This window comes from Melanostigma gelatinosum (genome assembly GCF_949748355.1).
Source record: "Melanostigma gelatinosum genome assembly, chromosome: 8".
Classification (NCBI taxonomy): domain Eukaryota; kingdom Metazoa; phylum Chordata; class Actinopteri; order Perciformes; family Zoarcidae; genus Melanostigma; species Melanostigma gelatinosum.
Window position 1 is genome coordinate 24,000,157 of NC_136641.1, and position 286,796 is coordinate 24,286,952.

The 286,796-nt window shown below is 45.8% G+C and overlaps 12 protein-coding genes across 17 annotated transcripts in view; 7 read left to right on the forward strand and 5 right to left on the reverse strand.

Moving 5' to 3' along the window:
• iqsec1a (IQ motif and Sec7 domain ArfGEF 1a) overlaps positions 1-8,349 on the reverse strand; it is a 55,449-nt gene extending 47,100 nt beyond the window's left edge. Inside the window, exon 1 of the mRNA XM_079272985.1 lies at positions 8,300-8,349. The gene's annotated coding sequence lies outside the window, so the exon portion shown is untranslated. The remainder of the gene's footprint in view (positions 1-8,299) is intronic.
• A 20,761-nt stretch (positions 8,350-29,110) lies between these two features.
• nup210 (nucleoporin 210) lies at positions 29,111-54,637 on the reverse strand. Its single transcript, XM_079273870.1, has 40 exons — positions 54,052-54,637; positions 53,613-53,752; positions 52,042-52,173; positions 51,299-51,395; positions 50,968-51,118; positions 50,416-50,548; positions 50,125-50,283; positions 49,322-49,390; positions 49,124-49,230; positions 48,520-48,660; positions 48,263-48,400; positions 47,904-48,059; positions 46,859-47,057; positions 46,117-46,262; positions 44,986-45,204; positions 42,726-42,899; positions 42,024-42,216; positions 41,658-41,764; positions 41,177-41,281; positions 40,570-40,671; positions 40,137-40,265; positions 39,788-39,915; positions 39,560-39,695; positions 39,398-39,460; positions 38,772-38,951; positions 38,607-38,687; positions 38,333-38,464; positions 37,919-38,077; positions 37,508-37,599; positions 37,201-37,375; positions 36,449-36,624; positions 35,342-35,562; positions 34,938-35,074; positions 34,168-34,282; positions 33,485-33,631; positions 32,260-32,510; positions 31,970-32,174; positions 31,114-31,233; positions 30,730-30,807; positions 29,111-30,252 (listed from the first exon to the last, which is right to left on the reverse strand). Exons 1-40 carry the CDS (start codon positions 54,216-54,218, stop codon positions 30,158-30,160), a joined length of 5,655 nt encoding a protein of 1,884 aa, XP_079129996.1. The 5' UTR covers positions 54,219-54,637; the 3' UTR covers positions 29,111-30,157.
• A 5,837-nt stretch (positions 54,638-60,474) lies between these two features.
• LOC306780391 (fibulin-2-like) lies at positions 60,475-84,445 on the forward strand. Its single transcript, XM_079272751.1, has 17 exons — positions 60,475-60,535; positions 62,612-64,030; positions 70,936-71,050; positions 71,485-71,614; positions 73,135-73,330; positions 74,159-74,377; positions 75,108-75,218; positions 75,743-75,847; positions 76,596-76,727; positions 78,745-78,882; positions 79,682-79,822; positions 80,070-80,198; positions 80,692-80,817; positions 81,161-81,277; positions 81,366-81,494; positions 82,409-82,532; positions 83,407-84,445. The coding sequence occupies exons 2-17, from the start codon at positions 62,695-62,697 to the stop codon at positions 83,762-83,764; spliced, it is 3,606 nt and encodes a 1,201-aa protein (XP_079128877.1). The 5' UTR covers positions 60,475-60,535; positions 62,612-62,694; the 3' UTR covers positions 83,765-84,445.
• A 23,389-nt stretch (positions 84,446-107,834) lies between these two features.
• Positions 107,835-115,693, reverse strand: LOC306780426 (protein Wnt-7a-like). The gene is made up of 4 exons (XM_079272804.1): positions 115,331-115,693; positions 114,504-114,730; positions 111,684-111,955; positions 107,835-109,563 (listed from the first exon to the last, which is right to left on the reverse strand). The coding sequence occupies exons 1-4, from the start codon at positions 115,399-115,401 to the stop codon at positions 109,081-109,083; spliced, it is 1,053 nt and encodes a 350-aa protein (XP_079128930.1). The 5' UTR covers positions 115,402-115,693; the 3' UTR covers positions 107,835-109,080.
• A 727-nt stretch (positions 115,694-116,420) lies between these two features.
• Positions 116,421-119,962, forward strand: fbxw12 (F-box and WD repeat domain containing 12). Its single transcript, XM_079273155.1, has 10 exons — positions 116,421-116,567; positions 116,661-116,698; positions 116,984-117,150; positions 117,236-117,360; positions 117,953-118,159; positions 118,246-118,410; positions 118,537-118,735; positions 119,318-119,499; positions 119,595-119,725; positions 119,823-119,962. Exons 1-10 carry the CDS (start codon positions 116,469-116,471, stop codon positions 119,920-119,922), a joined length of 1,413 nt encoding a protein of 470 aa, XP_079129281.1. The 5' UTR covers positions 116,421-116,468; the 3' UTR covers positions 119,923-119,962.
• Positions 119,963-120,060: 98 nt separating this feature from the next.
• On the reverse strand, positions 120,061-122,347 carry ptpdc1b (protein tyrosine phosphatase domain containing 1b; the record flags this gene model as incomplete). Its single annotated transcript, XM_079273929.1, is given in 10 exon segments — positions 120,061-120,285; positions 120,526-120,669; positions 120,673-120,674; positions 120,677-120,804; positions 120,806-120,941; positions 121,032-121,169; positions 121,246-121,364; positions 121,462-121,484; positions 121,488-121,542; positions 122,322-122,347. Coding segments are annotated over 10 exon segments (996 nt in total).
• A 1,080-nt stretch (positions 122,348-123,427) lies between these two features.
• LOC306780747 (protein bicaudal D homolog 2-like) lies at positions 123,428-156,928 on the forward strand. 5 transcript variants are annotated; one of them, XM_079273204.1, is made up of 12 exons: positions 123,428-123,926; positions 135,650-135,862; positions 142,599-142,751; positions 143,838-144,052; positions 144,154-144,400; positions 145,394-145,651; positions 145,755-145,958; positions 146,059-146,607; positions 147,121-147,272; positions 151,608-151,839; positions 153,410-153,503; positions 154,737-156,928. In XM_079273204.1, the coding sequence occupies exons 1-11, from the start codon at positions 123,684-123,686 to the stop codon at positions 153,455-153,457; spliced, it is 2,514 nt and encodes an 837-aa protein (XP_079129330.1). In that variant the 5' UTR covers positions 123,428-123,683; the 3' UTR covers positions 153,458-153,503; positions 154,737-156,928. The 5 variants fall into 5 exon arrangements, with proteins under 5 accessions (XP_079129330.1, XP_079129329.1, XP_079129331.1 ...); XM_079273203.1 differs by having other exon boundaries at positions 153,410-156,928; XM_079273205.1 differs by lacking the exon at positions 153,410-153,503.
• Positions 156,929-162,827: 5,899 nt separating this feature from the next.
• fgd (faciogenital dysplasia) lies at positions 162,828-212,615 on the forward strand. The gene is made up of 19 exons (XM_079273915.1): positions 162,828-163,197; positions 195,644-195,814; positions 196,854-197,055; positions 197,304-197,901; positions 199,506-199,595; positions 202,309-202,445; positions 203,594-203,750; positions 203,990-204,128; positions 205,456-205,514; positions 206,080-206,226; positions 206,342-206,434; positions 206,541-206,620; positions 207,317-207,347; positions 207,875-207,979; positions 208,432-208,485; positions 208,974-209,075; positions 210,021-210,149; positions 210,330-210,470; positions 211,392-212,615. The coding sequence occupies exons 1-19, from the start codon at positions 163,176-163,178 to the stop codon at positions 211,632-211,634; spliced, it is 2,700 nt and encodes an 899-aa protein (XP_079130041.1). The 5' UTR covers positions 162,828-163,175; the 3' UTR covers positions 211,635-212,615.
• A 7,645-nt stretch (positions 212,616-220,260) lies between these two features.
• susd3 (sushi domain containing 3) lies at positions 220,261-228,304 on the forward strand. Its single transcript, XM_079273398.1, has 5 exons — positions 220,261-220,761; positions 222,252-222,446; positions 223,159-223,306; positions 227,237-227,404; positions 227,508-228,304. The coding sequence occupies exons 1-5, from the start codon at positions 220,677-220,679 to the stop codon at positions 227,845-227,847; spliced, it is 936 nt and encodes a 311-aa protein (XP_079129524.1). The 5' UTR covers positions 220,261-220,676; the 3' UTR covers positions 227,848-228,304.
• Positions 228,305-233,038: 4,734 nt separating this feature from the next.
• On the reverse strand, positions 233,039-235,586 carry LOC306781055 (ninjurin-1; the record flags this gene model as incomplete). Its single annotated transcript, XM_079273705.1, has 2 exons — positions 235,364-235,586; positions 233,039-233,181 (listed from the first exon to the last, which is right to left on the reverse strand). Exons 1-2 carry the CDS (start codon positions 235,554-235,556, stop codon positions 233,039-233,041), a joined length of 336 nt encoding a protein of 111 aa, XP_079129831.1. The 5' UTR covers positions 235,557-235,586.
• Positions 235,587-242,270: 6,684 nt separating this feature from the next.
• Positions 242,271-279,331, forward strand: LOC306781187 (serine/threonine-protein kinase WNK2; the record flags this gene model as incomplete). Its single annotated transcript, XM_079273930.1, has 29 exons — positions 242,271-242,873; positions 252,831-253,003; positions 253,796-254,016; positions 254,105-254,262; positions 256,178-256,266; positions 256,992-257,211; positions 259,162-259,438; positions 259,541-259,656; positions 259,911-260,813; positions 261,422-262,411; positions 263,066-263,227; positions 263,466-263,837; positions 264,552-264,824; positions 265,031-265,071; positions 266,037-266,196; positions 266,290-266,406; positions 266,962-267,132; positions 267,409-267,460; positions 267,698-267,796; positions 268,200-268,993; positions 269,441-269,498; positions 269,592-269,665; positions 269,840-270,489; positions 271,096-271,322; positions 271,521-271,745; positions 273,116-273,214; positions 275,532-275,576; positions 276,097-276,392; positions 276,674-279,331. 29 exons carry the CDS (start codon positions 242,271-242,273, stop codon positions 277,022-277,024), a joined length of 8,016 nt encoding a protein of 2,671 aa, XP_079130056.1. The 3' UTR covers positions 277,025-279,331.
• Positions 279,332-279,837: 506 nt separating this feature from the next.
• Positions 279,838-286,796, forward strand: part of brpf1 (bromodomain and PHD finger containing, 1) — a 12,143-nt gene continuing 5,184 nt past the window's right edge. Inside the window, exons 1-10 of one of the 2 annotated variants that reach the window (XM_079273820.1) lie at positions 279,838-280,007; positions 281,240-282,030; positions 282,351-282,540; positions 282,642-282,929; positions 283,291-283,808; positions 283,957-284,161; positions 284,257-284,397; positions 284,798-284,926; positions 285,419-285,920; positions 286,532-286,796. The exon at positions 286,532-286,796 is cut by the window's right edge and continues 44 nt beyond it. In XM_079273820.1, coding sequence (XP_079129946.1) covers positions 281,285-282,030; positions 282,351-282,540; positions 282,642-282,929; positions 283,291-283,808; positions 283,957-284,161; positions 284,257-284,397; positions 284,798-284,926; positions 285,419-285,920; positions 286,532-286,796 — 2,984 coding nt within the window. In that variant the 5' untranslated portion in view covers positions 279,838-280,007; positions 281,240-281,284. The remainder of the gene's footprint in view (positions 280,008-281,239; positions 282,031-282,350; positions 282,541-282,641; positions 282,930-283,290; positions 283,809-283,956; positions 284,162-284,256; positions 284,398-284,797; positions 284,927-285,418; positions 285,921-286,531) is intronic. The other variant, XM_079273821.1, reaches the window with a different exon arrangement.

Genomic DNA, 286,796 nt, shown 5'->3' on the forward strand with positions numbered 1-286,796 from the left:
ACTTATTGTGGCTGTTTTTTTTAGTTTTTTTTAAATCGTGATCAGTGGTAAAAATCCTATATTCCTGTCAGCGATACTCACAATAGAGCAAACAGAAGCACAGACTCCATTTGAAGTGAACGTTTGCAATGCCTCCCGTGGCCCTGCACACATCCAGACATGTTGCCGTGTGGCCTTTAAGATGTACAAACACTGCATACGTTGGCCTTCTTGTGCCAAACTCCCTGCTCTCCTCCGTCACCATATGGCCACTTTTAATCCAGCTGGCCTTCTTGTGTGTGTGTGTGTGTGTGTGAGATGTGGTTCTATAGCTGCAGGACTCTGTGCAGGTCTGTGTGCAGAAATCCTTCCAGCCCGGCAGCACACACAAAGAACACAGATGCACCGCAGAAGGCTTTTAGTGTCACAGGAAATGCATGCTGATGAGTTCCAAACTAATCGCTCCGTGTCTGTCCTCTTGAAACATGGAGCCGACTGGAGAGCTTCCACAGTGAGCTCTCATTCAGTCCGATAGCACGGTGGAGTAACCGCAGTCACCGGAGGAGGAGGATGATGAGTGGGCATTTTGATTTTAAACAGCTGAGGAAAAAAACATGAAAGGACAGAGCTGGAGATTAACTCACGTTCTCGCACAAGAACTGCAGCAATTAGTCGACCAATAACAGATGAATCAGCAATCATTCATCGTTTAAGTATTTATCGAAGCAAAAAGACCAAAATTCGTTCGTTACAGTTTTTTTTGGATAACTTTCTTTGTCATGCAGTTGTACAACTAGACTAGACAACTAATGTGTTTATAGAATAATGAACCGGTGATCAATGATGAAGATAATCATTGGACGCAGCACGTTGTAAATTTTTTGCAAATTTGTGATTGTAAAAAAAAAAAAAAAAAAAAATCCAAAAAAATAACCATGAGTTGCTCCGCTGAGAATTGAAAATCACAGAATGTCCTGACATTGCTCGTTTCTAGCTGAATTGGCCGTCAGTCAGCTGCCTTGCCTCGGCTGATCTGAAGACGGATAACAGAGATGCAGTAAAACAACAGCTGGAGGTCACGAAACATCAAGTTCTGAACATCTCAAAACTGATGCAGCACTTTGTTCCCATCAAAGAGCGTCCTGATTCTGCTCTTTTTAGGTTGCCTTCCTTGGATTTCTTTTCAAATCTTTCACAGGAGAAAATGTCTGCTCATTGCGCAGCATTTCGTCTGCACAATATATGTCGTATCAACGGTGGGAAGCATTATCACGTACTCGGCTATAAGCTGCTCTGCAGGGGTCCCGTCTCCTCTCATGAGACTTCAGCCCACTTCAAACGCATCAGAGACAGAGAGGGCTGACAGCGACGAGTCAAAGCGGGAGACGACCGACACTCACCACAGCACTAAGAGCCGCACGCCACAAGATGGCAGTGCATCACTTTCCTCTGCATGAACAGCCAGCCTGAGGTGATCGATGGCGTTACTGATGTTGAAAATGCTTTTCGTTCCAGGAAAACATTTTCCGAACCACTCCTATTAGTGTCAACAGCTGGAAAAACTGAACTCCCCGGACATAGTGACCTCCACCCCCCCTGCCCTGGACACGAGAGATGGGAAGCTCAGTTTATCTTCTCCTCCATGTAACAGCGCAGCTCTCTGGCAGAGGGCACGGCGCTGTGCAAAGGCTCCTTCTGTCACCGACTTGGCCTCGAGCCGGAGAACATCAGAGGCCGGAGACAGACGAGCTTTTCATAGCAGCCCAAACAAAGAGCCGTCTCTGCTCCGAACGCTGCAGACAGAACTCTTTCTTGACCCCCTCGGGCCTCTGCTGAGGCTCTTTGCTGCCGCCGCAGGAGTTTGTGCTTCTCGATAAGCTGGTGTCAGTAATACTGATGTGAAGCTGTGGCAGCTCGAGCACTCCGCACACACCGGGCAATATTTCCAGCAGTGGAAAAAGTACGAAAGATCCTATGCTGTGTAAAAGTGCCAACACTAAAATCTCTATACAACCCATTGTAAGGAAAAGTCCTGCATTTAAATCTTCCGACAAGGAACTTTCCTTTTGTGTTGATTTTGGTGGTCCCTATGGACAAAATTAGGAAATCACCAGATTCCCTTTAGAAAACCTCTCATTTTACTGCAGCAGGGGTCTGACCAGCGGTCTCTTTATTGTGTATTTTCCAGTATATTGCATGTGATTCTCATGTGAATTATTCCATCAATATGCAATATCACACATGCAAAGGAACGATGGAAAGCTGGCTGGTCCAGAGCTCCTTCTGTTGTGCTGCTTTTGCATTTATGCTTCATTATGACCCATGAAGGGGGGAAAAAAAAAAACAATCGAATCCTTCTGTCATCTGCACTTTCTGCTCCTCGCTCGCAGGAGATTTCACCTCACGCACAATTCAGCAGCATCTTGTTAATATCTCGTTGCACATGCACACAAATCCCTCTTCTCGAGTATGAGAGCCGATATGGCAGCTGAGGAGAAGCGATCGCGCTCCAGCGTCTTATTTTCAGCGGGGGAAGTACGACTACTTGCTCTCTCACCTCAGCACTCCCTCTGCTCCATCCGAGGAATCGCAAATCCCTCCCATCAGACTGATATTGCTGTGGCATGGAGCCGATGAAAGGATAAGCTGTATGTGACAGACTCAACCCGTGTCTCTGATCGCTCACATCTAATTTACCAGGAAAAGCTTTCAAAATCATACCGCTGTCACACATGGTTTTATCTTGAAATGTAACACCTGTGCACCGTTGCCAGACAGGTGGGTGTCTTTTCATTACCGCCGAAGGTTTGCGTTTACTCCGGGCACAGCGCGCTTGTTCATCCTGAAACACAGATTCCTGCCGTTCTGATTGAGAACACAAACACACGCTTTGTTGTTATCAAGCTGCTTTTTCATGCATACAGATTGCAGATTGGAAGACCATTTATCTTCCATCTGCTGCTGCTGCAAAAAAAAAATAGTAATTCATATTTCACAAGTGCCTCGAGAGATGACCGTATCACGGATAACGCCGCGGCCAATTACTGAGAGGGTCTGCCGGCTGCTCTGTGACTCAAGGGTCAAAGGTTGTGGCCTCCAGCAGGAACTGTGTTCGATGCAGTTATAATAGGGTGTCAAAGGGCGTCTTGGTTATTATGGCTCAATACCGAGTCAAGGTAATCTAGAGCTTCCACTCGGAGTCACAGCTCTCGCCTTTGGAAAAAGCACAAAGTGAACAGAGAATTACCTAAAAGGACACGTTGGGTAACGTCTTCACAAGTCGCCACACAGACCTTGAACGATGTCACATGATCAGATTTATGTGTCACTTAGAGCATTCTACGGTCTGCTATTTCTTAATAGTAGACCACTGCTATGAATAACAAACCTTTGCTATATCGACTCAGTCAGATTTTTAGTTTTTTTGCAGAATCAATACAATCATTTTTTTTTGTATCAAATGTTTCTGTCAAATTATTTATCTCTCAGTAAGTGTAATAAGCGGGACACAGAAAGTCTTCAGGGTGATTCTGCTCACGCTCACGGGGTTCATTTTGCAGTATTGACCGGCGTGCTTCACAACTGTTTACGTGTGGCGTCGCTGTCTGAATGCAAAGCAATGAAGGCACACACACACACACACATGCAAATACACACAGTCACGCATTTCTCTGGTAAAATGATCAACGGCAGAACTCAGTGGAGTTAAAGGCACATGGCACGAAGAGACTCATCGTCCTCTGCTGCTCAGAGTCACAGCAACGTGCCATAAGCCACATGGCCGTGCATATGGACTCCACATATCAAAACTGTGAGTTTCCAGTGATCCAGCTCTACAGCGCAGCACGGAGCCGGTAATAGACTCTCAGAGAATGCGATGACGAAACAGAAGCCGGGAACTTCAAAGACGCACCGAGAGCTTTCCCAAGAGTTTAAAACACATTGTGGAAGTGGGCTCTCTGGTTAATAGGCCCATCAAACCACTGTAAGGTTCCCATCTGGCGAAATCAAAACTTAACAATACTAACAGCAGTAATAATAAAAGGGGGCCAATAAAGAAAGAATTCATACAACTGGCTGGATTTCATAGGAGGAGAGAGAAACTTTCATTGCCGCTTTTTTAAAAACAGACACCAACTAACAACTGTTCCTTCATTTCCCAAGGACTGTGCGCTGCCGTACACAATAAATGTTGACTGCGTGGCGAAGGCCTTTTTCTAAATGACCCCAGACATCGTCAAGGCCTTACGGAGAGGGGAACGCAGCAGTCGAATACACACAATCGCAGATTACGGTGCACGGTTCGTGGCCCCGCGTCACTCACTTGTCCACCAGATTGACCCCCGCGGCTCGATCGCAGCCTCGTGAGCTGCCTTCCCGCCTTCCAACCAGCAGATAACACGCTGGCTGTTTGGCAGCAGGCGGGCTGAGGGTCTGTAATCCCACAAAAGGCAGTTCCCAGGAATCGATCGGCTCTGCAGAGGCACTAACCAGACGGCCTGGAGATAATCACAGGTTCTGTTCTGAGATACTCATTCACCATAACGAATATCATGAAGCATCTGAATTATTTAGACATATAATGGAGCCCCCGGTTCAGATCCGTGCCAATGGTCGGACGCCAAATCAGAGCCCAGACCGCAAACAGCGGTGCGATATTAACAGCTTTACGACCTTTTGGTAATACCACGGGAGCTTTAAGAGAGGCACGTAAACACTCGCAGGAAGATTTACACTTCGCCATGACCGGCCAGCCTTCCGTTACCCTCTGACTGCATCGATGCATCAAGTCCGATGCGCGTCCTTCATCGAGGCGACAGAACGAGAAAGACAAACAGAGTCACAGAGGGTGAAGGAATCCGGAGAAGCAGATGTTTTCTTTGATTGAGCGGAAGAGGGAAAAAAATATCTGGAGATTAAAAAAAAGAATCAAATCAGAGGCTTGGAGTGAGGAAAAAAGGAATGAGGGAACATCTTTGGTATTTAAAAGCATTCATTCAGCCTTGAGCTGGGCTTGATGGGTGCAGAGAGGCCTTAACTCTGGACAGGACTGAACTAGATGGCAGCTGCAGGCAATGAATACAGAAGCTACTGCACAGGCAATCCGTTAAAACGCACTTTGTCGTCATGCTACTGAGGAACTGCCATGGAGGAAGTTGTTTTTTCCCCCCTCTGCTGACGGCGTCATCTATATTCCTACGTCAGATCTGGTCATTTAATATACAACATGCTACTTTTCAGGTCGTTTCACGTGGCAGCCACCTTCGGATACATTCTGATTCTCCTCCCCTCGGTAAACCACACAAAGCAGTTATTCTGTCGCGCAATAAGCTGCGATCCTGCATCCCTGTTGGCCGGGCAGACTGCTCCACGTTAACATTCTCAACCTCACATAAAACACACCTCCGGCTTTCACCTGTCTGCGCCAGAGCACTCTACCCATGACAGCCGGGGACAGACAATCAGAGCAGGAGAGTGCATCACAGTGGCTGCAAAGGGGATCATTCCCACAATGCCTTTCCTTTTATAATGAACCCCTTCGCAGCAGCATGGAGGACAAGCGTTAGAGATTATTACAGAAGAGGACATTAATTGTTTATAATAATTAATTGTAATGTTGACATTATGTTCAGTATTTGGGACGTACAGCCCAAAAGAAGAGGCTCTAAAGCTCCCAGCTGAGCCATCCGGAGCCTCTGCATCCAGCCAGTTTTTGCAAGTTGTAGTTTTGTATATTTTGGTAATACGTTCGAGCTGAAACAGTTAATTGATTTATATATCCTGATTGATGCTCGAGTGCTCTAAGAGCGAAATGGGTTACAGATTAAACTGCAATGAATTATAGCTTTGCCTTGAAAATGGAGCTGAAACTATTTAAGCGAATGTAAATATTTTTGTCTGACTTGCATTTTTTATGTTTTATTATAATGGACTTTGCTAACTGTGCTTTGCTGCTGTACTTCAGCTGGAAAATTGTAATTAAGTTGGATAAATCGCAGCAGCTCAATAAGCCATTTTCACCCCTTTTACTTATGTTGGCTGTTGAGGTTTATTTTGGCGCGGATGGAAACTAGGAAGTTTATCATTTATAATTCATCTCTTTCATTTCATTAATTCGGTGCTTTCCATTTCAGAACTATCACTTCTCCTCCTCCGCTCTCTGGTGTCCACAGGCCCAGGTTTCATTACCAGCTGCTGAAATACTGTGCCAGTGAGCCGTGTGGGCAAGTCAAGAATAGAAAGACATTAAACACCGAGAGCAACATGTTGGGTTACTCTGGCAGAGGTCAGGTGATAGTAGTTTCATTTGTTTGAGAGAAGGGACGGCGCAAATGTATGAATAAATCAAATATGATAGAATAAGACAAAAGGCTGTTTTTCCATCGGTAGTCCCGAGCACCCTGTTCAGGATCAGAGGCCCGATCCCAATGTCCCCCGAAGGTCTTAAACCCTGAACCCGCATCGGTTTCTGGTCTCATTGTTGTAGTTCTGATGTAATTTACTCTGCGCTCACCACAGCCAGCGGTCCAACATCGACTCAAACATGCACATTCAGGCATGGGAAATAAGATATCCCGTCTCAGCTATTAAAACTGCTTTTCTACAGCAAGTATATGTATATTAAATCTCAACATTGTTCTGCTGCAGAACGCTGCGACTGCAAACGCTTCCTGCAATCACAGTTTTCTTTGAACTTTTTCTCTCAAAACATCTGAAACAAGCGGAGTGATTCAGCATACTGGAGAGGGCACGGTACAGCGGCTCACGAATGGAATAATAATTTATATTTCACTTCCTCCTTTCCGTCTGAAGCCACACGAGCGCCGTCGGAAAACACACGAAGTTCAATCACTCACTGAGAGCCGAACACAGCCCCGCTGCGTCAATGCAGGATGATTACCCGACTTCTGGTTATTTCACATTTCTTTTCAGATGCGATGTGGAAAAAAATGTTGTTTTCCAGCGACTCATTGATCGACAGCGCACACCATATAACTGACATCCTGGATTCACATCTGCCACGGGACCTTTGTCACTTCATGGAAAGTAGTTTTTCCTCTTTTCTTTGCTCAAAGGAAACAAATGCCTAAAAAGTCAAAACATGACAGAGCAAGGACTTTATGATAAATGTTGCTTTCAGTTTGATTTATGCAGCAAACTTCTAGTCTGTCCATTTAACTTTTCTTGAAAGTGAGAGTAGGTCTGTGTGTGTGTGTGTGTGTGTGTGTGTGTGTGTGTGTGTGTGTGTGTGTGTGTGTGTGTGTGTGTGTGTGTGTGTGTGTGATTCTGACCCTTTGCAAATGTGTCGAGGACGTGCATTCATTGGCATCCACACAACATGAGGACTACATTTCTTAAATCTTGATGACGACCTCTTGGGAACAGTAATAAACGCAACAATCTGAAATAAATCGGCAAAGTCAAAATGATCGTCTCTTTGAGCGTCATCATTTGATAATTGGGGGTTAATTACAGTGTGTACGTGTGAGCCTAAACGAACGATGCCGCTGAGCTGCAGGTGACAGGGAAACACTCCGGTCACCGCCCTCGTTCCGTTAAGTCGTGACACATTTAACCTGTCAGCTTTCAGCTGTGCTTGAAAAACGGCCACAAATGTGTGAGCAACAACCGCACGGCGACAATCGGAGAGAAACACAAATGAGATGAGGCGTTGGTCTGCAACAAATAGCTAATTCCTCCTTTCTGCAGCGTTTCCAAAGTCTAAAAACAACCCACAGATGTTCCTGCTCATCACAAACCTCTGAACACTGCTCTTTGAAATTATAACGAGTTCCCACTATGCACTGGGATTTATTTTTGGGGCGGCACATGAGCCAAAGAAAAGTGGGTTGTGGATTAGGCGCTCATTGCTTTTTTTTTTGACGATGAAGCAGGCAGCGCTAGGGGCGTCTTTGAAAACCTTCTGCAGCCTTTTGAAGCCCCCTAAGTCTAAGGCTCACACACGCGGGGATGATTTCATTCAGGCAAAGCCTAATGATCTGCTCCTACGGTGCATTTGGCCGCCGAAGTTCACCGTGCATCATCGGGAAGACAACATTGCTGCACTGAAACTGCTGTGTCATAAAAAAACAGCTGATGACTGGCGAACAGCTGCAAAGACTCAAACATTCGGACGCTGCAACGTTTTTCAAGCTGTCAAGACCGATGCATCTGCCACAGAGAGGCTCATTACGAGGGCGTCGCCGTAGACATTAACGAGGCGAGAGTAAGACGAGGAAGAGGCTGCTGTGCCACGGTGCTGTGGTACTCATGGGACAAACACTAAGCACATAGTCATAGAAAGAACATCTTACTGTACCCAAAGGAGGCCGACTTCCATTGGCGACAGGGGACGACTCTTCTGCAGCCGGCAGCCGCCAACCTCCCAGGAGTCTCTGTGACTTCGACAGGTCGGGAGGCATGTCTCCTAGAGCGGGACAAACAAAACACGGAAGGGCAGGTGTGAAAGAAACATTTACATCTTATGCGACTGCTTTCCCTCAGAGGTTTTCCCACTGGGGGGGGGGGTGTGACTTTCATGTTTTACCTGTTTTTTAACAATGCTGCCTCGTACGTAGCAAACCAGGTGATATGGAATGTGAATCAGATTACCAAATATATTTTGGACAACTAACTATCAATACACTTATAGTCGCCGACATACAATTTGTCAGGTTTCGCTCCCAAAAATAACTTTTTATCTATTTTGTCTCTCTCTCTCTCTCGACGACGAGGTCTTCTTAAAAAAAAAAAAACACACACAAAGCCACATCTGGCTCAATACGGAAAAACCATTTAGCCGATGGAAGGACTTGTTGCTGACTGTCCAGTCAAACCATATTCTAAATGACACTCCATGAGACTCTTTATCTCACAGTAATGAGTTTGTTTAAAGGCAAAAATCCTTCATTCTTAAACACAGACTGTACTCTGGATGACAAATTGGGCACCGAGGCCTCGAGTATGATCAATGGCTAATTGTGTCATGGCTGCTGCCATGTACTGCTGTTTCGGCATAATGAATTATTCATTTAAGAATTGCTAATGTCTCTGTTCTGGCGGAGTTGTGAACCTTAAATTAGTCCGAATTTTCCTCCCGTCATCGATTAGTTACTGTGATATAGTGCTGCAGAGTCAACCACTCAGATCTTGTTTCAGGCCTGTCAGTGCACTGACTGATGCACAAACTCCCACAATTCATTTCAACAAAATGCCATTTTTACAATGCAGAAGATATGTTTTCATACTTAAACCATGTTCTTCATTGTATTTGCTTTCTGTCCGCAACCACTGCACAAACACACACACACACACACACACACACACGCGGTTTTGTGTAATTCCGGTGGAGAGAGTGTTTTTTCCGAACAATGCCTGATCCAGGCCTGAAATCCAAAAGGGGGACTCGCACCAGGACAAAGACCAGCAGGCCCGGTGTCCTATCGCAGCTGAGCATCTCTCTCCATGGCAACAAGAGACGGAGCGAAGGAGACGAGAGAAGATGATGTAGGTCTGTCTGGTCCCTGCGGAGAGAGACTGCACTCGACCGGCCCTGAACCCCCCCCCCCCCCCACCGACACATACCGTCAGTGCATCTGAGGGCCGGCTCTTTTTCTTTTTGGTTAGATTTCTGTGTGAATTAAAGCACAGTTCAGTCCACACATTGTGCTGTTTCAGAGAAAAGCCCTGCCGGCAGACGGAAAGCTGCAGCTCCATCGCTATTCCAGCGAAAGCCTCGTCCGTTTGAAGCAGAACAAGTTGCAAGAGTGCCGTCTCTTTGCTCCCATTCATGTTGAATCCTTTGGCATTTCGGCTTCGGCTCTGTAAAAGATCCCCCGATACTTTTACATCAAATACAACACCACATTTGGCCTGGATTAGTGCTTGAATTGATTGGAAACACTTTCGTGCTGGTGTTGCTGTGAGGCACACTTTGAGAGAGAGGTTACAACCTCCACAACAACAACCGAGAAAAGCTTTATTCTCGTCATTGTCCTCTCCACAATAACGGGGGGGGGGGGGGGCTTCATAATCCCTGCCTCCGTTTCCCCGACTCTCTGCGGAAAACTAAAAAGGGAAATAAAAGCCACGGACCAGGCCGAGGCTCTCCTCCTGAATACCTCCAGTTACTCTCTATACTGCAGTGCTCTGGCAAGCTACTCCAGTCTTTACACGTGTCCGAACAAACATGTTCAATTAGATAAAAATAATAAAAGACCCACAGTGGTGGATTCATCAGCCCAAGCAAAAACAATTTCAGATTTCAATTAGCCCGAGACTAAACAGCTGCCATCCATCACAATACACGAGCGCACAAGTAAGCAGGCACAAACAACAGCAGCACAAATGGACTTTCCAAAAGTCTTCACCGGCAGACAAGAGCACATTCATTGCAATCATGGCGATAGAGTGTCGGACTGCTCCTCCGCTGTGGGCTTTTGTGGCGCGCTAGTCCGGGTTTACTGTATGAACGAGTGCAGCACAAGAGTGTGAATGTCATCAGACATTCACACTGAAGAACAATCCAATAAAAGCAGGTCACCGAGGGTTCTTATCGCATCTGAATGAAACCATCCATTCTGATTCCAGAACAGCGGACCAATCAAACACCGCCATGTTGTTATTCCTCTCTCATTAGTGTGTATGAGAATAATCCCCTCATCACCGCCAGGGCCATTCTCTCTCCCTCCACACACAAACTGCTATCACACCAGTGCAAAGCAATCCTCCGGGCGCGAGGCGTATTCATTTATTATTAACGCCGGCGCCAAGTTCAGTGGCTTTTCAATTATCAATGATGATGAAACCTACCAGGCCATGTAACACACAGAAGTTGAAGCAGCCATGCTCACTCGTGTCACGGTGTGGCACATGAACGGGGTGAGAGATGTGAGAGAGTCTGCCGCGTGTTGTCAGCAGAGTGCTGCGTTGGCAGTTGCAGTGATTTTCAAGCAGCCCCGATACAAAAGGTAACCCGGGAGCAAAGATATATCATGTAACAAATCATGCGACTTCAAACTGGCTTCACTTTAAAGAGATGCCACTGAATAATTACACTTGCATGTTTTTACTAGATCCATGGGGGGGGGGGCATGAGAGGCAGCAGCATACCGCGTTTAATGCTCCATTGTCTTTAGGGAGGACAGCAGTGGAGCTCTGTTAATATGGAGGCAAAAATGGAGGCAAATAGAATTGCACAACTTGAAACTAAGTGACATTTAAACGGTGGTTTCAAACCACATGAATCAAGTCTTAATGCTGTGAATTCAGTGTTGATTCATTTTCAGCAGCATTAAGTGATATCCAAAACCTGACTGGAACGGACCGAATGAATGAGGCGGGGCTAAAGCGGTTCCATAAAAGTAGATTCAAGCTCACGCAGTCAGACTGATTTGAGTTTAAGTAGTTGAGATAATTAAGTGTGCACATTGTTCTTAGAACACATTAGATGATGTGGAACACTGCGATTGGCTTACAAAAGTCCAAACAAATAATTTTGGGCATTTGGGTGGTCACATGGTAGTAATCATAGATCTAGACGTCCTAGAAAAGTTGAGCCCCTTGAAATGTTCCAGGGATCTTGGGCAGATCTTGGGCAGATGTTTTGGATTAACTGCTTTGTCATTGGAGCTGTTTAATGATGAATTCAGTCGTCCCCTTAAAAGGTATTTCCTCTTTCATTGTCCAATTACATATAATTGAATAAACTGTTCTATAATCACCGTCGGCCCTGTATAAAACACTTGTACATCTTGTCCAATCGACATGTCCGGCCTTGCTGACTTGATGCAGATCGATGAGTCAAACGCTGAGCAGCTTAACATCAGCAGCATCACCTGACACACAGTGGAAGATGAGCTGCTCTTGAAGCCTTTCACTAATTTGCAGGATCGGTGCCATCACGTCTACTCCTCAAAGCTGAGCGCAAGTCTGCCGTCACTTTAATCCTGAAATATCACGGCTTTTGCATCCAACCCGTAAATGCAGCTGCCAAACAAGTCACGCAATCCAAAACGTGCTGGTGGAGATGTGCACAACATGAAGATGGAACCTCTGCGCATACATTTAGAGCAATAACAGCTTCACATTAATGAGGGGGGGGGGGGCTTCTAGGAACCAAATTCACAGCCAAGAACGACATGCAGAGGGCTGCTGCCATTTGGGCGGTTTCCAACCACATCAAACCATCAATTTGGTGAGATGGGATTGTTTGCTTCTGAAGTCTTGTCTTCTGCGATGCTTTTAGATTCTACCAGCAGCAGCAGCAGCAGCAGCACGAGCGAGATACGGAACAAATGATATAACAAGAGGAGCATCAATATACTGCAGTGTTGCATCCGTTCAGGTGAGGGGAACCATTTCCACAATTAGCGTTCATTACACTGGGTACTAATGGAGAGTATTATCAATCATATCACTCTACTGCACACAACAGTAAGATTTGAAAAGTGAAAAAAGAAAAAGCGAACTAAACATTTTTGTTTTGGATTGTGCTGCATGAGGCTGAATGCGGGTGGTGGCAGTGAAAGTGATTGCTTGCTGGTTGCAGAGAAGTGTGTGCTTAAAGAACTCAACGCTCCATTGTGGAACAACACTTTATGAGTCATGACTTACATAACTGAACACTGACTTTTATTATTTCAGGAAATCCCTCTTTTGTCTACAAGTAATTTCACCCGAGCCAAAGTTTTGTCACTAAAAAAAACATTTATCACAGCATAGAGGTTTAGAGTCTGATTAATATTCGGCAATCTCCATAAAACCCCAAATTAAAAAGTATTAAACATTTTTATTGAAGGGATTTGTATTGCATTTTAATATAACCTCTTTTCTGAAAGGATTTGTTTCCTGTCCTTTGGTACGCTAATGTTGGTGCGGCTGCTCATGAGTGGCAGGAGAACCGCCGTGCACGTCTCTCACTCTTGCGTGCACAAACGCTTCTTCACAGTCGCTGCGATAGTACAAAGACAAAGACTGGCACACTCCTCCGGGCTGCGGCCCACTGGATTCGCTTCAAATTTCTGGGATAGGACATTTAGAGCGGGAAAAAGGCGGCCTGGGGAGCGCAGACAGTGGAGCACCTAAGGAAAGGAACTGGAAAATTGTTCCTAAAACACGGGAGAGGCTCGGCTACACTCGCTACAACTGTTCTAGACACGAGACACCCTAATACACTGCTACAGAGGCTGTTTGGATCCCACAGCGAGGCATCCCTAAAGAGAGGAGCCCATCTATGTACAACCCTTACTGCTGTCGGAAAGGGGAGGACTCTGAACACCTTTATTTCTAAGAGTGTACAAACCTCCAGGCGCTAAGGTTCCCACAGCAAACAAGCCAACGGTGGAATGTGACCTTGCACTGCACATGACATGAAATCGTATCACTTCCTTCACACTGTAATAGCCACAAACGACGGTAACAGGCACCGCATCAGTCCTTCAGACGGAGGAGAACCACTCTCTCTTGATGCCAGGATATTCACCTTTATAAACTCAAGTCACAAGACTTATAGAACACCATGTCTTCAACTGAGCCTTTGCCCACCCAGGGTTTAGAAGCCCTTTACAGCAGAATGGTCACAAATGTCAGGCAGGTGTACAATCCTGAGCAGATGGAAATAGTCTAACATTGACATACCGGACGAGTCAAATTCAGACCTGGAAGACAGAAGAAGACACTGGTGCATCGATTTGTGTTGAGCAGGTAGAAAGGAGAATGCTGCAGGATGCCAGTAATGCAGCTAAAGACATGCACAGTAACAAAACGCCTCGATGGCCACCATCCCTCGATTCAGCAACTTCATTACAGCAGCCAAGTTTAACTATCTGGCAATGAGGGGTGCAACGGTTTTAATCAATCTATCCGGCACCCGAAGAAGTGGCCGCACTTTAAATTACAGCTACAAATTAGTGATATTCTCAAAACTACATTGATATTCCACTGGGTGTGTAATGAATGTATTCACTGGCAACGCAGTACTGACTATGAATGCAGCATCTTGCCTTTGCAGATGTGCTTCGGTGCTGATTAAACTATACGGTCATGTTCGTGCTTGAATTGGACTGAGTAGAGTTTCTATCATTGTGATCAGTTATGTAAGAAAACAAGGGTGGACAAAACATTAGAAACACCTCATGGTCTCAAATACGACCATTAAATAGGTATTTTTCATGCAAGGCTTCTCACGATAAGGAAACTATTACAGGTGTTCTTAATTAAAACAATGACGGATGGATATGAAGTCAACTCCGACTCCCACGGTGCATTTTAAGCAACAAACAGTCATCGAGCTTAAAATTGTGTCATGCGAGTCGCTAACTGCGGGTGAAACATTGGATTGCAATGTTTGGAAAACTGACGACACAATCTGCAACTTAAATCAATGCAACTTGTTGGGGGTACATTTTGGATGCATGCCTTTTCTCCGTAGCAACGGCTGCCAAGGCTCATGGGTATTATAGTATTTAGAGCCGTGCCAAACTGACCGAAGACCCTTCCTCCGAAAAGAAGTTTAAATAATCAAAACTTGTAATCATAACATAAAATGTACACGAGTGTTACTTTATCCAGGAGACTCACGTGTTCGAGGATAAAATTAAGAATAATTCTCTTGTGCGCGCCGGTTGTTGCTTCTATCTTTTGTGCAATTACCACCTGTGGTACAAGAGAACCCTGTATGTTATCATGTCATACGCTCCGTGCTCTCCATTTGTGTCATGACATTTGGTGGGCACTTTTAGAGAGAGAGGCTGCAGTAAATGGCACTCCGACAGCAGGAAAGTGCTCTTTACCTCAGAGAAATTAAATGTAGCTGGTTCTGCGAACCACAGCACTAAGGGGCAATAAAGCTACCGCATGGCTGCATCGGGGGCAAATTTATGAGCCCTGTTGTCACCTTATTTCACTTTTCACATGGTGAAAACAACGAGGCATGCATAGTGAGGAGACAGTACAGCGACTGACTCCATCATTTGGTGCTGTCGCTGCAAAGGCTGTTCTTATAAGGGGTGTACGGTTCAGCTTTCTGTTGGGTTGGCTTGAAGGAATAATGGTCCCTGCTGTATAATGCTGCGTCCAATTCTCTGTTGGGCTGAGTGATCTCTTTCCTCCGATCTCATCACTCTTACTAACGTGTTTGTTTTTCGCTTCTGTTAGCCGTGCACCTTTCTCTTCACTCCAGAATCTCTCTTGCGTTACCTAAACATCTGCTTCCTTTTGTCCTGGGTATCGGCAAAGACGTCCGGGCATCCTTTAATTATTCCATAAAGCACAGAAGGAACTTGATACCGCTGGTGTTTTCATCAGAGCCATTACGACTGTGGAATACGGCTGAGCTGAAAGCTAGAGCCGGGTCAATACAACGCAGCGGTAGGATGAGATGCATTGACACGCGTGCTGCAGTCCAGATCCAATGGCAATTACGGAAGCTATCGATTACTGTGTATACAATGAATCACTGAAAAAAAGAATGGTCAGATCAAAACCATATGTAAATGTTTTGCTGAATGATATTTCCATCCGTTCTGCTACTTGCACCCAGCCATGCAGACTGAACATCCTCAGAGGAGGCCAGAGCGAGGAAGCAGTGCTCAGAACCCTGGAGAGCTCCTCTGTCCTGCAAGAAGTTTGAGTTGTAATCGTTCATTGGTATTCAAGCGGAACTTCATCACTTCATGCACTTGATTCCCAAGGCGCTGGCTTGTTAAGTTAAGGCTTCAGGTGACAGAAGAGTCCGTACTTTCCTTCCATGTATCTTCTCCTTTTCAGAATTTGTAATACCTGCAGTACTGCGGTTTGCATGAGTTGCCTCCTCGAGTGAAACAGAATCAATAGAGCTCGGTCTGAACCACGAGGAGTAGTACTGATTGGATTTGAGGTAAATGGCCATAGTTTTGGCGTAAACACAGGAGGTTGAGACGAAGTGAAACCGCTCTTTCAGAATGGATGGTTACAAAGGGAGAGGCACATTGATTGAGTATAAATTCATTCTTTCAGTCTAGACAAAGCTTATTTGTCTCGTCGTGAATAAATTCCACATTTGCCGACATTATGTGAGCAGGATCTATCATCCTGATGATGATGATGAACGAAAACAAAACAGTGTTTTTTCTTCTGCACTGCGCCGAAACACCGGCTACTGAGGTTCTTTCAGGTGTTTTCCCGAAGCCTTTTAAATGATGCATGAAATGCCAAATCCCATTGGAGGCATCATTCCAGAGGAAGGCCTCTAAAGCTGTGAGATTGGTTTCTCCCACAAGCCAGACCTCCGGTGGCAGAAATAAGACTTCAACCCAGCTGCTCCCTTAAAACCAAACGTTACACTGCTGTCGCTACAGACATGTCAGTGTCTCCGACCCGCCCTTTACCTCTCCGTGTTTAACTGCCTGTGTCCGTTGCATCGTATTCATTTGTGCCCTTTTTTTTCCCCACCCCGTGGCTCTGTTGCAATGAGGACAGCCGGTTTCCTGTTGTGAGGGAGGAAACGGACAGAGGGCACGCCCGGCGCAAAAAAGAGCTGACTCAGGGTTTATCAATCTGCCTTTCTGCAAGAGTAAGTGCAACTGGACACGCCTGCAGAAGTGCACTAGTCTGCTCATTTAATCATAGCTCCCTGCCTGGGCTTCCAATGAACTGCATGTACTGTAGGCCACGCAGCTGCAGTGATTCACACGTCAACATCTCGCTGCCCATGCGTCCCCGTGGCCTATTTTTAGAATAAGCACTTCTGTACTTTCAAATACAGTACCGCGTCTCACGAAGGAGTGGATGCTTTCCCCCTAAAGTCGTTTTACTTTGCTCGCCTCTTTCAGGAAAGGAGCAGCTCCAATGTAATTATAAACCCATTATTTGTTTTTCGCTGTAAAATATTGAGTAGGTTTAAGCCTTGAAGAAATGGCTTCCAGCACTTCATCACGTTACCGCCCTTATTATAGCAATGAGGAAAACAGGTGCTAAGGGCAATAAAGGAAATGCATGTGAGGCTATTTCCTTTCCTGTATTCAGAAGAGAAATCAGAGGTAATTACAGATTATCCAAGGTGTGTGTGATTGAAGGATTTGTTTTAAGTGTGCACCGGAGATCATACAGCATTGCTGTATTACACGTTTCTCTTGTTACGTTACATTCCTTTTGCATCCTGTAACTTTGAAATCGAGACCCTCAACCCTAACTTCCATCTTTGACTATATGCTGAAGCTAAGGAATTACTTTATGAACATCAGAGTCCTTAACTGAACCGCTTAGACCAGAGATATTTCCAAAGTTACCCCAAGTATTGGGTTGTTGTCAGTATTGGGTTTACGCCTCCAAGCTGTCATGAAAAAGAATGAATCACATCCGAAGTAACACTGGATTTACAAAACTTTCTACAGAAAACGAGAAAGGTGCTTCTCGCAAATCGCGTGGCTCCCGCTTCAATTTACAACAATGTCAACCAGGTGAGCAATGACTTGACCCTTGACCCTGCGGTCTGCTACAACAGCTCATTCCATTCATATTACCAAATGATCTGTATTAATCAGCAACTAATTACAGGCAGAAAAATGTCCGGGTAAGCAGATCTAATGAGTCGGTCCAGGCCTCTGAAGCGGTTTGCTTCTCATGGTGCTGTCAAATTATGCATCTCTAAGGAGTTAGTGGTGCGTGACCCCCACTGGCTGTCTGGCCCAGCAGTCCTTCACACTCTCTCTCTCTCACTCGCACACATTTGTATTCTGCTCAAAACAATCCACCTGCTTCTTTCACCCACTTTCATTTCCCACCGTGTACTCATCTGACGTTGCCCTAATAGTCAATTTATTATTTAGACAAATACCAAGGAGCATGACATGCACTGGCAGTGCTGCTGGACCTTTACTGACTTTGTCACTCATCAGTATGAGCCTTTGGAAGACATTTTATCTGCCTTGGCTGCATTTATGTTCCACATGTCATAGTGAATAATCTGTTATTTCAGGCCAAAAACCCTCGTGACAATACCAAGTTGTGCTCAGTCTCAGTATGTCAAATATGAACCTAATTCAGTTATTTCAATATTCTGATTTCAATAAGATCCGAATCTCAGATCCCTGACACACTTGTTGATGGTGGACTGCTTATCTTTCTACCTCAAGTAGCACATCTAGCACAGACAGAGGTGGGTACAAGAAAAGGTTCACCTGGCAACATTCCTGAACATATTGCTGGGATTGAGATCAGCCCTCAGACTCTCCGGGGTTACACAGAACACAAACAGCAGAGCTCACCGGCAGCTTGAGTGGAAACACCTCGGAGTGAAATCTATGGAAACATGTTGAACCAGCCAAGTCGCTGACTCAGCCAATTGAAGGTAGACGACAGTAAAACAGCAAAAACAAGATACAAGAATGAGCAATGACCGGCAGTAACCTCAGGGTCTCAAAACTGTAGCGAACGTGGAAGTGCCTTAAACTTGCATTGTCTCTAATGGCCATCAGGGGGCGACTATTCTGAAAAGTCTGATTGTTTCGAAATCGATGAGAAAATGACCCGACTTCTCACTTGATTTATTACCTCAGTAAACACGAGTTTATGGTCTTAATCTCTAGTTTCAAGTCGTCTTCAACACAGCGTGATGTTCAATTCGTCAATTATGGTCCATTTAGAGTCAAACAGACCATAAAGCAGGGAATGCTTTTGGGCGGGGCTACATTGTGATTGACAGGTCTGGACAGTCTGTGTTTTTGTCTTGCAACTTTAACCCTTTCGAAGTTTCTTTTCAGTTCACGAAAGTTAATTGTAACCGTTTGGTCCCCTAAAAATGCAACAACAAATGTTCGTCAAAGGCCCAGCCAGCTGTGAAGGAGTAACATTTACCTGTGATGTGAGAGCAGTAAGGCTGCAACTGCGTTTAGGTGTTGACTCAGCCTCCACCGGCCCCGTCCGCGATCCACACACACACACACGCACACACACACACACACACGCACGCGCACACACACACGCGGGAGAAAACTAGTGGCAGCTTTTCAAACAGCTCTCCACAGGGACTATGCTACAAATTGCCTTCGATTTAGCTGCTGCATCAGCTGGTTTTGACAGCTGCGAGGCGGATAATTGGTTCAACTGTGAAGAAATAAAGAATGAACCGGCGTCCGTGCTTTGGCCTCGTGGCCTCTAGAAGTGTGCTGCTTTAGTGTTGATCACAGCTTGTGATGACAAAGGAGGGATTGAAAGAGATTTGGAGACTGTACATCAAATTAACACATTTAAGAGTCAAGACTGCATTGGACAGCGGACCCACTCATGAAATCATGGCTCCATGGCGCTACTAGTGGTAAAAAAACTCCACAGGGCACCTTTCAGCCTCATTTCAATGCAAAGCCACAACTCCTCAAAACCTGAGCCAGGTTCCTGTGTCTTGCTTTCGTGCCGCATCTTCCCGGTCCTCACAACTTTTCTGGCGGGAACCCCGAAAGCCATACATGTCCATAATCCCACTTTATTAGCACACGCATGTGTAGATCATACAGGGCAACATGCAAATTGAGGCAAACGGTTCCGCTTTCACACCATGTTGGTTTGTTTCCCAGCTGACAATCAGGAATCTGAGAGTGATCAACATCCAGAAGCTCAATGTTTCTGGAAACAGATGCCTGAAATGAAGCCACATTATTCTGTACATGCACACCCACGAAAGGAATTTAAATAAACAGTATAAACAAACATCAAAGGAATTAATAGCAGGACTATTTACTCCTCCATTGCTTCAATTGAACTGAGGCAGTGGGTTGAAATCGGTGATTTAAACGCGTTGCGGTTGCCTGACTCACAGCGAGCCGTACCATCCGACCGCCCTCAGTGCGGCCTTTAGAAGCACCGTCAGATTGCGGTATCCGTGCTCGTTAAAGTCATCATTATCCTCCCTCGCGGGACAACCGGCCACATCAAAGGACACAAACCAACCTCAACTCCGTCTTAATAGGCCTGATGCGAGGGTACCAGAGGTCGGGGGGGCCCGGCTCTTCCTCCGGCATGACTGCGACCGCACTGAGACGCGAGGAGGGACGGTCCATAGCAGATGAACGCGGCCTGCAGTTGATTATGAGTGCAAGTTGCAAATTATCTTTGGCCGTTGCTTGAGATTTATAGGTGGTGCCTGAATGCAAATCATCCCCGTGTGGACATTAATCTAGCTGGGGTATTTCATTAGAGGGGGCTTTGCTGAGAGAGGGAGTTCATGTGCTCGTAAATTTGGTTTGGCACACTGATTGTTCAGCAGATCGCCGGGTAAATGAGTGGACGCCGCCAGCCACAAGAAACAGCTTCCTCCATCATGCTAGTATTTTTCTGCCGAGGGGTTCCTCAGACACGTGCTAAAGGCATTACGCTGGCTTTAGGAGCCCAAGATGACGTTTTCTTTGACCAACAGTCTAAAACCCTAATATATACACTTTACTGCAATGTAAGACAGACTTATTTTTTACTGTAAAGCAAAGTTTAAACAACGAAATCCTAAATGTATTCCGGCTGTGTTAACTACACCTCAGAATGTACTGACTTCCAACACAATGTATTCCAATGTTGATGGAAGTGAAACCAAAACACAGACGAGAAACAAACAGGCATAAATGACACACTTTATCAGATCACTGCTTCGAATAAAACCAAAACACATGTTTTTCCAACACTCATCTTCCATCAAAATCTCTTATTTGCATAATCCTGCAGCTGCTTGAACTTGTCAAAACACTTAAGTGCATCAACGCAATTATAGTTTGGAAGCAGCTGAATAAGTGCAATGAATCTAAATACCTCTACAAAATAAGATGAACCGGCTGCAGCGCTTGCGGATTATCTTTCTGCTCATTCGTCAGCATTGAAACATTGGTATTAGCTCCATAAGGGCATTAGCATTGAGCGGGTTGGAATTAGTCATGATTTGTCACGTTGTTCATCAATATTGTATTGCTCAAATGTGCTTCTTCACTGACTGGGATTCGTACTGAATTTAAATGACTGCCTGTAAAAACACAGAGCAGAAACACTGCCATGTACTCAAATCTGATCAACTAATCATCCTCAAACCTAACACCACAGACACAACACTCGCCTGCATACAACAGCCAACTGTCTAGTGTGGTGTAATAGGTGTAGCAACTTCCCTTTAAGTTCAAAGATCTACGTTTGGATACCGTTTTAATATACTTAGAAAACTCCAACCTAAGCTGTGCAGAAAATGCCACATCAGCTCTTTGTCATCCAGCTGAGGACGTTATCTCTCCGGCGATCACGTCAGCGGCCCAAATATTGTTTACCCTCGGTTGGATGGCTGGGGCCACGGGACGAGGTTCGAATGCTAAATGTGGGCTGGCAGGTGCATCCACCAGCACCGAGATAAGAAGCGAAAGCGCCGGCAGGCGGACGCTGTTCCACACAAAACCCCAGAGGACAGGTTCACACCACCGGCGCTCCGCTCTGATCAAACCACCAGCCTCTCCTGTGTCATGAAAACAGTCACAGAGGCCGCACGCTTCCACTTTCTTTTTGCTCCGAAGCAGTCACTGCTCATGAGAAGTCATTTATCACTAATGTGTGGCGCAAATAACTGGCAACTCAATCTTGTATTGCTTGTCATTTAACTCTGAAGTGAGCACAAGGGATGCAAGTAAAACAAAACACCCATTAGGAGAGACAACTGCATGGGGTCAGCATAAATACCGCTGGACTAAAGGGCTGACAAGGCAGGCAACTCTGGAGCCATGAACAGAGGAAAACTGATATGCGCGTGCGAGTGCTGCCAACCTGACACTTGGACTTCAACTTGAACCCATGAACTGTTAAACGGGAGTTTTAGCTTTTGGATTTACAGAAACCGGTCCACCGAGCGGCGACTTCTACTCTGCTAATTCGGCTCAAGCAGACACCTGGGGGGGGGGGGGGGTCACATCAGGGTCAGTGCACACCAGGATGATTTCCGATACCATGCCATACATCCTGAGAAGCTGACCGACAGATGCTCCCCAGGAGCCAGTTCTGCAGGATTCACCGAGAGATCTGTGGACTTGGCACAACAGGTTGCACTGTCAGTGGCGCGTCGCATTTCCTGCTCACTGTGTTTTGTTTCTCAAAAGAGGGTCAGGGGGGGGAGGGGGGGAAGAAAAACGTACGAACAGCCATAAAAGGGAAAAGCCTTCCATTTACAGCCGAACCCAAGATAGCAGCTTATGTATCGTTCAGTAGCAGAAGCTCTTTATCTGCCACTTGTTTTGGAACAGAACAGGACTCTTTCTTCCTTCCTTTCCACCATGAAGTCACTTCATGATCAGGCATCAATAAAAGTCATAAAACAAAGCCAAAACATCTCCATCGTCCCCTGGTGTCTGGATGTTAGTTAAGGAAGCGCTTTATTTGATATATGCAGCAGCTATTTATTTAAAAATACCTCAAACAAATAAGCAGAAGACGACAAAAAAAGCAACAGAACTTTGCATAAAGCAGGGTCACTTGAGGCGGTGAATAATGTACTATAAAAAAAAAAAACATCCATAAATTCTGCTTTACTGCATCCTCTCCCCACCATGTTTAACACTCAGCATGACTTCCTCGTCCTACCAGCAGGTTAACGGCCGGGGATTTATGGAACTGCTTTCACTGGCTTCCTCACAGTATACCTGCATTTCAGGTCCTGATTAGCCCACACAGCTAGAACCACAACCGCCACGGTGAGACGGAAAAAGGACACGCTTAAGAGGACAACGGTTGCTTCGTCAACATTCTCGGCAGAATGTAAAACACAAAAACTCAGCGCTTCTTTTCTCCATCAACATACGACTTCATGAGAATATCGAGACGAAGCAAAGGTCTGACACGCGTGTCTGTTTGAACATTAGCTGCTGTTTGCAGATGGTGCTGATATTCAGGTTTGTGATCTCTGATTTTGCATTTGATCTACGAGGCGAGCGTCAACATTCAGGCCTAAAGGTTTGAGTGCGTAAAGCCGAGGTCAAGAGACAGGAAGTGGACATCTTGTGTGACAAAGATTTCAGGTGACTCGCACTCCTAAAATAGGTAATGTTTTCATTCCTAATTGCATTACAAATTTTTTTTTTTTTATGCATAATTCAGTTTTATCAGATATCAAGAAGACTTTTGAGTCCACTGCCACAGAGGCTCTATTTACATACAGCAGTGCTTTTGTGCTAAATGCTAATGTCTAGGCTAATTTGTCCCAAATAGCAATGCTACCATCGTTTAGCAGGTGACGTTTACCATGTTGAGCATCGTGTTAGCGTGCTAACATTTGCTAATTAGCAAAACAAGGTACAGGTGAAGCTGAGGCCTAGGAACTCCTGGGAATCCCTCGGGAAAACCAGAAGTAAAGCTAGGAAACAGACATCCGAGCTGCTCTGGTCGGCTGTTGACACCGTCTCTGACCTCAATAAAAAGAAAACTGGAAGGCGAGACCGTTTCATTTCCACGCACACACTATTTCAATCCTGTCTTCTCCATTCTAAAACTCTCAGAATCAGCCTCGATTCTAAACCACTGCATTCCTTAAATTGCTCGCTGCGCTTAAATTACATTTTTTAAATCCTGTATCCTCCATGAAGCACACTTTAGCAACAGCCGTCATGTTTCACCACCGGTACTCACGGGCACCTCGCCATAACCTCTGTGCCAGTCGACCAGAGCTGGACTGAGATATTGCTGACACACTGTGATCGTACAGACTGAGATAGAGCGACGGACTGATTTCGCAGGGAAATTACACAGAATACTCTGCAGTGCCCGAGAGAGATTCATGAAGGAAAAAAAACAACAAAAGGGAGCAAGCCAAAGGTCAGTGTTACAGCATGTCCTAATCCCATGGGCCTGGTTTTATAAGCCAGCAAAGACATGCAGTCCATGACTCATCAGTATTGATTTGCTGCCACTGATCTTCATGACACCAACACGCCCTGAGACACAAAGGTCAAGCATGAGCACATGAATCTGCAGACGGTCTACAGCCGAGTTCTGCATGCCGAGGCCTTTTGGTGCTGTAGCCAGCAGTGTGAACTTCACCACAAAACTATGCGGCGAGGGTAATCCTCACCAGGGTCTTTAGCCTGCCTGATATAATGCTCCACTACATCTGCTTCGCACTGCTCAGGGCTTAACTCACTGCCTGCAGATAAGGCCGGCCCTAAAACATACTTGCGTAGTACACATCATCCCCCCCCCCCCCCCCCCAGGAGTTGTAGCTGTTGCCTTCCATATATCTTGGATTTATGTGCCTGCCCACGCACATGAAATCCTCTTTTATGACCACGACAGCAGAAGATGCATATTTCAGAATTCAGTCTGCTGAAGTGATAGAACCTGACAACAAACAAAAGGTGACAAAGCAGAATGATCAGAAACTATTTAAAAGTCTGCATTTAAAAGTGTAGCAGCCTTTCTGCACAGGTGTGTAGAACCATGGACATGTTTGTATCAATGTATACTTCACAGCATGTCTCAATCATAACTTAATCATGCTAAATGCTTCATCCACAAAAATCTGACATGACTGGAAGAATTAATCAGTTGAGGAAAACAACTGCTTTGACCATCATCAGTCACGATGCTGCTGGGTGCACACACACACCTTTAGCAATAATTACTTGAAGTTAAGTACATTTTTTTTTTTTCAAACTTTAAATATGTATGATGGAAATACAGTTAAACAGAGGATTTATCGACTTGGATAAAGATGTGATGTCTTACTTTTCCTGGGCGATGTGCTCCTTTATGGCTCCCAGCGTGACCAGGCTGTCGCTGCCCTGCAGCAGCCTGCAGGTCGCGAGGTGCCGCTGGTACTGCTCCTTCAGACGGGCGTTCTCCGCGCACAAATCGGACACTTGCTGCTCCAGCTCCTCGATCCTTCCCCTCTGCCTCTCCAGCAACTCCTGCTGGGTGTCGATGATCTTGTTGAGCTCCTTCAAATACTCCACAGCCCTGTTAGGGTTGTCGGTGGGTCTTTCCATGTCGCTCCCGAGGTGGTGGCGCCTGTTGTTGTGTAGCGGAAGACGGGTCCCCGTGCGGTCCGGGCTGGGGTTTTTTAAGCGCAACAATTCGGTGGGTTGCGCCTCTTACGCCTCGCCATTGTTGTGTGCGGGTGATAACTCACAAGCAAAAATACTCGCCCCTTGCACGCGCGTTTAAAAGTCCCACTGCACGCAAAACTGTCTAACAAAAAAAAAATGTTTTTAAAAATCACGTATCAAGCTGCAGATGTCAGCGCGCGTCAAAAATATCAATCAAAAACGTGACAGACTAGGCTACGTGACGAGGAGCGCAGCTGTCCCTCTCTCCGTGAAGTCCGCCGGTTGGCGGCGCGGTGTGACGGTCCGCTCGGTGGCTCACCTTTAGCGCCATGCTGCTCCCGTGACTTTTCGTAAACAGACGCTGGCTGTCAAGTGGGCGGGGCTTACAACAAGTTTTATGAATCCGCAGGTCGCGGCGGCAGCGACACCGGCTTTGCAGCTGACGCGCGGAGAGGGAGGTGAATTTAGAGCTCGTCGGTTTTCCGTCTTTGCTCATGTCAATTCAGAGCATGGGGATTCATTCTCAGCGCGCGCGTTGCGTCATGCACGCAAGCACAACTTTGTTGCACAGTGTAGTCCGCCTGTGCGTAATGCTGTAGCACAGTCCGGCGGTGCTGCGTCTCTCCTGCAGAGTTGTTTACTATGCTGTGTGTGTGTGTGTGTGCGCGCGCGCGTGCGTGTATATTGCCATGTCAACAGCGGGGTGTACACCCCTCCCTCTGGTGAAACGATCCGAATAGATGCGTGTGTTTGCGTCTAAATCAGAGAGGTCTTAACTGTTCTGCACATCTGTGTGTGTGTGTGGGGGGGGGGGGGGGGGGGGGGGGGGGGGGGGGGGGGGGGGGGGGGGGGGGGGGGGGGGGGGGCTGCAGATTTGCACAGGCAGTGGTCCCACGGGTGTACGAGAGCGCAAACTGCAGCACCGCCGTGTGATAGAAAGAGGGTGATGCTGAAGTCTCATGGGTTCACATCACAGATCCCATCTGTCCTGCTTTGACAACTGATATTAAAGATGATTGTGAGCATTTGTATGACATTTTCTTTAAAAAGAGGCACTAAAAAAAAAAGGAAAGTTTGAAAGCAAACGCAGAGTGAGTGCGTGTGTGTGCGTGTGTGTGTGTGTGTGTGTCAGGAAAAAAAAAACAGCTTTTTAAAAATAGCCCTTGCAGGATATTAGTGACAGCAGCATTCGCTCTGCTCCCTGTGTCTTGTGATCGCTGCCCCTGGCTTTGTTATCGAAGCAGTAAACACACTCACAACAGAGTATAGTTTGTCTTTTTTTTTATCCACTTCAGATATTTCCTTTTCGTCATTTCTGCTTTTGCATTCCTGGGTGCAGTTTCAGCGCAGACGCACAGAGGGTGAATGCTTTGTGCATGAAATTGAGGGCTCTACCTTTAGAGGCTTTACCACCTGAAGGCTGCACTTGGATGATTCCAGATAACTTGTTTTAATGTGGAGGCAGAGTTGCAGCAAAACAGTGACAGTGGGCAGCAGTGGAGTACATTGGGTTCGTTCTCTCTGCAGCTTCCTAATCCAAATGGCAGGAGGCCAAGGACGGCTGCAAGAGCCTAGACATGCCACCCAGAAGGACGTACAGTAAATGGACTTTGATGGACTTGCATTTATATCGTACCTTTCTAGTCTTCTGACCACTCAAAGCGCTGTGCACTGTATTAACCCATTCACACACACATTCATTAATGATGGCAGAGACTACCATGCAAGGTGCCACCTGCCCATCAGGATCTAAACTGATTCACATTCACACACTGATGGCACAGCCATCGGGAGCAATTCGGGGTTCAGAATCTTGCCCAAGACAGCCATTAACAGCCACAATAGCCACAGGCTGGTGCTGTATATCAACACTGCCAAATGCCATTCTTAAAGCTGTAGGGTTGGTAATCTTGAGGAACTTGCAAAAGTACAATAGATTTAGAAAATTATCCAAAAAAGAAACCCAGCTCAGTGTCGCTAACTCTTTTACAATCAAAGTAGCTCGCAGCACTAGCAAGTCGGCAACAGGCAGCAACCTTCGGTTCTGAAGAGTGAAGCTAGTGCTGAAGTGCCTTAAACTTGCATTATCTCGCATGGCCAGCAGGGGGCGACTCCTCTGGTTGCAAAAAGAAGACCAATTGTATAGAAGTCTATGAGAAAATGACTCTACTTCTCTCTTGATTTATTACCTCAGTAAACATTGTCAACATGAGTTTATGGTCTCAGTCTCTCGTTTCAAGTCGTCTTCAATACAGCATGATGTTCATTTTGGTAAATTTAGAGTCAAACAGACCATAAAGCAGGGTATGCTTTAGGGCGAGGCTACATTGTGATTGACAGTCCAATCAATACATCCGGGGAACATTAAATGATTGGACGGACTGATTATTTTTTTCCTTTTTGTTGTCAGAGCATTTGATTCATTGGGTGTCAGGGTGTAACGAGAATTTCAACAAAAATATGTCATATTTTATATCCTGCCTTTAATTCCTCCGTGTTGATGCATTCCCAGTGATAAATACCCAACCGACATGCACACGGCATCATGGGTAAAAGTATGTGTTGTGTGCCTCCTTTCGCACAAGACAACTGCCCCGTTCCACAAGCAGTGTGAGAGGGCAAAGAGAGCATCCGTCAACCGGAAGGCCCACCTTCACATCATGCATCATGAATGCCAAATGCTCTCTGCTGGCACCGACATCGCCTCATACAGACGGGTGATTTGTGTGATGGCACACGAGTGGAGAGGGAACATCGTGGGCAATTAAGTATTTGACTTAGTTTTCTGGTATTCCTATGATGTTAATTAAAGTCCTAAATACAAAAACGAAATAGGTTAGGGAGTTTCCTCAGTGGTGCTCCTGCAACTAATTTAAAACAGCAAGATCGGGAGCTTGATCAGGTTTGCACTGGTATTTGTGTCCATAATGGATTTTGAAACATGAACATCAGCCCCACTCTCATTCCACTGCCATTAGGAAACACTTACACACCAAAGGGAGCTGTTTAAGTATCCACCACTAAAAACAGTTCCTCTAAGTTACAAATTCCCAAAGTGTAGAGCTTTCATGGGCTCATAACAGCACCTTCTGTCTTCTCTCACTAACAGATTTCTTTCCAGAAGGGACCTCCTCACCCCATCCCGAGGGGGCGGCCTTACCATTCATGTCAGGTATCATTCAGTGAATAGCATAGTAAATAACATAGACCCCAGAATAAATAAAAGTCCGGTCAGACGGTGTTGGCCCAGAAATGCATCACACTTCATGTTCTGCTGCTTGACAAATAATTCTGCGGTGCACATTCCAGTCCGCTCATCTATCTGGGATTGTGTAGCGTTTGCCGACATGCAGACGGCTGCTGAGGGCATACAAATGAGCCAGGTGACCGGAGCGCCACCACAGCAGTCCAGAGCAGCGTCACAGACAGATGGGAGATATTTGATCAATGTCACAGACCTTTACACATCCTCAGGGAGCCAGAGAGACAGACACTCTCCTCACCCCCTCAGCTTGTGTGCACCACGTCAGACTGGGATGAGTACAGGCTTTGGGATGAACGGGAATTCAGCCATCGCATACACACAAAACCGTTCTGTAAAGAGGAACTTTACATTTACCTCGCATGATTTACTAATTTAATTTCTTGTGTTGCAATCAGTTTTCTTAAGATGCCTCCACTGAGCAGTTACATGTGTTTTTTTCACATATACACAATAAACCAGATTAAGAAATGGTCAATGAAACTGAAAACCTCTGAAAAAAGTAATATTGAATAGGAGATGGATGACTTGTCAACAAAACGGCAACAAGGAGGAAAATAAAGTGCATCACAGACGAGATAAATGAAACGGCGCTGATGCAGAAAATGTATTCACGGATATGTTGAAAAATTGCAGGTTGAGTGGGTGTGAGTGACAGATTCAGTGTTGCAAGTTGAAGCAAAGCGAGAGTATTTTATTCAGACTGCATTTCAAGTTATTCAGAAAAAAAGAAAAAGATGCTTCCTGTCCGGCGGTGGGAAGATGTTTGATGTTTGTCAAGTGTTATTTTAACAGTTCAAGTTATAAACTTTTCCGATGAATAATCACAAGACCGGCGCTGAACGTGAGTACAAACTTTAATTAGCAAAAGGCAAGAGAATAATCACACAAGCACATGTGTCTTCATTATGTGCTGAAAACTGTTCAGATATGGTTGTAAAGCATGACAAAAAGAACAGCACAGAAACCATTTGATCATCACACTCGTCTTACAGTAAAACTGAATTTCACTCGCTAACATAAATACGATTCCTTGTTGAATACAAAAATATCACACTCTCTCTGCAGTCGGACAGTGCAGCACGAATCTCCTCCCGGAAATGTGTTCGGGTAAAAACAAAGGTGGAACAGAAACATCACATCTCAGAAGTGACACCGGGTCACATTTCCTCTGCGCTGAAGCAGCGCTGGGATAAAAGCTGAATGATGGTTCACATTCCCCAGCTGGTTCACAGTAATGAATCGAGCAGGAGCTGCATGCATTATGGCTCAAAATAAAACAGTAATGTTACGTAAAGAAATGCCCGGAACAATAATAAACCAACCTGTTCTCAGTTAGGGTTATGCACATTTGAAGGGTTCATCATCTACGAGGAGGACGGCTTTCTTTTCACATAATGTATCGGCTACAACAAAACAAAAGTATGTTTCCTGCTCAGAAAAATAAACCGCTTCAAGTCAAAGTTTTGTGTCGTACATGGACCTCCTGAGGTACCAGATTAAGTAGCACACAAGTAATGGGCGAACAAACACACAAAGCAACCTTATTTAAAGCACACACTAGTGGTTTGTTTTTTTCTCTCCAAAATATGTCGGTTAATAAACAGAGAGCAGTTTCGTATTAAAAGCAATTTCTATGGAAAACCACAAAAAAGAGACACAAATGTTTCCACACACAAAGAGAACACAGCTCCGTTAACTCAGCTCTTAACTGATCCGCTGTTCTGAAAATGAAGTTCCTTTGAAGCATCTGTACCAACGCGTGAGCACAACTGAGACTTTGCAGTCACACCCCTCAGCAGTCGCACTGAGGGACAGAGGCACATTGACAATGCACTGACGGCCTGTGGTGGTCTGTGGTGGTCTGCTTTTGAAGAATAGAGCTCCATCAGGACTTGTAGTCTGGAGAGTAGAGACGCGACCTGGGGCTGCTATTCGGTTGTATCGTGCGGTTGAAGGAATTCATTACTGGAGAGTCCAAACCTGAAAGGCAGCCACGTATAATAGAGTAATAATTAGAGCATCCGCAGCAGAAAGAGAAAATAATACAAACAAGAAATAAGTGGAGCAGTTAAGGCTGTTCAAATACACCAGAGTTTAAAAAGAGACCACTTCCACAAATGAGCAGCCTCATTAGTGACCGTGACGTAGATCTCTGCCGGAGCTCTGGCTGTAAATCGTGATATCAAACAGCACCTGCGGCAAAGACATTCACGATGTACCCCAGAGCCTTGAGGACTGATGCGATGCCTTAATTCTTTTAACATCCAAATGAGCTTTAAATAACAATGGGCGAGGCAGCAATTCATCAAAACAAATAAAAAGGTGGCGTCACAGAACTTCTCTTTACTGCTTTAAGAACAAAGCCAGATGGAGATCAAGAAATCCTCTCCCTACGCAAATCTATCTGAGGTTTCTTTATTTGCTTGACAGCCGTAGCGTCACAGTGACGTGTCCTACCTGAGACGGGGGGCGGCGTCCTCTGCATGAAGGCGGGGTGATACGCTTGTTCCCTCGGGCTGAACACAGTGTGGAGGACTGCAGGAAATAAAAATAAAAAAAACACATTTCAAAAACAAATCAAAGTGTCTGAAGAGCTCAGTATTTAAACTCTTGGGAATAACACAATTCCATCACAACTTCTAGGTGCTTCGAGTTGCGAGCGCCATGGATGAAGACAGACTTGTCATATTATGACAATACTTCATTCTTGAAGGGACTCGTTTCATTCCTTTTGTCATGAAAGACAAACTGACCAAGCAAAGTTGGAGGCATTCAGTTTCAAATATATATATAAAAGAACATGCATGAACATGCATTTCCTACAGTAGTGAGGCGACCCACCGATGATGATGATGGCTGTAGCGGCCAGCAGAGCGAACAGGGTGAAGAACATCATCTGGTAGCAGTTGATAAAGCTGTGCAGGGAGTGGCCCCCCTCAGTGAAAACAACTGGAGGAGCAGCTGCTGAGAGAGACAGACAGACGGAGAGAGAGAGAGAGCAATGGATGAGATAACAAGCCGTCAAAACCTCTTCAAAGCGCTGAGAACATACGACTCACTCGTCAATGTTTGCTGATACAGTTTTACCTGTTGTCAAAAGAACTCAACACAGAAAAATAGCTAAATTCTGAAATTACAACAATACACATATTCCCCTTTTTTCTATTTCACTTTTTAATCGAAATTCAAACAACTGGAACACACATAAGGGACATTCTTCATTTCTGATATGTGATCTGAAATCATCAGTGTGTAAGTGCAGCAGGACGTTCCTAGAATAACCAGTGGATGCCCCGGTGTCCTACTAATGTTGATATCTTTGCAAACTTAAAATGAGGAAAGAAACTAGAGAGCAATGCTGAACTCAGGACAACAAACCCTCTGAGAAGTGATGTGACAGAAGTTAGAATAGTATACCATGGATGGAAAGCTTGTGGATAAAGACTCAGTCAGGCTGTCTTACTGGAGGCACCAGGAATGATTCTTTTTCGGATCCGGCTACGTGGCTTGCATTGAAATGACTTGGGAGCGATAATGCATTACTTCAGATTTTTTCCAAACTTATTTCTGTTGAAAAAGGTGACACAGCCCGACAATCTATCCTGTGATCTCACTTACACATTCAGTATTCTTAAAGCAACGCGCCCTGAGGCTTGAGGCCCAGTGCCTTGTCATTTGCACTGAAAGGATATCTCACCGAGCTTGGCAGCGTTGGGATCAGCCACTTGGATCAAAGAGACCGGGATGACGATACTCAGGCCGCCCGAGGTGCTGCTTATGGAGACGGAGGTAGACACCGCTGCCTGAGGGTCCACGGCGCTGATGGTGTACTTTGAGAAACTGGGGAAGCCTTGGTGCACTTCACTCTCTTGGACAGCAATGTTGGGAGAAGCAGACACCACCTAAACAGGTGTGGAAAAGTGTTATACACGTACTACATATACTTCGTTCTTAGATGTTCTACCAGAAGCGATCGCTTGGCCCGACCTCCGTGTTGGACAGGGCAGCAGCGGGGCCGTAGACGGTGAGTTCAGCTGACGGGTGCAGGTTTGAGAGCAGCAGCTCCGTCTGGTCGGAGTAGAGGCCCGGCTCTATGGGCAGCCTGGCGCCGTCTTGTTCCCCGGAGAAGACGCTGCCCTCCAGGCCGGCCCTCACCAGCAGGTTGGCCATGGACATGCTGAGCACACGGGTCTGTTGGTCCGTCATTGGCTGCAAGGTTATGGAGCATGTGTAGGAGCCTGGGGCAAGAATTCACAGAGGTGGAAGAGATGACTCAAGATGAATTACGGTATTGACGTGTGCATTTGGGCAAAAAGAAACGGCAGGTAAAAGACGTTTTCTTTCTCTTTGTGCTCATGACATGTGTAATAAGGGATGTGAATCATTATCTCTTCCTGTTATTGTGCGCTACCATGAACAGAACAAATAAAACGTGTAAAAATATATGAGAATGACTCTGGATCTCAGTGCGTGATCCATAGTGTCAACGTGGACACTGTCAGGGAGGGTCATTTCACAACCAAATGCTTCCATTCGGACCTCAGTAGGATCCAGCTCAGTGGTTACAGCCTTGTACACACATACACAGTGCATCCCAGCAGAGCTAAGGCAACAACCGGGGTGAAGTGCCAAACCCCAAACACAATTAGAGCAGTGCTTTCAGGCAACAGGGAGTCTCCTCAGTTCAATACATCACCTGGACACCTTTTATAGTCTCTGCTAAACTCATTCCACGGGCAACGCAGATATCGATTCTGCTCTTGTAAATTGTGTTTTCCTGCCAGTAATGCACAGCGTACACATAAACTGTGCACCCAGGTTGGATTCCAGAGTCATTTTATTTTGGAACACTTCTAAAAAGGTCAAAAATGATGTGAATGTCCAAAAAGAAAAAAAAAGTTAAGAGGTGTACGATGTAGTTTTGAACCAATACCGTCAAAATGTACAGTCCGTGATCTAAATGTAAAAAGAAAGGACAGCCCCAGGACCAAATTAAAGCTACAGGATTGAATCCTGCTAGGACGCCCAAATCCAATCCCATCAGTGCTGCAGTAGTAAATAAAGCCCAATGCACTGGATCTGAACATGATGACATGATTCAATACTGCCAAATGATGTGCGAATGCTCACAGCCTTTACACAAATATATAAAAGACCCTCTGCTTCTTTGACCACGAATGTACTCTCTGGTCTGACTTCAGATCCGCCTCACCGATGCTGGAGTCAAAGCTGGTGTGTGCTTTGAAGACGGCATTAGCGGGGAAGTCAATCGCATCACTGGTGAAGCTGAGATGGCAGCTGACGGAGGTTTCTGGCTGCAGCTGTGAGAGAGCTTCAGTCTGGGCAGAGGAGCAGGTTCCTGCATGGTAGAGCACACCGGCATCAGACACACAGCCCTCTCTGCTTCATCATGAAATCAAGTCAACAGTTTCAGAGATTGATACCAATCTCATATCAGTCTATGAAACATGAAGCTAGCCAGCCGGTTAGCTTAGCACCAAGACTGGAGGAGGGTGGAAACCGCTAACCTGGCACGATCCAAAGGTAACAAAACACCTCTAAATCTCACTAATTAACACTTTGTATCTTGTTTGTTCGATATTCCACTTTGGTTTCTGTACAGAGTAAACAAACAAGATATATCGTGTTGAACACGGCGCTTTGGGGGGGCTGGCAGGTGGACTTTATCACCGTTGGACAGAGACAGACTAGCTGGCTCTCCCTCTTCTTCCAGTCTTTGTGCTAAGCTAAGCTAACAGGCTGAAGCGTCTTATTTATACAGACGTAAGAATCTTCTCATCTAACTCTCAGCAAGAAAGCTCATGAAGTGAATTTCCTAAAAGGCTCAACTGCTCTTTGAACACACGTTTCCCTGAAACAGAGTCGGTTCAGTACCGATGAGGTTGCTTCCGCTCCCTCTGGTCGAAAGCAGGACTTTTGTTTCCTTGCCGATCCTCACAGGCGTCGTCTGCGCCGTAGCAGCCGTCGGTGTCGCTGCTTCAACGACCACCTACAGAACCACACGGAGAGCGAAAAGAGCCAATAAATCCTCAGAGGATTCAGGTGTGTGCTCGAATTAATCACAATGCATCCACAACTAACTGTTTACATCAATCACACCAGACAGTGAAACTAAAGTAATTAAAAACAGCCGAGTGTTTAACGTGACATTACGGCTACACCCTTCATACAGTTCATTGCGTTAGAAGGCTTGTCAGCACTTTTCTGTCTGAGATAAAACACCTTGCACCAAATCACATTACGTATTATTCTGCTGATTGGAATATTCATATAGAATAGTGCGTAACATTCAGCACAGGAGCATGACCGGATAGAGCCCGTTAACCCCTTCCACACTCCATCATGTGTGAGAATCAACAGCCGTCATTAGGCAGAAACAATGCGTTACTGAAAGGTGGTGATGGATATACTACACAGCTGTTGTATTTCTGTTCTTATGACATATTGCTGGAGGACTGATGCACTGGTGGAGAAGAACAGAGATGTCGACAGTAGACAGAAAGAAACCAGAGAGGCGTGCCGTGTGCATAACTACAACACGTTTCTTGGAGCTCATTCATCACAGTCGTCATTAGAAAAAGGGAAACGGTCCGTCAGTGAAGCATGGCGGCTGAGATAGTAAGTGCAGCCTACATATAATATACCTCTCTGTAGGTCTTCAAAACACCAGGTATCTCGTAGTACACGGTAACTGTCCCAGAGTCTCTGGCTACTGCTGCACCACTTTTAGGGTCCACCTGAAGAACGCCATTTGCAGAGGAGCTCCAAGTCCCATGAACACCTGCAGGGACGGGAAGATATGTCCAGCTTTAATATAAAGAATATGCAAGCTAAAAAAACGTCAAAGATCTCTACGAAAATCTAAATGGACTTAGGATAAAGAGGTTCTTTATACTTAGAAGAAAATTCAATAAAATGCAGCACCAGAAATATTGTGATTCCACTTCATCACAGTGAACAAATAAAACATTTCACTGCATAAAGGTTGTTGAGGAAATGGTTAATTTCTGATCAATGAAACATTTACACAGATCAGCACGTCTCTCACCATCTGGGCTGGTTAACTGGGCAGTGAAGCAGACCACATCCCCCACCACCAGTCTGTGGGCCTCATCCGGGTGAATGGCGTGCCCGACAGGAAGCGGAACGTAGTCGGCCACGCCCACGTTCTCACTGTCCCACACAGCAAGAAGAGTGAGGCCCACGTTGATCGTCCTCACTGTCAGAGTGTGGTTACCGGGCCCCGCCCCCACCTGCACCAAGTCATCTCTGCAGGTCAGAACAGAGGTACAGGATCAATTATTATTCATCAACCTATCCTCCAGCACAATTCATTAAGAGACGTCAAATATGGGCTGAAGTTACTGGCGCTTCAGGAACAAAGACTACACCTAATTTCTCTGCGACACCCTCGGGCCCGTCATTTATCTCCATTTGACCCTCCGTTCGTCCTCTCGTGCTCAACCCCTCGAGTCCTCGCATCCACAACCTTCATTCATTCCCCCACTCCTCATCGGTCGCTCCAAGGAACGTATTTGCAAACACAGATAGCACTGTCATTATCAGAGAGCTTGCTATGCTATTACTATTTGGCATGCTTTGTAAAAAACTGTCTCACATATTTAGTTTAGTGGTGTTTTTTACTGCTTATTGCAAGTACAACCTCCCATATATTTATCTTTTTTCCCCTGAAGGAATGTTGCTTTTTGCTTCCGTCTCCAAAGAATCTCTTCTGAACAAATAGGGCCAAACTGCTTCCCCCTCAGACAGCAGTAAAATCCAATGGGCTCCTTGAAGAGTGGGATCTAATCACAGACCAGCCCCTTTAGTCCCACGTCTACTTTACCACTCTGACTTTTATACTTTTTACCCCAAAATTGTCTGTCAGCACCTGGAGAACAAGGCAATAGAATCAATTTATTGTGCAGACAGATGAGGGAGTCCCTCATCAGGAGGGCAGCAGTGCTCCGCCCTGCCCAACACTCGTTCATTTAGCACTCACTCGGGTGGAAACAAATCGTCCTCCCCCCCTCTGCCCGTCTAGAAGTCATGTGTCACTCATTGAGCCTCACCGTTTATGAATGGATGAATTATGAAGGTTAATAACAGAAACATACTGAGTGTTAAAGAAGCTATAGAGTGTGTGTTAACAGACCTGTTTGTGGAAAACGTGAGGTGGGAGTTGGAGCTGTGTAGGGCTTCTCCCGTGCTGGCATGAAAGTGGACAGTGAAGGTGAGCACTGTGCCCAGAGGCAAGGCTTTCAGGCTCTCCCTGGTGTGCGTGTAGAGCACCGGACTGGTACTGAAGCGCACGTAGGACACAGGCACCACCTGAGAAATGAAGGGAAGAACCAGACTCGCACTCAGTAAGTGCAGGGACAATGTCAACTGTCATTTCAAGGGTCAGTACGACTGTTAAGGCCATTGGTTTACATAGAACAGGATCGCCCAAGAACTATGCTTTTTGCCCGGAAACGTGATCGTCCTGCTCGTCTTAGTCAAATCAGAGGCTGTGCAACAGTTCAAAGTACAATTTAACTCTTTTCATCAAATTCTTAAATCATTTTACCATTATTTTTGACTTTGATGACATGTGGGGCAAACTAAGACAAATGATTGCTTAGTATTACTTTAACATACAAATATAGGATATCAGAATATGCCTTATATATTTTTGCTAGGGCAGAACATATGAAAATATAACAGAAAATGGAAGAATTCTATATAAAACTGGAAAACAAAAGAAATCATAAACATACATGTGAATGTCTCCCATATTAAGACAACTACTGTTCTCCAAACATCTATTGGTGTTCTTGAAATCGACTTCACTTTGAATACGCAGACGATACCGCTTTTAAAACCTAAAATCTGAAATGCGCTTCATGCAGCGGCTCTCAAACGGACCTTCAAAGCGAGGAGGACGGTTTGATTGACACCAAAGGACTCTTGCGAGGTGATCAGCAGAGAGGAGGTGCCAGTAAGAGAGCCAGAGAAGAGGAAGCCCTTATTATCCACTTGAGCGATGACAACCTGGTCGGGGCAATCCAGCATCCGGTAAGAGAGAGCCCCCACACCGTCCCTGTGAGACATGCAGAGACACAATGGCGTCAAGTTATGCAAAGGTTTCAGGTTATTCTGCTTCTACTTGTCGGGGGAAATCCACATGCCTTTAGAGTAGACAGACGCTACTGTGCAGGCACTTGTTACTCACCTGCTAGTTTGCAGTTTGAGGGCTGAGTTTGGAGCCATCAGTAACTCCCCAGCCTCTACTTCAGGATTAAGCATGTGTAGCTTGTCATAGACCTTGATCAAAGCAAAATGTTGAAACTTCAATTAAAAGGAGGGCTTTAATCGTTCTTTGGTGTTTAGGGACACGAGACATGTCATAGTTTAATGCAGTTTGAAGCTGGATGCATTCAGCTCCGACTAATCTGCAGTCATATCGCTTCACATAGTTAACAAAGCAGCAGGGGGACACGGTCATGTTATGCAACGCAGTCCATAACAGTGGTCTTTATGAAATATCTGCGCACACAGTATGTATACGTCTGGTGCTCAGGACACAGAGATACAATGTTTGGAGCGATGCCTGTTTTCAGGAGATGTAGCCACAGTGCTGTACCTGGATCTGGATCTCATCCTTGAGCTCCTGTAGATCCCCGACCAGCTGCCCAGCATTGGGGTCAGTAACTCTGAGCACCACCTTCAGCCCCGTGCGCCCTCTCGTTCTTCCAGTCACCCTCATGCCAAAGTTGTGCTCGGACTGCAGCGCCACGTTAGCCTGAAGGAGACAGGCGCCAAAAATAGCAGCGGCAAATTAAATAAAATGGCAACAGTGATGAGGAAGCAGGGACAAGGCAGAGGCTGACAAGGAAGCGGAGACGAGGCAGATTCTCTTTATTTTTTAATCATAATGCAATGCTGGGACAGCACATCTTAAATCAATCTGATAAAAGGATCACAGGGACAAAAATAGAATCGGTTCAGGGGCAGAAACTGCACGCCATATCAAAAGAAACAATCAAGAGCAGGGTACCTCAATGTGTCTTGGCTGGACATCCAGAATGTCTCTCTTGGTGGTGGACCAGGTGAAGGTGAGGCCAGGCACAGCATTGCCAAAGGAGAAGGGTGTTTGACTATTAGTCAGACCCATCACATATACGGGCATCTAGAAAAGGAAAAGAGAAGGCGGTCAGTGAGAACAATATTGCCCATAGAGAGAACTCAATTAACTGTCTTACAGTTAATTGCAGTGCTACTGTAAGAAGTAATTCTTTGGTTTGGGGTAATTCTTTACAAAATATTCCGACCTGTGCCTTTGTCTTCATCCTTGTGATCGGTGCTCTGATTCGAATGGCCGTCAATCGCACAACCTCAACTTCTACTTGATCCTGTGGACACATGATAATAAGCATTTTATTGTAAAATCTAACTGGGAGATGCACTAGTCCACATTACTATATCTACATATTTACCTGAGACACAACGACTAGTTTCCCAGTCTCGGCATCAACAGCCTGGACCAGTCCAGTCACAGTGACGTTACCAATGGTAGCACCCCTGACGTGGCCAATGCCATTAACAGAAGCTACGTCCTCATTGGAAATAGAGAAAAGGATATTGGACTGAGGCTGAGGGCCACCCTCAGATGTGATCTATAGAGGACGGCAGGAAGGAAAAGAAATGAGCATGACTCTTACGTGACTGATTGTGACACACTGACAGTTAAAACAGCAGCTTCCATCAACACAAGGTCTGATAATAATGTGCTGAAAGACGTTATCCTTTATGTGTTAAAAGTGCTGGTGGATATCTGACACGACTAACGTGCAGTGCATGTGTATTACTGAGTTTAATGATCAGCAGTTAGGAGGCCTCTTGGATTGATGGTACATGCTCTCAAATGAACACACAAGTTGAGGAAAATGAAAGGCGAGCTGGATGTTTAAACCAAGAGCTATTCGGCTGAAATTATCTTCCAGAAGATTTCTGCCAGGAAGCCCTTTTGGAAGACAAACCGAGGACCAGATGAACTCTTCTGGCAAGACCAACTGAGGCCAGCTGTTTCCAGACAAAGCTTAAGCATCAATATTATACATACTTGCAGCATTGCTCCAATTAACAGGGTAATTTTCCTCGGGATGAGTTTGAACGGTGGGAATACCTAAAAGTAAAAAAAACACGTTATATAAACATGTGCAACACGTATGCAAGAGTCAAACTTGGAATTGACATTTTAGAAGTTCACACTGAATTATTATACCTCAATTTGCTGAGGTGTAGATGCAATTTTTCTCCCATTTTTCTCCACTACAACAGCCGATAGAGCGGTCTGACCAATAGAAGCACCTTTCACCACGAAAACAGCTGTATCAATTTCAGTGGACTCTACTAATATTCTGCAAAAGAACAAAAACACATTTAGGATTGTACACGAAGCCCCGCAAGTTCCTACATCCTCAACCCAAACAACAGGTTTCACAATACTTACTTGAGAGAGACGATTGCAGAAGCTGCCTTGAGTTTAAGATTCATGAAACGGAAATAGCTGGCTGGGAAGGGCTTCTTATTGTCGTCCAAGACTCTGACATAAGCTTTCACAGATTTGCCAATCTCCACCTGTAATACAGACGAATGGCATCATCCATTAGGGAAATAGTCCTTTTGGTTCACAGGCGGGGCAAAGCTAATGATGCTAACTCAAGACAGGCTTTTATGAAAATTGGGAAGGGATGTGCTAGAAGCAGACGACCATCGTGTTTAGACATCATTTTAGGAATGTGCGATGCTGATAAGAGGGATCGTCTAATCCAGCTGTGGAAACGGGCCCTGAAACTCACCTTGTCAACGACTCTCACGTAAACCTCCAGGATGTCAGAAACGTGCACTGTGGCTTTGGCAGGTGCTGGAAATGCCAGACAAAGGTCATGAACCATCACCGTCACCTCCCCTGGGTGTACGGGAGAGACCTGGATACACACAGCAAATCAAAGGGATCATTCAACTCACAATCAATGGAGACGTTTTGAGTAGTGGTGCACTTTAATCCATAATCCCGATTGGTTTATGGATGGCTGACGGGGTAACGGTACTTTGAAAATGTGAGGCTTACAGTGTGGGCTGTGTGCAGACCTGGGGTTTAAAGTGAACCACTGTTTAAAAAAAGAAAAGCTTTACAATAAAGAATGAATAGATTAGCATGCTCATCCCAGCGGAAATTGACCAGAAATGTCACGGCCCTTTGCAACCCTGGTCCAGATGTTGGCGTCTTACCTGAGCCGTCCGTTGGGCCTCCTGGAATACCACGTTCGCTATCCCTTTAACACTGGTGTTGACAAAAAAGTGCCCGGATCCTTCTCGCAGGGCCAAGTTCGCCTGCAAAACAAAACACAACGAATTCCTTGTGACAAAGCAGGAAATCATTTGGAGACTAAAATGATTTGATGTTGTTGGGAGATTCAGAACACCGGCCCAGTTCATTTCTTTTTCCTGACAGCCATGGCCTTGCATGAGACATCAAAGGGGACCTCTGACCACACTCGCTCTTTAAAATCCTCTTACACAGGTCACTGGCCGTTATTTAACCCCCACACCTGCCAAACACAGCTCCTATATCACACAGGATTAGGAGAGGGAGGCCCACTGAGGGAGGCGGGACATAAGACTCCACGGTGCCCGGAGCAATGATTACCAACGTTTGGATCCATTCAGTTGTGATTCAATGAATTTCCATTTCTGCTCGGCTTGATTAAAAGAGTAAATAATAAACTTCACGATGAACTATCAAATGCAGTTGTACCTTCAGTAAAACAAGCCCAGGTCTCCGTCAGTTTTTACGCTTGCAGGGGTAAAGAGATGCATTGATCAATGTGTCCCTTACCCGCACATCTGGGTGGTTGTATATGGTAACTATTTGAGGAGAAACAGTCACATCTTCAACCAATAGGAGCTCCAGAGTGGCTGAGACAGGCGTCAAGGTGTCATACTGTACAGAAGAAGGAGGGTTGAAAATGAATTAGTGTTATGGTCACAAATGTAAATATTATACCAACATACAATACAGTACGCTGCTTTTGTCAGATTATGAAGGCAAATCTGTGTATGAATGGAAAAAGGAAGTAAGATGAAGCCGGAGCAAATCAAAAGAAGCTTAATTATCACTTGTAGACGCATGTTTATCTCTTTCACAGTCACATCTTCAGTCAATCAAAACAAAACTCGCCCGACATTCATCTGACTGAGAGCAAAATGTTCACAGATCAACAGAACATTATACAGATATTTTGAGTAACGTTCAGCTGCTTCTGCTTTTTAGAGGGAATGAGACACTGTGTCATCATCTTAGTGGTGGAGTGACTTACTGGACTGGCTACTTTGGCTGCTGCGAGATGTAAAACCTGGTAACCCAGAGCTGTCACCGTGATGGCAGCAATGCCAGTTTGATGATGGACAAGAACCGTCTGTCGCCCTGCCACGGATAACAAACAAAACAGCAATTAAAACACACAAGAATCCAAACATTTTGTCATCACTAATCTATAGAAACAGACAGCAAAGACAAAAAAAAATGTATTCCCAGTAGTAAGTGAATGCATCGTTGCCCGTCTGCCCCCGCTGTCTTAGAATGAAATCCTGCCTCAGCTTTCTCTCCGGCCTTTGCCTCATTACTTTCCTAAATGTCTAAACAAAAGACTTAAGTTTAGCAGACAAAACCCACGATGCTTTACCGTGAAGCTTCATCTGTTTGTTGTCATCCTCGAACAGCTGTAGCTCCATGGGTAAAGTCGGTTCAATACTGGCCAGCGACACCATGGTCGATTCCCACAAAATGCTCAGAGAGCTGAAGTTGTCGAACCTCCTTCCTTGTTGATCAAAAGCAGCCAAGTCCAAAATGGGATTACGGTAATTTGAAACAGGTACCTAGAAAAAAGGTGGCGTGATCAAAACAGTCTCCAAACATTCAGCTTCCATTCCAAAAAACACATTCATAATCACTCTCATCATTGAGTTCTTCCCAACAATCTTACAGGAGCTTAGGTGTGTTCGTATTTTTTAAGTTCTTCAATGTACACTAAAGTGTTCAACAACACAAAGGCTCCGTAGTCTAAACCGAGACAGCAAACTTTATTCCTCATTTCAACATCGACAAAGGCAGCGCAGCACAGATCCACTCCTTCCGTCATTACCTTTCACAATAAAAGCCCTGGACATATACTCCGTTCCACAGAGTGTTTACATTTCACTAAAAGGAAACTCAATAAAATAGCTTACAGTAGCTTAGGCTTTATACAACAGTTTAGCTCAGATAGATCTGCTCTGGGTCAATAGGATAGTTGGTCCTCTGCCTGCGTTAATCAATTCAATCCTGATTGAACTCACTAATCATAATGTGAAGCGAGTTGACCCCCGTGAAGGGACCGCATACACACCACTTGTTTGTTCTGCTGCAGCAGCGGGCAGGTCAGGTCCAGCTGTGGGCTGGAATAAACTGGGACCAGGGTGAGGCGAGACGGAGGGGCGCACACGAACTTCACCACCGCCAGCTCCACGGCAGGATAAGGGTTGGTCACACTGGCCTTGTTTCCCACCATCACCTCCAGCACCTGAAGAAAAACAAGACGACAACTAAATACCACAGTCGGAACTATTGGGAGCCATCACAGTAATTATTATAGTACTTCAAGCTATTGCATTTATTATCAAGGTGTAGGAAGTGTCAAGAAGAGTTGAGATCCCAGAGAAACTGCCTTAAATGAGGGAATATATGTTGGTATGTAAATTAGGCTAAAGGGACACAAAGCTTATAATTATGAGTGAACAGATGAAATCTAATAATCATTATAAAGTTAGTGTGTGTTAGCTAACAAATGTGGAGTGATTTCACAAATGTAAAACATAACGTATGTGTAATCGGAGTAGAGTGCAGGCTGTGTGTGCGGGGAAATGAGAAAAGAGGACGTAAGCGTCAAGGGAAATAACGACGGTTGAGTAAAGGGGAAGTGAAGGAGCAGAGATGTTCGGATCGGAAGACCAGGCCTACGAAAGGCAAGGTGTTTCCACACCGCCACCTCAAAAGCACACACACATAATGATGAAGAATGGGTCAGGTGCCGAGTGAGGAGAAGGGGGGGGGGTCAAGATAACCCAAAGGTATTATAAAAGAAGCGACTCGCAAACGGCCAGTGGGATAACGTCGTAAGAGCCACCCTAGTGCTCCACCGGAGAAGACCCTGGACTTCGCTCGACAGACGCATCGGTGGACTTCGTCAATGCTCAAGAAAGAAGCAAGAAGAAGACGGCCCTTCGTGAGCAAAGATTGAAAGACGGAGAATCACCTATCCCCCCTACTCAACTTTAACAACTGGACACCGAAAGAACCACAGCCGCCCTAGAGACTTTGTACTGAGCCTCGAGGATCGCTGAACGGACTTCGTTTGCCGCGCAGGAAGGAGCGAGGAGGGTCTGGGCACACCCTCGCCCCTGACAACTCCAAAAAAGAACTTTTCATCGCACCTTTGAAATCCAGCTCCAACCGAGCGGACTCGGCATCAAAACAAATGAGTATAATCAGAGAATTGAAGGTATGGAATCATGTGTAGTGTTAGTATTTTATGTGAGCTGTAGCGTTGCCCCTGCTAAATAAATATAACCTGCAATAAATATCTAATCTGCATTTAAAGTAAATTTCTCAAGTGCATTCATTTTGCTTAAGTAGTAAATGTTCCTCGTGGCAGTAAAAGGTTAAATCTATTGTACGTCTAACAACTGAGTTCTGAATGGTTATCCTAGAGACCGATCCACTTAACAATCCCTTACGGTTTTAGATGTAATCCTAGCCGTTTAAAACCTAACCTGACAATTCACCAAGAGCCCGGATCCAGAAGAGGAAAGCTGCCATAACTTAACATAACATAAGCCCGGCCAGGGCGGCCCCTCGGCTGAGCGCACGTTACCGGAGGAAGCAGGGTAGCTGTCAGGAGTAACGGTCGTTAGCAGAGCCCGGCGAGTTTCCTCGCAAGAACACCAGCTCGCCAATCTTTTAATAGAGAGCCGAGTAAGTAGGTAGCCCCGTATCGGGCCAGAGAACCCCCGGATCTCACATTATGAAATCTAACCGTGCAATTTAGGTGTAGCCTGAAGCTTATTATACCCAAAAGGTTTACAAAAACAAAGGTCCAAACATTTCACACAAAATAATAAATCACAGCTTTTTTCTTTTCTTTTTTTTTTTAATAAACCGGCGTTATGTCCAAAGTCAACCACTTACTTTGAATTCCTTGTTTTAAACAAACCAATTCCCCTAAATTCATACTTGCTCTCTCTAATTTCAAACAATCTCTGAATGCAGTTAGGAAGCAAATGTTTTTGTGTTTTGTATATTATAAACTAGATCACAATATCTTAAAGCGTGCAGATTTCGCTCTTAACTTTTCTTTTCTGTGTCTGTGTGTGCACACGACCCAGAAGTCTCATACCCTGTTATTCGGATCGGCATGGCGTTCACCTACGCTAATTAGGATCAACTGGCTCAAGCCTTCAATTCATGGGAACGATTGTATTCATCATTATAACACACGTTAGAACAATTCTGCGGTTTAAGATCATGTCGTTCGGACAATTGTCATAAACAAGAACAGACGTAGGGAGATTTTGGTGAGTGAGGCCCAATATGGTTTCATCAGATCTCACCTGCTCTCCCAGGGCCCTGCAGGTCGCTCTGACCCAGTGCTGGTTATAGTTGTGAGATGAGGGACCGGTCGGAGTCAGGCTCACGCTGGCCTCATCCTCTGCGCTCAAGTTACAGAAGAACTTTGAGGGCTCTAAAACCCACGGCCGGGGCCCGCCCTCAAACAGCATGTCTTTAGAAGATCCCAGAGTCACCACGGCCACAGACACGGGGTCGATCGCCTGCCAAACAACATTGTCTTATTGTGAAACATTGGAGCAGGACACTTTCGGGAAGAAATGCTTTTACAAATGTCAACAGATTTGGGGGATCAAAATGTAAAAATGCAGAAAATAGATGTGCAAAATGTCACAGTCCAGGGAAAGATATCTTCGTCAAAAAAGGGAAGCAGGTATTTATGTATATCTGCTTGGACATTCTAGTGTTAAAAGGAACTTAATTAGGGAAATGTTCAGCTGAAATCCACAGGATTTCAAAGAGAAGAATCTAAATTGGGTCAACCTTTAGCTGCCAAGGCAAACAAGTGAAGAAACTAAAATGTCTGCACTATTTTAAAGAATACTTCTCACTCCCATGATGAAAACATGAGCTCAACAGTGGTGCATCAAACGGCATGTTACTGCACTGATAACCTGAATATAATATGCATGAAGGGGTGGTTCAGGAGGGACAGAACGCTTCATGACAGAAGATCTGGTCAACTCATCATAATACACATCATCAGTACCACAACAGTGTGTACAATGCTTAATTAAAATGCAAAGAGGAAACCCAGGAGGAGGAGATGTTTAATACCGGCTGATCATGGCATTCCTGCCTTGATTGTAAGGCGAGTCTGTGTGTATGAATGTGCATGAGTGAGTTTATTTCCTTCAAAGAGAAAAAGCTAATTGGTGCTTTGAGGTGAGTTGAAAGAATAAAAGCAAACCACAACAAAGACTTCAGGTAAAGTTTAAGATAATTACACCCCGCAGACTGGACAAAAAGAAAAAGTCTGAAGTGTTTTATTGAATAAACAACCAAAAAACTATCCACAACGAAATTAATTCTGGAGGCCTTGAGAAATATGCAATAAGAGAGCAAAATGATTTGTTTTAAAAGTTCAAGGTAAGCAAATAAACTGTTGGACTCACTCTGAGAGGAAGATAGGCAGCGATGGTGATCTTGACACTGAGATGAACGTTGCCGTGGGTGTAGCTCACAGTGAGTACGGTGTACCCAGGGGCCAGGGCCTTGGCTCTCACCCCACTGCAGTGCTCCTGGCCGGGAGCCAGCCGCCCTGGATCAGGACAATGAGGGTCGGAGGAAGCCAGTGAGTGAGCAAGAATGCATTATGACAATGTACGAATAGCTGCAATAGTTCACTCAGGTGTACTCATTTGTCTTCTCTTCTTAAACCACACTGGAGTACAGAGAAGTATTGTTATATGTGCCAGCCCACGCTTCTGATTAATAATACAAGATTCCAAAATGAAAAACTGTAAATCTTGGTAACAGAAGAAAGAGATAAAACGTTCCAATGACAATCTGAAAGCCATGAAATCTTTAAACATTTCAGAGGGAGATGGAGAGGATAGTGCACATATAGTTTAGGTTTGTTCGGGTAACCGATTAATACAGATTTGTATTCAACACATGCATGTTCAATTGGCCACAGGAGTCGTGATCAGTCATAACTCACATTGATTAACACTAAACAGAGTGATCAATGAATGAGTGCCCTGAATGAGCATCCATTGGTTAGTGACCTTAACTAAACGCAAATCCATAATTACAATCCAGGAGTGAATTCACCCACGACACGGGACGACAGCAGACCAGCTGCTGAGAATACCGCGTTCGTGAAAATGGCCGCGTCAGATCAGCCGCACTCACCGTGTAGCAGTTGGAAGACGCCGTGGTTCTCCTCCTCAACATGCAGGTCGAATTGGGAGCAGTCGCTCAACATGACCCGCTCCTTCTCCACCTCCCCCAGGAGGCCGAAAATCCTGAGGGGCAGGTCCAGAACCAGGCCCACCCGGGCCTCGACTGGGCAAGGAGCGAAGTCCATGGCGACGGGCTCGACCACATACACCTGAGGGAAGAAGAGGGACGAGAGCGATTTAGATGGAGGGCTGGGAATGAGAGTCACGCTGTGAGACTGCGCTGTACTTTTATAGCCGCACAGTTCAGTTAGATAATTACACGTCACATGTTTATGTTTTCATGATGAATAATAATGCACTCCAGAGATTGCATTGTGATTTCAAATTGCCTGAATGACTTCCATTAGATAGGACGATATTAAAATGAACGACGGAAGAAGTAGAGCAATCATTTTTGGAAAAAAATTGCAGCAACAACTACAGTGAAATATAACGGACAAGTCCAAACGTGGAGAGTTGTTCAAGTTTACCTGAGTTGTAACGTTGAAATTGTTTTGTTTTCAAAACGTGAATAAAACTATGTTGCTTTGACACACATGTAAAACCCAATGATGCCAAACAAGCAGGTACATGTTTGGTAAGAGGAGCATCTTTCAAGGTAAGCAATGCTTTTGAAATTAAGAAACAAAGTCCACAACACCTGATAGAAGCTTAAGTTGCCACAATATGCAAGTCAATAGCATAAAGCTTTAGAAAAAAACAACCTAAAAACTAAATAAATCCCGTGGACCTATTTTTGTAGTAATCACTGAAAGTGTGAATGTTTAATCTTAAATATTTATAAGTGGATTGTGTGATGGATGAACACTTCACTCAAACTACTGTGCGTTAAGGTGCTGATGTGCAGTTTTGTTTCCTGAAAGTTCGACACTTATCATGAACTATAAAACTATAAAAACCAGTGATCAAAGTAATCAGGATTATTATACGGCCATATTAGTATCATTAACAGGTGTGTTGTTTCACAATGTGACAGTTTTTCCAGGACAACTTACCTTCATCTGGCCAAAGTGAAGCGCGTTGCGTAGATCATGAGCATAAACGACACTGACGCCGATGTCGCTCACTGTTGTCATCACTCCTTTCACGGTCACTGTGGCAACAGCTGTGCTGGAGGAAGACCAGCTGAAATTTCCACTTCCTCCTGTCGCCTGCCACAAGCACCAGGGAAGAGAAGTCATCACATGCACCAGAAATACACCTCTCAGTGGTAAAAATCATTCATTTAGAGCTTTATGGCAAAGTATGAATAAGAACAGTAGCTAAAAACAAATTAAAAAAGGTGTCATGTGCTCAACGACAGATTAAAACCCCATTCAGGCACCAAGTTTTCATCCTGAAAAGGACTAATTACCTGTATTGTGTACTGATAAGCTCCAACCTTGGGCTGCCACGGAAATGTCAGAATACTGGGACTAAGAACTATAGGGTTGTAGATTTCTACATCCTGTTCATTGTGGACCGGGTTGGCGAGAGCATGGATCCTTCCAGTCTGAAACGGAGCAGAGGCCAACAGGAAATGATCAAGAAAAGAAGGGGCAGGAGGTAACCGGAATAATGACGCTCCAGCTCATGCAGACTGAAAAAGGTCAACGCTCCAAGTAAACTCACTTCATCCACAACAGCTTTGAGGGTTGCATCGATCAGAGTCAGGCCTTCTTTGAGCGCTCTGACCCGATGATACGACCCATTCACAGAAGACTCCAGGAGCTCCAGGTACTCGGGGGGGAAACCGGTGTCAATACGGACATTCTGCAGAAAATCAAAGACGCGGGTTATTAAACTACCTTTGTAGGACTCGAGAATAGAAGCAGGGCGTCAAAACTTTTACAGACTCGGGAGATATTTCTTAATGTCTGTCAAGATTTTGATTTGTTCATACTCCAATGGTGACAGCTCTCTCATCACAGTTTTGAAATATTAGCTAATAAAACTCATAGGTTGACAAAAGAAGGCTCAAAGTGCACTAAATCTCTCTTTTCTAATGTCTCCCAGATGTGTTTCAAAGACGTTAGTTTCCCACTATATAGGAACTAGGAAGCTCCTATTCAAAACAACTCTGTTATCTGAGCAATGCCACTGATAAAAACAAACCAGACTTTATCTCAGGTGAACACTCGTTTGACATTTACAATCACGGTGAAATACAGCATGCATACAGATGTACAATTAAATGATATAAAACACACCAGTGACTTAACGGAAGCACACTTACATCAGACACGTGAATTTTGTTGCCGGATTTATCAAAGACTTCGATGAGGGCATCATAAACTCTGCCTGTCTCCAGAACCCAGCTGTCTCCTGGATGAATTTTGAAACCTAAAAGTGAAATTACAATGAAAACAGAGGTTAGCTACGACACTATGAAATACTTCAATCATGTTTTCAATAGTAAGAGGCAGGAACAGACCTAGGTAGCCTGGTTCAACCACGTACAGAGTGCTGTTGGGCAGGCGAGACACTCCTTGCATCCGAAGGCCTGAGTGGATGCTGCTAAGGAAAGTTAGCATTGGACCACTGACAATGGCGGCTCTAAGCTTCTTGACTTCCGACAAATGCAGAATACTTCTCTTAGTACTTCTCCATTTCCACACAGATAAAAAAACAAGATTCGCTAGTAAGTACAGGACATTATTCACATTATACTGCCCCTCACATTTAGTTTACTTCAGCTTCGAACGCAACTGTATTCGTTCTTCCAGTAGCGTTGTAATCAATGAATGCTATTTGGGAAAATGCAGCAGCTACACCGCTACAAGGAACCAAAGCGACCAACCAACCTGTCCGTCAGCTGGCTGGCTATCGCCAATATCTAATTCTTGATTTTTTTTCTTTTTAATACCCCATGGTCAAACATGCAGGGCAGTGAGAGTAATTACAAAACCACTGTTGACGTTCTTTTTGTATGCCGACCAGCTCCTCACAGCTCCAAAAAAATCAGTGTAAATTTACAAATAGGTCTTATTTGGATAAACTAATCACATATTGGGAATCTAAACAGTTACTTTCTCACCTTAAAAATGATTCAAATCAAATAAACAGTTTTTGGCAAATAAAAAAGGAAAACGCGTTCAGCAAAGTAATCGCACTTCCGCTCTCAAACGGAAGTAAGATTATAAAATGAAGCAAAGAGGAAGCAGCCTGGTTCAGGCACAGAAGAAGGTGAATAGCATCACAATAACAGCTACAGAGTGAGACTTGTCAGAAGGATACTCTTGTGATCCAGCAACACGTTGATGTGTCCAAGCTGAATTGCTGTAACTGTGGAGATGCTTTGATCCAGACTGGCCACAGCAACGCCTGGGTTTCCATCAGTGCCAATCACACTGTTCTGAACGTGCAGTTCATACTGATCACAAGGCATCGAGAGCTCTGGACAAACACAACACGGGAATTAAACTGGTGCTCGAACGTTACCGGCTGCGAGTTTGCTTCAGAAACGGTACAGTAGCTGTGGTAAAAGTCAAAATAATGGATTTAACTCCTCGGGAAACTGAGCCGGACCTGTGATCGTGCCCTGTCGTATCTTCAGGACTTTGTATCGGATGGAAGTTCCCGCCAGCAGGTAGACGTCATACGCAGGACTCAGCAGGATGTTCTCTAAAATCAAGAGTCTCACTTCTGCGGCGCCCACATCCTGTGGCACATTTACCATCGTTACAGAACAACAGCGCTTCAGCTTCCCGCCTCAACAAACCACAGCACGCTGGCAGCAGTGTTCAATAATTTAAATATATGAATCAAACATATACATTTAAAAATAGCAAGTGGCTCTTGGTTATTTCTTCAACATTCTATATAATATTGCTACAAATTACCTTTTCTTATCGGGATAATTTCTCAGGTAAAAAGTTAGCTTGATGACAACAATGGAGGCTAAAACTACTGCCGTGACATCATACATAAGGAAGGACTCATTACTAGCATGCAATATTTTGCTAATTTAGACACCCGCTTGTCAGTAGTAGCTGTCACAGAGAGAGGGCACAAGCGAACTCATGACTGTGGAAATAAAGTGGATTATTTAAACAGTCAAGACATGCATCTTTTGCTTACCTTATACAATGACTCTTCTATTTTGGCCTTCAATTTAGCGTGTCCCGTTTTCTGTCCCGACACCAAAATAATATCGCCCTGTTTCCCGACACGCTCCATTTCAGATATGTGTCCAGGGGGTGTGTAGGTGGACTCTGAGAATTTAAGTACCCTTCAGTAGAGAAAAGAGACGCATCAGGAAATACGTTTGAGAATCAACTCAGTATGGCACCTCGCATCTGGCCTCAAAAGTGATTTGATTTCAGAGAAAGAGGATCAAAGAAGTATCATCACACTACTTATCGGTGGCGTTTGAATGCAGTATTAAGACGGGGGCGGGGGAGGAGCCTACCGTAATGAATTGTAAGAGTCAGAGAATCCATTCACATCTACATCTTTCACTAAGGTCCAGTCAAACACCAGACCAGCAAGGGTGCTGAAGGTGTTTCCTGCAACATAAAAAAAGGAAAGTGTCAGACCTGCTGTTTCTTTAACTCACAACTTTAAATCCAAACACACGTGAGCTTTGGTGAGGCGCACATCATCTTTGCATAGACCTTTCCACTTGTGCTATGTGACCGAGGTCACTATACTTGAATGTATAATGGGTCGGGAGCACAATTGTCTGAGAGCTCCTGGCAGTCGAATTAGCTGCGACGAAACCAAAAGGCATTTCATTACAGGATACTTGCCGTCCTTTTTGCAATCGACTCCATCTGAAGAATCCCGAATGCACTTTTGGGCCGAAGCACACTAAAACACAACAACAGGCCACGGAGCCATCATCAGAAAGAGTCGGGCTGTAGCTGCAGCTCATTAAACTAAGTGTGTCTGCCTTAAATGGAACCAGTCGGACAGAACTAACACAGCCACCTCACAGTAGCAGCCAGGAGCCGGCTCAGTCATTTCTCTGAGAAGTCTTTGGAGCAGCAGGTAAACAACACAGCATGGACGTGTTGCAACAGCAACACGGAGTAGTATTGCAGGTACTGATGTAAATTATTCTTAATAGCCTGAGGGTGATATCTATCAATACCATCAGCAGCAGCATATAATGACAACCACTTCGTCCTGTGACGAGTCAGCATATGTCACCTTCAGAGTCCAGTGCATGGATTTTGAGTGCCAGTGGCGAGTCCTCGAGGTGCAGCTCTCTGGTGGTCGACACTATCTGGATATCACTGATGATGTCGACAATGGCGTCACACCGCAGTACATGTCCTGTAACTGCAAATGAATGGGGGGGGGGGGGGGGGGGGGCAAAGCATCATATACAGAACACAGACTGTATTTGTCACCAAACCAAGAAATTCTCAAAAATAAATGACTTAGTGGTTAAAAGGAATACTGATTTTAAAAAAAGGAGGAAAAGTAATTGTTGTTGAGGTAAAGGCAACGGAGAGCGGGAGCTTTGAAGCATCCTCTGCTTCGGGCACAACGCTCTACAGTTAACAGTCCAAATCAAATCTTGTGGCTCTTCTGGTCGGCTAAGTGGGCTGTTGCATGAGCGATAGATTATATCAGACGACATTTTGGTTAACCTCTAAACCGGTGGAGCGAGTTAGGCCACATTCAAAGTCAGCGATTGTGATCTGAACAGATAGTCTTGCTTTGTCTAGTTTATTTACTAAGAGACATATAACATGTACAGGCCAATGTGTCTGATTTTCCTGATTCCAAAGTAAATGCTCACAACTGCCATCGATGACTGGCCAACAGTGCCACAGGCAACAGATGACATCCAGCATTACACAATAGAGAGGAAGGAAGAATGAAAAAAAGTGTTGTGCAACAGAATGACCATTAGAATTCCTACTCTGAAGGGAATAGAGCACAGACACATATCACACCGTATACTTAAATGTTATACCCTACATACTGTACCACGTTCGTTGGCTTTACCTACAGTACTACTAGCTTTTATTAATCCTTTATGTATTCTTGTAAAACACTTAACAGACTAGGCTTATGCGATGCTGCTCACGGCCTTCATTTTCATCTCAACTACACACCTGCAAAGGTTCATGACTGCATCTTACACGGTTGTGACGCTAGTGCGTTGACAAAATCTGTCCACAGACAAACAGACATATGAGCACCTGGCAAAGTACTCAAAACCACGACACACACAGACATACAAGGTGAAAGCCATACCTGCCATATACATTATATATATATATATATATATTATTATATAGAGGAGAGTACTGCCGTGCACGCCCTATATGCAATAATAAACCACAACAATTTGTGGTAGTGATCGTTCATCAAAATTTGATATAGAGCATTTTATTAGTACTGATCTAAGTGCACCATTGACTTCAGATGCTCTGCTTTTGCACCATCTTCATCATAGCGCAAAACAGGCATTTTTCAAAGAGCAACTCAACTGAGCACTGTGCATTCTCAGCATAACAAAAACACGAAAACCTGAACATGACAAAATCATTTTCCAGTGTATTTCCACTTAGGGACCTAGCATACACGCATGTCTGGAAATATTTCTGTCCACCTTTAATCTATATCCCCGTGTGTGTTTCTCCACTGATCCATTTACATTTAAAAAAGGGGAACTTACAAAACATACAGCTGGACCAAATATGCACAAATAGATTCCCTAACTCTTGAGGTAGCTACTTGTGTTTACTAAGCAACCATGTATTTACCAACATCTTCAGCCAGAATGATGCTGGTCAGTCTGGAGGGATGGGTGGAGAGAGCCTGGAGAACAGCTCTCCGGGAGCAGCCTCTGCCGCTCTCTTCATCCACAGCCTGGATGCTGGCTACCTCTGGTCTGGTGGAAGACCTGGATGAATACGACCAGAACAAATATATATATGTAGGTTATGCAAATAAGTGGAGTAGCAGTATGGCTCTTGGAGGGTTTCAGCTTTACTGTAAACATGGAAGTGTAAAAGGTGAACACAAGAACAGCTAAGAGAAAGAAATCCAGGGTTAAGTTGTTTTAGCACACAGAGCCATGATCTGTGTAGTAACGTTATACTGTTTAAGTGTGCCATGTGGCCTCACATAGTCCGTGTAATATGACACTACTCCACAAAGCATGGCCTCAGCTCACCCTCCTCAGTTTAATGTTCCACTCACCATCTGTAGCAACCTTCAGTCGTTTCCAACGTGAAGTTAATTCTTGTACTTCTGGCGAGCGGTAGCAGCACTTTGGGAATATTTAGTTTCGAGGAACAGTTAACTTGAATTACAGTTATTATTAATAACAGCAAAGCCGACAACGCCGATAGTTTTATCGAAATCATTTCCGTTTCATGAGATAAGCGGAGATTTATTTGGCAGCGATTTTAACGGACGAATGAATGAATGAACGCTGAGTGTATCTACTAGCTAAACTTCTTCCTCCGTCATATTAAGTACGATGTTAGTGCAGTAGGTGTGGGTTTGTGGCTCTGAGACAGCTAACATCGCTACTGAAGCTATTTCAAACACACGCTGTTGGCTTCCTGCTCAGTTTCGGTTTGTGTCCGTCGATAACGGACAGGAGGCACATGCCGATAACAGTTAACGTTAAGCTAACGTTACAACGTTCCTCAGTCCTCCCAATGCAGCTCCTTCCGCTTTGTTCATCCACGAAGAAACAAACAGCGACAGTCCCCAAGTTGTATATGACTGTAAACAGTTAGCAAACAATCACTTAAATATATATATATACACATACAAATACCCGCCATTAACAATTATTGGACTTTCAGTGGGCATGCCGTGAGTGTGTAAACGTCATAGACAGGAGTCGGCAACGCAGAGGATGACGCTCTTTCTTAAAGGTACAGTGTGGGGGTTTCAGAATCAGAACCGTTTATTTGCCACAGTATGTTGACATGGTGGGCGGTGCATAACGTTAAACAATCAACAACAATCAACACAGTGCAAAAAATAGAAACATATTAAAATGTACAATAAAATATAAAATATAGTGCACAAACAAACAGATAACAGTACTATAAACAAGTATAATGTAAGTGTAATGTTTCTTTCGACAACTGAATTGAATTTAGCTGGACTGAATTGTTGGGCTTTTCGTTTCACATGATGATGGCATGATATGCAGGCTACACAACGTGATTGTGGTTGTGATCCCCAGATACTGTCAAGCAGCATCTGCTGGCACACCAAGGTCATCCATTATCTTTTCTGCTTACCCGGGGCCGGGTCGCTGAGCAGGATATTCCAGATGTCTCTCTCTCCTGCAACGTTTTCTAGCTCCTCCTGGGGAACCATGAGACCACCACCTAGATCAGCAACTTTAAATGTCACTTACAGACTTGTCGAAGCAATGCCAGTTAGTACATGTATACAATCCAACACAAAAAGCCCTTTAAATGTATCCAATCAGCTTAATGTGAAGTTTCTATTGACTCTGTGTCAAAGACATGTGTGTTCATTTATAATGTTGTATATTGAGAGTCTGAAGTGGCGGATACACTTTTTAACACCATAATGCAAATCAAATACGACACCAGTATCAATGGTTGACGAATGACCATGGTGTTGAACTAACACGGGAAAAGAAAAAAAGTTTTTGTTGAGCCACAAAGTGATAAGTTTAACTGTTTAGAGAATCCTTAACACTCAGCAACAGATCTACCTCTCCGTCAACTCTGGCCACGTAAGATAAATGAAAGCCATTCGGAAATCAAACATCAGCCGGCCTTTCTACACAAGAGATGTCCACTCTACATTGTGAATGAATAATAACTGCACGCCATTTAGAAGTTGTCTGCCACAAGTATTTGAATAGGTCTTGTATAGTATGATTGATTTTGTGTTGCTTTATATTAAACAATTTATCAATCTGAAGAAGCAGAACAGAACCGACCATCATGAACGTCTGGCTGCCAATCATACTTGCATTTTATTTTTTAGATGCACCCACAGTCTGGCTGTCTGGCTCTTCAGCAGTATGTCAAGAACATGCAATGTACACCTTTTCACCTCTAGGTGTCACTGACAGCTATACTAGTATATTATTTCCTACCAGACATGGATGACAGCAAGGAGTAGGGGACGAGTTCATGATGTGAGATATGGGTGAAAAAGGGAAATACCATTAGTGTCCTTTAAACAATGCAACATTGAACAAAACCACACTGGTTGAAAAGGATGTCTGGAAAAAAAAGTGCAAAATGTTTGACAGTGTATTCAAGAGCCAAACCAAATCCCCCTTCGTCTGTTTGTGTGTGAGATCATTTTCTGGCGTTAAAATCGGTCGTGAGATGGAACATGAATTGTTACCAGAATGTTGATTGTACATTCTGAGTTCAGTTGGCTGCATTATTTTTTGATCCATCCTCTCATCGGCTTTGAAGTTACTGTAGCAGTCCCCCTCCTGGTTTGTGCCTCTTCTTTTTACAGACACAGAGAGATGCACAACTTGATGAGCAAATACACTGTGGTAATGCTGCGCTGTGCCAAAGGTGACATATTGTTTGAGTCAGAGTGCGTTCGCCATGAAAGCACGTCACCAACTGGTGCTTTGTTACAATTGTCTTTACTGGCAACTACAAGTGCAGCAACCTGAACATATGATAAACTGAACTGTGTGTTCAAAGTGTAAGGCAGCATGGTCTAAAAGTGACAGCAACTCCAACTTAGTTTGACTTCCTCGGGCTATTTTGGGTTGAAGTAAAATGACGTATCTTTCCTCAGTACAATGAGAATGAAACCCGAGAAGAAAAGCACAACTTTCATTCATTTTGGCAAAGCCGCTCCATGTGGGCTTCGGTCCTTGCACCCGATCCATGGGCAGTGCACGTACAATTGATGTCAGGACTGAATGATGTAATGTCTGAGAACATGGAAAACAATACCTGAACGTCACGCTCTGAGTCTCCAGCTCTGCACGTGGAGGCCCGTGTCTAGACAACACAAAGTGCCGCACCAGACTGAACTCATTCAAAGGGCAGGAGTTATTGTAATGCAGAGTTGTTTCTGGGCCTTGGATGGATCTTAATGTGATTTCCTATAAGTCCAAGTCTGACAGGCATGAAGTTCAGCAACCGTTAACGATATCCGATAAAAAGAAGGGGAGGTTCTCATTGTTGGAAATAATTATCTTTAAATTGTCAAACATTCAGAAGCTTTAAAACTTATAGTTTCCAATGCATATAATGGCCACCCACTTTTATATTGTGCTGCATTATATACCACACCTGAAACCATCAAAGACTTTCACCTCGATAAAAAGCATGCAGCAATACCCGTATGTTGCACATAAAACATTTTTCCTCTGCAGCTGCAGGGGGGTCACTGCTGCGAATAGTTTTGGAAGTACAGAGCTTCACCAACTGTAAAAACAGCCTGCAGGGAGGCATAAAATAAGGTGTTGCTATCCAGTGAAATCAGCTTTTGCCTCCGGGAGCAATTTTGTGTGTTCCAAAAAATGTGAAAAAATGTGAAGGAGGTGGGACGAGCTCCAATGATAACCACTGTACAACTCTGTGTGTGATCAGACTGCGGCTGTCCAGAGGGTTTTGACTCCGCAGTTTTTCCTCAGCAATCTCAGAACTTCATGTTATCAATTATAAGGAAATACATTTTAACATCTTACACCTTTTCACTTTCAGGTCATCCTGGTCTAGGGCAGTTCGACAGAGCTGTGCTTTTGTTGTCGAATCCCTTTACACAGTCTTTACTACGCGTTGTAAATTCCCTTGCCATTTCCATGGTGTGGGCTTCAGGGGGATTTAGCTGAGTGGGTTTGCACTTGCAGCTCTCTGCATTCATGATCACAGACAATGGAGGTGTAATCTTGCCAAAGTGCTTCCACGTGCCCGACAACTGCTTTTTATTCACAGCCTAAACAGATGTATTTCTCATTTAAATTCACATCAAGCCAAATTATATTAGAAAATAGCCCACTTGAGACTAGTTTATGACATTAGATGGTTTGAACTACCTCTTAACATGCATGTTATTGATATCGCAGCACGTTTAAATGTGTTAAATGTTCAATGGAGAGGTAAAACGGAGCTGAGACCACATGCTGCTGTATGCTGTAGTGCACACATGCCATTTAACTACAGCCTGGAAAGTCTTTACAAGACACAGGTGGGGAGTCACTTTCGCCACATTACATTTAGCTCCTAATTTCTCGTGGTGTAGCCCCCCACACCCCCACCCACAGAGCCACAGTGCCCCTTCTTTGCTGGTTCACTTTAAAGACTTCCTCTCTTCACTTCATCTTAGACCTGCATAAGCGTGTCGATGGAGAACATGTTTGAGAAGCTACAACACTGATTGCTCATTTACCACACGTGACACTTTGTGTCCGTACTTGTTTCTGGTATTCTTGCGTAATTCCTAATTCTGTAATGGGATGATCTATCAATTCAGATCACCCCACACACTAAAGCGCTCTGGCCTAACAAAGGTTACAACAAACACTACGAGGCTCTACCCACCTGTTTAAACAAAAGCAGAAGATCAGGACAATGTATCACACAATGGACAGATAACATTAACTGCTGCTGCATTAGGGGGCCCAAGTAGACAATGATGTCACCGCCACTGGCATCAGTTTCAATGAAAACCCCGAAGAATATTAAAGCTATCGTCATGAAGGCAACAGTGACTTCACTCTCCTCGGAGAACAAATGATAAACACGGTGTATTCAACTTTAAACTTTAATTCAATATTCGTGTGAAACGGACAAAGTGCCCATTAGGCTACATCATTACGAGGCAGGGTTGCAGTCAGTGGGCGTTTGGCAATTAGTAGTGGCATAAGTCACCATTCAAACATGCATGAATGAGAAATTACAACAGAGTGGGGTGCAATTACCTTCTCCCAAATCAATGCGTGTCAGATGACATTATCTCGCAGGCTGAGAGACATTACTGGACTGAGGCTTTCCGGCCCCAGAAGAGTGAGGAGAGGTCAACTACTGTGGGAGGAACAGGTCATTTGGTCCCTGACTGTGACATGAGGACATCTCTCTGGAGTCAGGGGGGCCTCAAATGTTCCAAAGACATGAGGCCTTTAGGGATTCGTCTCTATTCAACCAACAGGTATATTTTGTTCCAGAGATGATTTATTTCCATGTAGATGCTGTTGAAAGTGAACAATGAAAGCGATGTTGGCACAAGGGATAACTTCTGAAGTAGTATTTGGCAGAAAACAGGACATTATATTGCGACAGGTGGCCATGGGCAAATATGTGTTACGTAACCTTGTACAATATCTGTAGAATAAAGTACAATTTGTTTTCCTTTGATGGTGTATTTATTTGCCCACTATTCTGAGGGTCAGGTTGGTTTTAGGCTCCACATCAGGATGGGGCTGCACAGAAGAGTGACAACAGCTCTCCTAGGGGATGAGCCAGCTCCAGGGACACTGAGCTCATGTGTCCAGGTTATCAATGAGCATATGAGCGGGTCGATTGGGAATTGAACACGTGTCTCGTAAGGGTATAACACCGACTGCGGTAACAGTGGAAATATCAGTACAGCTGTTGTTGAATGTGTATAAATATGTGATCACATAGACTTGGAGTGGTTATATACGTCCGTTCAATCCATGCGCTAATAATGAGTCACAACGGTACAAAAAGGAGAGTCATTCTTAACCTGACTTGTGAATTAGATGAGCGATAAACACGTTACTCAATCGGGAGAGACTAGATCATGAGCATCTAGGGGGTCTTCAGAGTGTGTGACTGGTGCAGCTGCACATGCATTTGATTCTAATGAATAGAGAAAAGTAATTATAGGGCCACTGACTCATCGCTGTCACTGATTAGTCAAGGGAGACCCCTGAGACAAAGTGATCAATAGCCCCAGTACCCCGTGTGCCTGATCAATCAATTCATGAGGGAGCTTTTGTCTACATTTATTAGTGACTCAGTGATCCTGAAGATCAAACTAAGAGGAAACTGGATGAGATGTCAAAAAGATAAAATTCACTGCAGTCTTTTTAGGACACACCCTTGTGCTATGCAGTATGTCACATTCCAGTAATTACAGCGAATACAATTATCCTAAAGCTCTGCTGACAAAGATCACAAACAGCATGTGATGTTTGTATGAGCTTGATGTATTTATCAGGGTGGCTTCTCCAGGAGTAAATTGCACATCAGTTAATAATTTGGCACCTAATTAGAAGCTGTGTAGCTATACTGAGGTTAAACAACAATATTTGTGAACATGCACAAATGTACATAAATGTTAATTCTGTCACTTGAATGCCATTGCATTGTAACATAATTACAAGATTATATTACCAGAGAGGCACCATTAGTCTTCTGATCATGATATTCTTCTTCACAGCTATTAACTTTGAGATCATGACAATTACAGTGACGACACAATTTCCACTGACTTGCTGTTAAGTAATTTCTCGTATTTCGGATGATGCAGAAAATGAGAACAGAAGTATTTTCGAAAGTTGGAAATAATTCTGTGGAAGTTTGTCCCGCCCTCCCCCCTCCCCACACACACACACACACACACAAAAGGGGGGAGGGAGGGAGGGCGCTCCCCTCCAAAGTCGGAGTCAGGGAACAAACTTTACGCACAAGTTTCCTTTAGGAGCACAGCAGCGCCGCAAGGTCAGAGACGCAAGGTAGGCAACGTGATCTCTATGGATAAAAACAATCGATATGAATGCACAATTTGATTTATTGATAATTTCCACTGGACAACATGTGAATGTAAGGGAGAAACATTTAGATATGGGATCAATCATATTTTTAGTGTTTGATATTTGCTTGAGAGGTTCTTTCTTGTTGCCAAAATAATCCACGGTTCCTGGATATATTATAATACGCACTTTATTTGTCCTACATACTTTTATTTAATGTGTGCCTTACGACTGTTAAAGTCCACATGTTGATTTCGGCTTCTGTAACACGATGAGAAACAAGTAACGCAGATGGTTTGATCACCACAACTGTTGCTGAAACATCCAATTCGACAGCGAGCTCGTGCACTTTCAAACACGCGAGTCATTATTTTTTAATTTATTATCCTTCACTGGAATATTTTGGTACCAGCGTGTCCTCTCGTCGGTTCAGGAATCCAGAGCTGCGTGAAAACAGTGTTTGCAAGTGCGTGTGCGCGCGCGATTCACAGTGAGCCAAAAAAAAAGGATAAAGGTCATTTTTTGGCTACTGGAATGACAAGGCACAGTCGCTGTTTGAAATGCTTTGTGGGACATTGCCTGAGCTGATAGCCGAACGAACAACTCAACAGACTACCCATTCACAAAACAGCCCCATCAAGGTATTTAGAGGCAGATGAGTTTCATTCTCAGTCCATCACATTTCATTATCACCAAGCGGCCTTTTTTTTCTCCATGTGCTGAATTTCCCCTTTCACTCTGAATGTTGTAGAGCTGGACAGAGTTCCACTCAGCATGGCAGTGGGCCATGTGCCTGTTAAAGATCTGGTGAAATGATTTTGTACCTGCAGAGACACAAAGACATCATTGATTCTCTAACCGAGCTGCAGTGCACTTTTGTTTGGAGCCCGAGTTCGGAGGGAAGAGAAGGTGCTTATTTTGGAAGACCTCTACTTTTTATGTTATTTTCAAAGATGCACTGCATGTTTTGCTCAGCACACTAGAATTGGATCCAGTATCAGTGCACACAGTCAGGTAAAAGAACCAGGTTCATGTCTTTTAAAAAAAAATCAGGAGTTATACTGGCATCTGGAGCTCCATACTTCCAAGAAAGTAAGTGAAGGCAGCTTCAGTTGGAGGGACAAAGTAATCTGTAAATATCTCTAATCCATTTCTTTCTGTTGCTGCTCCTCTTTTGGTGGGAATATATTCCAACGGCATGCAGTTTGGGGGAAATGTGATAATTGGTGAGAAAGATTTCAACAGAAAATTTCTTGAGACAAGTTTGTCATGCAGAACAATTTTGAGTTTATCTCTATAACTGGCACAAAAGCAAGCGGCGAGGAAAAACAGGAAAAGCGAAATGGAAAACACCTGGTTCTCAATATGCTCCCTGTGCAGTTTGACGCACAACGAAAAGCTACAGTAACCTCATCAAATCCATTCATTTCTACACTTCACATGACTTTATTCATTACAATATGCCATTTTGTTACAACAGTACTTCTTCTAGTTCTTTGTTTATCATGTTATCCTTGAGAGCACGGTTTGCACACTCCACAGCTGTTATAGGCAGAAATGAACAATGGACTCAAATGACTGTAGAGTATTTGCACAACATCCCCACCATATTCCTGCAAAAACATTTTATGAGAATACAAAAACATATGCTGCAAAAAGATAACTCAGATAAGCAGTCCTGTAGCATATTGTTTTTGTACAACAAACTATAACATTGTCATAGACGAGAGGTTTTGTTGTTTCAGCTTCGTTTTTTTCTTCATTTTTGTTGGATTATTTTTGTACATATTTCTCTCAGTCAGTCATACCTTTGGCCAAATTTCCATGTGCAATCAAATATAAACCACAGCTTCCATCCCCTGCTGCGGTGCCAAACGAGTGGGCATGGAAAAGTTAACATTTGGCAGGTGGCCAAATTAAAGCAGACATGGTTATTAAGTTAAATTAAAATATAGTGTTTTTGAGCTGTGAAAATAAACCAAAAATAATAGGATTGTTATCAAGTTGAATGTCAGACATTTGTACTGTAAATATATTAACCACTGTTTACTTTCACAGGCTAAAAGACACACATCTGGAATAAAATCAAGCCTGAAGAGACACTTACTTTTCTTTCTTTTTCTTGTACTTTTCTGTGCAAAATGAACATTCAGACGGCAACATTGTTTTTAAGTTGGCTGATTCTGTGCATGGACACCTGTCTAAGCCAGAAAGACTGCACAGGTGTGGACTGTCCCGTTCTGCAGGGCTGCACCGGAACGGTTCTCGAGAAGGGTACCTGCTGCCCCACCTGTACTCAAAGGGGCTGCACCTGTGAGGGCTACCAGTACTATGACTGTGTCCGAGCAGGCTTCCGGAAAGGGAAAGTCCCAGAGGGGGAAGCTTACTTTGTGGATTTTGGAAGCACTGAATGCGTCTGTCCTCTGGGAGGTGGGAAGATAAGCTGTAATTTTATTCCGTGCCCTGAAATTCCCCCCAACTGCATTGAAATTGTACAGCCTGTAGATGGGTGTCAGGAATGTGGGCAAATTGGCTGTACCCATGGCAGCAAGAAGTACGATGCGGGACACTCCTTTCAGAAGGACCGGTGTCAGGTTTGCCACTGTCCAAATGATGGTGGACGGGTAATGTGTTCACATATCCCCGGCTGTGACCTTCGTAGTTCTAATAAACCGACCACTGAGAGCAACAACCCTTTGAGAGACATTAGCAGCCGTCATAACAGCCGACAAATGACTCCCGGAGAACAGTTCTCCGAGCTGGCACTGAGAAACACTTTACCTCTGTATAAGCCGGACCCACCCAGTTTTGGCACAGGGGATTATGACCACACACTGGAAGGCCCCACATCTTCCACGATCCAAGATCTGGCCCAACCACTGGAATCTACTACAGCACCACCAACTCACCCAGCGGCAAGCTCCACTTCCCTCAGCTCCCTTGATGACAGCAGACATGAGCTCAGGGAGACACAAAGAAGTTCTGATCCAGAGACCAGCAGTGAGGCTGAGGTCACTCATAACATGGATCCAACGACTACAAGGGAGCAGAGTGAAACATCCACAACGCTAACAACAACCACACAGAGAGTGACCACGGAGCACCACAGGCCGCAACAAGAACTTGGGGGACGGACCATTAGACCCAACAGTGGCAGAAACAGAGTGGTACAGGACACTTTAAAGGACTCAGCACACACCGCCCATGCAAACAAGGGGACCAGGCCCTCTGGTCATCATAAACACAGTCAGGGCAGTCACACAGGGAGTCATAGTGGCTCCCATTATGAAGAAGAAAAAGTGTCGGTGGAGCCCCGGCAGCCACTCGGTGAAGAAGAGCAGACCTCATATCCCACTATACAGTTCAATCCCACCAGCAGAGCTCCAGTCAGGATGAGGGAGGATAGAGAGCAGCCTCAAAGACAACCCCAAACCCTCTACAACGACCACTCTCAGGATGTGCAGGGACACACTGAAGGTACGTTATCATACAGCGTTTTATTTCAAAGAGTTTTAAAGGAGCAGTGTGTAAGATTTAGGGATATCTATTGGCAGAAATGGAATACAATATTATATTATATTAATAAGTATGTTTTCTTTGGTGTATAATCATCTGAAAATAACATTAGTTGTGTTTTTGTTTCCTTGGAAAGAGTTGCTATATATATACATATATACATATATACATATATATACATATATGTATATATATATGGAGCAGGTCCTCTTCAAAGAGCCCGCCACCATGTTTTTACAGTAGCCCAGAACAGACAAACCAAACACTGGCTCTAGATTGGGCCATTCATGTTTCACGTTTTTGCGTCGGCCACAGTATTTCTCAGGCTTGGCACATTGGAGAAGTTTCAGTTGTTTGCAATCTGCAACCTCATCGCTAGATGCCGCCAAATACTACACAATGCACTTTTAACCATATTTTATGATCAACAAACCATAGAAATAGAATAGGAGTAGAACGGACATTCCTATTCAAATCAACAACAACAACAATAATTGCCATTTTCTTTTGTACCAGTCATGGAAAACAGTTCAATGTTCGTTCCACTCCTATTCTAGTTCTAGGATCCGAACTTTTCTTCTTGAATAAAGTGTTTGACAGCAACAGAATTGAAAAGAAATCTGAAACATAAAATGTTTTGATTCGTTCAATGCCCACATCACAATACATCACAGTGTGATGATTTACAGCCTCGTAATGACGAGGTGAGGCTGTTATTATTTCCAAAGACATCACCCCCTTTCTTTTTCTCACATCCTGTCTTTTGAAGAGGAATTCATAATCACTCTATTCTCGCTGGCAGAGGTCCAGGAAAAACAATTGTTTAAGGAAAGTCTGTTTTCCCCGGATAGCATTTATCTACCTTACACGGAAGAGAAAAGAACAACACTAAGTATGCTCATTTTCGTGCATTCAACTTGAGAGAATGCTCTATTTCCCTCGAGGTTTGTAAGTAGCAAATAAGCCCTGTGCTATATTTTCATTAGTGTCCTTCTAATATGTCTGATAAATCCTTTAAGAGCAGCTGAAATGTCATTTTCTCTCCCACTTTGCTCTGGTGAGAGCTCCAGGGTTGTGCATCCTGCCTGTATCCTTCATGTGATGATCAGCATGTTCTCAAACAGATCAGCCCCCTTCGGGACAAATCTACCACAGGCCCCATGCAGGAGGGACAGGAGATGATGAAGTGATTGCTAGGATGTCTAGAAGATGAGTTACAATGCACTGGAAAATATGAGAAAAATATGTCTCATATCAAAGTGTGATGTTAAGTTACATCTATACAATAGGTCTAAAAATTCTGCCCCATAATCTTAATCTCATAATGCCATATAATGATTGCTTTAGCTTTAATTAATCAAATTCCATTCAGTTCCATAAGAGTTGTTGATTAATAAACTTCATGGTCGAGGCAAAACCTAATTACATCATAATTATCAATACTTTATGGCTTCATGGCACAAGTATCTCCACATTAACATACTCCCTTATGAAGTGAGTGAACTGCATTATGAAAGAGTGGATTTTATTAGCCATCCTCACTCCAGGGACTGAATTCATTTTGTGTGTTTTTGTCCAGCAAACCACAATGTTGTTAACCCTTCTTTACAACACTGTGATTTTAGTTGGGACCTGTCAGGACCTTTCCTTTCTTTCAGCACCTGGCCTCCATAGGTATGTCTTGTGTATGCTGAATGCATCGCTGAGGTGTTTCTGTGTGAACTCCAGAGGTGCCTGTCAAGTTCATTTACCAGCACACAGTTGGAGAATATAGGTTAGAAATTGGCTGTTTGTTGCTGTTTGCCATGACACGTTTTGTTAAGGAGGGCTACAGACTGAAGTCAAGTCTGGGTAAAATGTGAAACTGTGTGCGAGCCAATTTGAGAAACTCTTCTATTCATTCAGGGAGAAAAAAAGACTTTGGGTTTGACAGTTTTTCCACAACGTCCATAACTGCATTAGGATAACGCCCAGCTATTCCCTTGGGAATTATCGCTTCATGGAAGAGAGTTTTGACTTGACAGTCAGAGCAGGATATGTTTTTCTCCTGGGATAAGGAGCTCAAACTGGATGTAGGATGGAATGACACTGTGCTGGCTCACTGGTGAAGGTTATTGGACTATTGGAGACTTCCAGAGTGGTGACATGTTAAAACACAGACAGGAAAACAACACTGCTGATAAGGGCCGTGACTTATTCCTGTTATCAACGCCATTAGTAGAACATGCCAAAGTTATTTTGGAGAGGAAAAGAGAAGGCATGAAGAACAAGAACATGACCATTTTTCTGTCAACATAAATGATCCGCCTCTGCAGTTGCCTCTCGCTCTTTCCAACCAGATGCAGTGTGTGCTCAGAAGGGGGACGGGGGGGACGGGGGGACGGGGGACGGGGTTTGTTCAGGCTTTCTGATGCTGGGCTGGCCCTGGTATAGGATTTCTTTGGGGGTTGTACCTGTGAGCGGCATAATAGCCATGTGATGAATGAGACCACTGTTGTGGCTTGATTGCCAGACGCTACTCACTGCTCCCTCATGAGCCGGAGTGATTACCCCGTCTCTCGTGAGGCTGCTGGTTTCCCAATCTTTCCCAGTCATCGTCTCATCTGAAGCACACCTCCACACATTCTCCCCTCAGTAACTTCCCACTTTACCAAGCACCAATCATAACATTGAATCTTAGACATGGATAAATTGATTCAACTGAAGCATGCAAATCTTCTGAGCTGTGGAGGAATAACTAAAGAAATGCTTGTTTTCATCCACAGTCATGCTCCATATATGGGAGTAGGCTGAGCTGATGTGTAATTTTCCTTATAGCATTAAAAGGAGGGTGGATTCCAGAGCGTCCCGTCTGACAGTTCATTCCTGCACCACTACTGTGTAGATCAGTTTGAAGAAGATAGCGTTCTCTGGTTAATCTAGGGTGCCTTCCAGGTCATTTCCAGGAATTTTCGGCATATCTCTTATACACAACATGTCCTTACTGAAAAACCGCCTGATCCAAATGTCACCCTTGCGTATAAATAAAAAAAACATCTGCGCCAGATGCAGGAAACCACTCATAAAAAAGACCAAATGTATAACTAGAGAGCGATTGGTGATGAATTGCAGCACAATAACAGATGTGTCATTAACATACATGGCAAAGTGCAGCTGTATACAGATGTTTTTTGGACTTGCAATGCAAGCAGTCGCTAATGTTTTCTCCTCTGAATATGAAAGGCAGTAAACCTTTTCATACTAAATCTGACATTCATATTAATGCTTCATTGATCAAATGATTTCCAGGGCAGAAAATAGTTTCTTCTAATGAGGCTTGTAAAACCAACCAGGTTATATTATTCTGCTGTGTTATTTTCGTCCATCGGGTCCAAAATCAGGATTTGGATGAATTTCCTCTGGAAGGAACTGAGCAAATTTCCTGTGTTCTGGTTTGTGAACGCACTTTTGGAATAAGGCATAATAAGGCAATTGGGAGACAGATTCAGATTACTGTGGAGAATATTTGTTCAGAGGCGTGCAGTGGAATATACTTAACCAATTTAATATGCAATATGCACGATGCTGATGTTGCCTAGCAGGAACTTTAGAAAAACACCATGGGTGCGTGCGTGCGTGCTCGGATGTGTCAAGGACATGTGTGGCATCCTGAGCAAATGCAAGCTATAAATCACAGTAATTCAATGCATCATTAGTGATAAGTCCTCCTGGCAATGTGTGTGTTAGTGTTTAATTCAGGTTTTCTTACCACGAGGAGGTGTAATTGGATTGCAGGATGCTGTATGAAACCATCAAAGACTGAAGCGTCAACTGACCTTAACCCCGATTAAGACTGCAAAAAGATGGATCACACGAATGTTGGCTCACAATCTCAGGGAGATTAAGACATAAACTGTCAATGATTGAAACCTGAATTGGCCGTTTTGAAGATGAAGTCATGATGGCAGCGGGAGAGCCCTCCCTGTTAGGTCATATCCAGCTGCTTTTGGACGGTGATTATGTGTTTCAGAAGACACAATATCTCTGCAAGTGCTCATGTTGAAGGTGAGAAGAATATTGTGTTACTCCCACCCGAGCTTAACGCGGGACTGCAGACGCACGCACATACGCACACACATACACGGACATGCTGTAAAAGCTTTCAGCATCAATCATCTGACATGTTCAACCACGTGGGTTTGTATGTCATGGACCTTTGGCATTAGCTGTTGTTCACGTTGTTGGTCATGTTCTCTTCAGGCCCACCTGTATTATAAATCACTGCCAAGCCCACAAAAGAAAAGACACACAAGCGTTGATTAGGGGCCGTGCACTGCTTCATGACACCCCCAGACATGTTGAGAGTTGCCCTTTTTGGTTGTTATTCCAGCTTCATATTTTCAAAGGGTGTGATGTCACCAGTTTTGGATTTAGACGAGAGCAAAGCATCTGGTGTTAATGCTAGTCAGATGGAAATGTGTAATGACAGACCCGGAACAGAGAGATGCTCTTCAGCTACCTTTCAAGCGTATATTTTAGATCCATTGTGCAAGCACAATAAATCAACTTAGCTAATTATTGCGCTGCTGAATGGAACAAGTTGCGATATAGTCTTAATTAGAAGGTCTGTCGAAGAGACAGGAAGAGACCTGGTACGCTCGGCTAAATTACACTAAAATGACTTTAACTTTCTTTCTAAAAGCTACCAGGGAGCGTCTCCTCTCGTTGTAAAAAGAAGGCTGATCGTCTATGAGAAGCATGATGTTCATTTAGTAAGTTATGGTCCCATTTAGAGTAGAATAGACGATAACGCAGGATATGCTTTAGGGCGGGGCTACCTTGTGATTGACAGGTCACTGCCAAGGTGTTGTCCAGTCTGGGAGTTCTCCCCCATTTTCATCTTACAACTTTGGCAAAAAGCCAAGATGGCAACGGCCAAAAACCAAGATGGCAACGTCCAAATGCCAAACTCCAAGCTTCAAAAACCACAGTCCGCAAAACGGCTGACGTCACAGTGATTATGTTTGTTTCCCTCATTTCATCCACTAAATCCTTTGCAAACATGGTGACAAACTGTATGCATCTTAACTCTGTATACATCCCACATTGTGAATGGAAACACGGAGCAAATCTGTGCGATGTTCATGACGGGGGAACTGGTTTCACCTGGAGAAAATGAATAGGAAGCAAAAGGAGGAGAAAGAGTAATTATGTTCTCTGTCTTTTAATATACATTCACTTGGGTTCAAAGGGGACTTGTTTAACTGCACGGTTGGCACAAATACTGTAGTTATGTATCAAAGAGTCATTGTGCCTTTCAAGGTTTAGATTTTCTCCTGTCTGAACCTTTAAATGATGCACTGCTCTCTGAGTCTTGGTCTTGTTCTGTATGGGTAAATCAAAGAGAGTCATTTCAACTAAAATAAAGTGGATGTGGAAGTTGAAATGTTAGAATGACCTGAGGCACTCTCAGATGTCCGTGCTGATTTTCATGTATTTAGGATTGGATTAAGAGGATTTGGTCTGTCCTCTGAGTGACCCCCACACTCATTTGATTTCAGGCTTACGTTGGAACAGGCCGTGCTGTGAGAGACCAATTAAAGCTTAACTTTCGTCCGGACTGAAATATCTCAGCAAATGGACTGTCGTGACATTTTGAACATTCATGGATTCATGGTCCCCATAGGATCAACCCTCCTGACTTTTGGGATCCCCTTGAATGCATTGCCATGCAATTGGTAGACACCTTTATGTTCTCCATAGGATGAAATGTAATCGCTTAAATGACCCCGACTTCATCGAGTGCGAAGCACTAAAAACGTGCTTTGGTTTATGACGAAATAAAAACTAATGATATTCCCATTAGCCTGAGCTGTACTCTGTGTTTAGAGCTAATTAGAAAATGTTATGTTGACATGCTGAACTGAGATGGTGAACATTATACCTGCTAAATATCAGCATGCTGGCATTGTTAATATTATTATGATTAAGTATGTTTTCTTTCGTGTGTTATCACCGTACAATATTAATTTGCTGCCTAAGAATCAGCCGTTGTTATCTACGGAGCGGGTCCTCTTCATGGAGCCTGCTGCCGTGTTTCTACAGCGACCAAGAACAGACAAACCCAGAAAAGGGGTCATTCACGTTTTCACATTTTTGGGTCGACCGCTGTAGTTATCCCACCCGCCAGGCGGGAGAAGTTTCAGTAGGTTTGCATCTGCCAAATCCTACACACTGCACCTTTAAGTTAAAACGCCAAAAGCAGATTCCAGATGGTGTAAAACCAGAAAGACTCATATTCTGTCCTGTATGGTGTGACTGTTAAGACATGCATGTCACGAGTTGTGTCTTCTACAGTAGCGCAGGAGCCACAAATCAAAGCTGGAATGCGCTGCTCTGTTATTGAAGGGACACTTTTACATTTTTCCGGGAACCTGGATAATGTGTTTTGTCTCTTCCTACAGACGCAGTTTGAAATCTGGTCGAATGTGTTGCTCTTTCACTCTGCTCCAGCTCTGATGAGCCAGGATGTAACAAAAACAAATAGGACAATTTTACTTTGAAAGTAGTTTTATAGAGTTTTGGGTTCCATACTTTTCCCTGCCAATGTAAGTGAGTCGAGGAGACTGAAATTAAAAACACACATTGTACGTGCTATTTACAGTGCAGTCGAAGTCTGAGACAAGAGTGTTGCACCAAAGATGAAATACAGTTGCACTAACCGCATTTTACAGCATCTCACTGATGGGAATCCATGATGGGAAATGTTAAACCCTCCTCTTCCAGCTGAACTCACATTGTCACCATTATTTTGTGCCATTCCTCTGAAACACATGGCTGCACTAAGTGGGATAAAGCTGGAACTGGGTGTTTGCGTTTCATTATAGTTCCTGCCAAGGAGCTGTTGAAGACCTGCTGCGAGACAGGGGAGAAGTGGGCTTCAGCTAATGGTCACTGCAACAACATGGAGCCACCCGCAAAAGACAGGCACTCCATCTGCTGGTAAGGCCATTATTAAACGCCCGCTCAGATCATTGAGCTTAATTCTTATAATTAAATATAACAAACCGTGAATCATCTTAAATAGTCCTCTGTGGAAAGGCAGTTGGCTGTTTATCCACTTAATTTGACTTATTACCAAGTTAGATTTAGTAAAGTGACAAAACTAAAATGTGCAATGAAATGTTTTGTGATTATGGGTTTTTTATTTCTTATTACAAGATCAGTCATATTTAAGTAGATTTTTCTTTGGAAACGCCGAACGGTCCTCGGACCTTTGACTGGTAAATTAATACCATTTTGATTTAAATGTTTCCTTCTGATTAAATGCACACTATTTATTTTTTTTAAAACAGCTAACCATGCTCACTGTTTCTGTCAGGGCTGCAGTCCAAACACTTAGGCAGTGCTTTCTCCTTTGTGCTTTTCTCTGCCAGGACCGCCCAACAACAGTGCTGCCTTGGTTCCCTCAGAGCAGGCCGGTGTTTGGCTGGAATGAACGCAGCCAGAGCGGGAAATATGTGTCAGGAGGACGCCGGCGACAAATGTGGGATTGATTCCTACAAGGCAAGCGTCAGTGATCAGATACCCCGCGCAAAGGGCAAACTCAGTTTACTGGGTTCACAGTCAAACATAATGACATTGTCATTTTTAAAATGAAGCCTAATACAGCCTGAATTAGCGATTGATGAATGCACGAGTCAATGTAGAATTGAAAACACAGATGGTAATGTAGCCAGACAGTGAGAGTCTCTCTGTTTGAGCTACTTTATTCACGATACCTCCCCTGAGCATTACTGCTGTTGTGCCAATTCCCTGTTATTCAATTACCTTATTTAATTGAGGTAAAAATGATTTCGGGCCAATTGCAACTGAAGATTCCCACAGTCCTGAAGCTTCACTGGCTTCAAAGCAGACCTCAGCATTTGGAAATGTCAGATGTCAATTGTTTGGCCTTTGTGAAATTGTGGAAGCGTGGCCTGATAATTTAATCTGGTCAAACAGTAGCAGCAGTAGACACAAGGTTATTATGTGCATGAAGTCGCAGTGACTAAGTAACTCTATTGTGGTCACCCAGACTCCCAGAGACACTCATTTGCCATGTGACCCGTGTGCTGAAGGATACTTACTCACCTGCTCAGAGGCCCTTGCGCAGCATGAGCCCATTATCGACTCTATGCTGCAGTGCAGCTGTTAAATATTGGTTTTCATCGCCTTTTTGTGGGACCCCTGTAGATTAAGTAATATCAGGCCATCTACAACCACAGTGCATCACAGCGGCCATTACTAGAGTTGTATGTTTCATTATGCCCCCCCATACACTTTAAGTGGTGGTCTTGCTGAGAGCTACGGGGAAACAGACTCTGGGCAAGAAGAGAGTCGCTCCAAATTCATGCTTGTAACTATCAAAGTTCATTTCAACAGGATTACGAGTCTAAAGCAAGAGCTGTGAGGCCATTTAGACACAGTGAGCTAAATGTTAACGTCAGCATGCTGACATGCTCACAATGACAATACTAACATGCTGATTTTTATTCTAAACTAAAGTATTGAACAAATAAAAATGTTAGGATGGCACTAGGAAGGTTAAGGGATGACTAAAGTAATTACAGTTTATCCTGATGGGGACATGAATGTGGTTGAAACATTAAAACAAACAAAAGCCTGATGGTGGGGCTAGACCGGAGGAAAAGTCAAAGGATCACCAAAGTCCTTAAGATTCATTTTACTGACCTCGTGGATACCCCATTTAATATTGAGATGTGTCCCTGAAATACATGACAACTATTGTGGCACTCAAGGAAAAACTCAGGATCACCAAAGTCAGTGATTCTCCGTGAACTATGTTGTCAGTACAACATTTTTATGGCAATCCAATCCGACGGTTGTCAAGATATTTCAGTCTTGATCAAAGTGGGGGACCGACAATCCGGCATCGCCATCCTCGGAGCCGTGACGCTAAAAGCAAACCATGCAAACAGTATGGACCGCTGACTGGAATCCTTTTCACAGAATGTACAGCGGCTCCTCTAGAGAGCTCAATGATCCATGAATACACGTGAGACGACTAACTGTGCGACCCGCAGGAGTGCTGTGACTGCTGCTCTCTGGGGCTGCAGCTTCTCCGCGAGGGGCATCGCTGTGAAGCCCACCAGTACCTGGGCTTCCACTGCAGACACGTCGTTCTGACATGCTGCGAGAAGGAGGAGAGCAGCAATCAAGACGGCTGGCACTCCGTCAGAGAGAGGCCCGCTCTCGACTCCACTCCACAACCAAAAAAAAGTACTGTCATCTGCACACACACACACACACACACACACACACATGCCAGAATGTGAATGCATTGCATGCTCCATGCCAAGGGAGAGGATGTTGTTGGGTGGGGGCATGTAATGCACTCCGGTGCACTGCCAGGAAAAAGCACAGATTTCAAATAGACAATCCATTTTCGTTGAAAGGAAGCATTGTAGTAGGATCCCCCAACCCTGCTGAAAAAGGTTGCGCCTCATTGGCCTCCCAGAACAAAGTGTAGTAGTCTAGTTCACCCCTGTGCTTTGATCCTAAGAGATCTAATGCCTGTCTGCCTGGCATTGCATTTCATCCCTTTTTAGTAAATCACCATGTTGGTGTGAACAGTCTTGCACTGATTTGAATTGGCTGCTGGTGAAAAAGGTTTTTTGAAGAGTTATCTGCCTTCTGGTCATGGGTGATCAGGTGCTTTTCATTAGCTTTTTCCTTTTCTCTTTTATGGTTCTATTTCCACCTCATGACAAACACTTTGCCCAGCCCACTTGGGATTGCGGGATGTGGGATGAAACATGAGAAATACAGCAAGACATCCTCCGTTAAGTTATTCATCAGAACATCTTATTGTAACTTGTATTGTTGCATATTGCCGTGCTGCAAGAGCCCATCCAAGGCGTTGCAAACTCATTTCAGACAAACAAGAACAGAAATCCACCTAATCGTTGTGGCCATCATGTTGTTACTGTAATTATTATACATAAAAGGTGTTTTCCTTTCAGGAAAGCTATAAAACTATGTTCAACGGTATTATGCATTCGTTCATATTAAAGAGCTTTATTGCCACTCTCTCTCTGTGTGCTGTAGTATCCGACAGCCCGTACCCTAAAGAGGCCTTCTCCATCGCTGAGGAGCGGGACGGGGAGAATGCAGTGGAGGGTCCTGTTGAGTACGAGGACGTGGACGAGTGCCTGATATACGAGGGCAGTATCTGCCACCACAGATGTGTCAACACGCCAGGCTCTTACCGTTGCGAGTGCCTCCCTGGATACGCGCTGCAAGAGGATGCTTTCACTTGTACACAAGGTAAAGTCAACACCACCGATGGTATTTTGTCACACGGCGCTAGCAGACATTTCCAGCCATGTTAGAGCACAGGAAATGTGCCATTTGCTCCTTAAAATGTGATTTACAGTCCGCGTTCCTGTCAGGAAGACCCCATTTGTCCTAATTTGTCTGCACATTCACAGTGTATTATTTTCCTGGTCTCTTTGAGTCCCTTCCTGTCTGCCAGCCCTCATACTGCCTCGTAATAGTTATTTTAATCACACACTAACATCCCTTTCCTGTACCGACATCAATGCTCACCCGATCACATCTCTGCTGTCGTCGAAAAGCTTTTTCAGCTGAAGGGGGGAAAAAAAACATCTTTGTAAATCACTCTTTGCACAAACGGAAGGTCCGCTCAGGTGTATACGCTTTCGATGTATTTTCAGGTGATGTTGTCTGCAGTGTGGCAGACTTTAATCAACAGTGCCTTTCACCAACACAAGCCTGTCTCAACAGGACACTAATGCCAGAGCTCCCAGCAAATTACAGTGAGGGTTGGGGCTCACGAATAAAACCCAATGTTTGTCTGCAGCCAGCTTGTCTTCCCGTCTCACCTTCTCTGATATTACATCCCTCATCTGCAGCTACTAGGCCTCATGCCGTCGGCTCAAGCCTCTAACTAAGACCGCAGACGACGTGAGAGTTGCAATTCTTGATTGCAGTGTAAAGCCTCCCTCCTGTGACGGGCTTATTCATGTTTCTGCAGAGACGGTGGACGAGGAGAACAGACTGAAGGAGGACGACAGAGCGGCGGTGGAGCCCACTTCACCTCTCCCGCCTCCCACCCAGCCCGCCGTCCCAGCCGACCCCTGTGAAGGTCAGAGACGTTGGGCTTAATAAGCGGACAGGGAGCTGCAGGCCCGACAGCCCACAACGGGCCCATTCGGTCAGCCTCAGTGGGAGACTGGAGCATGCCTCTTGATGCAGCCAAATTATGTTTAGAGGACAGCACAGGCTGCTATAGATTGAAATGTTATGATGTCACGCTCACCCTCCACCGTGAGCTGTGATTGTGCTGCAAATGGCAAACACAAGTGGTGAGATCGCAACAAAGGTCAGTTTGTTTTCAGCATCGGGTGCTCATTCTCACCAGTTCTCCTCCGTATCATCATCTGCGCGGGGTCAAGTCTTGTTTGTCTGGTTTGGTTTCCATGACACCAGGGTGGGGGGCCTGCCACACTGCGGGCCAAAAGTAGGAAATACAATATGACCAGGTCAGGGGTCAACCTGCAACACAGTAAATCATGTTCTGTCTCCCGCCCAGCTCTCCTCTGTTGGTGTTGTGTGGAATAGTAGGACAGAATATTTCATTTTAACCTCACCACGCAGTATTATTTTCAGGAAACGGCCCATGTGAGCAATACTGCACCTCAGTGGGCGGAAGGCCACAATGCTCCTGTTTCCCAGGATTCTCTCTGGTGACGGCTGACGGACGCTCCTGTGAGGGTAAGGAACTAAAATGGAGCTGTAATGCTGAGAACCTTTTCTTCACATCACACCAGCAGGGCATGTGGAAATTTCGTGCAATTGTAGAAGTGAGAAAAAAAAAGGCTCTCAGTTTCAGTCAGAGTAGTTTGCTTCCAGCCGCGGAGAGTTTCTTGGCATGACTGTCTGCCACTGATTCTTCTTTTCCTCTAATCATCGCCTCTATGTGCAGGTCTGCATCACAATGTTTTTTTTTCTGGAATATATATATACTGTATATACTGTAATGTTCCTGAACTGAGACGCTACCGGAGGCATCATCTCAACTATCCATGCATTATCCCGATAGCGTGGCCAACTGCATCCCACATTTATCCTTTTTTTCCTCTCAGAATGGTGGTGGGCTGTTTTATCGTGAGGCTGATAAGCTCCTGCTCTATTGTGTCTAAGCTGTCTCCCTGGGGATGTGTTTTTAAGTTAAGCCGTGTCCACTGGTCCGTCTCCTGCTTGTCAGCCGCAAACTGGGGCTGCGACCCAGAGAGTAGCTCAGTGTGGTGACAAATGTCTCATTGTGTGGATGTTATACCCGGTGGCTTTGCCCCTAATCTCTCTCCCAGAGGAGGGTCCTACCTGTCTCTTTAATCCGCTTCTAACCGCCGACTGCTCCACACAGACCACGGCTCCTTGTCCTACACCTATTCATCCAGCGTGCACTTTTCATTATTTGTTTTCTCTCTTCACACAACTGTCTTTTATCCTTTACATCCAGACGTAAATGAGTGTCTGTCCGGGAATGTCTGCCAGTTGGGTGAGCGCTGCGTGAATACCGCGGGGAGTTATATCTGTCAGAGACCGATCACCTGTCCCCCGGGATACCAGATCAACAACGACATTTGTGAAGGTACACCGCCTCTCATCAGCGTCATAGCATTCACTTCCACCCGCAGTGAATATGTTGTTCATACCAGCAGGAGAGCGTTTGTATTGCTGCATGTTCACAATGTACGGAAAAACACATTGTTCAGGCAAACAATTGCTGAGACCACCCATCGAAAGTAAGTATTGAAAATTAGTTTTTTAGTTTTTTAATTCTCATGTGAGCACACAGACAAAGAGGAATAATAAAAAGAAATAGTGCTCCAGAGAGCTCTTTCCATAGTATTTGCTGTTAACTCTCAATGTAAAGAGCTGCCTGGCTTGTCTTTGTGGATGGCGCCCAACTTTTACATGCAAGAGTAAACTTCCCAATACGTCTCATTATTTCCATGCCCCATAAATTGTGGCTGAGCCGAGGTCTCATTTACAGAGCAGCAGCAGTGTTCAGGAACAGGGACCCCCGAGATGAGTCTTAGATGTGCTGTAAGTGCCGTTTGAGACTGCAGATGGGTTTCAGGCGAGGAAAACACAGCTAATCTGCAGCTCCTTGTCACGTTAAAGAATGCTCAATCAGGCAAAATGAGCATTTAACAAGAAAGTATGTTTAATTGAAGCTTCCAAACAGCTGCCACTTTAGGTCGTCGTCATACAGTGCGGAGAAAAAACAAAACGCCCGATTCATAAGAGGCTGTAGTGAAATGCTCCTTTTGCCTCCTCTCACAAATGAAGCAACATTAGCACACAGGGAAAAATTGTGTGGCTATTTATTCAATTGCCAGAATATATTGAACACAAATATTCAAAAAAGACAGAAAACACCCCCAACACATTGGAAATATAAGCAAATGAGAGCAAGAGTCTACATGCTGCTCTGTGAGGCTGTAGCATTGCAACATGCTCACAAATGCTAAGCTGCTGATGTTTAGCAGCTAAACATATTCCCCATCTTAGTTTAGTTTGTCAGCATGCGTTTGGTAATCAGCACCGCCGAGGCTGATGGGAAAGTCTTGAACATTTGATTTGACGGCACTAGATGAGAGGTCAGAGGATCCCCAGAGTTATTACAATTCGTCCTGGGGGGGGGGGTGATGTAATGGCAATCTATCCAACAGTCATTGAGATATTTCACACCGAGTCACATCTCTAAACCTCACAGTGGCGCTAGAGGAGAAGTCAAGGGATCACCAAAGTCATTGGGATTCATTGTCTGGGAATCACAAGTCCTTGAAGTTGAACAGCAACCCAACCGCCGATTCTCTGCATGAAGCCGTGCCGTCATAGCGTGGCTGAAAAGAACCCAAATCATTTGAAATTGTCTCTAACTTTTCTTTTCCTGAAGACGTGTCCTTGTACATAGAATCTTGATGGCATTTCAGCCAAATTCATCATGTCTGTGACAGGAGCAACGTGTTCAATCACTGCTGTTTAGAGAGCGATGGCTGCTTCCCAGAGCTGTTTTAGGCCTCTATACAGCAATTACGGCGGTACAATCCTGCAAACCTGCCTGAAAATACAAGGCGCTCGTGCATTAATTCGCACATACACACACACACATGCACCACGTGTTGTGTTCCTTTGAGATTGTGATTTCCCTCCAGCTTCGGTTCGTCCTCTGGCCACAGATGTCAGAGGACTCTTGTGGAATAACACTGCAATATTCTTTCACACACTGCAGAGGACCACTGCTGGTTTTAACTCATTAGGTGTGTTCATCTAGCTGAAATAATTCGGGCCATTTCGGTTGATTGGTGTCGATAAGAGTCCTGAGTTGAAATACGATTCTTTTACTCTTGATTAACTTCTTGAGTAATGTCAGGGAACGCTTTGTGACAGATGAGCAGCATGAAAAGTGAGTACCTGCACAATCTGCTATTTAACCACAGCGCCACTCAGTGGTGAAATGTGGCATTACAATGTATTTTGCAGTTTGTACACATGTGGTGGATTATTAGACTGAAACTAATATTATTTGTTTTGGGTTTTAAATGCAATTAGTCATTGACTCAGTCCTCAAGAGCTCATTTATTCCTCTTCTTCCTCAGATATCAATGAGTGTGTGCAGCGGAGCCATACCTGTGGGATCGGTTTCGAGTGTGTGAACACCGAGGGCTCGTTCCGGTGCAACCCCAAACCTCGATGTCCTGTGGGCTTTAACCGGGACCTACAGGGCAACTGTATGGGTGAGCAAAACCAGGGGCTTTGCTGATGTCTATCAATGCAATCGTTCCCAATCTTGGGCAGGTGATTGAGGGTAAAATGTATGGAGGTTCCATTTAATTACACATATTGTTTCTGGTTTTAATTATGCTAATAGAGGAAATAAACTGATGTTTGTTGAGGGGGAAACAAACAAATGAATGAATATGTGGCAATGTGTGAGGGATAAATCTTACACAGCAAACAAACAAGGGGCTTCAGCCTTTTGTTTTTCACAACATCAGTATTTTCTGTTTGTTTTGAGAGTGAGTGAGTGAGCCAGGAAGAGCTGTAAATTCCCCCACAGGTGAATCATAGTCCATGTAGGTCGTAGCTGACGCCATTGCAGGTGAATCGACGCGGCTTCGGTGACAGAGGGGTTAAATGCCACACAGACAGGAGATCAGACAGGTTGCTGTTAGGGGCTGCAGAGGGGTGGATGAAAGCCAACTCTCTGTCCTCCTCCAGTACAAACTGATGCTGTGGAATTAGCCCCCGGGGGCAGGAACTGGGGCATGTCGAGGCAGCCCCTGTGAAAAGGAGTGCAAGAGAAAATGCTCTGAGAAATGAGCGAATTGAGGAAAATGTCAGACACGCACACACATAACACAGTAAACCGAATTGAATGCGACCGTGCGATGTGCGTTTTGCTTTGATGTCTCGGTGTGGCTAAAGAGCGGCCCTCTGCTCTCTCATGCCCTGCCTTTGTGCCTTTGGGTCTTCACTCTGTCTTCATCTTCGTCTCCCTCTCTCTCTCTCTCTCTCTCGCTCTCTCTGCAACAGATATTGACGAGTGTGGCGCGTCGGCCCAGCCATGTAGCCTGGGATTCAACTGCATCAACACTGTGGGATCCTACATGTGCCAGAGGAAGATAATATGTAGCCGTGGCTATCACGCCAGTCCTGACGGATCCAGATGCGTTGGTATGATGTGTAGTTGTCACACATGAAGGATCTGTAACGGTTTTGACATACAGACTTGTAGACGTAGGTGTGATTGAAGTCAGAGCATCATTTTTAGTTTTTTTTTTCCAGTGCAGCAGAGAATAAATCAGATTACTTCACGCATGAAGGAGAGTCAACAAAACATGAATTCATTCATGAAGTGGTGGCAGCTGAATGTCATCATTCTCATTTCCATCTTTCCTTTCCTTTCATGTGTGTCTCGTAGATGTGGACGAGTGTCAGAGCAGTCTGCATCGATGTGGAGAGGGCCAGCTGTGCCACAATCTGCCCGGTTCCTATCGTTGTGAATGCCAGACGGGCTATCAGTATGACTCATTCAGGAGGATGTGTGTAGGTAGGTTGGACATTTAAACGCACCGTCATGCAGAAGAAGCACATTAATGCAAATGCAAGTTTTGTTCAGAGCGAGTAAAAGCGGTGCTTTACCGTAAATATTTTGCCCTTACTCCCCTGCTCGTTCTGCTCGCCCTCCATCACTTGGGCACACCTTTCACACTACTTTACAGCCACCCCTCGTCTTTGCCGGCCCACTCTGGCAGCTCCTGTTTATTATTCTGCAGTGGGAGAGCTGCTGCCGTTAGCCAGGCTCTGCTGCTGGCTCCTGCGATCACGAGGATCACGTCTCCTGCAGCAGAGGACTCCGTCCCCTGGCCCCCTGCTGCTCCCACTGCTTTGTGATTCCCTGTGTTGTGACTCTCATAGTAATGGACTCCGCTCAAGTGTTTAGACTATCAGCACTCTCTCGTTTGACACGCGCCCACACAACACACACGGGCGAATGCAGTACACCCTTGCAGAGGTATGATGACACTGCTTCTTCCTCTCAGATGTAAATGAGTGCTGGCGCTACCCGGGCCGCCTGTGTGCCCAGACCTGCGAGAACACCCCGGGCTCCTTTGACTGCTCGTGTACCTCTGGCTTCCGCTTATCCGGCGATGGCAAGAACTGTGAAGGTGTGTGTGTGTGTGTGTGCATCCGGGTATGTACGTGTCGGTGCATGCGGTTGTATGTTTCTTGTGAACGTGCGAGTGAAAATATGTGTGTATGAACGTGCTTTGTTGGTGTGCAAAGCTTTTGTGTCGGTGCATGAACAGTGCAGATTCCTAGATGTTGCTGAGGAGTGATGGGTGTCAGTGTTACACTCTACATCATGCCATGCATTCAAGCGCAAACCAGTAAAAAAAACATAATTGGCTTCATAACAACATCGTGTTTATATGTTCGGATGAAAACATTGGAAATCCTTTGATCAAACGAATTGTGACAGTAATGAGCGCCAACCTCTAATCTCTCCAGACGTGAATGAGTGTTTGGCCAGCCCATGCAGTCAGGAGTGTGCCAACATCTATGGTTCCTACCAGTGCTACTGCAGACAGGGCTACCACCTCAGGGAGGACGGGCACACCTGTGAAGGTGGGGCACACCAGGACACGTCACTAATGTACATGTTCGCTCATGAATCAGTTTCACGTGACTTACTTCCTCCTTGTCGTCCGTCCAGACATGGACGAGTGCTCCCAGCGCATCGGCCATCTATGCACCTACAAGTGTGTGAATGTTCCTGGCAGTTACCAGTGTGCTTGTCCCGAATATGGATACGCCATGTCTCCAAACGGACGCTCTTGCAGAGGTGAATACCAACCCTTAAAAAAACTGAAAACAATGGATGCACTCGCTGTTATGTAGCTGCTTCATTACAAGTCAACCGTATTGCGTTCTGCTTTGAAACTCAGCTCCAGCACCCAGGTGTCAGAGCGCAACAATACTATTTGCACGTGGGAGGGATAGCCAAAGTGGCTGTTTACAGCCGGGTGTATACACAGCATGGCAGAGACGAGCACGCAGGTGTCCGTAGCCAACAATGTTGTCTGCGCCCGGCCCGGGCACACATGTTTAGTTTTATTAAACCCAACCAAACTGTGACTCGAAAATGGTAAATAATAATCATAAAAAAGCTGAAAATAATAAAAACGAGGCTTCTCACAGGAGTCAAACACCAACATCCTGAGTGATGGTCTTGAGTCCGTCCCATTCATCCACCACAACATTTGTCATGCACAAGCTTTGTTGCTATTTATACTATACTATGACTTTTACTACAACTACTACCGCTGAATCTTAAAGCCTTTTCGGCTACCTAACTATTGCTAACTTAGTTGTCATATTCAACTTGGCCGGGCGTAAATAGCTGCTGTGTGACTATTCTCACCCCGGTTCAAATACACTCCGGATTCTCAAAAGCACTCATTTAACTCGTCACGGAGTGTACAGTGATGGTTATGCTCAGATAAATCTAATTGGTACTTTTACAGAGGCTCAGTAATTACACGGACTGTAAAACTTTATTGGCCTAAACATTTTGTTTTGCTCATTTCATTTTTTTTCTTCTTCCTTGAGCAGTTTTCCCACAACGAGGACGAGTTCTTGTCTTACATGTTTCCGCAATGAGGCTTTTCCTCAAAAGTTCAACTGTGCCGTGACGAGCACGCCTCTCCTCGTCTCCAGGCAGTAAACCAGCCCTTGTGCATTCACTGTGTGCTTTAGATATCGACGAGTGTGCCGCGGGGGCCCATAACTGCTCTCTAGCTGAGACCTGCTACAACATCCAAGGAGGGTACCGCTGCATCTCTCTCGACTGTCCACCCAACTACCGCAAAGTGTCCGACACGTAAGCGATTAAATCAGTTAGAAATCCATTCTAGTGATCACTGTGATGCCTCGCTGACCTTTCATGGGCTTGATACTCTGTTATGTGTGTATGGTGCATGTGAGGGAGGATATTTTTAAGAGGTAAGGAAGTGAAATGACAATAGAAATCAGTTTATAGGAGATCAGGACAGTCAGCATTAGATGGCATCAATCAGTTTAACTGATATCACGCACAAGCTCATGTACAATAGTACTTTTTATTACCAAATACAAATTATTATTAATAATCAATGTCATTGCTCCTGAACAATATTACTTTTCTAGATAGTTTACTTATTTAACTATATGCATATTTTGTTGTGATTCTAGTCGGCACTGGTTTTCTGATGCACTTTATATTTATTACTCATTTTTGAGAAATCTTTTCTACAAGTATTTCCTTCACAATAAATAAAGGTCTCTCTCTCTCTTCATTTTTGCAGAATCAGCTTAATTCATGTACATTCTTCTTTTTGGAGATTATTTTTGATTTGGTGATGACCCCATCATATTATCTTATGATAATGATGATAATATTATCATAATATAATAATAATTATTATTATTATTAATAATAATAATAATATTAATTATTATTATTAATAATTAATTAGTATTAATTATATAATTACAGCTATATAATCAAATATATAATTATATATTATTAATTATAATAATTAATTATTATTAATAATTATTATTATTAATAATAATAGTAATTATTATTATTATAATAATAATAATAAGATAATAATATTATCATAAGATAATAAATCATGTACTTTGAATTGCCTTGTTGTTTAAAACGTGCCCTCCAAAATAAAGTTGCCTGGCCATCCTTTCGTCCCCTGTAGGCGCTGTGAGCGGATCAGCTGTCCCAACTACCTGGAGTGTCAAAACTCCCCTCTGAGGATCACCTACTACTACATCAGCTTCCAGTCCAACATCGTCATCCCCGCTCAGATCTTCCGCATCGGACCCTCCCCCGCCTACTCGGGAGACAACGTCATCGTCAGCATCGCGCAGGGAAACGAGGAGAACTACTTCGGCACCCGGAAGCTGAACGCCTACACGGGCGCCGTGTACTTAAATCGACAGGTTGAGGGCCCGCGGGATTTCTCAGTTAACGTGGAGATGAAGCTTTGGAGACAGGGGACGTTTACCACGTTCCAGGCCAAGATCTTCGTCTTCATCACGGCCAACTCACTCTAACAGTTGGCGATGTGCTGTGGCCACTAAGGACCTTTTCCTATCACCAGTTAACGTCATAAAGACAAGTGCACCACTGTCTGCCGTGACTGGTTTGAGCAGTTACTCTCTCGTCCAGTTGAAGTTAATATCCAAACATTGCTGTTAGAGGAGTGGAATATTCAGAAAGAAACTGCTTTACATCAGTGTCTGCTTTCACCGCAATTGCATGAAAAAAGTCTGTAATTATCTTTGTGTTCTTTATTTCTCACTTGAATTGCTATTGTGCATGTCATTCATTTCCAAAACTCATTCCGTACTCTCAAAAAGCCATTCAAATCTGAATCCCCAATAATAACGTTGGCGATACAAAGACATGTAGATGTATGTTTTGATTATCTTCACCAGATGTGAAGCATAAAGGTGATAAGTAGCTTCAAGCTGAGAGACTTGTCTCCCAGATCTCTGCTCACATTCTGCTCTGTGGGGAAAGCAGAAGAAATAGTTTTGAAAGAGTTTCCACGACGTCTCTTTTCTTTCCCCCTGCGCTGCTTTTTGTTTTGTTTTGTCTTCGAAGTATTCTACATCATATAATTTGACTCTATGTGGTGTATTGTTGTATCCCTGTAATCAGACACATTATAAATGGATGTATTATATTTCTTATGCTAGATTTATACGTTGCAAAGTATTTTAGTGAAACAATAAAAAACACCAATGTGATTTGGTGAGAATTGACGACTTTTATTTATAAGGAGGAATATTATTTGTAATTCTCACTGGACACACTTATATTCTCTGATTGTATGCAGCTTATATATGCTGTAGTGAGCATTACTCCTCTGTGAAGTTGTTAAAATGTATAATCTACTCTTGTCAGGGCATGTCACACAGTAGATATCCGTGCCTGTTGTATTTACATACCTGTTCACGCCTTGCTCGTGAACCCACCACGAGCGCCATCCATCAGCACACGGCTGCTCGACGCTCGCACATTTTACGACGGCTCATCAAAGCAATGATCGTGTTTGATATCTTAAATTCAAATGATGACAGTCCTCTTGTATGTTTGTGTAACACATTGTTGGCTCCAGCAACTCCAGCAACTCCATCCCGCTGCCGATTGTAACATGTGAAGAGTCACACTCCCACCTACAGGATGAAAGCAGATCTACACTCTAGTGTTTTGGCTTCCTCCCAAAGAACTTATACAACAGAAAAAGTCTTAAAAAACAGAGAAAGGTGCACTGAATTATTATTAATAGTGAAGAAATGTGAGCCAATTGAAGCATAAATCATTTAAAGTGTGATCTTCTTTTTAATATGCTGTAATGTGCTCTACTTTAAGCGATGAGGTGATCTTCTGACCCCTTCTCGGAGTACAGTGAACCTCAGACCTGCTGTAATCACAGGAAAGGGTGTGCGTGTCTCTGTGACAGCTGTATTAATGCGTGCTGCACATCCAAACAGAGCTGCTCGCCAGTTTTCTGGTCTCCCGGATGAGTTATACTGTCAAAGGTCACTCCGACAAAAGAAACAGATTTCTGTGATTTTCTGCCCTAATTTCAGTCCCTTACTCCTCAGTTGGTGAAAACAATAACAGCCGGTTACTCCCAAAAACAGTCGAGGAAACATTCAATACTTTCTCAGTCATCGAGTCGAAGACGTTCCTCCCGACATAACTCATAATAATAGCTACGTGTGTGTGTGTGTGTGTGTGTGTGTGTGTGTGTGTGTGTGTGTGTGTGTGTGTGTGTGTGTGACTGGCTCAAGCTTTCAAACACACCCAGTGAGTGAGATGCACTCTTGGTATGCACAGAACATAACGAGCCCTAGAGCTTGATTGATGTCTCGTTCCCCTAATGAGCTTTATCTGCTCTTCGAGATTAGGTGGTGCTGTGTTTCAGGGACAGTGAATCACGCATCCCAGACAGGGGAAGATACACACATCTATTATGGGTTGAGGGACACTGACAGGAAGTTCTGAAATGTCCTGGACAAATGAAGAAGGGCTGTAAGAGAGTGATATGACTGGATAGTTAAGAGACTGTACTCGCTTTGTTAAAGCTCGGCCTGCAAAGATATCTACTACGACAGATCTTGAGTGTGTTTAATTAGACGTGGGCCTTTAATGATGTGAGATGTCAGACCCAAACTGGTTTCCTTTCAACCCAGAGATGCTCATTGCAATCCTGTACCGGTGGCCCATTTTCCTTGGGGTTCGAGTTTGAGACGTAAGAGCACGTATTTTGAAAAACACACTTAAAATTGTGCTTTCTGTCAATCTGTGCCGAATCAAAAAAAGGAAATGGTGATGATAATGATGACGAAGATGTAAAAAACAGCTAATAAATACACTGCAATCTACTGTACAAGCGACTGTACAGCACTTATCTGGGTGGAGGTCGAAGCAAAGGCAGGGGGGGGGGGTTACAGACACACTTGTCTTTGATAGCTCAGGTGGTCATCACCTGAGGGGAAACCGAGCGTTAATGGGCATTCTCAGCCGCAGACAAGCACAGGCTAGCGCTGCCTCTGCCCTGCCTGCCATAAACAGGGGAAGTATGCACCACTAGATCGGGCTGAGGCCGACGGCCTGCAGTCAAGCCCACTTCATACAGTAGACTCTCGCTGCTCCGTGTGATTGGCTGGGCCACATGTGTGTCTTGAAGCACAGCCTGTGTGATTGGTCAATTTGCGTCCCTGCACCGCGGATAAGAGTTATTACTGCAGGTTATGTTATGTGTCAACATTTATATTGTAAGCAATTATATTGACAGTGGAACTGTGATGATTGATCGTTGCCTGAACTGCGCGATTGCATCAGGAGACAACAGAGTTGCCTCTGAGAGCTCGGTCTGCGAAAAGTAAACAGCAGATGAGTTTATCAAAAGGTTATGCGGCAAATATGATTTCCATGGTTTGGGTCACATCAGTGTGGCCTGAGAATGAAAAGGCACAGGGCGAGCTCGGAGGAAACATCTGTCAAAGTTAAAGGACAGACTTCAAGTTTGTCTTCAAGTTTCCTTCAGAAAAGAAAGAACGAGCTGAGAAATGCAGACAGAAAGACAGCGAGAGAGGAATTTGCCTGAGAGGTGAATGAAGGAAGGTATGTGAGGTTGCCTGTCACGTTGAGGCGCCTGATAGCTCTGACTAGGTGTCATCTTATCACACTTCAGCAGATATTGCACCACATCCCTAATATTCCACCTTTTTGGGCGGGAAGATTTACTGGAGTCCGAATCACAGGTCGACACCTTGGAAACGGTGTATCTGACCAATGGGAGAGGAGCCGCAGACGATGCTTTGCCTTGTTAACTGCCACTCTGACAGAATGTAATGCCAGACGTCTTCGGCATGCATGACTTTTGACACCACAAACCGTGTTATTTACTTTCTGGTTGTACTGTACGGCTTAACTCGGCATACGGGTGCATTTGCGGGGCTGTATAGTATGAAATGTGTCTGTAAAGTGTAAAATTACATATTTAAAAAAAGGTTCTCGGTGTGTAGACATGCTGTTAGTTTTGGATGGCTGTGTAGCTGTTTTAAGATATGCCTGCAACCCCACTTCAATGGAAGTGAATATAAATCAGTTCGTGGTGCTAACGGCATTGAACAATAAGCCTTATTTTAGGTCACATGATGACAGCTGAGCTAAACTTGGGTGAACGATTAAACAACCAGCTGTTTGGGACCAGGGATACATGCATGTAGGCTATTTAAACTAATACAATCCAGTTAAAAAATCAGACAATGGTGTATTGATGAGCACAGGACTAGGACATAAGCATTGTAGAGTTTATACACGGCGTGCACTTGAGTTCAAACTGATATTTACCAGATTTTACTAAATCATTGCTGCCATTTTTCAGTCCTCAGCATCTAGACACCACAATTAAATTTGCCTCTTTGATGATGATGATGTTGATGATGATGCATCAGTAGACAAGAGTATATCGGTAGATCATCTGTAATCCGAAGCGTTTGTGTTTATCTAACCCGACCACCAATCCCTTGAGTTGTGATCAAAAAAGAAGGGCCTCCCCAATTTAAGTGGCGAAATTTCACAATAATCAGCAAATGAATTTGCAAGATGCAACAGGTACTGTGCTGCTTTCATGACTGTCTGCATACCGATGTGACCGCAGTCTAACTGTTACTCTCTTCATCTCTGGCCCCTCCGGCACCAGGGTAGAAAAACCCTGTGTTCTCTTTCCAGAAAAACTCTTCTTTAAAACTTCTGTGGGATGTGTACATTTGTTTGTGTTCACCCCTTCAGCAAAGTCAGGTCTGTCATTTATACAGAAAGCAAAGTGAGAACAGGATCCTGGGTATTCTTAAATGATTAGATATGAAACCGTACAGTATATCAACACAACACTCAGCTGTGTTCTCCTGCCCCACCACCTCAACGCTGGCTGTGTTTTGTTAGATTGATGTCAGTGTGTTTATCTGGTGTGAATCCTGTTGAATGAGGCGGCGAGCAGTTTCTTTCTGACTGACAGCTGCTCGGTATTCTTATTCACAAACACAAGCAGCAATCAGCGTAAATCATGTCATTCTCCGCGCTTTATACGCTTCAAGAACTATTTTATTGTTTTTAACGACGGGTGGATTTGTTGTTGTTTCTGTCTAATTGTCTAACTTGTTGTCGCTGATGCGCACGCTTATGACTCACAAGCAACACGCCCAGATAATGGTCTCGTTGCAGTGGGAAATTTCCCCCAACTCTTCACAATAACTGGCGGGTAGCCTCGGGAACTCCAAGGATGCCTGCTTGCACTCAAGGTGTTTGAGATATTTCCAGATCCAGTGAACAACGTCACCTGACATAGAGCCATTTTTCTGGCTGACAGAAGGAAGAAAAAAAAAGCACCAGTGGAAAGTCTTATCATGATGACACAGTGTCACTGGTATGACAGAGAATGAGTTCTGAGTCCTGTCAGTTCTGTTTTCCTCTCTGACACAGAGAGGACAATTATATCAGACACTGTGTGGCAATGAAATTACTTCATCGCTCAGTTTACCCATGTTGCAAAAATATCGCTTTATCTTTGGTTTTATTCGGCCAGGTTTTGAGATTATCTGTTTTATTCCTCGATATAGTGCAAATACACATGCATATATGAATAGGGTGCCCTGTGGATTATTTTATTATTGTACTATAGCAACAGGGACACCGTTTCTCTCCGTCCGCCAAGTCCGTTCTTGTGAAGGCCTCAAGGGAATGTCCAGAGTGCTGAAGGGATGGTAATGAGTTAGCATTACAGTTAGCATTGGAGTTTATTTTATGCAATAATCCAAAAGCCAATAGAAAAATCTCGTTGGCTTTTTCTAAAGAGAACCGGTGGGATGCTGACTTCCGGGGTTTCCCCTGCAGCACTCTATTTATCACAAACGTACTGAGGAGGATATACAGATATCTCAAAACCTTGCCAGAACACTGTCAGCATGGCTGGTTACCATTTTAGGAAAATGCACTCAAATGTTCACTTTATTAGATTTCACACTACAGATCGGCCAACAATTCTACATTTAGGTGGATTATAATTCAGATTATTATATACTTTGGATTATGATGTTCAGTGTATTGTTGACACAGTGGAAGAGGCATTCATTCAACCATATAAGTGTTGCACTGGACTCCATTATATTGAGATGTGTTCCTCCCTCATGTTGTAAATGGGGTCAGCAAAACATGAGAAATGCTTCTCAGTGAACACCACTGCAAACTGCAACCTCAACAACATGTAGTTTTATCAGACAGTGTCAAAACTGAACATTATAAAATGTGTAAAAGTGAAATTAATTACAGAACAGTTGTATTGATTTTACAGGTGTATCTGGTAAAGTCACAATCATTTTTTATCTCCACCACCTGCCACGTAACTCACGGTTACAGGTGTGCTTTCTCACAGCTTTGGCAGACCCACCACCCACCTGACACATCTGACCTCGCACACACCCATAAATGCCCGATCCGGTGCACGGCTGCGCCACAGACAGCAAACAGCCAAAGGAAGATGAAGACTTGCTCTGCGTTCTTACTGGTACTGATATTCTGCCATCTTTGCAGAGCAGGAGCTTCAGAATTCCAATAAAGGTAAATGTTTGTGCTTTGTGCATGTGTGAGTATATGTGTACAGGAAGGAGGTGACATAAAGGAATTCAGAATTGATTGTGTGTTCTTTCACTTTGCCACAGTGGGGAAAGTGGCTTTTTCTGCCTCCCTTCTGACATCTGGTGAAGGTAACACAGAAAGCTTAGAGTATGTTCCACTCACCTTCAAAAATGTCTTCACCAACATTGGAAACCACTACGACCCAAACACAGGTAGTCTGATCGTGTTCCTTTGACCACTTGGTTTCATTCTTCACGTCTACCAGTTGTGACTGTTCTTTTCTGCCTGTGCTTTAGGTTACTTCACTGCACCAGTGAGAGGAGTGTATTACTTCAGATTTACTGGCCATGCAGCACACAGTGATCTTAGTATGATTATGACACTTGTAAAGAACGGACGTTTCATGGTCACGGCTGCTGACCGTAGCACCACATCCACAGATCCCGAGGACAATGCATCCAATGGCGTCGTGTTGCAGTTAGAAGTGGGGGATGCTGTTTCAGTACAAATGTATGGAGAGGTTTGGGATGACCAGTACCACAGAACAACATTTAGTGGCTTTCTGCTCTTTCCTTCCTAAGATATTCCAATAGAGCGCTGCAGGAATGAGTCCTAAAACCGGGAACGAGTCAGCAATTTTGCCCTTCTGGTTCCGTCGTCTCGAAGTCAATGGGTTTTTGGTTAGACGCCTGAAATAAGGTCTCTGGTTAGCTTAAGAGACATTTGCATTTTGTTCTACATCATATATTTCATCAGTAAATATCCCACTCGTGAAATGTGAGACTAAACATCATCACTCTGACTTGTCCGCATTTAGCTTCGTTGTGGTGACGCTGAAGTCATGCGACCGTGATGTCGTTTGTTACATTCACGCTTAACAAATCTAAAAAGTGGTGTTTATTTGTGAAGATTATCTTCCTGAACTAGAACATGTAAGCATCATGAGCGTTTGCCACAGAGCTTATTTTCTGCAATAATCCAAAATCCCATTGGCTTTTTGTCGAGTGAACCAGTGTGATTCTAACTTCCAGGTTGATCTAAAATACGTCATCCCTGCAGCACTGTACTGCTAACATGAGAGCTATACATGCAGAGGCCAATTTAATAATGGCTGCATGTTATTCAAAACACAAGAAGTGCATTTTTTGTAACTTTTTGTACCATAAAACAAAGTTTATGAAAATAAAAACAACAAAATTAAAGCTTTTATTCATCTTCACATCTGACTCTTCTCATTTTTCTTCAATCTTCTAATCTACTGTTTTTTTCCCCATTTTAATAAAACACCTACGACTCAAAAAAAAGGACAGTGATGAACAGGTCTTGTCTAAGTCATTTGAATATATTTTAAAACGTGTAAAATACTCTAATTGGAATAATATTTTGTGTCTGATATGGTTTTCCCACAAAAAAAAGGTATAATTATTTTGGTAAAAATAAGAAAAATCATTGAAAAATCCTGAATCTATGAATATGCAGATATTGTTCACTTCAAAGTTTGACTGCTGCATAGTGTCCTATTTCACTGAAAACTCCATTTTCAGTATGTGTGCATTAGAGGCTTGGATTTCACACTTGTGTAAATGACATACTGGACTGTGACCGGTGTCCAAAGACGTCTTGGTTACAGGTACATGTCTTCACCTTCAGATGTGAGGGGAGCACAGTAGATTAATGTAAGAAGAAACTCTACCGACATCATTCTGCAAGTGGAGTAACAAAACTAAAAACACCTTATTTGTAACTTGTAAATTGTAACTAAAATGCAAAGTACATTATTGCATGATTCTCAATCAAGCGAAGAGGCTCTCACACTCAAATCCATGCACATGAAATACTTTCGGCCTTTGTACATAACTACAGTACATCTTTACATTTTAAGTACGGATGGTACTGTAGAGGTAACGCACTTTATTGGTGTTTTTTAAACATAGTCTTCAAACAAAGGCCCACTTTGGATAAGGTGGACGCATTACGTTATGAAACAAAAGGGGGAGAAAAAAAACAAAACTCAAAAAATTCCTCAGATAAAAGTGGAAGAAAATGACAACCCATGAATGTGATCATTGTTTCCTTTCCTTTGGTGTTTCACATCATAAACCCCCCGGAATGCAGCTGCATCAGAGTTTGAGCTTCGACTAAATCCATTCAGACTCTTTGTTGTGCAGTCATTCAGATCGCACAAGTACACACACCCACAGCCACACACACACACACACACACACACTTACACAACACCACACCTCAGTTATCGGTCATCTACTATGGTTCTGATAACCCTGATCAACCCACACCACAGAGCCATGCTACATCTCCGTTCAGTGTGAATTCTTTCTCTCTTTCTTTTGCTGCCCTTGCCCTGTTATTTCCCACAATGCACTGCAGAGAAGACTATCAGCCACGATCGATCTACGAGCTATCAGATGCCCTCGCGGTACAATTTCACACCCTTACTGGCAGATACAACAGTGACACGGACACAGTAAGATTATTTCATGTCTACTGTACCACGTTTGTTGGCTGTCTAAACAGACTCTGCATTCACGTGTAGAACCTGGAAGCAACGGGACAAGAGTTTGCCATCGGAAGAGTTCTGGTTACCGTTTGTAGTCCGAGTATGTGTTGACCAATCACGCTTGAGCAGGCTTTTGGTTGAATGCAGGTCAACTGTGTGGAGAGCAACAGAGGTGGAACACATCATCCAAAATTCTATCTGGAAAACCAACGGCCATCATCTGACGCTTTTTATTCGTTTCAAATTAGGAAACTGCGCTACTTTTGAAATAATCCAGTCGTACGCGTCGTGTCTCAATTCCAACTCTGGTCTCGTATCTCAAGTTGCTAATCGTACTGGAAAAAATGAGCAGCGCACAGGAAAAGGAAGTCTTGGCCCACTGAGTATCGTCTCCGTGCCCCCAGAGGCTTATCCCTCGTCAGAATTGGTTCCGAGATTGATGGATTTAAAGAGAGGAATGGATACAGCGTTGGAGGAGGGCTCCCATTCATTGTTATATGAAAACACTCACTTTCTTTAATCCCACCTCCCAGCCTTTGGTCCAGCCTATCCGCTGAGTTACAGACGTCCAATGTAAGTCTATGGGGAAAGAAATGATCTCTTTTTTTGGCCCCGTGGCATCATGTCACAGACCCAGAAATTGTAATTCCACGGTTTGCCCACTATGTCGAATTTGCTTCAAAGCCCGGCGGCGTTCCTCAGGGCTCGGTTGAGACTCCTTCCGCTTTCCGTAAGACAAATGGAGGCCAGTAACAAGCGAGGAGCGCTCAAAAGAATAGTTCATCTGTGTTTATGGAAGGAACCTGGAGTGCATTGGAGATGCCGCGTCTCCTTTGAATCTGATGAGGACTTTAGATCAGACCTGCAGCTATATGGTTCAGCTAAGGAGCGCCGTTAGTCTGATCACACAGCTGCCAATAAAGGACTGCCATATCCTCTAAGCACCCGGGGGCTGTGTGAAATGAATACAGCTTCACTGGTTTCCCTCTCACAGGCACCTCTTAGTTGGAACATTTTTTCATAATTACATTTAATTCTATGTTGTGTCCCCACAGTGCCACTATTAAGGTTAAGGCTATAAGCCGAGGAAGCTTTTCAAGCTTTGTCGTCGGGGCTTTTGCCCATTTAGAGGTAGCATCATTGATCTGAAAGCACAACGCTGTATCCCTGTTATTTTCAATATTCCTATTATTCCCATGAAGTGTATTTTAATTGTTATGTGTGAGATATTGTGAAATCCACCTTTGTTCTGGCATAGTTTAGCAGTTGATGAATCAGATGGCTTGGGAAATGGATCTCAGTTATGAGTCTTTAATGAGAGAGGGTAATCCCAATTTGAAAACCCCCAGTCATTGTTTCATTAAGGCAGTCTTTCATTATTGTGTTTTCTTCTCCCTGTGTGAAGGCTCATTAAAGCCGTGACAGTGCCGGGAAGGCTCCTCTGTCTCACTCACAGCGTTCACAAGAGGATCTATTGAACTGTGAATGTTTTGGTTGGAGCTGAGTTCACCACAAAGGGCTGTGTGAAGTATCTCTCATATCATTTGTGGGCATCTTCTTGGTGGGTCAGGAGTTGTTGTTTTTTTACAGGTAACACGGACAGAAAAATCGCACAGAAAAAAAGCAGACAGCAGCAGGCGGACGCGTTCGCGTAGTCGGTGAAAGTGCACCGACACTCTCATGCCTCCACTTGCATTCGTGTTCTCCCGCACACAAACACACAACAAGGGAATGACGGTGCTTTTTGACTTTAAAATGAAAGGACAGATTCATTATAGGATTATAAAGGAAAATAATCTGCATTTTGTGAGATCAGCATCAAATCTTCACAGATAATAACTAATTATGGGGTAATTTACAACGATAACACGACAAGTAAAACGCAATATATTGTCCTGTAAAACGGAGCGAGGAGACTTTTATTAGCACATTTCAGGCATGTCTGTTTGCAATCTGTAAATCATTTGTACATTATACCATAAAAATATATCTCCGTCCTTGGAAGTGTGCCATAATAGCAGTTGTATGGTACAGTTGTACGCATGTGGGAGCCCCCAGTAGGTGCCATTAGTCTTCTATTCCATTCTCCAAAAACATGTTTGGTGCAGGTTAAGGCCCCAAGGCGAGCCGAGAGTAAATGTGCATTCCTTTCTTCCTTTCTTGATTTAAAAGAGAAGTCTCATCTTTTTTCCTCCACTTAGTTGATCTGAGATGAACAGGAGGTATTCCTTGATCAGAATCGTGACCATAAAAAAGGTAGAAGGCACGTGGCCACTCTGGAAATGTACCTTTAATGCTGATTCCTTGAAGTTTCAAATGCTCAAGGGAAAGCATGAAAGTAGTGTTGAGAGATGGAAGATAAGAGCTGATTTCAGATGCAGTTTAAGAGCCAGCTCGGACTAGAACATTCCTTTGGCAACAAATAAAGTTGTGTTTTATATCGTATGCATGACATGTTTGCATATACAGAATATTGTGCCACAATACAAAAGGTCCCGGCACCCAAATGTTCATATCTTCTTCCGCTGCCCTGTTTGAACCGTGTATAGGGCAAGGTGCAGGCAACAAACACACACGCATGCCGAGACTCATGCACAAGCACAGGTATGCACACAGAGGGCAGCTCTGAGCCAACAATTCAGTGGAAGCCCTGCACCGTGGCCTGAGTCTGCAGATGCGTATCTGCTCAGAACCCTGAAAACCCCTGATTGTACTCAGATTCAAATGCTGAACATTGTCATTGAACAGACAACAGACAGGCTGCACAAGCATTGAGTCGTATTCAAAACGACATGAAATAAGCTGCATTATTGAGTTTTATACTGGTTTGGTGCACCCATGAAGTACATTATGAAAGTAGAGTTACATGAAAGGTCGTTGACAAAGCCCACGAGTACGGTTCGTCTGGAGTTCCAAACTCCACATATTATAGTCTTGAAAGTTTGAGTTTGTGCAGTCGCTTTATCGAATAATACCGCCTTGAAAGGCATAATGTCAAGTCACTTGAAACAGCCGGGCTCAGCCAGTTTCATTTTCAGACCTGCAGTTGTGCTCAAATCTGGGTCCCTCACCGAAGGTAAGGAGGATAAAAGCGGCAGCATTTTACACCTGCAGATGCAGGCGTGCCATTGTCCACCTTCTCCAGGTAGAAGGGGATTTTGAAGACTTCTGCCACCAACAGGCAAAGTGTGCTACAGCTTCTTTTTTTTTTAAACCTGAAAATATTTTCAAACCTAAAAACATATTTTTGTGGAATGGAGAATATTTTCAGCCAAACACTGGGAGGACTTCCTGCTCTGCCTGTAAAAGCGCGTAAGTTATTCCGGTTGGAAGGCGAGTCAAATAAAAAGTGAGGCAGTGGAATTGACCCTTCGCTAAGCCCCTCCCCTCAACCGTAGACTGGCCAATCATTGCGTAGCATTGGTGTAGAGCGTTGTTACTTAATTCTTCTGTATTGATCGCCAGCCGAGTCGTTTTTACTCTTTTTACATGTTTTTGTGCGAATTGAGCGAAGAAGATATGACGTGTTAATTAATGGAGGTGATTGAACCTGAATATACAACAGCAACTTCAGCTTTGAAGTTTGTGGAAACATTTAGTTTATTATCTCGTGTTAGACCTCGCTTTTCAAATCCAGCGGCCTTGAGGTGAATTCATATTGGGTAACAGATCTTTCTCGACTACCGACAGCTCAGTTCTGTTTGGTCTCATCGAAGAAAGCTCATGCCCGGTGGCTAAATCGTGTTCCAGGTGCAATGCTAAGAAAAACATGCATGTGCACTTCATTCGCGTACTGTTCACGTTTCATAACGCGACCTTTTCTGATTTTGCACGGCAGTCTATTCAACCAGTCTCAAGCTTCCTTCCTACGTGAGTATTTTTACCTGCAGGGCTGTGTTTTCAGTGTTTTCGCTCTTCCCTGCCTCATTAACTCTAATATGGGCTTCCTGAATGGGTTATCTTCAGACTTGTTCCCACAGGAGCTGATGACTCAAAATGATTTCAAAGATGCATGATGAGAATGCAGATCTTTGTGGTCTGAAACAACTGCATTTGTTGTGATTTATCCTACAGAACCCTAATCAAAACTTCAAAGAGAGTTAAATGTAGCAAACATGGAGCTGAGAGGCCCACAAGAAAGTGCAGGACAGCTGTGCTCCTCTCTCCTGTACTTGGTGCAGATGAGACGCCCCGGGGTCCTGAGGCAGTCGCGTTCCCTCCACATCAGATCGCTTATGCAAACAACAAAACGTAACCTTCTGTGTCCAGAGACCTTTAGGCTGTAAGAGTATCCTGCTTTATTACATTATTATTTCGTGGTCTTTGTTTTTTGTTGTTGTTTCTTGTCTCATGTTACATATTAATGTTTCATCGGTTTTCCTGTTTTATTTTGTAGGTTCACTCCTCATGTACCATGTTTTGTTTTACTTCCTGTCTTTGTGTGTTTCCCCTCCTCTTTGATTATGCACACCTGACCTCAATTACTCACCTGCCCCTGATTTTGCACCGTTTATGCACACCTTATTATTTTCCCTGTTTCCCAGCCACATTGTCTTTGTTCTACCCCGGTTGCTCTTCGCTTTTCAGCAATTGTAGGGTAAGTGTTTCTAAGTATACGGTTTTTTCATTGAGCCTATACTCTCTGTCTGGACTGATTACCTGAGTGTGACCGCCTGCTTGAAACTTACCTTGTGCCCTGAGTCTCTGTTCAACCCAGAACCATTACCTAAAAGCTTCTGGAGACAACAGAATTATGGAAATCAAAGTTAGACTGACTCCAGAGCAAAAATGGTGGCTATGGCCTGTGATAAAGCAAGATTGTGAAGCTTACAATGTTGCATGGAAAACATTTCATAAACCCAACAACCTCCCCTGCTAGCCACCTTGTGTGTTTTTTTTCATCACCCTCCCGGAGCATTTTTTTCTGAACGTCTAAAAATAACGCGGAGGAGTTTAGATCGTAGTTACTTGAACGTCTCATACATGCACTAAAGGGCCCTGTGAGTCGGTATCAGACGCCGAGGGGCGTGACAAAGCACTGGTATTTTGTTGCCTTGGGAATGACGACGGACTGCGCACACATTCACAGTCCCAACCAGATGAACTGTGATCCCGTGACCTTTCATTTCGCATGATCGTCAGGTCAAAATGATCCTTTGTACAACACTTGGGCAGCATACCTGTAAAACAAGACATTCCCACCAGCCTGAGCTGTGCTTTGTGTTGAGAGTTAATTAGCAAAATGTAAACACGCTAAACTAAGATGGTGAACACTGTAAACGTTAGCATCATGACGTTAGCATTCGGCTCAATGCGCTGCATTGGCATTCAAAGCGTCTACATGGCCGTAGACGCTTAGTCTTGTTCACTGCATCCTTCACATTAACATGGTGTCCTTGAAAGACTGAACTAATCGATCTGCACTCATCTATTTGTGGTCAAAAGCATTGGAGGCGTGGCTTCACACCTGATAAACCTCATCAGCTGGCACGAGGCAAATCCACACAAACTGCTTGGCTCTCGCAGCCAACCAGCCCCGGAATGCATGCTGTCTATTGTTAAGTGGATTTGAGTGAGGGTAATACATTTTCTGTGGGTGAGCAATGGGCAGAGTTGTATAACGATGAAGAGTTGAGGCTTGCCTTGGAAGAAACAATGTCACCCGAGTAATGAGTTGGCTTCAAGCGTTTGTTATTTCAAAAGGTATTTTTCCTCTTCACGGTGCAATCGTCATCCAGTCGTGGACTGTGCTGTGGCATGTTGATGCTTAAAGGAAACCGTGGAGAGGGATTTGTTATTGGCATCCTCAAAAGATAGTCAGTCTGTAAAAGACACACACCCGGAATCCAAAAATAGTACAACTGGATATGAAGCTGGAACACAATGTGAGATTGCTGATTTGTGGCCTTGCATTAAAATCTCACTTCTCACCTGAAATGGACAGTTCTAGTAGCTGTTGTTCAAATTCTTCTAAAATAATGAATAACTGGAATGGTGCACCGAGTAGAGTGCAGATCTCTGCCAGGTGTGTCTGGTGGTCCAGTTATTATAGTTTTCTGTTGATTTCTTGGGACAATGAACTGCTCTAAACACCTCTGGTGATTTAAAATGCCTTCATCTGTTTGATGCGCTCACCTTTGCGAGACTAAAACTTACAGAAAACATACAAGTTAAATTTCTAGGCTTGAATCAGACGCATTTCTTCTAAGAAATCGACCCTTTAAAATGAAGACGTTCCAGCTCGACAGCCAATGCAGAAGTGCCTTAAACCTGCATTCTTTCTAATGTCCATCAGGGGGCGACTCCTCTGGTTGTATAGAAGTCTATGAGAAAATGACTCTACTTCTCTCTTGATTTATTCCCTCAGTAAACATTGTAAACATGAGTTTATGGTCTCAATCTCCAGTTTCAAGCCTTCTTCAATACAGCATGATGTTCATTTAGTACATTATGGTCCATTTAGAGTCAAACAGACCATAAAGCAGGGTATGCTTTTGGGCGGGGCTGCCTTGAAGTCGCTACCACGGCGTTTTCCGTGTTTTCGTCTTCGAACTTTAACCCTTTCACACTGTTTTCACTTCATGAAAGTCAATTGTCAGATTTTGGTCGCCTAAAAATGTCTTCTTCATCATTTGGTTGCGCTTAGCTCCACCCCCTTGTGTCACTTCTGGTTGCAAAAAAAAGAAAACGAGATGGCGACGGACAAAATGCTGAACTCAGGCTTCAAACTTTCAGTCTACAAACCAATGACGTCACGCAACTACGTCAACTTCTGAAATACATCAGGACAATACAGAATCCCCACATGCGGCGTATGATACATCAACAGGTATTCCTTAAATATAACTGAAAACAGTTTGTCATGAGTGAGAAGAGGACGAACATTGATCAACAAACAAAAACGTTTACCACATTCTAATTAGCAGTTGTGCATGTAATGAGTAGCTGCCAAATCCATCCCTTTGTGTCCCACAATGTGCAGCGGCAGTTCCCCTTCCCAGAAAGCAACAGTCAACTGGCCTTAAACACCTGCGGCTGTTTGAAGCACACTGCTGCATTTAAATGCCTGTTGACACTCGATTAGTTGATTATAGCATGAGACACACTTCATGACTGTTTGTACAATCGGACAAGTGTAAAACAACACGAGTTCTTCTTACCGTAAGACACTCTGCTTGTAAGCCAGAAAGTCATTAGGCAACGTGTTGACTGTTTTTCCTGCTTTCTACCAGTAGCGATCATCTGGAGTTTTGAAGTTAAATCATTGTGTGCTTGGGTGTTAATACAGGAGGATTAACCTGCCATCATGGCAGCCATTTTTTTTTTTTTTTGCACATGAAATGGGGCTTCCATTTGCAAGTACAGTTATTGGCACGGGACTCTGGAGGAATGTGCTGCTCTTCCTTTTTATTGAATGCATAAATTCAGGAAGTCCAAACATTGGCCCGACAGTGCTCACCACTAACCGGGAGGATTCTCAGAAAGCATGTTGCCAAACGTAAACGCGTGCACTCAGTCAATCCCACTCATCCATGCTGGGGTGATGCCTCCGTCAGTGTGGCCCTCTCAAATGGAATTACTGTCATAGTTGGCATGACAACTTCAGGTGATAAAAGAGGTGTTGATACAGAAGCATCTGGGAGGCCTCTGAGCTCCAGACAGATTCTGCTCACGCCCAAATCTATCAAACCTCCAAACCACAACATCTGTTTGGGTTGTAGATTAGCCTAGTTAGCTGATATTGTGATTTGCAATTAGCCGGTTTGTTGTGCGGCGCAAAATATTGATTTTGTCGACACATATGTGGATTAATGATAAATCGCACTCACCTAAGCCAGCTTCATCATCTCCTCCACGGCTCCTGAAACTGCAGGGGTTTTCCTGACTATGTTGCCCAAGGCTTGTTTTGGAAAGGGTTTGATTGATTACCCGGATTTAGGGAGGAATCTCGCACAATTTCACACAAATCATGAAAGAGTTTGAGAATAAAACCACGGGGATTGTTGCTCGTTGCCACTGGCATTTAGAGTTTTTACAGTTTGAAACGGTCCGGCCGGTCTTATTCGGGATGTTGACAGATCTGTTAATTGAAATTTGACTGACGGTTTATAAACTTTACAGACTCTTTTTGTACTTTATATCAAAGAAAGGCAGCCGACTTGATTGCTGCGTCAGATGGCGTCAAACAGACGGGTAACAAAATGAGAGATTCACTCACCCTTCACTGTTTCTTCTCCATGTCAGTATTGCCCCCTTTTCTCAATAGCACACTCGCACATATCGCCTGCAAAGACACTGCTTCTGTCTCCGATGTGGCCAAAACCCCGGAGGGCCCAAAGCCATTTTTCATGTAATTACAGAAAACCTGCCCGACTGGCTTTGAGGCAGCTTGTGAAAGGAGGGACCGAGTCTCTCTTACATTGTACAGTACATCTAACCAGTTACTATTCGCTAAAGGGAATTTCACTAGTTTCACTTTCAGTCGTCGGTCCAATTCTGTCAGGTCGTCTAAGAGTTCTTATAAACTGGTAAACTGGCTGGTTGAGTGAAATGTGTGCTGAAAAAGGCTATAACTCACCTCCTGATGCCGCTCTCTTATAAAGCGTGATTTACGCTCTAAAATGTGCTCTTTTGTGAGGGTTAAAGTTGAACTGTTGATTCTGGTCTTTTTTGACTCCGACCTTTTACGTTTGGTGACAACTTGGCTTCACCGATCGCCCGACTAGATTCCACCTGATCTTGGTGTTCTCTCGTCTGGAGCCCGTCTTTTATCCCACACGTGTCTTCAGTTGCAGGCTTTCAGCCTTGCATGTGTTCACGATGGAGGAATTTTTTTCCATCGGCGAAACACACAAATATATCATCGTGTGACCCAACACTGACAACTACAGTCTGCTGCAGACGGACAGTAGTAGAAAGGAATGGCCCCCAGGACAGATCCGTACAGACTCGGTGAACTGACGCTGTCTTCGGGGTGTGCGGCGAGTCTGCAGCGGCAACTGGAGGAGGCAGCTCTGAGGTAATGTTTGTCTCTGTCTCCCTTCAAGATAAACCTGTCATTAGCGCACCGGCGGACCTGTCACATTCGGACTCTGTTTTCCTTTTTTTTTTTTTAATATTTGTTTTTTTATTTCCTCCCAGAGAAATCGTGCAGAACGTTGTGATCCGATGTTATCCGGAGCAGCAGAGGAGACTTTTTTTGAGACCGGCCCCTTGGCTGTAGGGAGCAGCTGTTACTTTGCATTCTCGAATAATACATTACACCAGTCTTCTTTTCCTGTGATGCTTCACTGAATTATTGAGTCACAGTTGTTTTAACTTCTTCATTACCTTGTTATTCGTGTTAGATTGTTGTATGTCAAACCGAGACATGCTTATTCTCCTGTTTTGGACCTCACTGACCCTGTGGGTGCTCATGATTTTACAATGGCAGCTTCCCTTAATGCTGCAGCTCAGTTGTTTGATGTCTTAACATACTGCTGCCTTTGAAGGCCTCTCACCTGCAGCAAGACTCCATCTTTTACAGGATGTCTCCCGCTATCAAGCTTCATCTTTGATGGCGGGAGACAGAATTGTTTGTCTTCAGCATGGACATAACTAGGCTTTTGTTTATGTTTTCTTCTTGGCTGCTACATTTAAATGGACTTGTTCTTGTATAGCGCTTTTCTTATCTTCCGACCACTCAAAGTGCTTTTACGCTACATGTCGTCATTCACACCCATTCATACACTGATGGCAGGGGCTACCATGCAAGATGCCTATGCTGCCTGCTAAGTACCAAACAGCAGAGAAGTTAGCGACTTGCTAGCAGCTAAAGAGCCAGCCTTTTCCTAAACTCAAATAAGCGGTTTTGTTGCTTAAAAGTACGAAGAGTTTCTCTTTTAATTACCAACATTAAGCACGTGTTTACTGCGACACTGTACAAGAATATCCAGTGCGTTAGAAAAGGGCACGGAGGGGCTGACACAGTGTCAGAATGTGACCAGTTGGAATGAGTGTTGAAAGTCTCAGATGTTTCCCTCGGGTGTTGGTGGAGGCCAAAAAAGAGCTGAAAGGAGTGAAACATAAATGCTGATGATTGCTCTATTTCTGCTGGGTGTGTACACAAGAAGCTGTAATTTACAGTTCGCCATATCAACTTACCTAAAACGTGATAATATGTTGTCTACAGCTTGTTTCCACTGCCCCCAAGTGGGAAAAAAATCTTGTTGTTCAGGTTTTAAAAGGTTCATTTGGACAATTGTGTTGTTATTAAGAGGAAAAAGATAAGAATGCTGTTATAATAAATTCCGTCTCCTTGTTGTTTAATGTGTGGATTTGGCCGTCCTGCAATTTTAGATCATTATACATTAGAAATAATTCAAAAGTCTCACAGATTAACAATTTAATATGCAGATATGAGAGACTGAATTTTAAGGTTTCAAAATGAAGTGTAATGTTCATCTGTACTTTCCCACTGGTAATATCAGGCTCGAGATGAGGAAAACTCCGTTTTTAAAGAATGCATCCCAAGTCTCTGAGCTCTGCGAGTGTCCTCTCAGCAGAAATCATCGGCCCAGGCGTTCCGATGAACCGCTTTCGGTTCACGCGGGTTTCTGTCACAGCAGACGGCGCTTTGTTCGGCCTGCTCGTCCTGTCACCAGACACCTATCCTTTTGAGGAGCGGTGATTTATGATGGAAGCGATCGCTGTGGTTTTCTGTGCCAACTGACAATGCTTCGGCTGCTTTTGTTCCCAGGAGTCACATGTGACATCAGATCACAGTCCAGATCATGTGTACACTCTTCTCCTTGCGGCAAACCGTAGGCAATGTAACTCTATTTCCGTGTCAGTGCACGGAAGGGTCTTTTCTTTTGGCTGCGAAAGAGCAAAGAATCTAAAGACTTCCTGCCAGGAACCCATTGAGGTGTTTGTCACTGTCTGGCACAGTATCAGGAGTCACTACCCATCATTCTGGATTTAACTAGGCCAAGAGGAGACACTCTCTAATGAATGGCCAGCCAAAGGAAAAACAAAACATTTGTATTGCCTGTGCTCCGTATTGTAAAGACAACGGCACTATAACATGACAATAACCATAAATCAACGTACTGTAGGTATAAAGCCTCTGTAGAATCATTAAAGGCGAGTGAAAGTGAGATTCTCTCCCCTCCGTTGCTCTCTTTATCCCGTTTCCCTTTTGTTCTATTCTTTATCGCATTACCATCACTGAAGCTGACCTCGGAGCAGGGCGTCCAGCTGTGTTCCCCTGCCCTACAGACAAACCTCTGACCCCACGCTGAACCGGAGGATCATCTACCACTGTCACAGCCTCATCTAGCACCGACTCCGAGGTCACTCGGTGCACATTACTGCCTTCAATTCCGTGGCCCTTTAATGTGGATGAGGAACTTAATATTGATCGTGCACGTGTTGCAGGGGAAGAAGTGACGGGTGGAAAAATATGTTCAGAGGAATGAGCAGAATGACCTCAGATACCACCTGTCAGACATCTCCACCTTGTTTACAGCCAACACTGACTGTTATTTACAGGGAGCCAAACTTTATTCAAGTGGTTATTACAGTTCATGACATCTGTGTATGAAAATAACCGCACGGTCACTTTGTGACCCATACGCACACATTGTAATTGTGCAGAACATATTTATTTTGCGTGCAAACGTCTTTTCCGGGGTATGGGTTTCAATCCAGCAGCAGGGAATGAAACGACAGATAACGTGATTGAAAAGGTCTGTGGCACCCGGCTTCAAAACGCTTCTGTCACCAGCATTGTGGGATACATATCAAAAGAAGCACTTTCAGGTATCTCTTTCCCTCTTTTGGGTGGAAGGTGAGGGTGTTTCCATCTCTTGGCAGAGCATGAGTGGAGAGAGGGAGAAGATTAATGGTATAATAGCTCTGACCACATGGTTTAGTTATTTAAACTGGCAGCATCAGCTCAAATTGTTTCATAGCTTTCTGCGATGATACATTTACGAGCGTGCCTGGACAGGTTGTAAGATGCAAGAGAATTCATTGCAAATCCCTCTGAGCTGTTCTGCCACCAAGAGACTGGAGCTTGGAAGCTCTGAAACCATCCAGAATGTTTACATGTTTGTGCACCTTTTCTTTCGTTAATCCATTGCCCAACACAGACGGGAACTTTCTAGTTTAGCTGTTGTCTCCATTCTCGCTTGAGAGTTGCGTCTTGGTGAGTCGGACGCTTGTGAGGAAAATATTTCATAATCTGGGGTGAAGCCTCACCAGTGAGACTGCGGCTTATTTATTATGAGCCTGCCGTTGTGTCCAAACCAATGAGAAACAACCAAATCAAGAAGAGAAGATGCCAGCTCCGTAAGGGCCGTCACGACGCTGGAAGAAGATCAGTATTTCCTAACCGTCACTGAGTCTTACGGGGTTGTAGTGAGTTTGGTGTTTTTGTTCAAAACATCCCATGTCGAGACGCCGGAGGATTACTGTAAGCTTGGCTCAGGTGATGTCTTCTGGATGGGGCAGGTATGAGGGCCCTCTATAGCCCTGCTCTAAACCCAAAAGCAAGGAAAAAGTATCATATGGGGTGCTCAGATCATTTCGAGATACACCATCAAAGGTCGCTTTTAACACACTCGCTGGAAGTTTTCATTACCCCGTTTCTCAGATGCATGATTGCACATTTCAAAGGCAGGTTAAGCGGGCCGGTATGTTCGCTCAAATCGTCGCAAATGGCTCCTCCAAAATCCCCCCAAGAGCTGATCCAGTCTTACCTTAATGCCGCCGACAATACCTCAAAGCTATTTGACCACTGTGTTTACCTGTAATATCAGATTAGGCCATAGGAAGTCAGATAGACAGCCCCCCCCCCCCCCCCTGTGAGGGCCTAACTGTTGTGGATCTCTCTTGCGGGGAGTGGATATTGTCTGCTATCTCTGCCTTCCATCGCAGAGTCTCTCACAGCACTCTGTTAAGAGAGTGCATGAATGAGCTCTGCGCCCGTGCAGTATCTCTGGAATCACATAAAGACAACCTTGTGCTCTGCAATTTACTGTGCAGCGCTCAGGTGCTTGTGCATGTCTCAACCAGAGGAAAAACAAAAGTATGACTGACAGAATCATGTGTCAGAAGATTTATGGTCAGAGAGAGCGAAGGGGAGAGAAAAAACTGGAGAGCACATTTTCTCGCTCCTCCTCCTCCTTCAAATTATTGTCTTTAGTGCTGTCCACTTGTTTGAGTGAAACGTTGGAAGCTGTTGAAACAGAATGGTTCACATACATAGACACACACACACAGCCTTGTGTTAATGAAGGCCTTGTAAAATGTATGATTTAACAACTCTTTTACTGTGAAATTATGAGTCATTTCCTTCTTCATTGGTGGTATATTTTGTCTCTGGGAAAGCAAACACAAGATGCGGTCTGCGTCTCATGGGTACTATTAATGCTGTCATGCAGACACTAAGAGAACTGTACAAAGAAGTCCCATCTTCAGTTCATGAGATGACTTGGAAATACAAATCCTGAATCAAATCACTGGCTTCAGCAAAATCTTCTGCATCAAGAGTTCAATTCCAGAAATAAATCTGATCCCCGGTGCAGTCGAGGCCGATCTAATGATAAAACGGAGAGCAGGATGGATCTTGCTTAAATATGTGTTAAAAGACTCATTGTTGCCGTTGACGCTAATTGCCGGCTGGAGCGCGCTGCCGGGCCGCCCTGATGGAACGGGTCATGGGAGCAGATAGGGAAGCTGTGGCAGGCCTCCAGTAATAACACGGGGAGCGAGCCAGACTACCAACCATAAATCTACTGCTACCACCAATTTCAAACTACTGCAGGTGGTGTGTGTGTGTGTGTCTGCTTGTGTGTGTGTGTTCTTATAAACAAAACTCCAAAGGGTACCGCAACCCCACTCCACAGCAACACGGATATTACACCCCCTGAACATCTTGGCATGGGCCCGGTCCTGTTTACGGAGAAACACGGCTAAGAGTATAATTAGCATTTCAGTGATCCTGACGGGTGTCTGACACCGGCTGCGATATCAAAGAAGGTGGTACTTTGTGCTTGTGACTCAATGGGGATGAAGTGACTGCGGCCTCTGTGTGGTGGTGGTTTTTGCACCTGACTGGAAAACACTGCAGGTGGATTACCTGGAACAGAAGCTAAACTGCGTTGTTTGTTTAAAAAAAGAAAGAAAGCAGTTGTGCTGTAAATATTAGCACCCGAGGTTTAATGGTAAATCCTTCTGATTAATCTGACTAGTGGAAACTTTAAGGGCACTTTGTAACCTTTAGAGCACCACATTTAAAAGTGTCCACACAAACCTCATTCAGAAGTTCGATGGCCGCCAGTGGAAGTCAATAAGTGACACGCATAAAGGACTCTGAGGTGTGAGTGCTTTGTTGGCGAGATAATGTGGTGTGCAACACAAAACCCTAGTTTAGGTTTAACCAGAGCTTTTGGAGCAGCTGCCTTTTCATATGCGCAAGTCTTTTGTATCAATATTTTGTAAGCTAAAGGCTTTTGTCGGACAGAGACCCCCCCCCCCACCCCCACGCCCTTTTTTCTATTCATTCTGGGCCGGTTATCACTGACACGTGATACGGCTAATCTACTGTAAATGAAACCTGAAATCTCATGTGTCTCTGCTTTTACTGGGAAAAAACTTTTTTAACAAAAAGAACCGACTGTTCTAAAATTCAGCACAGGTGAAAACTTTACGGGCTGCATTTCTCAATCCCAGGAGATTATTGGAAGCAGGTTTTCCGTCAACGCCTCAGGCCCGTCTTCCCGGCCCGATGAGAGCGGAATCTGTAACGACTGTGGGCTTTAGCGTCGTTAACATTTCCCTGACACGTCGGCCGGCCTCTCTTGGAGACTGCCCTGCATTTTCTCGGCCGCGCCGGAGTTGTTGTAGCAACTAGTGGCCCAGGAGTGAATGAAGCAGATGTGCGAGTCATCTATCACCTGACAGGCTCCCACTCCCATGACTGAGCAAGTCATCTCCGTGACAGTCTGCACCGACCGGTCTCATCAATTACCCCGGTGCCCTACCATTACGGCACAAACGCTTTTCTCCTCTGACACCTTCAACTGCTTCCCAGTCTGCAAGATGGGCCCTCAATTAAGCCTGAATAACTTCCCCCCCTGAAAGGACATCTCTCTCTCTCTGCGGCCCAGTGTTGCACACATTGTACTTGTAGGATAAGCACTTTGAGAGCAGATTTATTTCCATGGTGACCGTATGATATTGTCGTATGATTGTCTGATGATGATGTAAACCACTCTGTGACCGCCTTTTATAAAGATTTACACTTGTGTTCGTTTGAAAGTGTGAGTAATTACTTGGTTAACGGTTAATTCATACCTGTAGAATGAGGAAATTGATTGTCATAAAAGTTCAATAACTCCACTGCTTGACCGTTTTATGGCAAGAAAATGTTAAAGTCGATATTCCTTTTGCTCAATTCCAATCGCCATTTCTATCTGGCCATGTACGGCACATCACAACTCTTCTCCGTTGGTCTTTTCCTTCATGGCATTCCCATCTGTTCTTTTGTCACGATCACAGTGAGACTTGCATGTATGAGGAAGCAATAATGGGAATCAGGTCTCGTTAGTGTTATTCTGCTCCTGTATTCCATCAGTAGTAGTCATGAAACGCAGTAAACACAGATGTTTGAGCACAGACACAAATGAACAGCTTCTATCACTTACAATATACAACTATGGCAGTGACAGCAGGGGCCAACTTACATATATCAGCTTTTGTTTTCCACAGGGACTTAAAAACGGGTCTCAGAACTTGACATTGAATATGCAAAAGATATAAATAAGACATTCATATAAAAATAGGCTTTTACAAAATATACTCTCTGAACCAATATTTACCAAAATGGAAAATGTGCCTGTGTTTTTGATCAGCGAATAAGTCCTGTTGAGCTAAATCAGCTTGACGTAGGCGATGCCACTGAAGGCAGTCGGTAGAGCGTACAGCCTTTGAGCTCAACGAGTGGGATTCTCCAGACTAGCAGCAAACAGAGGGGAAGACAAACTCACGAGAGGGTCAGGAGGTCAATGTGAGCGGCCTACAGCAGTTTCATCTGGAGCAACATTATTCTAAAACACATTATAATTCCAGGCAAATTCAAATCCAGTGTGTTAACAAGAGTGTAGACAGGTTTTTATCGCCATAATAAACTAAAACCCAACATTTAGTTATCCATAATGGATGAATCAGTAGTTTTTTTTTAATAGAATAAATTAATATTAATTATTTTCATTCTCTACATACAGTATGTTAAATATTCCAAATGGCCAAGTGTCATTTCATCTGAGCACAGAGCCCAGCGATCACATCCACCACAATTCATCTGCATTGGCAAAGTCCATTTCCTAAATGTCCATCGAGCTTAAATTTGTTTTGATGTTTGGCACCCCGTCCCACGTGCCAGGGTACAGTTTTTTTCTCTCTTAACGGTGTCACTTTTTCGACATCAGTCCAAGAAGAGGGGCGAGGAGCTTTGTGTGCAAAAGAATCACGACGCCCCGTCTTCAGCTTCCTGTACACACGGCACAGTAGTTCCTCCTCGTGTATGAAAAGACTGCGAGAACAGCCTTCATGCAAAAGTTCCAGTTTGTCCGCGAACACACAAAAGACAAGAACTCACACACGTCTCATCTCTCTCACACACACACACACACACACGCCATCCAATAAATACTCTCATTTGCATGTGTACACCTCTGTCCTCTCGCTGCAGGTGTTGCACTTGACATGGCAGCACCACAGGAACTTGCAGTTGCACTGCCAGACGCGGGAGTACTGGTGCGTGTTGTACCCGCGGCCGCAGCACATCAAGTCGCAGCCGCTGATGTGCTGCATCATCGTCTTGTTGCACACCCTGCCCTGTGTCCCCAAGCTCCCCGTGACGTGGTCCGCCTCGCAGTAGTTGGGCGACTTGTCTATGTACACCAGGTCCGTGTCCATGGGCTTGCGGTAAGAGTACGGCTTCTTGATCTTGAGGAATTTAGGGCGCTTGTTGCGGCTGGCTTTGATTGGCTCCACGTGCACGGCGTGGGCATACTTCTCCTTGAGAATGTAGCCGAGCTCGCGGAACTTGGGAAGTGTAGTCCAGCAGGTTTTGGTGGTGCAGGAGCCCGAGACGCCATGACACTTGCATTCCAGTCGCATGCTCTTCTCCAGGACCTAGACACAGAAAAACAACTTAGTAACTGTGAAAACACTCCAATGATGAGTGATGAATACACTCTGGTGATAGATTAATAACAGCCGTACTGGATTATTAAAACCAATTCCCAAAATCATGATTTTACCTGCTAAACAACTTGCGTGATATTTCAATGACTTTTTTTGGAACCCCCGGTGGATTTCAAACTGTCGATTCGCATTTCAACTCCTTTCGACAAATGTGCAACTTAATAACAACGTGACTGACAAATACACCGTGGTTGGGGGTTAACTACGGCCCCGCCGCATAGCTGTGTGATACCGTACACACAGAAGCCAAAATAATGTATCAGATTTCAGGCTCTGTGTGTGTAGTTACCACACACAACACACAAATGTCAAGAGTGACTGTACAAGGCGCCGAGTGACTAGGATTACTGCTAAACCCTGAGCTGATGACAATGAGAAGTGCCATTGACTGCAACTGGAATTTCCTTCAGCAACAAGGTCAATTGCAATTTCCTTTTGTTAAAAAATGCTCCGGAGTTCTGTACGCGATATGGTCTCCCGAAGCCGAGATATTTATGCGTCTGTGTTCTTGGCAAGTAAACTGTAAAACACAGACGTGTGAACAAGAACCAAGGAAAACAAGGTTTCCCTCGAGCAAACCGCTTCATAAAACCCTGGGCTTCAACTCGCTAATCCATCAGTTGTTCCGTGACCAACACTTGTGACAGCCTTTGTCTGGACGTCTTCGACCCGGGGAGCTGTGAGCGCCGCTCCTGCTCGGTGTCACCGCTTTTGATTAGCATAAATAAAGGTGGGGTCGGGGGGGTGGGGGGCTGGGACTAACAAACAACAGAGAGGCCTTTTTATTAGCAGAAAAGAAGAAGTAGCAAAGTTGTGAATCCACTAGTACAGTCTTTTTTTCCCCTCTGGGAGGCAATTTAGCTGTCCATCCGAATCAGGCTGTTTGGCCCAGTGAGACACAGAGAGAGAGAGAGAGAGAGGGATATGAGTAAACCTGGGCAAAGCTGCTTCTCTGTTCTTCACAAACACCAACCTCACTTTGACTGTTTGACACATTATTCCACTCAATCTCTAACCTCTCTAGACTGACTGGAGTCTCTTTGTCACTCTGCAGCAGTCTGCAGCCGTGCATGCAGAAAAGGCATCAAACGAGCAGCTCCACGCATCATGAAAACCGTCCGGTCCTCATGATGCCGCTGTTGTTGTCTCTCGCTCCGTTTCCCACAAGGCCCCTTTGCAGTGGGGTCTGATAGTGAGCATGGCCAATTTGCAAGGTATGTTACAATTGATTTTCACTTGATGAAGATCCAATGACTGTTAAAAATGTGGCATGCAGATGCCCCCCCCCCCCCCCCCCCCGAGGTGCATGTACAAACACATTGCACCTGATTGTAGGTGCGGGTTGCCATGAAAGGTGACTGTGTACCGGCCCAGCTAATGCCTCTTTGTACAGTGTCGATCTGTTTTTCAGTGCATAGATCTGGGTTGTAATCAAACCCTGCCACTTAGACAGCTCGTCCCTTTTAAAAGCAGCCTTTTATTCCACTGCTTGTTCAGTCTTGGCTGTCAGTCTTATACTGTAGGGCTGTCACGATATCAGATTATCACTCCGCGATTAGCGTGGCCAAGAGAATTCGCAATGGTGATTTTATCACGATATCTAGAGGATGTTTTCAGTGCCATCAGTCAAACTCATCTTTATCTTTGTTTGTTGTGCATTTTGTCTCTTTTTTTTGTCTAATGAATCACAGTCACAATACAGGAGATAGAGAGAGAGAGTTTGTGATCATAACTGTACAAAAGAATTGGGAAAGGATAGAGACGGAAATAAAGACGAACATTTAAGAGGCCCTGGTTTACATGATAATATCAGAGGTTTATTATTAGTATATTTAGTTTTCTAATTATCACGGTTATAGTCAATACCGGTAATCAACACCACATCACGGCAAAGACCTTTAGTAGTTCCTGAGTTCAGGCTTAAACTAGTTCACCATCATTTTTAGTCTTTGCTTTATATTCTTTGTGCCTTGATGGGATCAAATCCTGTGATCTGATAAAGTCGCTGTGCCGACCAAACAGACGTAACCCTGTTGCTAATCACTTACCTTGCGTCCCACCTCGTTATTATGGAGGTTCATGAGCGTCCTCGCGTTCTGTTTGACCTCCCGGGCGTCGATGAATACTTTGGAGAAGCCCAGGCCGTAGCTGATGTCGGCCGAGCAGCCTCCCCACTTCCAGCCTTGGTCTTTGCTGTAGAAGCCCTGCTTCTCCTTATCACAGCTACAGTCGCTCAGGTTGCCCTGTGTGCAGGCCGCTGTGATGGCGTGGGCCACCCCAGCTGCGATGAGGGCGTAGGTGAACGCAGCCTCCTTGCTACCTGTAGCGGAACAGAGGGAAAAAAAGAGGGGGATGAATAAAATGTTGCAGGTGATTTCTTTGTTTTTAAATGGAGAATGTCATGGTGTTTTTCCTCCAGTTTAAGGGAAGTGCAATAAGTACGTGAGGGGATTTTGAAGATTAATTATTAACAGTATGTGTGCTTATATCACAGTCTGGCTGACATATTCACTCAAGGGCTGCAGTGTTTTGAAACCTGACCTGGAAACTGTCCTGCCCATGAACCAAAATGGCCGCCGGGTGGTATAGTCAACAAAGCGGTATGAATAAGAGGGCTGTCGACAAGGAAGGGCTATCGATCCGCTCAGAAACTGTCCCATTCTGTGTAGACTCATAAGGCACTGACATCAGAATCTTCCTCCTGCCTGTTATCTCGACCAAGTCCAGCTAACAAATCATTTACACGCTCGGGGAAATATCGGCAAATAACTAAAGGCTAATCTGACAGGACTCATACAGGCCGATCCTGCAGCAAAGATCTCCAGTCCAATAAGGAGCCGAGAAAAAAACACAATCGTGATATGCGGAGCTTTATATAATGCTAACTAAGCAATATATGTTCCCTTCTGAGCCAATGTGAAACAGCCCATCATGTCACATTCATATCATTGATCAACAAGTAGCATATTCTAATTTCCAACAGGAAACTAACACCCAGCATACCTATGTGTACATAATCTCCTCGTGTCTTTGTTCAAAACAAACATCACACCGACTCTGTGCTTCCTCCTGCCACCCGGTTCACGATGTAGAGCTGCCATGTTTTTGATAAACATCTTGGATGTGTGTCCTTGCCATTGGGGAAAAAGAACAACCTCATATTGAGGCATCAATTACGTGGACGTTTTTATAGACTTGATGGGCACCGAGCCAAAAAAGAAGGTGTGTCTGTCACCGTTGTTCATTTTACCCCTTGCACTTCTGAGCGCATGAGTTCACCGCTCAAGGGATGGTATGAATTCCTCCTCACCTTGTAATGAGAGGTGGAACATATTAAAACGAGAGAGGACGGGAAAAAAGCCTGGTTAAGCTGAACTAGATGTGCCAGTTCGCTGTTCTTTCTGCCATGTTTGTTTCTCGTTCATCCCCCTCTCAGCCTCTGTCGATGCACCCATAACCTCGCACAGCTTAGTGTAACTACAAAGTTCCAGTGCAAACACAGCTGAGGCCTAAAATGGCTCAAAGCTGATGCACCTTGCATCACCCGTGAGGATTGTGTCAGTGCCTGGGTCACTCCTCCTTCGCTTTAAGAACAATCGCCAGCTGCGCAGCTCCACTCACAGCCTGGGCATCAACAATGGCATTCATTTACAACCACTGGCCTTCGACGCTAATCTGATCGGTGAAACCAATCTATTTGGTACGGCTGTCCACGCCGTAGAACTTAAACTCCTGTCTTGGGAACACAAACCCGGGCTGCTGATGAGCTCCAACCACTCATTCATAAAGGAACAGATTGTCAAACACCACCAGAGAGAATCCTTTCTCTCAAACAGCTGGTCCAAGCTACTGAGCATTGTGTAAAAGGCTGTTTGGATTCTTTGTTGAACATAAATAGTTCTGGCAGAACTCAAATATATTTTTATTATTTTAATGTAAGTGGTTTTTACAGAGCATCTTCTGTGGTTATCAAGCTCCACTGTCGCCATGAAGGCATCATTACTCAAAATATCATAATTCAATAAAAGGAGGTGCTCCTGTGATCGATATCCTCAATTTATTTTACTTTGCAGTTCATAGTAGCCAACAGATGAGCCACAAAACTCCAGCCACTGAGGTTCATCCACTCTTTATCGCAGAATTTCGTCTCAGGAACACCGATTTGAACTAATTAGTTTCTCTAATTTCGTACGTTCAGGTCTTGCTTTCCTCTCGGCTCTGCCCCGCTGTAACTTATACCCGTGGTAAGATCTACGACCTGACAGTGAGAGCCACAGCACCCATCACTGGACGGGATAAAGACCAGTGAAAATGTGTCTCCGGAGACTCTGCCGGGCTGAAAAGAAAAGGCTGCCAACATTCACGAGAGCTTTGTTGCAGTGCTGGCTGCAGATAGCTTTTACAGAAAAGCCCCACTCAATGAAGAGGTTGGAGCAAAACCTAGGCCTGATGTAAATGACACTGACTCCTTGTGCCTTGGATGCAATAATGCAGGGCAGATCATTTAATATGTTGTCTGGTGCAGGTGTTGACTGGAGATTAAGATTATCTGATATTAGATTATATTTTGTGAGACATGTGGGAAAGGATGCACATCAATGCCATTTTTTTTTTATCTTTACAAGGCATCAGGTCATAGTTTGACTCATTGATATAGGCCTGCATCTCGTAATTATGTGTGAATATGAACTATTTTTAAAGGAAAATCATAAAAGAGCCAGAGATAAAGACTGGGTGCGCATTTTACGCACAATGCGCACACATTACGCATTGAAGTGCGAGGTGTTTGATAAACTGTGTTAACTGCTGGGGGGGGGGGGGGGGGGAGGTTTCAAACCGTGAACAAACGTTAACAGACAGCAACATACCCACTTTCAACTCTTTGCCGAAGACTGTTCTCTCTCCGAGCGCAGAGCAGTTCCAGCGCCCGCTTTTGAACTGAAACTGGCACTCGTTGATACCCATTTGGGCTCCCTCTCCGATGACGATAATGGCATCGGGGCGACTCTGGCAGATTATCCGCTGTCTGGGGGCCAAACCGGGGATCTTGTTACAGATTATGCTCGCACCTAGGGCCACCACCGACGAGAAGCCACTGTGAATGGAAGATGGATATGACTGAGAACAACTTTTTTTTTTTTCGCCCATTCTTATATTTTTGGTTTGTTAGTTTGAGTCGTTTTTGTTGTTTTTTTATCCCTATAGTGTTTGAATAACCTTTTAATAAATATCCGTTTCCACTGTTTTCTTTATTAAATAGTAGCATAGCTGATGGTCATAATCCAACATGAAATGTATTCCTCTGGAAAATAAATTAACTATTATAATGCATATTAACAGTAAATTATCAACAAATGTATCTGTTCCATGAACTTTAGAAGAGATATTTGGGGTACGACTCATTATTTAACTTAAATACATTTTTAATTATTATGCCAGTATGCGTTTTACCATAATTTAAAGCTATGTTGGAAATGGCATGACTGGTAATAATGAAGAGTTGCCACGAGTCTACTTTAGATACATTTACGCTCTTCCCCTAATGTTTTATTATTTATTCATAAAATCACCACAAACATGGAACACAAGGTGCTCACAGATAAAGTCTCAATACCGTCCGTCAGTCGCTAAAAGTCGCTTGTGTTCGAGAATAACCTGCAACAAACCTAAGAAAAGTCAAATAAGCGCAGCTCACCCAATTTTCAAATAAACAATTCCCAGACAAAGTAAAACTCTTAGAATCCAGCGTCGTGTTCTCCGACTCATTGCGGCCCCGCTCTCAGTTTCATGCAACGATCTGCAGAGCTGATGAATAACTCGGTTCGCTTATTCTCCGATCGATCACAGCCCACAGGTAACTCCAAAGGAACTCCAAAATGACGAAGAGCATCAAAAAAATAGTAAGCGCTCAGGAGAGAAAAAACAACCTTTTTTCTTTTTTACAAATTGCCGGTTAGGTCGGTATCCAAACTCCCTGTACGTGGCCCCCTTTCGCTGGGCCTTCTTGTCATTGCGAGGGTGTCACAGGTAACCCTTGGGGTGAGCAAGTACGATTATGTCTTTCTCACAGTTCCTCTGCTACCCGCAGGTCTTGGCTATATATCTGGCTCATCTATCTGGGGCGTGTTCACAGGAGACATGAGGCCCATGCTGAAGAATCCCGCCAGGGCTGAATCTCAGCACACACACACACACACACACACACACACACACACACACACACACACACACACACACACACACAAACACACACAAATATAGACACACGTAGGCACACACACACAATGTGAATTCACCTTGACTGATTGGGATGGCTCGTTATTTGGTGATTAAGTGGGTCAGAACTCATCCCAATGTGAAGCTTATATTTTACGCAGATGTTATCAGTTTTGCTTCACTTGATTTACTTCCACACTTGCAAAAAAAAAAAAGCATTACAAGGAGCATTACAAAAAAGTTGCAGATAAAACCATTTTTAAATAAAGAGCACTGACTTGTTTTTAATTCGATTCATATTTGGGCTGGCTCATAATAGACTGAATGATATTTTATTTTCTCCCAGGTAACAGGTGGTTAAGTCACACGTTAAGATATTTAATACATTTTTTCATCCTGTGCGCGCGACCTGTTGTGCTCTCTGTACCGGACATGTCTCCGGATCACCTACCTTTTACAATGGCGACACCTAGTGGCGGAGTGAATACACTGCAGCCTGATTTTAAAAAAGCGAAATAAACCTCCTCTTCCCTGTATGCTTTCCGTAGTTTGGAGCTGTTCGCTGTCACTGTGACGGGAGATAGTTGTTGAGGGGGCGCAACATTATTGATGTCAGTATGGATCTTCATCGCCCGCACTTGATCGGTGATTGCCTCGTTCATATTTTTACTTTCCTGACTGAGGAGGATTTAATCCGTGCCTCCGCCGTGTGTCAGGTGAGGAGTGTCAACACTTGCGGAAGTAGCTCACGTGCAATAAGAGCTGGCTCATTAAGAACTTTCTGTCTGACTACAATGATGTGTTTTCAGGATTGGAATGACGCTGCAGAGACTGCTTGGCTGTGGAGGTGAGACGTGTCTATACTTCCATCTCTGTCTTGTGAATTTAAACTTTGTTAAAGTGGCAGTATCCAACATTTCCATTTAAATAAATCTCTTAAGTCATTGCTGTGGGGTTCACAATGGCTCACTGATGGTAGTAGATATAAATATACTGAATTGTTAGTATCCTAGACCAGATTCTCCTGCTGTCATTGATAGTATCGGGCCGATGTCAGTAGTGGTGCATCTCTTCTGTGAATAATCTTTCTTGTCAAAACATTTCTAAATATCCATTTCTGTGGTCTGCTCAGGAGGATGTGTCTGCAGCGCTGGAGTTTCTGTAACCTTGCTGTCTTGGGGAGTGAACGGGTGACGCACTCGTGGAAGAAATACTTCCTGCGACGTTGCCACTTAGAGACAAAGATGACGAAAGGCGGGTCAGGAGGTTACACCTGCAAAAGCCTGCGAGGACACACAGGTATGCCGTCTCTCTCTGGAACCTCTTGTGCGTGACTTCATGAAGTCTCTCATCTGATTCTTCCATCTGACATGCTGTCCATCAGGCAAGGTGGCAGGGTTTGCATACCTGCGGGGAAATTCTGCTCAGCATCCTGACATCTGGAACAGCAGCTCCACAGTGTGCAGCGCGTCCACCGATGGCACAGTCCGAGCATGGAACATCCAAAACGCAAGTGCCGACACCTTCAGCGCATCATCGTGCATTCTCAGTGCAAATCGTGTTAAAGGTGCAGTGTGTGGGATGTGGCGCATTTTGCAACCAATTAAGAAGTTGCCATATTTGGAATGCGGAGGAGTGACGTCGAGACGCTCTAGTAGCGGCAGCGACCTGTCAATCACAGTAAGCCCGCCCTAAAACATGCTTTATGCTCCATTTTAATCTAAATGGACATCGTGCTGAAGAAGACTTGAAACTAGCATTTTGACCATAAAGTCATGTTTACAATGTTTACTGAGGTAATCAAGTGAGAAGTAGAGTAATTTGATATTCCATGTCTGCCAGTAGATCTCCTTAAATTCTACACACTGTTCCTTTAAGTATCAATGCTTGTTTTGAGGCAGAGTTTGATTGTATGATCTCTGTGCAGTATTTACAGACGATGCTCAAGGAAACATGTAAACCTCAAACTTTACTCGCACTGCAATGCAAACTGATTTCCCCCGATAGTTTCCTCTCCTCGGTTGAAAGTGAGCAAGCTACTGGAATAAATGTCGTCCCCCCCGAGGCATTAAGCTCACGTTGCACCTTTTCTTTCTCTCAGGGTGAACTCCTGTGGTGCAGTCCCGTGCAGGGGCCTCTAACAGCGATTGTGAGTGATGAACAGCATGACGTGGTGATCACAGCCGACTCCGCAGGCCTCATCAAGACCTGGCGGGGTCAGACCGGCCAGGAGGTGGCCTCCTTCTCCACTGGATCTCCGCGCTGTACGTTACTGCAGTACAACATCAACAACAACTGGTTTCTGACTGTAAGTAACTTCAGAGTTTCTGTATGACATGAAAGCATTTTATTCATCGTAAAGTAACATGTGCTGCTCGTCATATTCTCCTCCAGGTTGGGACCAGTCAGGGATCTGTGTGCACACTCGCTGACTCAGCTTTGACTAGAAAGTCCAGCGTGATGGTGTGCGACAGCTTTAATGTCAACACATTACTGGTTTCACCGGACATGAAATGGATCGCTGCTGGAAGCAAGGACAATCTTGATTTAAGTCCAAAGGTATTCATGCGTGTGTTTCCTGCTCTGTCTCCTTTTACCTCATTACCTCATTACCTCGGGGCAAATGTCACAGTCTGATAGAAAAGTACACATTTTGTAGATTCATGTAGTTTGCTTTGTTGGCAGGTGATTTACGCTGAGAGTTTGACCTCGCCGTCTGAGGACGAGGACCCTCTGTGCCAGTCTGTGCCAGTCACTGGGTGCCAGGCTGCTGTCTTCATACCCACCCAGCCTGCCAGACTGGCCGTCATCCACCACAACAACAGAGCCCTCACTGTCTTCGATGTCAGCATGAAAAAGACTAAGTACAAGTCAGAGATCCAGGGTGAGGACTGAGAAATGTGATATGCTTTGAATGTGCTGCTGAATCTCATATCAGCCATTAGAAACGTTGCAGCTGGTGAATCATTGTAGGAAAACTCACCATTAACTAAGCTGCTGGTGCAAATACTGTTATATTTTCTAACACATCTACAGGGAAATTCAAAGGTTCCACATTGTACAAAGTAAGATTTGCATGCTTATTACTAAGCAGGTCTAAGTGTTATATAAATACTGTAAAAGTATCGAAAAGCTCACTCCGTGGAGAAACGCACACATCCCGTATTCAGACACTGTGCCTTTAAACGAGCAGTCAGGACTTCCATACGCTGTGATGTCACAATTATTTAACATATAGACCATTTCACAGGAAACATAACCATTCAAAATGTGTCCCAGTTAATTCATGCTGCAGAGCGTAATATCTTAGGACGTGCGGGTAAACATGAATTGAAAATCTATAAGATAAACTGGTTGTAAGCGTAATATATCCTGAAATCTATATTTTAGGGGTTTAAGAAGTCGATTTTCTTTCCCTAAATATTGTTGTTGGCTTGTGCTGGTATGATTTTGAGTCTCGTCTTAGTCCAGCAGGTAGAGTCCTTCCCCTTGACACTCAACCAACGGTCCTCACACGTCCATCTAGCGGCCAAGGACAGCAACTGCTTGGTGATGGCCGCTGGTCAGGAGCTGTGGGTCTACTCTCTGAAAGGAGCGCTGCTCGCCAGCTTTAAGGAGCACACTATGGCCATCTCTTCTGTGTGTGTGGTGGGTTCTTTTCTCATTTGGACTTTAAAAAGAGAAATATCCCGACACACCAGCTGTGTGAAGAGAGCCACGTGTAATTGCCTTCACGTTTACAGGATAGCTTTCGTGTGGTGACGGCATCTCAGGACCTCTCCTTACGAGTGCTGACATGGAGGAATGACCGAGACCAGGGGTTGACCCTGGAGAGCCGATACCACCTCCTGGGAGGCTCTCACACAGTGTCCAGGTACTGTTCGCTGTATCGACAATCAGCCGAGTCAATGCAACAGCGTGACCGCAGGCATTTCCTAATTCTTCCTACGCTTCGTGTGCCTGTTTTCTAGAGGGTTCACTGCCGTCGCCTGTGACTACTCCAGCGTTGTGGCCTCAGCAGAAGGGAAAGACGGGAAAGACGTCTTAAAGGCGTATTCCTTCACCTCCTGAGCCCACAAGTAGTTCGCACGACCCACTGGAAGGAGGAACGTTTGCTTTTATTATGAACTGTTTATTATGAATCTCTATCTCTATCTCTATATGGACTCGTACACTTTGCTTCCGTCCTCCGAGTTGTTCCCCACCTGCTCAAACGAGGCTCCCAAGTTGTTGAACAAAACCAATGGCAAGGGATTTAATTGTTGAGATGAATCGCAAATAATTAGGTGCGTTTGATTTTCTCACCCAGGTGAAAGCCTTGATTGTACGATTCAGGAAAGCGTTCTCCACCTCTTCTGGTATCGCCAGCATGTGAGCCATACAGTCTAGTATGCACGTCAGTGTTTGCTGAGAGGCCTGGCAAGAGATGAACACGAGGGGTCAAAGGGAGCGTCGCAGTGCAGGCGGTTCTTCGTCGCACTGCCGTTTTGTTTGAAAACTGCAATCGGCACAGAACAAACTGACCTGGTCCAGAGCGCCGAGGGCGGTTTTAGCATCTGAGTTCAGTGTGCACACAATAACATTAAAGTCTTTGTGATGGACAAATTCAAGTATTTATATAATTTTGGACTCATTTCTACACATGCCGCCACATCACTGGTGTAGGTCAGTTACCTGCCAGGCCAAGACTTTGTTCTTGTGCTCTTTTTCCCCATCAAGAGAAAGGTCCACTGCCAGGGCCTGCGCCACTAGAAGCCTCCTGCCGTCCAGGGACAGCTCTGTCTGCAGGGTGATGAAGGGCACCTCTGAATGCCTTCCTCAATCACCTGGCGGTTCTCCGCAATGTCCAACAGCAGCCTGGACACCAGCTGGACGATCTTCGGTAGGTGCCTCAGCTCCTTCCTCTCGTAGCCGTGCAGTATGTGCCTCTGGCGGTTCAGGTACTGGGACAGGGTACTGGACGAAGTCTCTGACACAACGCAGCTGACCCCGGGTCTGGATGGAGTTGGGGCGTTTAGCGCGAACGCACAAAATAGCCTGGTTAGCAGTCAACCTGGTTGCATAGGCCAAGAAACATGCTAACAGCACACCTGCAGGGCAGAAAGGGGAAACCCTTCATTGAGTGTCACGTGGTTCCGATTCGAAGACCAGACCACAACAACAACTCCTCACAAATCGACCTGTTCGGCCCAGACCGGCGTGACAGTGGACCGCTATCTTTCCCTCCTGCAGAGCGAAGGCCATGACCTTCACCATGTCCAGCACCGTGGTGAGGTTGGCCACCCCATAGTCGCTCCAGCCAAAATTGTAGAAATAGACTGACAGGGTGAGATGTTTTTAGTTAAAAAGAACTATACGCATGTATCAAGGACTATTGCATAAAGATGCACGTACTGTTGTTTTCCATGAAGACCTCTGGGCGGTAAGAGAAGCCGCTCTCTGGCTCCAGAGGGTTCCCGCAGCTGGCATGCTCACCAGGTATCTGTAGGTTGATCACTGGTTTAATACCATTCCTTGACACAGACAGAGACTTCAACGGTTGATTATTCTCGTTCTCAGGCGCTGTGTGTTCTCAGTCAGGTGGCTGCGTGAAAGCAAAGTTGCGTATACCGTCTGAATTGGTCGATGATGATTTACTTCTCAATGATTTCTGTTGAGGGTCTGGACATGGCGAGAAGATGATCAGAAACCCTGAAAACAATAACAAAAAGGAACGTGATTTCACAAAAGCTTGAATCTAAAATTGTACGTAATTTAATTGACCCGTTTATTGTATTTGCAGCACTGAGACGCCACCATATGTAGGTTGGTCTGGAACACCTGAATGATGAAGAACATCTGTGGTTATGGCTCACTTAAAGAGGTGTCTAATCCTGACCTGCCATCAGGGCATTACTTTAAAAATGGCCTCTCTTCTGGTGAAATACAAAACTGTAAACTACGGTTGTAGCTGACCACCGACTTGGCTTTTAGTCATTGAAGGAAACTCTTTTATTGGTGCCCAACGACCGTCCTCACTTACTGTATTCCATCAGAGCTCCACCTCTTGTCTTTGCATGGAGTGCCATATGAACCTCAAGAATGTGTTGAAAGTTATTGTAATTCTCTCCATGAACAGGTTTCTGCTGTCTTGCGGCTCTGTGAGGGGTGTGAGGAGGTTTGGGCTAATCCTGACTCCTCCTGGATTAGACGACTCATTTTGTTACTCCACATGCATAAAATAGAGCACCCACTCCTCAACAAAAAGTCATATTACAGCCACGTCACTGTTGCCTTCTGCCGGACTGGTATGAGATACATCCACAATATATTCTGTCTGTTAATGCACATGTCGTCAGTGAAGACCTGTCCAGCTGTCCGCCTCACCAGATTCCCCACATGCCTGAACTATATGCATGTTGTGACAACCAGTGACAAGGGAATGCAGCGCCATGAGCCGATAGAAAGCCGTATTCTTAAAGCTCTCTTACCAGTTTAACTTCAGCCACACAGCCATGAGGATACAAGCTCAGTGTCACAGGTGATAGCTTTTATTTTCACAGCAGACATTTGGCCTTATCGTAAATGCACAGGTGTAACTGATTGCTGCTGTTCCATGTACAGTAATGAGCCAGCATGCACAGAACCAGGGCCTTTATTAAGCTGATTTCATGCATCATACCTGTGCTTGTTTATCCGCCGTGAGAAAGGTTTGAGACATGCATTTAGAATCAGAATCAGCTTTGTTGGCCACATGCATACAAGGAATTTGACTCCAGTTTACACGTTGCTCTCAACGTTCATACACAAGTTTACAAATAACAAAAAAATATATAACAGATGGAAGTATAAATATGTAATATAAATACGAATATATATCAAAAAGCAAGCTCGTTTAAGTGTAAAGCAGGCCCTTTCATGTGCAGCCAAGAGGACAGAATGTGTGAATATGCAGTGCATTCTTTTTTAAATTATTAATTCATTGACGTTTCCGACAGATGGCAGCATATATACATTTGGCGACCGCTACGGAGCAGCATACTGGTCTGTTCGTTCTATTTCTATGATGACAAAAGGCTGGGACTGAGATTTCCGTGTTCCACATAAGCAAAGAAACAACGCCTGCTGGGAAATGTGTTCAGTTCCCGGTGTCGGCAAACCGTTTTGTTTGGCTTTACGTACTACGTGTACTACATTTCCCAAGAAGCACTGCGGCCCTGCGTAGGCGCTGTCCCAGCTGGATGCGTAGCTCCAACTCATTTCAACAGACTGTTCAGCTGTTTCAAAAAAGCCGGTGTTGATGACATGCATTTAACGGAAGTTAATAGGTTGGGCCTTCAAAATAAAATAAGAGAGCTCTGACACTTCAATATTTTTTCATATACTATTGTTCACCCGTAAATGTATTCACATTATCATTTTATTAAGTAAGTAAAGGAAATTAAATCCACAACCACGCCCGCTCTAACGCCTATTTCTTCACATATATTCGGAAAGTAGTGCTAGTTTGAAATTAAGAACCGGAAGTTGTTTATCATATCTCTTGTCCTGGCTGTGGTACTCCCTGCTCCGGCGCAATTGCTCCGACAAGCCCGGGGGAGAGGAGAAGGAAGCGCAGGAGCCTAACGATGGAGCAGTTTTAGCAGATAACGACGAGCTCCCCCGTCGTCATCTACATGACCAAAGAAAGAAGACCGGCAACCAGAAACGTAACTGTAACAATCATGCAATTTAAATACAGACGAATTTAAGCAACGCGCTTCATCTTCAAGGTTACTCCGCCTGAAGACGTCCCCGAACATCCTTCCCCTCCTTGTAACAGATCAGCTGGTTGATCGTCACCGGTACCGACCATGTCCGTGCAAGAGCAGGGCTACACCGACGCTATGCGGCTGCTGGAGGCCGCGCCGGAGTGGGTGCTGCGGGCCGAGATCGAGCGTCTCTCCCGGGAGCTGAGTGAGACCACGAACGAGAAGATCCAGGCGGCGGAGTACGGACTGGTGGTGCTGGAGGAGAAGCAGCAGCTCAAACAGCAGTACGACGACCTGGAGATCGAGTACGAGACCGTCAGGCATGAGGTCGACCAGCTGAAAGAGGTAGGCTGCATTTTAAAATGACAGAATAAAAATATCTTGTATTTATGTGCCCTGCCCATCAACTCCAAAAACCCTGAACCTCAATTTGGGACATGTACGTATTTGTTAGGGGCTACCAAACAACAATTATCATTGACCTTGTAGTTTTCTTTATTTTTTATGTTCTCATCACTACAGTATTCTATATATTGGATCGGTGTGCTGTGACATTTGGACGGGCATCAGCCGTAAAATAGCCATCTGTCTTTCATCCTACAAGGTCAAAAACTGCAGGATGAGGAGGGGATGCTTCCTCTGCAGGCTGCTCCTCACCCCACCCCCTCTTCACTTGGGGTGTCCCCCATTGCACTGCCACCTTTTTATTTATTTATGCAGCCCTATATGCCTCTTCTCTGAGACATTCCTCCCTGACTAGCTGGACCTAGGCCTGGTGTGTTTTCCACCCCCGCTCCTGTAATGAGTGGGCTCCAACGACTGTACAAATATGACCATTATGACCAGCAATGCTCTGCAATACTTTGCTGTGCATGCTTGATATGCGACATGGAAAGCGCTTTTAGACATTTATTTGTAGCCTGTGTTTTAGTTCTGCTCTACAGGCATATTTTTAGATGTGTGACTGGCATTCTCTTGTTAATGTGTCTCTCTGCTCGGCTGGGCCTTCCTCTGTGAACAAGAATTACTCGTTCAGTCCAAAGGGGAGGGAGCAGGTTTGAATTTTGAACCTTCCCGCTCAGAAGAGAGAGAGAGTGAGAGAGAGTGAGAGTGAGGGATGAATAACTTGCAGGGGAAACCAGACGAGTTGCGGCCCTTTGGGAGTGGAAAGAATGTTGAGAGTGACGGTTGAAGCTGGGCTCCAGAGTCAGATAAAGCAAGTCTGTTTTTCCGGACTTATTTCCCTCCTGCTGTTGCACATTGTGTCTAATTTTCTTCACCAGAGCAGCAGTTTGTCACTGTCTGGCCTATTACTGTAAGAGTGACGTTAGGCAGACTGTCCTGCAAACGGCTGAAGCGTTTAACTCTTTCTGTGCCCACAAGTAGTCATGGAAAAAAGTAGTCGCGGCTTGTTCATGGTTGCTCACATCCTTCTTTTGAGATACGGGGTTCTTCCTGTGTCCTCCCTCCAACTGTCTGAGGAAGCGGAGTTCATGGTAAACCCCTTATCGCCTTGCCAGAAATCTGCTCACGGGCCCCCTTGGGTTGTTGTGTCAGTAGAAAGAGCAGCTGGATGCTCCCTGCTTGTCCCTCTTCTCTCCGTCCTCCAGTGACTCACTCTCTCTCTCTAGTCGTTGTTGTGTTTGGCACGAAGGCCACTAACTGCCACAGAGGAATGACAGCAAAGAGGATGAATAGAAGAAACGCACTAAGAGTAACTAAAGGAAAGCAAATAAAAAGGAACGGGGACATTTGAGAAGGTTTTTCAAGATATACCAGCAGAAGTCACACTCATTGTGACTTCCTAGACTGTGGCGGATCTTTCTTTCTGCCTCATAATGCCCCCCCCCCGCCCCCAACCCCGGCCTCTGTATGACGGGCAGACGTGATGCTATCACAAGAGGAATACAAACACATTCTTCTGACCTTCTCCTCACTGTCTGTAGAGGAGCAGTAGATAGTGGGGAGCAAACACAAGATAAGCTTCTGTTGAGTATAAGTTAATGCTAAACTCAGTGGGGACATTCCACTCAATGTCAAAAACGTCTGTCATACATCACGCTTCCAGGCTTCTTATGAAGTAGGTCAATCAAAATGACCAGCTGTTACCAATATAATAATATATAATACATTTATTTCAGTTCAGCCATGAATCCCGTGTTCTCTTTGGCATTGTTTGGCTGTCTAGACAGAGTGCTATATATTGTCTGTGTGATTTACACAGTAGCTCCACACTGGACCCTCTCCACTGACCCCTGACCTCTCCTCTCACTGACTGGTATGCACAAACACAGCGTGAAAAAATCATAATAATTCCTCAGATTTATGTGTATTCCTTTTTAAAGGCCCACATACCGCTCTTTTGTCTCATGTTGGATGCAAACAGACAATCCGAAATCACTGTGACGGTTAGCAAACGTCCCCTGCCGTTTAATCAATCCTCACCCTCTCACCTACCCTTGAGCAGGGCACTTATACTCACACACACACACACACTACTCGTGAGGATAGAGGAATTCTGTGCACTGCTGTTGCTTAGTAACGACACAGCTCTGAGCTGCTTCCTGAGTGTGTTTGCCGGTGGCTGCTTAGGGATCCTCTCACAGCTAGCTACAGTGTATATATATATACACATGCCCATTGGCTGGAAGTAGCCATGTATTGGTTCATTCACCACATTAGTCTCCACCCATTATTTTCCGGTGCAATGGACTGCTACCTCTATGTTGATAGATCCTCATCCATCTTCTCCATCGTTTACTTCACGTAACAGGTTCTGCTGACTGTTCGTAGTAATCGCCACCGGGTATTTCTCGCACTGCTTGCGGCCCACTGTCGGAGTCAGACGGAGAGATCCATCTGCTCCACCGCTCACACTTCACATGCAACATTTCCTCAACTGATTTTCCGACACACAGTTCATTAACTCTTAAGTCAACAGCTGATGTGTACGCACTACGGTGTTCCCTCTTCAAACAGTGCTCTGATTCAGGCGTGCTGGCATTCATATCTTAGTATCTTAGTGAAGATATGATAAGGCCGTGTGGACTTTTCCCCAGTAATAACGCAGTCGAGTACAGACGCAGTCACAAGGTAGCTCGTCACATTATCTAGCAGTGTTACGGCGGAAGGCTGTGTTCCCTCAGCTGTTGTTGATGTTCTTAAATTAAGCCAGTCACAGGTGGCATCGTGGGCCACACCTCAACAGTTAATGCAGTTCTAATGAAAGGCTCCTGCATGTCGTCTGTGCTTGTATGGAGAACTTTGAAGGCGTAGGTAGCTGTGGGGGGCTCAATATTTAGACCCTCAGTCTTTCTTAGAGATGTTGTCTTATATAAAAAGACAACAGACTAATAGAGCACCACACAGTCCCTACTTTTTAGTTATTATTTTCTGACACTGATTCTTTGTTTCGGACTATCCAGACACTTCGAAAGTGTCACTTCAACGAAGACCGAGAGCTCCTCGGACCCTTGTTACACAGAGTGTCCGCGGCCGCGCTGAAGTCATTCAGACCTCGTTCCTCTCCGGCAAACCTCCCGTCGGTGGAGCGCCGGCTGCGCACTGCGTTGCGGAATTCAACCAGACAATCGCAACCCTAAAATATTGTTAAGCTCAGTAAAACCTGGGTTCTCTGTGCTCGGCTCGCCGGCCCTTTGTGCCTCTGAGCCAACTGGGGTTACCCGGTCTTGGGTGTCTACAGATGAAGAGAGGGTTAAAAGCCAGCAGAACACAGTGTGGGACAAAAGAGAGCGAGAGAGGCGTCCCATTGTGGTTCCATTTGAAAGGATTGGGCACTTTTGTCCCCCTCTGAAATGGCAGATCACGAAAGGATATATCCCAGTGTCCTTAAACAAAGATATCTGGTGTGACTCTAAGCCCTGTCTCTGCTGTTAAATGGGTTGGATGCTGATTGGATGTCAGTGTAAAATACAAGGACACAAAACCCATCTGGTCCCTTCATAAACTCATAAATAATCTCATATTATTAGATTTTAATACCAAGCTATGTTTCTTCAACAGCTGCTCCTATCTTACCTCATAATCTTTCCTTTTTTCTCACTTAAGCCATTCTTGTATCTTATTACAAACTCCCAGCCCGTTGTAATAGCTCTTTCAATCCACTGCACCCAATAATAGTCTTATTTTACTGGCTTTCAGTGTGTGTTCGGTTGGGTTTTTTGCGTCTATCTCTGACCTAGAATTGACTAAAACTTTCAGTGTTGTTTGGGTAATTCTTTTACCAATAATGTCTTTTTTTGCTGGATGGCAAGTCTGCAGTTAAGGGGTAATCTTTTCTAAATGGCACGAAATAAAGTCCTAAATCCCCTTCCCTCTGGGCGTAAGAGGATGAATCCCAGCCGCTATGCGCAGGGCTTACGGAGGTCTGGGAATCTGCCAGGCCCAGGCACACTCTGTAGCCTCCATAGCCAGGGACAGGTAGGGGCATGTTGGCGGAGGGCTGGACGGAGACTGTCTGGCGCTCTTGGGGAAACTGCCCCATCCTGGTCCGGTAGCCTACTCCAGTGGCTGGCCAGAGCCAAGCCCAGCAGCCTGTTCTCTGAGCGCCGTCAGGCCTGGCACTCTGCTGTATGAATCTCAACCTCCAACGAGGATGTGCAGATTATCGTAAAGACCACCCACACCATCATCTACCGGAGACATTTCCGCTGCAAAAGTGTCCAGACAGGCCGGTCCGTCCTCTGGATCCTCTCCCACCGAATAACGTTGCCTGCCGTGTCGCAGAAGGACGACCATATGGTATCGCAATGTAATGAAAGAATCCTTCCCCCCCAGTTTGAGGTAAAATGGCCCGCCGCTAATCCCTAATGATTTTAAGAGCTTTTGTCCTCAACTCCGAAAAGCAGAATACCATCAGCACCCGTCCACAGTTCAAGCGGAGGTCACATTTATTCCGCAGCATTAGTGGAAGACTGTTTGAGTTGTTACAGGTCTCAATTGTTTGGGCCGCTTGGAATGTTTTTAGTGTGAAGAGTGGAGTGTTTGTGCAGTGCGTTTGCAGGACAAGAAAAAGGCATTGGCAAAGTCCTGCTTTGACAATGGGAGTCTTGGTGTGCAGCCGTTTGTTGGTCGATAAGTTGTTGCCTATGGAGCGCAGCATTGTATCCGCCCCAAGGGGGTGTTGTGTAATGTATTCAGTCACACTCGGACACACTGCCTTCTGGTTGTAGTCAAAGCTATTATGTAATCTGAATTGGGTCCATAAAATATAAGCCAACCTTCAGCAGCAATGAAGTGGATGGTTTTATTTTCAGTATTTATGGCGCTTGATTCCTCATATTGCAAAGCCTCCACTTACATTTGCGCTACGCAGTTAGATTTATACCTTTTGAAATACCCCTAGGTTGTATGGATTTCTTTGAAACAGTCACAGAAGTCAAGATTGCACATAAGGAAGCTGTACGGCAGCCCAGCAGGGTCATGATTCTTCCAATGTAATCCAATTACTGAAGACCAGGGCCAGATCCGGCAGGAGTCCATGCTGTAAGCAGAGGATGAGGTCATAGTAATACAACAGGGTTCACTCAGGGAATACACCAGTCTCTAGTTTCCCTTCGCCTGCACGGCATAATGACTGTAAACTCATATAAATCTGTCAACAAAGAAGCCAGTGTGTGTGCACGTGACGGAGCTAGAAATACACTTCTACTACTTATCCCTTCTCCTACATGTCTTTATTGTGTGGTTTCATTGTCTCTCTCATCCCAGTTTGTACTTCCCCCAACTGGTTCAATCTAAACACTTCATTTTTAAGCCTATTTTTGATATTTAAACTGTTATTTTTGTATTAAATAGATGAGAAATATTATTTGTGGGGGTTTTTTAATGGCCAAAACAACACTAGTGTTGGGTAAGTTTGCTCTACTTACTACCCTGTTGTAAAGCTAACTCTATTTCCCATGTTTGTTACATAATGTCTGAGATGGATTCTCTATTTTCCCATTTCAACCCGTGGTCCAGTTCGCCCGAGGCCCGTGTACCGCTGTTCAGTTTAGTTATCGCCAACTTATCCAGTGCAAGGCCGGCTCATATGTATTTATATTGAGACATTGGTTCCTTATATAAACGCGTGAATCCGCTACAGGCATGTGGGCAGAGTACACGTTTGTTTTCGACCCCGCCTGAGTCATTCCTTTATTAGAGTCTGGATTGAATCCAAGTGCCCACAAAACGTCCTCATCTTTTGTGCAACATGATTGACACAGAAGGACACCCTCATAAAGATGGCGAAGCTCCACTCCATCAAATTTTTCTTCTTCCTTCTATTGAAATGAAGTCTGGTCTCGCCCCCCGCTCTGCATCCTGTTTACTTGTGAGGAGCCTGGCTTTTTATAGCAGAGCGGAAGTGTATGAAACATGTCTCTGTATCAGTCCGGATGTCTCTTTAGTGGATCAGAGGAAAGTCTGCTTTAGTAATCAGCAGACTTCACCAACATCCCAGATGCATTGGGAACTTTTTAAATACTGGTTAGAGGGGGATTTGCAAGTTTCCAATCCATAAAGTAATCTGATCCCTTCGTGCACATCAAGCATTCATTAAATCGTTCTTTTTTTTCATGACATCATGAAATCAGAGGTCCACGTTTGCCCATATTGTGAGACGCTTTACTTTCCTGGGCTTTGACACACGAAGAGTAAATTGAGGTTTTTCCCTCTGCGGTGTTTTTATCCCCTTGAGTTGAATATAAACAATAGATATGAGATGGGGGTGCGACAATTATTAGCATATATGAATAGTAGGAATAAGCCTGTGGTTGCTATAAGTGGACAGATGGTGGGTGCCCAGTTCCCACACACACATGCACACACATGACTTGCCATATCCTCCAACTAAAGAGCTGTGTGGTGACGTATGAAGAGATCAGGGATGAGATGCAGACGGATAGCGTTCTCTGTTTACATGAGTTCATCCTGACACATCCCTCTCTGGCTCCTCTGAAATTCTACATGATCCCCTCGTCTCAAACTATCTCCTAACTGGGCTCCCATCTCGCTGAAATGAATTGAACCAGAGGGCAGATTCTGATATTATGTTATTGATATTATGTTATTTATGTCAATAACAGCGAGGGGCTGTTGGGCCGTGGAAGTCGTGCGTTAAAGCTCCACAGGGAGCCGTTTCCTCTGGCCGTTTCCTCTTATTCACTGCTTGTTTGCTACGATGTACGCTCGGCCTTACGGCAAAGAGCAGAAACGACAAACAATAAAAATACTTCAAAGTATGCAAGCTCTTTGTGCTACAAGCAAATCTGAAATAGGAGCTGCATGGCACTCCGGTGGAGGAGGGAGGAGAGCAATCTGTGCTCTGAAACCGCCATCTGTGCCGGTGGGCCGCCTCTACCGGCCGCCGCTCGCTCTGTCACTGTAATTGGTGTGGTAACCATGGCGACGGCGGTTCCCCCTGGGGTGCGGGCGCGTGGACCTGAGAGATCTGAACCAGCCACACGGGGTCAGACAGACAGGGGGTCAGACAGGCAGACAGACAGGCTCAGATAAGGCTGACTTTGCATTGCAAATGATTGAGGTTGTGAATGCCTTCAACTGGAGGCGGTATGGAACATTGATAAAGACCTCAAGAGTCCATCATTACAGCCTGATGTAAGCTGGGAGAACCTATGTACCACTGAGCTGCAGCCCAATCCGGCTGTTCTGATGCTTTTTTATTATGGTTGAGGACGACTTCTTCAGTGAGGCGTGTAAAGTGCCTCATGAGTCTGATTAGTACATCACTCATACGCTGTGTGTGTGTGTGTGTGTGTGTGTGTGTGTGTGTGTGCTTTGATGTGTCTGTCTTCTCCCAACAGCTCCGTCTCTTCTGGCATCCTCTGTTTTCTCTGTCCTGCAACTCGGGAGATCCACAATCTGGCACAGCTGTGTGGTTGTGTTTTTCCAGAGGTTCACACCCTTTAAGTCTCTTGATGAGAATATAACGTTCAGCCGGTCCACTCGAGGCTAAAGAAGCTGTTCTTTTAACGAAACATACATCTCGTAAAACTCACACGCGGTTGTTATTTTTTCTCTAACCTCTGCTTTCTCACACTCACTGTAGTGTGCAGTCCTTGCCTTCGGCGTGCCGTGCGTGTTGACACCACCAGCGTTGGTGGAACCCCTACGAGGCTTTGAACACTCGCTTCTTCCTCCTTTATCTCGGGAGCCAGAGCAAGCCTCAACACGGCAACACCAGGTGCTGCAGTACGGCTGACTGCAGGGCACGCTGGGCACATTGGAAATGGGATGTGTGTATTTGTGTTGAGTGTGTGTGTGTGTGTGTGTGTGTGTGAAATTGGCCAGGCCTGTGTGTGTGAATAATAACCCAACGGCTCTGTGCTGTGCAGTGAATCAATGTGGCTCTGTGCCCCTCCCTCCCTCCCATTTCTCTCACCTCTTTTTTATATTTCTCCCCTCCTTCTTTCCCCTTCTGTTAGTTTGGCACATATAATGACTGGCATACATCTAACTGTTCCATATCCCAGTTTCTTCTACTTATTGTTGTAGAGTTGCTGATTTGGTGAGAAACTGTCAGTTCAAACCCAGCGGAGAGTTAATCATAACCTCCGAGGGATGTGAATCTCTCTTCAGTTCCCATCCCACTGAAGAGTAAAGTCTGAAGTAAGTGATCAACAACGAGCATGCACAGCCACGTGACGCAGTCAGCATTCCTCACAGAAGCACGTTACACCGAACGCAGACGCACAACACGGAGACCGAACGTGTCCGAATGAGGTACGCTGAGTGTAGAAGGTCACGCATACGTGTTGGGATGCCTCCAGAGATTTCTTCTTATTTTCAGCAGTTGATAACGGACAGCTAAATATAGACTCGGCGCATACCTCGAGGCGATGTGTCCCTTCTACCTCGCTGGCTGCACAGCGGAGAGACAGTCTCTGTTTCGACCCTGATATTCTCTCGCTCTCGCTCTCGCTCTCGCTCTCTCTCCCTTCCCCCCCCCCCTCCCTCCCTCCCTCCATCTGTATACGACTAACTAAACTGACCTAAAGGACATAGCGCTGTATTGTTCAGCATCGGTCACAGGCGGTCTTTGTCATGGCGCAAGAATGCTGCTGTGGAGGCGGAAAATCTCAGCTCAACATCTGCCCACTCCGCTCCACACGTCTTTCCAAACGCACCCTCGTATCACATTTCTGCACCGCGAGGCTGTGTCGTCTGGGATTGCGCAGTAGTGCATGCCTGCTGTGACCTATCTGGCATCGCACAGCGAGATTACCGTGTCAGCACTATCAAAATCCTGTGTGTGTCTGTATATATATATATGTATGTATGTGTATATGTATATACGTATGTATATATGTCCTCTGCTCCTGGATATGGAGGAACATGTGCAGGAGGGTGAACCCTGCGACCTATTATTCTCTCTGCGTTAACATCCTTCACCGTGTACGGTGTTGAACATTAGGAGCAGCGCTGTAACCTTTAGAGCCCAGCGTTTAGCATTCCCCCTCCCTGTTACCGAACGGCGATCACATCGCTGTAAGATGTGATTCATTTCACCTTCTACTCAGCGGACTTTGCCTCTGAAAGCCGGTCAGATTAGAGGACCGCACGTGTATGGCGGTTATGCCATGTCCCAACATGCTTTGAACACACGCAGTCACGCTGTCGTAGCAACGTTTGTTTCGCTGAAAGATAAACCGACAGATGGCTGATCGAGTTCAACAACGCTGGCTGTAGAATAAAACCAATTACCAGAGAAGCCAGTGTTTTGATAAAGGCTGTCCCTAAAACAAGAACTGAAGGCATAGCAACCACATCCTTCCTTAAACTAGTCTGCATGCACCCATGAAGAGTCTTTATTTATACCTTAAAGTGGGCATGTGTTGATCTTAAGACCAGGGTAGTCAGAGCAGCTGCTGTGCTGTGAGCAATGTATGAGGAAGTGATGAGAACCACACTGATAGAACTAAGATCCGAGGTGTTCGTCTCATTTTTCTAACTTGCACTCAAACACGTGATGCTTTTGATCGGCGGTAATGCACTTTGATCTCCACCAGGCAGCCCTCCGTATGAAGAGCAGCCCAGCAGGGTGTCTGGCCTCAGCCCGGCATACTCATCTGGGATAAAACTCTTGAATTATTGACTTCTCCTCCATATAGCGTCATTATATTAGCCCCGGCCCTCTGACAGTAAATCCAGTCCAGACAGCCTTTGATTAGCTGTACAAGAGGTTAATATTCCACGCTCTCATGTAAAAAAATAACTGCTAAAGATGAATTATGAATTGGGTGTGCAGCTCACTGATTACCGGCTTGGTCGCGTGCTATCTCCCCTCTCCTAAAAGTAGCCCAAACCCACGCTTGGGGAGTTGGGATTAACGGCCGTGGGGCACAGGGGTTTGGCTCGGGGCTCTACTGTTTGAAGGACAGTCCTCTCAGATTGGATTGATTGGAGTCCCTTCGATATCCACCGTACATGAAGATTATAATGATGGGATTCCCCTGCTTTCTGATTGGGTTAATCCTGTGACTTTCTAATCAAATGCAGCCTCCTGCTGTTTGTTGGAGAGGAGGGAGGTGTGAGGAGAGTTATTGAACAGATACTCTTGTCTACAGTTACTGACATTAGTTGTTTATTGACGGACACTTCGGCTGTCGATAAGCATCAATATGAACCTTGGCTTTAAGATTATTAAAGCACCTCTTAGTGATTAGGACGCCGTGATTACTACATGTATGTCCAGCTTGTGTAGCACTTCTATACTAAATACAGGTGGTCCAGTCACTTTGTGTTGTAGGGCAGCAACTGACTATTATTTATTTTCAATTAATCTGCAGATAATTGTCTCGATTAATTTTTTGGTTCCTGAAATGTCAGAAAAATTGTGTTTTAATGTCCATTACAGTTCTCTTAAACCAAACATGATGTCTTCAAATTGCTTGTATTTTCTGACCAAGAATCCCAAACCCATTTCAACCTGCTTCTAAATGAAGCGTATTGCGTCCCAGCGTGAGGGTTTATCTCTTCATCTCCTCATTTGAATGGTCCTCTTTCCTGGAATGTGAGAGATATTGCAGCCGCCCTGCACGAGACATAATGTCACGCCCTGAAATAGTTTTACACGTTCACATATTGGTCTAAGTCCTACAAGTAGGCCAGAGCAACTCGTGCAAATTTCCAGATTTTCCTTCTCTAAAGGAATTACTGGGATTAACGCGATATGCAGTCGAACGGAGAAAAATCCCGCGGCAGATGTAACAGGGTGGCAGTTCAGAGAGAGGAGAGTGAGTGCGCTGCAGCTGCAAACGAGGTCAGATTCAGCTCCTCAGGTGACTTCAGATTAACGCCCGCACTCGAGGCGGGATGAGACTCGGATCGGATCACCGGTGGTTACAGGAGTGGAGATCCAAAATCTGTAATCAGGGAGATGATTATTTGGTGACGTATGAGAGTATAGCCTAACCTAGATTCTGCTGCAGTTTAGGTCTCCTGTCTGTCTCTGTTTGTCTCTCTGTTCATTAATTGCTGCATGGCAGGCCATTTATAAATTAAGGTCAGAGTTAAGGCGGCACTATTTATAGTGAAACTGTCTGCACAAAGTACCGTACACGACTGATCCCGGCTGAGAATGTTCCCAGCAGCAGATATGTCTTCCGTAGTTTTTTAAATCTCCATGAATTTCATGAACACATGATGATCGCCCAGACGCCACTCACCATTTGCTCTACTTTTCCCTGTTTGGAGTCACTGCGGTGCAGGGGAGGGCAGCGTCCTGCGGGTAAGGGAGGGAGAAATGGGGGCGCAAAGGGGGGAAGGCGGGATGATGCAGTCCAGATGGAGCCGAGCTGATTATCTCTACCAGGCGACGGCAGTGTTTTTGGGAGGTTTTTGAGTCCCCGGCTGAACCGCAGCAGCAGAGATTAGTGTCACTTTAATCACAAAGCAAACTTTTGTCGGTTACAGTTCTTCTTCATCCTCTGATTTGCATATATAGTTTTATAGTATCAACAGTGAATGAAACACACAACCTCCCATATTTCTAAAAAATGTAGCGTCTCAATCACGACTCTTTTCCGCCTTTATTGTTTCTCCAGGCCTTCGGACAAGCCTACTCCAACCACAGGAAGGTGGCGGCGGATGGGGAGAGCCGCGAGGAGTCTCTCATCCAGGAGTCTGCCTGTAAGGAGGCCTACTACGAGCAGAGGGTCCTGGAGCTGCAGGCGGAGCTCCGCCAGGCGCGCAACATCCTCACCAATACCCAGTCTGAGAACGAACGCCTGAACACCATCTCCCAGGACATGAGAGAGGTAAGAGTCGCGCATACGCAACCAGAATCAGAGCACAATTATTCCACAATGTAATCTGTGCAGCTCAGTCGGCTGGATATGTGTCATGAGAAGCTACTAATGCACACTGCACACGTGATGTGTGAGAGGTCAACAAGAGGGTAAAGTCTTATTAACTGAACAAGCCGTGTGTAAATCTGAGCATGTGGCCTTCACAGATTCCAGCAAACATTTCTCATATTCTCTCCTGAGCTTCCCTGACGATCACAATGCTGACCTTTTTATTGTCTGCGCCCCACATTGGACCCGTTCACTGCTGCTATTTACATATACTCACAGCTGATTGACCTCATTAGAAGAGACGGGGGGTGCAGCGCAGTGCAGAGGCGTGCGAAGATGCATGTGTGATTTTTTTTTTTGCATGAACAGGAGAGCCGTACAGGTTGAAACGGACTGAGAAATGTGCTCCCTCGGCAGCCGTGCACCAGCTGGAATACTGAAGACGGGGTAGCAGCTTTGAAGTCGCAGCTTGTTTTGAGGAGGTGGGCTGTGTGAGAAGAGCAGGAACGGGCGACTCTTGTTCAATTGGACTTTTTTTTTTTTACTACGATTAGTGAGAAAGACTTAAAAACGGCATGTCCCTCAAAAGGACTTAAGTTTCGGAAAGCTCTACATTCCGCTCTAATTAGGTCAGCTGCTGCTCAGCTCTTAGTCTAAGTTGGTATAATTTGGGCATAATGGAAGCCAGATGTGCCTCACCAGACAACACGAGTTACCCAGTGTAAAACTGAACTACCTGCAGTCGTTCCAAGAGTTAACTCAAACATTATTACTTTCTGTGAAGATATTTTGCCTCTTAAATCTCCTAATATTATTTACAAATGAGCACAGTGTTTCTCGCATGTCTGATCTACAGCTTCGGTGCAGCTGGTGGTCTGCATGATGGCTTTTCTGCAGGTACCATTCCCATTATGAACACCCTGATGCGGCAGTCTGCTCTAATTGGCAGGATAAAAGGGGCCCGGAGTGTAAATTGGCCTGTGTATGGAAGATAATGACACCCTTCTAATGGTACTTCTGTGGGTGCTAGGAGGAGTGTGTGTGTGTGTGTGTGGCAGGCAAATGGAGGGAGTCTGGGCACTGAAGCTGGCATTGTGACCAGACTGACAGGTCTGAAAAGAGGCCTTTGTCTCCCGGGTTTCAAATTAGCCCAAATAGCCCAGGCAGGGAGAGAAAGGGAGGAGAGGAGGGGGCACTAGGAGTTCTGAAATCCGTTGGAGAAGGAGAAAGGCTTAATGAGAGTAAACTCGGCACCAGTGGTGGATCGGGCTGCTTTTCTGGGACAGCCTGGCTAATCATATTGGGTCAGGAGGTTGATTAGATGACTCAATTTGATCAGGGAATGCAACCGACAGTTGGGCTGTAACTGTTGCCTTTTGTTTGTGGCCGAAATTGGGGGATTTGTTGTTCTGCTCCTGCACATCTACAAGGTTCCTCTGGAAAGAGCTTTGTAGCTGAAAGAAGGCTTACAAACGTGTCCCTCTGTGTGTGTTGTTCACATGTTCATCACGAGATGATGTCATTATTCTACAGATCTGGAGGCTTCGGTGTAAAACACGTCTTTATAGTTGGCCCGTTCATTCACAACCATTTAGTTACCGTGCTTCAGCTGGGCACCGACTACACGTTCAACCCTGCCAGGCAGTGATTCCATGCCAGAGACTCAAATGTCAGCCCCGAGCGCCGATAAGACACATTTCACTGCTACGCTGATTAAACCTCCACAAAGAGCCAGTAACGTTGTAAGGCGCACTCTAATAGGCATGACTTCATTCAATTCAATCGCATGTCTGGAGAGAAACGTGCCTACAGTGATGGCTGCCACTATCCTTGCAGAATGGGAATCCCCATTGTCTGCCTCTTTTAGGAAATTATCAAAGCCAAAGATAAAAACACTCGTAAAAAATGTAATGGGTTTCCAGCTCAGCATCACCACATGATTGCTTGCAGCACTTCCTTTCTACATGTGCATCACTCAGGATGCTGTGCTGTAGCCGTTGTCATCCTGAAGTGATTCGCTTACGCGGACCATTTTCCATACAAAGACATAAGTTATGGTGTTGTGCTGTTTGTCAATCACCATTATGTGCAGGCCATTCACATGTAACATGATTGGTTTTTCCACCTCATTGACACGATCGACCGAGCTGTCAGACATCGGGCTTTCCCCTTAATTTAAGTGCTGCATCAACTGGCGTGATTAAACGGAGAAATTACGGAGGAGTGAGGCGGTCGAGAGATATGGGGGGGGGGGGCATCTGCATTGATGGGATGAGTTCAAGAGGTCGGAGGAGGGCAGAAGTGTAAAGCTCATTGAGAGGAAGGCCTTTGTATTTATTGCAATCAGAAGAAATGAGAGTGCAGGTTTTCAGTGGAGCAGATCGACATGAGAGCAGGATTTTTAGTCATGTGGTCACAGCATAGAAATAGAGGAGACGTAGAACGGACATTTCCATTCAAATCAACGTAGCAGGAAATTCATGGCGGCGGCCATTTTTAATGTGTACCGTTGCGGAATTAACAAGCTAGCTAGCTTGTTAATTCCGCAGTACTTTAATGCTACAATTGTGACAGAAAGTGAGCCGCTCGGTGGGCCGCTGGCCAGAGGCAGCACCGGGTCTAGAAGTGCTTACGTCTGCTCCCGAGAAGGAGAAGCTAACTAGCCTCCTAGCCAGTCCGCTCTCTTCCCGGTGAGCATCGACAACACTTCACATCTCCACTGACATGTGTTGCCCCCAAAACAACCAACAGCAATCGACATTTTCTTTTCTTACTAGTCAAAATGACCGCGGTAAACGGCCCGATGTCCGTTCTACTCTTATTCTATTTCTATGTCTGACACGTTACCTTGATTATTGAAAGGTCAGAGTTGAGTGGTAAAGAGATCCAAGGACGGTTTCTCTTTGTTCCCTATCATCGTCTGACGTGAGGCTAATGTAACAGGGCTCTGGGGTGTTGATGTCGACTGCCTTATTATTCCTTGAGACATTAATGCCAAGACAGATCACCTCCTGTCATGTGCTAGTTGGAGGGGTGGGCAGCAAGAAAAGACAAACGGAAAAGGTTGAAAAATTGGTCTCCGGGGAATAAGACTGATACGGCAGAGGAACATAGCAAGAAGAGGTATGAAAACTCACACGTGCCGCTTCGGTTTCCATTGTTGCACCAGCCTTTGGGTGACCCGCAAATGACTCTATAGCCTCCAGATGTTTTGCAGGTTATCTGAGCACAGCACCCAACATCCCCGAATCTCACTTCCACCCCAGCTAGCTGCCTCATGAGTGGCACGTCTCACAGATTGATGGCGGTGCCTCTCTAAAATACATTTCGAAGACGTGCCATTGATCCCTAACAATGTTTGTCCTCTGGGATCGGCTTTAAGGAAGCTCTGACTGTGTGTCGATCTTGATTTAAGCCCCCGGCTCACAGCACCAAAGAGGTTTCCCCGTCCCGGATCAATGGATCCTAATAAATCAACCACAAACACACAAACCGGCCAACACATTCACTCCAGCTAATGGGTGTGCATATTCTCACGTGCACGTCTCTCCACTTTCATCTAAACAACCTCAAAATCTCTAATTCGCTGTTGAGTGCACGCAGGCACATTTTCGCCCTGTGGGCTCTTCAACAGCGACACGCTGGACAAAGTACCATCGGCCAGGCGCCCACAAGGCTCCTTTCACTTTTTACTTTTGAACTGTCTCGCTGAAAAGTGTGACCCCGAGTTGTGTTTTGTCTCCGTAATGGAGTCTGGGTGGGCTGACGAGAGTGACAATCGCTTGCAGCGAAGAAGAGGATAAAAGCAGATCTGCTTTCAGCCGCATTCTCAACTCGTGACAGTAGCGATGGGCCCCTGAGCGTCATTGTTCCTTTGCTCTGTCTAAAGCTACACTGGGGGAGGGGTTGAGCTGTGGCGCATCTGTGATTCATTTCTCGTCTTGGGCTTGGGCAGCACTTACAAGGGAACCAAACCAGGGAGTGAAAAGCGAGTGTGGATTAGCAGAAATCCATATTCACAAAATCTCTCTGGAGTTATTAAGAACTGAGCGAAGCCTTCAACACAGCTTTAAAACATAATCTACACTTGCGTTAAGCCTGAAACTTTGCCACCGTGGCTTACTGAGCGACGGAGCGGTTTCCCTGCTGAAGTCGAGGTTATAGCGGCTCAAACACGTTGAGAAGTGACTCTGAGCTTTATGGATTTAAGCAGGCTCAACCCCACTGGGCTGTCAGAAGCAGTTTAATGGCAAAAAAGAAAGCTTTGGAGTTGAAAGTGGTCGATTTCAAACGGTGCAGTTGAAAGAAGCTCTGACCCGACAGAAATGTGTGCTGCTCTTGTGACATCTTGCAGCACTGTATGAACCTAGAGAGGGCTCATTGGAGCAGAAGATAGTGTGCTTTATCATGCGTGTACACGTGCATGCACTGCCCCCTCACTGTGCGTTTAAACATCTCATGCATGATTATGGTATTCCTCTACAACCCACCCACTTTGCATGGAAGTGACACATTTGTCTGCGTGTGTGTGGGCGGATTCAAGCAGCTGTTAAGACGTCACCTGTAGTGACAGCAGCAAACACTCCCAGGAGAGGTGTGCGCTCCTCGTGATTAAATGCTGTTCGCCCTTTATGGGGGGGTGCACATGGCCACCGCTAACCCTGATGAGTTTACTCAAATCAGCTTCCGTCAAACAGCGGCTCGGCGTAAATCCACCCCCGGTCTCTGAGGGGCTCAGTGCAGCAGAGGATGTGGAGGTGAAAGGTCAAGGCCCCGTTATGCATTGTAATCAGATTGGAGGAGGATGATAATCGGGTTCAGCGGTGGCCTGTATTCATCAGCACCGGACGGCACTGAGCCTCCAGCTGAGGCACATCACCCTGGCCAGAAGAAGACTCCAACAACCAGCTGGCACAGCTTCGTGGAGTCAAAAACAAGAGATTACTTCGTTTGGACGATTATGCTGATGTTCTTAATAAAATAGTTGTATCTGTAGTTTGATAGTCCAAAAGCATACAACTGGAATATCTGAATCTATTCATGATACGGAGGCTTGGCGGTAGGACTGATCAGTGTTGTAAGCTCATGCATTGTGCAGCAATGCACCAACACCAGGGCTTTCGCACAGCAAACGCCCACCACGCTCATCAGACATGTGCAGAAACACCCAGATGAATATTAATGCACCTTCAAACGTCAACTCGGCTCTACACGCACTGATTAATTATTACACGGAGCAAACGAGGAGCGTGTACTCTTCACCAGCGGGGATCCAGCAGCAGCATGTTTGTCAGTGAAGTCCTCCCTCAGTAAGCCAAATAAGCGATAAATCAAATTATAGAGTAACAACAACAAATTGTTTATGGTTGCCTGATAGTCTCCAGAGTCACATTAGATAGAGAGCGTGGTTATTAATAAAGCTGTATTACTGTTTATACTATACTCTGTTGTGAATAGTGTGTGACTAGGAAGTTGTCTTTAAAAACACAGCGTGTAGTTCGTTTCAGGCGATATGAATATTCGATTATGAATATTCGATTTTTCTGCCAATAGATCCCACAAAATGATACACACTGTCTTTAATGGGGTCTGAGCACATCAGCGTTGAGGGGATCGGACTTGTGGCCCTTCTAGTTGTTAAAAGCAGTTTCTAGCCATCGGGATACACGTCGCCACCACCTTATCACCCGCTCTCTTTCCATAAGTAATAACACTGAAATTAATATACGTCTGCAAAGGGAAAGCCCCTCAGGGTTGAAGCGGTCCGAGAGCAGGGGTTGTGGTCACAGCGTGAGAGGAAGGGGCCACCTGGCACGGGATCGGGAGGCTAATTGTCCCGCTGGTGTGAGGTTCTATTTGCCAACTCTCCTGAGAGGAAGACACGCATCACACACACTCCGCCACAAACACACACACATGCAAATCCGAACCACACTGTAGATACAGAGACTGTTGTTCTTCTCTTGCTGCCTCGCACACGTAAATATTAGACGTGGTCGTGAGGACACGGGGCTCAGATCAGATCCTTCAGTCTGTGCCGGGGGAAGTGGGGGAAGGGTCTCTCTTGTGTCTCGTACCTCTCCTACCTTTTATATAATTAATGGTGCCTTTCCTGAGGAGCAAGAGAGAGCCAGCTGCACTTACAGTACACACAAGATCGAGAGTTTCTTTGGTCAAGGACAGAACACACTCAAAGTATCGGCACATATTAACTGAGTTTTAACACTTTTTGCATTGCCTCTGATTTCCACAATTTGCACTGATCAGTCCTTGTATCCATCTGTATAGAGACACCAAGCTCCTCGACAGAAAATTAGACCAGTAGAGTGCTTCCTGGCCGTCGAATGCCTGTCAGCATTGGAGAGATAAGTAGGCTTCAGTCTCTGCGGTGCCATCGGAGCTGGCAGGCTGGCACACTTGTGGCCCACTGCCCAGAGGGACACCTGGCACCTCCCTCTCAACAGGCACACACACACACACACACACACACACACTCGACTGGTTTGGGCAGATGGGAGCCCATTCTTATCCAGCAAGATTTAGAGCGTTAACGAGCCAATGTGACACTAACTGTTAAATTGAAGCAACGATATCTCATCAATCGCCGTCTCTCCCACACTCGGTCAAACCAGATTGAAGTAGTGGTCGCTGACGGCTCTTCCTCTTCTCCCTCCCTCTTCCTCCTTTGGCCCCACAGAACGGCCAGATGGTGGCGCTGCAGAGGAATCAGCTGCGTGACGACGTCAAGGAGTACAAGTTCCGGGAGGCTCGTCTGCTGCAGGACTACACCGAGCTGGAGGAGGAGAACATCTCGCTGCAGAAGCAGGTCTCCGTGCTGAAGCAGAGCCAGGTGAGGACGGAACAGGGCTGCAGCTGCAGATGCACGAAGTTTCATTAGGGGCAGTGCACCTGTTGCGTCTGAGAAACGCTCGGAAAGCGGCAGCCGGGCGCTGCTGTAGTGCCTGACGTTACTCAGCAACCAAAACCTGCACGCTGCGACGGTGATGAGGACGCAGTTGTGGCGATTTAGCAGTAAGCCTCACTGACTAAACCAAACGCAGTCAAAAGAAAGGCCAGTAAATCCCTCACAGTAGCTTTACTGCTCCATTTGTCTGACCTTTCAACGCGATGTTGTGACTCCAGTAAGTCAAATAATCCGTGCAACAGATCGTAAAGACCTGGGTCGCCCTTCACTGAAATGATTAACTTCTCCATATACCGTAGACTGGTATATATGTGTCTGGTCACAATTTTTATTTCGTGGCACTTTGAAAAAAATAGGCGCTTGGGAACGTTCTGCACGTCTACATTTGAAACAATGATTATTTTTATTTTACACACACCTCCCACTCATCAGCTCTCCTTCTTGTACTGAGTAGACGGTGCAAAGAAACATGAGCGATTTTCATGTTCAGATTTAATTACGATAATAAAAACATCCTCTGATACGGTAAAGAGATGAGCAGCTGCCGTCTGGTTGTAGAAGTGTTTGACAGACTCTTTAACAGCTCTCATTCTTTGGACAGAGATTCTCACACCTCGTGGTTGAACACACACTTCCTGGTGTTTGTCAAATGAGCTGAATATCCAAGTAGGACATTTCCAATTGATGTCAGCTTTTATGCTTGAGCTGTTAATTCTTTCCATGTGCCTTTGTCGTCTCAGATTATGTTCTTTATGTTCATCACAGAGGGCATCAAAAGCGGCTCCTCCTTTTCAGACATCCAATATAAAAAGGATTCCCCAATCCAATTAACAAAACCAATTAGAAAAGGAAATTATATGGATATGTCCTCAATTAACATTATCTTGAATAATGCCGTTCTTTTTGTGGTTTGCCACACAAGAGCCAGCCTGACGGCTCGTGTTCACTGGAGCTGCGTCTAGAACCTAGAACACTCATTAAAGGTGTCTCCTCCTCTCCTCTTTTCCCCAGGTGGAGTTTGAGGGTTTGAAGCATGAGATCCGTCGTCTGGAGGAGGACACTCAGTTCCTGAACAGCCAGCTGGAGGACGCCATCCGACTGAAAGAGATCGCAGAGCGTCAGCTCGGTGAGGCCCTGGAGACCATCAAGACTGAGCGTGAGCTGAAGGCGTCCCTGAGGAAAGAGCTCTCCCACTACATGAGCATTGGAGACACGCTTTGTCACAGGTAAAAAAGATAAAAGAGCACACAAACAAGGCGCTCGCAGGCCTCGGTCCACACCGTAAGGAACACGAAAGTGACGCTCTGCACCCCTCTGTTCCTCCCAGTCCTCTCAGCATCTCTCTGGATGGACTCAAGTTCAGCGACGACGCCGGCACCGAGCCCAACAACGACGAGGCTCTCCACGGGTACGAGAACGGCTTCACCAAGCTGGCCAATGCCATCACCTGCGACAACCGCATCTCCGCGCCCAAGAAGGACGAGCTGTTCCATCCTGCGCCCAGCCTCGTGGACGACCTGCTGAGCGAACTCAACATCTCGGAGATCCAGAAGCTCAAACAGCAGCTGATGCAGGTTTGTTCTTCACCAATGAAACCGTTGTCTGTTAACAGTGGAGGAGATCGCAGAACTCTACGGTCCACTTTAAGGGATTAATAACTGTCCATTCTGCAGATAAATAACAATCGATTGCAATCTCACAGATTGGGGTGCAAACGACTTGTTTCTGCAGTGTGTGCGTAGTGAGAGAATCAAGAGCAAGATAATGGAGTCAAAAGCAATAAAGCACTTTGAATATCTCTCTAGATGTTCTTGACATGAGAATAGATTGGTGACCACAAAGCCAGTTAACCACAAGTTAACTACAGCCAGCAAGTCTTGGCTTGTAGTGTGGAGGTGTGTCTGAAAGAGTGAGTGAGTCAGTAGATCCTGACCTGCTGCAGGGATCTAAATCCCCCTAAATCCCCTTCCACACACACACACACACACCCTTCAGGCTCTGCTGGGCTGCGAGGCGGCGGTTGGTGGCACCAGTGGACCTGCCATCTGCTTGCTCATCACCCCATGAGTCCAAGGCCGCGGCTGATTGGGCCCCATGGTTTCCAGAAAGTATGGAGAACCTGTGGATAATCACTGAGGTCTAAAGGATTAATGTCTTTTTTTCCCCCATCAAACACGAACGCGGATGCTGGATTAATAAAGTAAAGTCAAAGTTACCTCAAAGCTGCCCTGCTTTGGGCACCGTTCTGGTTCTCGGCCCGGCTGTGACGAAGCCCCGTGTTTGATGTGACCCAGCAGCGTGTCATACCGCCGGCTGAAGCCTCCTGCCGGGTCATTCCACACATTCCAGGCAGGCATCAGAGCAGAGCGAACGAAAGGCTTCCTTTACTCATCACGCCTGATAGTGGGTAGAGTTACATGACTGATAATCCACTGGTTTTAAAGTGATCTATTTTCAAACGCGTGAATCGGCGCGTGCAATAAGCCAAGTGGAGAGTACTGTACTTTGATTGCAGACGATGACGTCCCGTCTTATCGCTCTCTGTGTCTCTGCCTCTCTCTCCTCAGATGGAGCGGGAGAAGGTCAACCTGCTGTCCACCCTGCAGGACTCCCAGAAACAGCTGGAGCAGGTCAACGGCGCTCTGTCCGAGCACCAGGAGAAGGTCAACCGCCTCACCGAGAACCTCAGCGCCATGCGCAAGCTCCAGGCCAGCAAGGAGCGCCAGTCCGCCTTGGACAACGAGAAAGAACGCGACAGCAATGAAGACGGAGACTACTACGAGGTGGACATCAATGGACCGGAGATTCTGGAGTGCAAGTACAAGGTACAAGGTCTCCTTATAGTGGACAGAATCCACATCTTCTACGTATCGTCTTGGTTTATACTCTGCCGTATGTATTCTCAACCATTGATCTTCCTTTGCATAGGTCGCTGTGTCTGAAGCAGGAGAGCTGAAGGAGGAACTGAAGACTCTGAAGACAGAATACCAGGCCTGTCAGTCGAGTTACGAAGAGGAGCGCACCCGTCTGGAGATCGACGTCACAACGCTGGAAGGGAAGCTGGCGACTCTGGAGAAGACCAGCCACACAGAGAGAGTAGAGAAGGCCAAGCTGGAGAAGGAAGTGCGCAAGGTGAGGTGTTGCTTTTTATATTGACGGTTTGAGAAATATTTCTTTCTTTGTAAGACAAAAAAAACGTGCTCAATTGACGCCTTTCTCTCCGCGTCCTCAGTTGAGCGACGTGGCAGGCGAGTCCCAGGGCAGTCTGAGTGTGGCACAGGACGAGCTGGTCGCCTTCAGCGAAGAACTGGCCACGCTCTACAACCACGTCTGCATGTGCAACAACGAGACGCCCAACCGCGTCATGCTCGACTTCTACAAGCAGGGCAAGGGCGGTCGGAGCAGCCCAGAGGGCCGTGGGCGCCGCTCCCCCATTCTGCTCACCAAGGGCCTCTTCCCCGAGCCCGGCAAGACCGACCCGAGCGACGGCGCCCCTTCACCGGTCTCCTCGCTGCCTTCTCCCGTGTCGGACCACCGCCGCGAGCCCATGAACATCTACAATCTGGTGGCCATCATCCGGGACCAGATCAAGCACCTGCAGCTGGCCGTGGACCGCACCACGGAGCTGTCGCGCCAGAGGGTGGCCTCTCTGGAGCTCGGCACCGTGGCGGACAAGGACAAGGAAGCCTGCATGGAGGAGATCCTCAAACTGAAATCTCTGCTCAGCACCAAGAGGGAACAGATCGCAACCCTGCGGACCGTCCTCAAGGCCAACAAGCAGGTCTGTTGTTGTGTCTTTTTTTTTGCACTTATTGTTGGCTAAAATAACCGTGTGTCACTCCCAAACATATGTCTGTTTTAATTGAAACGTAAGAAGGAGCGCTCAGCTATTTCAGGTCTGTTCAGCTGTTGCAGCAACTGCATTGCAGACAAGATCTGTAACAAACTCTGGTGGAGACAGCCGCCATGATGTCAGCTGTCCAGAACAGCCTCCCGAAGACACATTGTGTATGCAGTTGCTGTGGCAGCCCTTTTAAAGTGTATGTGTGGTCGGTGACCAGTAGAGCACAGACATGAAAGCCCCTCATAAGCCACACACCTATGGGCTTCAAAGCAGCAGCTAACACTGACGACTGCAGCCTGCTGGGCCGTACTGACTCGTAAGAAACAGGGGATGTGGTCCATATCAACACCCCCCCCCCCCCCCCCCCCCACACACACACACACACACACACACATACCCGATGCCTTCCAGCTGCTCTGACCCCTTTTTGTTCTTCTCGTCCACCCACAGACGGCAGAAGTCGCTCTGGCCAATCTGAAGAGCAAGTACGAGAACGAAAAGGCCGTGGTAACGGAGACCATGATGAAGCTGAGGAACGAGCTCAAAGCCCTGAAGGAGGACGCCGCCACCTTCTCCTCCCTCAGAGCCATGTTCGCCACACGGTAAGAAGCACGCCACCGCCTGCTGCGGGGACGTCACTGGAAGAATGTGTTTCACTCACCCGGCCTTCCCAGACTCTTATCAGACGCAAAAGCTTTGATCTGACATCCAGTTCTGACCTCACTTTATATTGTCACATAAGCAGATGTTTACCGAGTTTGAAGAGGCAGCAGTAACACAGCAGACTACATGCTATTCTATCAGAGACGGGTAAACTAAAGATGAAGATTATAATCGTAGTGTAATCCATGGGTACCATGTGTTGGCCACGTCTCAGTATTATTGTGACACGACATGTTTACGTTGTTTGTTTTGGAGAATCGCGGTCAGGAAGGGATTCTGGCACCAATACCGACTGTGGAGAACAGAAGGTGTCTAATCTGGGTATCATTAAAATATGTCACTGAAGTAGTGTTTTTGACCAGTGCCTTAGTGTGTGTGTGTGTGTCAGATGGGCTGACACACTCACTAATCTGTTCTGATTCCAAAGAGAAGCCGGTCAAAGGTTCCGTGGTTAATCCCTCCTCTTGGTCTGGATTACACATTCACCCCTCTCCACGTAGCAGACTCAAGTGCTCACACACTGCTTGTGTGTGCACCTCTCCTCTCTGTGAATGTTTTTGAGAGGCCGGTGCCCCATTTGTCCCACAAACATCAGCTCTGGTCCAGATTGCTGAGCCGAGATGCTGAGACGGTCGTTCCTTCTGCGTGCAAGGCTCCTCCAGCGGCAACGCTCCAGCTGTGCAGAGGGAGGAGAGGTGGAAGAGGAGGCTGCAACGAAGGTAACAGGGGCTGCAGGGTATGTGTGGGCCGCTCTGCACCCCTCACGCGAAACCATTTGGACCAGCGACAACCGGGGCTGAGAGGGGACCAGATCTTGCTCCGACTAATGACGTAGTTGTTTACCCTCTAGGGGCCCGAGAGTTGTGTCACTTCATAGTTCCCAGTGCAGCAAAGGTGCGAGATGATGTTTGCTGTGAAGGCGTAGATCTGTTGTGAATTGTCTGCGTCTTGAAGCCTCTTTTGCCGGAGCGGCTTAAGATGGTGACGACGCATCACAGCTCGCTGTTTACCTCCTGCTTCGTCGCACGCGTTTCGCACAAAAGCAGCTCACCCTGACGCCGATGCTCTTGAGGCTCCAGGAGCCCGTCCGTGTTCCGGTGCCTGTGCATGAATTACGTTCTGTCTGTTTCTGGGATTCACGTATTGGTATGTAAATTCTGCCCTATACGGCGCAGAGCCGGGTCAGAGGACTTATTGAGAGGCCGGGGGACTCGGCAGAGCGAGGTTTCCCACACCCCCCCCCCTCCCTTTTGTCCCCCTCTTCCGTCCTTCCTCACCGCCAAATCACCGCCGTCATCTGGAGAAGAAAGAGAGGAAGGGGGCGGGTCTTCAGTTAAAGCCCACTACAGGAGCCTAGTTTGACGGTACTCGCCGCTCTGTAAAGGTGGATTTCTGAGACGTGGAAAACTCTCAGCTACAAATGTGTGGTCTTTAGTCAAAGGGGAAGAAAGGGGAGTGGAATTCTAAAAAATATGTAGGTCTCGTAGATTAGAGTTACTTGAGATGTTTAATGTGTGTTTGACTGTTTGACTGATTGAGAGGTGTGTGTGTGTGTGTGTGCCTTTCCAGCTGCAGTCTCCTGTGTAGTTATCTAACATTCTTAGAGACATGCCTCGACATGTTACTCAGCCCCTGCTCATACTGATCAACAGTCAAACTATTGGCCCAAGTCACATTTCCTCCTCAGACTTTACACCGTCGCTCGTCCTGCTGCTCCGCTGTGTTCCCTCTCCATCATTCTGCTCCCGCCTCCTCCTCCCTGCTCTCTGCGTGATACCCGTCCCACCGAGACCAATCGGGTTCCAGACAGCAGCTGAGGAGGCTCTGTGTGCGTTTTTTGTTCCGTGGGCTCGATCAATATCGATTGTTGAACCGTGTTTGCGTGAATGTTGCAATAGCTGAGGTGTCCGAGTGCAGCCATGAATGTCGCTGGCTTCCGTAAATAATTACAGCAAAAGAAGAGGCCGTTTGTTGGTGGTGTGAACACCCAGCACCCGTCTACCGACCCCCATCAGCCATTGTGCCACCACAAACCATCAGCAGGCCCAGAAGGCTCCCATTGTATCCCTCCAGTCCCGAGAATAGACTCCTCTGTTTTTTCCCGGGAAAAAAACAAAACGCACGCCCTCTCACTGAGCCCCCTCACCCCCTCACCCCCTCACCCCCTCACCCCCTCCCTACCGGGTCATCGCCCCATCTCATACTGGGTTTAATGAAGCAGCGCTGATCCCCGTTGTCTGGGTGTGTGTCCCACTGGGAATCAAACTGCATACACACAGGGGAGGGGATGGTGTGTGTTTGTATGGTGGTCCCGCGAGGCCAGAGTTCAAGTTGCTCACAACCACGTGCAGCGCCACACACGGCAACAACATCTGCGCTCGCTGGTGTTTCTTTCGGTCTCAGTTGTTGCCTTCGAGGCTTATTTTCTTCTGAAAACAAGAAAGGGTTTAAGGGATTCAACTTCTCTTATTGCAGCTTCTAGAAATAAATCACACTTGAATCTAGAAAATATTTATTTTGGTTGGAAACAAGAATCTCAGCCTAATGCCAGATTTTCTACTTGTTTTCAGAAAATAGTTTATGACCCAACAATAACATGATAACTAAGTGGGAGTTTTCGGCAGTTCAATCAGCCACTAACCGCTAACCAAACACCAAACACCAGACCTCACATGAATACTTAGAAAAGGACAGTAATAGCTTCATCAGAATACAGAAGATGACCAGCGTTACATCATGAAGATGTCTGCATTCCTGGTTCTGAAAAGCTGAAATGAGTTTTTGAAGAGTCACCACAGGTTGGGGTGTTCCCAAATAAAGTCAATACTTCAATACCAGACAGAGAAAAGGGAAAAGGGTGAGGCAACCCAGCGGTTTTATTCCAGAATGCTTTTGAATGCGGCGTCGTTAGAGAGTAATGCGCTGCTTGTGAACATGACACAACCCCTCCCTTCGTAAAGGTGTGCCAGTCATTGCTGTCACTCTGACGGCTTTGTCAGCAGCAGCAGAGAGAGAGAGAGAGAGAGAGAGAGGCAAGGAGGCGACGGAGAGGGGGGGGGATCCTGGAGAGGCGAGATAAGAACCAGAGGAGAGGATGTGATAGAAAGAGGGATGAATGAGAGAGCAAGGTAATGAAAATGGGAAAAGGTTTTTGCAAAGGAGAAAAGCATGAAAATGAAAGGAGAGCAGCAGATTGAGTGGGGTGATATGAACCCCCACCCTCAACAACCCCTTTGGGTGACCCACTTTATGTACCTGTCCAGCCTTAGACCCACACACACACACACACACACACACACATGCAAGGGCACAGAGAGACGGGTGATAATAGGGGGGTAGGGGGACAGCTGTCATATTTGGTGGAAGACATCGATTTAAAGTGATACACTCACTCCAACTGGAAAAGTGGAGTTCTGGCGTGAACAGCACGGAGTATTCTTCTCTTCCCCGACGTCATTTTTTCTCCCCTCTCTGACTCCCCTCCGTCTGAAAGGATGTTCTCAGTGGCCCCGAGGTGAATGCTCTCATCCTTTGTGTATGTTGTCTATTCTTAACTTGTACCGCACATACACTCCTCATATCGTTTGTTGTGAGCTACGCTGAGACGTCTCCCCCGTTCATGATTCATGAATGGTAATTATACCCTTTAACAGCGTCCATATTAACCTCAAAACATGCAGAAAAAGAAATTCAGCATTTTTTGTTTGCTCTTTGAAATCGAGTAATCTTTCAGGGAGGGCAGGAGGAGGTTTACCATGTTGCAGTAAATGATCAGCAAGTGGTGTCAGCTCAAGAAAGATGACGCTGCGTCTCATACAATATCTGCTGAAATGACTCAAAATGAGCTGAGCTTTGGCTGATGAAGTCATGAGTTTGTCACAATGATGGAGCTCTGCAAGTCTCTTCTGGTTTGCACTGTGCGGATCAACGGCTCCACCTGGTGGTGCCAAAAACCACTGCCTAACTGGGGGAAAGGTCATGATGACAGTGCTTGAGTTTTGGTTGTTTTGGTCTTCATGACTGTTGGTGTTTGTATCTCAAACATGCAGCTCAGGTATGCTGTTTTGCAATCGCTTTAAAACAAACATAAAGCCACGAATGATGTGCTCCATAGAGGCAAAGGCTGCTTGGTATTCTTGGTACTGCCAGTGCCCCCTTGTGGTAGGACACAGACAAGTATTAATGGTGTAAAAACATGCTGATCGTCTTCATCTCCAGTTCAACGTGAAACCAGATTATGTCCCTGACGTTTTCTCTCCGTCTGTCTCTCGCAGGTGTGACGAGTACGTCACCCAGCTGGACGAGATGCAGAGGCAGCTGGCTGCAGCAGAGGACGAGAAGAAGACCCTCAACTCCCTGCTGCGGCTGGCCATCCAGCAGAAACTGGCCCTGACTCAGCGCCTGGAGGACATGGAGTTCGACCACGAGGAGACCCGCCGGGGGGGCAGCGCCAGCCGGGTCAAGGCCCGCAGCAAGGCCGCCAGCGGCACCTCCGCCCTCCCCCACGTAAGTCAGAGTCTCACCTGCTCTGGCTCCGGCCGACCAGTGCTCATCAACGCCATGCCCAATGGCATTCTGGGAGGCCCGCCGGCTTTTTGCAGCGAGAAGTACAAGATCTACTGTGACTGAGGCGGCTGAGGAGTCCGCAAGGGACTGCTGTGTACAGAGGGGAGGGGGGGCCCCCTCCCTGCCTTAGTGTTAAAGAGCCCCACTCTGCTCGCTTAGCTCCCTGCGCTCCTCGAGGGGCCGCTGTGTGACTAACCGGCTGCTCGTGTGTGCTCGTGTCAACGCTTAGGGGAATGGCGATGTGTGTGCAGTGTGCACTAGACGTTTGGACTGTGGTAGACATATATGGCATGTGGATTATAGGGGCCCCCGTTATATTGGGGGTTTTGTGGGGATAATGGCGTGTCTATTCTTTCCTCTGTCATAGTGCTGTACGTATGACGTAAACAAGGTGGCAGCTTCTGTGCTCGTGTGTTCTGCCCCCCCTCTTCCCCTGAGTGTATTGGGACTTGTAAAGAAGATGTCGATCTGACGGTTTTGTGTCTGTCGGCATTGGTGCTCCTTTAATAAAAGCCCCCTTCTCTCTCTCCGTCCTGCCCCCCCCCCCCCCACGAGGACTGACCTGCGTCCAGCAGCCCACCGTCTAAATCAGGTCAAAGAAAAAGGACCTAAAAATATGCAATCTCCCTCTTGCTTTCCTGCAAGGGGAGCACACAGTGTGATTCTACACAGAAATTTCAAACGTGGGTTTGCTGCTGGTTTTCTACTGGACTTGCTTGGGCAGAAAAGGAGCACCTGTGACCACAGGTGTTTATTTCAGGATTGTTTTAAAGCTGTGACGCTAGCACACCAATACAGTGGGGTCAGTAGAATCGCATGGCTTCGCAGCTGAAAAACGCTTATGAGCTTCTTCTTTTTTTAAACTGTTTCTATGTCGTCAGGTGTGTGATACAGGAAGGACTCCTGTACTGCAGGGCTCTGCGTTGTGAAAAGAGGAGTTATTCGGTGTCTGGTGAAACGCAGGAGGGCTACTCCATGTGACCCGGCGCGTTGCGATGGATTCTTTCAGAGCCATGTTATCCGAGAGAAGGACGTTTTGACTAATCGATCTCCATAAACCCAAATTAAGTGCACTTCAGCAAAGGTGCCTCAGGTTCCGACCTCTGTTAAAATGGATATATATATATATATATATATATATATCGATTGCTGTGAACAGAGATACAATATAGTTTTGATTCAAAGACGATTTTTTTAAAATGCGGAGTAAATCCTAGAAGAGCACAAATCAAAAAAGAAAAAAGGCGCCCACACGTGCACAACGAAATCTACGACCAGAAACCAACCGACCGCTCGGCAGAAGTGCCCGTCGACCCAAACGCTTGATATATTTATCTGTTGACGTGAAGCCCTGTCCTTGTGTCTCAGCCCCCCCCACATCCTCCGTCTCCCTGCTCTATTTTTAGGCGATCGCTCCGAGCTCTCAAATGATTCCCGTGCTCCTTCCCTCGTGTCTCTAATCTCTGTCTTTTGTCGCCCGGTCGCCCAAAATGACCTCCTCTCTTTTTAGATTGTCAGCCGCATTCTCCTCCAGCATCACCACTCACCCTTTAACTAGAGCAAGGAATTGTGGGGGGAGTTGCCCTCTGAATATTTTCGGTCAGGTAACGTCCTCACATGCGCCGCGTTCCCGATATTTGCCTGTGTGTGTGTGTGTGTATCAGCGTTAACGTGACGGGCCCTCGTGTGTGTATTCTGGTTTTAACCTTTTGCAGATGGAGGGTCTTTGTGTTTGTTTTCTGGTGTGTGAGGACAGAGCGAGTGACTTACTGTTTTTGTATTCACAATAGCTTTAACCCCTCGCAAGCTAGCATTACGCAAATAGGAAAAAGAAGTGGGGCTTGTGTTTTTATAAATCCATGTACTGCTTGTGGGTCATAGACACATTAGCTTCATGGTGCTGAAAGCAGGGTTGATGAGGAGATCCTGCAAGATTGATCAAATTATGCGTTTTCTACTACCACTATGCTATATATTGAAATCTATATTCTTAATATGATCATGTTCAGGTTATAATCTTGCAGGATCCGACTACAGTATTCCTCCCTCTCGGATGTAAAGAGAGGGAGCTTAATTATTCCGCCCGAAAATGGAGTCAACCCTGCTTGAGAGTGCATCCGTAAAGCCACCGCGCACGACGTAGACGGACGAGGCTGTCGCACACGCGCCTCCTTCAGAGGTCAATCACTCTTCAGTTTGAGATTCACTTCCAAGTGTGACGCTTTCTTCATATCAGTTTGCGCTGACTGGGGGAAACGGTTCGGGGAGTTAGAGGAGGGAGAACTACTCTCACTAATAACACTGGTTGCTCATTTGACCAGAGGACACTTATTCATTCGGGTCCCGAACCCTTCCCCTTGTGTTGGCTCTGTGGAATCACGGAGCGGTAGGTGGACCCCAGGACTCGATTGGGACTAGAACCCCGTCTAGAACCTCCGTCCGATTTGAAAATCGATGTCTGGCGTGTCTGCTGTCGTAACAGCATGCCACCTATAAAGCTCCTCCTACCTCTGCTTGCAGGCTCCGCCCACGTCACCTTTTTTTAAGTTGTACCACACGATGCATCCAGTTTTTGATTCCCAGCAGGCCTGCATGTCAACCCATTCTCCATTAACTTGCATGGCTCATGAACAAGACCTCTTTTTGACCCCGGGGTGGTGGGACGAGGCTCCGTGGTGCTCGTGAGTCATTGGCTTCCTAACTGCACCCGCGGGACGGTCATCGCGTCGGGGGTTCCTAACGGGGCTTCCGTTGCTTTGACTAACTGCAGCCGCCGTGTCGCTCTGAATTGACAAATAACGCCAACGCTGATAACGTTTGTTTCTTCATTTTTACAGTAAACACAGTAGTTCCTCATGGACGACGAACTGCCAACACAAAGGTCCATTCTCACTGCTGAGTTCACCGAAAAAGAGTTAGCACTGATAGAACATTAGGACTCCAAGACAAAAAAAAAATGCTCAACGAAAACACTGATTTCCAGTCGAGCAAAGTGACTCACTTTTAAAAAGTTACGACTGTTAGAACGACACTTTTGCATGCCGCTGCTGCTGGAAGCCAATTCCTCACAGGTCCAATGAACCGATCAATTAAGTGTGGGTCTGTGATTGGCTAATCTAAGTCCTCCAATGAGAACACAGGGGACTCTGGGTCTGGTTTCATATTTTGTTTTGTTTGAGTTTATTGTTTTTATTTTGTAATCTGTGCACTTTCATTATATAGGGTTATAACAGACTATTATTAACCTGTAGGAGTGGTAGTATATGGTTTGTGAGTTATTCAGCGTAGGTTATAAGACTTTAGGATAATGCGTCCTCCTGAATCATTGGAACTTAAATAACAAACCATTTACTCTACAGGCTCCACAAGCCACAGACCTGCTATTATGACTTTATCCTCAAGATTTTATCCATCAAATAATCATGTTTTGAATTGTTTTGTTACACCATATGTTAAGCTGTTTGTTTGTTCTGCTGCCATGTTCTATACACAAAGAAAACAAAAATCCTGGGTGATCAAATTCTGGGGTTTTTTCATGTATTTATTATTCCTAGGAATAGTTGGAAATATCACAATGAAACTTGACAACGCTCTGACTCAAATAGGTAAGTTGTGTTTCGGGGGGAAAACCCCAATTGAGTGGTATGATATGCTTTTCCTCGCTTCTTACCGAGGCCGTTCCACTGAAACGGGATCACTGACCGCCGGAATTCTCTGCAAGTGTGACAATTAAATTCCAAATTGGAATTGTTTCATTCTCTCTTCGTTTATCGTGCCAAATCTTGGCGCACCGTTTAGGTTGAAAAGAATCGAGACTCTGAAAGAAGACAAACGTGATGTAGTGGGGGGGGGGGGGGGTTGTTTTTGGTTTGTTTAGTTCTTCGTTTCTGACCAGTAGTGCCTTTCATTGTTTCAAGGGAGAATCTTAGACTAGTACTCGATGTTTATGTTTTTTTTTTTACAGGCGAGGACTTCGGGTTCAAAATGACTGAGCAGCAATAAGTGCAAAGGGGATTTTTCCCCCGTCTGCATAAGTGATAGTTTTGAAATTAGCTCAATAAAAGTGAAATTGTATTGAATTCCGCAGGTCAGTGATTCCACTCATTAAATTCAGGGGTATTCAGAAAAAGGTTGTTTTTTTTAAATCAAACTTTGGGAACCAAGTGAAATCCCTTTGGCCTCCTGTTGAAGGAAATGCTCCGAGCATCGGTCATGTGGCGGAGCAGGTCGTGTATTCTTGGAAACATCTCCGCATCTCTAGCTTTTGTTAGGTGAAGGTAATGTGATATCAATAGTATTGTTGAAAAAAAATGTGCAGAGCGGATTTTATTTTTGTCCAATTTGAGTTATGTTTGTTGTTTTTTTTAAATTATTATTATTGATTTTTTTTTTATATCTTTGAGCATTATGTTTTCAGGAAACAGAAAACAAAATTAGCATCAACAAGCTTGAGTAGTGCCATTACAGCCAATGCTTGTTTGTTGAGGCATTAAAACTTACCAATACGGACGGGAAGCTAGGAAATAAAAGTGCAATTCAGATAAAAGTTTTACATTTTACAAAAGGAAAAAGAAAGTTTTCTGTTTGCTGGAAGCGATAGTGTTGTGACAATACAATTAGCTGTGCAGACTTTATTTTGTCATATTGTTTCAGTATTGATCCATGATGAGAGTTTGATATCTTTATATGAAATAACGACTTCACTTGTATGTTGGTATTTATTTGAATTGTCATGCAGTACTGTATTCTTATCAATAATGTGCATTATGATTAATGGCATATTGATAACCGCTAAATGTCATATGCATGTTTCCCAGTCATGGGACCTTTACACAGAATAGAAAACAAACATGTAAACCTTTGTCAGGGTGTTAAAAAATGAAAAAATGGACGAGTTAATTAAGTCTGACGTATTACTGCTGAACTAATCCTTTGAAAGTGTTTTGTTTGTTTTCCAGTCGAGAGGCGGAATGTCTGTGTAAAGGTAGTCATGCTGGCTAAAAATCAATAAATGTGACTTCAGTTCCAAGGCGTGTGATCGGTGTTATTTATAGCTCTTGCAGCAGCTGAAGGGTTAACCAGGGAAGTGAATGCTCTGCAGGCCTGGTGGCTCCTCAGAGGGTTCCCAGCTGGAAGCCAGGGACAGGGGGAACTTCCCAGCTGGCTGAGCGGCTCCAGGACATGATCACATTTCACACAATGCACAAAAACATTTCCACCATCTACCCCCACTCTTCTCGCTCTCTCTGCTGTCTCGCTTAAACCTCCCTACCTCCCTCTCCTTCCCTCCCTCTCCCTCCTCGGCCTCCCTCCATTTCCCATCTCCTTTCCTTCCCTTCCCTTCTCCCGGCCTTCTGGAGATACTCCCACGCACAGACCGGAGCCATTTTCTTCTGACCTCTGGGGCACCCAGCACTTCCTGTCCGGGCTCTGGAGGCCGGCCCTCGGCCCAATTAATGGAGCAGTGAGTTCACAATGGAGGAGAAATGCTGCTGGCCTCCTTCAAAAACCAACCCGGGCGTGAATTAAAATAAATGATATCAGCTGCTAAATGTTCTTTGAATTGTTGTCTGGACTTTTCTGAGTTTTTTTAATCTTAATCTAAATGAACATAAGGGTTGGACTAACGACGGATGACATATTAGAACATCCCACTAAGGTACTTGAACTGTTGCATGTTTTCATACAAGGCATCCTGGAGTTGTCTTGACTTTATTTTTCTGTAGGTTTGATTAAGTCTAACTTCAGTGTTTCCACCATGTATCCAGAACCTTCAGCAATCTGTTTAAACTAGTTTGGCATCTGACAAAAAGAGGAGAAACTAAGTTAAACCAAACAAATAGAATATTATCTTGACTGAGCCTGAACGGCAAAATGGCACGAGTTGGACCTTGCCAAATGTTACTCCAGCAATTAAATATAATATATATATATATATATGTTTAATATTTGTACAGCCCCTTTCATGGTGAACATGGGTCACAAAGTGCTTTGCAAGAATATAAAATATTTAAAAATAAAACTATAAAACAGTAAAAACAATCAAAACTCATTATTGCACTTCCATAAAGTTAGTGTGACAAACGAAGGACAAATAAACAAAAATCCAAATTTAGGCACAAAGGCCAAGATGTCTTAACTTTTAGTGCCTAGTTTGGTTGCAGGGGTGTAACGATACGCGTATTCGTATTGAACCGTTCGGTACGCATGACGAACCGAATACGTTTGAATAAAAAAAAAACTTTTTAAAACCTTTATTTAACCAGGTAGTCCCATTGAGATTAAAAATCTCTTTTGCAAGATGTAAGTAACAATACTACATAACATTAAGGAGCAGTTTTAGTTTTTTATGCTTATGTGTTGCTAAGAAGACACCCCAGAAGACGGGTCACTCAGGTATAGTTCCATCATTGTTCAAAGTCAAAGAATAACTTTATGATGTGAGTTGTAATGAATAAATATGTTTTAAAATCAAGTACATTTCTCTGGCATTTATAGTTTTCTACTAACGTACCGAACCGTGGCTCCACTGTATCGTACCGAACCCAACCGTGAATTTTGTGAACCGTTACACCCCTATTTGGTTGGTCGCGCTCCAAAAATGCTGAATACTACATTTCCCACAATGCAGCGCAATAGGGTTGGGTCATCAGGGATCATCTCTTTTTTAATATCACACGGTTAACCTCTCACAATTACAATAACCTGGACTCAACTGCATTAACTGACACCAGCACGTTACAGTGAAACCGGTTGCCTCCATTGACTGCACACCTGTCTGATTAACGTTGAATGGCAGATTATTAATGAGAGCCAGCAGGCAGAGGTCATGTCACTGGTGACATCACTGTAGCAACAGTGGAGCCTTTGTTGGTGCCAGTCTCCTCTTATATCCTCCCCACCATGGGCTCCACTGGAAATATGGGTCAGTGGGATTCACCCCATGGCATCAGTCCTGCTCTATTAATATGCAGGTGCTGTGGGTGGAGGGTGGGGGGGGGGGACGGACTCTGCAGCTGTTTTGAATCACAGCCGATGCACTATTACGTTTCACCACTTGGGGTCCCTACAGTACAGCTGCTGACATCTTCATGAGCAGGCCTGGAGTCCTTAAAAGTTACTTCAAGGTCTGGCCTTTAAAAAAAGAAGGAGAGAAAAAAGAGAGAACCAGAGCTTGTATTTGCGCTCACAAAGAGTCTTATTTACGTGCATCATCCGGCTCTGTCATGTGATGGATCCACGTGGAGCCTGAAGGGACCGGGAGCTGCGGATCAGCTGATCCCCACACATGCCTCACATGGATTTGTTCCTTTGCTTGGATACACACATTTCCACACAGCTCTACTGGAGCAGAAATGACAGCACGGATGGGATGTGAACAAAGAGTGTGAGCTCAGCCTCACGATACAGTAAAACATTCCTGGACGCAGGGTGTGAGGCGTCCTCCCGACTGTGACTCACGCACTATCTCCACCAAACCCTTGGTGTGGTCGCAGTATCGGATACCAGATGAGGTGTTGATTGAATCAGCATGAGCCTCCAATTTGCACCTGAAGAAGAGTGAATGGATTTCGACTAGCACCTCAGACTGGAGTGTATGATTGGGGCATTTACACCATGAAGGTTTCAGATGAGTGCAAAAGCACCGAGTAGCATCTCACACTTCTCCGTGTCGACTTTCACACGTCTTTCAGCTCATCTGCCACTCATTTTCCTTCCTCTGTTCATCCTAATTGTCATATCTTCCTCCCATCTCTCGCCTTCTCCCTTCCCCTCTTCTCTTCCTCCCTCCCCCCCTCTCCCCCTCTCTCTCTCTCTCTGTGTGAATGCTGTTGTTTCACTCTGCTCTGTGGCTGTTTGTGGAGGAGCCCCAGGGAAGCGGAGGAGAGGATGTATCCCAGAGGGGCCGTTTGGTGTTCTGCTTTCTGTGGACCAGCATGCCCCCTCAGACGGGCTGACGGGCAGCTCCATGGACTCGGAGGCACTAACAGGGGCCCTTGGTCTATTTAAAACACAAACATTTGGCCTCTCAGACTCTGCAATGACATGTTCAGAATGTTTCCCCAATGCCACTAAAACAAAAAGAAGAATTAAAACAAAAGGGGGGGGGGGTGTGTTTTCTCTTCTTGTATTTGCTCGTCTGCAAAATGAGAGTCGTGTTTTTGCAAATTAAGCAATTAGCGTGCAGTCAGTGAGCCATGTGTCAATGAGGGGAGAGGTGATTTATACATGCGGCTTATTAGAGAGGAGGAACAGGTCAGTGGCGTGCCCTTCTGCCTGGCGAGCAGCCAGACGGGGAGGCGTTATCATCAGAGACCCTGCTGTTGTCTGCGTTGATCCGAGGCAGATGAAAAGCGTGCAGCAACAAAAGGGGTTAATGGTGCGCAGATGAGTCGAAGTGTGTTTCAAAGAAGATTGGAGTGGTGGGGTGTGTGTGTGTGTGGGGGGGGGGGGGGGGCAGATATAGACAGACACAGAGAGTTGTTGGGAGGGTTGGAGGCCACACGGCTGTGCTCCTGAAGATTTCTTCCGCATCACTGAGGAAAATACACAGACAAGAACTTTACTTGTGTGAAAGCAACAACGCAGAATTGCAATTATAAGTTCTGCATCCAGAGCTTTCTTATGTGAAAGCACAGACGTGCAGCTAAACGTAACTTAATATGTAAAGAGAGGAGCAACCTGAGCAGAGAAAGAAGTCGCTCTACCGCTGTGTGTGTGTGTGTTGTTATCAGAGCATCAAAAGTGAATTATTATTCTGAAGACATTGTTAAATATGATGTTAGTAGGCTGGTGCATCAATGCATAAGTATCATCTTACTGCTGTAGCTGAGTGAGCAGCTACAGATAGTTCAGTCCAGTGGTTCCAGAGGAATCGGGTCTCATTCGATTCGAGGTGTCGTGAGATGATTAATGACAGTTGGAAAGAAGACAAAACTAAAAAAAAGCTGCTCCACACATTTCTATTCATGTTTTGGACTTTTCTCTCATCTTGGTGTTTTTTGGGGGAAATATTTCTTTGGGCTTCAAACAGCCGGTTGAATGAAACCATCTAAGAAATGTGGAAACATGACGAGAGGGCTCCAACTGTGTTCCTGTGAAGAGTCACAAGCCGGCACGGTTGGTAAGCACTGAGTAGCATCGCACACTTCTCCGTGTCGACTTTCACACATGTCTTTCAGCACTTTAACAATGCATCCCATTTGATAAACATATCATGTGTTTTTAATGTAGAATGTTAAAGTGAAAAGTAAAGTAGAGGCCTAACTATCGCTGATAAATAAGAAGGCCGGCTCCATCATTGGCTGCAAACAAGACAATCTGGAAGAGGTGGTGGAGAGGAGGACTCTGAAGAAACTATGATCCACATTGGAAAGCCCGGACCACCCTCTCCACCACCTCCTGCAGGGACAGCGGAGCACTTTCTCCAACAGACTGATGCAGCTCCGCTGTCACAAGGACCGACACAGGAGAACATTCCTGCCCTCTGCATTAAGACTTTACAATAAAACAGCTCTGAACAGATCATCCTCCACATAACTACACACTGCTACACTGTTGTTTGCTGGGGTTGATTTTTCATTTTTGCACGACTGTTTTTCACTGTTTTTCACCGAGGCAGATCATTTAACACTACTCTATTTCATTGTACATACTGTGCATTTTTGTTTTATCTTATATATTCTATATTCCGATATTGAATTTGTCATACTCTGATATTCTATTGTATATATTGTGCTTTTTTTAATGCGTAATATTTTGGTTACTCTGTTACTTTGCTTTTTGGCGTGTCTTGCTGCTGTAACATACACATTTCCCCCTGGGGATGAATAAAGTACCTATCTATCTATCTATCTATCTATCTATCTATCTATCTATCTATCTATCTATCTATCTATCTATCTATCTATCTATCTATCTATCTATCTATCTATCTATCCATCCATCCATCCATCCATCCATCCATCCATCCATCTCTCTATCTATCTATCTATCTATCTATCCATCCATCCATCCATCCATCCATCTCTCTATCTATCTATCTATCTATCTATCCATCCATCCATCCATCCATCCATCCATCCATCCATCTATCTCTCTATCTATCTATCTATCCATCTCTCTATCTATCTATCTATCTGTCTATCTATATGTAGTGGAGTAGAAAAGTACAATATTTCTATGTATAAAGTAGCATAACTCATGAAAGTAGTGACTCAACACTGTGCTTACGCACTTATACTCAGTTACATGCCACCACTGCAAACAACAGAGCTGTAATGCCAGCAGACCGTCAGTGGTGAGGAACTGCTTCCGAATATAAAGCCTCCTAATACTATCAGACTTTGAACTTTGCATGAACGGGACAATACACACAAGCAACGGAAACTCGATTTTATGACGAGAACGACGATGCAAATTCAAGATTTGTGTTGTTCCTTCCTTATTGCTCTGCACAGCGAGGAGGCCGCTGACTGCATCCATTCAGCTGGCTGGAGGGACTCAAGATAATCAATTAAAAGATGAGGAGAACGCCTGAGCAGTGACATGGAAATACAGCGCCAGTTAGTGTTCCTGTTCCCGGCTGCGTCTTCTTTCCACACTCATAGGCGGCTGTGGAGATTTCACCCGAGCTATCTCTCGAAATAGGCCTCATGCTTTACATGACTCCACGTGACAACCCGTCTCTGTGCCGATGGGCATGTCATGACTGAAGACGCAATATCACTGAAAAGGACAGAAAACTTGAAGGAGACACGGAATGGATTCAAGAGTGTGAAGATGATATGGCGACAGACTGAACGTCTACTGGGTTAACGGACACAAATCAACTTATTTCCGATCGTTTCTTCTGGTGTTCGCGATCAATGAATGGGGTTCTCGTGCTCGCGCCAAGCAACAGGAGCGCGCATTTCCTTTTCCTTTTTTTTTCTCTTCCCAGCGACACAGAAGAGCGAGTTCTGTTTGAGGAGGGAGGAGAACGCGCTACATGGAGGACTACAGCGCTCTCATTCGGCACACACACCAACGACCCGGTCTCTCGCGCCCGTTAGGAAACAATGAAGTGCCCTCAGTGTCTTTTTCATTGTCTTTTGTAGCTTTATCGGCGAACAGGAAAAGGGGGATCTGAAGTGGAGACGCTCCTCTGAGTTGACTCCCCCCTCCTCCCTCCTCCCTCCCTCCCTCTCGTATACGCTGGAGCCGCTGCTGTTGCCAGTTTCTCCTTGAAAAAGACGGATTCAGCAGAGAAAGAGCGGAGAGGAACTTTGTGCAGGATGCAGGGGGTTTCAGCTACTGGTGAGTGTGAATCCTTCTGCTCAACAAAGGCGGGTCTCTTCTTCTATCTCTGTCTTCTTTCAAAAAAACAACAACTCCACGGCTTTCTTAAGTTGCTTCCAAGTGGCTGTACGGCTTGCGTTGCGCACAGGGTTTGAATTCCAAAATGCTTTCGCCAGCTGTCACCGGGGCAGCTGCGGGCCTGTCCCCCCCGCGGCAGAGCTCCGACGCAACCCGAGAGAGTTGTGCTGGGCCGCCGAGAGGAGCCGGAGCTGACACGGCGAGAATAGGAGCCAGAACCCTGAGAATAGGACCTCACAATCGGCCCAGTCTGACGGAGCTCCCCCCCCCCCCCCCCCCCCCCTCACACACACACACACACACACACACACACAGTATATTAACACACCACACACATCTGGATATGTGACCTGAAACCCAAAAATGAGAATGCTAGATTTGATACTTAGAGGAGGTGTCATTCATCCTCTTCACTGCTGTGTGTGTGTGTGTGTGTGTGTGTGTGTGTGTGTGTGTGTGTGTGTGTGTGTGTGTGTGTGTGTGTGTGTGTGTGTGTGTCTGCGTGTGTGTGTGTGTGGGGCCATGGCCACCTTGTCCCTGTGTGGAATGGGATTTGTGTGGAGGAGAGAGAGTGTGTGTGTGTTTGATGCAGAGCTCATGAGATTAGAGATGTGTGCCTGTCTGTCTGTCCATCTGTCTGTGATTGAGGAGGTGTGTGTGTGTGTGTGTGTGTGTGTGTGTGTGTGTGTGTGTGTGTGTGTGTGTGGTTTCCTCCTCTGCACTACTTGCAGATATGTCTGCTTGTGGTGAGAGAGGTGCATCTCTTATTAATCACACTTCTTTATCACCAAAGGAGTGGAGCTTTCTTTTCTTTTCTTTTGTTTCTGCGTCCACATCTTTGTTTCACGGGGGTCGTGTGTTGTGTTTCTCTGTGGTCTCGAGATCTGAAGCATGTGGCCCGTTATATTCCCCATATCAGCGAACCACTGTGAGTTACCGTGAACCCAACTCCTTGGAAAATTTTTGCTAAATCTCAAGATCGCTCACAGAGGCCTCAGAAATAAAGTGCGAGCATGCAGACAAAGAATGAAGGGGGGGGGGGTGGAGATGATATCAGGCTGCAGCAGCAGAGGTGAGCTATGCAGAGAGAGAGAGAGAGAGAGAAAGAGAGAGAGAGAGAGACAAAAGAGAGAGAGAAGAGAGTGTGTTTGTTGTGAGGCTCGGGGGAGGAATCGATCTGCCGTCCTCCTGGCTGGCTTTCTTTTTTCCGGCAGTCCAGCATCATTTTTTCTCTCCCACACACACACACACACTCCCAAGGCCTTCCTCTTTTTATTTTTGCAGTTCCCTCTTTCTCTCCCACACTGTCCCAGATCAATCTCTCTGCCTGCCTTTGACTCCCTCCTCCCTCCTCCCTCCTCAGCACACACACAGCTCACCCACGGATGAAGTATATCTAATTATTTCTCTTCTCTGAACTTCCCCTCAACTCTATTCCTTCCACATGGGAACCCCGACCAGCCCGTGCGCTCTCTGATGCTTGTTTTGGTGTTGACGATGGGAGGGTAAAAACAACAACAGGGCTGTCGGGCTGCTCGCATCAAAATCATCGTAGAATCTCGTCGAATAAACCACATCACAAACACACGGCGGCGGTGAGGCGGATGGCGTTTCCAACCCCGCGAAGTTTTGCTGACGAGCTTCACTCTCGGTCTCCTGATGGCCGAGCGTCTTCCCCCCCCAGGACGGTGGTGGTCCACGTGTGGCGGCTACATGGACGTCCTGCTGGCTGTTTGGGTTATTTATTATTAACAAAGGCTTTTGGGCCGGCCTGTGTTTAACCAAGCCAATGTAAACATCTCCCCTCTGTGTTAGATAAACACAGCGCACGGGAGTCAGAGCGGAGGACGGTGAGAATATTATCCAGCTCTTCTTGTCCCCACTTGTTTATAGATATATGTTAGCTCTGATGGCCCTGCTGTTGCTTCCCCGCACTTTTACCAACGTTTGTTGACGACCATGTCTTTGCGAGATTGGTCCATTTCTATTGGTCAGTTTATCTGTTGAAGTTCTGAGGATGGAAACCCAGCAACAGTCCATGTATTACAGATCTGTGCTGCTCCATGTTGACAGATGGCGTTGATGAGAAATAGCAGCGCGTTACACTGAAATAGTGTTTTACCGAAATATACTCTAAACACAGTGGTGTCGTTTTCCGAATATTACATCCGACTCTAAGAAATCTGTTGCATTTTATTTTCCAGATCCACGTTTTTTTATTTTCTTCTCAAATTGCATGTTTTCTGAATTCTGTGTTTTATGATTGAAGCACATTTTGTCATCATGACAAACCGTCTGATCGTGTGGTGGACAAATTAAACTTCAATAATTCATGAGGACACATTCAAAATGTTGCAGGATTGTTTCTCAATCAAAGAAAGTGAGTCGATACAGTTATAAAACAAAACACCCTTTTCTTTTTCTTCAATAAAGTCACAAGGTGACCAACAGACCGGTCACCCGACAACTTGGTGAATTCCTGTAAGCAGGAAACTCTAACATCCCGACATTTCTCTCTGTGTCATTCTGATTACGTGTGTGTGTGTGAGTGTGTGTGTGAGTGTGTGTGTGTGTGAGGGACAGCATGACTCAGTTCAAGGCCCATTCAGAAGCTTCAGGCTCTCTCCCGGCCTCAGTGTCACATTGATTCTCCTAATGGTGGTCATGTGTGGGTCCTGCTGTTGCAAAGGCTTCGGCTAAGACAGCAGTGTTGTGTGTGTGTGTGTGTGTGTGTGTGTGTGTGTGTGGGGGGGGGGGGGGGGGGGTAAGTAAAAAGGGGCCTCTGATTTGATTGACCAATTTTCTGTCAGGCCCTTCTTGGATTATTTTCTTTTCCACTGCATGTCCTGAAGGTGTTCCCTCTTAAAAGTCTTCGCTTGATCTGTTATCATGTCAAGTTGTTGGAGTGTTTGTGTTCAGTGACTGCACGTCTATCTTTGCACTCCATACGACGGTACTTTATTGGGTTTGGCTCTGAGGGAGTTTGGCGTTATTTTGATCTGGCTCCTCCAGCCTGCAGTGTTTTGACACTGAACCCCACATTGACCCCTGAAGGCCGGGCCATCAGTGTTGCAGAATGTGATTTCACTTTAAATTCCTGACGGGCTGGTGGCACCTTGCATGGTAGCCTCTGGCGTCAGTGTATGTGTGTGAATGGGTGAATATTGGCATGTAGTGCACATTTTGAGTGGGCAGAGGACTAGAGTGGCGCCGTATAAAAGCCTAAAACACACAAATCACTTGTATCGAGTGGGGTGACGACTTTACACACTGAAGAAAAGTAAAGCTTCTCATCACAGTGAGCGGGATTAGAAACTGGTTCGTTTCGATGTCGCTCCTTCAGCCGCAGCGCACAGATTGTGTCGTTATTGGTACTCCTGTTCAACAGGTTGTTGAGTCATTTGCATGCACGCTCGCCCTCTGAGGTGTGTTCCGATTCGTGCTGTATCATTGTTGTTACATTAATATGCAATTAGTAATTGGAAAAAGAATATCATCACGGCGACGTGTAGGTTTCACCACCACACCTATCTGTTGTCTTCAGTGGATGATGGCCTACAAGACAAAGGTTTCTGTTTCCTTGTTGACTTGTGACTCCTCAATATTAAGAAATGCTTCTGAATGCTGATCGTACGTTATGACGATTGTGTGAGTTCAACCAAAGAGTGCTCGTTTCTTTTGGAAAGAGTTATATGAAAACAGTTTATTCTCTTTCAATTGTCTTAGGGTCCCACGGTTAATTTATTGATACATTTAAGAGGACGTAGTCACCGCGATGTCACCCATTGGTTAGCGAACGGCAGTTTTGAAGCCTAGAGTTCAGCATTTTGGCCGTCGCCATCTTGGTTTTTTTGGAACCACTAGTGACATGAGAGGGTGGACCAAAGTGTTTTGAAAACACAGTAAAAGGGTTAAAAGACAAAAACACAAGACAACTCCCAAACGGTGTGGTAGCGACCTGTCAATCACTGTGTAGCCCCGCCCTAAAGCATACTCTGCTTTATGGTCTGTGTGACTCTAAATGGACCATAATGTACTAAATGAACATCATGCTGTGTTGAAGAAGATTGAGGTAATAAATCAAGAGAGAAGTAGACATATTGGGTATTAGGATGTTTCTGTGCAGGAGTAGCACCCCTTCCTGCACAATATGTTTATACTGGAGTATAAAATAGTTGGGTTTGGCTGACGCACACTTGCACATACACACACACACAGAAGGCGGAAGTGACCTAGTTTTCCTAAATGGTACCAACTGTTGAGGCCTTCTAGAAACGAACAGAATCACTCGTGTGTCACCCAATAAAGGGCCGACATGTCAGAAGTTGAGCATTACCCCAGAGACGAACTGAATCTCATCCTCTGGATAGAGAAAGTGGTGTGTGAGCCAGATGCCAGTCTGGGGAACGTTTTTAAGCTTGTGGGAGCGGGAGAGTGCTAAAAATGGAGGGCTGTATTATCTGAAATCAGCAATTTTGCTTTGAAATGCGGACCGTGAGACGGTTCAGGGGCCTAAAGGTCTTTTGTTTGAGTTACAGTCGAAGGACGGGAAGGTCAATTTGTCTTTCTGTGTCCGTCTGTATCTGTGTCTCCTCTCCAGTCTGCTGTCTGTCTGGATCGGACAACCCTGATGAGGGGAATTTTTCCTGGGAAAGTCATATGGAAAAAAAAACAGAGCCTTAATAGTAAAAGCATGTTCCATTCTATTTCTCTCCTTTTTGTGTGTGTGTGTGTGTGCATTTTATGAGTCGAGCTCCTTTCTAGCACACTGAAGGCATTGTGTTTTTCCTCTCTGATCATCACAAGAGGAGGCTCTCTGGAATCGGGGCTTCCTGTACACTGGGGTGAGGCAGGGGGATCTGGAAAGGGGGAGGCAGGGAGGAAGGGGAGGAGAAAGAGGGGGGGGGGAGAGATAGAGCCAGGTGGAAGTCACCTTTCGGTTAGATGGGGAGCATCGGCATTCTGGCTCACAGCTTTAATGGCGACACAGAAACCCGAATGAACAATGAATCTATCTTTCTAAAATACACACACAAAACATCAGGGAGCCACAGCATTGTACTGGGGGACATTATCATGAACACTGACGTGATCTCTGCCAGGAGGATGCGTCCGTGAGTGAGTGAGTGTGCACCTCCGTGTCTGTCCACCGCTAATCTCGCATTCTGCTGGAGCAAACTATTTTTAGTGGCTACTCTGAGCCCAAAGTGGGGGGATAACAGTTCCCGGTGTGTTTGGCTGACAGCTGACTGAACTACCAGTACACACACACACACACACACACACACACACAGCTGCGTAACTCTGTCGCTGGTCTGCGGCTTGATTTCATTGTTTCGCACGGTGTGTTTGGCTGACGGCTAACGGCTAAGGGAAGTACCGGTCCACGTACAGCTGTACCGCTCTGCCGCTGCTACGTTGGCAGACAGCTCGGCGTATCTAATTTAGTTTTTGGCAAGATTGTATGAAATGTCTTACACAAGGACTTCCAACTGATTGCCTGCAGACATCGCTGCTTGTTTTTGAGTTTGAATGAAGTGAAGAGAATCACACAATACAGAAATGCTCATTGCAGACACACCAGACACACTGGTGAGTGTCGATTGTAAGTCAGTTCCACATACACTGTCCTGCTGCTTAAATACTCTCTTGGCAGCAATCTATTGGTCATATGTATTTATGACCTGTTTTTAAGTATTTACATCTTTGGTCGGATCAAACTGGCTTGGCCGAGTGCCACAGACGGGCTGGGCAAGTCAGAAATAACTGAGAGGTGGACTGCTGCATTGTTGCTTTTGGCCTTTTCATGCGATTCTACAATCGAGAAATGATCGGGCTCTAGTGTCGACCATTTCCCGATCGTCATCTTTTATATGTATTATTTATTATCTTCCAGGCAGAAATCGGTTTCCATCGATTTCTCTGTATGAAAACCTCGTGCAGACACTCGGCTCATTATTTCTTGACACGCTGAAATAATGAGCATTGTTGTCTGTGTCACATTGTTGTCTGTGTCCTTCTGTCTACCAATTGTTACAGAAACTGTCAATGTGAGTGCTGTTGAGAGTCAGCTGCTGAGAAGTTCAGCATTAAATCACTCAAATATGATTATTTATCGTCTTTCAATGGAATCATATCGTGAGAAATATCAAGACGTCGTGATACACAGTCTAATTTGACAATTAAAACTCCCTTAATCCGATGTGCAATGAATAATTAGCACTGTTCATTTGCCATCTATTCAGTACACACAATAGGCTTTACCGTGTGGTTATTTCAAAGAGTAATGATTTAATAAACTGCTCTGTCATGGTTGCTGTTTGTTAGTCAGCAATTACTGTAAATGCTGGAACGTCCAACAACGGTTTTATTGAAACAGTCGCTGCTTGCAGCTGCATTTCCACATGCTGATGATACGACTCTTGGCGATGAAATCAATTACCCGTCTCAAATATCCAGAACTTGATTTTCATGCCGCTGTGAAATGAAAACCAGTGACTTCCTGAACGCTGGGAAATCAATCTAAAAGCCGAGATGATCTGCTGTGGGAGAGGGTCAGCAGTAATTCAAACCAAACTTCCTCTGCTCAGTGGCGTACGTTTCCATTCTGGATATCTTACAGCTAAATTTAGCCCGCTCCCCCTAATCACCACACACACACACACACACACACACACACACTCCACCGTTCACATGCACTCACCTGACGGCGCTGTAAACCATGTTGTAAATGTCTTCCTAGTCCGGCTGATTGCAGCCCAACAAAGGCAGTCTGTGCTGAATTGTCCATGCTTTCTCCCCTGGGTGCCCCCCCCCCCCCCCCCCCCCACACACACACACGCACACACACACGCACACACACTCCCTTCTGCTCTGCCCTTCTCTTGTCATTAACCATTGTCTTCCCCCCTTCCTCTTCCTCCCTAGAGCGTGTTTTACTGTTACGGAATAAACCGGACAAAGCAAAAGATTTTGCCATTGAAACCAACACTTGGGTGGGTGGGTTACACACACACACACACACACACACACACACACAGAGTCAGGGCCTGGCGGTCAGTAGGAAACTTTCCCTTGCTCTATTCTCCCCCCCCCACCACCACCAGTCTTTGCCTGACACAGATTAGCTCCTTTAAAACAGGGCTCTCTTTTATTACATGACAAGGCATCGCCGGAGAGTGAAAGTTGTGTTCTTTGCAGCCTCTCTGTGTTGAATGCACGGTCACAGTTGCACAGTCCTCACTGCTGTGAGCGCGTGTGCTATTAATTAACTCTAGTCTGGTGTTTTGATGAGGAGAGATGCTGCCGTCAGTGGGAAAGCTTTGTGTTATGATTCATATCGACTGCAGATTCATCTGAGCGCTGCTTTGAGTGTCACCCTGTCGCTATAAATCTCTTCTTTCTTTCTTTCTTTCTTTCTTCCTTTGTTTTACGGCCACTCGTAAAATGCTGACTCGCGATATAAAGCAAGGAACAGCTTGTCCTACTCTTTCTATGAACCTCTGTCTTTTATTCATTGTGTCACAAGTGATGCTTTTATTGCTCACGTTTTCCAAAAAAAACAAATCTCTGCCCTGCGCCACTTCTTTGCTGAGTGTGCAGCAGGTATTGTACCACTAGAGGGCACTGTTGTGTTATTCCTGTTAAGTTCTTTATTCAAACCAGCAGCTGAAATCAGAGACAGGAGACTGTGAGCTCAACAGTCAGTTTTCTTACAGTAGTTTAAAGCAGTGGTTCCCAGTCTTTAGGGGTCAGGATGATCACAATATAAGAAAGCAAAGAAGCCTATTTCTTATCAATAAATTGCCCGTTGCTTTAAATGGTCAAAATTGGTGGAGGTATGCTACCAGTGATGAGGGTTTTCTTTGTATTAATGGGGGAAAAAAGCCCAAAAAGTTGCGAGCCACTGGTTCCTCTTATTCTTAGAGGTCTTTGACAGCAGCTGCTGAAGAGTGATGTTGTTTTCTCGTTTTTTGTGTGCTCAAGTCATCGTTACCGCTCTCTGTGCCGGCCTCCCTCCCTCCCTCCCTCCACGGCCGAGCCGATCTCATTTTGGGTGACACGGAGGTGCTTCACACTGAAGGTCACTCTGGCAGCAGCGGGCCGACTCTCCGTCCTCCCGTTATAGCCTGCTCTGCCCCGTCAGCACTTCATCACGCTGTGCTGCTCCGTCTCCTTAATGACTTTGTGAAATAGCCCCGTTTCACGGGAGCGAGATCTGGACTCACCGCTTTGATGGCTGCAGGGAAACCGGGGCAAGCTTCGGACAGACTTCTCCCCCTCCTGTTGTTAAGGTGCGAGATCCTCACCCTTTTGTTTTTTTCCCGAAACAGTCACCCGGGGATTTGAACTTGTGAGCTTCTACGGCCACTGCGCCACTGCCGCCCTCTCCCAGCATGCCTTGCGCGAGCCACAGCTTTCATCACAGGACGGCCATAACGCTAATGAGGAGATGAGAGCTACATCCACACAGATGGATCCTGTTCCTGCAGTGGCCCGCTGTGCATCGTCTTCCTCAAACGCTTATTGTCTATTTGACAAATTTCCCCTTGGGGATAAATAAAGTATATTTCTATTCTATTCTCATCTCAGGCTTTTAGCATATTTCAGTTTTTCTCTCTGGTCGAGGCCCTCATTGACTAACAAGCGCTTCATGAGATTTACATTGATCCTGAAGGGTCAAAATGTAATATAACAACAAACTGCCTCAGGCTGCTCGGCATCTGTGTTTTAGTGCATGCATGCATGCATGCACACGTGTGTGTGTGCGTGTGTGTGTGTGTCAGCAGATTCCTTGATAAGCTCGCTGCTCCCCATGCCTGAAGCTAAATTGCTTCTTCCAAAAACATCCTTGAAATATGGACTGCATGTTTTGCAGGTTGTTAAACTGTCATCTTTCACTTTGCAGCTGAATGATGGGTCTCATTAAGCTGGGAGACAGACACACACACACACACACACACGCTGGCTTCCTGCTGCATGACTGCTGCTATGTCTGTCTGTATTCGGCGAGCGATAAAGACAAACGAAACATCTAGACCCGCGTCATCCTCCTCTAATCTGTCTGACAGCTGGGAGAGTGTTGCCGGTAATGCACTTTATAGGTAGAGCACTCATAACCGCAACAAGCTTCAACCCGATTACAATAAGTAGCTTGTGGGCTTGCTTCTCTGAATGACACTCGGCGAAGGATTGCATCATGGTTGTTTCTCGTCCAGAGGAAGAATTAGGAGAGCCATGCTCTCAGTTTCAGTGTCAGACAGTGTCAGAGCGTTTAAATCACAAGCGCGTCACTGTAACGGCCCCTCACAGGCAGCGTAAACAGTTGTTGGTAATATAGTTTAAAAATAGCACGTTGCGGTATTCTACGTGCTTGTCTTGAGGTACAAATGAGCATGCGGGTACTAAACCATTCCAACAGCCGGCTCCCTCCAGAGGACGCTCACATCCACAGTTGAAGGATGTTGGTTCAGTGAAGCGTTGGTCATTTTTCACACTGCTCTTTTGGGTGTGCTTTACTTGCCAGTGTGCGATCCATCATGTCACATCTCTGCTGGTGACAAACGCCCTTGTGTGTGTGTGTGTGTGTGTGTGTGTGTGTGACCTTCGCCGTCCATCGCCTCCCCCCCCTCACACACCTTTTACCTCTTAAACGTGACGCAGCACTCAGAAACCTGAGCTTGTCGTTTTGGTTGCAGGTGTTCTGCACAACGAAGCAAATTGAGTGGAAATGCAATGCAACTGGAAGGTTTTATGTTTCTGTGCCGAGGGAGGTGTTCGTGCACGTTTGGCTTCTGTTGCGTCACCGCCCTCGCTCTGTGTCTTTGCCCCCCCCCCCCGCCCACACGCCTCATATTTCCCATTTACTGTGTATTCGTGCCAAGTTTTTCCTTCACTTGAACGATTTATTTTTGACTCTCTCTGTTTCTCTTTCTATCTGCGCTGCACAGTAATCTCTCCTGAGCCGTTCATAATCACAGGCCATCTGGACGCTGTAGGGAGAGATGAGCCTGCAGCTCATCAGATGACCAATCACACTCACACACACTCATGTCCACACGCTCACACACACACACATAGTCACACCTTTGATTGGTACAAACCATCACGGGTGATGTTCACTTCCATCACACCTTTCAAGACCACAGTCAAGGACATAAACAGCATCCAAAGAGCCGCGTCGGACACGGTGGAAATGAACAGGGAACATCTCGTTCAACGCCGCATAATGATGTTTCCACAAGCTGAGCGCTGCCCTGCAAAGCAAAGATAAATGAATGGAAATGCCCGTGGTTTATCATTTGGCATTGTCCAGACGGTCTTTGAACCCCCCCCCCCCCCCCCCCAGGCCGGGATTTAATTCAAACAACATGTCCAGTGTATTTATTGTCTGCTGTTGATAATAACTAATATTGCGTCGTTGTTTCCCTGCTCATCTTCTCACAGGAGCTGCACAAGAGCTCAAAGGCGTCTTTACTGAAATGCCGAGTGCTGCTTAATTTCATTCTGCAACGTTCCCCTCTGGCTTCATAGATGCTGCAATGTGAAAAATATACGATACAGTAACGATGTTTGAGACCCCTGTTATTACATTATAATTATTCCACTGAGTTGGATCATCAAAGCCCCTCCCTACGAGGACATAATGTACCTGACCAAAGAAGAAGCTACTAAGATATTAATATGCACCTTATTAAAACAGCATAGCTAAATGTGTGTTTCATACCGCACAAAACTAGTTATTCTGTCAAATATCCTCTCGTTGATCTTAGAAATAAAAGTTGTTTGTTGCAACAACTTGTATTTTAGCTTAAGAAGAATTTTCCTTTGAGCATCTCCTTCTTCAGCTCCTTGACTTTGTTCAGCTTTTGATCTCATTTTTTCTTTATCTTTTCTCCTTTTGATTGCTCCTCTGCACCCTCCATCTCCCCCCCGTGCCCCTGGGCCAGACAGGATGGGCCCAGTGTAGAAATACAACTTTCCAGATCTCACCACCAGCAGCCAGCTCTGCCGTAACAGAGCGGGACTGCAGCTCTAGTGCATCGCTTCTCTGTCGGGGTGGTAACATGCAGTAGATACGTGGATTAATGCGAGACTCTGGCCTCTTTGTAATTCAGATACGACCTCTCTACTCCAGCAGATAGGGTTAAATATTAATAATGAATGAAAAGATTCTCCTCTGGGTGAAATATGAAAGAGAGCCGTTGACTCCTGAGAGAGGGAGGCTGGCAGCGTGCTCGTTGGAGTAATTTAAAACATCTTTTTGATTTTTATGGTCATGTTAAGGCGGCTGTCAGGGTCAATATTTGAGCGGTTTAAGGTGTGACCATAAAATAAAGTTTTTATTCAAAGACAAAAGGGGCGAACCAATTAAATCTGACACATGAGATCACCTGTCTTCATTCACAGCTAAGCGAACCGTGTTTATTTCTGAAAGCTCCAACTGATCCCTCTATTGAATCTCTGAGAGTGCAACTCCCCCTCGGAGGAAGCCGATCCGTGGCTCGGTGAGTGTGTGTGTGTGTGTGTGTGTGTGTGTGTGTGTGTGTGTGTGTGTGTGTGTGTCAGTAACCATGGAAGACTCCAGCTGCGTTAGCCGTGTCCTTCCTCAACCGCTGTCTTCTGCTGAGGTTTGTCTGCATGTTGTGTCTCGCCGGCACTCAAGGACACTCAGAGACGTGTGTGAATGTTGAAGTTGTTCGTTTTCACAGCTTAAACTCGTCTGTCTCGTGTGTGTGTGTGTGTGTGTGTGTGTGGGGGGGGAATTATTCATATGCATGCTGTGTTGTCTTTCTGTGCGAGGTTTTTTTTTTTTTTTTTTGGAAGAAATCCTGGAGTTGGGTCAACATGCTGTGGAATGTGAATTGTGTCCATGACAACAGCCCCAGTGTCCTGCTTCCGGCTTTCATCCGCAGGGTGCTCGCCGAGGCTCGCGTGCTCATCATCCAGATTTCTGTACCAAGTCCCCTCTGACTCTAACTGGGCCACGTCCTCCGTGTCCCTGCAGGAGGACAGCTCTCGATCAAGAGTCCTTTGAAAGCTTTTTGACAGAACTTTGGAGAGCGTTCAAGCGGCGTCGATGCGGCGCGTTGCATATTATTGACGGCATTGTTGTTTGTGTCTTTATATTTGTTGCTTGATGTGCTGTGGAATCATATGCTTCAATTTCTGGTTTAAAGTCAGTATAATCTTTAGACACAAAGGTCTGAATATTGGAAGAGTTGTGGGCCCCGTCTCATTGTCTGACCTTCATTTCTGCATCAAAAAACATCTTTTTTCAGGCCACAGAACGAGGCAGCGAGTGGTATTTTCCAACACAGTGCAACCGTCTGACAGGATGGAAGCAAGCGCGTGTGGTCGGGGATCCCGTTGGGCAGATGTGTGACAGATGCCGTCCTTAGGTCAGCAGAGCGAGGAAGATTTAGACCAGTGTCAGTCGTCAATACTGCAGCGTGTTTGTGTGTGACTGAAAGTAATCACACACAAGTTTCATCTCGGCTGACAGCTGGGGAGAGAGATCGTTGTAGTAATTAGTGGGAGCCGTAAAGGGCGACAGAAGGGCAGAAGAACTGTGCCAGGCCAGCTTCTGGTCCATTTGCTCTCTAGTCCCTGGTCAGTGAATGCATCTCATAGAACAGGCTAGAACACGGACATCAAAGTCTTCCGGCTGCGTCTTCTTATAAAGCTGTACTTTGAGCATCAGTTCGCCGCATTTACACGAGCTACAACGTGATAACAAGACGGCGAGAGGTTCAACATTCCACCCTAACCCACAGCTCACATTCCTGCTTTGGTGTAAAGAGGGGGCACGAGCACCATGCCTCATTAGATAACCCACAAAGGCGAGGCGCCTATCCTTATTGGAAATTGGTTTTCCCTCTGCTTTTCTTTCTTTTTGGCTGCAGCGCCGACTCTCTATCTCGTCTTCCCCTCATGTGAGAATATTCCCCCCCGGCAGGTCTTTTGGGTTGAGCGGCCCGCTTTATTGCCGTGGAGAGCAGCACCTGTTCCCCTCTCCTCCTCCGTCCATTACGACCGTCGGAGGTGGATGTTGTTCTTGTCAGCGAGGACAAAACGATCAATCGGGGCCCGCTTTACCGCCCTCGACTCGCCTCCGATTTGAAAGCTCCTGCGTTTCCTGAATCGAAATCGAACGCAGCCACCCATCCCCCCCCCCCTGTCTTTACATTCCCCCTCTCTTCCGCTCCTCTCCTCACACCCACATTTAGAGCCCTGTTATCGTTCAGGAGCTGGGGATATTCCAGCAGTGTTTCCATGGTTTTCGTTGGCATTCGTCTGTGGGTTCAGAGCCGGCGTCGGGCAATGTCACCCCGTCTTTCAAGCCGATGTCACTCCATTGAGTGGGGAGAGAGAGGGGGGGGGGCACAGAGAGATATGGGGAAGGGAGGGATGGGGGGGTTATAATTATATGTGCATATGAAGAGGGTCGGAGCAGCTTGGGCGCGTCATCGCGGCAGCTTTTGTGATCCACATGTCAGTGGGGGGAAGTGGCACAGAGACTCGGATGTACTCCCCAGAGACTCGGGCTAAAGTGGCTCCCCAAGGGATGTAACAGCATTGATTATTTACACGTCAGAAGCACAAATTATTTTTAGGGAAGATGTGTGATTCATCAGTTGACAGAGAAATATTTCGAAGAACAGTTCTGGTAATCGGATTATCATTTGAGAAGTCCATCAATCAAAGATTGGCAAATAGTTTCTGGTTTAGATTTGCTTCCCTCTGTTTTAATCCAAATTATTTACAATAAAGTAGAGAACGATGTTTAATAGGTTAGTTGATTATCTGGAAAACATTTGATTGATTCTTTAAGAAGAAAACAATGCTTACCTTTGCAAATGTCAGCCTCTTACATGCGAGTATCTGCTGCCTCTTCTGTTTTTTACATCTCTGTAAATCAATTCATTGTAATTTTGGCCGTTGACTGGACGACACAATCAATTTGAAGGAAACGTTCACTCCATTCTCCTGTTATACACTGAACAATTAATGGATAATGGGGATGATTGGTTTGCAAAGAATTTCCTCCGAAACCTTCCCTCCTCTCCAGATCACTCATATCCTCTCACACACACACACACACACACACTCATGCAACAACTGCGCTGGCCTGATACTTACACACACTTCCCCCATCGTTCATTCAGCCACTTCTCTTCCTCTCTACCCCCCCCCCCCCCCTTCACTCTTCTCTCACTTTACTCTCCCTCCCGCCTCCCTCCAGCGGGCTGTCATTAGTTTCCATGGTGACAGTTGGGCAGCATTATTGCTGGCTGAGAACTGCTCCTGGTTCCCTTTCAGAGCGGCGGCGGAGGCATTGTTTAGTCCGCTGCTCTGAATGGTAGCAGGACCGGAGGAGCCCTTTTTTTCTCTCTTCTTCTGGGGGCAGCGACAGTGCGTTTGTAGAGGGTGAGGGGAGGAGGAAGAGGAGGAGGAGAGAGAGAGAGAGGCAGCGTGGTGGTGGTGGTTAGAGAGAGTCGATGAGGGAACGGGAGTAGTAGCAGCAGCAGACTCATGCCGTCTCCCGGAGAGCACTAATAAAAACATCCAGACAGCCTGCTCCTGGCCCAGCGCCGGACTGGATCGGACTCTCTTTTTTTTGTGCTCGTGTTCAGCGAGGGACCAAAGGACCTACAGAGATTTCAGACAGAGAGTGAAAGCAGAAAACATCGAAGGCAGACGGCAAACTGAGTTCAGCTGGTGAGTAACTAATGGCGCTTCCTCGTCCCTAAATCACAGGCGTGTATTCTGTGGGAATGAACGTGCACACTTGGATGTTCCTCCCTTCTCTTCCTGTGTATTTCAGTCTGTCTGTAGCAGGTGCTGCTGCTTGTGATGGTGTTGTCGTCTGAACCCCAAACCTCCATCTGGGTTATGTTTGGGTGGGCTTCCAGCTGTCTGCTGAATGTGGGCTAATTCTCGCTGCCCTCTGAAATATACATGCTGGTCTGCATGTTTTATTGAGAACGTGCATCTGGGGCAATTTTCTGCCGCCTTGATTCTTGGATTAGAAAAAATAAAATGATGGGGAGTTTGTGAGTGGGACGGCGTCCGTGTGTTTTGGTTCTAGCTTGTTTGGTTTTCTCGTTCATCGCCACCACAGTGATTGGGAGTGAGAGCGGAGCCCTCTGGCTCCTCGAGCAAGCGATGTGTGGTGAGTAATGTAGTGAGCAGAGAAACGGTGCCAATGTTTTTTCAGTTCATCGCTCCCCCATCGTGCCGTCTCTCTGATAAAACGGCACTCGCACTGTTTTTCCTCTGACCATTTTTACAACTCTTAAGTCGACACGTGACCCAGCCATGACCACTATACGAGCTCGATGATGTCATTGCACGACCGCGTGACTTCGAGGATGATTTAAAAGCCCATATATCAGGTCACAACTTCTGTATTTTGTCAGATATCCAGCGCTGGTATTTTGGTATTTTTTGCGTTCAGTCTCTGAGGATTTTTTCCTGGCACACTATAATTTAGCTGACTAGGGAGTTGTCTTCCAGAGCGGGGTGTCTGAGTGTTTCCATGGTGACCGGCAGCAGCTGTGCGAGTCAAGCCGAGGCCCGAGTGTGTGTGTCGGCAGACACCGTGGCATCGCCGAGACTCTAATCAACGACCCTTTGACCCAGATCAATGCGATGGTGCTGAGCCAAGCAGCCACTGGGTCTGGCTGACATATACGCACGCGGGGTTGTACAGCTGCTTGGATCACTGGGGCGTCAGAGCAGGTCCGATCCTCTTAAGATTGGTCGGGGTGTTAGAGGAGAAACAGGCTTCTCGTATATCAGCAGCATCAGATGGATTTATTCTAAGTGTAATTAAAGTGTGACCTTTTGGAGATCCAAGTCTGTGCTGGTAGTTGCTGTCATTGAAGCGGTACCACAGTACAGAGGGGGGGGGGGGGGGGGGGGCAAGCTACACAGACAAATTATGATATTCTTAAAGGGACAGTTCATCCCATAAATACATATTTTCCCTCTTACCTGTCGTGCTACTTATCAATCTCGATTGTTTTGGTGTGAGTTGCCGAGTTCTTGAGATGTGGTGGATGGTTGAAAGAAAACAGCTCCCACATGAAACATGTTTGTGGATTGTGTTGAGTAACCGGGTCAGGATTTCTGTAAATTGCTGCTGACTTTCCAAATGTCTTTTTTTTTTTTTTAGCTTTGAGCACAACAAGCCCGAGTGGCATCTGGTCTCATTCCACTGGAGAGAAGTCATCTCTTCGTCCATGTCTCCAAAACAAGGCGACTCGCACCAAAACAATCTAGGTTGATAAATATATAGCACTATTTTGGGGTGAACTGCCCCTTTAACTGAACAGTATACGTATTCACCTTACCAGTGCCTTAAAATCAATATGCTTTGGTGATCAGGCTTTAAACAAACAACAGCCAAGAAGAAGAATGGTGGCCCTAAGTAAAGAACTGTTCATCTTGAGCCGTCAGTCAAGCCATGAACACCATATATAAGCTGGTATTCATGGTAAGGCTGCCATGTAGAAACCGCCTCTGCTCAAGGCCGACACACAAAGACTCGCTCAGTAACCTCGTGTGAAAGGCACAAATCCTAAAACCCCTGGGCAGTGGAAAAAAAGTAGTGAGTCATGTTTCACCCTTTTTTCCTACGTCTGGACAGGTTTACTTCTCGAGAAAGCCAAAGGGAAAAGATGTCTTTGTCCCACAGTGTCCACAAGTATTTAATACAGGGCTGGGTCCGGAGCTGTGAGGGTAGAAATTCCGTGGGAGTCGTTAGTTGAGACGGCGGCTCTGTACACTTCCTCCGAGTCTTTTCTCCAATGGAGTTTCCAGTATTTAGTCCAACTTCTGCACACACTCATCAAAGTCCTGCTGGTGGTTTTCCTTCCATTCCTCTTGCTGGATCAAGAGGTAGGAAGTGCTCCGTTGCTGACTCAGCCAAATGCAAATAGAAATAAACACACACACGTGCAGATACCGTGTTTAACAGTCACCCCGATTAGCATGCTGGTAATTACACCCACAACTTCCTCTTCACCCTGGGCACCTGGGGTCTTCCTCCACTTAGAGCTGGCGATGGCATTTCCTGTGGTGTTGGCACGCTAACTACAGGAACCAACAAGGTCCTGATGGATCAGAAGCCACTGCTGCCACTGTCTCAACCGGTGTGTGTGTGTGTGTGTGTGTGTGTGTGTGTGTGTGTGTGTGTGTGTGTGTGTGTGTGTGTGTGTGTGTGTGTGTGTGTGTGTGTGTGTGTGTGTGTGTGTGTGTTTAATGCGTTTTATTAATGCAAGCGCAGTTTCAAATTTCAGTTTGAACTTTGGCTTACATTCGTCAGGTCGGACAGTAAGAGGAGTGTGTTGTTTTTCTAGTAGTGTGTGTGCGTGTGTGTGTGTGTGTGTGTGAGTCCTCGTCTTCGTGTGTACATGCATGTGTGCGCCTTTAATTCTCCTTTTGGTCGATGCAGGCAGTCGGAAAGTGTTAGGAGCTCTCTTGTCTCCAGTGAAGCGCGTGTGTTGTTGTCTTTGTTGAGAGACGCGAGAGGAGGAGAAATATTTTTTAAAAACGATCCCAACCCTAAACAACGCTGCCCTCCCGGCGAGTTCAACCAATGAGTAATATCTGACATCTTTTAATGTGACGTCCTTCTGGAGGAGAGGGGGCCAGCCTCTCTGCTCACTTCAAACGCTCCCGAGGTTTTCGGTGTAAAATGCTGGAGCTGTCTTTGTAGTGGTGTCCTACTGCTCTGCAGAGGATGAGGGATGGCTTCCAGAGACCAGTAACAAGATATTTAATGAAGCTCTGCTGCAGGGCAAAGCGGTGTTTGTTTTTAACGTCTGTGTGCTTGTTTGCATGCATCCGTGTGCACGAGCTAACAGGGGAAACTTCAGGGGAGAACGTTTAAAGTCTCCTCGTAAAGTGGAGAGTCGGTACCTGTGCACACACACGGAGCTGCTTGTATAGACTGGGGCACTACCATAAATGGTCAATTTCAGGACAGTAAGCTGATCTTAGTGATCTCCCTTTTTAAAGTTCACAAAGCTTGACTGAGGTTTTTTCGGTAGCAGAAACGAGGGAATTGGGGAAGAAAAATGCGATGTATATTTTGTAGCATTTATGTGTAGTTATACTTGCTGAACTCAAGCCAACCGGAGCTTAGCAGCACTCTGGAAGATGTATAAAATGTGCAGCAAATGCAGCATTATTGTGTCCCATCACCCCAGGGATGAATAGAAACAGCTCTTCCTACACATCCCCGGAGGGTCGTTGACGTTGACCAAGTAGCAGCAACAGAAACAGCCCTGTAATTGGGCTGATTCCCTCAACCTTCAGACAATCTGCTGCAGGTAACACAGGTGACAGGTGGGCAGACGTGCTGCAGGCGAGTCTGGTTCTCTGCAGCTCATTCTATAGAAATTGAACTAGGGCTGTGTTTCAGCCATCGGACACGGTGAAAGATGATATGGCTGCCAAGGCAGTGTACGTGTAAATGACCCTCATTGAGTTCATGACTAATATGTGTAAAGTCTGGCTTTTATTTAGTGATTTCCTGTTAACGCTGAAGTACCTTATTATAAAAACAGGTAGGGCCTATTGAAAGGTGACGGAGAGCTCGTGGAGATTTGCTTTTATAAAGTCTGAATGGAGAAAGTGCAAATTGAGTTTAGTTACACAAGTGGTGACGTGGTGAGTTTAATTGATTCACTTTTGTGTGGATTTTGTGTTTAAGTTAGCTCACTTAACGTTAGCATTTGCCTCGTGACTTTTGCTCGTAGACTTTGGCTCAGAAAACAATAAACTGTGTCAAAGCATCGTTCAAGGCTCATTGCACATTTGCTTGGTGGTAAATGATCAGAACAGCAAAACACAAATTCAGGGGGAAAAGTTGTGAGAAGCAAAGATGAAAAGCTAACAACCGATAGCATGTTAGCATGCTGTACTGTGTGGTAGGGCTGCCACAACCGATAGCATGTTAGCATGCTGTACTGTGTGGTAGGGCTGCCACAACCGATAGCATGTTAGCATGCTGTACTGTGTGGTAGGGCTGCCACAACAGATAGCATGTTAGCATGCTGTACTGTGTGATAGGGCTGCCACAACCGATAGCATGTTAGCATGCTGTACTGTGTGGTAGGGCTGCCACAACCGATAGCATGTTAGCATGCTGTACTGTGTGGTAGGGCTGCCACAACCGATAGCATGTTAGCATGCTGTACTGTGTGATAGGGCTGCCACAACAGATAGCATGTTAGCATGCTGTACTGTGTGATAGGGCTGCCACAACCGATAGCATGTTAGCATGCTGTACTGTGTGATAGGGCTGCCACAACCGATAGCATGTTAGCATGCTGTACTGTGTGATAGGGCTGCCACAACCGATAGCATGTTAGCATGCTGTACTGTGTGATAGGGCTGCCCCAACCGATAGCATGTTAGCATGCTGTACTGTGTGATAGGGCTGCCACAACCGATAGCATGTTAGCATGCTGTACTGTGTGATAGGGCTGCCACAACCGATAGCATGTTAGCATGCTGTACTGTGTGGTAGGGCTGCCACAACCGATAGCATGTTAGCATGCTGTACTGTGTGGCTGCCCCCTACTAGTTGATTAGTCAGCTAATCGGTCTTTGTGGTGTTTGTCGACTATGATTATTTCGTCGATGAGTTGTTCTTTATGCTTCTTCGTGCTGTATGGCTTATTTCTAAGAAACTTATAAACACTAGTCTGGTAAACACAAGATTTGAAGTTGTGTGATTCTTTGTGGGGAAGTTTAGTTTTACAGATCTGTCGATTAGTCGACAGCGTTGTGTGAGTGTGAGTCAGCTAAGACTTTACAGCCCTGAACGCTGAATAACGATCTCTAATAGGATCACTACTTTACCCTCGGCAAATCCGCACCTAAAGCTGAAACAATATGCCTATTCATATATTTGTCAGAATTATTATTTTTAACCTTTTTTCTGACATTTTATAAACCAGTCAATAAATATATTAATTGAGAAAATGATAAACGCATGAATCATGAGTGAAAATAACTGAGTTGCATCACTAATTGGATCTATATTTTAATATTCATAAAGATTGTGAAAATATCCTTTGATGTCTGGTTCTGTGCGCACGTTGAAGCACAAAGTACATAATGGATTATAACGACTGCAGATTTCTATTCTCGAAGGAGAAAATATGTTGTCTGTGAATTGATGTTGACTGAGAGGGTCGGCTGGATTATTGAACTGTCTGATTTAATTCCTTCGGTGCGGATACTGTAGCTCTGAGGACAATTTGCATGCAGGACGGCTTCTCTATTTTGGGTTTTGAGCAATGAGAACAGCTTCCTATATGTGGCTGAGTGTACAAAGCCGGGGTCGTCCGGCTGTCTCCTGCGTGGGTTCACTGACATGGCTCAGAGCTCTGCAGTGCGGCGCTGTAATGGGAAATACTGGAGCCATTAGAGAGGAAATAGGAGCCTTTATTATAGTGTACACCTGGCTTCTATAACAGGCTGCTCCTTGTACAGTGATGTGTGTGTGTGCTTGTGTTTCTCTGTTAGTCTTTGGCTTCGTCCTCTCCTGTCTTAGCTAATTCTTCCCTCCACAAACCTCATCTTGAAAAGGCTTCAGTGATTTCCATTCGAGGCTCTTTCACTATATTCTCACCTTTCAAAGTGGAGTGACTCATCTGACAAAGTGCAGCCGGGCGAACGCGTGTCCAACACTTTGTTCGTAAGTTTGGAGACTGACAGGAGCTGCTTGGCTCTGATGCTCCTTTTGCTGGATCTACCCCCCCCCCCCCACCACCACCACCCTTCCCCCTCCCTTCATTGCTGACGCTGCCATTTCAAGAGCCAAGTGACATTTCGGGGAAAAAAAAAAATCATTCTGGCGTCAAAGAAGACGCCTCGGTGTTGAGTGCACAGTGACCTTTTTGTCTCTGTGTGTATGTTGGTAGGAGTCCAGTGTGTATCAGCACAGAGGAGCGGTGACAGGGGGGGGGGGGAGACTCCTCACCCAGCCCTTTACATCGACTCACCCTCTCTGGATTAGACCGACCGGGCTGACCTGCACACTGGGCAGGGCTGTGCCGCTCGGGGACACTTTGACTGTCAGCAGCCTCGTTGACACTCCCCTCCACATGCTGACATCCATCCTGCCTGGAACGGATGCAGGGTGGTGCGGTGGGCACCCTTCCTCTCCTCACCTATAGGACTCTGAGAAAGGAGGCCGAGGGATGGGCCACAATACTAAAAAACAATAGTTTTGTACTTAACGTTTGTAAAGTGAATGCATGTGGTGGAAAGGTGTGGAAGGGAAGTAATGCTGAAATAGTCCTCAAACAATCAGGGCACGAAATTTCTCCTCAGTGTCCCACAAGTGTCCAGAATAACTACGTCCAGCACCAATGTCTCAAATTTAAGCTTTTGTTTTTTTCAAGAATTCATCATTATTTGTTATTATTTAGTTTTTCCATGATTCTGTCACTGTGGCTTTCTTTAAGGGACTTCCTTGCTTTGCCGCCGCCAGCGGTTTTGTTCAGCCACCTGAGCATTTTCCTGACTGCAGGGTTTTCCCGCCTTAACGCTGAACGCGGGTCTCTCTCTCTCTCTCTGTGTGATTGATTTTTAATGTGAGCCATAATCGTGTGTGACGCAGTGTAGAGCGGGCGGTGCAACAATACGAACAATACGTAATAATTTCAGTTGTAATGACAAGTTTCTCTGATGAGAAAGCGCTATATATATATATATATATGTATATATACACTATATATACACTATATATATATATATACTACATATCATCCTTACTTTTGAGCGAAGGAAGCAGTTTTTTTATCAAGCAAAAATACAAAACATGCATCTTGTATTGTATTAGTTGTTTCATTTATTTTCACATAGAAAATGTGATACAGCACCTTCACATCGACGGTGGATTATGGACTGTATTTAGAGGAAACATTGAATTTTGAAAACAAATTATCGGTAGAATATTCAATGGTGTAAATAATCATTAGCTGCAGCCCTAGATGTCTACAGAAAATATACACACAACTACAGTCCTGTCTGTTCCTCCAATTTTCACATTTTCCCCTTATGGCAAAAACGCCCCCTTTTTTCCCAAAATATAACATGCGCATATGTGCACTGAAAGCTGTATTCAGTGGACATGCTCTACACGCCGCTTCCCTTAGTGGTTCTTTTAGAGGAAACTGGCTTTTCCAGAGGTGTAATTGTGGCCATTAGAGGTGTGATTTGATTGGCTGTGAAATGTTCTCCCTGCTTTTTATTTGGGTAAAGTGAGCGATTTATTTGGCCGTGTTTTTGGGAGCCGCCGAATGTTTTTTCTGCAGTAAAACGTTAGCAGATCTCGGTGTATTGGCGCAACAACGTTGACGCGAGTTAAGTGTCGGAGCAATTTCGCGGCCTGTACTGCAGACGTGTTTCTATAAAGTTAAACGGCCAAAGAACAGCCACGGAGCAACGTACGCACGCGCATGTTTATGCACTTAATGTGTGGAGGTTGGTGCGTCGTTCGCTCTTGGAGACGCTACTCCAACATCATTCAATGTCTGGATCAGCAATCAATCAATCAATCATGTTGTCGACCACATGGGCGTTTTTTTTAACCGGTCCTGTCCACGTCCAATGATTGGTTGATCCCACCAATCAATATGTGGTAAAATAATCAATGTGTTCACACTTCAGAGACCCTTAGTCAGTAGGAAGAGTGCTCAAGCCTTGATCCAGAAGATTAAACTGTATGATCCTCATCACAATGTGGCCTCCTCAGGACAGGGAATGATTGAAATTTGTTTTGAAAAATGCTTTTCCAGGCTTTTGGGGGCCGATGACTCAACGGAGCAAACCTGTGTTTAAGACCTCCCCCACCCCCCAGTGGGGATGGAAAGAGCTGGGAGTATTTTTTATTTAGATTTGTCCAGCACCAGCAGTTACAAAATTCCCTTGCTGGTAAAGGTGTGTTTCGTGAATGGCGAGGAGGAAGATGGACGCTCCTCCTGCTCAGATTTACCCTGATTGTTGTGCAAAAATGTTTTTTTTTAACGTTACGCTGTGAAAGCCTCCATTGAGAGCTGCTGCAGTAGGCTTCAGTAGTTTCTGGGACAGTTGGGCAGTCATCTCCACAGGCAGGTCTGTAAACCCCCTTGTTCTCCTGTGTGCGTGTGCGTGTGCGTGCGTGTGTGTGTGTGTGTGTGTGTGTGTGTGTGTGTGTTGCCCTAATTGCCAATCCGTGGCTGCTTTGCTTTACAGTAACGCTCTGGGCTGCTCCATTGCATCCAGACTAACAGAGGCTCACTTCTTTGCAATTTGGCCTCATAAAAGTCCTTCTTGAAGCATGTGTGGTTGTGGGGGAAGCTGTGAATTAGAGAGGCCACTGTTAGCCAACGTGCCTGATGATGATGATGATGATGAATGTGAAATTCTGCCATGTTCTCAGGTCATTGTGTTACTTGCTGTAAATTCTGAGTGTGCATTTGACAGCTGAAGTAAATGGCCTTGAGTCACACTGCAGAGAAACGGGTCTCCGGTCAATGTCTGTGTCATACCTCACCCCCAGTCTGCTCTTTGACCCGTGTACGTTCACGCATGCTTGGCTATGACTAAGAGCCCGGTGGTGTTCCATCTTCCTTCTACAGTTGTACAGGACAACAGAAAGGAGGCTTTCCTGATCTACTCATTTGTCAAGATATTCATAAGTCTGCATTTGTCAGAGCTGTGCTTCTCCTGAAGCCAAATGTTCTTTATAGAGTGGAGTGCTGCAGGAACGAGTCCTAGAACCCGGAAATGAGTCCGCCTTTTTGCACTTCCGATTCCCCTCGTCTCGAAGTCAATGGGTTCTTTGACTTGGGTTTTTGGTTAGATGCCTGAAATAAGGTCTGTGGTCAACACAAGCTTAGAGTTACTGTGAGGAACTTTTAACTGGTTGAAACAGTGAAACTTCGAGGGAAGATTGTCTGTTTCTATATAGTTGTTCTTAACGCTTGTCATCGGTGCTACCGGGTCGGATTCCACGCAAAATCTGATCAAATCCAGCAGGGTCACCAGAGACTCCTTCAGATTTTTTTCAAATTTTTTTTCTAGGACGTAAAATCTGTCTTGTAAATGTTGACGCTTTTACGACATTTTAAAAAGACGGTTGGTAACAAGTGGCTAAATGAGGCTACGAAGTGTCATCACACCAACACATCACTCATTACGAGCGCTCATGTGACTGCCGTGTAGTTCCTCTACAGCTCATCGTTGGCTTTTAACTTCTGCCTATTGCATTCATGCTTAATATTATTAAGATTATCTTGCTGAACTAAACGTTTAAGTATCATAAACTTGTGTTTGCCACAGAGCTTATTTTCTGCAACAATCCAAATCCAATGGAAAGATCTTTTTTTAGGGAACCTGAGTGTTTCTTTGGGGGTTAACCTACAAAAGCACGTCGTCCCTGCAGCCCTCTATAGCTCACCATGACCTACCTTCTACATGAGCAATATAGATCAGCATTGTTGCCATGGCAATTGCCTCGGGGCGCAGTGAAGGAGAATCCTTTCCAGGGTGACTTGATTTAGTTTGGGACTCCACTCTGACATTAACTCGCCCGTCTTATGTGCAGCGTATCATTACAGGATGGCTTATTTTCTCCGCTCTATATTTACAGCGTTGACTACTGTATGTTTGCACAACTCATCGCCGACATTCTAGGGAAACCACTCGACTGCGCTTTAGCTTTATCAACAATTTTCTCTCTCATGAGAGCAGCAGACTATGACTTTCTTCGACGCTTTCCAGCCATCTGCTGCCTCCTCATCCTCGCTCCAACCCTGCAGTCTCATCCCCTCCATCACCCCTTAAAGTCGCAGGTCCTAATCTGTGGGAGCCGCTGAAAATCCTCCCACTTAGTGTGGGGGACATGTCGGTGAGCCCGCTGTGCCCACTGACCTGATTTAGAGGAAGAGGACGGACCTAACAAGCTGACTTACCCCCCCTCCTTTGCCCCCAGCCCTTGGGAAGCCATGATACTCGTGAAACTTGAGCCGCCTCTCGTTCTTAAACAACACAACAAATAGTCTCTCCAGAACGCTCCACACTAACGAAGGTTTGCACGAAGGGAACGTGACTGATAACAGAGCATGATAAGAAATAGATGAATATTGAGATGTAATCTGGGGACAGATGCTACTGTACGTGATTGGAAAGCTGCTGATTCTCCTGTTTGTGTGTGTGTGTTAATGAACCCTGTGGTGAAGTGGGAGTTGGAGTGTGGGTTACGCTACGAGGGAAAGCTGCTGATCGTCAGAGATTGAGGATCTGCTCTGCTGTAGATCCTTGAGCAGCAGCTGTTGTACTGACACCAGTAGTTCCTCTCTCTGTGTGGGCGTTTATATCGATCCTCTTAAAGGGATTCTCCACCCAAACTCTCGTTTTTTTTGTTCTGTGTCAAAGCCCCTGTAGGCTTGACATGTTGAGTTAGTTCATGTGGAATTATGCTTGTTTTGTGCATTTTTTTTTTTCCCAGGGACCCACTTTTTAAAAATGACAAATCACGGCGACCCAATTCACAATACGCCTCATTTATAAATCATGAGAAGAGTGAATAGAACCAAACAAATGAACCTTCCCGACCATTTTTATTGCCGTTTTCTTATCACCTTGTGTTATCTTGAACAGGTACACCCGCCATTTTAAAGAGCTATAGGTTTGATAAATCACAACTTTGTTTTAAACCATGTGTTATTGAAAACATACACACATGTTAAATGCTTTACAGATGAGACTAAATGAATGCATTTAGGCGGAGTTAGCAGGCTTATCTCGTTCTTTTAATTTCCTCTCATCAGTAAAACAAACCGAGCGTACACTCGCCTTTCAGAATAGATTTAATGTTATAATTAGGCTACAATTATCGGAACAGTACGAACATCCAGTGGCTCAAAGGTGAACTACAGATATAGATATATGTAATCAATAAAAAGCTGTGGAAGAAATTGTGAAAAATTCGTTTTGAATGGATCTCGTGCTGCTTTAGGAATGACTGGTGTAGAGATTATTATCTTTTATGTGTTAAGTTCAACAGTACGTCTTTCCCATTTCGCTGTCCTCAGGTCCGACACCTCGGTGTACTTGCTTCAAAAATGTGTCGTCAAGTATTTGTGTTTTTTTCTGTGGATTTCTGGCTCAATGTTTTAACAATACTGGGAAGTAGACCAAGGTCAGAGTTCTCGTTGTCTCCTGCTGCACACGAGGGGGAGAGAGGGTGAAGCGAGAGGGCGGGGGGAGCGGTAGATGAGGGTGAAGCGAGAGGGCGGGGGGAGCGGTAGATGAGGGTGAAGCGAGAGGACGGGGGGAGCGGTAGATGAGGGTGAAGCGAGAGGGCGGGGGAGCGGTAGATGAGGGTGAAGCGAGAGGGCGGGGGGAGCGGTAGATGAGGGTGAAGCGAGAGGACGGGGGAGCGGTAGATGAGGGTGAAGCGAGAGGACGGGGGGAGCGGTAGATGAGGGTGAAGCGAGAGGGCGGGGGGAGCGGTAGATGAGGGTGAAGCGAGAGGGCGGGGGGAGCGGTAGATGAGGGTGGAGCGAGAGGACGGGGGGAGCGGTAGATGAGGGTGAAGCGAGAGGACGGGGGGGGCGGTAGATGAGGGTGAAGCGAGAGGACGGGGGGAGCGGTAGATGAGGGTGAAGCGAGAGGACGGGCGGAGCGGTAGATGAGGGTGGAGCGAGAGGACGGGCGGAGCGGTAGATGAGGGTGGAGCGAGAGGACGGGGGGAGCGGTAGATGAGGGTGAAGCGCATTCAAAATACACTTCAGCCTTCACAGGAAACCTACTTTGTTCGGAAAAGATTGTCATTTGGGTTCAAGTGCCGTTACCAAAGTACGCAAGTTACACGACAAATAAATCAACGTTGACTTCTTCTTTCGCATGGGGACCAATCAGCCGCCCCCCCGGGTCAAACGTCGGTGTCCTGTGTGTGTGCTTCTTAATACTTCCTCTGCCATGATTACGTGGATAACATACGACATTATTTCGTATTGCGGCTTCTTAGTTTTTGTAGGTATCACTATGAATGCTGAACACCTGCACCCCGTGTTGCTCTGTTTTCTTCATCTTGTAGAAGACCAGTATTGAGTCAAGGCCAGGATGCCCCTGTGTGTTTAGAAGTTAAAGTCTCCTCCTGTTCATACGACAGCAAGCACAACCTGTTTCAGTGGTGATCGATGGCCTTTATAAATCGAGGAGCCATTTGACTCAGTCTTTCACGGTTACAGACTAGAGAAAGCGGATCAATGCGGTTTATCGGGAGCGAGACGCAGACGGCATGAGAGGAGCAGAGCAGGTATAGAGCAGGCAGAGAGGCCGAGGAATCTGATGGTGATATGGGAATAATGAGGCGGCGCACTCACAAGGGATGTCATTGGGATTCAGCGCGGGCTCGGTGGGGGAATCGGGGGTGGAAGGGATGGCAGCGGGGTCGTCAGCTCAGCCTCAGTCAGCCAGCGGTTGGTTTGCGGGTCGGAGACCTGATTGACTGGCTGCCCGACTGGGGAGACTCTGCTGAGTCTGAGTGATCTGTCTCCCAGACAGCACCGGGGCGAGAGGACTGTACTCGGGGGATGACGGGTAATAAATTACTCTGAGGGGGTCGCCTCAGGGCCGACAGTGACTGACAGCCAGCTACTTCTGTGCAATTTCATACGTGCGTTTGAGCCGGTGCGTCTCTTGGGCGCTGAAAGAAAATGGAGCAGAGACAAAGTGAAGTTTGTTCCAAAATTTCTTTTTTTTTTAAGCATAACAGCTGCTGTGTCAGATTAGCTGCCATGGAAGTTCCGCAAATTATGAGCAAATTGCGGGTTAGATCTGAAGACAATTTGTTAAGGAAATGGGTTATATTTAGTAATAAGATTATTTACCACAATTATTCTTTTTTACGTACAAAATATTTATATTGCCTTTCACTTTTAAGTGAACAGAGAACTGCTTTGAAAGGAATCTTTGCATCAAAATAAGACTAAAATAAGGTTCCTCTTCACCTAAATTCAGTGCGTTTTGGTTTTGCCCGTCGGCTCCCTGACGTGCACGTAATATACGAGATATTACTCTTCTGCTCTACTCTTGGTTTTGGGAAGTGCTTCATTTCATACGCAGCCTAGTTCTCTATGAGCATAGCACACATTTTAAATCAAAGTCAACATCGCAGGCGATCTTTATTTGTTGTGGGAAGCCAAAATCTTGATCTAAATGAATGTTGATTGTGAAGCCCTACAAGGTATCAAATATGTATATCTTCTAGGGGTGTAACGGTACGCGTATTCATGTTGAACCGTTCGGTACGAGGCTCACGGTTCGGTACGCATGACGAACCGAATACGTTTGAAATAAAAAAGAAAAAAAAGAAATAAATAAAATTTATTTAAATTTTTTTAAACCTTTATTTAACCAGGTAGTCCCATTGAGATTAAAAATCTCTTTTGCAAGATGTAAGTAACAATACTACATAACATTAAGGAGCAGTTTTTGTTTTTTATGCTTATGTGTTGCTAAGAAGACACCCCAGAAGACGGGTCACTCAGGTATAGTTCCATCATTGTTCAAAGTCAAAGAATAACTTTATGATGTGAGTTGTAATGAATAAATATATTTTAAAATCAAGTACATTTCTCTGGCATTTATAGTTTTCTACTAACGTACCGAACCGTGGCTCCACTGTATCGTACCGAACCCAACCGTGGATTTTGTGAACCGTTACACCCCAAATATCTTCATATCTTTTTTACTTTTATTCTTTGATCAGATAGTTCCTGATTTAAATTTCTGCTTGCTAATTAACGTGAGAGAACGTGTCTTTCTTTTGTTCGTCATGACAGCCGGTTAAATACAATTCATCCTGCGGTTGGATGTGAATGTCTGTCTGTACCAAGTAGTACAATAGAAAACAATTGTTTTGGTTTTTGTACTGAAACGCGCGTGCAGTGTTGTCACAAGCATCACGAGGGAGAAGCTCTCATTGACACGCTGCTGTCAGGTAGTGACATGAGAGGGACATTCCTTAGTCACGTCGCATGGTAGCACACGCAGGTTGGATGACGTTACACCTGAAGTGGCCGAACGTCTGAATAATGCGAGTTACACCGTCCTTCAAATGTGAATATTAGTCCCTGCTGGCTGGTAGCTGTGCAAGTTTTTATTATTAAATTACTCCATGAACAATTTGTCATAATTTCTAAGCAGAACCCTGTTTTCAAACTGTTCCCCGTGCTCTCCGTTTGTTCTTCCTTTTATCTCTCCAGTTACATCACAGCCGTGAACGAACAGGGGAAGAGGGCGAGTTATTTGTTGCCCAACAATTCAAGTGTTGTTCAGTGACTAATAATGGCAGGAATGGTTAGTCATGGTAACCCACAGCCTTGCAGGGTGCGGCGGTGATAATATCCTCCAATGTGTAGTTCTTCTCTAATTGTCTTATTCAACAGTATAGCTGGAGCTGAGCGGAGGGAAATAATGAGCTCGGATCAGTGTTCTCACAAGAGGCCTTCTTTAAAATGACACAATTACAACATGAATCTCATCCCTCAGAGTCCAAATCAATTAGGCGCTCGCCTCCGATAGCTTCCAACACAAACGCTGTGGCCCGGTTGTGAGAGCGGGCCGGGGTCGACGGGCCCCGCGGTGACTCACGCGCACTTCACTTTGTCTCCGGGAGGAGGAACTTGGATCAGGTTTGGCAGGTGAACGGACAGGTGCAGCCTCTCAAACACAACGGGAAATGGATAGCTGAATGTGTTTGTGTGTGTGTGTGACTTGGCTTTGAAGTACTTTTTTTTTAGGGTGTGTGTGTGTTTTGCTTTGCCACGAAGCTCAAGTCTAGACCCAGTTGCACACGCGCACTTTGGCGGACTGGGAGGGCAGGGTTTGTTTTCATATCGACTGGTCCTGTGTGGGATTTTTCCGTTCACTTGCTCTTTGGACTTTGGATATGTGAAACTGAACGCTTGGAGGCAAGGTAATCAACTCGACTCTTTTCTATTCTGCATTATTGCAAGCTTTTAACGCCTGGAACCCTTTAGATCAGAGGGAGTTTAGAGTTCAACAACAAGATCAGAGATTTAATGTACTTCTTCATCTACTCTGTGCTCGCTGTGTATCTCCTGTCGTGAGATTTGAATGAAGGAAAAACCCGAGAGTGTGTCAGCTCTGCTCTGTGCTGTGTCGTCAAGTTCCTGTTTGGTGTTCGGCAGTTTCACATGAGGGCCAGGTTTTACTCTCAGGTAACCATGGCTACAGCAAGTTTCCATAGGCACCCAGCCCCCTATGTCTCCGTCTCCCGCGGCTGTTTGTCTTTCCCAGGACCGACCCCCCCCCCCCCCCCCCCCCCCAAGCCGGTCCCGGGTCACGGAGTTCTTCACCAGGCCGCCGTCGTTCGGCTCTTACTGCCCGATCACGCACTTGATCACAGGTCGAGCGTTTCCTTTGACTCCACCCTCGAGTCCTGTCTGATTTAGAGACGTATTAGCAGAAACGAGCACAAAGTGGGGCTCGCTATATCGCTGTTGGTCAGGACAAACTTCAGGGACAGCCCGACAGTGACGATAAAACCTACACAGTGTAGGATTTGTGATCATCCGCGGGGAAAACACAATTTCACATTTCATGATTTTTTTTATCGCCGTACCCTGTAGAGTTGAGACTTGTCTTCGAGCCTCATCTCTTCACCCCCGCATGCTTCTATTCCACTGTCGTGCAGAGATGGTGGGAAACCGTGTGTGTGTGTGTGTGTGACATGGGGCCCGACAGCGTAACAGGACTCATTACTGACTGATTTCTCCTCTGCCACTGCCTGCAGCGTGGCTGAAAAACACCAAATTAGTTGTGCCGGGGCTCTAGTGGGGGCTCGCTGCAATTTTGGGCTGTAATCCAGTTGCGAAAGAGTCGGGGTGACTAGAACGAATCCACGAGGCCGAGAGGAACGGACGTGTGTGTGGCTGTAGTTTGCATACTTATTAACATAATCTACTGAGGGACGTCACTTTGTCCTAATGGACGGACACATCGCATTAAAACCTGACAAAAAGCTGCCACTGCATCCACACTGTGTGGTTGATGAGGTCATGCATGAATGGACACACACAAACACCCACAGAGCATTTATTGTTGCAGAAGCGGGGTTTCTTTCCCCTTGACTGGACGTGTATCTGCAGCTGACTGTGATGCTAGCGGCATATTTATATTATACGACCTCTACCCCGCATCTGTCTCTCTCTCTGGATTTAAAGGAACAGTTAGAGAAGAGCGATATATTTTCTATCACGATATAGAACGTTTTCTGGTAATTCAATGAATAAATATGTTTATATGAAATAACCACATGGTTGTGATTACTCCTGTGTAAATTCTATATTTAGTATTTTCTGTTTTACTGAAGGACTTTCGTGCATAATAATCAGATTTTCAGAGATGTTTGAGTTGTGCTTGTTATCAATTTAAATGACGTATATTGTATATCACGATATCTCGATATATGATTTCATTACAAAATAACTGATAGTTGAAAGATGATCTATTTGCAGAGATGCATAATCACCCACGTACCTTTAAGAGTCAGTTGAACTGTGTACGACAGGGCTTATCTTAATAACAATATATTTATGGTTTAACTGCTGCTTGTTTTATTACTGACTGACTGATTCATTTTATTGCATAATTGGCTTCTAATTATTTTTGACCACTTCCTCTGAGCTGTCATCATCACAAGTTGGACTTCTTACAGCAGCAGAGACGAACAAGAACCGCCCGAGCAGCTGAAGCCTGATATTACACACAGTACCGCCATTGTTGTCCACAAGCTCATCATTGAACCGCACTGTTGCACTGGATGACACGCTCCTTTATGACCATAAACATGGCAGTGGAGTTTATCTTTAGTTTATCCCATATGCACCGTCCTGGTGGTGTAAATAGACCCCAATAAATACACGTCACTTTACTCAAGCTGGGGTTCATTGACTGCTGGATGTGTAAACAACTGTTTGCCATATCGTCTTAAAAGATGATGATATTTCAATGTTGTCTTCATCCAAGTGGCCAAATTATGAGTTATTGCAGGTTTAAGATTTCCGTCTTCAGTAGAAACAAATGAGCTTCGTGCGTATAGGTTTTGGTCTTATTACTTGATATCAATCTGTGTCTTTAAATTGAGTATTTTTAGATATAAATCAGTAAAAATAAACGAATGAAACTGAATACAGTCCAGAGGCTCTCTCACTCTGTCACTCACACGCACTCTATTTGCAGACAGCGCCACCGCATCGGCGTGGCGGGACCACGCGTGTATTACGCCGAGTCTCATTATGTCGATCTATACCTGATATTATCTTTTCCTTCGTGTCTCCAGACCTCCCTGCCTCCTCTCTGCAGTACCAGTGCGGATCGGTGGACTACTTGTGTTCTCCACGGCCGGCGAAGAAAGGTCCGACTCCCAGACAATGTCACGACAGGCCCGCCATCAAACCCCGGCCCCAGCCCTCCACCTCACCCAGACCGCCAGCCGCACAGAAGCCTCAAGGTGAAGGCCGCATCTGACATTGGCATTATAATTGAAAGTCTGTTTATAAATATATAAAAACAAACTACCAGTAACATGAATTGGCTTTTAAAAAGTAAAGTATTCTGTCAAGTAGAAAAATACTTTTTTATCAAAATTGAAAACCAGAATCATGATGTGCTTAAAGAAAGGGAATCTGATCATATAATGATATCATATATTTCACCAGTTGGCAGAATGAGCTACTTTATTTGTAAGCACAATGGTAATCATGGTAGTGCATTTGAATGCTGACAGGATGAAGTGGTAACTCTGGAGCACGGGTATTTTGGGGAGCGGGTACTGCAGGGAGAGTTCCTGAGTCCCTGAAAAGGTTTCTGGAACAGCTGCTGTGGTCAGAAAATGTTAAAGCATGTAACTTCTCAACTATATGACAAAAGGACTCTGTGAACATCTTCACCTTCATTCTCAGGAGAAAACGGACCATTCAAAACAAAGCCGACTCGACCTCTCTCTCTCTATCAGTCACACAGAGGAAGTGCTCCAGTTATTAACACATCATCACATGTCCTTGTTTCAGACGTTTACGCTCCTGAAAACTAAATATGTGCAAATATACCGACTAGACAGTGAAACGGTGAGCCCGTAGTGTGCAGGCATGCATGAGAGCAGTTTGCGTTTTAAAGGCAGCGTTGCCGTTTCTCTGTCTGTGCTTTTTCTTCTCTTTTTTTTCATTCTAACTGTAACCGCGGTGACTTACTCAGCATCCTGTTCTGAAATAAGGAAGTCGGCAGATAGCTGCAGCTCAGTGTTGGTCTCGCTCTGCACCGCTACTATTTGTTTCTATCCCGGACTGTGTTTTGTTCCTTTTTTGAGAGTTTTGTGTCTCTTTTTTTTTCATTTTTCTTTTTCTTACGAGGAAACGACACATGAGTTCAGCCATGGAGGTTTTCTCACTTGGACTTCTACGCATTACCTGATCGTTTCTGTCAATGTCTGCAGCCTCATGCTTCTCTCTTGCTCTGCTGTTCTTGCCTCCTCTGGACTTCTGCGTCCGTAGTGCCCCCTAAACCTTCGCACCTGCTCGCCCTCGGGCAAGACAAGAAACCGAAGAGGATCCCTCCGCCGCCCTCCAGGCCCCTGCCGGCTCCCCCTCCTCCGCCAAAACCAAAGCCCGCTTTCACCCCTCCTGGCTTGGGAGCGCAGCCGCAGAAAGAGGCCCAGAAGGTGGGGCTGCTCATCGAGAGGTTCGAGAATTCAAGGTGAGGCCTTCAGGCTCGTCAGTCATATTTTGCTCTGCAATGGTTCGGAAATGTGTGGATGTGTGTGTCGACGTACAAAGGGAAGTTCATGTGGTTTGAATTTCATCACTTGATGATGAAATTTAAGAAAACCTGAAAGACTTTCATTCTCTTATTATTTTTTCCATGAAAATAAGTGTTTTAATCATTAACCTTTTCATGAAAGCAGGTGTGACAGTGTTTTTATTCATTTTTTTTTATTTTCCCAGGGTTCCCATCCTGGGGGTGCTCCCACGGTCCCAGCTGCACTTGTGTCTAAGAATGGACTCTGCGTCTGACATCACTTCCTCCTGCGGCCAGGACCCCGCGGCGAAGGTGGCAGGAGACTCCTCCTCCGCCGCGGACAAACTTGCACTTGGCGCCGCCAAACGGACTCACGGGGCGCCTGAACTCTCCCGCCTGGCCTCCGTGCACATCGACGGCTCGGACGACGCCCCGCTGGACGACTGCGACATCGCGCACGGCGTCGGCTGCCTTGACGAGGAAGGCTCCTCCCGCGAGCTCCTGGACAATCCGGACTCCTCGGAGCAGAACGGGAAGATCCCCAACCGGGACAGCGGCATCGACAGCCCGTCCTGCGCCGCGGAGGGGGAGGCGTTCCCCAACGAGGACGCCATCGACGAGGAGGACCATTACGACAGCGTCACGGAAACGGAGAGCGCGTCCTGCTGCGTTACCCTGGGCAACAAGCGAGACTCGACGCAGGACGAGGACAGCGACCTGGATGAGGGGAGCAGCGGCGAGATACACTCTCTGACAGACACGCAGACCGGCTATCTGACAGACGCACACTCGGAGGCGCACAAAGTGAGTAGCTCGCATGCTTCAGCATCATCGAGTCACAACCATAAACCCGAACGACCGTAATTCAAAGTCTGAACACCTCTGAGGCCGCCATTGTGTTTCTCTCAGTTTACTCCCATCCCCTCCGTGGCAGGACTTGCTTTTTACTTTATATTTCGTGTCGCATCATGATTTTAAGGAATGTTTGAATTGAGCACATCCTGCGAGTTCAAAAAGCTTCGTCTCAGACAGGCCTTTCAAGTCGAGGAAAAAGTAGCTTTAGTCTATTATTATCTCAGCCTGGGTGAACAGTTTCAAAGACTACTTCTGCATGAAACGTTAGACACTGTTGCAGAACTCGTTCTGGCGGTCACAAGTGACTGACTCGTATCTAAAAGCAGCTCTGCCGTTACATAAAAGGATGAATACCTGCCCAAAAGCTGTAACGGGAGCTCGTGATGGCTGCTGGATAAAAGAGTCCAGAGACGGATATCTCCCCGCAGCCGAGCTAAAGTTTCTCTTTCCTCTTGTCCTTCAGTTTGACGATTGACCACAAACAACACTGATACCTCGAGCCGTGCACGTAATATTCCTTGTGGGCTAAATGTGCTGTCAATGTGTCCTTTTTAGGAGGAGAAAGTTTCAAACTCCCGTGTGTGTGTGTGTGTGTGTGTGTGTGTGTGTGTGTGTGTGTGTGTGTGTGTGTGTGTGTGTGTGTGTGTGTGTGTGTGTGTGTGTGTGTGTGTGTGTGTGTGTGTGTGTGTGTGTGTGTGTGTGTGTGTGTATATGTGTGCACAAGGGTGTGTGTTTGTGTTGGAGATGGCAGTTGTGCAACCCGGATTGTCGCAATAGGCTTGATGTTTTTCGTGACCCCGATGTGTGTGCGTTACAGTTCTAATGTTTAATCGTACATTTTTAAGTCATCAAATCACGATGGGAGAAAGAGACAGATTTTCACCAGCTCAGCTGATAACATCAGTTTCACGCGTACCTGAACCAAACCGCCGACTAGAAAAGAGCTTTGTGAACGTCGGGTTACGGTAATCTGCTCCGGATGCTGCTGGCTGTTACCTCAGACAGTCGCATTAAAGGATAAGTCTGCGGATAGTTTTCTTCATTGTCATGAAATCCCGTTTAAAAACCACAAAAACATCCTCACAAGTATTGTCTGTGTGGACAAAGCCTGACTGAAGCTTACCTCTCCACACCTTGGGGCTGTGTTGTTGTTGAAGACTCGCATTCCCTTTAACGACCCATGCTTTCTACAATCCTTGAAGAACTCTTTCTTCCAAAAAGATTTTTAAGATGAAAAGGAGAAGATAGTTTTGCAGTGTATTGCACATGTATGTTTTAGTCGACTGCAGAGGGAATATGTATTTAAATGTGTTGATATTTAAAGGAGTTTAGACAAGAAAAATCAGAGAGTCTTGTAATTTAGACACATGCACTTTTTCGCATCAGCATTTTTTTTCACAGAATGTTTTGTGGCCCGTCTGCCTTGAACTCCGTTGATGCTGATGAATCCTGCTGAACCGGAGGATTCCCTCAGTGATGTGATGGAGTGTCTGCTCACATGTTTGTATCTTTGTTTTCGTGCCTCACCCTCGGCGTCTGTCTGTTCCCCTCAGTGCTCAGAGACTCAGAATCTCCTGAACATCGCCAAAGAGCTTCTCCACACTGAAGAGGCCTACGTCAAACGACTCAACCTCCTCGACCAGGTAATGTCGCGCCTCCGTCTCTTTCTCGTCTCCGTCTCCGTCTCCGTCTCTTTCTCCGTCTCTGTCTCCGTCTCTTTCGCCGTCTCTTTCTCCGTCTCTGTCTCTTTCTCCGTCTCTGTCTCCGTCTCTGTCTCCGTCTCTTTCTCCATCTCTTTCTCCGTCTCTGTCTCTTTCTCAGTCTCTTTCTCCGTCAGTCTCTTTCTCCGTCTCTTTCTCCGTCTCTTTCTCCGTCTATGTCTCTGTCTCCTTCTCTGTCTCTTTCTCCTTCTCTTTCTTCTCTTTCTCCATCTCTTTCTCCGTCTCTTTCTCCGTCTCTTTCTCCGTCTGTCTCTTTCTCCGTCTCTTTCTCCGTCTCTTTCTCCATCTGTCTCTTTCTCCTTCTCTTTCTCCGTCTCTGTCTCTTTCTCCGTCTCTGTCTCAGTCTCTTTCTCCGTCTCTTTCTCCGTCTATGTCTCTGTCTCCTTCTCTTTCTCCATCTCTGTCTCTTTCTCCTTCTCTTTCTCCGTCTCTTTCTCCGTCTCTTTCTCCGTCTCTTTCTCCGTCTCTTTCTCCGTCTCTGTCTCTTTCTCCTTCTCTTTGTCTGTCTCTGTCTCTTTCTCCGTCTCTGTCTCTTTCTCCGTCTCTGTCTCTTTCTCTTTCTCTTTCTCTGTCTCTTTCTCCGTCTCTGTCTCTGTCTCTTTCTCAGTCTCTTTCTCCGTCTCCTTCTCTTTCTCCGTCTCTTTCTCCTTCTCTTTCTCCGTCTCTGTCTCTGTCTCCATCTCTTTCTCCGTCTCTTGCTCCGTCTCTTTCTCCGTCTCTGTCTCCGTCTCTTGCTCCGTCGGCGTGTTTGCGAGTGTGACGGTGTGTTTTGGATTCCTCCGGTCCAAATTTCAATCTCCTAAATGTGCCGGTGGTTTTAGTGATTGAGATCAGGGCTGAGCTGGATTAGAAGTGGCCCTGTGTGATCCACTGGACAACAACCCTTTCCTCTGTTGACTGGATTACTCAGAGCAGTGTAAGCACGATCATGTGAGAAACTTGGTGTGTGTGTGTGTGAGGTTTATTTTTATTCATGTGCAGTGTGTATAAATACAGCTTTGTATTTTTTGAAGCAGCACATACATGCTCTTTGGATGCTGTTTATGTCCTTGAGTGTGGTCTTGAAAGGTGTGATGGAAGTGAACATCACCCGTGATGGTTTGTACCAATCAAAGGTGTGACTGTGTGTGAGCGTGTGTGTGTGTGTGTGTGTGTGTGTGTGTGTGTGTGTGTGTGTGTGTGTGTGTGTGTGTATGTATGTGTGTGTGTGTGTGTGTTGCCCTCACACTGCCCTCTTTCATCACTTGTAATCCTGTGGTTTAAAGATATTTCCTGACTCTTAACTCGGTTTATGATTAGAAATCGCTTTAAAAAACAGTTTGGGCTCGATGATGCTGCCCAGATCCAGCTGTTTAGTTAGAGTCATTGATGGAGAATTCTGCACCACACCTCATATACATACTAATAATACCATTAATACCATAAACAATGCACAAACATGACAGGAGAGTTTTAAGCAGCGCTCCATCTGGTGCTTTCAAGTTTACTCTTTTGTAATAATCTACATTGATAAAGGATGTGAGATCAAATTTATTCCAGACAATGAAGCTAATCGGTGTCGCCTCAACTTTACATCGTTGGAGAACTCAGCGCCAAACTGAATTTAGAAGATTTAATCACAATTAATCGATTAGTCAAGAAATAGTCAATAATGCCCATCACAACTTCCCAAAGCATAAGTTGACATATTTGAATCAAGCAAGGACTTTGATTAACAGTCGGAGCACCCAAATATATTCATTTTACGATCATTGATAACAAAGCAGAGCAGTAAGTGTTTAGTAGCCGGAACAAGTAAAGCTTCTGCTTGAAAATGATTTAACGGTGCAGTGTGTGGTGGATTTGGCGACATCTAGCGGTGAGGTTGCAGATTGCAACCAACTGACACGACCATGAGCCGAGTGTGTCGGAGAACTACGGCGGCCGACGCAAAAATGTTAAAACGCCAATGTTTGGTTTGTCCGTTCTGGGCTACTGTAGTAAATATGGCGGCGAGCTACGTGTGTAGATATAACCACAGTCTAAGGTAACGGTTATTCTTATTTTCGGGTGATTATACACCAAAGAAAACATACTTGTTAATATTACACTCCATTTCTGCCAATAGATCCCACTGAATGCCGCACACGGTTCCTTTAACCGACCTCTTGATCACCAAAATGCTCTCTTTGATCGTCTCTCTTTTTATGTAAACAGGCTAGTGTACGTATTTTCCAGCCTATATTAGTTCTCACTCGTGTTTGTGATGAGAATGAACTGGCGGCGGTTGAGTCCTCTTCCTCTTTGCTCGGTTCGTGTGGTGCAGAGATGCACTGCTGCCCTATCACAGAACGCTTGTGGAGTATTTACTACTGAGGGCAGAGAAGCCTCACGGTTCACTTCCTGTTTTTGTCACAGCACTTTCGCACGACGGTGGTTTCTATGGAAACAGTGGCGTCAACCCTTTTGCTGTGAGTGACAGGGAAGCGGGGGGTGATGGAGGTGATGGGTGAAGCACCTTATCCCATCTGACATGAACTTGGAAACTGTCTATGTTTGCATGCTCGCTTTATGAACAGGAGACAGATTTTGAGGTTTTTTTTGCAAACAGTAGCACGAGTGTTTGTAAACATACGTTGTTTGTTTTTCTCTGCAGGTATTTTGCACTAAGCTCACAGAGACTGGAATCCCTCAGGACGTGATTACAGGAATCTTCTCCAACATCTCCTCCATCTACTGCTTCCATGACAAGTTCCTGCTGCCTGAGCTCAAGACGCGCATCACGGGAGAATGGTGAGGAATAAAACACGCGGCAGGAACTTTCCCAAATAGCATCGCTGTGGCGTCCCTCTGGAGGTGCTGTAGCTCAGACAGCTGGCAGTGGAGGCCGTTATCGTCCCGTCTTCAGTGGTGTCGGGTTGCGAGAGGTTTTTGTGCGTCAGGGTTGCAGTTTTAACCTATTTTGTACCGGCAGGGAATTGACCCCCAATGTGTGTTATTGTGCCAACATCAGCCACCCAGATCATGACTCCTCTAGAGGGCTGCGTTTAGGGAAATCACCTGTCGCGTTATGTTTCCCCACGTTACTTTCTGGAACTCGTTAAAGTGTGTCGGCTCGGATAGAACGGCTTAAAAACGGGTACAAGCGACCACGCGGCTACTCAGAACAGTGAACCTCAGGGAGAAAGCTCTTAAGAAGGATTAAGTTGTTGGAATTCCCCAACTATGTGCCTGAGATAAGTCTTTTGAGTATTCGTTTGTTTCTTACTTCTGAAAAATGACGCCAATGCTTCCTGTCTCATGTCTTTGGTGATATGACTTCGATTGGTGTCAAAATGTTAATCTGTGTTTATCAATTGTGTCGAGAGGAAAGATGTGAATGAATCGGAGCCGATCAAGCCAACCGTTGACCTCACTTCACTGAGGTTTATCTCCTCGTCTATAAAACCGACGCCATAAAGTGACTCACTGCAGTGAGAAACGCCGAGTCAGCTGTCAGGAAAGGCCTCCAAGATGTCATTGAACTTTCATAAATGCCAGCTACATGTGATGAAAACTAAATATGATGTGAATATAAAAAACAAGCTGAACTTCCCTTCTAAATGTTGTGCTTTTAATGAAAATACTTACTACTCTAAATTACTATGTATTACCCTAAATACATAGGAAAAGCCACCAGCAGAACAAAACACTGCATGATATCGATAAAAGATTTAAAAAGAAAACTAACAGTCTCATCTACACCCGTGTTTTCCTCGCTCAGTTTCAGACGATCGTCATACGCTGCAATGCCCAATCAAGAGTGTTGCTGCCCTGCGTCCAGTAGACCCATTGTATTAAATAAAAAAATACAAATTGTGAAGTTTTGGAAGAAAGCAGCACCTTCTGTAAGATGCAGAACGTTGAATTCACCCTCTCATCAATCCGTGTGTTCGCTGTAGGGACTCCAACCCTCGTATCGGAGACATCCTCCAGAAACTGGCTCCGTTCATGAAGATGTACGGAGAATATGTGAAGAACTTTGACCGAGCCATGGACCTGGTCAACACCTGGACACAGCGGTCTTCTCAGTTCAAGAGCGTCGTCCAGAACATACAGGTAGGCAGTATATATTTCAAAGCATTTTCCACCGTGTTTCCATCTGCTCATGCATGTATCTAATGGTTTTCACTACTCGAATACTCTGACACACAACTGGGTTTAGAAGCGGGTTTCATTTAGACACATTTAGATGACTGAAGAGGATGTATGTCCTCTCATAGCACCACAAAACAGTTGTTGTTGTTCTTTCCCACGGTTTATCAGTTGAAATCTTTGCTTTGTGTTTGAACCAACAGAAACAGGATGTGTGTGGGAACCTGACGTTGCAGCACCACATGCTGGAGCCGGTCCAAAGGATTCCTCGCTACGAGCTGTTGCTCAGAGACTACCTGAAGAAGCTGCCCGAGGACGCTCTGGACCGAAAAGACGCCGAGAGTGAGACAATTTGACGCTCACGCTGCTCATGAACTTCCAGTTTTCTTTCTTCCCGTCGACCTGTTTTTACCTCTGCTTCACCTGAGCTAATCGAATTGATACGTTCACCTGGAAGTGTTTCTCCTCACTGATGTGCACATGTGGCATGAACGTCATCGTACAAGGAGCCAAGAGTTCGCTTCACCGTGCTGCTTGAGAGCGCTAAGCCTCCGTGCTGCTCCACGTTCACCTTGTTGAGGAGCTAGTTGAAGAGATTCAGCCTACACGAGGCTGTGAAGCATTGTTTTCATGATTCCTCTGTGATGCATATCGTCACATTCTTGGTTTAGTGAGGTATCTTACTGCGTTATGCCACTTCCAAAACACAATCTTATTTCCCAACACATCAAATACAGCAGCCTAGTCTGTCACCCTAACCTCAAAAAACTCACTCGTAAAAAAAACCCAGTTCCATAGCTACTGGAGGTAAAACCAAGAACACCATTACGTATTACAACCAGAGGAGTCGCCCCCTCATGGCCATTTGACAAAGTGCAAGTTCAAGGCACTTGGCTTCACTTTTCAGAATTGAAGGCAGCAGCATGTTTGGGATTCAGGACCAACGTGTCAGTTATCTTAGTCCCAAGTGTGTAAGTTATGCAACAAAAGTAAAGAAGTCAAAGCTGACTTGGTTTCGCACGGTACTTGAACAGCCGTCTCCTGAGTGAAAGTCCTGTGCGTTTGACCCGTCCGTCTATCATGCAGATGCCGGCAGGACGTTCAGCAGCTCCAGTGCTTCTCGTTACGCAGATGTCAGTACGACGCTCTGTGTGTAGTTTCTTCTCCTGCCCGGTCGAGACAGAGTGCACATCAGGTCAACGCGTCGCTCTCAAAGCCCCAACATTCCATCTTCCGTGATCCGACGTCCTCAAGCGTCCGTGTTTCCGTTTACCTGAGCATTAGCCTCACCACACTGTGCTGTTTGGAGAGTGTGGAGGGGTTTTCTCTCGTCCACTCCAGTTGAAAAGCAGTTCATCACGGTTGTTTTGGACCTGCTTTCCCGCGGCTGCGTGTCTCTCGTGTTTACGTAGGCCATGATTAAGACGGCTGACTCAGGTGCTCACAGGCCTCACTGCCGGCCGAAAGCCAGCCTAATGCATGCACTGTTTTATGTGAATGTTAAGCCTTTGATCCTGGTCAACCTATAAAATAAAGCTAGACTGACCTCTTTATTTTTCACTGAGCAACAAACACATTGCTTCTGTGTGTAAAAGAGAGCGATTGATTGATATCTGCGGTTTGTTTCAGTTGGATTTTATGCTAACATGTTTGTGAATGCTTGTTACAGAGGCACTGGAGCTAATCTCTACAGCGGCTAACCATTCCAACGCAGCAATCAGGAAAATGGTAAGACTTCAACTCAACACCACACTTCTCTGTTTCTCTCTTCTTCTCCTTGTCGCCTCTCTCGAAACTCCTTTCAACACTCTTCCGCCGTCTCGCTGAGCTTCGTAAAAACCAGCCAACGTGTTACTCAATCGAAGAGTTGCTGATGCTGTACTGTCGGTCAACAACCTTGCAAGCGTTCGTCTGAGGGAGTGAACAAGTTGAATTGGTGCAGACAGGAAGTTGCCATTTCCTGCCTCGCAGTTGCACAGCTTGCGGAAGCCTGGCCGACTTTTTAACACTCTTCATCTCTTTCCTCCGTCTGGCCATGTTACTCGTATTTATGACATCCTTAAAAAAACAACTCGAGCTGAGAAGTGTGTTGAATTGATGATGAAGTATGATACCTGCTTTCCTGCCTTGCTGGGAAACTCATGAATGAATGAGAGAGTCTTACCTCATAAGACAAATAAAGCCCTTTCTGGAGGCGTTTGGCTCATAGCTCCATGTGTCTTCTCACTCTCAAGAGTCTTTGTGTCTTTCCTGCTTCTGCTCTCCTCATCCTCTTGTCGCCTCGTGATTTCAGGAGAAGATGCACAAGCTGCTGGAGGTTTACGAGCGGCTCGGAGGAGAGGAGGACATAGTTAACCCGGCCAATGAGCTCATCAAAGAAGGCCATATCAAGAAGATGTCAGCCAAAAACGGAACAGCACAAGACCGATACCTCTACTTGGTGAGAGGACTGACGTGTTACAGTAGAGAAGTATCAGACTGCTGGAGGGTCTTTGTACGTGGGAGCCTTTGTTATCTGCACTGCTCATTAACTGCAGCATCTGTGTCTGCTCTAGTTCAACAATATGGTGCTATACTGCGTGCCTAAACTCCGGCTGATGGGACAGAAGTTCAGTGTCAGAGAGAGGATCGACATCGCTGGAATGGAGGTGAAGTCCTGCTCTCTGCTTCTGTTGGACATCTTTTGTTGTCGCCGCTAGACTTCGATGTGTTCTGCTCGCTGCAAATCTGATCTCCTCTGTTTCTGGACCTCAGGTGCAGGAGAACGTGAAGCAGAACCTTCCTCACACGTTTGCCATCATCGGCAAGCAGCGGTCGCTGGAGCTGCAAGCGAGGTAGAGACATTTGTATCAGCAGAGAAAAACTCCAGACTCAAGTGGCCTTTGAAAATGTGCTGTTTCCATATAAAATGCAGTTTGATTGTATGGAAGCCCCCAAGTGTTAAATAATAACAATAATAATAAATAATGCATGATGTTAAAATCATATCAATAAATAAAGTCATATAATATGCAAAATTTCATTTGTTTACTCAACTTCTTCTTTTTCTTCTAAATATTCTAATTATTATTATTAAATGTTGTTTTATTATTTTTAAACGGAGTTAAAGTTTATGTTTACTGTATGTCATTGCATAAATTGAGTATAACATCTTTATTATTTTTTGATATTATTTTCTTTATTACTTTATTGAAATTATTGTCACATTTTCTTTTGTAATGTGACTTTTATTTCACAACATCACATTTCATGACTGTCGTTGTCATCGCCAGTCACCCCTCAGCCAATCAAATGCAGGGTCACCAACCAACCGCAAGCCTGAGCAAGCGAGCTAACTAGCTAGCTCCTGCTGGCTAGAGTGTCATAGACTGTAAAATAGACGGACACAAAGCTCATTAGGATTATGAATATGTATTCATTCATTCCATAATGCACTGTTTGAGGTGAATATTTGAATAGGCTGAGGTATTTCATCGTCTGTATTTTTTGTTGGAATAAATTCGTCTCATGATCTTTTATTTGCTCTGCAGGACGGCGGAGGAGAAAGAAGATTGGATTCAGGCAAGTATCACACACACACACACACATGGTGGCGTCGATACAGTCGTACGCCCACGCACATTACACACACACACACACACACACACACACACTCCCCGTCTCTCCTGCACACATGCTGTGCCTTTGGTAGTTCTGCTTTATTACAGAATGGAATGAGCAAAGATTTTCCTCCCCACACTCATTCAGTGTGTTTGGAAATTATATTCTCGAATAAAAGCCTCTCATTATTGCTCATTTAGCACATTATACATCAGGAGTAAAGCTGATTGAAACGTTTTTACAGGCGGGGAGAGAGAGAGGGGGGGGTATACAGCAGAGGTTTGTCTTCAGTCTGTGTGTAAGCATCTCCTTTTCACTTCGCAGGCTAAGTGACAGCGTCTGTAGGAAACAAAACATCACTTTCATGTCATGCTGCAACTCTGCACACGTATAGTTACTCTCATGACAAGTACGCACGGGAATATACGCATTCAAATGCCGATGTGTCCGATCAATAATCAATAATCCCTTTCCCTCCCTCCCCTCAGGTGATCCTGGCCACCATCGAACGGCACAAACAAAACAGCGAAACGTTCAATAAAGCGTTCAACAGCTCCTTCTCCCGGGAAGATGACCACCCCCCCGAGTCACCGGTCAGTCTCCCGCTCCCGTAATCAATCGGCTCATTGATCAGTCGCTTAGTGGGTCATCCTGTGCACCGACTCGCGCTACACAGAACTAGTTGGTCATAGTCTGGTCTTTGTGTTTGCCTGAACAGCTCGGCTCACACGCACAAAACACGCCCATAAAGAAGCTCTTTCTTTCTATCCGTGACTGTTGCACACGTAGCGTCTGTGAGTCTCCTCTTCCAGAACTCTCTCGTGACCTAATAGGGAAGGCCCGAGTCAGAGTGTATACAGAACTCTTACGGATCTGCTGTGACCCACTTTGGGCCGACTGGAGCTGGACGCTGGCCAAACGTAACTTGACACGAGCCAGAGGACTTGATTGAGAAGGTCCAGGCTGACACCTAGTGGTGGAGAGCTCTGGCTTCAGGCAGGAGCTGCTGGTGCTCAGTATGTTGATTTTGTTTACTTCTCCTCAGGGTCCCTGGTGCAACACATCCATCGACTCAGACGGGGAGAGACTGCATGAAAGGGTGAGATACTATACTACAAGAGAAACACGGTATAAAGGGTTTATAATAATGGAGTGCTGGCACCTGGTGAAGCGTCCTAATCCGGCTCATTAAGTGAAAACACCTTCAATATTTGTCTACAGGCTAAAACAGAAAGTTCTTAAACTGCAACAGTGCCTCTGTCCTTTCTTGTGGTCACCTTATTCTTAATAAAACAGACTACTTGGCTGACAAATGGCCCCTTTTCTCCTCTCTGTCCCTCAGTGCATTTATAATAAGCATTAACAGCCGGTGGACACCTCCATCTGACCTCCACCTTGTTGTCTTTAAGAGACGGGTCGTCTGTCTTTGTCTTGTTTAATAGAGAAGAGAAATGGAAGACAGGCGACCAGACAAACAAAGAACGAACGAAACGAGCCGTCGCACGTTCCTCCAGTTGTGCAGAAACTGAACAGACTGAAAACCTTGACACGTGATTCTTTTTTTTTTTTTGTGTTCATATTTTCCAGAAGAGTTCAAGGAAAAAGGAGAAAGAGAAGCAAACGTGTAAAGGCTGCAACGAGAGCTTCAATTTCACCAAGCGCAAACACCACTGCAAGTCCTGTGGAGCGGTGAGAAAAGACGTTCGGGAAATGGTTTGGGCGGCATGTAGAAACCAAAGGGTGGAGAAGGAACTGTGAACAAGCGAGCTGCTTCTCTATGTGTGTCTGAGGGAGAGGTACCGCAAGTCCTTTCTCCCGCTGCTGTCAGGCTGCACAACAAGCTGCTCTCGGTGGAACACGAACACTTTAACACTTTAATTCATTCACCTGGTGCAATATCTTATCTAATCCGTGCAATATCCACTACGTTTAAGTCTTTACCTGATCCGTCTGTATATTCTGTATATACTGGTATATTTAATACTCTTCTTCACTGTCTTATTTTATTACTTATCTTTTATTTTATTTACTTGTGAGCAATGCTGCTGTAATCCTGTAATTTCCCCACTGAGGGACGAATAAAGGATTATTTTATTTTATCTAATGCTCTCTCCCTCTCCCTCTCCCTCTCTCTCCCAATCTCTCTCTCTCCCTCTCACTCTCTCTATCTCTCTCTCCCTCTCTCTATCTCTCTCTCCCTCTCTCTCCCTCTCTCTCTCTCTCTCTCTCTCTCTCCCTCTCACTCTCTCTCCCTCTCTCTATCTCTCTCTCCCTCGCTCTCTCTCTCTCTCTCTCCCTCTCTCTATCTCTCTCTCCCTCTCTCTCTCTCCCTCTCTCTCTCCCTCTCTCTCCCAATCTCTCTCTCCCAATCTCTCTCTCTCTCTCCCTCTCTCTCCCAATCTCTCTCTCTCCCTCTCCCTCTCTCTCTCTCACTCCCTCTCCCTCTCTCTCTCCCTCTCTCTCGCTCTCTCTCTCCCCCCCCCTCTCTCTCTCTCTCTCGCCCTCTCTCCCTCTCTCTCCCTCTCTCCCTCTCTCCCTCTCCCTCTCTCCCTCACTCTCTCTCTCCCTCTCTCTCTCTCTCTCCCCCCCCCTCTCTCCCTCTCTCTCCCTCTCTCCCTCTCTGTCGTTCTGCAGGCCATCTGTGCAAAGTGTTCAAAGACCTTGGACAACAAAACGAGCCGCGTGTGCCCGGAGTGTTTCGACGCCAGCGTGAGCCTGGAGACTCTCGGCGTGAGCGAACAGAAAAGGAAAGCTGCGCCTGAGGTGAGACAAAAAAACGACAACAAACAACAACACACATTTAGCAGCATGTGCATCGCAGTTTATTGTTTTTTTTGCCTCGATTCATACCAGTCCAGCTGATTTCAAGCTCATTCAAATCAATATTAATGAACAGTATTTGTAGCAGGGTGTCTTTACATGCTTCTCCATTATCTTTGCCAGAGACAGACGTCTCTAACGGGGGAGAGCTGCCTGCTATGTGGCCACCTTCAAGTGCAGGAGAAAGGGAAGAGCTGGTCCAAGGTGTGGGTGGCTGTCACCAAGGCTGAGCCGCTGGTGCTGTACTTGCAGAGCAGCGGACAGGTAAGAGTTCAACACACACACACACACACACACACACGATCTAGCTGTTAATTACAAAATATTCCGCCTCTTTATCAGATTTAGAGATTATGTATTTTCAGTACTTACCCTTTATTCATTTTATTAACAATTGTCATTTACAATACATCGATTATATTACATGTGGTCAGCATTGTAGGAATAAAAGACAATAAATATTTGCACACAAGTTCCTCCACATGTTTGGGTAAACGGTTCATTCTTCTGTCGTGTCTCTTGCTGACGCTTCCTCCTTTCAAAGCCAAACATCCGTACAGTGCAGCGCCTGCATGGGAGCATCAGTGTGCACGTGTAAGTCGGATCTATCCGATCTCTCCGCCGGGTCGTCTGCGCTCTGTCTGGATTTGGTTGTGCTGAATCTGACCTCGGGTACAGCTGCCGCTGTCTGCGACGCTGCTCCTCTGTGGGGTCAGGTTTTAGTTTTGCGCCGAGCAGACGAAGCAACTCATTGGACGTTTAAAGTGGTTCCTCGAACTCTTGGCTGTGCATTTAGCTGTAAATCTGCCCAGGACACGCCAAGGAGATGCATGTCACCAGTGGTTTACAGGATTGCTCAAAATGAAAAGATTCCCAAAGCAATCATATTTGGAACAGAAGGGAAGTCAGCCTGCTAAAGCCTCTCCCGGGTTCATTTCCAAGACTAATATCCCAATCCCAGCGCAGAAAGCTGCCATTCCAACCATTCGGATTAATGGGAGTTGGACGAGCGTTTCCTGATTATACAGAAAGAAAGCGGGGGAAGGGAGAGAGGAGGGCAGGGTTTATTATACATGCCTGGTGTAATATATTCCCCGTAGAGACATGCTGTCACTCGCTGCATTCAAGAGAAATCCAATTTTAAAAGAATTTCTCCTGATCGACTCATTTCACTCGTTTGTGTAGGACTCCAAGGGCGCGAGGGCGGTGCCTCTCCGCGGGTTCGACGTGAGCGCCGTGCCGTCGGGAGGCGAGAAGTCTGAGATCAAGCACGCGTTTCGCCTCAGTCACACCCAGCAGACTTTGCTCCTAAGCGCCCCGGATGCAGAACTTCAGGCCAAGTGGGTGGACGTCCTCTCCAAAGCTGGCCGCGGCGAGACGCCCGCGGACGCGTCCACGAGCCTGACTGAACACAGGACGAGCCAGTAGTGGCCACGTCGGAGCCACAGGACTCGCCCCCACCCCCTCCCTCCTTCTCCCGTGTTTATCGAGCACACAATTACTTGAATTCACTTTACCTTGGCACTTTTTGTTTTGTTTTTATCATTTTTTTTTCTCCACTTTTGAAAGGACCACTCGATCCTTCCTATGCCACTTCAAGCTTCTCCTCGTGACCACACAGCTCTGTCTTCTGTCTTTATCTCCCCGTCTCTCTCCAACACACAGACAAGACACAACGGACGACGCTGTCACGCCACCACTCTATGTATGTGTGGCGGGGATATTTTAGTGTTTTTAAAGGCCGGAGAGGACTAAATGTTTTATTTGTAATATAGCTGAAGAAGGCTGTTTTGGTTTTTTTCTCAAAAAGATGAAGTTTCTTGTACATTATGCGACTGTGTTGTGAAGCATTAAATCTTATTTGTCTGTCTTTCCATTTGCGAGAAAGTAAGTACGTGTGTGCGTGCGTGTGTGTGTGTGTGTGTGTGTGTGTGTGTGTGTGTGTCTGTGTGTGAGTTCCCCCCCATGTTTATTAAGTATTAAATGTTAGTGTAAGAAACCTGCGCCACCTCTCCGTTCTCTTCCCTCCTGCTGGGGACACAGTGGCAGTTCAGTGGGTATTGTACAGTATGTATACTATAGTGCAATGTAAGGAAAGGAAAAATAAGTTTTAAATTAAAAAGACAAAGAGATGTGTACCCTTGTGGCTGGCCACTTGATGCTCCCACTGTCAGCTCCCATCTTACCTCTCTTCATACTTCTCATCTATAAAGGTAATAATTCCCCCCCCGTCATCGTCTTTGGACCCCTTGATACCCCACATTTCCACTCTGTCATGATTGCGACTCATCCAGATGAGAGTACACAGCCAGAATGGGATCAAGTGGCCTCAATTTGTGACCCTGTGCTGCAGGTTCAGTCCCTCGATATCTCCACTTGTGCACATGCTTAATAAATCATTTCCATATACTTCTCTCTCTTTCTTAGGATAGCAACCGTCTGCCTGCTTCTCTCATGTTGGTGATGTGATGGAAACCAAGTACTGTACTGTAAAACTGTTAATAAAGCCCCGGACCCGGCTCCTATCAGCCACCAGCCTTCAAGCAGAAGTAGCAAAAAAGATCTGGTCATTGGATCTTATTGTGCATGTAAACTCACTCATATTTATGTACCGTGCTCTGAAATCTATGCCCCAGAGTTCCTTCTTGCCGTACTGTACGTGAGCAGCAGTGAGTGTTTTAAACATGGGTTGTGCACAGTGGAAAAGCAGTCAAGCATATCATCAATAAACAGACGTTGTGATTGGTTCAGTACGCGCTGGCCAACAAGAGACTTCACGAGGTTCCGCGTGCGAACGTGTTTCTCTTTGTCTTTGCATGGAACACACACACACACACACACACACACACACACACACAGTAACCATGTTGTGCTTTCTCCCAGAGTAAAGGGATGCATTGATGCTCGTTCCCTCCAGCCACTGATCCTGCATTGATGTCACACACGAAACAGCATGCGAAATAACGGATATTTCATTGAATCTGCTGACGGGATGTTAAGAGGATTAAGGACCACGTGGCACGTCTGCATGTGTGCAAGTGAGTTTCAGTGTGCATGTTTATGTAGTGTCACTATACTGTGTTTTTTTGTTCCATTCCCTTTAAAGGAACAGTGTGTTGGAGTTAAATATTCAGAACTGTGTTTTCATTAGTTTATAATCACCTGAAGAATCGTTGTCGTGAACTTAGATTCGGCCGTTTTATCGCCGTAGAGTGTGTTCTCTTCACGGAGTACACTGTACTGTCATGTTCCTACACTGGTCGTAGAAGAAGAAGTAGAAAGCCTTTTGCGTTTTTACGTGACCTGAAGGCCACCGTAGTTCTCAGACACGCTTGGAAAGGGAGGAGTCGGTGTAAGTGTATTGAGTTGGATGCAATCTGCAACGCCACCACTAGATGCCACTAGATTCTACACACTGCTCCTTTAATTTCAAGTTCACTTCAGTTTGGTATTCAGTGTTTTTGGCTGACTCTTTGTAGTTTGCACCTTAACAGCGGAGTACACAACTAAAAAAAAACAATGTTCATTTGAAAAACGAAGAGGACTAAGTGTCTTCAAGCATGCTAGCGGTAAACATCAGCATGTTTGCATCTCTAGCCACATGTTTACCATGTTGACAATTCTATAGATCTGCAAACATGCTGATGTTTTGTAATGATGAATGTGGTACCAAAGTTCATGCCAGTCCATCTAATTGTTGTGGAGATATTTCCATCTGGACCAAAGTGGTGGACAGACCGACCGACTTCGCCTTTCCACGGACAATGAAAAATGAGAAATGTGCCACCCAAACAATTTAAATATGAATCACGCACGCTGACATGTGTTTGCATGTACAGTATGCAGGCTGTGTAGCGGTTGGATGTAATTCATTGATGCATGCAGCCCTGAAAAGAGAGAACACGGCAAAACTAAGAAAGGAGAAAGAAGAATTACAGGACCCGATTCAGTGGAAGGGTTGGGTGCTTGAATTACGGCTGGTTTCAGCTCTCAGATATGTGTGCGTGCATAAAAGTGTGGAGAGGGTGTATAAAAGCTGTCGCAGTTGCCTCGAGTCCATTTTTCTACGTCTTGATTGAACTCGGCTTCATCCTCCCTCCCTACCGCGTGCCTTTTTTACCGGTGTCTCCCGTTGACCGGCCAGTCCGTCCATCCCTTTGGTCCAGAGTGACAAGATAACCGCTGATGGATTGACATGAACTTTGCTACGGATATTATTGGTCCCCTGAGGATGATTCATAAGAACATTGATGTGACCCTGACTTGTTATGTCGTGCCAACAACACCTCTAAAGCTGTGACTGAATACCCATTAACCTCAGCTGTACTCTGAGATGAACGCTAAGAGAAGCAGTTTGGCACGCTCAAAGAAAACATTCAGCTCTAAGCACAGCTGGAGCGCAGGGCAGTGGATCCCATCCTGGGGTTCACAAGGTCAATCTTAGGGGCTGGAAGATGATGAACTGAGATGTCCTTTAGCTGCCACTGTACAGCCGATAAAACATGTTTCATACTACCAGTATCATGGATCAAACAGTAAATCTTCTCTGTTATTACATTTTATTTCCATGTTTTTGTTTGGGTTCCACTTGGACCATTCGCCCTCGGTTAAAGACACTCCATTATCTCTGCAGCAACACCCACGCGCAAACTCTGAAACCTCTCGTTTGTACTCTTGAGTGGAGCAACACTTCTCCTTTCCTGTAAAGGAAGCGGTTGCAACTGTTTCCTGCCATTTTCACGATTCGTACTCTGGCCAGACACGCGCGCACAGAAACGCACGGTTTCATTGCCTGGGTGCGGTTGATGCAAGATGTTTTTTCACACACCAGCTGGAGATGACTGTCTGCAAGTTAGACAAAATCGAATTTCATAACTGTTGTTCTTGGTAGGACGATCTGAGGACGTCACACCCCGGGCCTCCTCGCTGAAACGCAAATCCATCAAGACGGGAATGTCCAACATGTAATCACAACATCTGAAGGTACATGATGGATATTTACTGGATGATTATGATGAATTGCTGTCATAGTAACAATAAATCACCGGAGACAACATCGTGCACATCTTCGTCTTATTCACAGTCCGAGTGGAGGCGGGGAAAAAAACTAATCTCTTTCAGATTTGCAGCCACTGGAGAGGGTTGCTCATCCACATCATTAAATGCTGATTAGAATTCGTTCAGCTTGATTTGATGATGCTGATTTGAGGTATTTTTAAGTGAATGACCAGAAAAGCACCAGATACGCTGTATTATCTAGCTCTCCCCATATTCTTCCAGTTACACCCTCCCACAATGCTGTAGCAGAGTATTTCTCACTTAATTCACAAGTTGACTGAACATCTAATTTATTCCTTTGGAGCTTCACACTTGTATTCATTCTGACAGATGTGTATGTGTATGTGTATGTGTGTGTGTGTGTGTGTGTGTGTGTGTGTGTGTGTGTGTGTGTGTGTGTGTGTGTGTGTGTGTGTGTGTGTGTGTGTGTGTGTGTGTGTGTGTGTGTGTGTGTGTGTGTGTGAACTTGCACTAAATTGAATGATGCAGCAGCCTAAATGAGCACGTCTAACGACAAAAACACAATCCGTAACTGAACACTGTCTGCTGTGGGCCATTGAACAAACGGCGTTGCAAAACACCAGCCCTGAATATCTTATTACCCAGAACATCGAACGCCTCATCAGCTCACAGAACATTGTGGAGGGAAGTGGAGCATCGCGCCCGCGTCTAAAGCTCACCGAGAGAAACGAGGAGTCCTTTCAGAGTGAGTCATTTGACAATATCACACAAATAATAACAAAGTGAGACGCAGCAAACGAAAGCAAAATGTGCACATGTATAACATGAGCTGGAAAGACACTGTTTTATCTCAGATACACAACAAGATTTAGCTTCATCCACTCACTACTGGAGCACTTACTCGGCCTGGAGAGGACGCTCGGTGCGAAGAGGTTTCAGTGAAAGCTCTACTGGGCCCAGAGACGGTGTACCATGTTTCTTCATCTGTGTGGACATTATGTACTGTTTGCTGAGGTCCCGTTCTTCAAATGTAAAGCGTAGTTTGTATATTTGGTTCTGTGAATGGAGGCAGATGGACATACAGAGAGACAGACCCAAGATAAGAACAGGATGGACTTCCCAGTGGAGACCATGACATCCCTGACAGATACATTTTTTTGTCTGTCATCAAACTCTGTTTCTTGTCTGTTCTTTTTCTGGTGTGTTGCCTCTTTTGAAACGCTCTAGAAAAACTGTGACACGATATTGCAATTCTCTTGTTATGTTTCGTGCGTTCCTTCGCTCTTCGCTCATGTATGTATTTGTTTTTCTCAGAGGTGGTGAAAGTATTGCAGCAATGTAATACATCAGCTGCCCGGTCACTCTCCGCTCCTATAAAGCGTGTCAAAGAATACCATTTTCTCCTCAGTAGTCCATAAAGTAATATTTGAATATTGACATTTTTAGCAATGCTAGCAGTGTGGTTTTAGGGATTGAAATGTCGGTCTGTCCGCCACTTTGATCAAGATTTAAAGATTAACTTTCAAAGGAAATGCTGTGAATTCTAGTCCAGACATTCATGGTTCCCAGATGATGAATGTGAAGGACTTTAGTGATCCTCTGACATGCTCCACAGCCCCATCGTGGGGTCGACGTTTGTGATTTTGAGTGAAATGTCTCGATAACTGTTGGGTGGACTTACATGAAATGTGTTGCAAACGTTCATCTTCCCGTTGGGATGGATTGTAATTTAATATCATGTAAAACTATTGGATACTCATCGTGGTGAACATACCAGCTCAACGTCAGCATGTTAGCATTTATCTCACAGCACTGCTGTTTCAATTCAGGCAAAAATAAACACCGAACCAATCCTGAGACCATCTTTCGTCGTTACTCATGAATCAAACAAAAGTGAAAACTGGAAGTGAGGATTCAATTAAAAGGAATTGAACTAAACCCGTATAATAACCCGAGGTGACATGTACAGTTTTTCACAGCAACTCATTAGAACACATGCAGTAGGAGCCACATGGTCATTAATCCTCTTACATCCCATCAGCATGTCAAATCTAATATCTGCTGGCATTATTTAATATGCTGTTTTTGTGTTTGTCCAAATCACATTCCCATCAACGTCAGCTGCACTTTGTTTTGCGCCACAAAGCAGTTAGCTACAGGTAGCATGCTAATATCCTAAACTAAAAAGGTGGACGAGTTAAACATCACCTGCTACAACATCAGCATGTTAACATTGTCATACTGGGATTAGCATTTAGCTCAAATGACTGCAGCCTCACAGAGCCGCTCTTTCCTTCTTTTATCTGCCACATTTTCATTTTAACCGCTCAATTTCTCAAATGACTTTTTCTTTTAGTGCCTCTTACGTTTTATAACGGGTCTAACTTCCAGCTCGCTAAATACCGATGCCTGGTCAGTGCCCCTCTGCGTCTCACACCGACTTCCTGTGAAGACGGAAGTTTATTGAGTGAAGACACTATGCGTGCAACTAGTGGAAACTTGCCACGCCGTCCCAGCACGTCCAGCACCGCCGCTAGAGGGGTTTGTAGAGCGCTGCAGTTTGACGCTCGGGACCAATTTGAGGAGTTGGGAGTGAGAATGTGTTGGAGCATCGCACTGGTTCCCTCAACAAAAAGACAATGGGATTTTATGTTCATTGGAACGTTTACGATACCTACACGTTGAGTTCAACAAGACAATCTTCACAAATGAACCTCCAACGTTAGCATGAGCGAGAGTACGAGGCTGTAAAGGCAGACGCGGTGTTCGATGACGTGTCGTCGTCTCATTAAGGCACTTGTTGGCAACCGGCTTTTTTAAAGACACGTTGAAGCCCATTTTAAAAAAAGCGTTGACTTTGAGTCGAGGGAAACCAGAAGTTTAAAAAACGCCAACTCATTTCAAGGTTTTAGGACTCATTACTGCAACACCTTATGAGACTCTGGCGTTCACATTAAATGGCTTCTGGGAATTATTTCACTTTATTGAAAAGAATGAAAAGCTTCAGTTGGAAAGCGAGCTCGGTTTGCAGGTTTATAATGACTCGTACTTGTAAAAGTGACACACTCAACAATCTTCAGCCCCTCTGTCGAATAAAGCTTTGAACGAAATAATTGCCTCGTGGACGGTGCATCAACATCTCACTCTTTGTTTTATCACTTTAGGAACTAACCAACCAAGGGCGCTTCAGCGAGATCACCTTCAGTCGCCTCCGCCCAGACCTCCAGCCATATGTGGCCTGGTTGGAGCAGCATGTGGAAGCTGACCGCTCTCACCTTTCCTCTGCCTCTCCTGTCAGATCAGGCTAATAATAAAACACCTTCTTTTTGTTCATGTAAATCTCACGTCGCCTATTTCTGCTTTTCTCCTGTCTTTTTTCCCTTCGTGTTCACCTCTCGGTCACCTTCTAAACAACATGCTCAATAAGATCTTTATTTCAATACAGTAGAGGCACGATTGACCGTCCCGGGCTTCATTAGCAAACCGGTTGCAGAGACTTCAGAGCACACGAGAGAATAAAGGGGAAGGCACTCGGAGTCCAAACTGTACCCGCCAGAACACATTAACTGTTGCTGTAGCAACCGTCTCGCAAATTTATAGGCGAAAACTCAAAACACTTTAAGCGGACTAATTCCTCAAAATGTCCTTGTACACTGGGTCTCTTTCTCCATCTTCTTCCTCCTCTAAACACATTCTCGAGAGCTGAATCCGCAGAGTAGAACGTGGTGTTACTGAGCACGCTCAGCAGAACGTTGATCTCAGGGATCTGGCTTGCGTTCATAAACATCTGGGATCACTGGGAGCTGAACTCCAGCCTTGAACTTTTAGCCTTGACCGTTCAGGAGACTTGTTTTAATGTCTAACATCAAGATGAAGAGTTCAGTGGAAGCAAACATTTGTCGATGCAGGGAACCAGAACACATCTGCTTCCTGTCTTGTCGAGTCTAGATAAATGTATCCGAATAACAATGCTCCTCTACAACGGAAAGCACAATCAGTATCTTTTTAACATAACTCTTGAGCATCAACATCCTTCAGGCCCAAGTAGGAGCACCTTTAATCAGCTTTGCTCATCTATTCATGAATGATGAGGCAAACTGCTGTCTGAACAGCGGCTCCCTGTGTTTGAGGTGCCGTGTGGGTGTTTTCTCAGGTGAACGGGGCTGCGCCATGTGGAGAGACACTTATCACCCACAGCAGAAACAGCCTCGTGCATGCCCAGAATCCTCAATGACAGACCGCCCACGTGCTGCTTTCAGATGAGAATGCAACGTGAAAACAGGAGCGTTGGGAGTTTTTATGCTTTCTTTTTTTGTTGGTGTTCTGTTATGTCTCCATGTGTGTAAGAAAACAGAACAGGTGTTTATTTCTCTCATAAAAAAAGATGCTTTTGATTCATTGATGTTTCATCATTACCCAATAGAGCAACCAGCCGTTACTTAAGAGCCATGTCAGGAAACCAGAGCAGAGAAACAGTTTCATGATTCATGTCTTTTACATCACCGGGTATCACCTTCACCACAAGCCGAAACCCACTGGCACAGTGAGACACAGAGAAGTGAAAAAGGGACATGAGGTATGTTACCTCTACTGGTTACTTACTGGGAAGCAGCACGTTTGACATTGTACAGTCAAATGTCTTCCAAGGACCGCTCATTTTACTTCAATGTGTCTCTCCCTCTGACACCGCTTGTAAAAAACCCTCTCTGTTATTTGATCAGTGACTTTCTTCTGTATTTGGCTCAACCAGTGCAGTACAGTGATGATGCACATGCTGCACCAGATCTCTTTGATTTGGAACTCAACACACTCAAACATGAGCTGAAGAAATGTGCACGTTGGAGTAAGCTGTGCAGTGGCAAACATCATCTCTTAAAGATGAACTTCACGTCATTGCTTAAGTGTGTGTGTTTTCATCATCACATGCTCAACCGTGTCTGAAGCGCACATCCTGATTCAAATGCGACATCCTGCCCACAGAGAGTGGGTTTTTTTGGTGCTGTAGTTGCTCGTCAGTGTCCTCCTGCTCGCACTGCGCAGCTCTGCTATGCAACTTGACCTGACCTGACCTGCTGTAATCCACAAAGTCGTTTTTATCTTTGGCCGACAGGGTCTCGACCGATCGCTTCGTCTCTCGTCGTCCTCTCGCGCGCTCGGCCGCCACAGCGCGCTGTCCGAACCGGGGAATTAGAATACGTTCATGCTGCGGTGAGAGAGAGAGAAAATAACACTCATTGTGGGAGGACTCTGTGGATGAGAAGCTGCATGTTCACTGGAAGGTAGATATGCGAATAGAATCGCGCGGAGAAGCTCACGCACGACTCCAGCCACACGGAATTCCCGACTTGTTTACCCTGCACCGGGCACAGAGGAGCACCGTTGCGCAGTCTTTACGCACAACCAAGGAGCCGACCAGGGGATACAGAGGGAGGCCGTCTGTCTGTCACCACCATGCCAGCGGCAACAGCTTCCACTGCAGATGTTTCCGGGACTGTTTTTACAAACAAAGATGACAGCCGTGACCGGAGGAAGTCAGGTAAAGAAATAACCAACCAAATGGTGTCCAATTCACACTCGAGTTGAAGCGTGTGGGAATGTGTGTGGGACGGAGGATTGTTTTAGGCACTTTGCTCTTAGTCCAGTTCTATAAATAACACAAAGGATTTGACTCAACATGTTCTGTGAGGGGCTCATCTGCTAACTGTACAGAGGTTTAAAGTGTGTGAAGCCTTTATTTCCTCTTGTGTAATATCCCTTGAGGGATTTACAGTGACAGCAGTTCCCCCACAGTTGTTGTTAATTATCAGGGTACATATAGGCTATAACGCAGTGCATGTTGCAGGCTTGTGTCGTTTATTGTTGGAATGTGTGTGTGATCATTTCCGAGAAACATAAATCGCATTAATAAGTATTCACGTCACACGATAAGTGCAATCTGGCGTTTTTGAATGAACATCAACTTCCTGCACACCTATATTTCCGATTTATTTATTCATGAATTCATAAATTCATTCATTTATCTCTGTATTGAAGTGGAAGTGTTGTTGTGTTTTGACGCCCCTTGTGGTGATCAAAGTGCAGCACAAGTTTTTTCTCCTCGCGTCCTTGGAGGTTTTTCCTTCATTTAAAAGTCACAAAAGAGGAACAATCCAAAATCTCTCATGTGCATTATTGGGGTTTTTTTCAGTAAAAGCCAGAAGCAGATTTTCCTCCCAGTGAACAGCTGGTTTGGACTTGTGTCCTGGGCCTGATCACATTATCCTTCCCGGCCCTGTTGGAAATCACCGACATGATGTCATCGTGTTTATTTGAATTCCAGCAGCTTGTGTCATGATGAAGTGATGCTCCATGTTGTAGGTTCTTCCCGCCAGACGTCCTGACACAGAGAGGAACCTCCCCTCCTGTAATATACTGAGTGCCGTGCTGTATGATAGCCGGTTGTTTAGCACGGCTCCAGATTTATCACATTTCCTGCTTCGATACTGTTAGAGTTGATGCAGCACAGCAGCTGTTACAGGGGGGGGGGGAGGCAGTGTTTTGTCATGCACCATTTTGCCGCCCTACAGGGTTCAGTGCTGATAGCTCATCGCACACTGAATCTCTTCTGCAGAGCTCCATTCTTCTTTGTTGTTCCCTCTTCACCCTGAACTCTTCTTGCGCTGCTTTTGAATCCTGATCGTCTCTGTAAAAAAACCAATTTTCTTTTGGAGATACATGAATTACACGTGTTCAAACTTTGGCTGAACTTTTGATGATCAGCGAGCGTCTTAACATCTGCAACACAGCCATTCATTCATGCGCACAGTCCGATTCATCGCTGACTGACCTGTCGTCTCTCTCTCTCTCTCCCTCTCTCTCTCTCTCTCTCTCTCTCTCTCTCTCCCGCTCTCTCTCTCTCTCTCTCTCTCTCTCTCTCTCTCTCTCTCTCTCTCTCTCTCTCTCTCTCTCTCTCACTCTCTCTCCCTCTCTCACTCACTCTCTCTCCCTCTCTCTCTCTCTCTCTCGCTCTCTCTCTCTCTGTCACAGGTCAGACCCAGGCTCAGTGCACAGCCAGGCCCCTGCCAGCCCTGGGCACCCAGAGGATCATCCAGGGCAATGGCACCACCGTGGGCACAGTCATTTCCCTGCAGTGCCCAGCCAAACACATGCTGGTGGGAAGGGAGCTGATGTGTGTCATGGACACCAACAGCCCCCACTGGGTGGGGGATACCTACTGTAAACGTGAGTAGCAACAAACCCCTTTTGTTGTCAAAAATTAAATGTTTAAATGATTAAATGTTCCGAAAGCTTTTACTGGGGGAATTGCAGTCTGTCTGTCTGCTCATTATTCTGAAGAGATGGGACACGAAACATCATGTGATGGGCAGTGTAGTTGGTATGGGCAATGTTACGCGAAGACACTTAAGCTCGGATTCAACTTGTGATCATTAATTCTTCTGAATTATGTGAGGACACATTCGAGCGAAAATGATTTCTCGCTCGGGGATGAAGCTCATTAAAGGAGAATATGAATGCAAACGGCGGTAGAGAGGAATCATTTCTAGCAGGTGCAGCGTTAGCCGCTCGTTTGAAGAGCGAGTGGGAAAAGTGAGAGCAAGAGCCTAATTATGTTTCAGGATCAATCATCATGGGAGAGAAGGCGCTGTCTGCTGTGAGACTGAAAGAAATTAAAAAACGGAATTTATGTTTTGTTTCCCCTTCCGTTTATATATATATATACAGTATATATATATATATATATATATATATATATATATATAAAGCAGCCTGTGGCTTATGTCTGTAAAGCCTAAGGTGGCAGAGTCTGATAAGGAATTGTTGTACATAGATTTTGCAGCACGGTAAATAGAGCGATATAAATAAATGTGTTGTATGGCAAGGAAGTAAAATCGATAGATCAGTCAACAGTCTTCTTCTTCTTCTCTCACTCCAGCTGTGTCGCCCTTTGACGACCATGGTTTCCGCGTGGCCGTGCTGGCGTCCATCGTAAGCTTGGCCATCATCTTCTTCATGTCCGTGGCCTTCATCACCTGCTGTTTGCTCGACTGCATGAAAGAGGACAAAAGGAAAAACCATGAGAGGTGACTTAAAAGTGACGTCACCGTGACGTGGCCCATTGGTCTGTGGAGTGTGTTAAGGCCACAACTTCTGGACACAGGGAGAAATCGCCCCCCCCCTTGCAGCCATGCTGTCTCAATCGCCTCCAAAACACAACAGCAGGTTAAAGTAAAAATCAAATGGATTTATTATCCAAGAAGCATAAAAACAGTTACAAACCGAATCACACAATTATTAACAAAACAAACCTATATATATAAAATCAAATGTGAGATCCAATCCGAGCCACCCAGAAGGCTGGTCTGCCTCCTCGGTGGCCAGCAGAAGATCTGAAATCCCCCCGTGCTTCAAACCCTTTGTCCCCTCAAAGTTGCATTCCTCAGCTCATCGATCAGCTCACTGATTGGCTGAAGTCCAACAAGCCCCACCTGGGCCTATGCCCCATTGTCCTAAACTTCACACCTCTCCCTGCCACTTTCACATCACCCCCACTCCTGCACATTCCTCAAACCCCATCTCACAGACACTGAATGCATGAAATAAAACTTAAAACCCTCACAATTCCCCCTTTACTCACTCTTCAGAGTGAGTACATGAAACAGTTGTATCCATCAATGCATCATCCACTCATAACTGGTTGCCCTGTATATTAAAAGCATTTATAACAGTTCTCGTGTGGCATTGCTAAAGTAAGTACAAGCTGTTGAGGGAAAAGGATTATTCTTTACACATAGGTGTCATCATGATGTGTAAGCAGAATAGGTGTTACAAATGACATGCTAAAAAACAGTAGACAACACATTGTGCCTCTAAGGTCACATAGTTCTGGGTGTTTCTTCGTCGTCCAATGGTGGGGAATTTGCTTTTCACTCATGTAAGTGTGTATCTCTGTCAAAAAGTTCAGTTGAGTCTGTGAGTGCAGTGACTGTTCAGGTAGCTCGTTCTCGTGTGGGTGGTGAAGAGAACTGTCCATGCACCGCTCAGCTTGCCAGTGACTTTGTCCTTTCCGGTTGGGGGTTGTGGAGTTGTTTGGGGGAAGGGGGGTTAATGCAGCCGCTGTCTCAGTGGGTGTAACCAGCTCTGCTGCCAGGATCATCGGTGTTTTTGAAGTCAGTGAATTGAGTCTGACTTGCTGCCAGTCAGACATGTCCTTTCACACCATTCCTGGTCCTCGTACCAGAACACATGTGCAATCTCCACCTTTTACAACTCAGATTGTGTGGGAGACAGAGAAACAGAGACAGCAGTATTTTTTGTCCAACAAACTCATTATACATTCCACTTCTCTCTCTTCTCTAAGCACACTCCAAGTTGATCACATTTTAATTGGCAAAAACTGCCTTTTTCAAGGAACCCCAATTTAGTCCACCCTTATATTTGCCTCTGGTTTAACAGGCTATTTAGCTTTATCAGACCCGAAGATATTTCTCCAGTCCGCCCGACTCCACCAAATGCCTGTTATCCTACTTATCCGAATCACCCACACGATTGCTTCTAAACAGTAAGCTGAGCTCGACCCGAACAACATGCCCCAAAGAGTTACAAAAAAACACCGCTTTAAGCCCCTTCAGCCACAAGTATCCAGTCCGCCAAGCTACAAAACACTGCTTTTAAACAAGTTATCTTGCTGACCCAGCAATGCACAAACTAAGCCAGAGCGTCTCCCAGCCTATGCACGCCAGTCCGCCAAGCAAACAACCGTTTATTAATCCAATGTGGTGATTTTTATTTTTATTTTTATTTTTTTGCTGTATTCTCCATATCACATTGCGGGACTCCAACCCGGCCTCTCTGAGGTCTTATTTAGCGTGGGACTCCAACCCGGCCTCGGGACTCTAACCCGGCCTCTCTGAGGTCTTATTTAGCACATTGCGGGACTCCAACCCGGCCTCTCTGAGGTCTTATTTAGCACATTGCGGGACTCCAACCCGGCCTCTCTGAGGTCTTATTTAGCACATTGCGGGACTCCAACCCGGCCTCTCTGAGGTCTTATTTAGCACATTGCGGGACTCCAACCCGGCCTCTCTGAGGTCTTATTTAGCACATTGCGGGACTCCAACCCGGCCTCTCTGAGGTCTTATTTAGCACATTGCGGGACTCCAACCCGGCCTCTCTGAGGTCTTATTTAGCACATTGCGGGACTCCAACCCGGCCTCTCTGAGGTCTTATTTAGCACATTGCGGGACTCCAACCCGGCCTCTCTGAGGTCTTATTTAGCACATTGCGGGACTCCAACCCGGCCTCTCTGAGGTCTTATTTAGCACATTGCGGGACTCCAACCCGGCCTCTCTGAGGTCTTATTTAGCACATTGCGGGACTCTAACCCGGCCTCTCTGAGGTCTTATTTAACACATTGCGGGACTCCAACCCGGCCTCTCTGAGGTCTTATTTAGCACATTGCGGGACTCTAACCCGGCCTCTCTGAGGTCTTATTTAACACATTGCGGGACTCCAACCCGGCCTCTCTGAGGTCTTATTTAGCACATTGCGGGACTCCAACCCGGCCTCTCTGAGGTCTTATTTAGCACATTGCGGGACTCTAACCCGGCCTCTCTGAGGTCTTATTTAGCACATTGCGGGACTCTAACCCGGCCTCTCTGAGGTCTTATTTAGCGTAAATGTCAGGAGAATGCACTTTTCCAGCTACAGGTTACTCTGCGGTCTTTCTCTGTGCCCAGATGCGGCCCTAAGGGTCTATGCGGTCCGTGAACACTTTCGGCTAAGATTACCAAAACAGATTTTTATTAAAATGGCTCTGCTCACCTTTTATTCGTGTACACTCCGAAAGTATCCGCGGTCCCACATCCCCGTCTTAGAGTTCGTCAAGTCCCATCTGCGGTGCCAAATTTGTTAAGGCCACAACTTCTGGACACAGGGAGAAATCGCCCCCCCCCCTTGCAGCCATGCTGTCTCAATCGCCTCCAAAACACAACAGCAGGTTAAAGTAAAAATCAAATGGATTTATTATCCAAGAAGCATAAAAACAGTTACAAACCGAATCACACAATTATTAACAAAACAAACCTATATATATAAAATCAAATGTGAGATCCAATCCGAGCCACCCAGAAGGCTGGTCTGCCTCCTCGGTGGCCAGCAGAAGATCTGAAATCCCCCCGTGCTTCAAACCCTTTGTCCCCTCAAAGTTGCATTCCTCAGCTCATCGATCAGCTCACTGATTGGCTGAAGTCCAACAAGCCCCACCTGGGCCTATGCCCCATTGTCCTAAACTTCACACCTCTCCCTGCCACTTTCACACCACCCCCACTCCTGCACATTCCTCAAACCCCATCTCACAGACACTGAATGCATGAAATAAAACTTAAAACCCTCACAAGTGGGTGGAGCTAAATCAAGAGAGAAGTACAGTCATTTTCTCATCGACTTCATATACAATCTGACTTCTTTCTTAGAGAAGAGGAGTCGCCCTCTGATGGCTATTTGAAGAAGTTTACTTCAGCATTGGCTTCACTTTTCAGAACTGGAGGTTGCAGCCTCTCATTCGTTAAATAGTGCGAAACAATTGGCAGGACTGACCACCGCATGAACGTGCATCCTTGTGCATGAGACAAACATAACAGGGACCAGTTCCATAGCTACTGGAGGTAAAACTAAGTATTTCAGATCGTATGTATATGTTAAAGTACATACGTATTATCAGTAAAATGCACTGAAATTAAAGTAAAGTAACTAATAACTTGAAGCTGTTAGTGTAGTAAAAACTACAACATTCTGCTGTGAAATGGAGTGAAGTATTCAGTACCATAAAATGGAAATACTCAAGTCAAGCACAAATACCTCATAGTTGTATTTACTTGAGTTAATGTACTTACTTTCCATCACTTGAAGCAAAGAATAGAGAAGAACAAAGACGAGAGTCATCGGTCAGATTCCTGCGATGCATTTACAAAGTGAAACACTGACGTGCAGATTTAAATGTTTATTTTAAACAGGGAGTCAGAAATGTGGCAGTGGGAGGAGCAGGCCCAGCATCAGGGGCACAGCGGGTCTCGCTACAGCCATAAAGGCAGGAACAACAACAACAACAACACCCAGGACAAAGTGCAGAACCTGTGGGACACCGGGAACCCGGACATGTGTGACAACATGCCAGCCTGCAGGTGAGATGTGGGCTGACTTTTACCTAAACTGTCAAAAAAGGGGGGGGGGGGGGGGGGGGGGGTGAAAAAGACAAAAAACAACTTCCTGCGTTAACCTCCACAGATCAGGTGATCAGCAGTACGCGTATGGTCCTGCCTGCACATATGGCCCCACTCCTCCGCTCTCTACTCTCCCCGGCTATGGCTACGACCAGCCTCTCTTACCCAGAGGCCCAGGAGCTGCACAGATCTCTGGTGCGCCCGAATACAACGGACCTCCTCTGTCCCGTCAACCTACGAACCCAGGCCCGGTCCAGGTCTCGGCAGCGGGGCCCGGGTTGGTGCGGCAGTACGGGGGACAGGAGAGCGGCTTGTCGGGAAGGATCCCATCACCCACAGATCAGTCCAGCGCGAGGAATGTGAAGCCTGCCGAAGAATTTTCCATTCGGATTATGTCAGTGTGAGGACACATTACACAGGAGGCGAAAAAAACATCAGTCAAGAACTTGTTGACTGACCAAATATGTCGGTCTGTACGTTGAGGACTACGGGAAGAAGTAACAGAGCATTCCTGATGTTGAAATGATCAAATCTGCAGCTCTGCACAGTGTGAAGCTTCTCCAGGCAGACTGATGAGACAGATGTATGTGCCTTTTGTGAACTGTAATGGCACACTGCCCTCTGTCTGAAAAGGGGAGCCATTGCACTTTCAGTACACCGGCCTTGTTAGATGATACTACCTGTACATAGAAGGTCCAGGGACCTCCATGCCCTCAATCGAGCTGTTCAGAAACCCATCAAATTGTTAGTTTTTGGTTAACGTTAACGATTAAGGTGTTTAATGGGACGCACGTTGTTAGCAGTTGAGGAGGTTGTCTGAGAAACTCAGTTCACAGTGCTGGAAAGTCCACTTTGTTGGTTGAGGGGAGCAGCTGGAAAGCACCAGCCGGTAGTATGTAAATATCTTCTTTTTTTTTAAAGAATGTAAATAAATAAATAAAGACTTCTACTGATAACGTGTGGGACTGTGTCGCAGTGGAAGGAGTGCAATGGTGTACATTTCCCTCTGAAGGACCAATGCAAATGTTTGCAGCAGGTACTGTGATATGTGACTGTATGTGTGATGATGTAGTGCACACACTATATTACTGACAAGATTATAATTATTATATGATTATTGTTATTATAATTATTATTATATACAAATACAAAGAGTGTCTAGGTCTAATGGAATAAAGGGGAAAAGGGAATAGAAAGTGTATCTGCTGGTGATCGGCTCAGTCTGCCATCGCTGTCTGCGGATTGATAATCACCGCGTGGCCCTGAGGTCAGTCATGTGGCTCCACGCGCAGCGGGGCGGCGCAGAGCGTGCTGATGTAACCGGACAGCAGCGACCGTCGCACCAGGGGGAGAAGCAGGAAGCTTCACCGGGAGGCTCTCGGTCGGAGGGAGCGCCTGTTTGTCAGTATGACAGGTTTGTGAATCACGGGTAAGGTGTTTTTGGCTCGTTTGGGGTTAGAAACGAAAGGACTTCCGCCTCCAAACGATCGCTGCCCGCCCGCTGTGCCGCGTGGGTGCGCCACTTGTTGCGTGGAAGTTGTAAGTTTAGCTGTTGCAGCAACGTGTTATCAAATTGGCAAAGATTAATTTTGGCCTCATGTGACGAAGTGTGCTATTTTCTGTCCAGATATTTTATAAATACATTTGAGCAGATAGACAGACAGGTATATTTACATGACGTCATTTAACATGCACGATGAAGCTCCTCCATCAATCACATCCAAATCTGAAGTCTAAGAAGAATTTCTCTCTTAAAGAACTATTGATGAGCTTAAATCTGACATGAGGACGAGAAGGTTTCATTTTGTCTCGTTTGTTTGGAATCAGGATATTCTTCCTCGCATCTTTAAAGATTTGCCAGAATAAAGAAAAAGTAAAGCTATACCCAGAGTTTAACTTCATGATACGTGTTAAAACGGCTTAATCTGTTTGCTGCATCTCTACTAAGATCAGTGTAATGTGGAAATTCTTCACAAGTCTTCAGCCCAATTAAGCTTTGTTCTTCCACAAACATAGTTGTGTGCTGAACCCTTTTAACCCCCGAGCGTCAGAATGTGGGCCCTGCTGCTCCGCACCGCCTCGCCATTCATCATCCCATTACAGCCAGGGCTCTGGCTTGGTGGGTCAGTTTACGCTCGTGTGTAAACCCGAACGGCTTCCTCTGTCCTGCATTCCTTTGAACAGTCGGAGGCTCATCCGCGGGGTCAAAGGTGTGCCAGCCAAACGGGTTCATCGATGATGACTCCCGATCACAAGTCGTACACATCACTCCTTAAGGAGGTAAGTCCTACAGAAAGAGGGAGAAGTATTGTACAAAAGCATCCAACCCTAACTCTTTTATGTCGTATTTAAAACACATTTGTGTTTGTCATTCACAAACCATTTGTTGGCCCTCTTTCTGCCCACAGAGGGCTCTGAAGGTGTTTTCATTTCCTCCGCTGAGGTTGGCTAGCAGGAAAGATGAGGCCGTTAAGATGCTGAAGAAGCAGCCCGTGAGAAGAGCGAGCCGTGAAATTTGCCACTTTGCTGTGCCAAACTCATTTACACAGAGCCAGGAGTCGCACGCATTCGTAAGCAGTAACTGATTAACTTTTCCAACAGCTGACGTCTCTTCACGTGAAAGAAGAAATGAGCGAGTCTTTGCTGGATTTATTGTCGGTACAGAACAATAATAATTCCGCTCATATTTTCAGATACAATGAAGCGTGATATTAAGTGTAACTGCACACCCACACAGCTGTTTTCAATCACTCTGGCTGATTAGACCTCTGCTCAGTCTGAAGCTTGGTGGAGCCATGTTGGGAATTACATCATGAAAACTGTGTGCTGAGAGAGACGAAGTCCCGCCCTTTACGGGGTCCTCCGCCATGGGACCTCATTTTGGAGAAATTATTAACAATAGTCGAAGGCGAGAGACAAATATCTTTTTTGATCCTCTTTGAATTGTGCCATAAATTACACATATGATGTTCGTCAATTTAAAATATAATTTTGCACGTAAAAAAAAGTCCTATTTTGTTGTAAAACTGTTGAAGTATAAGACTGTGAAAATACGTAATTAAAAAGGCTACCCGCTCAAAAGTTGCGTAAGCGACGGCGCTCTCTGACGCTACCCGTGTTCCGTAGGATGTACTCGCACCAACGACGGGTCTCGCTCGTTCTTAGAGTCTCTGTATAAAACACATATCGGGTAAGATAACGTTACATCTGTGCATAGGACACAGCTAAGTTATCTGGCTGGCACGCCAAAGGAGCGGCCATGTTGGTGACGTACATTGTGCGAGCCGAAAGACGATGTTCACTGAGCGGTTTCACACAAAACGAAATGTTACGATGACAAAATGACTTGCAAAATTATCCTTTAAATTTACAAAAAACATGTGTGTAATTCATGGCACAATTGAAACAATACCAAAAAATATCTCCCCCTCTCGATATGAATGATAAGGGATTACATTGTCCCGCCTTAACAGACACAACTGAACCAACAGAAGTGTGAAGGAGATGTCAATCAAGCGCATGCTTGCACACACACAGGAGGTCTAATGAGGCATTTGACAGCGCTGTGCATGTTTACACATTCTGCAGCGCAGTTTCTCGTGCACACAGCACGTTTCCACCCGCTCACCCACTTTCAGTGCCTTCTGATACTGTGATGAAGAATACACTGATTACACTATGATTGCACTATTATAAATACGTTTTGCTCAATTAAAGCACATTTTGACATCACCCGGATTTGTATCTTATCTTTTTAAATCTCGTACGGCAAAAAAGTGAGAGACATACACAGAAATGCGTAGCGTTAATCAGCATCAAATACAAAACAATTGACAGTAACGAGCAGCGCAGTGATTTGTTTGTGTCTGGCACTGCGAACGGGAGACGGAGATGATGAAACGTTTACCTCACTGATTGAAGAGCATTAACTAATACACTGGAGGGCACTGCTGCCTCGTTCAGTGCACCAGAGCGGGGAAACGAGGCTGATGGAACATGTTCTGGTGTTCTCGACCAATGACAAACTGGAGCAACAGGTGCCCTTCATCAATTAACAATGACAATTGAATTGATTCAATGAATGAAGTCAACTTAATTAAAATGCTACATTACACGCTGCCCGCCGCTGAAGGAAGACTTGTGTGCGGGGCGGATGCGTTTCATACTCACTTGAAGCCCCTTTCGAGTACTTGTCATGATAATGGCCACCTCGAAGATGGTTTGTGGAGGAGAGCTCAGGTGTCTGATCTCAGGAGATCCGCGGCACTGAGCATCTTTCTTCTCTGCGTAGATTGAGCAACAGATGAGAGGGGGGGGTTGTGAGGGGGGGGGGGGGGTGGAGGGCGGGGGTGCTACAGGGGGTTGGAAATGCCACCAGGGTGATTGTTCAGTTACTGGTATCCACATTCCCACGAGGGAGCTATTGATAGCCCTGCAGCTGATGATCACCAGCATCCTCTGATGTTATGGACCCCCCCCCCACACACACACACATACACACACACACATACACACATACATCAGTCCACAGATCTGCCCTGAGTGGAGCTGTGTGTGTCATCAATCTGGCTCTCGCCTCGTCTGGCTGTTTCCAGGGTTACCAATGATAGTTGTGGAGGAGGAAAAAGGATGAGATTGTGGCGTCGGGCTTGTCGTCTGAAAAGGTGCTTTGTCACGTTGAGCAGACACCACAGCACGAGTGTTCTCCAGGTGTCTCACGGACGCTCGCGTTCAGAAACCGGCTCAAACTGCTTGTTGTGTTCTTGTGCCAAACCACTGAAGTGTACTCAATGAGCATTTTGCTCGGGGCTCTAATTGGGGTTGTCGGTGACATCGCTGGAACACGGTCTAATTAAGGCTTCCATTTTAACGAGCAGTTCTGCCGGGGCCCGTGTTGACTCTGACTCACCGGCTGCCGGTCCAGAGAGCCACAGACGCACTCCAGCTTTTGCTCAGAGCGCAGGAGAGTCGTGGCACAACCAAACCGTGCCGTCTGGAAAGGAACCGTGACATGTTGCTCGAACGTCATCGATGCAATTCAAAATCGAAGCCTGTCCTGCTGTCAGCATTTGTGTGTGTGCATTTGTGTCTGGCCGGTGCTCGGGGTCACTCTCGGGCAGCAAAGGAGGCAGACAGCGTGAGGTCACGTTTGTCTCCGCTTTCCTGTTTGTCCACGAGGACCAACATGTTGCGTTGTTTGACGTAGCAGACCCCTTTGTCTCCCGTGCGCTGTTTTGTCTCGGTGCAGGACAATGATCTTCTGGCATATGAGCAGTTTTCGTGTGAGTTGTTTTTTTTTCCATTTGGAAATTTCTCTTGAGAGCCTGGAGAGGTCAGTGTGTTTGTAGGTCAGGTAGGAGAATGGGAGGGTCATGGGAGGAGGGGACCACAAAAAAACATGCTGACTACATAGATGCCTATAGGAGACAACTGCATAGTAAAGCAGGAGAGAAACCACCTTTGTATGGAGAGAGAGGGGAGCATAAAGAACACATGTGAGCAGCAGAAACGGAGAGAATACCTGTGTGTGTGTGTGTGTGTGTGTGTGTGTGTGTGTGTGTGTGTGTGTGTGTGTGTGTGTGTGTGTGTTCGCGGTCAGTCACCACGGTTCGGCCTGTGGACTCCGAAGGCCGTGATGAAGACGTTGACCACCACAATGATGAAAACCAGGCTTGTGGCCAAGTTTTCCAACATGTTCAGCCTCCGCTGATTCTGTTCATCGTTCAGGTTCCAACGTACTGCAGACAAAACCAGGAAAAACATTAAAAACGACACACACACACACACACACGCACGCGCATGCACTGGATGTGTAATCAAACAGCAGCAGTCTACTTGATTCTGGAACTCGAGCCAAATCATTGTTCACAGATTTAACATCAACAATAACTCATTTACTTAATTCTGGGAACTCGCAAAAATTCAGACTATCGTACATTTAACTTTGACAGACATATGAAGTTTCACCGAATAAACTCTGTGCAAGACACCATTTAAGTTCCACAAATAATTACATTAATTAATAATTACATTTTTAATGAACAGCTGACAAAATATGACGAAATATTGTATAAAATATAAAATACTTAAACTGATGTTCTGTGTCGGCTCCTGGAGGCCGAGGCTCTTTTTAATAAGAATATACTTTGAATTGTTTTTCTTACCAGCAGTGAGAGCTAGTTAAATACGAGGGATTCATCTCTATACATCTGTGACGCAGCAATCCCCTCGTTTGTTCATAAGGAAGGGTTCCCATTGCGATACTTGTGATTTAACAAGGTCAGAAGAAAAGAGAAAGAAATTAAAGGACAAATTGGTTGATTGTGAAATGATTATTGCTATTTCTTTCCATACCAGTGGGCTCTGTGAGACCGTACAACCTGTAAAGCTAATGCTAATGTTAGCTGTGCTTGTGTGGGTACCAGACCAAGACGGATACAACTTTCAGAAAAGTATGTTGTACATTAAAACATAATTATTTCTTGGCAGGACTAATATCGTCAAATACTTATTCTATGAAAGGCATCACGCTAATGCTGGACAAGCTGCTGATTCAGAGCACACACACCAATAAACAAAGAACAATACAGGGAAGAGTGAGCTGATCGAGGAAGCTTGTGTTTCCTTTATATCCGCCTCATTGTGTGTGTGCTTTGTTGATGATCAACATGATGCAAAAAAACAAGTAATCCATGTTGTGAAAATGACACAAAACGACAAAAAGCGACTGATAAAAGCTGTCGTCTTCATCATCGCGGTGGCCGAATGTAGGCCGCTCGCATCACGCACCACCGGAGAGAGGGAGGATGAAGAAAAGAGGAATGAGGATGAGAAGAGTTTGATATGCTGAACCCTCGTTCTGAGATCTTTCACAATGCAAACAACAAAATGTGAAAATCTCATTTTACTGTCACTCATGAGTGATTATAATGATGATGATTAATCACGGCTATTATGCTTTTTTTTATGAACTCAGAGCAAATTTATAAACTGGAAAATAATTAAGGCGAGACACCCGAAACAAAAACATCCTTCTTTCATGCACTCATTTTGGGCTATTTTGCTTCCATAACACGTCTTCATTCAGACTAGTGGAAGGAAAACATCCAACACACACATTTAGGTGTTTATTTTACTTCTTTGTCTATTTGCGTCTGAAGATTTCTCCTTGATTCCCCAAAAGTTAATAAGGGGTTAAGAAGGGTTTGTTCACATATCATTCAAAGCGTGATTTAAAGAACATTTTATTCTGAAAAAACATGGCAAAAATGGCTCTTGACAGGATTTGCACTTGAGTAACTGTGCTTACATTCCACCACTGCCAACAGTCGTATTTACTCATCCTGTTGGCGATGAGGTGAGCCAGCGTGACCTGGCTGAAGTGCACTGACCTGCTGTTCAGTCGTCAGAGTAACACGTACTGCAGTCTAACTCATCTTCTCATCTCAATGGAGCTGTTTTACAACCCCTGGATGTACAGACATCCTCAAAATCTCTGGATTTGTGAATAGATGGATGACCCTTTGGTGCTTCGTTTATTAATATGTTTATTTTTTTCCTTTCTATCTCACAGACATGCATAGGCATGAGCGCCGACACTTATTGACACATTTCCAGGCACACAGCAGCGCAGTAACCTCCCTCCCTCCACTCCCACGGGTGCTGACGGCAGCACTGATAGACTCTGTGAACTCTGACCTGGTGTCAGGTCCGGTTGCCATGGCTACGGCTGGAGACCAACTGGTAATGGGCTGTTTGTCAGCAGTCAGTGCACTTGACATTGGTGAATCTCGCTGAGGGACACACAACGGGCTGAGTGAAGGTTGAGAGGTGTGAAGCAGAGAAAGACACCTTTGGGTTGTTGTTTTTACCAAAAGGACTCGGGGGGGGGGGGGGGGGGGGCTCTGTTCTTTCTCTCACCTATGAAGATGAGCAGGACCCCGACCGCGACCTGCAGACACAGGGACATGCTGATTAGGGTGATGATGGGGGTGTAGAAGTTGAAGTTTGCCCCCTGCTCCAGCACAGCATTCAGCTGGGAAGCGTTGGCCATCAGCAGAGCCACATCCAGCATGCTCTCGGCCGCACTCTTCTTATTGGCGTAGTGGTTCATGTTCAGAGGGGCCGGGCTGCTGGGCCCAGCATCTGGACGGGTGGCCTGTGGGCGGGGGGAGAAAGAGAGAGAGAGAGATGATGTTTCGTTCCCCGCCCCCCCCCCCCCCCCCCCCAACAGCCCAACAAGGCAGCATGTCGATGCAACTCAAGCAGTCATTTTCTGCTTCCGGTGCATTGACCTAATTAGCACAACAAGCAGCTATTGCAGAAGAGTGACCTTTGAAAACAGAGCCATTAGTACGGCGAAGAGAGACTGGCACAGTGGCAACAGATCCATTAGAACACATGAGCAAGTCTGCAAGCTTTCTTCTTCTCCGAGCATGAGCTGCTGTCAACCCCTCCGTGCTTGTGGACTTCATCAAATGAAAGCAGTGCGTCTGACGTACTGGAGGCGGCTGATGCTGTGAGCCATCGCTCATTTCCTGCTCATATATCTCTGTCTGCCGAAGCACGATGACAACGAGCTGTACAACTGCACTGAGTAAAACCCAGAACGGCTCTTTTTACAGCAGCAGTTTTCTTCGTTCATGCTGCTTTCACTTTATTCGTTCTGAATATTTGAGCACGTAACAGAATGCATTTACGACATTACATATTCTATACAGCAGGGAGTCAGGAAGGAGGAGAGGGATTTAGACTGAATCCCTCCTGTGAGTGATAAACAAAGTGATAACCAAACACATTAAAGAAAAAAATGGAATCTTTGGCGTTGCATTCTATAACCTATTGGGTCCTGCGTGGGTGGTGGTTATGTAACAAGAGATCTGCTTGATTGTGTGTGTGTGTGTGTGTGTGTGTGTGTACTCCATCAAGAGAAAGACGTGAACTACCGGGCCGGCAGTTGCTGAATAAGACATCACTCTCTTTTTAAAGTGATGGAAGTACATCTTCCTGCGCAGCACCGCTGCTGAATGAACACCCACTTGGAGCTGCTGTTTAGCGATGCCTGTCTCACACCTGAGCACTGAAGAGGAAGATGAAGTAATCTCCTCCTCGACATTGAAGCCCTTTCCTTTCTCACAACACCACAACGGTTCTTTGTGGAACCGGAAACGGTTATTCCATGGCTGCACTATTCTCGGTTCCAGGTGGCACCTTTATCTTTCTCTGTGCAGAGCTGGTGTACGAGCCGTCTTCCCACCGCTCCGGAGAAAGAGACAGAGAAAAAGCTGCACCCTCTTAATTTGCCACAGGGACGGCGACAGCTGAATTACAACGTGTTCCGGAGATTCACAGCAGTCAAGCCGCCGTGGTTCAGCTGACGTATGAGGGGGAAGTCTCGACTGTAAGGTGTGGTCGATGGAGAAGAGCCGGTACTCTGGTTGCAGTAATTATATTGATTTGTATGTCGTGCTAACCACTGGACCGTGTTTAATCCTCTTAATAAGCCATTGCTTTGCAGGACATGGATTACACGTCACTGGCCAAGTTCCTCATCTGGCAGCGATCCTATCATTTCAGATTTTATAATTTGGCACAGCTTCACGGGAACACATCCCAAAAACCTTCAGTGGGAGTTCTCCAAATCTCTTCTTCTCTCCGAGCCATAACACCCCGTGGAATAGACCTCATAACAAGGAATTCAAACAGCTCTTCAAATACAAGTCCCCCCCCCCCCCCCCCTGCAGTCCAACGGGGGGATGCAACATGGAGCGGTGTAGCGCCCTTGTGACTGTGATCTGTGCATCAAATGGCCCACCGTCATGACGTGGCGGGGTCAGCCATTCTGCTCTCAATCACCGACACGCGGGCTTTATCCCCGAGTCAACAGACCGCGGTGAGATAATGCTTGTTGTGAGCGCACAGGAGACGGGCAGTCTAGATACACAGCGGCTGGATTGTTCCTAGAAATTCACCGGCAAATATGAGCCGCTCTTTTTGGGGGCTTATATTCTGTTTTTGTGTTTTGTGCATATACTGGGCCAATGCTCAAGGCCACCTGCTCAGTCAGTCCGAGCTTTTTGTCAGGATTAATCGGTCTGTCTGCTCATATCGTGAGGGTGAGAACATGGGATAGCAGCTAATCAAAGCAGAGGAGCAGATAAGGAGCAGAAAGGTAGAGACTATAGGCCATGGTGTATGCCACACTGGGCTATAATGCTATAGTGCGCGTGTGCAAAAAAATCCATATGGCAGAATGCATGTGATCCAGGCTTTCATTCGGATTTACACTTCAAATTGAAGAACACCCGACACAACCCATGTTTGCACTGACTTCAGTGTTCCCGTTTGAGAAACATTACAGATCTATTGTTATTTCTGCACAGTCTAAACGAAGGTACTCATTCAGTCGATCACTCTGTTCTCCTTGGTTTCACTGGTGTATTTTTGGGATGAATTATTCACACATTGCATTCCTTGTCTGAAAAAGACTCAGGGGACAGACCACGGAGAGAGGGAGGGAGGGAGGGAGGACAGAGAGAGATACAAGTTCTGTGAATCTGTTTTAACTCTCAGCTCAATGTGCCACTGTGGCATAACAGATATGGTTCATACAACAACATTTAACACAGCCTGCTCTCTGCAGAATCAGATCAGGTGTCGCCAATATTAAGGAATGCGGGTGAGACGGTGGCTTGCAGTCAAGCAGACGGGTAAGTAATGCGTCTTCAAGAACACCTCTTAAAAATGACATTTGTTGACCAAAGTGCCATTACCATAATTGAATTACTTGATGAAAGAATGAATGAATTGATGAATAAATACCACCATAACTAGGAAACATGCAATATTTTCTTATTTCAAAATGATGTTTGAATATAATATTCTTATCATATAGGCCCCCAGTACAAAGAACATGCATCAGAAAGATGAAATAGGGACAATCATGGTAATCTCACACTGTGGGTTGAGTAATAAAACAGATTTTAAGGATTTTAAAAGTGCATGCTTCCCAACCATTTGGGCATTTAGACTTGGAGAGGGCACTTGAGCATTTTCCACTGGGTACGAAAGTTCAACAAATCAACTCGACTAAAATCAACAGAAATTATGATTTGATGAAAAGATACAGCTACATAACCTTGTTAAAAAGGAAAATAAAGATCCAAATGACAATTTAGCGATGCTGATCTTCAGTGAACGTACCAGATGCCCATCACTCTGAGTCAGTTGTATACATCAGCATGTTGCAATTAAGAGTGTGTAAAAGCTATTTAGCAAGTGAGCAGAGCTAAAAGTAATGAATACATTGATGAAATTAAGAATATGGAGAAAAGGCTAAAAGTAATTCATAAATGGTTGAAACGCCCAACTTCTGCCACTCCAAATAACAGTCAGCATTGAACAGAGCAATCTACATGAGATCCAGTTTCATGATCCATATTTGGAACATGATGAAGGGCGACTACTTGGGAACCCCTGTCGGAGTGGATACAGTCAACTGTTCTCAAGTCGAGGGAGGAAATAGAAAACGTGTGCTCACTGTTGGATGTCAGCTGAGCAGCGGAATGGAGAGGAGTAATTGGGCTCCAAAGGGCCCGGAGGTAATTCAGGGAGAGATCTGGCAGCAGATTTAAACTGGTGCCAATTCATGCAGTGTTATGAAAACAAATAAAACAGCTTCTCGCCATCCAGAGCACTTTCACACACACGAGTGAATATAAAGTTGCCTCCCATTATGAATAACTATCTTTACGTCGGCCTCATAGTTGCAGTGCAGTAGGGTTACCTGCTTTGAAATTTAAATTTCTAAATCCCTGAGATTGAACTGAAATCTGAATTGAAACACAGTTTTTTTTTTATATTGTGTATTCAAAAGCCAACTCAAGTTTTGGCTCACGTCCAAGCAAAAGAAATGAACTCATTCAACTCGCACGTCTAATCCTGAACTGTTCCCACATCCTGAACATTCACTGATTCCCTCTCTCTCACATCACACTCTGGCCCTCCTCCAGATGAGGATCGACCCAACTGTAAATCTAATTTCCATGATTCTCTGTTGGGCTTTTAGGTTTAAAGCCTCACACAGTGCAAGGACAACATGGCTGTGTCAGAGCGCGGCCCAGAGACTGAAACGTCTCCTTCCAGAGAAAGTTGCAGTGTAAAACCTATACTGATTAGCAAAAAAAAAAAAAAAGGGACATGCTCAAGAATGTGCTGACGTCTGACTCCGAATCTGATTGGTCTCAGGTTTCGGCAGAACACAGGCACCGACATTAAAAGCCTGTGGAAGGTCCGCAGATAAGATCTTCACTCCACACAACGACCAATGGATACATTCTCACTGACTCACGCTGGTGGGAGACACATTGTAAATGGGACCAATTGTCTCATTTTATTGAGCGTGAGGGTATTACGTTCTGCATCTGTTGGCTGAGCTCTGACAGTCAAAGGGAAGTATGCTGCCAGGGTCTCTCTCTCTTCCTCAAACACACACTCACACATCAATCTGAAACGAAATGGCCCTATAAACACGGTGACAATGGAGATGAAGCCCATTTCCCTGCCCTGTAAAAACTGCATCTGAACTATATTGTAATTACTTGTCAAATGGCAACTTCAATCGCCACATAAAACACAACAAACCCTCCCTGTGGTGGCACGCGGCGTAGGATGACTGTGTAAAAGTAAAACCATGTGAGCGCGTGTGTGTGTGTGTGTGAGCATGCTGGTCGGTGAAGTGGAAACAAAGGAGTGTATTCATTATGTATAAGGTCACGCAGGTGCCAACAATGCTTCGACTCGTCAACTGAACCAGAATGTCGTCTGACACTGCATTCTGGAAACAGACGTAAAGTTCTCCGTTTGTTGTTTGCATGTTTGTGCGTGATTTGCTTCATTTCTGTTCTGCAACGCTTAAGTACAGTCCCCCCCCCCCTACAAATAGATGCCATGTAATATGAGAAGTGAAAATGCAGAAACCACAGTGGATAGTTTGACATGATCACCTTACATAAAAATGCAACAGTCACAACAAAGTCCAAACAAAAATGCAACCATGTAAGCTTGACAAGTATCTACTGCATGACTGCTACAATGAATTCCATTCATTTTTTAGGTCCTTCTGGCCACACTTGTTTGTCACTTGTATGCTTTCCCTGTGTTTGGATTTAGATGCAGTTGCTTGCATGAAAGCGAGAAAGAAAAAGCCCCTTTGTGGGCACAGACATATTGCATCCATGCTTCTCTCCTTTCTTGCAGTGGTAGGTTTTGCAACCCACAACGTATCACCAATCTATTCTGATTGAAAAAAGGTCACATAAAGAAACAGCCTCATCTTGAAAGAGTTGCCTGTTTTTCTCTTCTTTTTTTTTTAATGGTTTCAAAAGTCTTACCTCAGACCCACTTCCCCTGTTTCTGCTGCTCATCATTTTTCCCGTGCGTGTGGTGCTGCACCTCAGCTGCAGGCTGCAGCTCTGAGAAATGGAGCTGCAAAGAGCCCCGGGGGGGGGGGGGGGAGAGCCTGCTAACAGAGTAGCAGACGCACGTGCAGACTGCAGTTATTTTATAATGTGCCACAACACTAATTGTTATTTTCTCCCAGATTACCTGTGTTGCACATTAGACTGTTGAGCTCTGAGTGAGACGCAGAGACACGTGATTGGATGAGTTGGCCGTGAAATATTTTTTTTTTACAGACAATAACAGACTTTTGCAAGAATTTATCTTTTATCTTTTTGTATGTATTGAATCATTCACATGCATACAGTCGTTGTTGGTCTTTGCGTGTGAGAGATATGTGTCACACAGCAGTTTTGAGTTGCGCTCGCTGCTGGTGTCCCCGGCGTGCGTCGTGATTGGACGGGTTCCTCCCAGTCGTTACCAGGGGCGTGGAACCAAAGCGAGCTGGATGAGAAACACACGTTTTGTGTGCAGCCTCGCCGTCTTTCTAACCCTCGTCTCTGAGCAGAGACGATCACGAGCGAATAGCAGTTTGTCCGCGTAAATTAATTGCCAGAGAAAGTGGAAAATTCCCGTGTCTCAAAGTGGTCTTTAAACTACACGCTGCGCACAGCGTCACGGCAGAGACTCGGCATCGTGAGCTGCTGCTGTATCTGATACTGACCAGAGAGGATGCGAGGACTCTAAAGGAGATAAATACCATATATTCGACATGCTTTTCTCATCAACATGGGGGTCTGTGTTCCCTTAGCGAAGGCTGAGTTCACCCCGGATTTGTTTGCGTGTCTTTTTTTGCGTGAAAATGTGGACACTATGCAGATAGGGCGTTTTTAAAGTCCACCTTTTTTTTTTGGTCGTTGGTTTTTTTTGAGCGTGGGTTTTTCTCCCCAACGCTGGACCTGGCAGGGTCTGTCCGTGTCGGGTATCGATAACGAGTTTAGCTTGTTTTTGGTCTTTTTTTTTTTTCCTTCTTCGAGCAGAGGCAAGAAGGTAAGTCGTGTCTCCTTTCTTGGTTCAGTGTAATAAAATGTGTTTGAAGACTAGCTGACCTATTGTTAGCTTTCATTGACATCAGCTGTGTTAAACTCCTGTAATGACTGACTTCCCCTTCAGCCAATAAACAGCCAGCTGTGTTGTCCCACACAACAGGAATTGTGTGTTTTGTTTCCCTAACTGGCAACGTTTCTTTCTGCAGCTCCTGATATCGGATGAGATCTCGTCTGTCACCCATCCCACCCTCGTCAGGCAAACTGCGTCACCTAGTGGACGCTGCAGGTACTCTCCTCTAAATCACGTTTGGGGAGAAGTCTCGCCATGGCACGAATGACCTGGAAACCAAAGTGACTGAACTTTTAGTTTAAAAATCAGCATGGAGCCCGAGGCTGACTCAAACTCCGAGGTCCACCGTGACCTGAAACGTCCATCCCTGCCCGACTCTCAGTGCGATCTCCCCGCGAACATGCACAAGGCCAGTGCGTACCCGTCCTGCAGCTACCAGAGGAACGTGCACCAGAGGTTCATCAGGAGGAGCCTGTGGTTCTCCGAGACGGACGAGCAGGCCTTCGAAGCGGCGCCCGAGTGCGATAACAGGAACAAGGTCCTAAACATAAACCTGCGGACAATAGTGGACAGGACGTGGGGGACCAGCTGTGGGATACAAGAAGGCTCCAGCACCGAAAGCCAAGGTGGGCAGAAGGACAGCGCCACGGAGAGCGCCAGTGCCGACGAGGAGAAGGATAAAAGCGGAGATGATGCGTTGAATCACCTCACGTGCGGCGATGGCGCCGGTAAAGCCGCCATCAAGGCGTCCAGTGAGGAGAACGAGGAGGAGGCGGAGATGAAAGCGGTCTCCACATCACCAGGAGGAAGGTTCCTCAAGTTTGACATAGAGCTGGGGAGAGGGTCCTTCAAGACGGTCTACAAGGGCCTGGACACTGAGACCTGGGTCGAGGTGGCCTGGTGTGAGCTGCAGGTAGAGTACTTGAACCGTGATTTACAATCTGTCTCTGTGACACCCGAGCAGGGTCGGTTAAGTATCGACAGCACATATTCAGCAGCCGCACACAACACCCTTTTCCCCTCATTCTTACTCTTGCGAATGGGCGAGGGAGACCCTTTCAGTGATAACTATCTCCACGATGTTTTGTGGAGGAATGCCTGACCCTCGCATGAAGCCCCCTCTGTGTCGGTGACGGTTCACGCATGATGCTTGGTGTGATGGTGACGTCTTCAGGGAGCTGTCAACCCGCCAAGTTGCAAATGGGTTCCCACAAAGTGTTTAACTGGTTTACACGAGGAAAGTGATCGACATTATGTGCCGACGCGTATAGCGCCACTAATGGTGATCAGCAGGTTTCTTGCAGATGCACAAGAGGAGAGTCCACCTCGTCTTGCGTTACACGGACGGAGGAAAGCTTAGACTGTGCGGCGGTATTAACTAATTATTTCGGTCCTTTTGAGACTGCAGCAGGGTTTACCTCCCCCTCTGTCTCCCAGGAGGCTTAAGGGGGGACGACTGTAAGCATGACTGGCCCCACTCAAAGACGGATAACTTCTACCGTGATTGGTTCTTCTTTCAACGTTCAGATTAAAACGGTGAAGACTTTCAAACGTCTATGTTCAACCATCCTTGATTTCTTTTTTTTGCTCTAGTCATTTGCCCAACTGATACAATGTGTGTGTGTGTGTGTGTGTGTGTGTGTGTGTGTGTGTGTGTGTGTGTGTGTGTGTGTGTGTGTGTGTGTGTGTGTGTGTGTGTGTGTGTGTGTGTGTGTGTGTGTGTGTGTGTGTGTGTGTGTGTGTGTGTGTGTACTAATTCCTACGGTTCTGAAAAACACGCTGCGTCAGCAACCTGAGTGACCAAAACAAACAAATGCATCAAACTAAACCTGTTTTGTGCGACTAGTATCAGGAGACGGTTGCTCCTTATGGCTGGAAATAACTTCCGAGGATAACGTTGGATAGGAGTGAGTGGAGATGAGGTGGAGCTGAGAGACACGATGTCATGCAGACCACAGCTCCCTCGTCTTGACGTCGCTGCATTGGGCTCAGCGGATGATGACGTGTGGAACAGGAAGCAATTATCTGTGTTTTATTCTCCCCTGGTGACACATCAACGCTCCCTCTAGTGGACAGCCAGTGACGGATGTTAATCACAATAAAAATGCTCCTTTCCTCACAAGCATGTTTTCATCTTATTTGCTCCTTTATGCATCATCGCTTTGAGCCATGAAAACGGTTTGATAAGCAAAACGCTACGCTGACCCGGTCGCTGTGATTCATCTGAGTAATCTGCTGATTCATGTGTTGCTTTCTCTTCCTTGTCCCTTACGTTACAGTAAATTGATTCTCTTTGGATCTTGGACAAAACGGGACCTTTAATGATGTCGCCTAACGACTCTAAAGGTGCGACATGTGAGATTGGGAGCATTCTATTGCCTCTCAATGGCTCTCAACATGGCGACGGCTGAGCCAGTGGGTCACAGCTAACGATGCTAACGGAGCTAGCGCTGTGGGAAAAGTGCTGACAGCGCTAACGGTGTAAAGCACGGAGAAGCTCTGATTAATCACACACCGGGGGACAGCGACATCATTCTCTGCTCGGCCTTTGTCTTTACATGGACAATAGTTGTTTGCTACAATATATTATCGCTCTAAATACCATATATTCCACTTTCAAGACATTTTCATGGGTATTTTTCACCCAGGAGAGTTATGTCCTAAATCTGAGCAGGTGGTGAATGAGATGTAGAGTTCGTGGCCCCTGTGTGATTTCCCAGCATGCTTGATGTTGTTGTGTGTCAAACAAGGAGTCACTTTACCCGAGAACCCACAATCGCACCACAGCACCTCGGTCATCTCCAACAGCACAGTGCATGTATCAACTCGTTTTAAGGATTGCAGCCGAAGTTATTTAGAACGTATAGAGGTGCTTGTGTTTGCTCTTCAGTGTTGCGTGTCTTTACAGAGGAGCTCTCTGTGGAGGGAAGGAGACAGGACTCTGTGATTTTCCACCGGTTTCCCTCCTTCCAGTGGTCACATGGTTTTCCTCCTACAAATTGTCATCTGGTTCCGTGTTTATTCTCTCTCTCTCTGTTTCTCCCTCACTCGATCCTCTTCCCCTTTCCTCCCGTTCTCATCTCCCCCACATGGCGGTGTCTGTGCCGGGCCGCTGGCCTCACACAGATGGCCCTGGCACAGGCGAGGATGTTGGCTTAATCTGAGAGAAAGACGACTATTGTGACTTCTTGTGCTTCTGTTCGCCTTGTCTCCTTTTATCATCGCTCACCAGAATTCATTTTTAAAACTTTCGGAAGCTTCCCGTTTCTGCCAAGTGTGGCTGTGTGTAGAGATATGTATCTCTGCGTTGAACACGCTGTCAGACGCAGAGTTTAAGTCTTGACTTGGTGCACTCTCCTCTGGTATTCGGCAGCGAGCTTGTTGCTCTGTCGATTAAATCTGGTTCTCAGCTCGTGAACGCGGCGCGGCCGACGATACTGTGGCAGTGATATGAAGCTGCCGCTGTTTGCTGGAGATTTTTGCTGAAATGGCAGATTAGACGGAGCCGTGTTTTAATAAGGATGCTCGTGTGTTTCTGAGCATAGTTTACGGCCGACTCGTTGGGCAACAACCCTGTCTTGACTTGTCAGACGGGGGAAAAAAGGAAAACAAAAGCTGGAGATGCTCAAGTGGGTCATTGGTTAAAGCCCATTTGGCATTAAGACGCCCTGGGAAGCAAAGGCAGCCAGACCGCAGAGGCCAGATCTCCGGCGTCACTCAGCCAGCTGGAGAGGAAGGAGGACGAGCCTGCTAGAGCCACAGCAGCGCGGCCTGTTGGAAAGAGGCTGGTTATTAATCCGTGCCGATGGGTTCTTGGTGAGGGCTTTGTACATATGATCACGGTACTGTACTCTAACCATGTCTGCTCTGGTGCTCACTGGGCATTCGTCCTCTGTGTTATTCCCATAGAGTGTGCATAAGAAGTGGACGCAGTCACAGTGGAGTCACCCATTGGTTTGTCGTGGTTTTGAAGCGTCGAGTTCGGCATTTTGGCCGTCGCCATCTTGTTGTTTTTTTTTTTTTGCAACCTGAAGTGACACGAGAAGGTGGAGCTACGTTCAACCGAACGCTGAATAAGACGTTCAGAGGCAGCGTTCATGAACTAAAACCACAGTGTGAAGGGCGAAGAGGAGGGTCTGGTTAGAGGACTTCAACATTCTTCTCGTTCATCATGTAAATTACTCTCTCAGAATCTGGCCTTGGAAGATTAGGACTGATTTAAAACAGCAAATGGCATTTTGAGCCATCTTCAACCATGAAATTGCGATTTTTATAATTTTGGAAAGAAATGTCAATATTGACACCAGCATTGATGTGTTTCATCAAAGTACAGTTACATTATTTAGTTAATGGCTTTAAAAAAAAAAACATGTTTAAATGTGCAGCGACTCAAAACAGTTGGCCAAAAAGATGACATCATGCTCGCTGTGCCTGCACGTCTGTTATCGTGTTGCCTTCATGGATCACACCTCCAGACACACACCTTCAGCACACACACACTCCTGCGGTCTGACTTTGAACTGATGAAAGTTTTAAGTAGCCTAAATGACCTTTGACCTCCCTCGTCTCTGCCCCAACAATAGGAAGTGTCCCAGCAGCTCATTAGGACGAGTAATCCCTCTTGGAATTTAAAGAGGTTGTTTGTACGAATGAATGTGGAGCACCGCTGTATGTTAACGCTGACTGCAGGCTCTGTGCAATGAAGACGAGGGTTACTTTTAACGCACGGTCTGGTTGACCTCTTCATCACGAAGCTATTTGCGTAACAATGAGGGGAAAACAAAAGGCCTCACAGTAGCACTCGCATCTAAAGTCCACCTGTAAACGGTTCATGTTCATCCTGACAGCTCGTTATATCTGTAAAGCTGTCGTTCAAGGCCTATTTTAGATATGAATCATATATTTGCTTTCATTTCTTTTTTGTTTAGCTTTAAAATTGTGAGGTTTGAGCTGCTCTGATACGTGTACATTTTATGTATGTGTGCTTTCTCTGGCTTACCTGCCACTAACGCTTCCTTGATTTAATTTCAGAACTAGATGAGAAGCATGGAATTAAAACAGTTGAAAGTTAAGAATACTCAGTAAATCCTAACTTACTGACTCTGTGACAGCGACGGGGCTCCAGACTGACTTGATCACCTTTATCTTTTGGTTCTGTATCACTGATAAACGCTTTGGTAACAGACAATCTACAGAAATAAGAATATGTTTTATTTTAAAGGAAAAGTCACAAAGTGAAGTTGTGCTTCAGTAGAAAATACAACAAGCATCAACACCACACAATAGATGGTGTGGTCGAGTCTTCTGCGACTGTCTTGTAAAGGTGCAACAGTTAGAACGGATCTAACTGATGATTTATTCAAATTGCCGATTAATTAATAATTGAGAGAATGTTCAGGCGACCTGGTCCTCGTGTGCTCTTGCTGCACGTCTGTCGGCGTTTCTGTCTCCTCCACAGCGCTTCACTGAGCGACGCTTCACTGAGCGTTGAGCCGCCAATCAAATCATTCGGGCACTGAACCCACGAGAGGAGCTCTCCCAACCTTTACCAGCTACAGGACCAGACGTGAATGAGTTCCATCGACTGTAAAAATAAGTGTGCTGTGCTCTCTCTCGCTCTCACTTTCTTTCTCACTCTCTGCTGCGTGCGGTCCAGAGACGCATTGACAGTAATTATTTTGGGATGGCTTGTGACAGCCACAGTGTCCACCTTCAGTCGCTCTTGCAAGATAAATCTGCAGACGGTTGATGAATCGCAAGTGTTACTTTTTGAGTTCACAATGAATGTAATTAGCACCACAGTGAAACCTGCCCAGGTGTTGGAGTGTGACGGGAAACACACACACACACACACACACACACACACACACACACACACACACACACTGTATCTAAACCAAAAAAGACGTTCATGTCGGGCAGCTACTGGGTTTTGTGTTTCTGTTGTCAAACATGTCGCTACTAGTTAACAGGGAAACACTTGGTCTGTTCAACCATGCAGCACTTTGACTCTCTTCTTCCTCATTGGCTCTCTTCTTCCTCCTTCCTCCTGCAGAAGTCGTCTGTAGTTACTGTTCCAGTTTGATGCATTTTACTCGGCTCTCTTGAGATTGGTTCTCGGGCAGGTTTTTGGTAAAGGTGCCTCGGGAGGAGGTTGGGCTCAGGACGCCTCTACCCAGAATGCTTCTCTTCTCTGTCTCGTCTCAGCTCCAACCCCCATCATCAGTGATGCAGGAACAGGAGCTCACACTGACTCCACACTCTAACTTCATGGCTTGCAACAGTCCGCCATGGCTTCATTCGGGGTTTACATAGACATGGAGCACATTTGTGAACATGGCCCATTTTGGTGTTTGCTGCTTGACTGTAGAATCACAAAAAAGGTTTGAGGTCACACGGTTTGCGGCTTTTACGGCCTGTTTTATATTGCTGTTGACCGCCTGCGTACTCCTCACTCACTCTTAACTGGCCCTTGACTGGTAGCAGCATTCATGATAACACAGCTGAGTGCATCGCCGCCAGACCTGCAGCCAGATGTGCAGTGGGGGGGGGGGTGGATACAGTTTGCATTAATCAATTATTTTAATCAAATCGCTAAAAACGTCATAGATTCTTTGGTTCCAGCTTCTCAAAGCTCTCCTACTTGTCTCTGCTTCATGTTGTGTGTGTGTGTGTGTGTGTGTAAATTGAATATATTTGAGTTTTGGTTTTTTGGATGGACAAAACAAACAATGTGAAGACATAACCTTCGGCTGTGGGAAATTGTTATTTTGCCTTTTGCTTTCAGTCGTTTGGTTTCATCTGTCAGCCTCTTGCCCGCTCTTTTGCACTTTTTCAAAATGATGCAGTGGGCGGTCTTTGTCATGACTTCTCACCGGATTTGAGAGAAAAATGAAAATATTTCCAGATTACCTACAGGCACGTGTTCGATTTAACAAATAAATATCCCAGCCTCATTCAGGCTCTCGACAAAGATGTGATGAGTCAGCAGTTATCATGGCCTTTTGTATAAGAAGTATTATTCTCTTGAAGAGGCAAGTGTGTAATCACGAGTTTTTCTTTCTTTCTCTCCGTGTCAAAGAACCATTTGTTTCTCAGCCTCTGCATGTAGTCTGTGACAGCAAAGAGGTTTCCAGGAGGTGTGTGTGGTCTCATCCACATTGGCCAACTCCCAGTCACAATCGGCCAGAAAGACGCACAGTTACACACTCAAACACCTCAGCAACGCACTCTCACTGTGGTTAGTTTAAGCCCTAAGCGCAGCGGTGACATGCCTTGTTGTTCCCCTGTTGACTCCGGGTTCTGGGGGTGTGGTGGCGTCGGTTATACGTCTCCTCACAGCGTCTCCTTATCTCTTCTCCCTCATCTGTCTGAGCTCACTCAGCTCACACCCAAACAGCAGAATAGTCATTTGGCTAAAGGCAGATTTTAACAGTGCTGGTGTCAAGGAGGAGCCTGAAAGATGGGAACGAAGATGACGAGCAACCGATGTGCTTTGATAATAAGACGAGGCTGTGCCGACACGTGCACATTGTTGCTGTCCTCTTGATCTTACAGCAGTCACTTCCTGGTTCAGAAAGGATTGGGAGATATTGAAATTCCCCGACTGACGACACTGCTTTAAGAAAGAACGACACCGGAAATAAAAATGCGGAAGAGAGAGACGCACACAGTTCTAAACATCGATGGACTGGAGACGCATATGTTGCAATACCATAAGTTGGCACAATGTATAGAGAGCAAGCCTGCAACCTTTGAGTCCCTTTATTCCAAACAGCCTCATTGTTGAGATGTCTGAGCTGTGAATGAGACGCAGTAAAGAGAATCACTCTGCATGGATCAATAGAGCGCCACATTATCGTTGGGACTAAGAAAAAAGTTGTGTGTGCGGCTTAACTTTAAATGCCTTCATGATTTCAACAGCGTCCGGTTTTAGTTAGATTTTTAAGTACATCCTGGACTTCTCTTTCTTAATCTCCTGTGTTGGAGCACGCTGGGTTTAGCCGTCGCACTGTTGTTGCTGAACCCAAATGATGCTAATCTGCTTCTTGTTAACTGAGGATCAAGATAAGGCCAGTTTAATGGGGGGCAGGGAACTGTAATTAGCACCACAAAGCTGTGGCGAGGCGACATTGTTTTTTGTGTTATTTTGCTGTTCGCAGATCTCACTGGTTGACTGTGACTGATTTTCAGGATTTGAATATTTGGTGAGAATAAGCAGCTCTACATTAAACAGACTGGGTGGTGTCTGGGTGCAGACTTGGGTCAGCTGCTTGCTCATTTTATAGCCTCATCTGGGCCAACGTCCAAAAGCTTTATCGTCTTTCAACGTCTTCCGAGAGAAAAAGCCTGTTATCTCTGCCTCAGTGCTTTGCTACTCGCCTTTTCTCTATTATGTTGTGTGTTAACGTCAAAGCAGCCAAAAGTAAAACGGAGGAGACTTTTCTGGGGTTGATAATAATTGATTTTGTTGTATTCAACATTTTACATGAATAAACTAATTGAATAGAAAGTGGTTATTGTCTGTTTATCTGCTCTAAGCCGACTGAACTATTGTTTTTTTAGGCTAAAGGCCACACCCTTAATTTGTAATATGTAGTTTTCGGTTATGTGACGCGTCCATCTTGATAAATCACGACTCACCGTTTCTGCATTTGTGGGTCAGTCTCTGGGTGTGACCGTTGTGTATGATGACAAATGTGAGTTATTGTGATTAATACACTCCACACAAGGTTTCATCTTTGTGTTTATGACGTTTTCCTCAGTTTGAGAACACCATCGCCGGCCATCACTCACTTGTTTGTGTCCGTCACGTGTTTCTTTGATTGACGCTCCAGAGAGGTGGCCGGCCTCAGCTCTCCATAGCCCCACAGCTCCCCCACTGGGGGCAGTCTGGTTCTATTAGGCCACAATCAACACTCAGCCTGATATAAACCCTCTCAATCCCCGCGGCACTTAGCTATCGAGCAAAACGTGCGGTCACTGCAGGGACAAATGTGCAGTGTCATTCTGCAGTCAGTGAAACGCTGTCTTGCCTCACTGGTGTTTGTGATGTTTGAGCAGAAGCAGTTGGTCATGGTAGTAGATATTTGACCGTCTAGTTTTAGGAGTTAGAGGAGCAACTGAATCCAGAAGTCTCGAAAAAGCTGCGTTCAAGTCCCTGAGCCGATCTCTCCACAACAAGAGCGCTTTCTTCTTCAACGGACAGCATGCATTAACGATAACGTGGGACATCACGCCGGAAACTTGATGTGAACACATAGTTTTGCTGTAGAATGTTATATTAGCCTGCAAACCTCCCAGGACGAATGTTTTAATCTATAGCCTGCTCCCATATGTCTGTGTGCCTGTAGCGGCGCTTTGTGATGTTTGAAATGTAATGAAACGATCAGTCACACATCCCTCATCTCGCTTGCTGGAGGAGGAGGAGGAGGAGGAGGAGGAGGAGGAGGAGGAGGAGGAGGAGGAGGAGGAGGAGGAGGAGGAGGAGGAGGAGGAGGAGGAGGAGGAGGAGGAGGAGGAGGAGGAGGAGGAGGAGGAGGAGGAGGAGGAGGAGGAGGAGGAGGAGGAGGAGGAGGAGGAGGAGGAGGAGGAGGAGGAGGAGGAGGAGGAGGAGGAGGAGGAGGAGGAGGAGGAGGAGGAGGAGGAGGAGGAGGAGGAGGAGGAGGAGGAGGAGGAGGAGGAGGAGGAGGAGGACACACAGCCCTCCATCGCTCAGCTCGCCTCAGTAAAAAAGGTTCTCTGCAGAACTGAATTATTCATGGTACTTCAGAAGAGTGCAGTGAAAATCCCCACCCCCCCCACACTTGCACACAAAACCTAATAAGTCACGCACACACACACACACACACACACTGCTTTATTGTCACATCACAGCGCGTCTTGCGTCATAGTTAATTTTTTAGGTTATTCAGGCTGCTTTTTGTATCTGTTGTGCATTTTCATCTCGCTGTGGTTGAACAGATTTAATCTCGCTACGTTGTGTTCATCGCAGTCCACCGTCGGTGTCGTCCGTCTCCGTGAGGGCGGGGTCGTGCTTTCAAGTCCTCTCGCTAAGTGCTGAGTGTGCGCGCGTGTTTGTTACAGAAGTCGTCGCCGTGGTGGTCAAACGAAGAAAGGGAAATCGCAGTAAAGAACCCGTCTGGGTGCTCTCAGAGCGGGGTCGGCCTCACAGAGACCCGGAGAGGGAAGCGGTTGAGCGGCATCGCTTACAGTGTGTGTGTGTGTGTGTGTGTGTGTGTGTGGGGGGGGGGGGGATGTTTGCTTCCGGAGAAAGGGAGTGGTCGGTGTTGGGGGTGCAGAGACGGATTGCAGATATGGGGGAGGGGAGGGGGGGAAGAGGAGCAAAAGGTAGCGGAAGAGAGAGGGAGCAAGCAAGTGAAGGAGAGATGGAGGAAGATGAAAGAGACGGATGACACACAACCTTTAGCTGCAGTGGGTAGTGGGTGTGACCACGTGAATGTTCACCCCCCCCCCCCAAGTCTCTCTTGTCACCCTTCTAATGTCTCTTTCTACAGCCTCTGTGAGTAAGGTCACATCTGACTGGTATTAAATAAAAAGTCGTTTTAATGCATATCACACACACATGATATGTTTTCTGCCTCAGAAAGCCACTGAACACACACACTGTTATCTGCTTTGACACACATACGGTCTCATTAAAGATGTGTAGACGACTCAATGACTGACACGTCTTTCCCACTTGCTGACACACACTGGAGCATGAATATAAAATGTGCAGGGAGATGAGTTCAGGGTGAAAGCCTCTTCCATCTGGTCGTTCCTGAGGAAATATGTTGGAAGAAGTATCGTTTCATCAGGGCTTCATGTTCACGTCCTCTTTCTGCTGCATCTGTCGTCTTTCCTCTAGGATCGCAAGCTGTCGAAAGTGGAACGTCAGCGCTTTAAGGAGGAGGCAGAGATGTTGAAGGGCCTTCAACATCCCAACATTGTCCGTTTCTATGACTTTTGGGAGTCGCCCCTTAAGGGGAAGAAGTATATTGTGTTGGTAACGGAGCTCATGACGTCGGGAACGCTGAAGACGTGAGTACAGTCGAAGGCGGAGACGACTCCAAACAAATCACCATAGAAAGGTGCCCTCGATAGAGTGCAGATCTCCACCAGGTGTGTCTGCAACCACAACTGCTGTTTTGTGTTGTTGAATTAATAAAACTCACAATTGGCATTAGATCCGTCAGCAGTTAGCCAAACAAACCGTACAAAACAATAAAAGGGAGTCGGCTAACAACCAGTGATGTACGCAACCAATGGGTGGTAAAGTAAAACGCACTTCATTCAAACTCAAAAACAAGCTGGGCTGTATGCCAGCAGAGTAGCAGATGGGGGGTCGGAGGTAGACACGGGCCCCCTACCGGCCGGGGGCCCGTGAGGAGGCAGCAAGCAGTCAATGGTCGTATGAAACGGGCAATAAAAGGTGTTTTTGAGAAAGTGTGAGTCACCGCGACCACGAGAGGTCCTTCAGCATGCAGCCACAACAGGCCACCCAAAATATTCAGCAGTTTGCTGCAGCAGCATGAAAGATAAGCCGTGGACAGACACAGAGGCGCACACACACACACACACACACACACACACACACACACACACACACACACACACACACACACACACACAACCAATTGCAGGATTCCCTGGTGGAGATGATGATAATAACTGTTTGTGAATGAAGCAGATATTTACAGTGATTAGAGTGACCTCTGCCTTTTGCCATTTCTAAAGTGTGTCATAGACATGTCAGCCTATTTATGTTTCACTGAAAATATATTTTGAAACTCCTTTCATGGTCAGGTAATGTGTTTCCCTCTCTCTCTACAGCTATCTAAAGCGCTTCAAGGTAATGAAGCCCAAGGTGCTGCGGAGCTGGTGCAGACAGATCCTGAAAGGCCTTCACTTTCTGCACACCAGGACCCCCCCCATCATCCACAGGGACCTCAAATGTGACAACATCTTTATCACTGGACCTACCGGCTCGGTCAAAATAGGGGATTTAGGACTGGCAACACTCAAGGCGGCTTCCTTTGCTAAGAGCGTCATAGGTAGGAGACTTTGAAACATAACATTGCAGACACATGCTTCTTCCAGTAAAGAGATGAATGACACATCTATTGGGCATTTTCTCTTCAGGCACCCCAGAGTTCATGGCTCCAGAGATGTATGAAGAACACTATGACGAGGCTGTGGATGTCTACGCCTTTGGCATGTGTATGCTAGAAATGGCCACCTCTGAATACCCGTACTCCGAGTGTCAGAATGCTGCTCAGATATACCGCAAAGTCACGAGTGTGAGTCCGCATACTACATTATTCCAGTTTGATTCAGAAATTGTAACGGATAAAGACCAAAAAGGTGCGCTCGGGAGAGTGAGGTCTGTGATGTGTCGTTCCGTTAGCTTTTAGCTAAACACACCGTCCAAAAACAACAAAGCCGAGTAGAGGCTGAGAGGCGCCGATGCGCTCAGCTGTGTTATCGCCAGCGGCTCCTTTTAAGACGGGGGCCGATTAAGAGCAGTGAGTTCGGAGTGAGCAGGCAGAGTCAATGGTAGTATTAAAGATGTTTTGATAAAGTGTGAGTGGCCGACAGCTCCTTTAGCATGCAGCCATAACTGGCCACCCAAAAGATCACGCAGATGGCTGCAGCAGGATTTGATATTAGCCGTGGACAGACACCAAGGTGCACTCTCACGCACACGCACGACGGATCGCATGATCATCCTGGCAGAGATATTAATAACTGTACAGGCGAAACAGGGCCTGCATCAATTGTTTATTAGCATTCACACACACTGTACACAAACACTTTCAGGCAATGTATTTATTAATGATTTCAATAGTATCAAGTATTCATATATCAACGACAAAACGGTCACAAATATTCTCATTCTCCGAGCATGCATACAGTTTACTCTTTAATTGTGTTCATACCACAGTCTTCTCAAAGAGGCCTTGATCGCAGCATGCATGTACTAATAACTCGGGGTCATGCTTGGTGAACCTGTGAGATACTGTGCGATGATGTTTTAGCTGCTTCGCCACATAATCAGTCCACAGAGTTAATAATTGCATGAATGCGTTTCTGTAGATTATATTCGTGTGTGAATAATCTTAACGAGCCATATGGAGTCACAGCGGGAGTCCAAATATCCTTTTTTTTTTATTTTGTTTTTTTAGATGAAGCCCGTGTGTCTCCGCCAGCAAAACATGATGCTGCAAACTGTTTTTAGATTGAGCGGTGTTTGAAGTCGCCATCGTGTTCCTGATTTGATGAAGAGTTTTGATTTTCCATGCTGGAGATTGAGCCGTGTGGAAATCTGAGATATGACTCGTTCACCTGCTGGTTTGAAGGCCTTTGTTAATGTCCGGGCAGCATCGGTGCAGCTGCTTCTGGATACGGTTCTCTGCATTGCTACTGTATGCATGTTAGAGTGCCCTGCAGGGACCACTGCAGGGTATTAATGGCAGACTGATCAAAGAGAAACCCTGATAGCTCTAAACTGCTCCCTGAGCACATGCTGCATGCAGCTTCATAATTAGTTTGGATGTAAATACGGAGGATGCATATCTTCTGTGACTTAGATGGAGAAAGTGAGGTCAGAGTGCTGAGCTAACAGCATTTACTGTTCCCAAAAATTCCACCATGTTAAAAGTAAAACCAAAATCTATTGTGTGTGAAACACTCACTGTGGAGAAACGTCGACAGAGACTTCTCAAGCCACTCCTGCTGTCACTGTCTGCCCATACACTCAGGATGTTCTGAACAGTCCATATTCATTTGCAGTTCACAACATCAGGAACGGGAGATTTGCTCAAACGTGCACCGATCAGCACGCTTGCCCACCAACAAACTCACCGAGGTCGTGTCTGCATGTTGGTGTTGAGCTGTAATTTTGTGCACATGCGGAGCTCTCGGGTGAAGAGAGGGTCGACTCTGCTGCAGGAGTGGTTTGAAAGCGTTCTTTGGGCTCTTTTCTGCCTTTTGGTATCCATTGCAACTGACATGGATGCAAGCTGACCACAGCTGCCGCGCTCTGTCGAGGTTGACGAGCCTGCAGGTTGTGAGCGTCTGACACTTAAAAGATCAGATTTCGGGTGACAAAAAAACCCATCCCCGCGCTCTCTTTGTTTTTTTGTTATTTTTCATCAACACAGCATCCTTTCATGGCGTGTCCTCAGAGTTGTGTTTATATTCCCCTTTCCTCAGGGAGTGAAGCCCGCCAGCTACAACAAGGTCATGCATCCTGAAATCAAGGAGATAATTGGGGAGTGTATCTGCCAAAAGAAAGAGGAGCGGTGAGTGGCTGTGCCCATCATTGTCCGGTGTCCAGCCAATAGGGCCCACAAGGTGCCCTCTCATCGGCCATGCCTTGTCTCGCCTCCCCCTGCTTCATTGCTGTGGTGCTGACAGTTGGGCTCTCAGCAGCACTTTAGTCTCCCGACCATGTCTGCAGGGTGTCCCTCTATGTCTGTTACATAATGAGTTTGTGTACAGAGGGGAAGATGACCCTTAATTAGCCTCCAGTGGCTTCTTCTATTCGAGTGTGATTGGGTTCAGTGAGGGGCTCTGTATCGACAGCAAAGGTAATGCATGTCCATGTACGATGTGATTACGAGGGGTCGCACTCGCGCTCCAGCCATAAATGAGTGAATTATGTTTTTCTATGTAGACTCCAAGCAATTCTTTGCTCCATTAAAAACTCCCAAAACCTTCAAGGCTTTATTCTTTCTGGTCTCATTGAACAGCTTCTTGAACATTTTGCGAGCTGATTCATGGTATTCATGTCATATTTGACCCGTTTTCAGTAAATTTCTCCCCACAAAAGTTATCCTTCAAAACACAACATCTCCGAGCTGAAACTGCAGAGGCGCCACACACACACACACACACACACACACACACACACACACACACACACACACACACGACGGCGACAGAAGAGAGCCAAACTGAACGTGCCACACAGCGTTTTAGCTGTAGTAAAACACACAATATGTGCCTTTGTTGTCCCTTGTGCCAGGTACACCATCAAGGACCTGTTGAACCACGCGTTCTTTGCCGAGGACACGGGCGTGAGGGTTGAGCTAGCTGAGGAGGACGATGGGAAAAAGGACTTTATAGCCCTGAAACTTTGGGTGGAGGACCACAAGAAGTTAAAAGGAAAGTACAAGGAGAGTGGAGCCATCGAGTTCATGTTTGACCTGGAAAAGGAGGTCCCTGAGGTTGTGGCTCAAGAAATGGTGAGTGAATATTTAAAGGTGTCATTTCTTGATGCGTGTAAAATATTTTTGAGATGAATGTGGATTTAGAATCCTTTTGATTTGTCTTCTCATTATTATTACATTATAAGTCTGCCTTAAAAATATGGCATCTAGACGTGGTTCAACCTTCTTCTTTGCCTAATTTCAGTTTCAGTGATGAAGTAGTTTGAACCATGCCGGTTATGCATTTTGCCTGCCTGGCTTAGTGTGTGCTGGCTGCTGGCATTACTCGTATCTCATCATTGGGGAATGCATTCAGATGCAGATTGTCAGAGATAACTTACTCTGCTCTTCCAGGAATACAGTGATCTTTTTTGTTGTTTTGTTGACATTGTTTTCTCTCGTGAACACCATCAGATAAGGCCCCCACAGGCCCTGCAATAAAACCCTGGCCCAGAAACACTGTGTGTGGGAGCCATGACTATACCCACCTCAAGCCTTTATAACTGTCATCAAACGTTCTGCAGCACCATGGAGTTATTTATCGGGCTGTGGGATTAAAAGCGCTTGAGTTAACGCCGCTCGACTTCAGATGGAGAATATAAACAGTCGTTGCCAGGTATGAGCAGGTTTGGATGGGAAAACTGAAATGGAGAATCAGTATTTCTGATTCTCTTAGTACTTCTAAGTTTTCAGTGAGACATCTGAGACCTGGATCTTTTTTCAGTGTTGTCCTTTTGCTGGGACTATAGACCTCGACATCATGTGTAAGTATAGGAGTGATGTGTGTCAGCGGTATATTAATCACTTATCCAGTAACAGTGAGACATTAGCCGTGTTTCCATTTACGGATTATTAGAAACGCTGTTTGGAAACAGCTAAATTTCACTCCTGTGTTGCAGCAAAAGGTTTTTAGACTCGCTTGAGGTGTCGTTTGCCTTTGTTATGGGTTATGGAAATGCCTTCCCGCCATTCCTTAAGACCTCCATGTTTCTCTCGTAGCCGACTTGTTTTGTTTCCAGTTTGCAGCGTCTGCTTCTTCTTCTCTGTTTATTTGCTCCAAACCAGTTGATGGAAACGCTCCTTTTCTGAATTCCTACATTGCAACATTTCAAAAGGTTGCTTAAAATGAGCTTGTGAGTGAGGACCAGCTTCCGTTGCCTTCTGTTTTTCTGCCTCTTGTTTTTTAATAGTCTTCCTCTTCATTGTTGCTCTCTGCCTCCCACGCATCTCTTCCCCTCTTTCCTGTCTGCACTCTCTCCCTCTATTTATCTCTTCTGTTTTGGCCTTGACCACACGGTCAAGCTGGGGAGAAAGGAATGAATGCCTCTCTGTAACAATGGCCCTGTGGGCATGAGGGCAGACATGTGGACGCACAGCACAATGGGATTGTAGGCCAGCATGCCCGCATGTCAAGTCGCTCTAATGAGTTCTTTCTCCGCAGAGAGGCAACATGAGGGATGCGAGTTCTCTCCAGTGATGGACCTGGCTCTCCCTGTTTTCGGGTCATTTATTCCGACTGTGCTAATGATGCCTAATTACTCTGTGCTTACTACTATGTGTGTTCAGTGGTATTTCATACTTTCACACTGTGCTGTACGCGGCACATTAGATGAATGAACATGGTTTAATTCGTTTTGATATGCACGAAGGAACTGCTTGACGAGTATTTTCTTTTCGTACTGCTGAATAGTGTCCTCTCGTTTCAGAAGGAGCTGAAGCTCTGCAGCCAATTCAAACACGGTTTGATGTCGAGACAGAATTAGATTGTTGTCTTGCATGTACATGTGTCCAGACACTTGAACAATGAATCCAGCTGCTGACGAAGAGGACACTTCCCCACTGCTCTGATCCCCTTGAAATAGATTTTTCTATCCCTTCCGTCTCTTGCTCCTTCTCTCTCCCTCACACAATGTGCTCTCTCTTCTCTCGCGTGCTCCGCGCTAAAATATCCTCAAAGTCACGCTCTTCCCCTTTTTACTTTGTCAGGTGGAGTCGGGCTTCTTCCACGAGAGCGACGCCAAGACTGTGGGGAAGTCACTCAGGGACCGCGTGGCCCTGATCAAGTGGAGACGGGAGAGAACGGTGTCTGCTGCGGTTCCAGTGGATGGAGGCGAAGGCGGGCACAGGGTCCAGATGACTCCATCGCAGGGCACCACTGCCGGGGTTGCGCATGTAGGACAGCCTTTGCTGGAGCCGGAAGAGCTGGAGGCAGACCAGCACAACAGGCTGCGTAACCTACCAGCCAGTGCCACCTCAGTGACGTGTAAGAGATTCTATCCCCCCCCCCCCCCCCCCCCCACTCAGAAACACGCAAGCTCAATCTCTGACTTTTTAATGAGTGCATGATTTCTGTGCGTCTCTGCAGCAGACGGCACACTCGACAGTGGCATGGGCTCCACTGTGTACTCGGACTCCCACAGCAGCCAGCAGAGTGTCCTCTACCAGTCCCTGCTGGAGCCTATTACTATGGCAACACAGCAGGTCTGTATCAGCAGCATACACACACCCAGGTGGACCATGCACATTCGGATTTATCAAAACACGCACTGTTTGAAAGCTGCCCACGCTCACGTGGCCTTGGAGCGGAGCACAGGCACTGAATCCACAGTCATGCATATTAGATGTTTTTCTCATACATTCACGTGTGTTTGTCCTCATCTCTTCATATTGTGTTTTTTTTTTTAATTCATTTTGAGAACCATGTGTTTTGCTTTTGGGTTGCTCCTCCTGATCAGTGCCAGAGCAGTAGCCCTTCTCCAACAGATCGACCTCACTCCTGTGAAAAGGGGCAAGTTTGGGGGGCAACACTGAGCCCGGAGCTCCGGAGCCGTTTAGGAGCTGCAGCCCGAAGAGGAAGCGCCCCAGTTCTTGACACTCGCAGGGCAAACCAAATTGCTCAACTCCATGCCCTCATTCAGTCACGGAGATCAATCAGTCCCACCCCGACGGCACCGGACAACCGGTTGGAGCTCGACCCTCCAGAGCGTCACTCGGAGGCCACGGGTGGGTTCCCCTTCCAGAGTATCCTGCCAGTCCTGCAGGCCTTCCCTGTCCCTTCACCCTCTGAGCACCGCCGCTTTAGTGACACACCAATCCGACCGTCATCAGACGCCACCAGTGAGAACTCAACACTGCCCGTGCCAAGTGAACGAAGACACTCTGACCTCACTAGTCTTCTGAGTCTCACCGCTCATCATAACCACCATTTTGCGGCGCACAGAGGCCACGTGTGCCAGGCTTGCCTCTCTTTGCTTCTTCTAAGGTCACGGGACGGGAGCCACCTCCGCCCTTCTGGTGCCGTGCCGACGCCCCACTGTCAGAAAACGTCCTCCGTTGGAGCAATGACCACCCCCGGTTACGGACGGCTGAAAGGTTTGAGTGATTGTTCTGATTTCTCGCTGCTGCAGCAGTCCCTGTTCAACATAATCGGCCGCAAAGCAGCCCCTAGCCCCGCCACGCCCACCCAAGCCTCCCCGCTGCACTCCTCGGCCGCCCACAGGCCGGCGCGCAGTGATGGAGGCGACGGCCTGAAGAGTCATCCGCTGGGTGACGGTTTGGTTGGAGACCAAGAACCCGTCCGGGACTGCGAGGATGGACTCTGTGCCCGAGAGCAGCAAGTTCCCAGAGCTGTGGGAGTGGTAGGTCACATTGGTGTCCCATGTGGGGCCAACTGCTTAACTGAACTCTCCCCGCCTATAGGAGGTGAAGCGTTATTCTGCATGGAGCTGGTCTGATCTCCTCCTGATCTTGTCTACTGTCTGAGTCTCGCTACCTGCATAGGCCTACAGAGCTGACTGTCTTCTTAAAAATCATAAGCTTGATCCTGTCTGAGGACGATGGAACGATCTCTAATAGATCACGTTCTCCTGCTGATTAACCGCAACCAATCCCTTCTAGAGCTGAACTAGATATTAACCCTTTCCTTTCTGCTTCACTGGCCCAATGTTACGCCTGTCTTGCTCCTTGGCTTTCCTCGGATAGATGGAGGTGGTGGGGCGGCTGTCTGATCTCCCTCCTCTCGGACTCTCCCACCATTTCTCTTTTGTGTCCTTATTTTAGCGCACACCTGTCACCGCCTGCTCTTTGTTGAAACACATGTTTCATGAACTTGTTTTCATCCCTCATCCTGTCATTATACTTGCATCCTGTAATGTAATTGGCACACGCTATTATTTGTGGGCTTGTATCCTTGTCTGGTAAAAGAGAGAGAGGGGCTAATTTGAATTTCTCTCCTTTGTGTCCTTAGGCCAGTTCAGCAGGTCACCACAATCAGCCTTCTGGACACGGCCTGCCGTCTTCCAGCACATCGGTGCACGCGCCGCTGCAGTACGTCCAGCCTGGACACAGTTACCCTGCTGCTCCGTATGTTTGCCAACACGGCGCCGCAGCACCAGCTCCGGCTAGTCTCTGTTCAGTCAACAGCCAGCACACAGTCGGTGCTGCTAGCTACACACCTCCAAGTGTGCAACAGACCCAAGTTGCAGCAAATATTTCAGCATCGGCTGTGCAGCAGCAACATGTCGCGCAGAGCTACCAAGCACCAGGCCACCAACAGCAGCAGCAGCAGCAGGCCGGAGCAGCAAGCTCTTCGACTTTCCCTTTGAATGTGCAACAGACTTGTCAGAACTGCGTGGGCCCAACTCAACAGCAGGCTCACTCTGCTTCAGGATGTCCCGCTCCAGTTCAGACTGCTGCAGCAGCACAGCAGCCAGCACAAGGCTACCCTCTTGGATCTGGAGCCCCGGCTGTTGCAGCCATGGCCCAGTGTCATCCGACAGACAGCCAACAGATGCCAACTCAACAAGAGCACCACCTGAATACTCAGACCAACATACAACTAACACAACATGCTGGGCAGGCTTACGTTCAGCCTCAACTCCAGCACGACCAAGACACTCTGCACAGCGTGCACCAACAAATGGCACAACGGCCTACGCACCTGTCTCAAAGTCAGCAGACTGCTGGTCAGCAACAGCTACACGCCCCAACTCTACAGAAGCACAGTCAGACGGCCATGCAGAGCCAGGATGTATCCCAGTCTACAGTCCAACAGCTTCAGGCCTCAGCTTCTCCGCTCCACCCGACGGTGCCGGCTGAAGCCACGCACCAGAGTTACCCTGCTGCCGGTCCGCCTGACGCTGCCTCGCAGAGCTATGCGTATTCTGCCCTCAGCGCTCAGAGCCAGTACCTGTCTGCACAGTCCTCCGGTGCTCCACAGACCTACGGAGCACAACAGGTGAGTGTTGACAATCACTAGACGGTATATCGTAGCAAGGCGGCATACATGGTGCCCCAGTTTTGAGTTTCATGTCGGTTTGCGCTCCTCTGACCTCGCCCTGTTTTCATTTTTCATCAGTTTCAACCCTATCTTTGCATCGCTGCTATCCTGAACCAGGTAGAACGCCTTTGTCGCAACACAATTTGTCACTGTGGGAGGGACAGAAAAGGAATGCACTAAAACAAGGGAACATGATTATTTATGGCAGTGCCGTTATTACTTTTGGAGCTACTCGTATTGTGGTGCCTGGTTCTGAATTGGAAGCAGCTGCGCTGGTGGCCAGTAGGTGAATGCAAATATGAACGGCTCAACAGGAGTTCTCTCAGACAACAGCCGACAGCGAGTTAATGCAAACCGTAATGAAAACAATAACCGTGGTCTTAGCCTCCCAGGCCCGTCTGCGTCTGCTCTGCTGGACACGGTGCTCCAGCTCGTGCAGCAGCTTCAGACTGCTTCCAGGCTTAGGGACAGGATGGGAAATGTGAGCTATTCTGATCTGGGTCAATAGCAGGAAATGCAGATTTCCAAACGAAGAGATGAAACTGGAAGCTCTGCCGTTATTGAACTTCCTCGCTCTTTTTTTTCGTCCCTCCTCTTTTTGTTCTTCTGTAGAATATTCCTGCTGCTCATTGCATTTCACAGCTTGGACAAGATGGACAGGCGTCAGGTGGCCAGGTACTGCCTCCTCAACAGTCGATGGCTCAGGGAACTGTCCACCAACAACTCCAACCTCTGCAGATTTCAAACTCTCTCCCACCAACACATCCATCCCAGGTACAGTCTGCAGCTTTCACTGATATCTGCCCTGGATAATATCCGTTCATTCTCCTTCTGTCCGAGATATCGTGTGCCTCAGCAGTTGTAGTTTTTTTTCTTTCTTGGATTTTACAGACCAATAACAATATGGATTAGACGCACGTTATCTTGATGCATCGTCCGCCTGTGTTTGATCTTTGCTCTCTAGATTATTTGATGTTCCTCTGTTTCTTCCTTTTCTTTATTGTCCCTTCAGTTTCCTTCACAGTATCCCACAATCCAGGTGACGACAGCTGTGACTGACTGTGAATCCTCCTACCCTCACCCTTCAACCTCCTCTTCTCTCAGTCACATCTTCCTTTCTCCTGGGCAGACTGTGACCCCCTCTGTCTTCCCCCTTTCTCCTCTCCCGGTGTCCCTTATGCCTCCCCCCTCACCCGTGCTGGCACCCACATCCCCACAGCACCAGCACACCTCTGTTCTGCAGCAGCAGAGTGTTAGAGCTGAAGCTTCTCATTCACAACCCGCGTTTATATCGGCACCATCCACCCGCCCCTTACACACACACACTGCCCCGTGCCAGAACACACACCCTCCCACAAATGGCAGCACTCAGCCTCTGATACAGGTAATTATGTTGGCTGCAGTGGAGTGCAGATGTTTACCAAGAGGGTGTGAACTGGAACCTTTGCTTGTGATAATCTCTGTCAGATTGTTTTTTTTACATCCAACAAAAAGCTTTGTTTTTATGGCCACTGTGCTGTTGTTCTGTGGCTGAAGGCTAATCACAGTTTACATGTTAAAGTTACTGCGAGGAACTTTTAACTGGTTGTGAAGCAGTCTCAGTTTAATACTGATGCCTTTATATGACCTACATGAGTTAACAAGCACGTCAGCGAGATGATTGGCTATTTCTACAGCTGTTCTTTGTGTGTCATCGGTTGGATTCTGCGCAAAATCGGATGAAATCATGCAGGACTGAGCGGGGCAGACTGTCAGACCCTGCTGCAGTAAAAAGGTTCCTTCTAGAGGTTTTCTAGAGGGACTCTGATGCGCGGAAACACAACCACTTTCGTCCGCAGGGGCCGCAAAATCAACGCAAAATGAAAGTTCCTTGTCGTAACTTTAAAGTCGGATTAATTAAATAATGCAGATGAGAAAATCAGTGTTGTTGTAGTCACTGTACTTCATCAATGAAAACCCTGTAGAATATGGAAGTTCGAGGACATTTGTTTTTAATCAAGAAACTGCACAACAGCCAAAAGATTTAATATCTCAAAATGTCTTCCAAGATAACATAATTATGTTTAATAAAATTGTGTGATTTTGTTTGTCTTCCCAGCAGGCGCAGGTCGGCCATCCTGAGCTCGTCCCCTCTGCTCAGCTCAGCCAACCTGCAGTCTTCTCCTCACCTTTGCAGAACGGGTCCAACGTGAGCGCTGTCACCACTGCTGCCCAGCTGGCCCCGCAGGCCCAGAGCCAGCTTCCTGTCCTGCAGCCCTCTGACTCTCAGAAAGCATTATCTGGGTCCGCCGGTTCCAGTCTGAGTCAGCAGAAACAGCTCAGTAGTCTCACCGGAGCTGCAGGTCAGGGTCCAACAGAGACCAACGCGGAGGTATGGCCATATGACTCACTTCCACATTCTTTAGTTCTCATTTTATATTTCCTCCTCTGCCCACCTTGCTTTGCAAATGTACAAGTGCAGTCACAGTGTAGTGGCACTTGTACTTCCTCTCAAGTCACCATCAGGAATGTCAAATACGACAGCTGATAAATGTTACTCTCTCTGATCGCTTGTGTCTGTATGTGTTGTGTCTGTAGGATCAAGCAGAGAAGCACACTGGAGGACAGCGCTATGACAGGTACTAGCTTTATTCCGTCGTCTGTGCAGGTGACCAGACAGTGATTCTAAGAATCGTAACAAATGTATATTGGATGAGAGTGAACTTAGAAGCTTTCTGCCTGTTCTGAAACAGTTTTCCGTCCTCTCTTACTTCATACTTAAATAATTAGAGACTCTGTTGTTTACATGGTTACAGTAGCCACACCCATCTTGAAAGGATGCCTAGCAGAACCTTGCATTGGTTGACTATATTGCTCTTTTGAAGCAAAAAGCTTCAGAAACGATCAAAAGCATTGACTGTTTATTTCTTACACTCCTTGAGTCACAGGCGCCGCTTGCCTTTAGAAAACATTGAGGGCGTTCCACAAGTCCTGTGACTGATGTGCGACCCTCGTATATATTTCTTATGTCGTAATATTTGATGTGTAGTGAGGATCTCAATGCTAGCTAGTCTGGCAGGCTGTCGCCCAAAGGACAGCTCTCCAGCTGCTCACGGGCCTCTGTAGAACCAGAATGCACCGCGACGGACACCCTGCTGGCGTCCATCAATCTTTCGTATCGTTGTGACCAGCAGCAGCTGAAACTCCTTTTAGTTTAAGTTCAGCAGAAAGCTTATCCCCCATAAATCTATATCCCCTTTAAGCTCATGTGGAGTCTAGCGTCACCCATGGTTGATATATCAGGCTTTTGCCAAATCCTGCAGGCATTCCAGAGCAGCGATACACTTTACAAAACCTTTTCACTGAGCTCCAGATCGAGGCCGGGAGGTAGAAATTCAGTAGAAATGTTCTTATTTACTATCTCTCTTTTTGTCAATGTGCCATCTTTTCTTGGGCAACAGTTTTGAACGTGTTTGGACGTGTTTGAACGTGTACCTTGTTATCTTGAAACTGATGTCCAACCTAAATGCAGAGCAGTGTGCTCAGTATTCAGGTATGAACGAACAAGGCCATACTCTAACTGATGTACTTGTCCTCTCCTCAGTGTCAACTCCGATGCCACGTCGGGGAAGGAGATGAGTGATGGTTGTGAGGGGACCCATGGAGGTAAAGGCGACGGGAAAGTCCGCAAACACCACCGCAGGTCCACGCGCACTCGTTCCCGGCAAGAGAAGATCAACAGGCCGAAGCTCAACATGCTCAATGTGGGTGACCAAAACACGTTCCGGCATGAAAGACGACGCTCAAAAGTAATGTAACGGCTGATCATGTACTCGCTGTGTCTGCTCCTGTTGCAGGTGTGCAACACGGGCGATAAGATGGTAGAGTGTCAGTTGGAAACTCATAACCACAAAATGGTCACTTTCAAGTTTGACCTGGATGGAGACGCACCGGAAGAGATCGCTACATACATGGTACGTAGGAGACAAAGTCGGTGCCGCTTCACATGATGCGACGGTTTTCGTGTCGCGCCGTGAGCTGCCTGAGGTGCTTTCCGAAAGCTCAGAGCTCTGAAACTCCCCGCGTTGCTGTTCTCAGCTGCAATGCAGCAAAAATATATTCGTCTGTCTCTCTCTCGTGCTCCTTCTCTCTCCTCCTGTCCCAACCGATTTGTATTGGCCTCATATTTATAGATGGATGAATATTCATGGCAAAACTGCTCCACCAACTCATCATGTATAATAAAGGTGATCCACGGCAAAACGCCCACTTGTGAAGCTTATCAAAGCAATATATTCAATCAACTTGACATTGTGAAATGCGTAGAGACATGAACACTTGATAAACGTCACCAATTATGCAAAAGTATTTATTGGATGTTCTTGAGCCTTGTTGAGTAGAACATGTATCTGGAAATTCAATCATTTTGTTAACATCTGTTGTTTCTGACACACTTTTATTTCATTGCATTTCTTGTTAAGCTGAAACCCTTATTGTTCTGTCGCCTTGGCCTCCATTGCGTCCCCCAGGTGGAGAATGACTTCATTCTGCCTTTAGAAAAGGAAATGTTCATCGAGCAGCTCAAGGACATCGTGGACAAGGCTGAGGACATGCTGAGCGAGGACGCCGAGGGTGAGCGGAACTCTGACCAAGGAGGCAGCCCCAAACAGAGCGACGGCGCCGGCGCTCTGGGACCAGAGGTGAGAAAGGAGCTGTTGACCGTTAATAGTTGCAATGGCACAATGTGTCTACGAGCGCCTCGGATTCATCATCCTGACAGCACTCCTCGAGATGACTGCACGCAACGCTGCCAGCAAGAGCTGCCAAACATACCATTCCTGCTGATGTGACATTTTGATCTGACTGAATTCGTTTCTGAGGTCCAGCTTTTTGGCTCGTTGAGGAAACCTTTTGAAATGCCTATTAAATGGATCCACATGCGTCAAATCTGTGTAGTAATCCTTCCTTTTCTTTAGGGATTGAAGGCTTCCGCACCCAGCGCACCACAGCCGGTGTACCAGCAAAACGGTAAGACTTTGAGCTACCTGGAACTTCTGCTCACAAAATCCACTCGCACTTTTCAGATGTGGTTAAACTCGGCTGCCTCCCTGCACATCTGCATTTTTAGGAGGCATATTATAATATGAGGAGGTTTCCTCTGATTTTGTTTCTCAAGGGGTCAGTCGGTACATTTAGGTCTTTTACTGAATTAATATTCCAGTAGACGTGCGTTTATGCGCTTTCCTTCCTCTCTGTCCTTGGCAGTCCTCCACACTGGCAAGCGCTGGTTTATCATCTGCCCTGTGGCTGAGACGCCGATATTGGACGAAGAGAAGACGACATCTCGCACCTCTACAGCCCAGGGTATGCTGCACACGCACAAACACGGTATCATTAATGCTTCACGTCTTTAGGTTCTCTACTTTGTGACATGAGCCCAACGAGCAGCAGCTTTCTTTGCCAGTAGTAGATTTTCTATAGAATAAGCTGAGTCGTTTTGCTGCTGTTTGTAGTGGAGATGGTGCGTGTGCTTCTGTGTGCTTCGTCTGTTGGGGTCAGTTATATAAGGGTGCTTCTGCAGTGGTTCTAGGCGGAAACGAAGGGCGGGATTCATACTCCAGCTGACGGAGCCTGATGGGGGAAGACGGGCAGTGATGTAACACTCGGGCACCCACAGGACCCAGCCTCCCGTCCTCTTCACGGCCTTGGCTGTTTAGCTCCCAATCTGTTCTACTCCTAATTAACTCTGATCTTTTTATGTCCCCAGAATCTGAAAAGTCTGCCTCATCGTCAGTCGGGCCCAACGGCAACACTGCTGCAGCGGCAACCCCAGTCGCATCTTTATCCTCCCAAAGCCCGTCTGCCTCCTCCTCCTCCTCTCTGCCCACTGCAGCTCAGACCTCAGTGCAGCCTCAAGACCAAAACATCGACCAAACCCGTCTCCAGCAGCCTCAGCCCTGTGTAACTAACCACGTCCTTGCTGCTGCCGGTGCCAGCCATCACAACTTCCTTCCTGTGGAAGAGCCTTGCATCTCCGCTGTCTCCATTGTGACGGACATTCCATGCTGCGCTATTGTGCCGCCTGTCACTCTGGATGTGAAAGGAGCAGCTAGTGGTTTGGCCTCTGCCCTAACTAATCAGCCCAATCAGAAGGCCAGTCCCTCTGGAGAACTACCCCCTCAGCTGGCCTCCCATCAGTCTGTGGTCCTGCAGCAACCCTATGCCACGCCCATGCAGCCCGGGACCGTCACCTCCCAGCCCCAGAGTCCAGCGCATCAGACCCCCCAGAACTCCCAGTCGTCGAGCCACCTGCAGCCGACGAGTGGGGGGCCAGGCGAGTCTGACAGTGACGGGCCGCGCAGGGTGGAGTTTGCAGACCGCACCATCAAGACTTTGGACGAGAAGCTGAGAAACCTGCTGTACCAGGAGCACGCGCCCTCCCAGCCCTCCAGCACCGCATCCGACCCCCAGGCCTCCAGCACAGAGGGAGTCGGCTCACCTCCACTCTCAGACGGCCAGAGCTCCGAGGGAGCACATGCAAAGAAGAAAGGGGAGCTGCTGGTAAAATACGTGTGTGTGTGTGTGAGAGAGAGGGAAAGCTGAGCATTCAAACGCTGGTTGGGAGCTATGGCAACATCATTGAATCATTTCCCTGCACTGTATCATTGATTTGACTGTTGGCTGTTAAGAGCAAGACGAATACTGTGTTTAGAAAGAGGGGAGGGTAACACAATTACTGGCGTCAGCACCATAACTCATCGTGATCTCTTTCTCTGGCAGCTTAATTTTGTGTGTGTGTGTGTGTGTGTGTGTGTGTGTGTTTCTCTCTGCGTGCATGCATGCTGCCAAAAACAAATCAGGGACTCAATGAGTCATTCAGCAAAAGCTGAGGTCAGGAGAGACTGGCTAGCCTTACCGCACTGATCGCATTTAACGATTTACCACTTTCTGCTATTCAAATGATTGCGACCTCCCACACACACACACACACCTCTTTTTCTCTGTTAGCCTCAGATTCCTGAGCGCACAGATAGTGTGGGTGCACTGAGTGACTCTGCAGTGGCAGGTAGGTAGCATTATTTATGTAATGTTGTCCATATCATGTTATTACTGCTCGCTGGTTTGAGAACCCGTTCCATCGTTCTTCCTGGTCCTTTAGCCGCCAACAGGGTTGTGAACAGAGGAGACGTGACCACCAGCTCCGGTTCTTACGGCTCCAAAAGCCGTTTTCAAGTAAGAATCCACTTTCAAAAACACAAATGTCCTTTGACCAAATGTAATTGTATTACAGATCATGATTTATGCCTTTGTTTGTCCCGGGTCCAGTTTGCTGCTGAAACATTGCATTGGTCGATGATGTTTATGGAGCCTAATTTTGTTATAAACGCAGGCTTCTGTTCCTTCCAGATCATCCCCACTCCACCGGATGTCGTTTGCCGTTTAGAGAAAAGCAAGAAGAGTTGCAGTTCCCCGGCACCCTCTAGTGGTTCTGCAGGCTCATACAGCCAGTCCCAGGGCCCGGGCAGGAAAGACCAGGACTGTGGGTCCGTGGACAAATCCTCTGTGACGGCTGCAGCCGATCATGCAGGAACATCCAAACCCCACAGCAGTAACCGCTACTCTGCCCCGCCGAACTTCTACCAGGCCACCCCGACGTCCAGCACCGACGTCACGTCACGCCACATCCCCCGGGCCCAGACGATGGACACTCCGACCCCTCACGGCTACCACCGCTCCTCCCACCTCTACTCCGACTCGGCCGATGAGGTGAGCAGCAGCGTCGCCCTTCCCGTGGCCCACCCGGCTCCCCCGGCTCACGCCCAGTCCGAGCACAGCGGAAGCGACCTGATGAAGAGGGCGGTGGCCTTCCTGCGGCGCACTGGTCGGAGCAAAAGCGAGCAGAGCTCCGATTCGCCGAGCCGACAGCCCGTGGCGATGAACGGTCACGCTGCCTCGCCGTCTGCGGGACACGCCGCCTCATCTTACTTCAGCAGTGACAACGACTCTGAGTTTGAGGATGCAGACATGAGGAAAGAACTGCAGAAGCTGAGAGAAAAGTAAAGTAACACACATGCATTCACACTACAGGTGAATAGGGTATATGAATGAATTCACTAAAAGCCTGCTAGTAGCAGAGAACTCCTAAAGTAATGGCATGAAAAGAAGTGTGACCACTTTCTCCCGACTGGCCGTGCTAAAAAGGAACAAGGCATTCATTTATCAGTAAGTGTGGCGCATGTGCAGTGAGGATTATCTGACTGGTAACGTGACGCATCCAAATACAGTCTGTGAAACGTTGATTTGATCTTTTTATTTTTGGCAGCCAGATGCAAATGTTCGACAATACTGTGATCTTAATAACGGTAAACTGAAGGAAATGATTTTGACATTTTCTTTGAACGAAACAACACTTTATTTTCCTGTGCACGGAGCTCATCAAAAGCTTCAGTGCTGTGTGTATTATTATTATTGTTACTCACAGTATTGTCAGTGACTCTAATGATCATGTAAAAACCCACAAATATCACGACTGCAGGCTGTACTGACGGAGGCTTCAGTGGACCGCATGGAGAGTAAATTACTGAGGGAGAGCTTCGGAAACATAAGCCGGAATTGACTTGCAGGCAGTTAAAGTCTGTTTTCTCCCTGTACCTTCTCACCAGACACATGAAGGAGATCTCTGAGCTGCAGTCGTTCCAGAGGAGCGAGATTGAGCATCTGTACACGGAGCTGGGCAAATCGCTGCCCTCCAATGTAGGCCTACTCCACGCTGCACCCCCAAGTGGCCGCAGGCGCAGGGCCAGCAAACACAAGCTGAAGGCTGGGAAGCTGCTCAACCCGATGGTGCAGCAGCTCAAAAACAATCTTAACGCCTCCGCAGAGAGGAAAGGTGTGTGGGCTGTTTTGATGGCGGGGGTTGATAAGTGGCGTACGTGACGAGTCGTGTGCACGGGAGAGCATTTTCAGTCTGAAAGCACACAATTAGAAAACACAGGAATGGCGTCATGTTCAGAAAAACTGTAGGAAAGTGTTATTCACAGAGTGATTCACTCTGACTCACACTTCTTTGTTTTGTTTCTGCTCCAAGGTGAGAGCGTCGACAGCTCATCCAGCTCCCCGGCTAAAAGTTCAGTTCTGTCAGACGGCTCTGCTCACTCCAGTGGCAGCTCCAGCTCCAGCAACCAGCCCAGTGCCCCCCCAGAGCAGGTCCACACACAGCAGCCCTGTTCCCTGAAGGGCTCGTTCTCCTCCGACAGCATCTACGCCGGGCTACACGGGGATGGAACGGCCAACCAAGCCGCCCCCGGCCAAGGTACACATTATGGGTTCATGTGCATGCTGGTGTGTGTGTGTGTGTGTGTGTGTGTGTGTGTGTGTGGATGGGACATGCCATCCACTAAACAGCCACTAGGGCTGAGGCAAATGCTTAGCAGTGTTAATGTTGTCCATACTGGCCATGGACAACATCTTTCAAGTCGATCAAGAGTCTCATCTCGAAGGATTACAGACACAAACACACCTCGCACTGTGTGTAGGGCCACTTAAAATACTATACATTTGTATTTATGACCAATAATTGTCAATCGCCAATAAAAATAAAGCAGAGGTTGGCAATATATCCAATAAATGAAGTGGTACAAATTCCCTTGAATTTCCTTATAATTTCCATTATGAGTAAATTAAAGTCATACTTTGTATATGTAGCATTGGGAGAAATAAAAAAGCCAAAGAACAGTAAGTTCATATTCAGTTAATGCCAAGAACCTGATGTAAATATAATATGAACACGCATGCTAAATGCAGGAAAACATGGAAAATGATTCAGTATATCTACTATAAGCCACAGTATAAAAGATAAGATATTGATAATAAATAATACTTAATAAATACGGCTCATTGTTTTTCAGCAGCCATTATAAAAGCTTATTATTAATCAAGCCACGTTTAGACGACTGCAGGTTTGACAGAAAAACCCGAGAGCTGTCTCTATTCTAACGTCAATAATTCATGCTGACAACTGACAACAGATAATAAAACATGGTGGTTTATTGAGCTTGCCAACAACATTTTTTAAATGTCACTGTAACTCCTAAATTCTTTCTCAAGCTGTTACCAGTTTGCCATGTTTTTATTTCAGCTTGAGATGTTTTGATCTCGTTCATGTTAAGATGGTCAAGAATACAAAAAATGTAGTTTTGTTAGATCTAAGCGTCAGTCAAAGTGTCTTTCTTTTGTTTCCTGTGTAACGGGAAACTTATTATTATTTGATCTTTTTGATGTAAAGTACACATTTTTTTTTTTTATTACTTTTTTCAGCAATATAATTTCCACTACATTATATTCTTACATTGAAGTGTATTTTCATATTTCTGCTGATACAAAAGCATGTTTGGGGACAGGTGCAAAAATCAAATCAAGCAATGATACATTAATAAAAAAACAAAAAATCTTCGGGTCAAAACTCAAGCATACAACCACAATATTCCTCCCCTGACAATGCTCTCTGTTGTCGGATGTAATTATTGTCTCAGATTGTCAGCAGATGATGTAGTGGGATCCTGCATATCGTGCACTCCTTCTTAGTCTTTTGATGGTGGGGGTTTCTCATCCCAGTCTCTGTACACTTTTACAAAGTGTCTCTCTTGTTTCTTCTCTTCTTCCCTCTTATATTCATTTTTACAGGCTGGACGGTTTACCACCAAACGTCAGAGAGAGTCACCTATAAATCTAGTAGCAAACCACGCACTAGATTCCTCAGTGGACCTGTGTCTCTGTCCATCTGTTTGTATTTGTTCTTTTCTATTTCCCCTCGCTCATTTCCATCTTCTCTTTGTTTAACCTGCCTCTCTCTCTCTCTTCTATCAACCATTTAAAGAAAGAAAATGTATCTGTGATCGAGTGGATCTTCTATTTCACCCTCCTCACCTGGCACTCATTTTCTATTCCTACCACTCGACCCCCCCCCCCCCCCCCCCTCCCTCAACAACCTCGAAGCTTTATCTTCCGTACGATATTTTCCTTCTGACCGCCAGAGGATCTCCATCACATGCACACGTGATGTTACTCTTCAAAACTCATGTCTACAAAGCCAACTGAGTCTAGAGAATTCAGGAAAACGCCACCAGAATCAATGGCCTGTGCAGCCAGGAAATGTTTCCTTTTCACCTGCGGACACTCGTCTGTGCCACTTAAAGAGCTTATGCTCAAGTTATGACTTCCTTCAATAACGTCTGTGTCCTCTTGGTGGTTGATGTTCTGCTGCATCAGCTTTTATTTAAAACCCTGTGACTACAGGTTTGGATGAGATGACTGGACTCCTGATTGGAGGGGAGCGTGGCTCTTTCCAAAGACCCTCCTCGAATTCAGACTTTCAGTTTGACAGCATTTTGTTAAATACCATCAGTGTGATGAACTCACCCTGCTCCTCTGATGCAATTCATCTGTATTATGTCATTTTGATTACAGCTGTTGTGTAGGATTAGACTATGCATGTTGTGCTTCATCAAAAGCAGAAGCTTTCTAAGTTGATTGTTGAAAACATTGCTCATGAAAACAATTTGAGGGTAATTCCTATACCTCTTGGTGTCAAGTGAAACTCCCAGGAGTGTTTCCACCTCCTGGTCTGCATTGGCGGGCAGTGCTTTAGATAGTTGTAGCAGCTGACATGCGCTTTGTCGTACATTTGTGCGCTCTTATGGTAAATATAGCCGTGTGTAGTATTGCCACTGTCTCCGGTGGTCGGACAGAATGAGGTAAAAAGTAACAGGATCTATGAACTCATTCAGTTTCTAGGCATGAAGCTTGAAAAGGAAACAATTCCAGGATGTGTGCGGCCTCCAATACCCAGGCTGCAGGAAACTTACATGTTATAGGTTTTTTTTTATCAGTAGTCTGGTATTTATCCACAATTCACAGATCCATTCATAAACCATTCATTCATGGGTATAATGCCCCCCCCCCCCCCCCCCCTCATACAAATGCTTTATGCAGTGCTTCTGGCTTAAAAAAACAAATGCACTGGGGCTAGTTCTCTCCAAACATGGGCCTGAGGTCAGATCTGAAACCAGACAGGACGCCTGTTTGTACAAATATGTGTGTGTGTGTGTGTGTGTGTGTGTGTGTGTGTTAGAGAGAGAGAATGCCAAAACCTTTTTTTTCCCCTTTTTGTTTCCATCCACTGTTCATTTAAATTGTATAACATCTCCCTAAGTCAGCCGTCAGTCAGCAGTCCTCTGTACATTAACACAGAGGGGAAACAAGCCCCGCCCCTCCTCCCTGATAGGCAGCTCTCTCTGTCCCTCATGTTTGGACGGGGAAGACGTGCATGGTGCAGGCGCCAGGCAGGGCACTGATGGAGACTTGCTCCGCCAATACGAAGGGCTGTATCGTCAATATTACTTCTTTTCTTTTTGTTCCTCCTCCTTCCACCTCTCCCGAGTTACCTGCATGTTTCTGACTTTTGTGCTGCCTCTGAGGAGTTCCAGCTAGTATGTGTGTGCTCTTTCAGTTTGGAGTTTTATTCATCTTTGGTTTCACAGGCATTGTCACATCGACAAAGGGATCTCTTTTTAATCCAGGCTTCCTTTCGTAGACGACACTTTTATCCCGTTATGGCCGCTCGCTGCCGACTCACCGAACAATAAATCCTAACCTGAATCGAGATGATTTTACTCTTTGAATCGTAAAGGCCATTGAGATGATAGTGACTGCATTTTGCCGGAGTTCTCTCCGACAACAATTTCAGCTGTTTTCAGTAAGTTCATTTAAAAGGCAGCATAAAATATGACGGTCTTCATCCTGACGTCGTTGCTATAAAAGCAGGAACCATTTAACGCGCAGCATCACAAACCACGGCTCGGTGTGCTCTCCGTCAGGTTCACTTCCTGATAGTCACCTTTTGATTTGAAAGAGAACACCTAGGCTCCTTCTTCCAGTCCTCCTCACTTTTAAACCCCTTTGTCCTCCTTTTCCCTCCTTCTCTCTCCCCAATTGTTTTAATAGCTGAATGTGCTTTTGAAGCAGCTTCTCCACATCCGTGTGGTGTGCAGTGTGTCCTGGCCTAACTGTTCCTGTCTTGTGCTGTTCTACCTTCTTATAGGGTCCACTCTGAAACGACTATGTCTAGGCAAAGAGCGCAGTAGTAGTAACTATCTCATTTACTTTCTTACTCTCTGTCTTTCTTCCTCTGTCCCCACTATTTTAGTCCTCCTTATTTTTGTATGTGCACTTTATTTCTTTTCTTCTTTTTTAGTTTTGCGGCACTTTGTTGCGGTTGTTGTCGAAGTTGTGGTTGCTCTGCAGATTGTTGCATTGGTTTACGTTTGTTGTTGTTTTGCACGGCGGTGTCGATGTCTTGATTGCTGAATTTTGTCATTGGCTTGCATATCAAACATTTCACTTGTCTGTGGAAGTCACTCGTGTTGCAATCCTTTGGCTGCTATGTTGGCAAAACAGGACACAGTAAATAAAATCTGGAGACATTTACTCAGCAAAACCATTGTTAAAGTTGGCTCTCATGAAGGTGATAGAATGGGTTCATTGTGACTAAAGTGCCTCACATTACGCCAAACGGCAGCCAATTGATTTGACTGACAACTTCTTCTTTTTTTTATTCTTTTGACGTGGCCAGTTTTTTTTTTTAATACCTTTTTGTGTCTTTTCAGGGTCCGCTTTCAACACCGCCACGTCGGCCTCCGGTCACACACAGCCGCCACTCACATCAGCCACGCCCTCACCATCTCCCCAGCCAATCGCACGGCTTGCTCAGGTCCAGACCAACAACAGCAACAACAAGAGAGGCACGTTCACCGACGATCTTCTCAAACTGGTGGACGACTGGACGAAGGAGACCGTGTCGGCGGCCAATCAGCCGCGCCCCTCCCTCAACCAGATCAAACAGCAGAGACGGCAGCAGGACCTGGAGGCCAGAGCGACACCCATGGGAGCAGCTCCGCACGAGGTAGTCACAATGGAGATGAAGGATCAGTTGTGCTTCGATCATAGTGGAGTAACGGTACAAGAAATTCAGTTCGATATCTGCCTCGGTTTGTGGGTCATGGTTCGGTACAATAGGGAAAACGCAGAAAATAACTTTTTTCATTCAACAGTGGTTCATTGGCTGTCGCATACCGAACCGAACATCCTGTATCGAGTGGTTCAATACAATACAGGTGTTGTTACACCCCTAATCTGTGACGTTTGAGGTGGTCTATGCTGTACTTAGACTCCCTTCTGTTTCAGATGAAGTGCCACGTTGGTCCCCGCAAGCTCCAGCTGCCTCTTTCCTGCCCGCTGACTGCCGCTTTGGGCCCCGGTGTGCCCACAAGCCAAGCTCCCAACTCCTCAGCAATGCTCCCTGCTGGGTACCTTTTGCCAGCGGGCTCCTACGGAGGCATGGCTCCTGGTCCTCTTTACCCACAGCAGTGGCCTGGCACGCCCAGTCCTGCAGGGTCCGTGAGTCCCGTAGGCCTGCTCGGTGCTGCAAGAATGATGCCCTATGCCACAGTGGCAAACCCAGGGATCCAAGCCCACCCTCTGGTCACGCACGACCCCGAGAGCGGCCCCTGTCCCAAAACCACGAGGACTACCTGACCTGCTCACTAACGGTTGTTAGTGTGTTCGGGTGCCATCGGCCCAACTTCACTCCGTTGTGGTTCACCAGAGCCACAAATGTACATAGTGTGACCTTGTAAATTACATGACGCAAGTGTTGATATTCTTTATACAACACCTATATCTGCAGTTAATGTGTGTGTGTGTGTGTGTGTGTGTGTGTGTATACAGTATGTGTTAAGTATGTGTGAATACCTAATGCTTTTTGGCTTTGGTTTTGACCACACTCAGCCATACAAGACAAATTGTCTACAGTCTCGAAAAACCATTTTTCATTTTATTCTGTATTACTGCAGTTTTCATTGATTTTTGCCTTTCTCACTTTAAACACTACATTGGAATCCAAATACCAGTGGTGTGAGATACAGTTACAAGACAGTATTTAAGATGAAGATATTTTATGGAATGTAGTGCCTTGAACATTGATTTACATTTGTTTTCTCTTCTGTGAAACAAAGCATGTGTGCATCCAAGTTATTTTATTTGATGGTAGCTTAAGTGCAGTCTCTTTTTTTATGCATTACAGACACTTTTGTTTTTTGGTTTACATATGAATGCCCTTGTAGAACTGCACTATTAACACTATGCTCTTATTTAAAAAGAATAAAATCATGTTTTTAACCCTTGTTTACTTTCCAGCCCTGTGACAGATGGAATGCCATAGTGGTGAGATGTACCGTTGCCTTGCAGAAACAAATGGTTAATGTGCGACTGATGAGAGAAAGGAAAAAAACAAAGTTACGCCAGCAGCCAAACCCACTCTTTCAGGTCAAATGGTTCAGTCGGACACGGCCTCTTTTTGATAGGACAACTGATGCGTTGGACGGCACAAGAGTTGGCAGCGTTGCAGCCTCGTGCTCAGAGGAAAGGCGGTGTCCAGAGCCATGTATACTGTACGCGGCTCCTTCTACAGTCAATGCCTCTGGTATCGTTCTGATCAGAATGTAGCAATTAATATGTGAAGGCTTGAGGCTCAAAAGTGCAATTTAACCCCCTCCACGAAAGCTTTGATCGTGGCCTTGCCACAAGCCTTATCTCTTGACGTGTGCAACAGGAGCAAGCTGATGAAAAGTTGAACACAGTTACAAATCACCAAACCAACTGACGAACGTCACCCAGCAAAGTATGAACATTGCAAACCTCCAAGCGAGCAAGTCACTACTGCTAAATGTTCTTTCAACTCGGCTATCCTATTACTCAGCACTGTATGTGAACCGTGTTGTGCAATCACCAGTTAAGTCTGATGTTTTTCAATGACTTGATGTTTGAAGCTTTTTTTTTTTTTTTTTTGACGCTGCTATCGTCTGAGGTGATTCCACTGTACAGTTAAGCATTATATTCACATAAAATGGTACTTTAATACAAATTTAAATTAACAAGTGAGGCGCTCACAAAGCAGTGTTATTGCGTTGTTGAAGTTTTGATGTGTTTATTCCCCAGGTTGCTTCGGGTGACAGCCTTTGTTTTTTTCATTTTATTTTCAGTAATGCAAAATTCAAATGTTACTTGATGCGGGTGATTTGCACAATATAGTCCCCCTTAATTCTAATCTATGTTTAAGAGTTTCCTACACTGTATATAGTGGGTTTCACCACCTGTACTTTTATTTTGTCACTGACGAGCATGGCCAACAGTTCATGTTCCACAAAGCAAAGATAAACAATACAGCTACGATAAGATGTGTCACAACTCCACAACACATGTAAAAGGTTTCAGCATCCCAAATCTGCCAAGCTGTGAATTGTACAGTTTTCTTGTAGTTTATATTTGTACATTTTGTTTTCTGACTGATGGTGGTGGGGGGGTTGTTTTGATGTATTATTGTTCCATCAATTCGGTTTGAATTGGACTTTTATAGGATATGATGCGGAGTCTTCTGCTTTGGTGAAATACTTCCAGTAGTAAGAGATTTCTGTTCTCTTTGTCACTTATATCTGGTTTTGTTCCACCTCCTTCGCCGCCAACTCATGGTGAGCCGAGAAAAGGAATAAGTGTTGTTAGCAAAGTCATTTGGATGCAGTGATCAGACGGAGGAGCTGATATGCACAGAAGAGGAAGATGATGAGGAGGAGAAGCAGTCCTGACACTTCCTACTCTGCTCATTCTCACTTCTCTCTCGACAACATTGCCCCCTGGTGAAAATGCTGGTTGTCAAAAGGCTTGTATTCAAACTGTGGGATCGCTTCTGCCTGCTGTATGTCCCACTGCATTACCCCACCCTGCCCTGCTGCACTCTAAACACAGACTGTATGTTCAGAGAGAAATAAATATTATTTTGTGCTTGATGGTGTGTTTCAATGTGGTTTTTATTGTTTTCTTTCATTATTTAAGAGGCTATAATATTAAAATATATTATAGTTGTTTAGCATGGAGTTGAGTCATACATTCTAAACCAGAAGTAGTTTTTTTTTTGTCTCATCCATAGAAGATGTTAAAGTGTTTTTAAAGATTTATTTGAAGGTGCGACGCGCGCTCGGGCCACCTTTCACTCAGTCCTGCCGATATCTTTTAAACAAAGCCGCAGATTCGCCACATTCAATTTGCAAATTACCCGTGGGAACGAATTGGCCCGGTAGAAATAAAAATGCAGTATACTCCACGAACAGAATATTATTTACATTACTATAAATTCTTCGTTAAAATGTGTATACGGGCTCTACTTCGATACAAAAGCCAAGAAATAGACCCTGCTTTTTGTGTGGCGAATGTGCCGACCCGCGGCGTAACGTTACAGCAACGGTTTGCCTCTTTTGTTCAACCGAGTTCTCTGAATTATTCCCCAACACAATGAAATGATCGGAATATATTATGTTTTAAATAAACACATTTTCACTGTAACCCGCGCGATCCCGTGAATCTCCTCTGGGATTATCTCATGAATTTAAAAGATCGATCTGCAACCCTTTCTCCGATCTGGTGTGATGAGGTTTCCGAAGCACGCAGTCTCGAGGAACGTGGAGTAGTAAGTGTTTATAACGTCCGGATCTGTAGCGTTTAAACGGTCGAAGGCTGGGTGTGTGGTGGTGGGGGAATAGGTTCACATTTTGACGATTAAAAGGTAATTTCTACGTATAATTGTGGTGATTTTAGTGGTTCCACCTTAACCCCACTGTGCCCTGAAAACACGAAGTAGCAGCCCTGATGCATAATAAGCACGACTGGCTATATATCCTCGTATTGCACAACATGTAGGAGCCGTTTTCGACACAAAGAATGTTAATGAATCTGTTGATTATTTCGTTGAAACACAGGACCTGCTCCACACATGCCGTAGTAACAGCAGTACCTGCGGTAACCTCATGAAATCAGATGCTATACTGTCAGTATCAGGGATGGGATGCACAGGGTGAGGTCATTGTGGAGGGAAACACTGTAGAAGCTTGAATGGTCACCTACGTTACATTCAGGCTGACGTTACAGTGTGTCTAACTTTTAAAAAAAATCTTGTGTTTTAACTTAATTATATAAATACTATGCATCCTTTAAGAAAAGCTCGCACCTTGTGTAGCGTTAGCTTACACAGCTGTGAATACAGCTACACTATATAGCACGCGAATTAAAACTAACCGTTTTGCCGTTACCGTCGGTTGAGATTAACGGAAGCAAGCGGTGGCTACTTTTGTGTCGTGAACTCGTGAGTTGGTGGCTGCTTTCTGTAGTAGCTGTGAACTGTGAACTGGTGTTGTTGTTTGCTAGCTTCATGTTAGCTTGCTTGGCTAACAGCGTCAGGGTTGCAATGTTTTATTGTTTGAGTAGAAGAAGAAATCATAACGCTAAGGCTAAAGTTAGCCTGTTTAGAAAGTCCTATTGTTAGTTTTAAGGACAATCAAACTACCGTATATTTTTGTTTAATGCACTGTTGTTGTAGCCAGAGATCATAGGCTGTAAACCAGAGTGTGCTGTCAGCCTAGGCCCTCTGTTATAAATCTAGTTAGCAGGAAGCGGAAGCATAAATATTGACCTAAATTGCACCTGTTACTGGAGTAACCAAACGGAACAATTTGTTTACTACTGGGAGTTGGAGAAACGGTCACGTGACTGCACCATAACAGGTGCACAATGTGCAGAGACTTGCTCAGAGTGGTGTCTCTAAACTGCTAGAATTCAGTGACTGTGGCTACTATCTGAATAATGTAATTAAACCTGTGGAAGTGATCCTGCAGCGTGGTCCTCACTTGTGCTCTTCTTCTTCAGATGTAAACTTGAACAGCATCCGTCCCAGCGGTGGCTGTTGGCAGGATGGGCCTGGACTTTGACGTAAAGACGTTTTGTCACAATCTGCGGGCCACCAAGCCCCCTTACGAGTGCCCCGTGGAGACTTGCCGTAAGGTGTACAAGAGCTACAGTGGCATTGAGTATCACCTTTACCACTATGACCACGATAACCCAACACCTGCGCAGGCTTTGCCCCAGAAGAAAAGAAAGGGACGGCCTCCTCGCGCCTCCTTGGCTGGGTCAGGGGACACGGACGACGGTGGGGGGGGTAACGGAGGTGGAGGACCTGGGCACGGGGGGAACACACCGGGGAGCCCCAACCGGTCGGACCACTCTCACTCCCCGGGCAGAGAGACAATGACCTATGCCCAGGCCCAGCGCATGGTGGAGCTGGAGTTTCAAGGACGCCTCCACCGTATCAGCATCTTTGAAAACATTGACGTGGTGTCAGAGGAGGACAGCGATGCGGAGGACGCGCCTCCATCTGGTACGGGTGGCGGCGGTGGAGGGGTGTGTAACGGGAGTGAAGGCGGACCTGGTGGCAGCGAGCTGGGAGGTAGTGGCAAGGACCGGCCAGATATCCCATCCTCTAACGGGGGCAAATCCACGCCGAAGTCCGGGAAGCACAAAAGCAAAGAAAAGAAGAAGGATGGCTCCTCTCATCATCACAGCGCTCAGTCCGGCCCCGCGGTCAAGCTCCCCGAGGCGGTGTTCAGAGAGCTGGACCAAGAGAGACCTGACGCCCCCCCTCGACCATCGTCTTACTACAGGTCTGCAATCTGGTTTATTAATAATTATGGAGCAAGATTGTTGTTAAATACATGGCAGGCATTTTAAAAGATAAGGGCACGTATAGAGGAGGCATATTGTTTACGCCAAAATTTGGTATTTGAAGCGCATATTTACACACTCTGACATCAGTTTGTTTGCAGCTGTACAGCTTGTTGTCGTGCATGTTTCAGGAAATTAATTTGACCTCAGATTACCTCATATTATTTAGATTATTATTTCCTCTTCGCTACAGACAGTTGAAGTTGGTGCCAAACCCACACAAACGCATTTTCCTCTTCTTTCCCACTGTGGTGTTCAGGTACATTGACAAGTCTGTGGAGGAGCTGGATGAGGAGGTAGAGTACGACATCGACGAGGAAGACTACATCTGGCTCGACATCATGAACGACAAGCGGCGGCGTGACGGCGTGACACCCATCCCTCAGGAGGTCTTTGAATACCTCATGGACCGCTTGGAGAAGGAGTCTTACTTTGAGAGCCACAACAAGGTACCTGAACTCTGAAGCGGAGGGGGAAAATATTATTTTAAAACTGAGAAATCGATAGAATTCGTCCAACTCTGATCTCTACTTATCCTCCCCTCTCCCAGGCCGACCCCAGCACCCTCATCGACGAAGATGCCGTGTGCTGCATCTGCAACGACGGAGAGTGTCAGAACAGCAACGTGATCCTGTTCTGCGACATGTGTAACCTGGCAGTGCACCAGGAGTGCTACGGCGTGCCCTACATCCCAGAGGGCCAGTGGTTATGCCGCCGCTGCCTGCAGTCGCCGAGTAGAGCCGTGGACTGCGCTCTCTGTCCCAACAAGGGAGGCGCTTTCAAACAGACGGACGATGCACGCTGGGCCCACGTAGTGTGTGCCCTCTGGATCCCGGAGGTGAGTCCACACACACCACTAACGGGCCGGGCCATTTGGAGAAAATCAAATGTCACAATAGTTTATACCTCGATACCGATATTGTGACGATATTTTATCAGTGACCTTTGCTTTTACAAAATATTTACACAATGACATTTTTGATAATCATCAGTAATGTGGATACATAATGAATAAGTTTATAAAATGACATCACTGTACTGTAATGTAGTGTTTAAAACCAGGAAAAGACACGTTTGTCATATTACAATATCCAGAATCTAAAACAATATCTCGTGTCAGATCACAGTATCGTTAAAATATCGATATATTTCCCATCCCTACACTTGCAGTAAAAGTGAGTTTTGCTGCTTTCCCTCAGGTCTGCTTTGCTAACACAGTCTTCCTGGAGCCAATCGACAGTATCGAGCACATTCCTCCCGCCCGCTGGAAGCTCACCTGCTACATCTGCAAGCAGCGTGGCTCGGGCGCCTGCATCCAGTGTCACAAAGCCAACTGTTACACCGCCTTCCACGTCACCTGTGCCCAGCAGGCGGGCCTCTACATGAAAATGGAGCCCGTCCGAGAGACCGGGGCCAACGGCACCTCGTTCAGCGTCCGCAAGACGGCCTACTGCGACATCCACACGCCGCCGGGGTCGGCCCGGCCTCTGGGGGGGGTGGGCGGGGCCAGCATGGGCTCGTCGCACAGTGACGGGGAGCTGGAGGATGATGACGACCCCAGCATCTGCCAGGACGACGACTCCAAGGGCTGGAGCTCTGAGCGAGCCAAGAGGGCGAAGGCCAAGTCCAGGCTGAAGATGAAAAGAGCGAGGAAGATCTTAGCCGAGAGGAGAGCTGCTGCGCCGGTGGTGTCTGTGCCCTGCATACCTCCCCATAGGTACGTACACACTGCACGTGTGTTTTACCTGTGCTCCAAGATGCACATGCCTGGTAACCTTCTTGCACAATAGTGTAAATCGCCCGCACCTCCTGGAGGCGTCGATGATTTGAGTACGAGAGTCAAAGTGGTGTTCGTTTCTCTCCAGGCTGAGTAAAATCACCAGCAACTTGACGGTGCCCAGGAAGAGCCAGTTCATGCAGCGTCTCCACAGCTACTGGACCCTGAAGAGGCAGAGTCGTAACGGCGTACCGCTGCTCCGCCGGCTCCAGACCCACCTGCAGTCCCAACGGCACATTGACTCCCTCCCGCCAGAACCGCCAGAGCAACTCTCACCGGTGGCTTGTGCAATTGTAAACAAAAACACACAAACATTTCGCAAATTCCTTTTAGCCGTCGTCCTTGCCTCATTCAGCTGTGTGACATGTTTGAGGGTTTGTGCGCGTTGGTGTTGCAGACGGACGGCGAGGAGAAGCACTCGGCTCTAAAGGAGCAGCTGAAGGCGTGGCAGAGACTCAGACACGACCTGGAGAGAGCCAGGCTGCTGGTGGAGCTCATCCGCAAGAGGGAGAAACTCAAGAGGGAGACGGTGAGACACAAATGGCCTTTTATTTCTGTCACGAGCTGATATCAAAGCCCCAGTGAGCTGTATAGGACAGTGGTTAGAACGCAAGAACGCAGGCAATGAAACCCTTTTTTAATAATTAGGTCCAAATAACAAATACAATTTAAAAGCCATTTTAGCTGTTTTATAATTTCTGTTTTTCTTCCTCCTTACAGTCTTTCCAGTTTGTTCTTAAACTTTCTTAAACACACAGTAAACAGCATCTTCCTTCACTACTTGCAGCTGAGTAGACTCACATATGAGTGTGTGTGAATACACGAAAACACTTTTCCGTACACAATAAGTTCTTTGCTCCTCAGATTTCTCCGTGTTTGTTTATTCAGTCGGCGGGTTTAAATTGTTGAAATATGCCGTCTGTGTTCAGATTAAAGTGCAGCAGATGGCGCTGGAGATGCAGCTCACTCCCTTCCTGGTGCTGTTGAGGAGTACGTTGGAACAGTTACAGGAGAGAGACATCAACAACTTCTTCACTGAGCCTGTACCGCTGGCAGAGGTGAGCTCACACGGTCACTCACACTCAGGACGTTTGCATATTCCCTTTTAAAAATGTGTCCTTTTCAGGCCAACGTCATTTTAAAATGATCACATTGCCGTATTTATATTTGTCTCCCCCATTTATTTGAATTGGTATATAATGTATGTTGAATTATTTATTTATTTATTTATTACACCTTACTGACAACGCCGGGTACAGCCGTGACAGTTGTCAGTCTGTCCGGTCCATTCTTGTAAAAGCGATCCCTCAGAAATGCCTTGAGCAAATATTCTTCTAGTTTCTTCAGTGTGACCTGAAGAATTTGGTCACAATACAAGTTTTTGGCCATAACTCAAGAATTCATACGCTAATTATGACAGTTTCACATCAACGTCTAATGGGATAAATCAATATGAATAGTATGAAAGTATTTATTTGTAGAAAATGCTGGTCTTCTGCACACTCTCATCAGTTCACATCTCTGCCTGATCTCCTCCCTCTGCTCTGCAGGTGCCAGACTACCTGGACCACATCGACACGCCAATGGACTTCCAGACCATGTGGAACCTGCTGGAGTCCCACCGCTACCTCACGTTTGAGGCCTTTGAGTCCGACTTTGGCCTCATTGTCAACAACTGCCTCAAGTACAACGCCAAGGACACGGTCTTTTACCGCGCCGCCCTGCGGCTCAGGGAGATGGGCGGAGCCGTAATAAGGACCGCCCGGCGCCACGCCGAACGGATAGGCTTTGACTACGAGGCCGGCACACACCTCCCCCGAGAGCCGAGCCCAGAGAGCCAGCGGGACCACGACAGGGACCGAGAGAGGGAGCGGGAGAGGGAACGAGAACGGGAACGGGAGCGGGAACGAGAACGGGAGCGAGACAGAGAACGAGACCGAGACAGAGAACGAGACCGAGACAGAGAACGAGACCGAGACAGAGAACGAGACCGAGACCGAGACAGAGAACGAGACAGGGACAGAGACCAGCCGCTGTCCTCTAATGAAGAAGGTGAGTGAACTATTTTCACTTTGGTTGAGAAGTTTATGTCAACCAACCGCTTTTTGGTTGACACCTTTGTTCTCGATTTGGCAGGCTAGAAGCTGGACGGAAATGTTTACAACACTTGGTTATCACACAAGTGAGTGAAGTACTGACGGGAATTAGGGTGGGAGAGAAATCCTAGTGGATGGGACCACAAGTCATAAGTGTAGTAGAGATAAAGTCAGAAGCTCACAAGATTCGGGCCGGGCTATTGTTCATTTATTTTTTATTTCCTTTCACTGTAACAATACATTCCTCGTCTCAAACACTGTGGAGTAAGATGCTGAAACCACATATTTCATATTGGTACAGTAAAGCATATTGGCCAGTAGGTGGTGCAGGACGTTCATTCAGTTCAGTTTGTTTAAAAACCGACCTCAATAAATCAGTTTTTACTGGATAAAGTGACTTGCTGGGCCTAATCACATATTTAATTTGAACTCTCATTTAAACTATATTTACAGTCTCAGATTAAGTTTGGTGAATGTTGCAGATATGATGAATTCGGCACAGTTTGTATATCGGCCCACATTAGCATGATGTTATCAGATGATCTTTTCTCTCCCCGCCTCCCACAGACCTGATCCTGCCAGAGAACAGGCGACGGCTGCCGCTGGAGGAGCAGCTGCATTACCTGCAGGCGCGTCTCGACGAGGTCGGCTCGGGGAAGCACAGCATCGGCCAGTCGCGCAGAGCCAAAGCTCTGAGGAAGGAGGTCAGCATCATCAAGAGGAAGCTTGCGCACCAGCGGGAGGGAGGCCCCGGTATCGCGGGCCGGGAGTCCGCGGGAGGAGGGGACCGGGGTTCCTCCCTCCCCCACCACCCGTCCTCCTCGGGACACCA

What these genes read in the sequence shown, in the direction of transcription:
- fgd (XM_079273915.1), top strand. Translation starts at nt 163,176, where the DNA reads ATGCAGGGGGTTTCAGCTACTG. An exon ending in GACTCAACCTCCTCGACCAG is followed by an intron (nt 199,596 to 202,308) that starts GTAATGTCGCGC and finishes TTTTCTCTGCAG; the next exon opens with GTATTTTGCACTAAGCTCAC. An exon ending in ACGCAGCAATCAGGAAAATG is followed by an intron (nt 205,515 to 206,079) that starts GTAAGACTTCAA and finishes TCGTGATTTCAG; the next exon opens with GAGAAGATGCACAAGCTGCT.
- LOC306780391 (XM_079272751.1), top strand. Translation starts at nt 62,695, where the DNA reads ATGAACATTCAGACGGCAACATTGTTTTTAAGTTGGCTGATTCTGTGC. An exon ending in TGTGCAGGGACACACTGAAG is followed by an intron (nt 64,031 to 70,935) that starts GTACGTTATCAT and finishes GTTTCATTATAG; the next exon opens with TTCCTGCCAAGGAGCTGTTG. An exon ending in AAACGGACGCTCTTGCAGAG is followed by an intron (nt 81,495 to 82,408) that starts GTGAATACCAAC and finishes TGTGTGCTTTAG; the next exon opens with ATATCGACGAGTGTGCCGCG.
- LOC306780747 (XM_079273202.1), top strand. Translation starts at nt 123,684, where the DNA reads ATGTCCGTGCAAGAGCAGGGCTACACCGACGCTATGCGGCTGCTGGAG. An exon ending in TCAAACAGCAGCTGATGCAG is followed by an intron (nt 144,401 to 145,393) that starts GTTTGTTCTTCA and finishes CTCTCTCCTCAG; the next exon opens with ATGGAGCGGGAGAAGGTCAA. An exon ending in TGGAGAAGGAAGTGCGCAAG is followed by an intron (nt 145,959 to 146,058) that starts GTGAGGTGTTGC and finishes CCGCGTCCTCAG; the next exon opens with TTGAGCGACGTGGCAGGCGA.
- susd3 (XM_079273398.1), top strand. Translation starts at nt 220,677, where the DNA reads ATGCCAGCGGCAACAGCTTCCACTGCAGATGTTTCCGGGACTGTTTTT. An exon ending in AAAAGGAAAAACCATGAGAG is followed by an intron (nt 223,307 to 227,236) that starts GTGACTTAAAAG and finishes TATTTTAAACAG; the next exon opens with GGAGTCAGAAATGTGGCAGT. An exon ending in GACAACATGCCAGCCTGCAG is followed by an intron (nt 227,405 to 227,507) that starts GTGAGATGTGGG and finishes TAACCTCCACAG; the next exon opens with ATCAGGTGATCAGCAGTACG.
- fbxw12 (XM_079273155.1), top strand. Translation starts at nt 116,469, where the DNA reads ATGGATCTTCATCGCCCGCACTTGATCGGTGATTGCCTCGTTCATATT. An exon ending in GAGCATGGAACATCCAAAAC is followed by an intron (nt 117,361 to 117,952) that starts GCAAGTGCCGAC and finishes TCTTTCTCTCAG; the next exon opens with GGTGAACTCCTGTGGTGCAG. An exon ending in GGCTCTCACACAGTGTCCAG is followed by an intron (nt 119,726 to 119,822) that starts GTACTGTTCGCT and finishes CCTGTTTTCTAG; the next exon opens with AGGGTTCACTGCCGTCGCCT.
- nup210 (XM_079273870.1), bottom strand. Translation starts at nt 54,218, where the DNA reads ATGATTTCGATAAAACTATCGGCGTTGTCGGCTTTGCTGTTATTAATA. An exon ending in CATTCTGGCTGAAGATGTTG is followed by an intron (nt 52,174 to 53,612) that starts GTAAATACATGG and finishes ATTCATTTGCAG; the next exon opens with TTACAGGACATGTACTGCGG. An exon ending in CTCACGTTTTCCACAAACAG is followed by an intron (nt 35,563 to 36,448) that starts GTCTGTTAACAC and finishes TCTGACCTGCAG; the next exon opens with AGATGACTTGGTGCAGGTGG.
- LOC306780426 (XM_079272804.1), bottom strand. Translation starts at nt 115,401, where the DNA reads ATGAGTCGGAGAACACGACGCTGGATTCTAAGAGTTTTACTTTGTCTG. An exon ending in ATTGTTTATTTGAAAATTGG is followed by an intron (nt 114,731 to 115,330) that starts GTGAGCTGCGCT and finishes TTCCATTCACAG; the next exon opens with TGGCTTCTCGTCGGTGGTGG. An exon ending in ATAACGAGGTGGGACGCAAG is followed by an intron (nt 109,564 to 111,683) that starts GTAAGTGATTAG and finishes TTCTGTGTCTAG; the next exon opens with GTCCTGGAGAAGAGCATGCG.